This window comes from Eschscholzia californica, unplaced genomic scaffold, assembly GCF_041429995.1.
Source record: "Eschscholzia californica isolate CP2 unplaced genomic scaffold, dmEscCali1.0.p SCAF_4, whole genome shotgun sequence".
Taxonomy (NCBI): Eukaryota; Viridiplantae; Streptophyta; class Magnoliopsida; order Ranunculales; family Papaveraceae; genus Eschscholzia; species Eschscholzia californica.
In genome coordinates this window covers 7,415,768-7,695,868 of record NW_028238461.1, presented here as the reverse complement: position 1 = coordinate 7,695,868, position 280,101 = coordinate 7,415,768, and the positions used below count along the sequence as shown (strand labels likewise).

At 36.9% G+C, this 280,101-nt stretch overlaps 28 protein-coding genes, 7 long non-coding RNA genes, 1 other non-coding gene and 2 pseudogenes across 53 annotated transcripts; 17 read left to right on the top strand and 21 right to left on the bottom strand.

The window, feature by feature from the left end:
* Window positions 1–8,342: 8,342 nt before the first annotated feature.
* Window positions 8,343–12,507, top strand: LOC147542223 (uncharacterized). Of its 2 annotated transcripts, none has more exons than XR_015223761.1 (3): window positions 8,343–8,420; window positions 10,978–11,999; window positions 12,177–12,507. It is a non-coding gene; the product is annotated as an uncharacterized LOC147542223 (long non-coding RNA). The 2 variants fall into 2 exon arrangements; XR_015223760.1 differs by having other exon boundaries at window positions 10,978–12,042.
* On the bottom strand, window positions 8,420–11,835 carry LOC147542224 (G-type lectin S-receptor-like serine/threonine-protein kinase At1g11300). Of its 2 annotated transcripts, none has more exons than XM_086636537.1 (6): window positions 10,393–11,835; window positions 10,046–10,302; window positions 9,764–9,977; window positions 9,416–9,653; window positions 9,156–9,306; window positions 8,420–8,817 (listed from the first exon to the last, which is right to left on the bottom strand). In XM_086636537.1, the coding sequence occupies exons 1-6, from the start codon at window positions 11,717–11,719 to the stop codon at window positions 8,533–8,535; spliced, it is 2,472 nt and encodes an 823-aa protein (XP_086492663.1). In that variant the 5' UTR covers window positions 11,720–11,835; the 3' UTR covers window positions 8,420–8,532. The 2 variants fall into 2 exon arrangements, with proteins under 2 accessions (XP_086492663.1, XP_086492662.1); XM_086636536.1 differs by having other exon boundaries at window positions 10,046–10,308; window positions 10,393–11,815.
* Window positions 12,508–26,121: 13,614 nt separating the features above from the next.
* LOC147542222 (G-type lectin S-receptor-like serine/threonine-protein kinase At1g11300) lies at window positions 26,122–29,859 on the bottom strand. Its single transcript, XM_086672762.1, has 6 exons — window positions 28,237–29,859; window positions 27,863–28,119; window positions 27,569–27,782; window positions 27,221–27,458; window positions 26,968–27,118; window positions 26,122–26,584 (listed from the first exon to the last, which is right to left on the bottom strand). The coding sequence occupies exons 1-6, from the start codon at window positions 29,675–29,677 to the stop codon at window positions 26,300–26,302; spliced, it is 2,586 nt and encodes an 861-aa protein (XP_086528888.1). The 5' UTR covers window positions 29,678–29,859; the 3' UTR covers window positions 26,122–26,299.
* Window positions 29,860–33,129: 3,270 nt separating this feature from the next.
* Window positions 33,130–37,292, top strand: LOC147542220 (uncharacterized). Its single transcript, XR_015239605.1, has 2 exons — window positions 33,130–33,396; window positions 36,014–37,292. It is a non-coding gene; the product is annotated as an uncharacterized LOC147542220 (long non-coding RNA).
* On the bottom strand, window positions 33,396–37,125 carry LOC147542221 (G-type lectin S-receptor-like serine/threonine-protein kinase At1g11330). The gene is made up of 6 exons (XM_086672763.1): window positions 35,426–37,125; window positions 35,079–35,341; window positions 34,785–34,998; window positions 34,437–34,674; window positions 34,183–34,333; window positions 33,396–33,818 (listed from the first exon to the last, which is right to left on the bottom strand). Exons 1-6 carry the CDS (start codon window positions 36,753–36,755, stop codon window positions 33,537–33,539), a joined length of 2,478 nt encoding a protein of 825 aa, XP_086528889.1. The 5' UTR covers window positions 36,756–37,125; the 3' UTR covers window positions 33,396–33,536.
* A 6,264-nt stretch (window positions 37,293–43,556) lies between the features above and the next one.
* Window positions 43,557–44,980, top strand: LOC147542219 (uncharacterized). 3 transcript variants are annotated; one of them, XM_086638053.1, is made up of 3 exons: window positions 43,557–43,779; window positions 43,883–44,457; window positions 44,610–44,980. In XM_086638053.1, the coding sequence occupies exons 2-3, from the start codon at window positions 43,929–43,931 to the stop codon at window positions 44,612–44,614; spliced, it is 534 nt and encodes a 177-aa protein (XP_086494179.1). In that variant the 5' UTR covers window positions 43,557–43,779; window positions 43,883–43,928; the 3' UTR covers window positions 44,615–44,980. The 3 variants fall into 3 exon arrangements, with proteins under 3 accessions (XP_086494179.1, XP_086494177.1, XP_086494178.1); XM_086638052.1 differs by having other exon boundaries at window positions 43,736–43,779; window positions 43,883–44,480; XM_086638051.1 differs by having other exon boundaries at window positions 43,680–44,480.
* A 6,051-nt stretch (window positions 44,981–51,031) lies between these two features.
* On the top strand, window positions 51,032–54,469 carry LOC147542218 (protein PLANT CADMIUM RESISTANCE 4-like). The gene is made up of 5 exons (XM_086634391.1): window positions 51,032–51,641; window positions 51,882–51,945; window positions 52,463–52,627; window positions 53,541–53,606; window positions 53,766–54,469. Exons 1-5 carry the CDS (start codon window positions 51,340–51,342, stop codon window positions 54,009–54,011), a joined length of 843 nt encoding a protein of 280 aa, XP_086490517.1. The 5' UTR covers window positions 51,032–51,339; the 3' UTR covers window positions 54,012–54,469.
* Window positions 54,470–61,276: 6,807 nt separating this feature from the next.
* On the top strand, window positions 61,277–64,192 carry LOC147542217 (cytochrome b6-f complex iron-sulfur subunit 2, chloroplastic-like). Its single transcript, XM_086637635.1, has 5 exons — window positions 61,277–61,543; window positions 61,649–61,890; window positions 62,827–62,944; window positions 63,424–63,606; window positions 63,860–64,192. Exons 1-5 carry the CDS (start codon window positions 61,505–61,507, stop codon window positions 63,959–63,961), a joined length of 684 nt encoding a protein of 227 aa, XP_086493761.1. The 5' UTR covers window positions 61,277–61,504; the 3' UTR covers window positions 63,962–64,192.
* Window positions 64,193–64,983: 791 nt separating this feature from the next.
* LOC147542216 (equilibrative nucleotide transporter 3-like) lies at window positions 64,984–70,011 on the top strand. 2 transcript variants are annotated; one of them, XM_086637633.1, is made up of 10 exons: window positions 64,984–65,029; window positions 66,132–66,180; window positions 66,290–66,394; window positions 66,902–67,057; window positions 67,141–67,284; window positions 67,367–67,472; window positions 68,140–68,315; window positions 68,419–68,579; window positions 69,075–69,333; window positions 69,586–70,011. In XM_086637633.1, the coding sequence occupies exons 2-10, from the start codon at window positions 66,154–66,156 to the stop codon at window positions 69,691–69,693; spliced, it is 1,242 nt and encodes a 413-aa protein (XP_086493759.1). In that variant the 5' UTR covers window positions 64,984–65,029; window positions 66,132–66,153; the 3' UTR covers window positions 69,694–70,011. The 2 variants fall into 2 exon arrangements, with proteins under 2 accessions (XP_086493759.1, XP_086493758.1); XM_086637632.1 differs by lacking the exon at window positions 64,984–65,029 and adding an exon at window positions 65,522–65,857.
* A 520-nt stretch (window positions 70,012–70,531) lies between these two features.
* Window positions 70,532–75,462, bottom strand: LOC147542215 (uncharacterized). 2 transcript variants are annotated; one of them, XM_086637630.1, is made up of 6 exons: window positions 75,014–75,462; window positions 74,333–74,489; window positions 72,304–73,636; window positions 71,948–72,217; window positions 71,302–71,457; window positions 70,532–70,968 (listed from the first exon to the last, which is right to left on the bottom strand). In XM_086637630.1, exons 2-6 carry the CDS (start codon window positions 74,338–74,340, stop codon window positions 70,849–70,851), a joined length of 1,887 nt encoding a protein of 628 aa, XP_086493756.1. In that variant the 5' UTR covers window positions 74,341–74,489; window positions 75,014–75,462; the 3' UTR covers window positions 70,532–70,848. The 2 variants fall into 2 exon arrangements, with proteins under 2 accessions (XP_086493756.1, XP_086493757.1); XM_086637631.1 differs by having other exon boundaries at window positions 75,044–75,345.
* A 677-nt stretch (window positions 75,463–76,139) lies between these two features.
* On the top strand, window positions 76,140–78,985 carry LOC147542214 (eukaryotic peptide chain release factor subunit 1-3 pseudogene; annotated as a pseudogene). Its single transcript, XR_015223991.1, has 3 exons — window positions 76,140–76,419; window positions 76,896–78,383; window positions 78,518–78,985. The product of XR_015223991.1 is annotated as a eukaryotic peptide chain release factor subunit 1-3 pseudogene (transcript).
* Window positions 78,986–79,811: 826 nt separating this feature from the next.
* Window positions 79,812–81,198, top strand: LOC147542213 (chlorophyll a-b binding protein 13, chloroplastic-like). The gene is made up of 3 exons (XM_086637634.1): window positions 79,812–80,296; window positions 80,396–80,557; window positions 80,629–81,198. Exons 1-3 carry the CDS (start codon window positions 80,174–80,176, stop codon window positions 81,136–81,138), a joined length of 795 nt encoding a protein of 264 aa, XP_086493760.1. The 5' UTR covers window positions 79,812–80,173; the 3' UTR covers window positions 81,139–81,198.
* Window positions 81,199–83,435: 2,237 nt separating this feature from the next.
* Window positions 83,436–87,625, bottom strand: LOC147542212 (ankyrin repeat domain-containing protein 2B-like). Of its 2 annotated transcripts, none has more exons than XM_086672759.1 (9): window positions 87,389–87,625; window positions 87,206–87,263; window positions 86,066–86,184; window positions 84,970–85,179; window positions 84,730–84,875; window positions 84,427–84,598; window positions 84,219–84,311; window positions 83,872–84,011; window positions 83,436–83,746 (listed from the first exon to the last, which is right to left on the bottom strand). In XM_086672759.1, exons 2-9 carry the CDS (start codon window positions 87,252–87,254, stop codon window positions 83,647–83,649), a joined length of 1,029 nt encoding a protein of 342 aa, XP_086528885.1. In that variant the 5' UTR covers window positions 87,255–87,263; window positions 87,389–87,625; the 3' UTR covers window positions 83,436–83,646. The 2 variants fall into 2 exon arrangements, with proteins under 2 accessions (XP_086528885.1, XP_086528886.1); XM_086672760.1 differs by having other exon boundaries at window positions 87,419–87,565.
* Window positions 87,626–88,567: 942 nt separating this feature from the next.
* On the top strand, window positions 88,568–92,952 carry LOC147542211 (uncharacterized). The gene is made up of 4 exons (XM_086637509.1): window positions 88,568–88,875; window positions 89,643–89,713; window positions 90,128–90,217; window positions 92,674–92,952. The coding sequence occupies exons 1-4, from the start codon at window positions 88,755–88,757 to the stop codon at window positions 92,695–92,697; spliced, it is 306 nt and encodes a 101-aa protein (XP_086493635.1). The 5' UTR covers window positions 88,568–88,754; the 3' UTR covers window positions 92,698–92,952.
* Window positions 92,953–95,076: 2,124 nt separating this feature from the next.
* Window positions 95,077–98,168, bottom strand: LDL2 (LSD1-like2). The gene is made up of 3 exons (XM_086636177.1): window positions 97,996–98,168; window positions 96,095–97,779; window positions 95,077–95,981 (listed from the first exon to the last, which is right to left on the bottom strand). Exons 2-3 carry the CDS (start codon window positions 97,626–97,628, stop codon window positions 95,272–95,274), a joined length of 2,244 nt encoding a protein of 747 aa, XP_086492303.1. The 5' UTR covers window positions 97,629–97,779; window positions 97,996–98,168; the 3' UTR covers window positions 95,077–95,271.
* A 9,748-nt stretch (window positions 98,169–107,916) lies between these two features.
* LOC147542209 (Late embryogenesis abundant (LEA) protein-like protein) lies at window positions 107,917–109,318 on the top strand. Its single transcript, XM_086635131.1, has 2 exons — window positions 107,917–108,220; window positions 108,316–109,318. The coding sequence occupies exons 1-2, from the start codon at window positions 108,001–108,003 to the stop codon at window positions 109,110–109,112; spliced, it is 1,017 nt and encodes a 338-aa protein (XP_086491257.1). The 5' UTR covers window positions 107,917–108,000; the 3' UTR covers window positions 109,113–109,318.
* Window positions 109,319–111,930: 2,612 nt separating this feature from the next.
* Window positions 111,931–115,689, top strand: LOC147542208 (internal alternative NAD(P)H-ubiquinone oxidoreductase A2, mitochondrial-like). The gene is made up of 8 exons (XM_086636073.1): window positions 111,931–112,908; window positions 113,255–113,468; window positions 113,574–113,734; window positions 113,825–113,890; window positions 113,974–114,137; window positions 114,233–114,347; window positions 114,969–115,148; window positions 115,279–115,689. Exons 1-8 carry the CDS (start codon window positions 112,321–112,323, stop codon window positions 115,432–115,434), a joined length of 1,644 nt encoding a protein of 547 aa, XP_086492199.1. The 5' UTR covers window positions 111,931–112,320; the 3' UTR covers window positions 115,435–115,689.
* A 1,331-nt stretch (window positions 115,690–117,020) lies between these two features.
* Window positions 117,021–123,100, bottom strand: LOC147542207 (secretory carrier-associated membrane protein 3-like). Of its 2 annotated transcripts, XM_086636330.1 has the most exons (12): window positions 122,774–123,100; window positions 121,352–121,468; window positions 121,204–121,266; window positions 121,032–121,065; window positions 120,782–120,904; window positions 120,099–120,161; window positions 119,886–119,979; window positions 119,445–119,490; window positions 118,996–119,063; window positions 118,581–118,629; window positions 117,861–117,926; window positions 117,021–117,452 (listed from the first exon to the last, which is right to left on the bottom strand). In XM_086636330.1, the coding sequence occupies exons 1-12, from the start codon at window positions 122,831–122,833 to the stop codon at window positions 117,366–117,368; spliced, it is 870 nt and encodes a 289-aa protein (XP_086492456.1). In that variant the 5' UTR covers window positions 122,834–123,100; the 3' UTR covers window positions 117,021–117,365. The 2 variants fall into 2 exon arrangements, with proteins under 2 accessions (XP_086492456.1, XP_086492457.1); XM_086636331.1 differs by lacking the exons at window positions 117,021–117,452; window positions 117,861–117,926; window positions 118,581–118,629 and having other exon boundaries at window positions 118,992–119,063; window positions 122,774–123,027.
* Window positions 123,101–124,710: 1,610 nt separating this feature from the next.
* Window positions 124,711–132,804, bottom strand: LOC147542206 (protein STRUBBELIG-RECEPTOR FAMILY 3-like). Of its 6 annotated transcripts, none has more exons than XM_086636327.1 (18): window positions 132,497–132,758; window positions 131,907–132,049; window positions 131,577–131,706; window positions 131,414–131,485; window positions 130,428–130,493; window positions 130,251–130,319; window positions 130,082–130,153; window positions 129,907–129,978; window positions 129,754–129,819; window positions 129,546–129,611; window positions 128,734–129,134; window positions 128,400–128,641; window positions 128,235–128,321; window positions 127,529–127,791; window positions 126,946–127,084; window positions 126,087–126,223; window positions 125,847–126,003; window positions 124,711–125,185 (listed from the first exon to the last, which is right to left on the bottom strand). In XM_086636327.1, exons 2-18 carry the CDS (start codon window positions 131,998–132,000, stop codon window positions 125,096–125,098), a joined length of 2,223 nt encoding a protein of 740 aa, XP_086492453.1. In that variant the 5' UTR covers window positions 132,001–132,049; window positions 132,497–132,758; the 3' UTR covers window positions 124,711–125,095. The 6 variants fall into 6 exon arrangements, 5 of the variants coding, with proteins under 5 accessions (XP_086492453.1, XP_086492454.1, XP_086492451.1 ...); XM_086636328.1 differs by having other exon boundaries at window positions 131,907–132,054; window positions 132,497–132,636; XR_015223683.1 differs by having other exon boundaries at window positions 126,087–126,258; window positions 128,235–128,641.
* A 2,436-nt stretch (window positions 132,805–135,240) lies between these two features.
* On the bottom strand, window positions 135,241–137,267 carry LOC147542205 (uncharacterized). Its single transcript, XM_086636324.1, has 2 exons — window positions 136,664–137,267; window positions 135,241–135,529 (listed from the first exon to the last, which is right to left on the bottom strand). The coding sequence occupies exons 1-2, from the start codon at window positions 137,012–137,014 to the stop codon at window positions 135,371–135,373; spliced, it is 510 nt and encodes a 169-aa protein (XP_086492450.1). The 5' UTR covers window positions 137,015–137,267; the 3' UTR covers window positions 135,241–135,370.
* A 4,743-nt stretch (window positions 137,268–142,010) lies between these two features.
* On the bottom strand, window positions 142,011–145,673 carry LOC147542204 (protein GID8 homolog). Of its 2 annotated transcripts, none has more exons than XM_086634771.1 (7): window positions 145,342–145,673; window positions 145,044–145,203; window positions 144,850–144,956; window positions 144,195–144,326; window positions 143,858–144,014; window positions 143,010–143,159; window positions 142,011–142,394 (listed from the first exon to the last, which is right to left on the bottom strand). In XM_086634771.1, the coding sequence occupies exons 1-6, from the start codon at window positions 145,390–145,392 to the stop codon at window positions 143,038–143,040; spliced, it is 729 nt and encodes a 242-aa protein (XP_086490897.1). In that variant the 5' UTR covers window positions 145,393–145,673; the 3' UTR covers window positions 142,011–142,394; window positions 143,010–143,037. The 2 variants fall into 2 exon arrangements, with proteins under 2 accessions (XP_086490897.1, XP_086490898.1); XM_086634772.1 differs by having other exon boundaries at window positions 144,850–144,953; window positions 145,342–145,625.
* Window positions 145,674–145,688: 15 nt separating this feature from the next.
* TRNAQ-CUG (transfer RNA glutamine (anticodon CUG)) lies at window positions 145,689–145,760 on the top strand. Its single transcript has one exon. It is a non-coding gene; the product is annotated as a tRNA-Gln (tRNA).
* A 1,069-nt stretch (window positions 145,761–146,829) lies between these two features.
* On the bottom strand, window positions 146,830–162,076 carry CLUB (TRAPP II complex TRAPPC10/CLUB). Its single transcript, XM_086634770.1, has 21 exons — window positions 161,662–162,076; window positions 160,603–160,832; window positions 159,468–159,649; window positions 159,050–159,233; window positions 158,633–158,723; window positions 157,389–157,552; window positions 155,748–155,837; window positions 155,461–155,622; window positions 154,956–155,017; window positions 154,700–154,790; window positions 154,065–154,216; window positions 153,697–153,910; window positions 152,614–153,159; window positions 152,304–152,516; window positions 151,105–151,495; window positions 150,914–151,004; window positions 150,728–150,812; window positions 149,623–149,809; window positions 148,089–148,378; window positions 147,747–147,840; window positions 146,830–147,335 (listed from the first exon to the last, which is right to left on the bottom strand). Exons 1-21 carry the CDS (start codon window positions 161,723–161,725, stop codon window positions 147,160–147,162), a joined length of 3,759 nt encoding a protein of 1,252 aa, XP_086490896.1. The 5' UTR covers window positions 161,726–162,076; the 3' UTR covers window positions 146,830–147,159.
* A 1,959-nt stretch (window positions 162,077–164,035) lies between these two features.
* LOC147542201 (uncharacterized) lies at window positions 164,036–166,487 on the top strand. Its single transcript, XR_015223925.1, has 2 exons — window positions 164,036–164,419; window positions 166,328–166,487. It is a non-coding gene; the product is annotated as an uncharacterized LOC147542201 (long non-coding RNA).
* A 5,294-nt stretch (window positions 166,488–171,781) lies between these two features.
* LOC147542200 (NAC domain-containing protein 72-like) lies at window positions 171,782–173,567 on the bottom strand. Its single transcript, XM_086636323.1, has 3 exons — window positions 173,076–173,567; window positions 172,692–172,960; window positions 171,782–172,572 (listed from the first exon to the last, which is right to left on the bottom strand). The coding sequence occupies exons 1-3, from the start codon at window positions 173,254–173,256 to the stop codon at window positions 172,057–172,059; spliced, it is 966 nt and encodes a 321-aa protein (XP_086492449.1). The 5' UTR covers window positions 173,257–173,567; the 3' UTR covers window positions 171,782–172,056.
* A 5,855-nt stretch (window positions 173,568–179,422) lies between these two features.
* Window positions 179,423–181,946, bottom strand: LOC147542199 ((R,S)-reticuline 7-O-methyltransferase-like). Its single transcript, XM_086636322.1, has 2 exons — window positions 180,497–181,946; window positions 179,423–180,088 (listed from the first exon to the last, which is right to left on the bottom strand). Exons 1-2 carry the CDS (start codon window positions 181,283–181,285, stop codon window positions 179,789–179,791), a joined length of 1,089 nt encoding a protein of 362 aa, XP_086492448.1. The 5' UTR covers window positions 181,286–181,946; the 3' UTR covers window positions 179,423–179,788.
* A 4,476-nt stretch (window positions 181,947–186,422) lies between these two features.
* Window positions 186,423–189,895, bottom strand: LOC147542198 ((R,S)-reticuline 7-O-methyltransferase-like). Its single transcript, XM_086636320.1, has 2 exons — window positions 187,531–189,895; window positions 186,423–187,021 (listed from the first exon to the last, which is right to left on the bottom strand). Exons 1-2 carry the CDS (start codon window positions 188,317–188,319, stop codon window positions 186,722–186,724), a joined length of 1,089 nt encoding a protein of 362 aa, XP_086492446.1. The 5' UTR covers window positions 188,320–189,895; the 3' UTR covers window positions 186,423–186,721.
* On the bottom strand, window positions 189,535–192,264 carry LOC147542197 ((R,S)-reticuline 7-O-methyltransferase-like). Its single transcript, XM_086636321.1, has 2 exons — window positions 190,750–192,264; window positions 189,535–189,895 (listed from the first exon to the last, which is right to left on the bottom strand). Exons 1-2 carry the CDS (start codon window positions 191,536–191,538, stop codon window positions 189,599–189,601), a joined length of 1,086 nt encoding a protein of 361 aa, XP_086492447.1. The 5' UTR covers window positions 191,539–192,264; the 3' UTR covers window positions 189,535–189,598.
* A 2,121-nt stretch (window positions 192,265–194,385) lies between these two features.
* Window positions 194,386–195,297, bottom strand: LOC147542196 ((R,S)-reticuline 7-O-methyltransferase pseudogene; annotated as a pseudogene). Its single transcript, XR_015223681.1, has one exon. The product of XR_015223681.1 is annotated as a (R,S)-reticuline 7-O-methyltransferase pseudogene (transcript).
* Window positions 195,298–210,902: 15,605 nt separating this feature from the next.
* LOC147542195 ((R,S)-reticuline 7-O-methyltransferase-like) lies at window positions 210,903–213,510 on the bottom strand. Its single transcript, XM_086636319.1, has 3 exons — window positions 213,450–213,510; window positions 212,177–213,319; window positions 210,903–211,367 (listed from the first exon to the last, which is right to left on the bottom strand). The coding sequence occupies exons 2-3, from the start codon at window positions 212,963–212,965 to the stop codon at window positions 211,071–211,073; spliced, it is 1,086 nt and encodes a 361-aa protein (XP_086492445.1). The 5' UTR covers window positions 212,966–213,319; window positions 213,450–213,510; the 3' UTR covers window positions 210,903–211,070.
* A 3,756-nt stretch (window positions 213,511–217,266) lies between these two features.
* LOC147542194 (NDR1/HIN1-like protein 6) lies at window positions 217,267–218,390 on the top strand. The gene has a single exon (XM_086638431.1). It carries the CDS (start codon window positions 217,351–217,353, stop codon window positions 218,095–218,097), a length of 747 nt encoding a protein of 248 aa, XP_086494557.1. The 5' UTR covers window positions 217,267–217,350; the 3' UTR covers window positions 218,098–218,390.
* Window positions 218,391–229,023: 10,633 nt separating this feature from the next.
* On the top strand, window positions 229,024–234,080 carry LOC147542193 (uncharacterized). Of its 2 annotated transcripts, none has more exons than XM_086635147.1 (9): window positions 229,024–229,375; window positions 230,043–230,210; window positions 230,304–230,399; window positions 230,606–230,732; window positions 230,838–232,551; window positions 232,686–232,851; window positions 233,062–233,226; window positions 233,325–233,477; window positions 233,667–234,080. In XM_086635147.1, exons 2-9 carry the CDS (start codon window positions 230,088–230,090, stop codon window positions 233,874–233,876), a joined length of 2,754 nt encoding a protein of 917 aa, XP_086491273.1. In that variant the 5' UTR covers window positions 229,024–229,375; window positions 230,043–230,087; the 3' UTR covers window positions 233,877–234,080. The 2 variants fall into 2 exon arrangements, with proteins under 2 accessions (XP_086491273.1, XP_086491275.1); XM_086635149.1 differs by having other exon boundaries at window positions 229,127–229,375; window positions 230,031–230,210.
* A 2,257-nt stretch (window positions 234,081–236,337) lies between these two features.
* Window positions 236,338–238,710, top strand: LOC147542192 (polyphenol oxidase, chloroplastic-like). Its single transcript, XM_086637482.1, has 2 exons — window positions 236,338–237,605; window positions 237,850–238,710. Exons 1-2 carry the CDS (start codon window positions 236,361–236,363, stop codon window positions 238,546–238,548), a joined length of 1,944 nt encoding a protein of 647 aa, XP_086493608.1. The 5' UTR covers window positions 236,338–236,360; the 3' UTR covers window positions 238,549–238,710.
* Window positions 238,711–249,935: 11,225 nt separating this feature from the next.
* LOC147542191 (uncharacterized) lies at window positions 249,936–250,508 on the top strand. Its single transcript, XM_086635287.1, has one exon. It carries the CDS (start codon window positions 249,936–249,938, stop codon window positions 250,506–250,508), a length of 573 nt encoding a protein of 190 aa, XP_086491413.1.
* A 10,828-nt stretch (window positions 250,509–261,336) lies between these two features.
* LOC147542190 (uncharacterized) lies at window positions 261,337–262,261 on the bottom strand. The gene is made up of 2 exons (XR_015224234.1): window positions 261,834–262,261; window positions 261,337–261,719 (listed from the first exon to the last, which is right to left on the bottom strand). It is a non-coding gene; the product is annotated as an uncharacterized LOC147542190 (long non-coding RNA).
* A 6,980-nt stretch (window positions 262,262–269,241) lies between these two features.
* LOC147542189 (uncharacterized) lies at window positions 269,242–270,037 on the bottom strand. The gene is made up of 2 exons (XR_015223494.1): window positions 269,643–270,037; window positions 269,242–269,528 (listed from the first exon to the last, which is right to left on the bottom strand). It is a non-coding gene; the product is annotated as an uncharacterized LOC147542189 (long non-coding RNA).
* Window positions 270,038–271,843: 1,806 nt separating this feature from the next.
* On the bottom strand, window positions 271,844–272,601 carry LOC147542188 (uncharacterized). The gene is made up of 2 exons (XR_015223591.1): window positions 272,245–272,601; window positions 271,844–272,130 (listed from the first exon to the last, which is right to left on the bottom strand). It is a non-coding gene; the product is annotated as an uncharacterized LOC147542188 (long non-coding RNA).
* Window positions 272,602–274,443: 1,842 nt separating this feature from the next.
* Window positions 274,444–275,201, bottom strand: LOC147542187 (uncharacterized). The gene is made up of 2 exons (XR_015223503.1): window positions 274,845–275,201; window positions 274,444–274,730 (listed from the first exon to the last, which is right to left on the bottom strand). It is a non-coding gene; the product is annotated as an uncharacterized LOC147542187 (long non-coding RNA).
* Window positions 275,202–280,101: the final 4,900 nt, after the last annotated feature.

Here is a 280,101-nt window from a genome sequence, read left to right as displayed (position 1 = left end):
GGCTTGTGAGTTGTGACAACATTAAAATGTGGTCCGTCCCTGATAGGGATTTCGAGACGAGAAATAATACATCAATTTCTTCTACATTTAGATAACTTATACGCAGGGGCGTGTTTGAGGGGTTGCGGTCACACCGGCCCCCTCAAACTACAACATTTTTTCTTTGTCCGAGGGGCCCCTAAATTGCGAACCAAGTCTAATAGCTAGACAATGTAAAATGATTCAAAAAAAATGTGTAGCTTAGTTGGTAAATAATTTATGAATTAGGCATGAGGTCTCAAGTTCAAAGCTCTCACTTGACTTTCTCTTTTGTTTATTTTCTCTGTTCTTTGTTATCTCGAACTATTAGGAGTAATAAAAATAACTCTTAATAGTAGATAATCACCTAGATTTAGGTTAGTTTTGTTTTGTTCCAATAGATTTAGGTTAGTTTTGTTTTGTTCCAATAAATTTAGGTTAGTTTATGTAGTTAAGGACTAATTCTGAAGTGTAATACTTGTTGTTTCATTCACGGAATAAGTTTATTTCGACGCGTGTGGTTCTTGTTTAAATAAATTTTTTGGAACAAAAATTACACAACTTAGATTCATGTGAGGATAGAAAAACGTTTCTAACTTAGTCCATTTTGATTTTTGCTAAATGTGTTACATTTGAAATAGAAATTTTCGCTTTAATGTTTATCGGAGAAAGGGTCCCCAATTTTTTTTCGCACCGGCCCCCAAATTCTGAGCCACGCCACTGCTTATACGATACTATAATGTGTATAATGTATCATAATTCAAAATTGCTTCACCCAGAATCAAAAGTGTTCTGGCTTCCTAATCGAAGTATGAGACTTAATTACATCTAATTATTCTCACCCTTACTTATATTTTCTTCCTCCTACTGTTGTTTCCACTTTATTTTTTCATTTCATTGATAGAATTATACAATAAAACAAAACTAAACCATCAGTCAAGAAACACAAAAATTGTGTATTGCGATGTGTCATAACTAAATCTGTTGGGCGTCGGAAATAAGTTGTGATATATATATATAAATAGGAAGGAGAAAGGAGTCCACAAATTTGTGGCCCGGTGAAATTTCAGTAAGGGCCGGTAATTATAAGGCCCAAAATGGAGAAGTTAAAGAGAATCAGACCCAATACTAAATAATAATGAGGAAAAAACCCAGTAGGTAAAAAATACAATTTTACCCTCCAAAATGAAATTTTCCGCCCAAATCAGCGTTCTGAACATTTCTGAACAATTCTTGGTTTGCTCTCGACAATTTTGTAAATTTCTGAACAAATCTTAGTTTGTCTCAACAATTTGTAAATTTTTGAACAAATTCGTTTTTGCTTAGACATTGTTTAGCCAAAATATTTCGCATTTTTTTCTTTTGTATTTTACATAGACAAACAAACACAAACATTTTGGCTACAACATTTTTCGATTTGTCTTGTGAAAAAATAAATGGTTTTCGCATTTTCTGTTTTGCTTTCGACATAAATATAAAGACTAAAGCATTTTTTATTTGTCCTTTACAAAAATTAAAATGTTATGCATATTATCCTTTGTATTTAACAAATCCGTTAACGAACAAATAATATTTTGACTAATACATTATATATGTTGTTAAGAACATAATTATATATGACGCCAACATTTTATAATAAGTCGGGACATTATTAAAGATATTGTCAACATTTTATAACAACACAATGATATATGTTGTCAACATATAAGGGTAAAAATGGAATTATGAAAAAAAATATGTTGCCTTGTTAACAACATAATTACATATGTTGTGAACATTTTGAAAAATGTTTAAAAAATGGGTTTTTTTGACATTATTATTTTTGAGTGGGTTTTTTTCTTATTAGGGTCTAGATTTTTGGGTTTTTCACTCATTTTTGTGTTTCAGTAATGATCTATTTTTTCCCTAAACACCCCGCCTATCTAGACAAGTTAAAATGAACAGCCGTACAGTTCTAACTGTAAAGAATGTTTTTCTCTTTGTCTCTTTAAAGCATCATTCTATTATCTTCTCTTCATCGGCTGCCTGGCTCTTCTTCTCCAATGAAACGAAGCCTATTTTCAAGTTTATTTTCACACGCGTATAAATTAGAAAGTTGAATGATTGTGTCCTTCCCTTCACGTAATTGTTTTTTATCTCTCAAATTGTCGCCTCTCATGACTTGAATTTTCTTTTCATGGTTGCTATTGGGGGTAAACTTTTTAGTTGCTCTCAAAATCGAGGTCCAAATTAGGATAACTGATGCACCCGAAAAGGTTGCACACCCAAGCGGAGGTATCAAGTAGTAACCGGTAAAACCGGAGTCGATCCAAGGATAGGTTGGTAGTCCGATTATCGGGAGAGTCTAGCCCACCGGTCTACGAGTCACTCACGAACTTAGACTAAAAAGGAAAGAACAAGACAAAAGTGGGAGGTTTATGATTGAGTAAGTAACAAGAAGAGAATAAAATAAGTAAAACTAAACTAAACAACAAAGTAAATGGGCGAGATAGATTCGAGAGAAGAGTCGGAGGAACAAGAGTCGGGAGACGGTAAGACTCGATTCGGGCAACAAATAAGTGAGAAGGGTGTCGAAGTCCGGGAATTCATAATGATAAACCTACGACTATGTGTAGTCCGATCTCATGTGTCAAAATACAATCGATGTTCGACTCCTAAAGTAGATGTCTCTAAGTACTACGTATATCCGGAGATCATACTTAGTCAAACAAACGTCTAAATCGGTTAATCCCGAGTCATCGAAAGTGTCGTCTAGTCGCCTAACTATGTGAAGTGCATGACAAGACACATGAAATTGTGACTTAGACTACTATCGATATCGAATACCTCGTTTCGTCTATTAACTATGCGAAGTGCTTGACAAGACACATGAAAATACGATCAAAACGATAATCGAATCAAATGAACATCAATTCATAATCAAAACATCAAATCATATTAAACATAATCACAAATTCATCACATTTCATCTCATATAATCGACACACTTGATTTAGCTAACATGGTGAATAAGTAATAAATGAAAAGAAATGATAAGAGAAATCCCCCTTTTTCGATGTGGCTCGAGGCTAGGTTCGTCGAGAAAAATGAGTCTCTAAGTGTAGTCGATCTCCCCGTAGCGATTTTCTGGATTTCCCTTTAAAAATGCAATTTGGGTGTCCCCGAGTAAAATCAGATTTCCCCATAGCACTCATCATCATCTTCTCCATCTCAAGAACATCCACCATTAAAGCTTCATCAAGCTTTCTCTCTCTAGAGATTTTTCACCCAAAATCAAATCAAACTACATGGGAAGCTAGCCAAGATGATGGGGAGTAAAAGCCCTAAGGTTTCCGGCCAAGAAAGTGGCCGGAACACCATGAAAAATCCGGTCAAAGAAGCTTCAAGATCCGACCAAAATCATGGAGTTCCCGGCCAAAATAGCTAATTCGAGCCGCAGCCGCACATCCCATGCAAGGTCCGAGCTGCAGGTCGCGTCTCCCGTGCACAGCATATGCCGTCCCGAGCTGCTCGTGTAGCTACACCCGTGAAACCGAGAAGCTGCTGCTACCCGGACAGTTGTTGTTCCGACCGTGCTGCTGTAGCCTCCCGTGCACGCACCTTGATCCTTGAAGCTCCCGAGCTGTTCATATGCCGGAGCAGCTGCTGTCCCGTGCTGTTGTGGCCTCCCGTGCAGCCCGAGCTGCTGTTCCGGCCAAGCTTTGGCCGGCCTTAGTGCTGGCCGGCCTAAGCTTGGCCGGCCCCCTTCACCTTCTTCTCTCTTGGCCTCTCCTCAAGCTCTCTTTCTAGCTCTTAAGAACACCAAACCCTAGCCTCTTGCCTCTTTCTCTCTCTCTCTCTTACTTGGTATTGTTAGAATAACAAGAAGGAAGAAGATGAATAGTGTATTTGACTCAAACCCTAGACTTAGTCAACCTTGACTTTGACTCAAACTTGAGTCCATTGGGTGCCTCCAAAATCTCTTCCTTCTTTCATCTTCTTTGGGCTTGGGTTTTAGACTTCACTTGGAAATCAAGAGGGTGCCTTCTAGAATTATAACCAAAGGAGGGTGCCTTCATAGAATCCTTGTTTCAAGACCGAACCTCGGCTTCTTTCCTTCACAACTTCTCCGTCTGAACTCCGAATCGACTTCCGTTTTCACCGTCGGACTCTTCATTGACTTAACTTGTTGTTTGACTTCTGATTTTGACCAAAATGACCAAAATACCCCTGGTGCTCTTTTCTTCCCTTTTGCCGCATAAGATGAAAATGTGATAATTCGCTCTCTTTATTCCGAATTACACGCCAAACCCCAAATAAACTACCTAGCAAAACACATAAATAATTAGAAATAAAACTCGAAAAGAACTAACTAATTAAAGTTAAGTGACCTAAATGTGGCATTTTCACGCCACATCAATAACCCATTTTTTTTTACTTTAGCTCCATGCGTAGTTTGCAATGGGCTGCGTTGGGTTGCATTAGGGTTGCGATGAGGTTGCATTGTGGCTGTGGAACATTTTAAGAAATAGTGTAGTTGGAGGCCAAGGTCAAGGCAGCATCACTCGTCTCCATAGTTAGAGCATCTCTAATCCAACACTCAACTTGAAAAACTCAAATTGACTCGTAGGATTACTTAAGCTTTTAACAAAAAAACACTTTCCAATGCAACATTCAACTTGATCCTCAATATTATGTAGCAACAATAAATGTTGAGATACTAAAGGAAACTCAATTGTTCGAGTTTTCTTTTGAGTATCTTAATTGTTGTATCTCAATTGACCCCACATCCTCATTTTATATAGTATTAAAATAAAAAAACAAGAGTAAATCTAAAGTACATGTTGAGTTTTTTTTAGTGTTGCACTGAAAAAAAATTTTAGATTGAGGATCTCAACAGTGTCACATAGGAAAGAGAATCTCAATTTGTACTTGACTCATTGGATTAGTTGAGTTTTCGTTGGGTGTTGCATTGAGATGCCCTTACTTGAAGTGCGACACACTCCGGTACATAGGTGATGCAGGGAGATTTTCAGAAAATCTTATAAAAATCTTAGATCTCATAGTTTCCTATTTTTTTAGTAGAGAATTATTAATTCTAGTAGTTTTATATAGGGTTATTTTCCCAATGGCCCACAACTTTGTGACCAGCTTCCCGCCTGGCACCCTACTTTACAAGAAATACCCATATGGCCCCCTTCCGTTATAACACCGTTACTCTCTCTCTTCCATTTCTTTTCTCTCTCCTCCAGCATGTTTTCTCTCTTTGCCACCTCGTTAAAACCAGCCACATCATCGTCTTCACCGACAGGGTCGCCGCCCGGCCAAATTTCCGGCCGGCGACCTTTAAACTTTTTTTTTTCTCTCTCTGAAAAAAAAAGTTTTTTTTTTTCTTTAAAGTTTGCACTTTGAACTTTCAAAAAGGTTATGTTTTCAATCAAAAGCAAATATCGGGCTCGGGCTTGTACATAACTTAGAAAATTTTTAGGCGATTATTGGTCGAAACGATTATACATCTAAATGACTGACACTGACTTTCACTAATTTATATGATTGATTAAGCATTGTTGATTGACTTCATATGAAATGGCAAAAATATTATATGGGCCATCTATTTTACCATGTTTGTTCGTCTTTGTTTTGTTGTTTTTATTAATAGTTAAATGGCTATTTGTAGCTTATATGCATATTAGATTTGATTCATGCTTATATATTTAAAAGGGCGAAATGTTTTCTTCGTTACCTTACAACCAATCCCATATATAAAAATGGTAAAATAGACAAAAAACACGAAGTATCCTACACAAAAGAAAAACAATAGATTGTCAAATCCGCACCGAACTTGAGAAATATGTGTATAAAAAGAAGAAAAGGATTGAGGAATTCATGAAGGAAGCTTAGAACTCATTTTTATGTAGGAATTTTTGGAGTTTCTCAAAGAATTCTGAAGATCTTATAAGCATTTCAAAGCCACTCTAAATACCCTACCATTAGGGGTGGGAATCGGACGGGTTCGGACGGGCTCGGGCAACTATGAGTCGGGCTCGGGCGGATCGGGCTCGGATAAGCCGAGCCCGCGATAGGGAGTCGGGCGGATCGGGCCGGACATAAATCAAAATACTAGAGCCCGTAGCCCGTCCGAGCCCGGCTGCCCGAGCGGGTTCAACCGGACTCGGGCCGGACGGGCTCGGGTAATTTGACTTAAAAAATATTTAAAAAAATAATTTATTTTATGTAAAAAAAAATAATTAATTAAAATAACACCAATAGTGGATCCTGTATGGCTTTTAGGGTTTGTGTATAACTTTTAGGGTTTTTATATAAAAAAACAAATAATTTGACTTAAGAAATCAATAAACCTAATAGAACACTCAGATTGTAAATAAGCAATAACTGAATAACCAGTAAACCCTTCTTCCAAAATAAACAGTAAACCCTATTCTTCCAATACAAAGATTACCAAACAATCAATAAGTAAATCATATTTTTCCAGATACATCAATAACAAAGATCTACAAAGATATATCAATAACCAAGATAACCAAAGATTCAAAAAATTTGTTACAACATCATCAGATCTATAAAAATCACTACACACCATTTCCAGATCTATAACAACAATACATCACATTTAAATAACAACAAACCTATTCTTCGAGGTACAACATCATCAGATCCATTATAAAACATTAAAAATCAAAAAAAGAAACAAACTAATTACATAATAACTAATTTCTAAGATGACTTTGAAGCTTAAAGAATCCTCCATTTATAACTTAGAAAAATCATATGTAGACTATGGAGAAGGGGAGTACTTGAACATATTAGCTTTAGGATCTACAAGATTTGGTCAAAGTGTTCATGAAGGAGAGAGAGAGGGGCAGAGAAAGAGGCGGAGAGAGAGGGGCAGAGAGAGAGAGGCAGAGAGAAAGAGGGTTAGGGTTCTGTTTAAGAACCTATTTATAGGGTTCAAAGGGTGTTTAGATCCAACGACTGAGGTCTCTCAACCGTGGATCTAAACAATCACGCGGATAGGGTCGTAGGGTAATAGGGTTGCCGGGTTTATTTTTTAATCGGGCTCTTTCTCGGGCTCGGGTAGCGGGCGGACACTATAGGGCGGGTAGCGGACGGGCTTTTCGGGCGGATTTCATCGGGCTCGGGTAACGGACGGGTATAACGGGCCGGGACTCGGATTTGAGGTTATGTCCGAGTCCCGGCCCAATAAGCCCGATTCATCGGGCCGGGTTAGCCCGGATATGTTTGGCTACGGGCAGTGGGCTCTAACGGTCCGGGCCAAACGGGCCGGACCCCGGGGTCTCGGACCGTTTTCCCAGCCCTACCTACCATATCATTGTTTTTTTTGGGTTATTTTCCTAATAGCCCCTAACTTTGTGACCAGCTTCCTGCCTAGCCCTTAACTTTATCGAAAATTCCCAGATGACCCTTTTTTTCAGTTGCCGTTAGAACACCGTTAAAATCAGTCATCTTTTCTCTCTCCTACATCTCATCACCTCTCTCTGCCACCTCATCGTCTTCACTGGTGAAGGTCGATGGCCGGCCAACCTTCAAACATAAAAAAAATCTCTCTCTAAATTTTTTTTCTTTTTTTAAAAAAAAAAATTATAGAGAGAGGAGAGAGAATTTTTTTTATGTTTGAAGGTCGCAGGCCGGAAAATTGGTCGGTCGACGACTTTCGCCGGAGATGAAGATGAGGTGGCAGAGAGAGTTGATGACTGGTTAACGGTTTTCTAACGGTAACTGAAAAAATTGGCCTCTGGAAATTTTTGATAAAGTTAGGGGCTAGGCAGGAAGCTGGTCACAAAGGTAGGGGCTATTAGAGAAATAACCCTTATTTTTTGTTAACTAGAATATCATTGTTGATACTACTTTCTTAATGTTCTACTTTCACATAGAAATTTTTGTTCACATATAAATATCACTTACTTTTTGAGTGTTTTTTAAGCTTTTTATTACCGGGATGTTGTTAACAATTGGTTGTCGAAGTGGTCTAATGTGTTGACATAAACTCCAAAATCCTGGAGGTCTCAAGTTCGATTCTCAGAAGAGGTGGTTTCTCTGGTTTATTAAACTTTGGTTATTAAGGTATAAATAATGTTGTTGGGCTTTAGGTCATAATTTAGTTGGGTTATATGCCCGGTCTTTGTAAGAGTTTGAATTCGACAGTTTCGTGTTTATCACATCTTTGATGTAACAATGCTAATGTAATGACAATCGTAAATCATAGTCAATTTTCCAAAAAAAAAAATTACCGGAATGTTATTTTGTTTTCCTTTTGGTTAGATATTTATTTTTGACTGTATTGTTACTCTTTAGATTTTCTTTTTTTTGGTTATAAGCCTGTTTCATTTGCTCCAACTTCAAAGAAAAAAATTAAAGCAGTCCCATGAGAAGGTTGAACCACTGTAAGTTACTCTCTCCCCAATTCATTTTTTATCTATTACCATCAAAACTCTGCCCATAATTTTCTAGGGTTTAGAAGTAAGAATTCAAAATGAAAACCAGTAGTAGTGTACTTCAACGACCACCAATGCTTGTAACTGTTAGACTATTTGAAGTCGAATCTGGAGAATCCTTTCTTTCGGAAAATGCAGGTTGTTTAGGTTTAGGAAGATTGGTAATTTCACTGGTAAGCATGGAAAGTGTAGTAGCCATAGTTGGTCTATCCTTTGAACATCCTTGAACACATAGTAGCCCCACATTAATGCATCTCAAAATTTCTTGCTCAAAAAGTAGTTGGTCTGAAAGCATCGTTTGATCGATTAGTAACCTAATCTCGTTTTCATTCCACAAATGCCATGCCTGAAACATTACAAAACAAATCTTCTAGTTAACTAGAAATAAAAGTTTGATATCTAACTGAGGGATAGAATTACTATAAACCAACTATAGTCACTCACTCTACCACTCTTTCGCAATGGTTGGACACCCCTTATAAGCTCATGAGATCCTGGGATAGAATATCGGTATAGATGGGCGTTCAGGCCCGCTAGGATGGCCTTAAAGGTCTGTATATGGCCTTTAGGTGCCAAGATATCATAATTGGCCGTTATTGTGCTCAATCAATTCATGATGTATTCCTATTATATTCATGATGTATCGACCAATGTCATATAAAAACAAAAGCTATAGTCACTCACATATCCCAATAGGTTTACCCATAGATCTTCATGGTAGAAGCAACTGTTCCTCCTTCCACTCACAATCTCCAACAATAGTACTCCAAAACTGAAAACATCAGACTTTTCTGAAAATCGCCCTTCTGTGAGATACTCAGGGGGCATATAGCCACTGCATTTAATTGTATAGATAATACAAGAGTGGAGTGATTGAAAGGGTTAGAGAAGAAAAAAACACAAATGAGTATAGTTTTCTTATTACTTTATTAACTTTTACTTACTATGTCCCGACAACCCTTCTGGTCTCGGCTTGCATTTCATTGCCTCCAAATATTCTTGCCATGCCAAAGTCTGATATCTTGGGGTTTAGATCTTCATCCAACAAAATGTTACTCGCCTTAAGGTCTCTGTGGATTACTCTTAACCTCGAATCTCTATGAAGATAAAGAATTCCTCGACTTATTCCCTCGATTATTTGCACTCGCCTTTTCCAATCTAAGAGGGCTCGCTTAGTCGAATCTGATAAATAGAACCAATACAAATCATTAAAACTAATATAGAGCAAGATTGTAGCTTAAGAAACTTTGGACTAAAAATTCGAGAGATTCAAAGTTTAAAAAATATCAAACCAAATAGGAAGGCATCTAAGCTTTTGTTCGGCATGTACTCATAGACCAACATCTTTTCTTCCCCTTCAGCACAGCAGCCCAATAGTCCAACCAAATTCCTATGTTGAAGTTTTGAGATGACTACAACTTCATTCTTGAACTCCTCTGTTCCTTGCGCAGATCCCTTTGAAAGCCTTTTCACAGCTATTTCTTGGCCATCATCCATTAACTTTCCCTAAGAACACCATATAATGTTTATGAAACTCATTTTATATTAGAGGTGCAAGATACAAATAAACTAACCCTATATACTGGACCAAAACCACCTTCCCCAAGCTTATTCAATTCAGAGAAGTTGTTTGTGGCAACGGCTAGCTTCTCGTATTTGAAAACAGTTAGATCTGGATTGTCTTTAATCACCGAATCTGCCATGTCTTTCTTATGTTTCCTTCTTTTATTTTTCCTCCAGCCCCAAAAGAAATATATGCAAATCCCCGCGATAAAGGTAGTTACTAGTACTGTAATTATTATAACTTCCTTCCACCGCTTCTTCTTCACGTCTGCATCTGAATAATGCTAGAGGTGTCAGGAATAATGAATTTGAAGAAGCGACGTAAATAATATTAAGTTGGAAATCATTTCTTACTTACCAAGCTCTGAATAAGCTACACGAAGGAAAAGGTCAGCCCCACCTTCAGAAAACTTTTGTATGTCTATTAAATTTCCGCCGAAAGTTAGACATCCAGCTCTACTATCATATGAAAAAGCTAAGCATGAACAATTCTTTAAACATTCCTGCTCACAACTGCTGGCATCCCTTGGATCTTTCCAATATGAAAAATCAGGTACCTTCATCTGTCCAAGCTTCAGAAATCCGTCTTTCTGATCTTCTCCGTTAGTACTGTTACTTTTAGTGTTATTTCTCTGACACTGCAATTCGCTCCTTCTCACACACCCACCCGACCAATTTCCCTTACTCCAATCATCTTTATACTTGGGTGTAAAACCTCTCAAACAACTACAAACCGGAGAATCATGTGCATTACAGCTTCCAAAAGTACCACACTTACCATAAACATCACACTCACCTTGTAGTTTCGTGGAGAAGCTCACGTGCCATCCTGTGTCTTTGTCATCCCAACGAAGTTCATTTAAATCTCCGGTTGCAGATAGAATATGCATTACAAAGGTGACATGTAAATAATTGTAAGCCATGTATACCGTGTCTTCTGCAGGGTCTCTTGTTATCGAGAAACCATCTCCATTTATTGACTCCATAATAGGAAGCCCAATAAAGATCTTGCTGTTCCATGGACCACTTCGCCAGTGACGTTGAGATCCATTTCGTATGACTATCTGAGGAACGTCTGTAAGCTCGAGTCCTGCTGTGAAGTCCCCATCTGAAGGATCCAATGCACCTTTCCAGGATCTAAGCTCTAATATCTTTCCAGTTTTTCTATTTGAACCCAATTTCATCAATGGAAGAAACGTGTTTGAGGGGTCTTCGAAACTCTGCCATAATATATTTTGTTTATCAGTTTTTTGTCGTAAAACAAGATTCCCCGTGTTCAATAGCTCTGCAATTGAATTATTAACGGGTATATTAGAAATATTTGTAGTCCAAAGAATCATCCCTCTTCCATCCACGACTGCCAGATTTCCATCCTGAGCAATCTTCAGTACTCCAGAAGAATCGTTTACTGGGTTATTTCTGTTGGCAACCCATACCATGGGTATTGATCCTGGGAGCTTGTTATACCATATTCCAATGTAACGGTTAGTGGAATTGAAATCAAAGAAGCCCAGTTTGAATTTTTCGCCGGTGGAAGTTAGAGTTTGCTGGTCACTAATATATGTGGTGATTGTAATGGTGGAGCCATCTTTGGCAGTGCAGGAACTCAACGAAAGGAGTATGATCCACCATGAGGAAAGAAAGATAGGAAGATAATCTCTCACTGTACTATTAATGGTAGCCATATGAAGGCAGAAAGTCAGAAACAATCTCTTGCTTGGTGGAATATAGAGTATGAGGAAAGTCAAGTACTGTAATTACTTATAACATGAAGAGGCACTCAATTTCTGTCCAGGAACCCTTACTCTCGTCACGATGGACCACAAAGTAACTAAAATATATATTGACTTTTATGGGTTGGCTATTAGAAAACTCCCGTTTGAGCTGAAGCATCCGGACTTAATTTTGAGTAGGTCCCACTCGTCGCTAAACTGAGATGAACTATAATCATGTTCCTCGAGTCAGGTACGTCAACGTAGAGCTATCGAGTTATTACAAATGTTTTCAGGTGAGTAAGATATTGAATCTCGAAGAATTTAACTTCATTAAAAGTAGTTAGAGTAATAGTGAGAAACTAAATAATTAGCTATACATCAGAATGTGTTCTTCTTTTTAACTTCTCATTTGATCCGACACTTTCAGGTGGTTTTTGCCTTCACCGGTGAAGGTTTTCGAAATTTTATTCATTTCAAATGGGGCTCATCGACGCAGCTCACAAGAACAGGATTATCTAGGAGTTACCTAGACAATGCAAGATAAAACTACTATTTTCCCAGCATCTGAAGACTGCATGAGTTCCTCGACATTTCCCTTGGGCTAATATTATGAAGTCGAAGTTTTTTCTATTTTCTTTTTTTATTGGCTTTGAATGGTCAAAAACATATATCAATGTTAAAACCAAGTTTCTTCTGGTGCATTCAACATCTATTCTTCTAATTTGGCTATATATATTAGAAAATCTATTCGACTGCAAGTTGGGAGTTTTTTTTTGGTTGAAAGAGTTGGGAGTTGAAGAAGTTTGATTCTTAAAATGCTACTGTATAAGTTGGCAGACGTGGGTAGGTATTGTAGGTGAACAGAGAACTTAGAATTCACTACTAAACTTAATTCTATCCATCCCTCCAATTTTGTCCCTCCCCCAGCCCTCCGCCGATGTGACAACATATCACTTGAGTGTGGAGCAATTGGAGAGAGAATTGTGAGAAAATATACTCGAGTGATATGTTGTCACATTGGCGGAGGGCTGGGAGAGGGCCCAAAATGGAGGAACAAATAGAATTTTTGAAACTTGTATTACCTATCGCAGACCTTTACGTGATTTGTTTCAGGCATGGCAATTGTCTAACCAGGGCCAATCCTGACAATTTTGTGGCCTGAAGGGGATTTCAGGAATGTGACCCTTAAATATTTATGGGGTATATTCTAAATACTTTTTAGCAAAATGTATTATGAGTTTTCTTTTTAAATTATTTCAGAAATTGAAAGAAGGCCCACTCATTGTAGAATCCCTAAACTTTTTATGTTTTTTTTTTTCAACAAACCTCCCTCCTTATCTTTGTCTCTAATTATCTTCTTCGCCACCATCAACGCCATCAAAGACCATCACCGATCAACTGGATATAATGTTTCCCTCCATTTTCTTCATCTCACTCGCTAGTTTTTTTTAGCGAGGAGGTGTGGGTGTGTGTGAGAGAGAGGGGGAGTCAAACAGAAAAGATGGGCAATTAAGAGAGAAGATAGGGAGGAATACAAGCGTGCGAGGGCGATGGTGGTCAGTCGTGGTTCGTGGTGGTAGTGGAAAAGATAAACAACAGAGATAAAAAATAAAGAGATTGACCAGCAAACAAATAATTTTTTGAACTTTCAAGCCTTTAAGATAGGTTGTCCTCTAACCCAATTAAACTATTAAGTCAAATAGCCTTTAATAATTTTTTCGAAAAAAGTAGTTGTGCCCATGACACAGAGTATCTATATTTGTAGCAATAACCTTGTACATTGTCACATTAATTTAATAGTATATAAATCTAAGTTGTTAATCAGATTACATAAGAAAATATTAGGGTTATTTCCCAAATGACCCCCAACTTTGTGACCAGCTTCCTGCCTAGCCCTCTACTTTACCAATAATTCCGATATGACCCTCTTTTTCAGTTATCTTTAACTTTCCGTTACTCTCTCTCTCCTCCATCTCATTTCCTCTCCCTGTCAAGTCACCTATCACGCCACATCATCATCTTCTCCGGCAGGGGTCGCCGGCTGGCGACCTTCAAAATTTTTTTTCTCTCTCTCTAAAAAAATAAATTATTTCCTCTCTCTAAACTCCGGCGAAGGGGGAAACTCTCTTCGCCAGAGTTCTGATCGACCAGACCTTGAAGGTCTAGTCGAAATCAGATCCTAACAGAGATGCGAAACAGACCTTGAGGTTTGTTCTTCGAATCTGGTTTCAGATTCGAAACAGACCTTCAAAGGTCTTTTTCGAATCTGATTTCGACCAGATCTTGAAGGTCTGGTCGATCAGATCTCCGACAAAGGGGGTTTCCCTCTTCACCGGAATTTAGAGAGAGAGGAGGAAGTAAAAAAAAAATAGAGAGAAAAAAAAATTGAAGGTCGTCGGCCGGAAATTGGGTCGGCCGGCGACCGCTGCCGGAGAAGATGGTGATGTGGCGTGATAGGTGACTTGGCAGAGAGAGGAAATGAGATGGAAGAGAGAGAGAGAGAGTAACAGAAAGTTAAAGATAACTGAAAAAGGGGCCATATCGGAATTATTGGTAAAATAGGAGGCTAGGTAGGAAGCTGATCACAAAATTGGGGGTTATTTGAGAAATACCCCAAAATATTATTGTATGTAGTTATATTAGTACTATTTTGAATCTGTTATTTACAATAATATCAATAATGATATGTTAGTAAGGATGATAGTGATAACAATAAATTAAAACAACAACAAAACCATGAATATGTCTCAAACAAATTAAAATAAGAAGCCAGAAAAAGAAACTAATTAACATACTTAAGCATAATATGTATTTTCTTTTTTGAAACAAGCATAATATGTATTAAATATATTTACAATATTTTAGTACATGAGAGTGAAAGGTGAGATTGGAGGGAATAACCGAATAACAAAATACTTTTTATTTTTTGTCAACAGAAAAAACAAAATATTTAAGATGCTGAGAAAGAGTCAGAGAGTAGAGCATAGTATGGGTAGGGGCTAGAGGAGAGAACGAGAGACTAAGAGCAAGTCCAATGGAGAGCTGTCCCAGGGCCCTTAATTCACCTTTTCATTCAAATTGAAGGGCCCGGGCTCAGACCCTCAAAATCAGCTCCAATGGGGAGCGGTCCCGGGCCCTTAAATTTGAAGTTTCTTTAAGTTTTTTTATTCAAGTTTTTTAAATTTAAGTTTTTTTATTCAAGTTTTTTAAGTTTAAGTTTTTTTTGTTTAAGTTTTTTTATTTAAGTTTTTTATGTTTTTAAATTAATGAGTTATTTTATTTATTTTTATTTTATTTTTACAAAAAAAAAAAAAAAAAAAAAAAATAATCCCACCGTTGGGGAGCCCCAACGGTCCCTTGGGGAGCAAAGGGCCGGCCCCTAATAAGGGGCCGCCCCTTATTTGGCTCAGCCCTCCGCCCGGGACTGGCTGGAGTCCAATGTGGAGGATGGGGTGTCCCGGGCCCTTAATTTGAATTAAGGGTCCGGGACTCCTCCCCATTGGATTTGCTCTAAGAGCGGTATAAAATACTTTGTTTTGGGGCCATATATAGTTGAAGTTGGGGGTTCAAACTTGGGTAAATGACAGTTATTGTAGCCTTTTTTCTTTACAAAGTTGGGGGACTGGCCGAAAATGAGAAGAGCACCTCGAGTTAAATTCTTTCTAAATGTGGCCTCCAAGAATCATTACATTTGGATGACATTGATGAAGGAGTTGAAGGAGATGTCCTTCGACCAAGGTGACAATGCGAACAAATTGTCGGATAGGACAATTGATGTGGAAGATCATCAAGTCCGATTGATTTAGGGATCGTAGAGTTGTAGCTAGAGACCAACTACGATCGTCGAATTACGAAGTAATTCGCGGCTAACTTCGATCGGATCCTACAACGGGTTACACATAAGAGTGACAAATTGATCTAGGATATGACTAGTGGGAGTGAGATATAATCATGGGAGTGTCCCATAAACATATCTCATAGGCCTAAAAAGGAATTAGGCAAAGATAGTACAAAAAGGCCAAAAACAGGGTTTTTGGGCCTAGACCGGTTCGGGTACTTCTAGGACTCGGATTGGGCTGAATTTTGAAGGGTTAGTTGCTGATATAATAAACATTATATCTGCCAATTTTCGTGGTGTTTGGACACCTCCTCCTTAGGGAATTGAGAAAATACCAATAGTTGCTATTTTCGACTATTTCCTTAAATCTTATTCTAAAGGGTGTTTTATGAAACCTAAAAGGAGGTGGATTCTTATTAGGGTTCTATATAAACACTCTTAGGGCAGAGAATAAGGTGTGGAATTTCTCTCTAAGCTTTCTTACTCTACCACATCAAGTAGAGAGGAGAAAGTGAGCTAATTCCCATTAACTATCAATCTAGTCAAAGAAGAAGGTGTTCTTCTTTTCCAACCACCATTGGTGTGCTAGCTATACAACAAGGTGGGAGATCAAATTGATTGCTCGTGTCCCAAGTAGAGGAGCTACACTTGAAGCTCTTGGTCTTCTTCAATCAATTCAACTAGTTCGAGGGAAAAGCGATTAAGGTATTCTACTATCTCCATTAGATTAATTACTAGTTTTGCATGTGATCCTGGGAATACTAGTGTAGACATTAGATGTCATATTTCCGCTATAAACACTAGTAGAAGGGTGTAAATCCCTACAGTGGCGTCAGAGCCTCTTGCCATTAACTAGTTTTTGCTAAGAATCGAACTAATTAATATGCTTAATAGTTTGAAAATTGAGTTTATAAAAGTATTTTAAAAGGTGTTTTAAAAGGTAATTTTAACTCATAATTTGATAGGATTCAATAAATTTTCAAATTGAGAATCACATTGATGATTAAAAGTGTTTTAAAAGTCTCAATTTGATTGAATTTCAAACTAATCCATGCTTGATTAAATTGATAGTTATGTTTAAAAAGATTTTAAAACATAAAATTTGATTAATTTTGAATTGGATTCAAAGATTTCTCAAATTGATTTCAAAATTGTTCTTTGAAAAATTTCAAAAACCTAGATTTTGATCCAAAATTGGTTTGATTAAGAGTTGTTTTTAAGTTTTGGAAACTTTTGAAAAACAAAATTTTGGAATTTTAGAAGTGTTCTAAAAAGAGTAGTTTTGACTTTAGGAAGCTCTCAAAACAAATTTGGAAAAATTTAAAAGTTTTCAAAAGTTTTAAATTTTTTTTAGAAGTGTTCTAAGAGGAATTTCAAAAATTTAAGAAAAGTTTTAAAATTGGAAAATAGCAACTTAGAGTTGCATAAGAAAAAATTTTTTTTTTTTTCTTTTTGGAAACTAGGGTTTTGAAAAACCCTAGTGTCCGGCCAGGAAGCTCCTGGATGCGTCCTCTGGACGCGTCCAGAGCAGCTGCTGAGACGCGTCTTGAAGACGCGACCAACAGCTGCGACAGAAGCTTCTGGACGCGTCTTTGAGACGCGTCCAGAGCAGCTACTAAGGACGCGTCTTAAAGACGCGTCTAGTTAGCGTCCAGAGCACTCGACCAGACGCGTCTTGGAGACGCGTCTGGGAGGTTCTGGGTGTCTCGGACTAGTCCGAGACACCTAGTGCTGGTCCGGTCCAGTACCAGACACGTCTAGGACGCGTCTGGTACATAGACTAGCGTCCTGGCCGGGGCCAGGACGAGACCAGGCCTTGATAGGCCTCGGCCAGGACATGCCGGCCCTATGGGCCGTGCTATGTCCGGACCTTGTCCGAGCCTTTTTTGGGCTTGGGCCGGGACTTGTCTAGGACTTGTCCCGGGCTTTTTCGAGGCTTTTCGGATCACGAAAAGGGACCATCATTCGAGTGGGAGTTTTTGCCAAAATTTTTTCCGATTCCAACCAAATAATTCCAAAATCAATCCGGGCCATCCAATAGCCCAAAACGGATTTCTCTTTAAATTGATTTATGAAATCATTAAGAATCGAACCAATATTTTTTCCGAAATTGACCCGGGCTTTCTCGAGCCCAAAACGGAGTTTTTCTTAAAGATGATTTTAGAAATCATAAAAGATAAAACCGGAAAGCACCACTAGTAGAATTCTTCAAATTTAGACTTAAGGTCCGTAATGTGACATGTGATGTCAACAAAAGTATCTCCCAAGATAATCATGCATATATAATTCTTAGCCTTGATATATTATATGATTGCATGTGATGTGAATGCGGGAAACTAGTATGGCCATAGATTTATTTCTTTATTCTTGTTTTAAGCACGGATGGGTGCATGCTTTGTAATTAATTTTAATTTCAAGTTTATACGATCTGCGAATCGTTAGAGTCTTGTAATTAGAGTTTAGGGTCTATGAGTCCATTGAAGAAACTCGAGGATGAAATCCAAAGGCGAGTGGGAGAAATCAATGGAGGTTCAAAGATGGCGATCTAAGACGAACCAAAAGGCGAAACAAGAAGAAAACCAAGGGTGATTAGATCTTCTAGGTTAGGGGCCATACTAGGATCCATGTCTGCTTGATTTACTTTCTCGCGCGCATTTACTTACTTATTTACGCTTTATGTCGTGGATGTTAGTTAGGCTAAATAGTTCACTATAACAAACGCCAGACTAGCGTAAAAGTCCCCAAAAGTAATCTTGAGTAATCGCCTATCCAGATTAAGACACTCGTTGCGCCCTTGTTCGAGGAAGGTGGGTCGGCCTTCGCAGAGTACCTCCTCTACCTTGGGACAATGCGGGTAGGCCTATAGAAGAGGCCTACACGTCTAAATGGTTCTACTCAACGAGATCATCAAGAGAGTCTTGGATACTCGAGGCAAAAGGATAGATTAGTCATTCATTAATGAAATCTATCAACCAAAAGTCATAAGGTATGATCAGTGAAGTAGTTCGCTCACCCGGAACGACGGAGTCAAAGGGTAGGGCCTTCGTCCGCTTTACTTCGAAGAACTGGGGTCTTGGAATCACTTATTCAATCGGGGACGATTTTATATTGAATAATGTGGGAAAACTAATGTTTTTCAAAAACGATAACGAGTTTTAAAACTTTGCCATTTCTTTTATGTAGTTCAAAGATGACAAAAGATATTTTCAACTTCCGCTCACTTCTCGACAAGGAGAAGCTGAATGAGCACAACTTCCTTGACTGGGAAAGGAACCTAGGAATAGTTCTAAGGATGGAAGGAAAGCAACATGTACTAGAAACACCAATTCCTGTATTGGATGATAATTCGACTAAAGAAGAGATAGATGAAGAAAGGAGTGTGCGGAAAAAGGCAGAGCCCGTAACTTGCTTAATGCTAGCAACCATAGAACCGACTCTGCAAGAGCAGTTCATAGACATGGATGCTTACTCCATGATGCGACAACTTCGGGAAATGTTCCAGAAACAGTCGAGATTGGAGAGGTTTGAAACCTCTAAAGCGATTATGGACATGCGCCTTGAAAAGGGAAAACCAGTTGGGCCTCATGTTCGTCAAATGATCAGGCTCATAGGCAAACTGGCTAAACTAGGTTTCCCTTATAGCCAACAGACAGCTACCGACACTATCCTTCACTCCCTCCATAGTGGTTTTAATCAGTTTAAGATGAACTACAACATGAATGGAAGGGATAAAACGTTGGAGGAACTTCATTCTATGCTTCTAACAGCCGAAAAGGACGTCACTATAGTGGAAACTAAGAAGGACGTTCTTATGGTACAAAAGGACAAAGGGTTCAAGAAAGGTGGAAAACAGAAGAAGAAAACCACGTCAAAAGGTAAAAGCAAACGAGTTGCCAAACCTAAAGACAAAGGTCCTCCTCCTGACACCAAATGTTTCTACTGTGATGGCAAGGGCCACTGGAAAAGAAACTGCCCTAAGTTCTTGGAGGACAAAAAGAATGGAACAGTGGCTTCCAATTCAGGTATAAACAGTTAACTTATCAAATACTGAAAATTCCCAAACCTTGGTATATGATACCTAAAATTGCCCTTTCATTGTGAATGTACAGGCGCAGATGGGAACTGAGTATTTGGCTAAGGAAGACAAGATCCAAGAGGGAGCAGAAGCCTCGACTGCTAAGGATGCTGAAAGGGATCGAAGTCTACTTTAGGCACTATTCTAGATTAATCATTTTCTAGTTTTTTAACATCATCTCTGTACTAAGTATTATGGAGAATCAATAAAGAACTTTATTTCTAAATTGAGATGTTAATAAGTGCTAAATTTAACAAACTATACCAAAAGATTCTAAAATTGGTCAAAAACCTATAAGATAGGTTCATCCCAATCGGAAAGGGATGAGGACAACAAGTCCACTATAACCAAAACATGAATCAAACTGACAAGAAAGAAAGCCTTGAGTCAAAAACAGAGATTGATCTTCAAACGTACTTCTAACCTATCCATATTTGGAGTGTCCAAAAGGATTAAGATGAAGAACACGAATCAAACTCTATCCTCCAAAATCCATTTAGTCTAGACATAGCTTCTCACAAAACTACCAAAATTCCGTCTAACAGCTAAGCTTGTAAAAGCATTACAAAACTAGCTAATATCTGACGCAATTTCTTTTAAAAGAAATTTGGGCTTCTTCCACAACCAATCAAGAGAACAAAGTGTTTGTTGCTCATGATAGTATTCTTCTAATAATTAGCACACCTAGTAGTCTGGGAGAAAACACTAATTATTAAAAGAATAAGTGGGAGAAAAGTACAAGTCGATTTAATTCGATCATGAGAAAAATCATGGAGGGTCATGAAGAACAATCATGAAACTTGTACAAGTCGATTAAATTCGACCAAGAGCAACAAACTGCGGCTCCTTGGAAAATGAAAGGTTAAAGATATGATCTTATAAACCCACCGCACAAAAGCGAATGTCATTCGCCGGAGAACTCTCAAAACAAGTGAAAGTGTCTCTAAAGGAACATCTCAAAGTAGTTGAGAAAATTCCAAATTGTTGTTCAAAAGCCCTAAAAGGTCAAATCTCAAAGACACAGAAAATAAAGGTTATTTCTGAAGAGATAAAAGACCTGCGCAGAAACGGAAACTGACTCTAGATTTTGGCTAGAAGCCAAAATCATCGTGGAATCCATATCTCGTCAAGACATGAAGCTTGATAATTTAAGTCAACAAAAGACCTAAATTGGTTTTCCAAAATAGAAAACTGAGAAGGATGGAAACATTCGTGTTTCCCGAAACGAGACAAGAAGAATAAAGATTCTTCCAATCAAGTTATGTCCACAAGCATGCTTCAGAAATCTATCGACGGATTAAAAGCACGCAAGAGTTAGAATCTTCGATTCAAAAGGCAATCAGAGAAATTTGATTCCTGGAGAATGAAGAAAATCTTGAATCACGAGTTTCAAGAAGGTAAGTGGGAGTAAACAAACCTTCCGGGTCCGTATGCAGAGTACATACAAAAGATTGAGTACGACATAAGGTGTTGTATAACAGTAACGAACTGACTCAATAAAGGACCACACACAAAAGGATAAAATGTCATTTTGGGCATCTGAAGATCTATAAGCATAGATCAAAAGGATGATAGGATTAGAGAGACTCAGTACGCTGAGATGCTTGAGATCCGAAACAGAAAATCTAAGACTCGGAAAGTCTAAAAGAATTTCGACCCAAAAACTCATGACAGAGGGCGTTGCAAAACTCGGAGTCTAAAAGACACCGATGAGCTAGCACGCATGAGAGGGACATTTATGTTCGAAAACATAAAGTCAATCATGTTGGACATGATTAGCATTTAAACATCCGAATTCGGATTGGAAAACCGAAACACTACTTAGTACATCCTAGAAGGCTAAAGGATGAAGTAGTACAAAGTTGAACATGTCATCGTAGCAAACTTCCATACATGGAAGGAAAGTAGGCTAAAAGTGTTTTAAGCCGGGAACTGTTGCAAATACTACACAAAGAATTAAAGGCCTTAACTCTAGTAAAGATTACTAGATATTATCAAGGTTGAAGATAGTAATCTTCAAATTAATTGATAATAAGCAAAGTTTAAAACCGACTACCACGGTAGTCAAACTAAACTGTCACCTTAGACATAGTATGAGATTCATACACAGTCTAAGGCATGAGGTATAATTTTAAACCTCGACAAGTAAAACTGAGTGGGTAAAAGGAGTTTTGCGGAAGAGGCTCAGATTTACAACTCTCGTTATCAGAAATAATAAGAATTATTTCACCAGTCGTCTAAACTTGGTTTAGTGTTTAAACGACAGTCCATCGATAATAAAACGTTCCGAATAGGTTTGTCAGATACGTGATCTGATGAATGAAACCCTATTAAGTGAACTTGGAATAATTATTATCAAAATCCCTGGTCCAGATCATTGCATGGACAACAATGACTCACGAAGACTAGCACAGGAGTCGATGGGATAGCGCAGTTTCATGGGCTATATGAATAGTATATTCTATTCGACTACGTGGGTGTGTAAAAGGTTTATACACTGGATAACCCTCAAATGAGAAGTACATCATTCGTGATGAACGTCAATACTTCTAATAAAGACAATTGGAGAGATTCCTCAAAACATGAGTGCTCCACTCATCTTATGTAAGGAATGCCCGACTTTGGTTCCGTTAAACGCCGCGCCGTAAAAGGAGGTTATAAAGACGGATACTGGGAAGGACAGGATAGACATGAAGTTAAGTGGGAGCGCAAGAATGGATTGTGTCACCCTAATCACATTAGGTACAAAGTGTCTCAAGGCCACTTGATGAGTAACAACTGAAAATGCGTGGCCGCGCTCAAACGGATTAAAAGTTAATCGTTTGTCTTTTACAGTTGTACTCGGATATCAAGAAAGTCTGAATGATGTGACGTATCAGATGGGATACTAAATTGACACGGGAATCGAGGCATTGCACTTGTTCTAAGTCCAAGTGGGAGTCTGAAGGAGTTGAAGGAGATGTCCTTCGACCAAGGTGACAATGCGAACAAATTGTCGGATAGGACAATTGATGTGGAAGATCATCAAGTCCGATTGATTTAGGGATCGTAGAGTTGTAGCTAGAGACCAACTACGATCGTCGAATTACGAAGTAATTCGCGGCTAACTTCGATCGGATCCTACAACGGGTTACACATAAGAGTGACAAATTGATCTAGGATATGACTAGTGGGAGTGAGATATAATCATGGGAGTGTCCCATAAACATATCTCATAGGCCTAAAAAGGAATTAGGCAAAGATAGTACAAAAAGGCCAAAAACAGGGTTTTTGGGCCTAGACCGGTTCGGGTACTTCTAGGACTCGGATTGGGCTGAATTTTGGAGGGTTAGTTTCTGATATAATAAAAATTATATCTGCCAATTTTCGTGGTGTTTGGACACCTCCTCCTTAGGGAATTGAGAAAATACCAATAGTTGCTATTTTCGACTATTTCCTTAAATCTTATTCTACAGGGTGTTTTAGGAAACCTAAAAGGAGGTGGATTCTTATTAGGGTTCTATATAAACACTCTTAGGGCAGAGAATAAGGTGTGGAATTTCTCTCTAAGCTTTCTTACTCTACCACATCAAGTAGAGAGGAGAAAGTGAGCTAATTCCCATTAACTATCAATCTAGTCAAAGAAGAAGGTGTTCTTCTTTTCCAACCACCTTTGGTGTGCTAGCTATACAACAAGGTGGGAGATCAAATTGATTGCTCGTATCCCAAGTAGAGGAGCTACACTTGAAGCTCTTGGTCTTCTTCAATCAATTCAACTAGTTCGAGGGAAAAGCGATTAAGGTAATCTACTATCTCCATTAGATTAATTACTAGTTTTGCATGTGATCCTGGAATACTAGTGTAGACATTAGATGTCATATTTCCGCTATAAACACTAGTAGAAGGGTGTAAATCCCTACAATTGATACATCATGATATATAATGTGCAATATATTATGAATTTGGATGATGTCATATTAAGACATCTTGGGCCTTAAGGGGTCTGAAAGTCCATCTATTCCTAGATCCACTTGCTTCTCACCCTTATCTTATGTTGCTCCATATATTTTCTTTTCCCTACTGTTGTTTCCACTTTGTTTTATTTTTCATTTCATTGATAGAATTATACCATAAACAAAACTAAACACAGTGAAGAGAGACGAAAAATTGTGTATTGTGATTGGTCATAAATCTACTAGGGGTCGGAAATAGGTTACGATTATACGGAAAGAGTCCACAAAGTTGTGACTTGGTGAAATTTTAGTAATGCTCTAACTTTTTTTTCCCGAATACCCCGCCTATCTAGAGAACTTAGACAAATTAAAATGGGAAGCTAAACCTTTCTAATTGTAGAGGAACGTTTTCCTCTTTGTCTTTTTAAAGCATCTTTATATTCTCTTCTCTTCATTGGTCGTCTGCCTCTTCTTCTCCAATGAATCGAAGTCTATTTTCAAGTATTTTTCACAGGTGTGTAAATCAGAAAGTTAAATCATTGTGTTCTTCTTTTTCCCTCATTGTGTTGTATCTCTTAAATTGTCGTCTCTCATGCCTCCCATAACCTTCTCTCTAAATGAGAAAACTCGTCTCTCTTATGCATTGAACTTTTTTGTTTATAATGTCTTACGAACTACGAAGAACAGTTGTTTGCCAATATTTCACCCTATTCTATGAATATTAATATTGTGTTCATATTATTTTACATGTGTCCATATCAAGGGCGGAACCAGGAATCAGACCTAGACCTGCCTAGCATAGAAAATATGGACTAGTTCATTAAAACGTTCTAATAATCTTTCAATATTAGCCCTAGAATCTAAGGGTTTAGATTGGATGTAAGCAAGAACATAAAATTACTCGAAAAACAGAAGCATTGGGAGACTCAAACTCTCGACCTCTTACGAGTACATAACCTAGAGAAGACTACAAACCAATTAAGCTATTCAACCCAAGCTGAAAGTTATTAGCATCTGTCTTACATATACTAAAAATCATCCCTGGTTGCTCTTAAAGTTTTAAGCATCTTTCTTTCCCATTCAAAGATCCATCCCTCGCTGCAGCCAGGGATGGTCTCTGCATAGCTCCGCCCTTGTCGATAATGTATTATAATCTTTTTTGTGTTCCTATTGTTGGCTCATAATGGATTATGATTGTCCTATGCGTCATATTGTAGTGATCAAGGTTAAATTCAAAAGGCTATGAACCAGGTTTTGAATTCCACATGCACAAAACATGTGTTTCACTCTTTGGTGATGGAAGAAGAAAATCTGGCTCTTCCCTAGATTTGAGGAAGATTTTCTTCCTATGTGTTATAAAGACTTTGTTGCCGAACACCAATTGCTTGTATTGATCATACTAGGGGTGGGAATGTTGCCCACGAGTCCGAAACCGCCTGTGGGTATTCGAGCCAATGACTGATCAGGGGCACCCGCTATCTGTTGCGAGTAGATCCCGTCTGACTCGATGAAATTTGGTAGGCGGGCGTGAGTTGAAACTCTTGTCCGACCTCCCACCCACACCCGAGTCCGATAGGGCAAGTCTGATGGGTGCCTGTATATATTTGTCCGTTTGTGGCCCATATGGAAGTTTAAAAGAAGAAATTCACTTCAAATCTTCAATAAGACGGAGAGAACGTATGTCGTTAAACGAGAGGTCTCTAAGATCTATCATTAAGACCAAATACAAGCATATATATATACTAGGGTATAGCCCGTGCCCTATGGGCACGGAAATTTCTATATGCATGTTAGGTAGTTTTGGTTTTTTGTGGGTAGTTATAAAAAAATGGGAGAGAACTAAGGAACTTCTGTTTTAGTGGGTTTGAAATTCAATTTTGGTTGTGGAATGTCGTGGTTTTTTGTGGGTAGTTATCGAAAAGGTGGGAGAGAATTAAGGAATTTCTGTTTTAGTGGGTTTGAAATTCAATTTTAGTGGTTAGATTAGAAAATTCTTGATCAATATCGGACGGACGTGAATATCCAAAACATAAATCTACGGTCCACCTCAAAAAACACCATTGTGTTTTATATAATAGATATATATATATATATATATATATATATATATATATATATATATATATATATATATCAATATTTGATCAATATAAAACATAACATTAACAATCTAGTGAAATATGAAAGAAGAAATGAATTGATTCTCTAAACAAACAAATAAAAAAATGATTCAGACTTGTATGCAGAACTATACCCGATACCCGAGCCGTAGGTTGTCTGACAATCCGACTCCTTTAGTGGGTGTGGGCAGGATTTGGGTTTGGGTAGAGGAAAATTAAAAATTACCCGTCTAATCTACGCGACTACCTTAATAGCCAACGAGAAGATCTATCCGATCCGTCCGTGTCCGAAGTGTTTTTACCCGTGGGCGCCCATACCCGACCAATTCCCACCTGTAGATCATACCGTGAACGAATGCTAAAATGCAGTCCGTTTCATTTGCTCCAACTTCAGAGAACCAAATTAAAGCAGTCTCATGAGAATGTTGAACCACTGTAAGTTACTCTCTCCGCAGCTTATTTTTATTTTTATTCTTTTATAATTATTCACATCTTCGAATTAAATTATTACCATCCAATCTCTGCCCATAGTTTTCTAGGGTTTAGAAGTAAGAATTCAAAATGAAAACCCAGTAGCAGTGTACTTCAACGACCACCAATGCTTGTAAGTGTTAGACTATTTGAAGTTGAATCTGGAGAATCCCTTCTTTCAGCAAATGCAGGTTGTTTAGGTTTAGGAAGATTGGTAATTTCACTGGTAAGCATGGAAAGTGTAGTAGCCATAGTTGGTCTATCCTTCGACCATTCTTGAACACATAGTAGCCCCACATGAATGCATCTCATAATTTCTTGCTCAAAAAGTAGTAGGTCTGAAAGCATCGTTTGATCGATTAGTAACCTAATCTTGTTTTCATTCCACAAATGCCATGCCTGAAAAATGAAAAAACAAATTTTCTAGTCAACTAGAAATAAACATTGGATATCTAACAAATGGATAGAATTACTATAAACCAAGTTTAGTTACTCAGGCTACCACCCTTTGATTCAGTTGTTGGACACCCCCACTTAAGCCCATGAAGTTCTAGGGTTGACTCTCGGTCAAACGGTAGGAATAGATAGGCTTTCAGGCCCACTAGGACGGCCTTAAGAGTCTTAATATGGTCTTTAGGGTTCAAGATGTCTTAGTTGGCGGTTATTATGCTCATTCAATTCATGTTGTGTTCCTATTATATTCATGATGATGATGTATCAATGCCATATAAATGTAATTATTCTTGGCGTCTAATTTATAAAAAAAAACTATAGTCACTCACATAGCCCAATAGGTTCACCCATAGATCTTGATGGTAGAAGCAAGCGTTCCTCTTTCCACTCACAATCTCCAACAGTAGTACTCCAAAACTGAAAACGTCGGACTTTTCTGAAAATCGCCCTTCCGTAAGATACTCAGGGGGCATATAGCCACTGCATTTGATTGTGTAGAGAAAGTTGATTGATTGAAAGGTTTAGAGAAGAAAAAAACATAAATGAGTATAGTTTTCTTATTACTCATTAACGTTTACTTACTATGTCCCGACCACTCTTCTGGTCTCTGCTTGCATTTCATTGCCTCCAAATATTCTTGCCATGCCAAAGTCTGATATCTTGGGGTTTAGATCTTCATCCAACAAAATGTTACTTGCCTTAAGGTCTCTGTGGATTACTTTTAACCTTGAATCTCTATGAAGATAAAGAATTCCTCGACTTATTCCCTCGATTATTTGCTCTCGCTTTTTCCAATCTAAGAGGGCTCGCTTAGTCGAATCTGATCAATAGAACCAATATCAATCATTAAACTTAATATAGAATTAGATTGTAGCTTAAGAAATTTTAGGTTAAAAACATGAAGGATCGATATGTTAAAAAATATCAAACCAAATAGGAAGGCATCTAAGCTTTTGTTCGGCATGTACTCATAGACCAACATCTTTTCTTCCCCTTCAGCACAGCAGCCCAATAGTCCAACCAAATTCCTATGTTGAAGTTTTGAGATAACTCCAACTTCATTCTTGAACTCCTCTGTTCCTTGTGCAGATCCCTTTGAAAGCCTTTTCACAGCTATTTCTTGGCCATCATCCACTAACTTTCCCTAAGAACACCATACAATGTCTCATAGCTAGTTTATCGAACTCCTTTCATATTAGAGGTTCAAGATACAAACAAACTTACCTTGTATACTGGACCAAAACCACCTTCCCCAAGCTTATTGAATTCAGAGAAGTTGTTTGTGGCAATGGCTAACTTCTCGTATTTGAAAAGAATTAGATCTGGATTGTCTTTGATCACCGAATTTTCGATGTCTTTCTTATGTTTTCTTCTTTTATTTTTCCTCCACCTCCAAAAGAAATATATGCAAACCCCCGCGATAATGGTAACTACTAGTACTATAATTGTTATAACTTCTTTCGAGCGCTGCTTCTTCACGTCTGCCTCAAATAAGTATTTGTACTAAGTTGTTAATGCTAGAGCCTAGAAGTGTCATGAATTTTGAATTTGAAAAGGAGATGAAAATAATATTAAGTTGGAAGTCATTTCTTACTTACCAAGCTCTGAATAAGCTACACGAAGGAAAAGGTCAGCCCCACCTTCAGACAACTTTTGTATGTCTATTAAATTTCCGCTGAAAGTTAGACATCCAGCTCCACTATCATATGAAAAAGCTAAGCACGAACAATTATTTAAACAATCCTGCTCACAACTGCTGGCATCCCTTGGATATTTACGATATGAAAAATCAGGTACTTTCATCTGTCCAAGCTTCAGAAATCCGTCTTTCTTATCTTCTCCATTAGTATTGTTACTATTAGTGTTATTTCTCTGACACTGCAATTCACTCCTTCTCACACACCCACTCGACCAATTTCCCTTACTCCAATCATCTTTATACTTGGGTGTAAAACCTCTCAAACAACTACAAATCGGAGAATCATGTACGTTACAGCTTCCAAAAGCACCACACTTACCATAAACACGACACTCACCTTGGACTTTTGTGGAGAAGCTCACGTGCCATCCTGTGTCTTTGTCATCCCAACGAATTTCATTTAAATCTCCAGTTGCAGTTAGAATATGCATTACAAAGGTGACATCTAAATAATTGTAAGTCAAGTATACTGTGTCTTCTGCTGGGTCTCTTGTTATCAAGAAACCATCTCCATATATTGAATCCATAATAGGAAGCCCAATAAAGATCCTGCCGTTCCATGGACCACTTCGCCAGTGACGTTGAGATCCATTTCGTATGACTACCTGAGGAACGTCTGTAAGCTCGAGTCCTGCAGTAAAGTACCCATCTGAAGGATCAGATGCACCTTTCCAGGAACTAATCTCTAATATCTTTCCAGTTTTTCTATTTGAACCAATTTTCATCGCTGGCAGAAACGTGTTTGAGGGGTCTTCGAAACTCTGCCATAATATATTTTGCTTATCAGTTTTTTGTCGCAAAACAAGATTCCCTGTATCCAATAGCTCTGCAATTGAATTGTTAACGGGGATATCAGAAATATTTGTAGTCCAGAGAATCGTTCCTCTTCCATCCATGACTGCCAGATTTCCATCCTGAGCAATCCTCAGTACTCCAGAAGAATCATTTACAGGGTTTTTTCTGTTGGCAACCCATACCACGGCTTTTTGTCCTGGGGTTGTCTTATACCATATTCCGAGGTAACGGTTAGTGGAATTGAAATCGAAGAAGCCCAGTATGAAGCTTTCGCCGGTGGAAGTTAGAGTTTGCTGGTCACTAATATATGTGGTGATTGTAATGGTGGAGTCATCTTTAGCAGTGCAGGAACTCATTGAAAAGAGTACGATCCACCATGAAAAAAGAAAGATAGGAAGATAATCTCTCGCTATACTATTAATGGTAGCCATATGAAGGCAGAAAGTCAGAAATGATCTCTTGTTTGATGGAATATAGAGTATGAGGAAAGTCAAGTACTTGTAAGATAAAGAGGCATTCAATTTCTGTCTAGGAACCCTTCTCATCAGTCATCACCATGTACCATAAAACTACTACTTGGCAGTATCTGGAGACTGGAGTTGCTCAACATTTCCATTGTGCTAAGATTATGCAGTCAAAGTTTTTCTATTTCTTTATTGGCTTTCAATGGTCAAAAACATATATTAATATTAAACCAAGTTTAAGAAGTTTTATTCAACAGCTATTATTTTAATTCTGTCATTGTTGGCTTCATATTAAAAAATCGATCTGACAGCAATTTGGGAGTTGAAGAAGTTCGATTCTTAAAATACTACATCTTGGCAGACTTGCGTAAGTACAGAGAACATAGAGTTCACTACTAAACCTGAATAATTGAGATGATCCACATGGTTAACATAGTTGTTGTCAGACCCGGTATGCAGATATGACATAGCTAGATAGCTCCGAGCACTGACAGATTTCCCGTCTTTGGACTGGAAGTATTCCCTTCTAGAGGATAATTCCATGTCTAGGAAGACACGACTCTTTACCGTATGTTGAAGATACGCCGAGATAAGTAACAAGACTCCATATCATAGGCTTGCCTAAAAGGAGCTCGGCATTCCTTACATTATCTCCTTGCCAAACTATGGCTGCTTCGCGGTTGTAGGTAAGGAGCCTCACATACAATGTACAAAGTACACACTCACCGATCCCTGTATCTTTTGAGTGTCCAGAGAAAACCAAACTGTTCTTCACATCAAGGGGATCCCGAGGAAGCACCTCGGGGCCTTAGTTTTGCATGTTGTCGGAGCCCTTCTCATCACAAGCAATAATAGGAGTAGTTTTGTCTTCTCGTCACAAGCATTACTGGGAGGTTTTATGTCTTTTCATCGCATCAGCAATGGTTACCCACGTTCCCATGATGGTCTAGAGAGAGATAGAGACACCCCGGACGACCCCGACTAGCAACACCTTGCTGAAGTCACAGCTACTCAGGCTCGGGTTACACTTACTAAACAGGTCAAAGAATAGGTCATGAAAGATTTAGGTTTTGGTAAAACCATATATCTTCATGTTTATTTATAATAAAAGAGTATCACAATGGATGAAAACAAATAACGTAAACATAGAAACAATCCTAATTCCAGTGTATCTATATCTTGGAAATATATAGATGAGAATATGTCCCACGATTTGTATTTTGGTTAAGAATATTTGATTTGAGTGCCACTTTTACTCTTATTACCCTCTCGCAAATTGAACGGAGGATCAAACCGAAAGTTTAATTTGGGAAATAACTTGATGAGACGTTTCTTTGACACATTCTTCGTTAAGGCAATCATGAAATTGGTTGATGAACAAGCTTTTATTTAGTGTAGATTGGTAGAAATACTAAGGCACCAATAACGAGCAAATATGTCATCATCAAACTGGATTCAGAGGCCATTTTAAGAACATGGGCAAAGCACAACTAATTAGTGCAAACCAATTAGTGCAAACCAATGAGCTTAATCACAACTAATAAGAACATGGGCCATTTTAAGAACATGGCCATTTTAACAACACTAGATTCAAAAGACCTTTGCACTTAATGAGCTTAATCACAACGAATTTAGAGTCCCATGGTAAAAGCACAACTAATTAGTGCAAACCAAGCAAAACACACACGGGGAGGCATTAACTTTGCACTCCAAACGACGATAACAATGACGTCCGACATTATCGGTCGGCAAAAAAAAGACCAAAACTACCTTTTTTTTCGATCCTGCACAATAATGAATTTAGTTGAACACCAAATTAACTCTCGAAACTACCATGTAACTCATTAATCCATCATTATCATATAGTAGTGGACAGAGAAGAATTGTCACGCCCAACTGTTGGAAGCAAGCTCTGCTCATCGCAGTGATCACGAGAGGATCGTTGTGTGGGGTAATTATTCCGAGTAAGTCGTCATCTGTGAAGATAATTTGATGAGTTTTTGCCTCAGGTTTTCTGTATACGAAGGGCGGTCCCCTAGCTTCGTTTGCATATCTGCGGCGAGCGTTTTTGGTATGTCCTCCCAACGTCGGGCTCCACCAATGGTGTTGATGGTTCCTATCGTTTTGGGCTCCGAGTCTTCTTCGGGGTTCGGCTTTGGCAATTGAACCTTATTGCTTTTCACTAGAATTTTCCACCATACTTCTGAAGAAAGCCTCTCGAGTTGGGGGAGACTCTATTTCTTAGGAGTTCGTCTATTGTGAACTTCGGGATATATTGGGAGAGATATCTCTCCTTTCGATTGGCCATCTCACTATTTGAAGGGTTATTTTATTTTTGTACTCTCCTTGGTCCATAGTGAAGATATTGTTTCTGCTGTTTGAAGGGTTATTTTATTTTTGTACTCTCCTTTTTCCATAGCGAAGATATTGTTTCTTTTGTATTGTCCGCCCTTATTTTTTATCTGGAACCTTGGGACATAATTGATCAAATTATGAAAGACTTTTTTATACAAAAAGGTCTCACTAGCATTATTAATTTGAGTTTTCTTGCATATTATACTCATTTTCTTATTAATGGTGGTAAGTAAGATAGGACATAGCTCGTATATTCGATTTCGAAATAAATTATTCATGTGCTTCTTTGAACTTTTCTAAAGCATAACCATGTTACATAATATGTTATCTTCTTTTGATGTAATACCTTCATCAATTTGGCTTCATCAGTCCAATCATACTATGTTACGTAGTGTCACAACGTGATACAGCAAAAATTTTTAATCTTTAACATAATCGGGTCTAAATCCCAATTTAACTATGGCCTAAACCAACTAAATTACGGGCCTAAAGGCCAACTAAACTTCTTTATTTATACATTTAATAACCCAAGTTTAATAAACCATAGATTTCATCTCCGCTCGGAATCGAACTTGGGACTTCCAAGGTTTTGAAGTTTATATCAACAATGATAATCACTTGGGCAACCAAATGTTGACGTACTAAAACTACTACAAGTCCAAACTAAAAGGCGTTAAAGACTTTAAACAAAGTTGAACTAATTTGGATTCGGCCCCCGTTATTCAAGATTCCAATCTAAATCAGAATTTGGACCTTAGAATCTTTCTTTAAACGCCTCCGGTACACCTTTTGTGGTTGTTGCTGCCATTCATCTCTATCAAGTTTTTAGCATGAACCTTAAGAAATGAACTTGGGGGTTTAGTGATCTTATATAAAGCTGCAGTTTGATCGCCGATGACACTTTGTTTTTGTTAAAGGCTTTATGCATTTGATGCGACTGCAACTCTTTCTTTCCGGTGTTCGTATTGCTATATGGAAATCATTCTAATTCCATTTGAATTCTACTTCTTCCGAGAAGCTGGATTTTCAATTTATGAACGATAACTATACTGATGTCTTCTCATTCTGCATAGTGATTCACTGTTTTGTATCACCTCTTTTGGTTGCTCATGGTTTCATCGCGGCTTTGCTCTCGAATTTTCTTTTCATGGTTGCTATTGGGGCCATTTTTTTTAGTTGCTCTCAAAATCGAGGGCCAAATTAGAATTAACCCATTTTTTCTCTTTAGCTCCTTGTGTAGTTTGCAGTGGGTTGAATTGGGGTTGCATTAGGGTTGCGATGAGGTTGCATTGTGGCTGTGGAACATTTTGAGAAATAGTGTAACTAGAGGGCAAACTCATATCCTTTGAACCTTCCTGTTTGGCTCATTTGATCATAAGCCCGTTTCATTAGCTCTTACTTCAGAGGAACAAATTAAAGCAGTCTCATGACAATGTTGAACCTCTGTAAGTTACTGTCTCCGCAATTTATTTATTTTTTATAATTATTCACATCTTCGAATTAAATTATTACCATCCAACTTTGGCCATAGTTTTCTAGGGTTTAGAAGTAAGAATTCAAAATGAAAACCCAGTAGCAGTGTACTTCAACGACCGCCAATGCTTGTAAGTGTTAGACTATTTGAAGTTGAATCTGGAGAATCCCTTCTTTCAGCAAATGCAGGTTGTTTAGGTTTAGGAAGATTGGTAATTTCACTGGTAAGCATGGAAAGTGTAGTAGCCATAGTTGGTCTATCCTTTGAAAATTCTTGAACACATAGTAGCCCCACATTAATGCATCTCAAAATTTCTTGCTCAAAATGTGGTTCTGAAAGCATCGTTTGATCGATTAGTAACCTAATCTTGTTTTCATTCCACAGATGCCATGCCTGAAAAATGACAATAACAATCTTCTAGTTAACTAAATAACTAGAAATAAAAGTTTGATTTCTGACTGAGGGATAGAATTACTATAAACCAACTATAGTCACTCAGTCTACCACTCTTAATCCCAAGAGGTCTTGAGATTGACTCTCGGTCAAACGGTAGGAATAGATGGGCTTTCAGGCCCACTAGGACGGCCTTAAGAGTCTTAATATGGTCTTTAGGGTTCAAGATGTCTTAGTTGGCGGTTATTATGCTCATTCAATTCATGTTGTGTTCCTATTATATTCATGATGATGATGTATCAATGCCATATAAATGTAATTATTCTTGGCGTCTAATTTATAAAAAAAAACTATAGTCACTCACATAGCCCAATAGGTTCACCCATAGATCTTGATGGTAGAAGCAAGCGTTCCTCCTTCCACTCACAATCTCCAACAGTAGTACTCCAAAACTGAAAACGTCGGACTTTTCTGAAAATCGCCCTTCGGTGAGATACTCTGGGGGCATATAGCCACTGCATTTGATTGTGTAGAGAAAGTTGATTGATTGAAAGGTTTAGAGAAGAAAAAAAACATAAATGAGTATAGTTTTCTTATTACTCATTAACGTTTACTTACTATGTCCCGACCACTCTTCTGGTCTCTGCTTGCATTTCATTGCCTCCAAATATTCTTGCCATGCCAAAGTCTGATATCTTGGGGTTTAGATCTTCATCCAACAAAATGTTACTTGCCTTAAGGTCTCTGTGGATTACTTTTAACCTTGAATCTCTATGAAGATAAAGAATTCCTCGACTTATTCCCTCGATTATTTGCTCTCGCTTTTTCCAATCTAAGAGGGCTCGCTTAGTCGAATCTGATCAATAGAACCAATATCAATCATTAAACTTAATATAGAATTAGATTGTAGCTTAAGAAATTTTAGGTTAAAAACATGAAGGATCGATATGTCAAAAAATATCAAACCAAATAGGAAGGCATCTAAGCTTTTGTTCGGCATGTACTCATAGACCAACATCTTTTCTTCCCCTTCAGCACAGCAGCCCAATAGTCCAACCAAATTCCTATGTTGAAGTTTTGAGATAACTCCAACTTCATTCTTGAACTCCTCTGTTCCTTGTGCAGATCCCTTTGAAAGCCTTTTCACAGCTATTTCTAGGCCATCATCCACCAACTTCCCCTAAGAACACCATACAATGTTTCATAGCTTGTTTAACAAACTCATTTTATATTAGAGGTCCAAAATACAAATAAACTTACCTTATATACTGGACCAAAACCACCTTCCCCAAGCTTATCGAATTCAGAGAAGTTGTTTGTGGCAATGGCTAACTTCTCGTATTTGAAAACAATTAGATCTGGATTGTCTTTAATCACCGAATTTTCCATGTCTTTCTTTTGTTTTCTTCTTTTATATTTCGTCCAGCTCCAAAACAAATATATGCAAACCCCCGCGGTAAAGGTAACTACTAGTACTACAATTATTATAACTTTCTTCGAGCGCTTCTTCTTCACGTCTGCATCTGAATAAGCATTTTAATCACAATTTCAGTTGTTAATGCTAGAAGTGTCAGGAATAGTTAAGTTTGAAGTCATTTCTTACTTACCAAGCTCTGTATAAGCTACACGAAGGAAAAGGTCAGCCCCACCTTCAGAAAACTTTTGTATGTCTATTAAATTTCCGCCGAAAGTTAGACATCCAGCTCCACTATCATATGAAAAAGCTAAGCATGTACAGTTCTTTAAACACTCCTGCTCACAACTGCTGGCATCCCTTGGATCATCTTGCCGATATGAAAAATCAGGTACTTTCATCTGTCCAAGCTTCAGAAATCCGTCTTTCTTATCTTCTCCATTAGTAATGTTACTAATAGTGTTATTTCTCTGACACTGCAATTCACTCCTTCTCACACACCCGCCCGACCAATTTCCCTTACTCCAATCATCTTTATACTTGGGTGTAAAACCTCTCAAACAACTACAAATTGGGGATTCAAGTATGTTACAGCTTCCAAAAGTACCACACTTACCATAAACATCACACTCACCTTGTAGTTTCGTGGAGAAACTCACGTACCATCCTGTGTCTATCCCATCCTGACGAAGTTCATATAAAACACCGGTTACAGATAGAACATGCATTACAAAAGTGATATTGAAATAATTGCAAGTCATGTATACTGTGTCTTCTGCAGGATCTCTTGTTATCGAGAAACCATCTCCGTAGATTGAATCCATATCAGCAATCCCAATAAAGACCCTGTTGTTCCATGGACCACTTCGCCAGTGACGTTGAGATCCATTTCGTATGACTACCTGAGGAACGTCTGTAAGCTCGAGTCCTGCAGTAAAATCCCCATCTGAAGGATCAGATACACCTTTCCAGGATCTAAGCTCTAATATCTTTCCAGTTTTTCTATTTGAACCCAGTTTCATCGATGGCAGAAATATACTTGAGGGGTCTTCGAAACTCTGCCATAATATATTTTGTTTATCAGTTTTTTGACGCAAAACAAGATTCCCTGTATTCAATAGCTCTGCATATGAATTGTTAACGGGGATATCAGAAATATTTGTAGTCCAGAGAATCGTTCCTCTTCCATCCATGACTGCCAGATTTCCATCCTGAGCAATCCTCAGTACTCCAGAAGAATCATTTACTGGATTTTTTCTGTTGGCAACCCATACCACGGCTTTTTGTCCTGGGGTTGTCTTATACCATATTCCGATGAAACGGTTAGTGGAATTGAAATCAAAGAAGCCCAGTTGGAATTTTTCGCCGGTGGAAGTTAGAGTTTGCTGGTCACTAATATATGTGGTGATTGTAATGGTGGAGCCATCTTTGGCAGTGCAGGAACTCAACGAAAGGAGTATGATCCACCATGAAAAAAGAAAGATAGGAAGATAATCTCTCACATTACTATTAATGGTAGCCATATGAATGCAGAAAGTCAGAAATAATCTCTTGTTTGGTGGAATATAGAGTATGAGGAAAGTCAACTACTATTACTGATAACATGAAGAGGCGTTCAATTTCTGTCCAGGGACCCTTCCTCTCGTCACCATGTACTCGTAGACTGAGACAGAGAGACTAAAATATGTGTATATTGACTTTTATGGGTTGGCTATTAAAAAACTTCCATTTGAGCTGAAGCATCCTGACTTAGTTTTGTAAGTCCTACTCGTCGCTTAACTGAGATGAATTATAATCGCGTTCCTCGAGTCGGATACATCAACGTAGAGCATGATTGTCTTGGAGTTCTTTTTTTTTTATTCAAAAGAAGGATTGGCTTGGAGTTACCTCAACATTTCCCTTGGGCTAAGATTATGCAGTCAAAGTTTTTCTATTTCTTTCTTTATTGGCCTTGAATGGTCAAAAACATATATTAATGTTAAACCAAGGTTCTGCTGGTGCATTCAGCATCTATCTATTTTCTAATTTGGCTTCACATTAAAAATTATATTTGACAACAAGTTGAGAGTTGAAGAAGTTTGATTCTTAAAATACTATATATCATGGCAGAGTTGGGTAGGTAAACAGAGAACTTAGAATTCACTACCAAACTTGTGTTACTATGGCAGACGTTTTCGTGATTTGTTTCAAGCATGGAAATTTCTCTTGTTCTTTTGTGCTTTCTCTAAGTTTTCCTCTCTAAAAGGGGTAGTGGATAGGGATTTAGAAGGATATTCGTGGACAAAATGTCTCGTAGACATTTTAAGACATTTCGAGACATTTGTCTGTAGACAAAATGTCTTTATAGACATTTCAAGACATTTGATTCATGGACAAAACAATAAGTATTGGGAGCCCGTATTTGGGACTCCCAAATGAACCGTACCACTAGACAAAACCCAATCCTAGAGAGAGAAAGTGGGTTGGGTTTTGTCATTTGATCCACAGGGTAAAACGGTTCATTTGGGAGTCCCATTTGGGAGTCTCCCTAGGTGTACTGATGGACAAAATGTCTTTATGGACATTTCAAGACATTTGGTTTATAGACAAAATGTTTTGGAGACATTTCAACATATTGAATCCATGGACAAAATGTGTAGTAGATATTATTATTACTTATTATTATTATTATTATTATTATTAGTATAATAATAATTATTACTTATATTATTATTATTATTATTATTATTATTATTATCTCATCATGGATGACAATTGGTAGGCATTTATTATTTTAGTATTGTCATTATTGTCTAACCATACAAAATAATATATTTGTACTCATATTTTAAAAATATATTTTTCGACTTTGGTAGCCATCCATAGATATCTGTGAACATTGATGGACAATTGGTAAATATGTATTATTTTGTATAGTATACTAATATATTAATATAATAATATAATAATAATATAATATAGTAATATGATAATAACATCATTATTACTATAATATAATATAATATAATATAATATAATATAATAATATAATAATACAATAATATAGTAACATATAATAAGATAATAATAATATAACATAGTAATATAAAAATAAGATAATATTATAAAATATAATAATAATAATACAATAATATAATAATAATACAATAATATGGTAATATAAGAAAATAATGTAATAATAATAGGATAATAATAACATAATATAGTAATAATATAATATAATAATAATACAATAATATAGTAACATATAATAAGATAATAATAATATAGTATAATAATATAATAATAAGATAATATTATAATAATATAATAATAGTATAATATAGTAATGGCAATAATATCATTATTACTATAATAAAGTATTATAATAATTAATATTTTTATATATTATTTATTATAAATTATTTAATCTAATTTGATAATTATTATTATTTTTATTTTTCTTAATGAAATGTCCACAAGTGTCTTCCATATTTTGAGAGACATTTTCTCTCCAAAAGCTCTCCAAATTTACACTAAAATGTCCTCACATGTCTCCAAAACCAATTTGTCTTGAAATGTCCTTAATTTTGTGTCTCTAACGAATACCACAGACATTTCAGGACATTTGAAATGTCTTAAATAACACGGACAGTTAGAGACATTTTGTGACATTTTAAATGTCTCCCACCAATAACACAGACATTTGGGGACATTTAAAATGTCCCCAACCAATAACACAGACTTTGAGGGACATTGCCATGTCCCTCCAAATCCCCAACCACTACCCCCCCCCCCCCCTAAATCTCCATTAAGTCCTCAAAATTCTAGTCTCCCTTGCTATTTTCTCTTGTGGTGGGAAGAAGATAAAGTGTAGAGACAAAAGCAGGGCAAGTTTTGATCCATCTATTATAATTTCTACTCAAATGACCCTTTTTTCCTTTTCCCTCGTAGTTTAGCTCTTCCTTTCTGCATTTTGACTTATTCTTTCATTAAAGGCCAACGCTTTGGGGAAAGCAAAATAATTTCCGGAGTGTGAAGACTTGGTCAAAAATTGGTCAATTTTGTTTGACAATTTTATTTAGGGGAAAGCAAAATAGCTTCTCCACCTCAGCTCCCTCTCTCCATCTCACTTCTCTTTCTCCACCTCATCTTCTCTCTCCCCAGTCCCCACCACTCTCTCTCTTCTCCGACAGGTCGCCGGCCGGGAAATTTTCCGGCCGGCGACCATTAAAAAAATTTCACTCTCTTTCCCTCCTCTCTCTCTCTAACAAATTTTTTTTTTTTCTTCTCTCTCTTTCTAGAACAAATCTAGAGAGAGAAGATCTGTTGAAGGTCCCGAACAGGACCTTCAACAGATCGGTTGAAGGTCCTTTCGGGACCTTCATCAGATATGTTGAAGGTCCCGAACGGACCTTCAACAGATCCGTTGAAGGTCCTGTTCGGGACCTTCAACCAGATCTGTTGAAGGTCCTGTTCGGGACCTTCAACAGATCTTCTCTCTCTCTAGATTTGTTCTAGAGAGAGAGAAGAAAAAAAAATTTGTTAGAGAGAGAGGGAAAGAGAGTGAAATTTTTTTATTTTTTTTTAATGGTCGCCGGCCGGAATATTTTCCGGCCAGCGACTCTTGTCGGAGAAGAGAGAGAGGTGAGGTGGTGAGAGAGAGGTGAGGTGGAGAGAGAGTGAGGTGAGGTGGAGTGTTTTTTTTTATTTCCCCTTAAAATTTATTTTCCCAGAAAATTTCTAAAATTTTACATATTCCCTTTCAAATTTCACACCCCGAAAACTATTTAGCTTTCCCCAAAGCGCTGGCCTTCATTAAATTTAGCTCTAGCTCCATTGAACTTGACCCAAGTGTGCAAAATTATTTTGCATTAGTTTCCTAACATGCTCATTCTTCTCATTTTCAACTCTAGTCTTCACCAAGTTCATTATCATGCTCATCAGACTCAATAGACCTTCTTAGGTATAAAATGACCAGAATACCTTTGGTGCTCCTTTCTCTCTTCGTATGTCATTTTTGCTCCTAGGCTCTAAAGACTTCTCCTTGGGTTCTTTTAAGCTATATTGACTCTTCTAGAGGTTTTTTAAGTCATTTCCTTGCTTAGTTATATGCTATTTGTATAAAAAGAAAAAACATAACTTGTTTGAAAACTAACTCATCGAAGTTCATTGACCTCAATGTTATATTTTCACGTCACATCACAACCATTAATTTGTTTTTTTGTAGGAACCTTTTTACGATTTGATTGATTGAAGGTGGGAGAAAATGAAGTTGAGAGAGAGATTAAAATGAAGATGAAAACAATGGAAGGAGAAGATGCGAGAAAATGTGATGATGATTCCCGCGCCTAGGAATATCCACAATAGGAGACAGAAAAAATAGTTCTGCCGATCATCTTAGCCTTCTCTTCCATGAGTGGTCTCACGCAAAAAAAAAACAGAGCACCCCTAGTTAAGGCATTATGAAAAACTGGACATTGTAAAGCTTAATTCCCCAAACCATTCTATGGTGGACTATCTTATGGACTACAATAGTACAATGTGTACTGCAATTGTATTTTGGCAAACATATGGATTGTCAGGGCCGGCCCTGAGGGGGAAGCGAGTAAAGCATCGCTTTGGACCCCCAAGGCCAAGGGGCCTCAACAAAAGAATAAGTAGAAAGAAGTAAGGGGCTCCGGTTTTAATTATTTTTGTAAAATATGTGCTAAATGCAACAAGTAGTCTATAGTGGCTCTATTAGTAAAAAAAACATGTCAGAGGATCAAACAACCTAGGTTCGATTCCAAGCATAAGCATTTTTTGTTTCTTAAATTATCTATTTATGGTTATTTCTCAAATAGCCCCTAACTTTATGACCAGCTTTCTGCCTAGCCCTTAACTTTGTCAAATATTCTCATATGACCCCTTTTTTCAATTACCGTCAGCAAACCGTTAACTAGTCATCACCTTCTCTCCTCCATCTTATCATCTCTCTCTGCCACCTCATATTCTCGCCACCTCATCGTCTTCACCGTCGAAGGTCGCCGCCTGAAATTAATTCATCAAGTTGATGATAAAATCCATGGGCGTTCCAGTGGACATTACGCGCTTGTTACGCAACAACCCCTTAGGGAAAGGGCCAAGCAAGGGGGCAACGGGTAGGAGAAATGGAAGTTTAGGCTCTAGAGGGATTTGGTGTTGCTCATATTTTACAAGAGATGCTTACTTATCATTCTTAATTCTTGGGTTCAGAAATTCTTCTATAACTTAAGTGACACAATAAAAGATTTTTCTATTCTTTTATTAACTGATTTATGTATGGGCGAACGACGGGAATTGAACCCGCGCATGGTGGATTCACAATCCACTGCCTTGATCCACTTGGCTACATCCGCCCCTCTATTCCCTCCAAATCCAAAATATGAAAATCCTACCATTCATACTTAGAAATAAAAAAATGGAGTCTTTCTTATCTTTGGCCAATTTTCCGGCCAGCGACCTTCAAATAAAAAATAAATAATTTTTTTTAAAAATTTTCTCTCTCCTTTTTCTCTCTAAAAAATATTAAAAAATTTTCTCTCCTCTCTCTCTCTAAATGCTCCGGTGAAGGGGTTTCCCTTCATCGGAGCTAGCCTGTTCAACGAACAAACCTAGATCTGTTTCTCGAACAGATTGGTCTGTTCGTTGAACAGACCTAGCTCTGGCGTAGGGAAACCCCTTCGCCAGAGCATTTAGAGAGAGAGAAAGGAGAGAAAAATTTAGAGAAAAAAATTATTTGAAGGTCATCAGCCGGCGACCTTCGCCGGCTGAAGACGATGAGGTGGCGAGAATATGAGGCGGCAGAAAGAGATGATGAGATGGAGGAGAGAAGGTGATGACTAGTTAACGGTAATTGAAAAAATGGGCCATATGAGAATATTTGACAAAGTTAGGGGCTAGGCAGGGAGCTGGTCACAAAGTTAGGGCTATTTGAGAAATAACCCTTATTTTTGTTACTTTACTTCTACCACCACAATTGCTAAAGCTCTACAATGTACGTGCACTACTACCACCACGATTACCAATTACCAAACTTCTATAATATACCTCCACTACTACCACCACAATTACTAAACTTCTACCATTGTATTTCCATTACCAATACCATTACTAAACTTCAATACTACAACCGCCATGAAAGTATACTTTTCGTAATTACTTTAGTTCAAATTTCTACCACCGCCACGATTAACAAACATCCACCATTGTACCTCTACTACCACCACCACATTTAATAAACCTCTACCACCGTACATCCACTATTACCACCACCACGACCACCACCATTACAAAGCCTCAACACCACAACCACCACCATTACTAAACCTCTAACACCACAACTACCTTCGAGCCACAACCAACACTATCACCTTATAAGCACTGAAAAAAAGAAGGCTGAAATTTGTTTGGGCATTTTTCTCAAAAACTTATTCTAATATTTTGTTCTATTAAGAAAAAAAGAAACTGAACAAACTATTGACTCGTCGAATTCCGAACTCGCTGAACCAGTTGACCTGTGGATCGACTAAGGACGTACCCCGAACCGATTTCCGAGTAACTCAATCAGATCGTTCGATTCAGACTGCAAGTTATGGACACAAGTTTAATGTTTAAACCTCACATTTGTGCAAGAAAAATGTTGAGAATTCTGATGTACAACTTTTTTCTTATGAAACGCAAGTAGGTCACATTCTTATAACTCGCTTCGAACCTCCGAAATCTCAAGACCGGCCCTATGGATTGTCAGTTCTTTTTATTTTGCAACCAAAACTGAATAAAAGGCCTCTCAACAAAAAAAGAAAACCTGAATCAGAGGCTTTTCCACAGAAATATTTGTTGCCCAAGGAATGTCACATGTTCGGATATGAAATAGAGATGTGGCTTCAACTTTGGTACTACGTTGGTATTAAGATAATTCTACATTGATTGTGGAAGGGGGAAGTTTTTTAATAAATGTGGAAGAAACCTTACCTCCTAAAATAGCTACTGGGATGAGAGAAATCCAAAGAGGAGAAATAGAAACTCAGGCCAAATACCACTGTCAGAGGAAGTGACAGAATAATCTAGTGGCCTTAAACAAATGGGTCTTTCCAGAATTTGCCTATTACTAGTGAAGAGGGCATGGGGCAGCCCAAATAATAATTCCAAATGGGTCCCCATTTGTCTCAACATTTAAATCCAGGTTAATGTGTCCAACAAAACAGATACATGGACCTAAACCTTCCACGTAAGAAAAACAGAATCTCATGTCAATATTAAGCCACGTAACTTTCCACGTCATTGGGAATCAAAATATAATCACTAGTGAATAAACCCTAGGTGATGTTTCAGCCCCTAGTTTGTTACACGTCAGCTGGAGAATGTAGAAGCAGAACAATCCTAGGCCAGGAATTAGAAAGATATTTTTAAAATCCAATTGACCAAAATACCCTCCACAACTTCTTGTATTTTCAAGTACGAAATTCCAGTTAAAACCTTGAAAAGAAAGAAAACCCAAAAAAGCTCGGAGAAGTTGCAGACAAGTTAGAGAGAGAAAGAATTCAAGTGAAGTTAGAGAGAGAGAGAGAGAGAGAGAGAGAGGAAGAGAAGTTAGAGAGAGAGAGAGAGAGGAAGAGAAGTTAGAGAGAGAGAGAGTGAGAGAAGTTAGAGAGAGAGAGGGAGAGAAGTTAGAGAGAGAGAGAGGGAGAGAGAAGATGAAAGAATGTTCGCTATGCGATGGTAGAGCTGAGATATACTGTGAATCAGATGATGCAAGTTTATGTTATGATTGTGATTCAAAAGTTCATTCTGCAAATTTCCTTGTTGCTAAACACACTAGAATTCTTCTTTGTCGTTCATGTCAATCTCAAACTCCTTGGAAAGCTTCAGGATCAAAATTAGGTAAAACAATTTCGATTTGTGAGAAATGTTTTAGTAGATGTAATAGAAAATCAGAGAGAGATGAAGTTGATAAAGATCACCAAGAAGAACCAGAGGATGATCATGATCACGATGATGATGATGATGATGATGATGATGATGATGATGATGATGATGATGATGATGATGATGATGATGATGAAGAAGGTGAAACCGATGATGAATATGATAGTGATGATGAACAAGACAGCGAAAATCAAGTGGTTCCATGGTCAGCTGCTTCTCCACCTTCACCTAGTTCTTCAAGTAGTGAAAGCGGAAGTGTTGCTGAAACAACTTCAAGGCCGATTTTATCTTTGAAACGTATGCGTGATCTCACTTCTCAGGTTTTCATCTACTTTTCTTCTTGATTTTTTTTAATTTAGATTCATCATCAGCTAGATCTACCTTAAATTTCAGTTGTTAATTTTATTTTATTTTTGCCCAATTTGATGATCAGACCGTTTCTATTTCAGGATGATTTCCGTTTTTCCCCTTGTTTGCACTCTCAATCAAACCCTAATCTAACTTCAATGGTAAATCGAATAGCTGATGATGATGATGAAGAAACGACGTCGGGTATCTCCTTCAGGCCATTGAAAGATCGTAAATTAGGTCAAATCGATCCAAAATCATCACCTCATCTACTCTGTTCGCTCAACAAATTGAAGGAAGAAATTTCTTTCCAGTAACAACAGATAGGGATGCATACTTTTTTATCTTTGCAAAACTCAACAAAGATCCCCAAGGTTTTTAGCATGGGATTTTGAGGTGTATTTGAATCAAATAATCAAACTTTGATTATTATAATTAATACCTCTTTAACATCTATTAATTAACTTGTAAATTGATCTTTTCTTGTGTTTCTTCTGTTATTTTCGTTTTCCTTCAATATGTGGAAATGATCATATACTTTAGCAGACTACTGACATGCCAAGAGTTGTTGTGAACTTGTGGCTCTCATTGTCCGTCTCTCCCATGTCTTCTACTATTTTTACTGTCTTTTTCAAAAAGATCAATCTGATCCCCTGGTAAAAAGGAGAAGAAGAAGTGTGCTTGTAAGAATAGTCCCACGTGGAAGAAAGAGTATCTTGTAACTTAGAACATAATGTTCAAGTCTTATTTATTCGTTTTTAATTAGTTTTGAGTCAGATGATCACAAACTTAACATGGTACTAGAGCTGGTCCACGTTACCTGACGAGAAAAAAAAAATAAAACAATATGTATTAGGCTAATGACACTTCACACGTGAAGAGGTATGTGAGAATAGTCTCAGATAGGAAAGGACTATCTAGCAACCAAAACTATAATATCTAGGTCATTTTTACTCATCGTCATTTAATTTTGATTTGAATGGCTACAAACTCAATGCCACTATGCCTTTTATAAAGAATTAGGAATGATGGTTAAAATTCCCACTCAAGCATATGTGTTTTGCCTTTTATCTCAATGACTTAGTTGCTTATTTAGAAAACTAAGGTAATTGTAAGGATCATAATATGTAATGATGTCATATAATCTCAAAATTGTGGTTTGCCTCTCTACATGTATGTGCATGTATACGATATAAATGCATATGCAACGTTTACACTTCATCTTTAGAAATGTGTGTATGACTTCCATTTAACAATAACTCTCATACTTCGAAAGTTAGCTCTAAGTTCAAAAGCTTGGATATAAACATGTCGTTGTTTATAGCTAAACCATTGAGCGAGTGGATGAGATTGAAAAATCGAAAAAAGTTCATTACTTATTTTGTGTATTACTATAGAAAAGAAACAGTTCATATGTGATTGAAGTAGCGGACGCACTTCTTATAACCCTCGCAAGTTACCACACAACGATCCTATGGACGCTTTAAATGGTATTACTTACTATAATTTTAACTAAATTAATCTAAACTACACTCTAGATTTTAGCAACATGTAGTCCAATGCCGAATTTTTTAATGTTATACCACTTGTATCATTCTTCTGCCTTATCTAGTGGAAAGGTAGGACAGATTAGCCCATACCCATACTGTGATGTTTGACATGGAGATATCTTTATTGAAGCAATTCCCAAATTTGACTACAATACATGACATCCGAGCGCCCACCACAATCACATTAATTTAACACTTCAATAGGCCACACACTTTACTTGCTTACTTTGTCTGTTTGGGATAGACGGATTGTGGGGTATTCCACTTTGTTTCTTCTCAACCATATGTTTAGGTGACGGTTTCCTCCTCCCACTTTATTTTAGAATATTTTATGGGAAAATATCAAGAAATGTGTGGTGAGGAATGAGAACCCTCACTGTTATTTAGTAAAGACCCCCCAGTTATTTAGCTATATTAGGGAACCACCCCCAAAACGATTTTGCTTTAGGGGTTACTCCCCATTCTCTATTTTTCCGTCAAAAGTCCGTTATGTTGCAAGCGTGCCAGTCACGTGTGTTTCTTTTGACGATGTTGCCCTTCCCAGCTACCGTTTCAAATATATAGGGTTATTTAGTAAAGACCCCCCAGTTATTTAGCTATATTAGGGAACCACCCCCAAAACGATTATGCTTTAGGGTTTACCCCGTATTCTCTATTTTCCGTCAAAAGCCCGTTATGTTGCAAGCGTGCGAGTCACGTGTGTTTCTTTTGACGATCTTACCCTCCATCCAGATCAACGGTTTCGAGTTTTTTATTATCATTTAAGTCTCCCTCAACTACCCATTTTTGGGTGGAAACGCGGGAAAGGAGAGAGAAGAGTTTCTGAGTCGTCCCAAACGTGGAAATCCTAGCTTTTTTTTCGATTGCAACCATAAATCGAAGGAGATTCAAAGGGGTTTGCAATTATTCAACTCTGATTTCTCCCTCTAATGGCAGAAGGTTCATCTGGAAGTGGGTTGTAAGTATCTAAACCTGAATTTCGTTTTTTGTTTCATTCGATTCCAGATGAACATACTTCACAGATTAGTTACCATGTTGTTAACCCTAATTACTGTGTTCTTATATGAGTTGACATTACAGTTTTTGTTTACCATTTAGGTTTGCACAACTTGAATCCATTAATAGAGGGTTTAAGGATTTTAGTAGTTACTGTTTAGTGCTTTCACTGATTTCAATCCATGTTTTAGAGTATTAGTTGATTCCAAAACTTTTCGAATGCCACCACATATTGCATTTGTACATGCTGAGTACATAAATGGACAATTGAAGGCTTCATGTGCTTTGACCTCACAAATTTGGCAGCTCATTTCCTGTAAAAACATGAATAATATGACATTTAGTGAAGGACCCCCACTGTAAATCAACTATTTAGGGAAGGACCCCCATTATAGTTTTGCTGATGAAGACCAGTAATGGCTTACCTGGTTCGTTTCTTCCCTTTTAACACCTCCTCCCGTTCGTTGTACCACTGTCTTTGATTGATTTGGGGTAAGAAATCGTTTTAAAACACAACCAAAAGATGAGTTTATATAGAAATAAGGATTCATACGACCGTTGGGAAAGAGAGGGGTGGTTTTGGTATATATTTCAAACGGTAGCTGGGAAGGGCAAAATCGTCAAAAGAAACACACGTGACTGGCACGCTTGCAACATAACGGGCTTTTGACGGAAAAATAGAGAATGGGGGGTAACCCCTAAAGCATAATCATTTTGGGGGTGGTTCCCTAATATAGCTAAATAACTGGGGGTCTTTACTAAATAACCCTTTTGTTTTTGTTGAAAGAGAAACCCTCACTGTTGGTTGTTCAAATATGTTATACTCATAGATTTGAATGATAGGTCAACCACGTCTCTTATGTAATATTTAAGGCTTACCCTTCCTTTTTGTTGTTATTTCGTTTTTCTTTAAAGTCAGCTAGTTTCACTTGATTTGATGGGAGTTATTTTTCTGAACTTTTTTTCATCTCCCTTTTACATGTGTTTGTGTATTTTTTGAAAAAAATGGTATTATAAACAATTTTGTGCGAGGAAATAAGCAATTACTCTTGATAAAACGAAAATTATGTTTGAAATGTGGTCGAAAAATTTGGCCAACCGCGATTTTCGCGGAGAAGATGATGAGGAGGAGGAGGCGAGAGATAATGCGGAGGAGAGAAGGGAATTGTTTTTTCTACGAACATTTTTTTCTTCAAAAAAACTGTTTCTTCGAAAAAAATCTCTTTTCTCGAGATAACATTTTTTTTAGAAAACAATTTTATCAACAAACTCTTTTTCTGAAAAACACTTTTTGAAAAGAATGAATTTTGGAAAACAGATTTCTCGAAAAACCAATAGTTCTTCTGTGAAAAAAACGAATTCTGAAAAGAAAAACAAAAAAAAATATTTAGGAAAAAATCGATTGCTAGGGGAAAAATGGTTATGGAAATAACAATTTCTGAAAAAAAGAAAGAAAAAACAATTATTTTGATGAAAAAATATCGGAAAATGATGATCTCAAAGGAAAAAAGTAAGGACTTGAGAAAAAACAATTTCCATCAAAGTTTAAGCAAGTTCATGTTATAATTGTCCTCAAGGAAAACATGCACAATCATTGAATTAGCCGTTACTAATTGTATAGTATTAGATATCGACTGTGGTTGACCTAATTCATTTATTCATTTGGTTAACCATATCCTTTTAGGACCATCAGCCTGCTAGACAACAACAACAACTATTAATCCACCAAAGCAACAGCCGAGTAACAACCGATAAAGCACGTGAATTCCGCCCTTTTTATATTACCCACCCCGACATTATTTTTTGCCAACACCACCATATCTTATCTTCAATCTTTCCCTCACCTACTCCACTAGTAGGTCAACAATACCCATCCTTATCCATAACTTATTAAGGTAGTTCTTGTTGCACATGGTTGTATTCCCTCCATGATTATTTTTTTTATTTTTTTTTTTTGTTGAAGAATTCCCTCCATGATTATGAAAATTGTATGCTCCATATACTACTGTAGCTTTTAGAATCATCCACCAATCAATTTAAGGTGGTTTAGTTGTCAAACCACCTTAAATTGTTGTCATGTTTCAATTTGTTGTCATGGGCATAATTAATCATGTTTAAATTTTTTTTTTTTCAGTAGATTTCTCAAACGGTTCCAAACTCCTCATGTTTCAATTTGTTGTCATGGGCATAATTAATCATCTATCTAGATCTAAGCAGTACCACTCGACCAAGTGAAATATAATTGTGATGGGAGAAAGAGAAAGAACAATGAAAAAGATGAGAGTGGTGCTTGCTATAATCGTGCCAATGAGAATCAGAAAAGGAGTGTTTCACCGCCATAAATAATAGAGAGTTTGGAGTTTGGTATTTGATCTTAAACTCGACCCACTATGTCAAGTTGTCTGTCGAAGACCTTTTAGTGAGCCTTTAATTTTAGCAAGTAAGAAAGAGGAAAAGGAAAAAGAAGAAACGAGTGAGTACTGTAGGAGTAAAGAAAAAAGAAATTTAATTGTTCACTTTGACTAACAAAAGAACGGTGTTGTGGTTGAGAGGCAAATTAGAATGAACTTTTTCTGTAATCTGACTTGAATTCTCAGTTTATCTGAGTCAAATATCAAAATATTTATTTTTGTCTGATTCATGTTGTTTGACTCGTTTAGTTGACTACTTTTGGATCGGTTAATTCAGATTTAGACGAAGTAAATGAGTTAGATTCAAATAATGAGAATAACATAGAGACAAAAACTATTTGAGATAATATTTTGGTAAAAACAACAAATATTTTATAATTATTTAGGTCAAAATATTTACAAAATTAAAACACTTTTTGTGTAATTAATTTTTTTTCTTTTTGAATTTTGACAATATTTCGATAAATCTTGTATATTTGTACAATATTTTTCATTATCTTTCCAATAAGATTCGCTTTCAATATCTTCTTAAAAAAAACAAACCCAGAATAAAACAATAAACGACGTATTTTCTCACACTCGATTTGCAGAATCATAAAAACTCGAATTACAATCTTGCAAGCTTGGTTTTTAAAGTTCAAACTTGAAAATTTCACAGTGGACAAATCCATAAGAAAATCGTCCAAAAACTCGTCTATGAACAAAAATATTAAAGTTTAAACAATGAACAAACAAATCAGGAAAGTCGTCCAAAAATTGTTTAAAATCAGTGAACAAACTAGTCTAAAACCCCATTAACAAACTGTCACGAAACTAGTTCAAAACTCGATTATGAAAATCGTCCATTAACAAATTGTCCATCAACAAATCCATTAAGTATGTATTTCCACTCAAAAGATACATCAAAACTCATACTTTTTTTTTTTTTTTTTTTTTGTTGAGAGATCAAAACTCATACTTTGTAGTTAAAAATCGATTTTCTCTTTGCAACAGATAATTAAATTGTAGATTTTCATCTTATTCTTCGAGCAAACACATGTCTTCGTCTTCTCTTGGCAACAAATAATAACTTTTCTAAACCAAAACATAATCGAATAGAGAGAAATGGAGAACAAGTTCTTCATCTTCTTTTTCGAGTAAACACGTATCTACAGAGAAAGATAGAGGATGAGAGGAAATGACAACCGTAAAATATATGATTATTCTCGAGCTAAATTTACTGGCCATGGGTATTGGAATGAAATGATAAATATAATCTGAAAAATAATTAAAATAATTTTTCAAACATAAATACAATTGAATAAGGATAGGAAAACAAGAAAAACTAGACAAGTTATGGACATGCATCCGATGTGGCTTGCTGTGATTAGTGTTTTTGATGATTCTAATCCACTAAACAACGAATCATGGAAGATAGGATGTATGTCCAGAGTCTGTCTAATTTTTCTTGTTCTCTGTCATCACAGACTTTTTAGTTATTCGAAAAAAATCATTTCACTTTTTACTTATTATTTGTAGTATAAAAATGACAATTTTCTAGTAAGCCAAGACCAAAGTTGACCAGACGGTAAAGGGTGTGTAATAATAGAGGTATTGTTCACCTAAATCTAGAGAAGAGTGATGAAATTAGATATTCCCTTTTCCCACCATAATGACAAAAACCCTAGAAACTGAATAGGAATCCACTTGCGTCAAAAGTTAGATTTGTTTAAACGAATTCAAATGATCAAGCTACTTAAAGAACCTGATTGATGTATAAAATGCTTCAAAGAATTTTTTCTTATTACGGAATGTCTGTTCAGAATTTGGAAGAGTAAGAAGCAAAAGAAAACCTAAAACTTTCATTTTTTGTAGTTTTCTTGTTGTTGGACTTTATGGCAGATTTGGGGAAACAGGAGAAAATTGTTGGTAATGGTGATGGAGAAGAAGAAAGAGGAAAAGGGGAAGAAGAAGAAGAAGAAGATATGTTAATGGAGGGAAGGGTTGTGATGGATTTTGATATGCTTTGTGCAACAGTAGCTTTGCAAACAGAAGGTGGGTATTATTCAAGGGGTGGTAATTGGGGAAAATTAGATGATATTGATGGTGGGGAATTTAGTGGAGGAGTACAGAGGATGTGGGAAGGTGAGGTCTTGGATTGCTTTGAAGATCGTCGAATTGCTCTTGAGACGATCTGGTGAATTTCTGATTTTACTTTCAAGTTTTGTTATTTGAGGAACTTTTTAGATTTCTGAAATTAGGGTTTCTTCTTGGCTTCTTGTGAATACAAGGCGGCATATAGTTTTCTTTTTTTTTTTGTTATAGATTTCTGAAATTAGGGCTTGGATGTGATTTTCCCTTTCTGGGTTAGGCTATATCTTTTCATTTCTTCTTTTGGTAATAATAATTTTAGCTCTGTTTATTTTTGTTTTTGCAGTTGCCCTTGTTATAGATTTGGGAAAAACATGGGAAGAGCTGGATTTGGTCCTTCTTTTGTTCAGGTAAAATTCTGACAAACCCTAAACTTCAAGACATCATTCCAAGCTTGAATTTTTCTGTTGCAATTTTTCTTATTATGTTGGATTCAGGAAGTTTATGATCAACCTCTAAACTCATGCTTATTTAAACAAAAATTAACCCTTTTTAGACTGTTTTACATGTAAATCTCTTCTACAATGTCTTGTTGGTTCTACAATGGAACCATTTCGAATAAATTTGACCTCTGATCGAAATGCTTAGATACTCTTCTTTGTTCTTTAACTTGGGATAGTTTGGTCCATTGGAAATAAATAATGACTTCGATTTTAGGTATAGATTAAGTTCTTTGTTTTAAGAGTTGAATGTACGAATATGGAAGCTTAAATATAAATTAGGGAAGCGTAAATCTAACAATTACTTATGTTGTTCTATGATTGTGTGTACGCGTTGTAGTTATTAGTTAAAACCTTGTGTATATATTTTATATACCTCTACTTGATTCTGAATAATTTTTGTGAGTTTTGGTTTGGTTTTTTGCAGGCAATTGTTTATTTTATTCTTGTAGTCACCACTCTTTCCAACTATATTGCTTTTGCTGTCACGGGGAGGCACCACTTCTTGTATATGGCAGTTGCTTTCACCATTTCGGCAGGAGTATACCTTGGGTGTTTCCGCAGACAAATCAGGAACCAATTTAATATCAGGGTAAAAATATATCAATTCTTTGAGTTAGGATAATGCAAACTTGTTCCCACTTAGGCTCTCCTATTAGCTTATTTAGGTTAATATTTTTGTTATAGCTTTCTCTTTCATTTTTCGACTTCGTCATTTCATAAATATTGACAGTCAATATTTCAGGATGAGAGTAGAGTATTTGTTCTATGGGTTGGTAGAATGGTAGTAAATCTTCGTAGAGGTTATAGCATTAACTTCTCCCTCTGTCTCTGTTCCCTCTCTGTTTGAAATTAATTAAGCATATTAAAAAATATGTTTGTCTTCAACTCTTCATCCACCAACCTTTATTTCATCTTCATTCTTGGTTTTTAGTTCCTTGTCTTGAGGAAAAAAAGGAACCACGGTTTGCTCCCGGAACCTACAAAGTGGGTACCAACTTTGTGATAGAACTTACTTCTCTTCTTCCTATGGAAAAAGAAACCACTTTTTCCGAGGCAAATTTGTATAGGCGTCGCTACTAATTTAGTGACAAAGGTAGGCCTTTTTTTTTTCTCCACAGCCGGGGCTTTGCTAGATCTTGTCCTAGTGGGTCAATACTAAATGCATGTGAACAAAAAGGGTATCACCTCCTTAGAGAAGTCCACTCCACCTTGTTATCTTCCCACGCCAATATCCTTATTGTCAGAAACGTAAACCTTCTGAGTTCTGCCTATTGTGATTCATGGTGTAACCATTAGTGAGAAGCTACTATCTGTCTCTGCTTATTTTCCAATATGCTGTCTCTTATTTGCCTGGACTTAGACCCCTTGCCGCGTTGATTAATACTTTTGTTTCCCGATGCAACTTCCAATCCATGTGATCACTCGTCACATCACATTCGTATGTTTTCCTTCATTTGGTCTTCCAAACTCTTATATAACTAGGCTTGTATTTTAATGTGCAGGGTAGTGATAGTTCGTTGGACGATTGTCTTTCCCACCTAATCTGCCCTTGCTGCACGTTGTGCCAGGTTTGTTTCTTTATGAAATTTTAAAGACTGAAATCCTTATATAAAGTTCTTGACATTAAAATCTCTAAGTGAGTTTTTGCCCACTTCTGCTTCAGACCCAAAATGAAGATGCTATATTTTCTGTTTAAATAACAAATGTTCACTTCTAACTTGGAGCAGGAGTCGAGAACATTAGAGATGAACAATGTTCAAGACGGAATCTGGCGAGGCAGAGGTGACACTCTCTGCATAGGTAGTCATGGGGAAGGAAGCAAAGCATTTGTTGAGCTACAACAACCGTCTCTCATACCGACCAAATCTCCGGATCATTTCAACATGCAAAGAAATTCAAAAGATTCGGATCATTCGTGGGTTGTAGATGTCAACCACCATTCGGAGCCTTTGGTCCGACCAAGCCCATTATAGCCCACGACGCGGGAGTTGGAGTCGGTTTCTTCTTTGCCCATTAGGGGATCATACAGCAAATCATGTATATACTACAATTAATGTATCTGCAATCAGAGGTTACCCCAAGCTAAATACTGAGACCACCAAGAATCTGGAGAGAATGATGAACCTGAAATGGGAAGGTGATTTCCTACAACAATTAACCGATGTTGCCCGACTCAAGGCGCTCGTTCATGGGAGAGAATGAGCCTCTGAAATATAATCTCAAGGTTCATTTTCGATGCAGGGCAGTTTCTTACAAGGTCACAGTGGTACCTTTAGGTTATTCAGATGGACATGAAGTATAATTTGCCATCTCTTGTTGAGTTTATTATTGACAATGAGGTTGTTTGTTTCTTATTGCCCAAAACAATTGGAATATGTAGGATTTCTTCGGATATAAAAATTGAGATCATGTATAAGATGATCTGTTGTCATTAGTAGGTTTAAAGAATTTCTTTACAGCACTTGAGTTTCTGGCCAGACAATTTGCAAAATGGTATACTAAGAAGAGACTACAACTTCAAAAACAAACTTCTTATTCAAAAGCCTAAAAGCTCTTCATCTTCTTAAGTAAAAATCCTTGAATTAGGTGACTCGTTAAAAATCTTTTTATGGGAGAGAGACCTCGCTTTCTTCAGAATAAATATATGAAAGAACTCGCTTTCTTCAGAATAAATATATGAAAGAAAAATAATAGAGAACAAGAAAATCCTGACATACTCTAGACATACATCATATGTGGCTTGCCATGATTCGTGTTTTTTTACTTATATATATATCCTCTAACTCTAGTCAATAAATGATGGAAGTACTGAACACCGATTACTATGTTTCTGATGCAGTTGGTGATCTTGAAGAAAGGTACTGATCGTGGGAGGTTAAAACTCGTAGAATAAGAACCCACATAGTGTGGCGAGAGATAATGGTCGATCTAAGAGGCATGATATTTCCCGAAACCTAAATTTGCATATGAAACTTGACTCAAATAGTGGTAGGGGAAATTTCTGCTTGATTGCCTAGTTTATGACTGTTTCCGTTCGGCTCCATCTTTTTTTGTTATTGTAGTTTAGTCCTCTTTTCTAATGGTCCATTCTACAAATTTCTAAAGCGCATAGTAAGCTCCTAATGCTTTATTAGATCGAGAGGGCAGAGCCGTGTTTGAGGGGGGGCTGACAGGGCATCCGCCCTGGCCCCCACCTCAAATGGGCCCACTTTAAGTTAAATTATGTAATGAATATAAAATATAAAAGAAACCAGTTGACAGATAGGACCAAATCGAGTATGTGGCCCAGCGGTTGTATGCTTAACTTGACTATCACAGGTCGTGGGTTCGACCTTACACGACTGCAAGCTTTTTCTACTTCTTTTTTTAACTATTACAACTCAAGTCTTTTTTGGCTTATAATTTGTTTATCTTTATTTGAAGTTAGAACCATGTAAAATTAACTTTGACTTGACAACATTAGTAATTGTAGTTTTAAGAATCAAACATTAAGGATTCTAGCTATCATACAAGAGGATTTCTTGTAAAATTTGGCCCTGGGCCCTAAAAATCTCGGCCACGGCTCTGCGAGAGGGCGGTCACTTATATCCAAGATATTTATATTTTTTCGCGAAAATACATTTTGTAAACAGGTAGCTAGTTTCATCATTTAACAAACCAAATTTAATGACATTCAAGCTCAAGTTTAGGGTTTATTCAGCTGTACCAATACAAGAAAAGAAAGATCCACAGGCCACAGAGCTAGCAATGCAGTACAACTACTACCTTATGGCTTTCCACAGGAAAGCCTGAGAGTCAAATCGATCTCTTCATGATTAGACGAAGAAGAAGAAGCTTGACCATGAACAACAACATCATCATCATCCTCATCCAGTGTCGTAACTACTGGTGTCTTTGATGAACTAGGGTTTGAGACACTTAAGCCATTGCTGGAAGCAAAAGAAGAGGACTCTCCCTTGCTGCTGTTGCAACTCCTCACAGGAATAATCTTGCCGGCATTATGCAGCACAACATTGTTAATACTTCTTTCTTGATTAACTATCATTGGTTCAATGTCCTATATATATAAGAAAAATCCATCAAAAACCTAAGTTAATTCTTTTTTTCTTTCATGTGCTGATTTAACAATCCTATTGTGCCAGATTTGACAAAACTAACTATTTCACACAATGGAGGCCATAATGGTCAATTGGTCACAAATTGAGGGCCTAAAATGAATTAACCCCATTTTAAAGGGGCATTTTGTGAAAAGGGACTAAAATGAATTAACTTTGACAAATATTTTCAAAAATTTTATTCATCCCTCCATTTGGTCACTCCCTTTAGCCCTCTCTTCAAACTCAAGTGATATGTCATCACATTAGGCAGAGGACTTGAGGAGGGACTAAATGGAAGGATTGAATAATAAATTTTCTCTTAACCAAAATCATAATGTTGATATCTAGTGAAACTTTGATACACAAAATCCCCTATAAAATTAAATACTAAATATGAATGATCTAAGGAAAATCGGGTTATATGCAGAAATCAAATGTTTCCACGAAATTAGGGGCATTATATAGAAGTATAATTTTTTATTGTCTTTTCAGTCCCAAGAACCATATAGAGAGGATCAACAATATTAATGAAGGGAGATAAATCAAAGACAAATATATTTCACTTCCCGTTTGATTTGTATCTCGGTATATATATCGAACCATGATATATAGAGATTAAAGAATTTACCTGGTTCAATGGTTGTGAATAATCAGCAGGATATGTAACTCTACGCGGCACATTAGCTCTCATCTGACAATATCAATACGTAAAAACAATTCATCGTAAAAAAAAATACATAAAAAAAAAAAGTAAAAAGTTTATCTTGAAATAGTAGCATAGGAGTAAATTTTTTTTTTTGAAAAAAGACAATATATTAATCGGGTTGCTAAGTAAGCAACAACAATACCGTAGGAGTATTCGATGTCCCTGTAGGTAAAGAGGTATTGTTCAAGGTGGACTGATATCGTTTCCATGTTTGAAGCTTCTCTTCTATAGCTGAAATCATGAGATTACTATACCAACTCGGAAGCGAAGGAGAAGGTTGAGAAGGTTTTGAAGGTTGAGGATGAGTTCCTAATCCATTATTTCTGTTCATTAAATATGGATGAAACCTTTCATTATTCTTTCTTGTTGATGACGATGATATCGATGATCTAGTTGGCGTTATAGTTGGAGCAACCATTAATGGCATCCCAGTTTGACTTATTTGCTCTTCTTCTTCTTCTTGTGAGGACTCCATTTCAAGGTATAAGGAGAGTAAGAGAACTTGGGTTTTTGGTGGTATTGAGGGTTTGGATTGGTGAAGGAAGTAAGGGTGAAGATGTGTTTATATAAGAATGAAAACATGATTACCATTTAATTCAAAATTTTGTGAAAATGACAGATGGGTTAATTAATTCAATTGATTTATACACATGGAATTTATCATTATGGAATCGATAACCTACTATACAAGCTCTGGCTATTAATTAATTTGATTCTCTCTGTGCATGGAATCTTTGTCGTATTAAGTTTGGAACGGAAAAAACAGTCTATTCATACAACAAATTTATAACGGTCGATTTTTACTCATTATATGACCATAATACTCACAATCAATTTTGAACTTTTACAAAATAAAGTAATTTTTGAAAAATAATCTCTTTTTCGGAAATAAACATTTTTTTGCTATAGGATTGCAATATTCTTCTAAAGATAACTTTATTAGGTTATTTCCCTTTTAGCCCCTCAAGATGAAATCAACTCCCCATTTAATCCCCTGGATTGTCCAAGTCTCTTTTTTGGACCTCGTAAAGCAAGTAATATTTTTGTTAACTTTTCTCCTTTATTTTCCCCCAATTTCTCCCTTTTATCTCCTTTTTTTTTAATCTTCATATACTTTTCTTCTTGGACTTTCAATGGACATCCACAAAATAACACAAGGGATCCGAAGAGAAGAAACCTCCTTCGACACCAGACTCATAGAAAGGATAATATATGGTGAAGAGTCTCTACAAAGCGGATGTAGATCACAATCAAAAGATATTCATCCCTTTGCAAAGTTTTTGCGCAATGGGGACTTCTCTTTCTTTTAAAAAAATGATTTCGGCAGAAGGTCTTTTTCATCAAACCTTTAATTAGATCTCTAATGCAAAATTCAACAAAAAGAAAAAACTTTGTTAAACTAATGTGTTAAGTTTTAATTGAGATTCTCATTCCTACATGACAAAATAACGTTCCTCAAATTAATTTTGTCTCCAATGCAAATTTCTAAAGTTGTTTTTTTGGTTACTTGTGTGGCATGATAAATTTTGTAAAGATATATTTAATTATTTTGAAGATACATGAAAACTTAGTTTCTATTGGTCTAATTTTACAAATGATGAGTTTTGATTGTTCTTTTGAGATATCCCTATTTAACTACCACCACATCATATTAGATATCGCAATTGAATTTTGTATCAGAGTTGGTTTTCAAGAATAAATTCTAAAAATCGTACGTAACACTCGGAGTTTTCAAGGTTAAATATTGTATCGGAGATGCTCTGAAAGAGAGAGAGGCATGTGGGACAACTTTGAGGACTAAATGGTGATTTGGTCATATATGCCCAAAAAACATTTAATAGTCATTGTGTTTGTTTCATATCATAGCTGTTTTCTTTCCAAATATCTAATTTGGCTGATTTTCTGCACTTAGAGCATCTCCAATGGGACACTCAATCTCTAACACTTAGAGTGCCACATAGACTTTTTGGATTTTTTGTTAAAAAATCATCTCCAATGGAACACTTTATTAGACACTCTAATATGAGGTGGACACATTTATTATAGTGTCTAGAGAGAGAAACTCTAAAATGAGAGTGTCTACTTGAGACTCTCTAAGTGTTACTTTTAAATTTCAACCAATAAAAAATCTTGCTTTTCAACTACTTTTTATCTATTGAATTGAAGAAGGTCATGTGTATTAAATAGCTCACTTTAGAGATCTCCATTGGAGACCAACAAAAATTAGAGTGTCTCTATATTGACATTTAGGAAAGAGAATCTCTATTGACCCTTGACAACTAGGACTTTTAGAGTGTTTGTTACAGTGTCCCATTGGAGATGCTCTTATAGGTCAATTGATTAGTATTTAATGATATCATTGTATCAAATTAAAAGAAATTCAAATTAAAACAATTCTAGTTTTGTTCCTAGTTATGAGCCAAATATTGATTAGTAGTATTTTATTTGAAGGGATTTCCTGAAATTAATTGGGTAACTAATGGTGAGTTATTTCATTTTGATTATTTACTTGTTTGGAGTGTCAAAATTAGGTAAAAGTAATTGACCCAAAACAGTGTTTTAATATTGTTGAATATAGGGAGTATTAGACATTGACCCCACTTTAATATTAATATTAGGATTACCTCTCTATTTTTTTTGAAATAGATGATATAGACCCCCATTGAGAGAAATACCGTTAAATTCTCATTAAACTGTGGTTGTGCCAGGGATACGTGTGATTTGTGACGAAAATACCCTCCTTTTAATTCTTCTTTCCTCTTCATATTTCAAAAACTCCTAATCTCTCAAACTTCTTCCCACAAATACATAAATCTATTGTTAAAGGTCTAATAGTTCTCTCTAACTTTCATCAAACCGTAAAAATTATGGAGAAAAATCTGGTAAAAACATAGCACCAAGATAAACTTATATGGCGAATTTTTAATATTCTTGATCTATTGGTACGAACATGGGATTACCTGATGATGATGATGATGATAATGACTTGGAACAAATTGAAAGTTTTTGTCTCTATGCAGTGTCAACAGAGGCTGCGTAAGGTGCCAAGAAACATCATTTGCAACTTTAAGTAAATTATTTGTGACCCTATTGGCTTTGGATCTTTACATAAAGACCATAGGAACTACTGGGAGCTTTGGTTGTGTAGGTGTTGTTTCCTCACTTTATCAAGTTTGTCAATCTCTCTGTTTTACTCTATTAAATAAGAGTCTTACTTTGTATTAGAAATAAGGTAGCTCTTTTCTGACTATTCAGATAGATAAGCTGCTTTGTTTATACCTTTGGATATAACCGAGTTAGACTTGAAAAGATTAAGTTGAGGTGATATTGAATCTCTTTCTTTAAGACATTTTAACTTACCAGTACCAATTGTCGGGTGTATGTCTCCCAGGATTCAAAGACTTTCTATTAGGGTTGTGATGATATTTTATAGTGTTGAAAGCGTTCGAACCTTCAGATGTATTATGAACGTTGACTTGAACTGATTGCTTCGGACTTGATTACTTGTATAACTAGTATACTCTTTATTGTTATGATAGACACTTTTGTTTTTTTGTACTTCAGATTCTAGACACACTAGAATGCACATGTAAATGCAGATTTGTATTACAGACACACTTCAAATGTTTCTTACTTCAAAAGAGAAGAGAAGAAGAAAATGAATGATTAAAACTTCTGAATTCGGTGGATATTTATAGGTATTGAATCGATGGGTTATTTGGTTTGCATCCGGTGGAGCCACCTAGTCAGGAAACCCCAAGTCCTTACAAAATGAGTAGCTCTATTAACCCGTTTACGAGGCTTTCTCATTGTGTTTCATAGTACAGTAAGAAAATTTCATGTTTGTCTCGTCGTAGTGGTAGACACTCCGCGCCCATGCCCTTTATAGTCTTCTAAAAAACTAGGGTGACTGTTTAAAAATAATCTATTTTTTTTCATGTCAAGTACTTTTTTTTTTTTTTTTTTTTGTTGAAGAGAGTGCTCACAGACACCACTAACTACAATTAATATCTAGATTCATAGACATCCTCGAGTTCCATAGTCGCTGCGACCGATGAAGACGTCCCCATTTTGCCAATTTGTCTGCTATCAAATTTAGATTTCTCGACACATAGGTGAATTTAGTACCCTTGAAAGTAGAAATAATCGCTCCAAAATTGACCAAAAGTTTTCCAGTTTGCCAATCGATCGCCTGTCCCTTGTTGTTGAGATGATTAATAAGATTGAGGTTGTCACTTTCGATGTGGATATATTCAATCTTGGCATCAGCTGCCCATTGAATCGCATTCAGCATTGCGCGACCTTCACATTCTTCTGCTGTCTGTCCTCTAGCCATGTCTGCCTTGGCCACTATAAAGTCACCTTTTTCATCATGTAGAATCCACCCTATTCCTGCTGGTTCCGTGCATATTTTGAAAGAGGCATCAACATTGAATTTTCATGTTAAGTACTTGGAGGGGAGGAAAAAAACATTAGAGAAAAAAAATTTGAAGACATCAAAGACAACATAATCTCTTAAATATGTGGTTCCCTTTGTGGCTAAGCCACAGGCCACCAAACACTATCTTATCTCTTCCTCTCTTTAATCTTTTTGATACATAGTATTAAATTACACCCCAGAATTCAAAATCCAACTTCACTTCTCTTTACAAACTTCTCAACAATGGCTACCTCAACTATTTCTCCTGCAACACTTTCTCAGGTAATCTACATATTAGTTTTCCCTAAACCTAACTTCTTGAAACTGGGGTTTTCCTATTATTGCATTTCATACCAACCATTGAAGTTTTGGTTTGAATTTGTTTAGCTCTGCTCTGGGAAGAATGGAATGTTTTCTCCTTCTCAATCACTTATTTTGAAGGCCACAAGAACCCAATTTATGGGAAAAGAGAAAAACATGAAGATAAGTTGTCAAGCTGGCAGCATACCTGCAGACAGGGTACCTGATATGAGTAAGAGAGAACTCATGAATTTGCTACTTTTAGGAGCTATTGCTCTTCCAAGTGCAGGCATGTTGGTTCCTTATGCCACCTTCTTTGCTCCACCTGGGTCAGTTTTTCTTTTTGTCTAGCTTTTATTTGATCTTTATGAATCGATTCCCTTTTTTCTAGTTCTTGTATGATGTAACTGGTAGTTTTGTTTAATTAGTAAATTCAATATCAATTAACTAGGATCTAGCAACCAAGAATATAACGTGTAGGTCCTCTCCACTTATTGCCCATTGGTTTTGAATTGGATGACCACAAACTTAACATGGTATCAGAGATAGGCCTATATGTGATAGGGTTAAAATCCACACGTGCTTCACGTCACCAGAAAAGAAAAAAACACGTGTTAGGCTCATAGAACGCCACATGTGCAGGGATTGTGAGAAATAGTCCCACATAGGAGAAGGGCGATCTAGCAACCAAGAATGTAATGTCTAGGTCCACTCCACTCATTGTGACTTGGTTTTGAGTTGGATGCCCACAAACTTAACATTTATTCATGGTTGTTGTTGACTTGTTGCTTTTATTGTCAAGTGTTGCAAGCTTAAGCTTAAAGTGTTCAAAATGTTTTTCTTTCATATTCGTCGAAATTATAGGGCATTAATGTTGCTAACTATGATGCAAAAGTCCCTACTTAGATACTTTGTTATGGAAGCAACTTGTTTGCTTATCATTTAGGCTATCGTTCCCCGTTTCAGTTTCAGAGTGGGCTGTATACATCCGTATAGCCTTGGTTCTGAAATCTCCAGTCAAGTGAAAAATATACCTCACATAGGGGTGATGTTATACTAGTCAAGATTATAGATTGATGATTGTTGTGAACATGTCGTTAAACATTCGAACTAGTTACTTCATTTGGCTTCGGCTTCTTTAGCTCTTTGTCTCTCTTGGCAACTAGCCGTGTCTAAACGGACCAGGAATTTTTTGTATCTCTTACAAGTTTACTTACCAGTGAATTTTAACTATTTCTCTGCATTGTTTCCTTAATTGCTAACAGGTCAGGAGGTGGTAGTGGCGGTATCATCGCCAAGGATGCCCTGGGTAATGATGTAATTGCAGAGGAATGGCTCAAGAAACATGGCCCTGGTGACAGAACCCTCACCCAAGGACTGAAGGTACTATAAATGGCTGATCTTTTGTAAAGGATGTGTGTTAAGTTTGTGGTCATCCAACTCAAAAACAATTGGCAATGAGTGGAGTATGACCTAAACATTATATTCTTGGTTGCCCCTTCTCCCATGTGCGACTATTCTCACAATCTGCTTAGCCGGTTAACAATAATGGTCGTATTTTCTTTTTTCATACATCTCTAACTCAGCATTAGTCGAGGTGGAAAATTGATGGTGAGTCGAATTTTCCATCCAAAGCCAGAGTGAAACTGATCCCCCCATGGCACCCTTGGAAGTTTTGAGAATTCTTCTAAAGAATTGAGTTTTCTTTAATTGAAGTAAACCAGTGTCGCAGTTTCCGCAAACATGTTAACACTAAAGACCTGTTTAGCCTTCATGATGCTCCATGACTTCGTTCCAATTGTATCAGATACTATGATTCATAATCTATATGTATGCAATCTTGATATGTTCGTCTCTTTCAGGGAGACCCAACCTACCTAGTCGTGGAGAACGATAAAACTCTTGCCACGTACGGTATCAATGCAGTATGTACCCATCTTGGGTGTGTTGTGCCATGGAATGCTAACGAGAAAAAATTCATATGTCCTTGCCATGGATCTCAGTACAATAACCAAGGCCGAGTCGTCAGAGGACCTGCACCTCTGGTAAGGATCTAAATGTTTTTCGTCTTTCAAATTTTCTTTTTAATGAAAATGTGCACCTAGGGTTTGGAGATTGACCGTTCTATCTCCCAGTACCAAAAAGCTTAACCAAGTTGACATTGACCAATTCACTCAACTCTCAGTTGGGCAAAGAGAAGCGTAGCACAAAGCTTCTCAGGAGACCACACATCCTAGTACCGCCCTCTGTGACTCGGTGTTTTTTTAATTGCCGATTGAATTGTTATTTTCTGTGCAGTCCTTGGCATTGGCACATGCGGATATTGATGACGGAAAGGTAGTGTTTATTCCATGGACTGAGACAGATTTCAGAACCGGAGATGCTCCATGGTGGTCTTAAATATTCTATTTTACATACTTGCCGTTTGCATCCATATGTTTACAAAAATTGTATTCGTACTTGAACTAAGTCAATCTTTTGCGTTCAAAGTATATAGCGTATATAGCCTGTATCACTACACTACAGTATTCTAGCTAGTTTGTAAAATTCATGAAGTTTGTAAACTGTGATAACAACTCGATCAGATTGAACTTGGCTAGTTAGTCTCCATCTTCAATTGTTCTGCAAAAACGCGTGCATGCTCCTTGTTTGGTACTAATGGTAGAATTCCAAGTGACTTCTGGTGATTACTTTGGGAATGATTAATACAAACTTTGGCAACAGTTTTACATTAACATCTGGCAACGATTGTTACGAACTTCTAGCAACGGTTTTACATTAACATCTCGAAATGGTTTGGCTGCTCTTTTTCGTGCGCTTGTTCCAGTTCTTCCTTGATGTCATCTCTTGCTGTCTTGGTAAAGCTTTCAAGTTTTCTTTTGGCAACAGTTTCAGATGCACTTATATTTTTGATGAGTAAAATATGATGAAAACCTAAGTAAGTTTTCCTGGATACAGGTATGAGTTGGATCTGATGATTGGTAGTTCTCTGTATTTAGCGTGCGCACAAACACACACACACGAGAGAGAGAAAAGCATTAGAAAACTAATAAAAGAGCCAAGTGTGAAACGATACGTTATGGTCAACTCTTACAAAAATGACCTACTACTTAATTGCAAGTGGAAACTTCGAAAATAAAAAATTGCAAGTGGAAACGTATTAATTCGGCTGTCCTATTTAGTTTCTATAGAGGTGAACTATGCACAAGTTTGCATTGATTTGTGTAGGGATCTTTAAACCTTAAAACCCAAAGTATTAGCATTTTTTTACTAAGACGAATAGGCAATTGGTTTTCAGGCGCAACTTCTTGCATTTTACCAAGATGAACAAGCAATTGATTTTTTCGACGCAAATTCCTTCATTATTGCTATTATTATTGTGATCCTTATAATGGCAAATGTGTTCTCTTTTTTTTCGTTAGAACAACAAATTTGTCTCTGGCCACTGGGTTAGAAACAAACTTTAAGGTCTGTTATATGGGACATTTTTAAAGTTCTTTTATGATTAAAGATCCAAATATTGTGATTATTATGTCGGTTAATGTGTTTATTCAATTCATATTGTTGTTTTAAGGAACAAAATAAATTGACAACTAGATATGTTTCCTTAAGAAGTGCATTTGTGTTTCCTATTTATCCATAATGATTCCGCATCGTTGGGCGTGAGAAAGATAAAAGGAGATAAAACTCTACCTCACCACATGAGAGTATGAGACCCATCAACTTGGAATATTACAAGAAAAAATGGTTTCCCACCTCTATGAGTGAGTTAGTGACAGCCTATAGTTGACCACACTCATTCATTTCCTAAGCCACCATCATTTTTTATATCTTATTAGATTCCCTCAATGTCAAAAAATTCATCAACCTTGTTTTAGTTTATAAAAAAGACATGAAATCATTTTACAAAGATTAACATGGCTTGCTTTTATAAACATGATGAAAGAATTTATCACCAAAGATCGATCTCCGCTCTTGTCAACAGAAAGCAACTCATGAATAATGATACCACCCGACTATGTTTGATAGAGGATATATGAGAAAAGCTTAACAATTTATGTGCTAATGATTCTTTTTGCGAATTCATGTCATTTGATATAAATTTGAGTAATGATGTTGATCTATAACAAATTAAAAAATCATTCAAATAATACAACACATGCTATATATATATATAAGAAATGAATAAGAAGTTATAAATGTCACCCACACCACCATTTCTTGAAGAAAGTTCCACATTCATTCATCTCTTTAGTATAAACCATTTCAAGATTTCTTTCTTTTAATGAATCAAAGGTATTATCTTCTATTCATGATTTCATGGGGTTTCTATTCAATGAACTATGTGTTTGTTGTTTTGCTAATTCAATGGTTTTATGCTATTTTGTTTTCCTTTTCATTTCCCTTTCTTCCTCTGGTTTTTCGAAAGCTTAAGTACAACTCTTTAGTTGATTTCTGTTTTCATTATCCTTCTAGTTAGTACTTGGCATGGGGTTCTATTTGTGCAACGTTCGTATGAGTTTAGAATCTAAAACTACTTTGGTTTGGCTTGATTAATTACTTGAATCAGGAATTGATTAAAGGCCTCATCGATGACAGTTGCTGGTGAAAATGGGAAGGTTTGCTACTTAACTTTTGATTTACTTAAAGAAGATGAGACTGATTTCAGGGTCATGTGATTTGGTGAAAACTAATCTCTATTGTTATTTACTTGTATTCAATGACCAGGGAAAGTATATGGCAATGGTAGTATGTTGGTTTTTAGGAAATGGAGCACTTTTCTCATGGAATAGTATGTTGACTATAGAAGATTACTACGTTTACTTATTTCCGGTACGTATATGTATGCTCTTTCTTTTTGCTGCATTTTTTTGTTCTCCTCTCCCTCGTGGCCAACTCCTGCTCGAGTTCCACACCTCGTCCATTCAGAGCCGTTGGTTCACTAAGGCCGACTTCCACCCATGCTCGACGGATGGGTCTTGTGGTCAAGCTTCCATCTTTATTTGCGCTCTGATAGCCAATCTCTGTCCAGCCCAATGATTCAACAAAACCTTTGCATGCTTCCTATGACCGTAGAAGCATTCTACCTGAGACTGTTGCTTGGCCTGGAGAGTCAGGACGAAGTCTAGAAATCCTAGCTTTTGAAGATTGGTATCTCACTGGTGGCTCGGGCCTCACAGAATAGCTCCTTATTGTCTTATATATTCACCGTTATGAAAAATTGGATTAGCTCAAAAGAGATATATTTGTTCTTATTTGATCAACATTAATCAAATAACGGGAGATATATCACTTTCTTATCTAATTAGTTTACTGTTTCGCGCTTATTTCATCTTGCAGAAGTACCATCCAACCAGGGTTCTTACTCTTGTTTATCAACCATTTGCGTTCGGAACACTAGCAATTCTAGCATATAATGAGGCAAAAGTAAACACAAGAAAACGGAATTTGGTTGGCTATAACCTTTTCTTCATCAGCTCCCTCTTACTAATAGTCGTAAGACTTTTTTTTATCCATTCTCATTCTCTTTAAGTTACTAGCTATGAATTTGTCTTGATTTTCCTTTTGTTTACCTATAGTTGGACTTGGCTACATCAGGGAAAGGAGGAATCGGGTTGTATATCGGTATATGTCTTATAAGTGGGTCTTTTGGAGTTGCAGATGCTAATGTTCAGGGTGGAATGATTGGAGACCTCTCTTTGATGTGCCCCGAATTCATCCAAGTAAAATTTGTCTTAGTGCCCCATTCTTGATGTTCTTATGAATGTCTTGTAGATCGTTAACCCTTGGTCTTGGTCTCTGTAGTCATTCATAGCTGGTTCAGCTGCATCTGGTGCTCTTACATCTGCCTTGAGGTTTATTACAAAAGCAGCATTTGAAAATTCGAAGGATGGTCTTCGAAAGGGAGCTCGTAAGTAAAAATCTATAGTTTTTCAATGATATCGATGTTACACAGAAAATGTTGGTTTTGAATCTTAAGAAAGTCACCGTTCTTTCACATCTTTTGCTTACTCTTGTTGCTAACGATGCTCAACTTGAGAGGTAGCGGGGCGGAACCAGGAATTTCTATAGAGACGGGCTAGTTTATATAAACTACCCTATGGGTGGATTGCCCCGGGGTAATTAGTGTAAATACAGAAACATTTCATCTTAATCAAACCCTCTTAGAGGAACCATTAGTAGATTATATGGGTTACAGCCCTATACCCTAATTTGGGTATGGTATTGTAACGCCCCAAGCTTTAGCAATTATCGATATTGTCCCTGCTTTTGACACCTAGACCCACGCCCGACAAATATGGTGTTTTGTTCTTAGCAAAGGTTTCGTCAGCCCACCTTAAAGTCTTCAACAGTTAGTAAGCTTAAGCATGTACCTATAGCCCAAGTTCCAGACGCTCTCCCAAAACGATGTGGGACTATCAAAGTTTTGATTTAAGGAATGGTAGTTCGTAGCCCTACATTTTCCTGAAACCAACCGGAAGAGACCCATAACCAGTACTATCTCAAATATCATAGTTTTTTGGCATTTCTAAATTCTAGTACTTTCCTTATAGTAACCCTCAAATTTCTTTCGACAGTGATGTTTTTCGGGATTTCCACATTTTTTGAGTTACTATGTGTACTTCTATATGCATATGTATTCCCCAAACTGCCAATTGTTAAGTACTACCGCGCAAAGGCAGCCTCAGAAGGATCAAAAACTGTTTCAGCTGATCTTGCTGCCGGAGGAATACAAGAACAAACAAGCGAAGGAGTACGTGTCTTTCTAGCTCTATCTAATACTAGACTACGATTTTTATTACGGATTTTAAAAATCACAAACTTCTAACTCGCCTGCATTTTTGAACTTCTTGCAGGTTGAAGAAGATCCTAAGCGTATGGATCGCCTAAGCACCAAAGAGCTGTTGTATCAGAACATGGACTATGCAGCAAATATGTTTCTTATATATGTATTAACATTGTCGATTTTCCCTGGGTTCTTATCTGAAGATACTGGATCGCACAGCTTGCGTACATGGTAAGTGATCGTATTCTAAGAAAGTATTTGATCGATGAAGTTTACAAAGTTCACCAACCAAAAACTGCAGATAGTTCAGCATATTCCATTGGGTTTGATATAGTCGAGTGATCTTGGGCCTCTCTCACCCCAATAGCTAGATCAAGAGGCAAGGCTCTTCCTCTACACATAAACTGACAACTTGCCCATCCACAACCACTGTGACATTATCCCAGCGAATACTTCTCTAAATTATGACTTCCCTCCGTCTACTATAATTCATATACGTATGAATAATCAATATAGTTTCTCTGCCAATACATACATATATATCAGGTTTCTACCGCGTACTATGAACGCGGTAGATCCCTTTTGGCTAACGCCTTCATGAGTAGAGACAACCTAAAATATGTGGGCTGACTACTGATCTATAACGGTCGAGCATGTCTCAGTGGTGTGTCTGTATTTGGTCTGCATTTTCATGAATTTCTTATCTACTTAATGGGATTACGTCAGGTACGCGCTTGTTCTGATTGCAATGTACAATGTATGGGATCTGATAGGGAGATATGTTCCAGTCATAGAGGTTTTGAAGTTAAAATCACGAAAAGCTCTTACAATTGCTTCCGTTTCTCGGTTCTTACTAGTTCCAGCTTTCTACTTCACTGCTAAATCTGGAGGCCAAGGCTGGATGATTGTGCTTACTTCATTCTTAGGATTAAGTAATGGTTATCTTACTGTTTGTGTCCTTACTGAAGCACCCAAAGGTTACAAGGTTAGTAGATAAAGTCTATGATTTTGCAATATCTTGAGTGTTTGCTTTTAATCCTTGATTTCAATCGGAAATCTGCCCCCGAAGGTCCGACTCGACCCAAACAAGATTTCATGCTGGTGTTTTGTTCTAGTCTGAGTTGAAGGCTACTATTTTATCCTCGAAGGAGTCAGATGAGAAAGGCGAGTCAAATCAAATATCCGAAAAGAAAGGGGACAAACATTTAATTTAATATTAAATTTGCATTTTTTGCAGGGACCAGAGCAAAATGCATTGGGGAATTTGCTTGTGTTGTTCCTATTTGTAGGTATATTTTCAGGAGTATTACTTGATTGGTTATGGCTCATTGGTAAAGGCTGGTAATACACTAATTGGAGAAGCTTTTAAAAATGTGGTTGAAAAATCAACCAATATAGAACCGGAATGGTTCATGAACTTATACGAAAACAAGAACCAACTTCTAGCGAGAAGCGGAACACAATGTTTTACAAGCTAGCCACTCTATTTGCATACATATATGGTTGTAAAATTTCATAGTTCATGTCTTTGTATAGTGTTGGAAATATTTATATTTGTGTTTGGAAGTGATTCTGTTCACTAGTTTCTTTTTTCTCCTCTTTGGGTTGATCCTCTAATAAAGCTTGTAATGATAGGAGAAATTGGTATTGTTTATTTGTTGAATGTTCTGTGTTTTACATTACCTTAAGTAGTTGGGGATGGGATCGGCTAACAGACCACTATCCTATCTCTACGGCTAGCATCAGTCGACCGTCTTGGATCAACCCCGCATTGGTGGCCTTTCAAACTACATATATACTACTTCAGAGTTCGCTCGACTTTTAAACAACATATATACTAGTCCACTTGGGGGTGACCACTATCCTTGTCGGCGCCTATTCAGACTAAATAGTATACTACTTTATAGTTGACTCGACTTGGGGGTGCCATGGGATCAGCTCGGTTCAACCACAAATCACAATCCCAATGTGATCCACGAATTACTCAGGCGAATACGCCAATCCCAACTACATAAGGTATAAGCATCACATTTTACTTTTTGTTTCCAAATTTTGCTTTGGGATCTGGCCTTGCACACAAACTCATGTTCACCATTTCCCATCCTTTTCTTTTAGGAAGATAAAACATAAATATGAACAATCTCTCATACAACAACTGATCTTAAAAACTTTAGAAGTTCATCTTTATGAATGTAACAGTTCATACTTTTATTCATTTCCTCAGTAGTTTCTTCTTCACTATGTGTTCACGACAAAAAGTCGACGAAAGTAAATGAATAACAAAATTTTAAACTAAATTAAACAAAACAATACAGAAAGCCCACTTAGACGTATCCCACTTCAAAATTGTAATTAGCTTGCTGACTGTGGGAGACCTAAAACACTGTTTTTTCTCGTGGACCACAAAATATATATATATATACCTTTTTGTTGGTTCTCAATTTTGTCTGAAACTGTCAAAATTGTAGGGAAGAACAAAGCTCAGAGATGAGAAGTTCCTTCATGGGGCCATGAGTCCTTCAATTGTGTAGACAAGTGATTCTGCCCAGTCTTTTTTGAATAATAATGTCTGTAGTGTCTTCATTACGTCGTAATCCGGATCAAGCTTTCGCTGCCAACCCTGCATAATATTAAATGTTACAAGCATGTCGTAGAATCTTGAATATAGTAAAAGCAACCATTGGTCAATCCAAAAGCTCAACCGAGTACCATCTAGTTTTATTGATTGGGGAAAGAGGCTATTACAAATTAATAACAGAGTTTCGATATACTTTTTTATTCTTAGTTGGTTATTCCCCACATTCTCCTATATAATTTGATCAATCCTTTCTACACAATTAATCAAGTCTTTTTAGCAGATCACAGGACATTGTCAACCCAGTATCAATAACTAGACACTCTTACACCGGCATGAAGACAAAACAATAAACCATTAGAAGGAGAATGTGATTACCTCAAGGACCAAAGTCGTGACCATCACAGTGCAAACATTGCCATCAATATTCACCCTGTGGCGCCGAACTTGTTCTAGTAAATCATGCATGCAATCAGCAGGATGAACCAAATCACCTTCTGCTGTACCCCAAAAATTGAATGACTTCTCCACCTCCTGATAAAACACCATGATGTAAAAATAATAACCATTAAGAGATAGAGAATGGTTGTGAACTTGTGACTTCTCAAGTCGTTCTTTTCAAGATAGCACTTCAAAAAAAAAAAACTAATAGTGGCGAAAGTTACGTGCCATAAGCTGCTTAGAATATTAAACTGGGTTTAGTAGTGCTATGAGATTTTCTGAAGAACTTCTAACTGCATTTTTTAATAATAAACATCGGAATAAAGTAGCTTGTAAAACCATCCATTTAGTTGTTTCCGAATATTTACTTTGGGAAACAGTTACTTAATAAAACCGCTTCCCATGATTATTATTTTTTAAAAAGGTAGTTCATCGATTAAAGAACTAAAGAAGCAATATAATACTAAGTCTCATCAAGTGACCAAGAGATGAAAAAACAAGTTTTATACCAACAAGAATTATCAAACCCGAGTAGAGTTCACAATTGTAAGTCAAATCACAAAGCTGCAAACAACAATATTACCTCAATGAAGGCCTTCGGATTTGGGCAGCTCTGTTGTTTTGATAACCTCAGGGTGCATTGAGCAGCCGTCCGGCCATCACGAGTTGCTACAGCCTTGAAAAAGTCCAATAAATTTATTCTATCACTCTTAGAAAGCTCAGCCGTCATGCCTACATCAAGGAAAATCACATGAGGCTTGGCCTTAAAAAGCCCTTTACGAGAAGATTTTCCATGAGGTAACCGAACAAGGATATTTCCAGGATGCATGTCGGCATGGATAAAATTGTCCACCTGAAAAAACAATATGTACTTAGAATAATAAAACACAGACACAGTATTCTGATCCACCTATTCTACAGTTCGTATCAAATAATTACCAGGAGCATCTTGAGAAGCGCATGAGTCCCGATGTGAGCAAGGGACCTTTTAATCCTTTCATTTCCGTCATTCTCATCAGCCAAATCAACATAATGTGCAACACTGTCTCCTTTCTCATACGTCTCCACCAGAACAGAAGGATGCACGAGAGGATATAAAGGCTTTGGAAAAGATACATCCTTCCATGATCGAAAATTGTAAATAAAACGGTTCAACTGTGCAGCTTCTCTGGCAAGATCTACTTGGGACATCATGAACACAGCAAATTGCTGCACACTTTCATCAAGTCTCAACCATCGCAACGTGGGTATGTAGTTCGATATCTTTGCAATAAAATTAATAATCACAAAATCTCTTCTAATTGATTCAGCAACGCCAGGATGCCTAACTTTTACAGCAACTACCATCGGCTTGGCCACTTGTCGAGGGTATCGAAATCTCAAAGTAGCTCGATGCACTTGAGCAATACTTCCTGATGCTAAAGGCGCCTCCTCAAAATCTTCAAAAATTTCTAGAAGCTTACGACCAAATGCTTTCTCAATTGTTCGTTTTGTGTAAGCGAAGCTATGAGCTGGTGCATTCGAGTGAAGCTTTGATAGCTCAGTGCATAGGTCTCCAGGAAATAGATCTGGTCTTGTTGCTGCCCATTGTCCCCATTTTATAAATGCTGGACCTGCTTTTTCTAGTGTTAGACGCACAATATGAAGCCATGTTTTCCTAAACTGCTCACCAAAGGAATCCGCAAATGGACTCATTGCTATACTCGGTGAAAACAAAATTGCTATAAAGATAGTCCTTAGAATTAAAATAAATCCCTCTAAGATCGAAAACATAAATGAGCTGAAGTAAAGATGCCCATCTTGTGCATGCATGTACAGAACATTGCTTATCGGATACTGGTCAGCATCCGCCATAGTCCTCCTTGACCATGCTGTTTGTCCAAGAAAGATAGCAAGAAAGCCAGGAGCTAGGATATGCGATCTGGTCAAGGCCAAGCTTACGGCACAAGCAATCCTACTTATTGGTGGCAAAGCTGGCCCATTATATGAACAGATTTGATAAAGCCTTTTCCAAGCAACTTGAGCAGGATTTACGGACTTATTAGTTGCCGAAACAATGAAGTTTTTCGTGCAACTACTGTTTATATTTGCCTTTGTCTTATTGAATATAAATGAAACAGGTCTCTGATTGCTGTACTGGGAGTATAATCTAGACAAAGAGTAAGATGATCCAAAAGTAATAACTGCCCCATGTTTCCTCTTTACTGAGTATTTGTTTTGTTGCTTTAAACATAAATGCCCGAATCTTCTAATACTTCTAACTGCCAAAACCCTGCATTTTTTACGATGGTTTAGGTTCGTTCAAAAGCACTAGATGATAAAAGCTCACAAAATCCTCAAAACTCAAAAGTCTAAAACTGCTCATATTGGGCGTGGTCTTGCAGATGGGAGCAAACAAGATTCTAACTTGAAGATTTTTAATGGCTATTTTCATAGGCCTATCACATGTTGGCATAGCTCTAGTACCATTTTAAGTTGTGGTCATCCTCCAACTAAACGAAATGGCAATGAGTGGATATGACCTTATATTCTTGGTTATGAGAATCCTTTGTCAATGTGGGTCAACCCTCAGAATTAAACTCCACGAACATTAATGGGACACTTAATTTGCATTAAGATGTCTATTGAAATAAAATCAATTAACATATGTTGATAATCAAAATCAACTATATCCTCATCTGATAAATAAAAACAATTCTACAAACAAATTGTTGAATGTGCAACTAGCATGCTTGATAAAAAATTGAAGTCAATGAAGCCTAACTTAATAAGGGATCAAAAGCTAATTCAGATTATGAAACCTACTCTAAACATCACCAAAAACGATATTCAAATTTGTAGATGAAAAGGATTCGAATATGCAATAAGAACTTCTAAGTAGATTGCGTTTTCGTTTGCTAATGAGATAAAACATGAAAACCCTAGAACTTACAAAAATATTAAAATCGAAATTACTAGCTATTGATACCTGAACATGGTGAGAGCTTGGTTTGTGAAAAGCTAAAAAAGGGAGTTTGTTAAGTATCTCTCCAGCTTGCATCTTCTCTCTTCTTTACACCAAACCATCACAGTTCTTCGCCCTTTCCACCACCTTTTTTTTTCATCATCAACCGATGTCGCATGGGCTGGAGAAGAAGAAAAAACTCCTAATGCTTAATTAAATCACGACATAGAAAGTATGAAAAGAGAAGGTTGAGAGAGAGAGAGAGAGAGAGAGAGAGAGAGAGAGAGAAAGAGCTTAGGCTTAACCAAAGTTTGTCCTTGGTTTTAACCACCTATCCATAAATTCATAACCAAACACACCATCGACGAACAAAATAAACAAAAGTAAAAAAACGTACAGAAGTGCATAACCCTAAATTTTCCAAGGCCTATAATACGAAGCAGTTGCAGCTAATGATTTAAATCTGTTTTAAGATTACAAGTTACCTACTTGGAAAGGTATAATTTGATAAACTAGAGAAATTAATTATTCGTATAGTTCATAATCAATGAAAGCCCTAATTTCTAACACTAACACGATCAAATTAAGATATGGATTGACTTCACAATCAGATCAACAGAAAACAATCTAAAGATTTACACTTAAATAACTAGAGCTGAACAGGATAAACAAATCGTTAAACATAAACACGAGAACAAATATTACCTCTTGCGTTTGTTCTTCCTCTTCTCTTACCGTCAAAGAGAAAAGGCGTTAACTGGAAAGAGAGAGAGAGAGAGAGATTGACTTTGTATCGATGAGAATATGAAGATAAATTAGGGTTTTGCCTAGGCTTGGAGAAGAAGAGGAAGAAGAAGCTCTTGCTGGCTAATTAAATCACGACAGAGAAAGTCTCAAAAGAGAAGGTTGAGGGAGGGAGAGAAAGAGAGATCCCTATTTCAGACTTCTGTTTTGTGTCAAAATTAAGAGCAGCGTGGTTTCTTACCTTCCGTTGTCGTAGCTTTGCACAGGCCTTTTCTGCTTCGGCCCTCAATATAACTATTATTAGAGACGGAGTCCAATTTTTGTATTTTTTTTCCGAGAGAGATCGACTACTATCTATGTTATTTACCTTAGTAGTTACAAGGCATTGATACATCAGGAAGATGTGATAAACACGATAACTTTCTAAGTTCAACAATAATGAAAGAGACCTAAAACCCAACAACATGAAAGAAGCCTAAAGTCTGACAAATTTATTACATTATTTACACTTTTAATAACCAAAGTTCATATAAACCATGGATTCCACCCTCTTTGGGAATCGAATCTAGGATCTCCAAGATTTTGGAGTTTATACCAACATTTTCAACCACTTGGGCAAGCAAGTATTGACCAATTTTTGTGTTCCGTGACCGACTTTTGTCCCTGTTTAGTATTTAGGGGTGGAAATCGGGCATGGTCGGGTGACTGTGGGCTTATTTCTTTATTAGGTTGGGTTGGTGGAGCTATCGAATTCGATGTCCATTAAGATTATCGAGCGAACTTAGGCAAAGTTATTTTCAAATTCTAGTGTCCAAAACTCGTCCAAACCTGTCAGACCTTTCGTGTTTATCGGGTATCGGGCGGTCGAATCTCGGGTTTGGACCGGGCAGTTCAAATTGTTATCTTGTCATAACTTTCTTTCAAGACAAATTCAAACCTAATTTGATTGTGGCCAGTCTGAGACCTTAAGCAAGGGTTCGGAATGACTCTCCCGAAAATCAAGGAAATGGCTCAGACGGTGCTAGTCCAAGACCTTTAGGCTGGTCACCGGAACCACCCAGATAGGTCCGAGTCTGAAACCTCCCAGACTGGTCTGAGTCCGAACCATTGCGTTGATTTTGAAGGGGTCGATTTGAATCCTTTATATCCCTGTTGGGGTCAAAGGAGTCAATCTCGTCCCGTGGGTGCTAACAGCAATTCTTTTGGGGGCCTTTAGCCGCTCCTAACCCTAATTTTATCTTTATATTCTCTTGGACACAAAGTCGCTCTTTCGCTTTCTCGCTCTCTCTCTCTCTCTCTCCAGTTAACGCCTTTTCTCTTTAACGGTAAGAGAAGAAGAAGAAGAAGAAGAAGAACGAACGCTAGAGGTAATCTGTGTGCTCGTGTTTAGGTTTAACGATATTTGTTTATCCTGTTCAGCTCTAGTTATTTAAGCGTAAATCTTTAGATTTTTCTGTTGATCTTATTCTGAAGTGAATCCATATCTTAATTTCATCGTTTTAGTGAGAGAAATTAGGGCTTTCATCGATTATAAACTATACAAATAATTAATTTCTTTAGTTTAATAAGTTATATGTTTAGAAGTAGGTAAGCTTGTAATCTTTGAACAGATTGAGTGGTTTTAGTTATGTAAATCATTAGCTGCTGCAATCGTTTGCCTTTGAAATTTAGGGTTTTTATTTTCTATCTTTAATTTGGTTCTTGGGTTGTGTGTTTGGTTATGGATTTGGGTATATGAAAGAAGAAGTTGAGGGAGAATTTTTTCCCCCATGTTTGTAAATACTTGTTCTATAAACTGTTTGTGTTATATCACTGAACATGGGTATTGTGGGTTCGTTGGCAGGTCGTTGATACTGTTTTTTGCTTTGGTTTTACTTGCTTGTCGTGTGTCTTACAATGTCGGACAGTCATGAAACTGATAAGAATATTGAGATATGGAAGATCAAGAAACTTATCAAGGCACTGGAAGCAGCTAGAGGTAATGGTACAAGTATGATTTCTCTTATCATGCCTCCACGTGATCAGGTAGCTAGAGTCACTAAGATGTTGGGTGATGAATTTGGTACTGCTTCAAACATTAAAAGTAGGGTTAACCGTCAATCTGTTTTGGGTGCTATTACTTCTGCTCAGCAGAGGCTGAAGCTCTACAACAAGGTTCCTCCAAATGGTCTAGTTCTGTACACTGGAACAGTTGTGACTGATGATGGGAAGGAAAAGAAGGTCACTATTGACTTTGAACCTTTCAAGCCCATTAATGCATCTTTATATCTCTGTGACAACAAATTCCATATAGAGGCTCTAAACGAACTTCTTGAATCTGATGATAAGTTTGGTTTCATTATCATGGATGGAAACGGTACCCTTTTTGGTACATTAAGTGGCAACACACGTGAAATTCTTCACAAGTTCACTGTTGATCTCCCAAAGAAACACGGACGAGGAGGTCAATCGGCTCTGCGTTTTGCTCGTCTTCGGATGGAGAAACGACACAATTACGTGAGGAAGACAGCTGAGCTGGCAACCCAATTCTACATTAATCCCGCCACTAGCCAGCCTAACGTTTCAGGATTAATCCTTGCTGGGTCTGCTGATTTTAAGACAGAGTTAAGCCAATCTGATATGTTTGATCCCCGTCTTCAGACGAAGGTATTGAATGTTGTGGATGTTTCTTATGGTGGTGAAAATGGTTTTAATCAGGCCATTGAACTGTCAGCAGAGATCCTTGCCAACGTGAAGTTCGTCCAGGAAAAGCGCTTGATTTTAAAGTACTTTGACGAGATTAGTAAGGACACCGGGAAGTATGTTTTTTCGGTGGAAGACACATTGAAGGCATTAGAAATGGGTGCTGTGGAAACACTCATTGTGTGGGAAAATCTGGATGTCAACAGATATGTGCTCAAGAACAGTGTTACAGGTGAGATAATAATTAAGCACCTTAATAAAGATCAAGAGACTGATCAAAGTCACTTTCGTGATTCTGAAACTTCTGCACAGTTGGAGGTTCAGGAGAAAACAACTCTTCTAGATTGGTTCGCAAATGAGTACAAACAGTTTGGTTGTACTCTAGAATTTGTCACCAATAAATCCGGAGAGGGGTCTCAGTTTTGCCGAGGGTTTGGTGGTATTGGGGGAATTCTTCGTTATCAACTCGACATGAGGACCTTCGATGAATTGTCTGATGAAGAAATTTATGAAGATTCTGATTAGCAATCAATCAGCCAAGACTCAATGTCGGTGCAGGAAGAGGGGAAGACTGCACCAGTTACGCAAGTATACCAGCTTGCTGCTGCTCCCCGTATGCTGCCGGACTGTTCCATGAAAGTTAATCAAGGTTTGCTGCTAATTCTACCAAGCTTCATTAATTGGTCCATAATTTGAATCTTACCCATCGACTTTACTTGCTTTCTTGTGTTTCTATCTAACCAGAAATTTCCTATTTTATTGACCTGTTTGAAATCTTATAAGGCGCTGCTCGATACGATGATTTTGCTGGGGATTCTGTCACTGACCAGCAGGGTAAATTTTACTGAAAGACGATCAAAGGTTTCACCAGTGGACAGACGAAGGAGGCCAATCTCTTGGAGTCTAGTTTGTGCCCGAAACATGGGTGTTATTAGGAAGCATGAAAGCATAGGCAATGGTTGGATCAAGAATAGAAGGGAAAACATGGTTTTGGGTATTCTTGTTATGATTTGTGTTTAAACTTAATTTGAAAGAGCTTCACGGCTCTTATAATATGATACCTTTGTTTTAGGCTTAAATTCGTAGGTGTGTGAGTCCATCTTGGACTAAAAACGGTCTTTCGTTTTGTTGAGTCTGAACTTTCTACTGTCATTTAGTTTTGTCCCACAATTGAAACCATCTGACTTGGTATTTGATGTTTGTTCCTTCTTTTGATTGGTGTGATTTATGGTAATACATTTTTTTTTTTTGTTGAAGAACATGAAATCTAGGGAGGTTTGATACCTAAACAGATTTTCATATTTGAAGGATTAAGTCATAAAATGATTATTATTATGCCTTTTATAGAATGTAATCAGCTTTCTAACAACAAAAGAAAAAAGAGATTGTAATCATCTGTACTAATTGTACAAATCAATTTGAAAGTTAATGTTTATCATATAAATCAATTTAGACAACATTTTTAAAGAACAAACACTCCAGCATTCCAATGCTAACACTCAACAAAACCCTAAAATTCTAGGTGTCAGTTGCATTACATTAGAGATGTTCTGAGGCACAGAGGCAGAGTTTCTGTATTTGGTATTACGCGAAGGTAAGAATGTAAAACCTAAAATCTAGCTATCTTTAGATCATAAGAACGCTCTTCTGAACATCTTCTTTGTTATCTTTAGATCATGAGTGAGCTCTTTTAAACTTCCTCTTCTTTGTTCACCTTTTTTTCTTATACAATTTTCCTGTCATCTCTTCTGGTTTCAAGTTTCACCTCTTGTTGGCGGATCGACTTTGCTCTATTACTCGCAACAAAAACATACAAACTATTCATTCTGGTTCTGCAAGAATAAATAAATAATTATCACAGTTTTTTTTTTTTGGACAGAAATTATCACAGTTCTCTTCTGAGGTTGATTTAAAATGTGAATAAAAAGTAGATACTACAGTTTTGAGCTTACATTCATCAGCTATCATCTCAAGTCGTTGTAGTATAGTGGTAAGTATTCCCGCCTGTCACGCGGGTGACCCGGGTTCGATCCCCGGCAGCGGGGCTTTCTTTTTTTAATGTTTTTATTCAATTTGTCAAAAAAAAAATGAAGAAAATCATTGAAGTACCCTACCATTTTACAAATGGAAGCTACTTATTGGGTTTCAAAAATATCATCATCCTAATCTACAAAATTTCCCTAAAAATACACAAAAAGATAACATTAAACTAAGAAAATTGGATTGGTGCCAATTCTCAATCTCATTAACCTTTCTCATTGGTTGAAATAACACCATCAAATCTCCACCACCAAAAATCCACACACACACAAACACAAACACTCTCTCTCTCTTATATGCCACCACAACTCACATGTATATAATTGTGTCAAAAACTCCTCTTTATACATAACTTAACTCATCCTCAATCAAGTTAGAACAAAATTCACAAGAAAAGAGATGGCAGCATCAGCTAGTTCCACTAATGTTCTCAGACCATCTCAATTTTTGGGTCAAATCAGGGTCTCCACTACTAACTCTCTTAGAGATGTTGTTGCTATGGGAACTGGTAAATACACTATGGTAAGGACCTATTACTTGTAATCTAGTTTGGGTTATTTTTCTTTATATTCATCTTTTATTAGTGAACTTTGTTTATCTTTGGGTGTTTTTGTATCGTAGAGCAATGACTTATGGTACGGTCCAGACCGTGTCAAATACTTGGGCCCATTCTCTGCTCAAACTCCCTCATACCTTACTGGAGAATTCCCTGGTGATTACGGATGGGATACTGCCGGATTATCAGCTGATCCAGAAGCCTTTGCTAAGAATAGAGCTCTTGAGGTAAATCGTCTTTATACTTTTTCTTGAACTTCTTCGGCTAGTAGTTGTTAACATTGAGTAACTTTTATTAGGTAATTCACGGTCGATGGGCTATGTTGGGGGCATTTGGATGCATTACTCCTGAAGTTCTAGAGAAATGGGTTAAGGTTGATTTTAAAGAACCAGTTTGGTTCAAAGCTGGATCACAAATTTTCTCAGAAGGTGGTCTGGATTACTTAGGCAACCCAAATTTGGTTCATGCACAAAGCATCTTAGCTGTTTTGGGCTTCCAAGTCTTGTTAATGGGTCTAGTCGAGGGCTTTCGTATTAACGGATTACCGGAAGTCGGCGAAGGTAACAACTTGTACCCAGGTGGTACTTACTTTGATCCGTTGGGTCTTGCCGATGACCCACTAACATTTGCTGAGCTAAAAGTAAAGGAGATCAAGAATGGAAGACTTGCTATGTTTTCAATGTTTGGGTTCTTTGTTCAAGCCATTGTCACTGGAAAGGGTCCACTTGAAAACTTGTTAGATCACCTTGACAATCCTGTTGCTAACAATGCTTGGGTTTATGCAACCAAGTTTGCTCCAGGATCTTAAATTCATTATTTAATCGTTGTGAATTAAAACAAAGTCTCTGTTTGTATTAGAAACAACAAAGTCCTTTTCTGTCTTTACTTTGAATTAGACGGATAATGGTCTTTCGGGTATAACAGAGTTAGACAGAAAAAGTTAAGTTGAGTGAGGTTGGATCTCTTTCCTTAAGACGTTTTACACCACCATAATATTATCAACTGTAGGATGTATATCTCACACGCTTTAACGACTTCCTTTCAAAGTTGTGATGGTATTTCACAGTTCCGAAAGTCTTCGAACCTTCAGATGTACTATGAACGTCTGAAATTTCTTGTCGAGAGTCGAGACGAATCTTCTATGATTCGACATGAGAGCTTCTGTTTGTTTTCTGCCAAGCATTGGTATTGCTTAGAAATTGGATTCCATCTATAATCCATTGATATGCTTGCAACTGTACTTACTTTATCACCATGCCGCTAGCAGAAGCTAAGCGCTTGAAAAGTGACTAAGAAACGTTGTTTGGAAATGACTACTTCTGACTTGACCACTTAGATAACTAGTATGCTCTTTACTTGTAAAGTAGACACTCTTGAATCTTCCTACTTCAGATTATAGGCTTACTAGAATGTAAGTTTGAATTGATACTTATATTCCAGACACACTTGGAATGTTATCTGACTTCAGAAGAGGAGGAAAAAATGAATGAATAATTAAACTTCTGAATTCGATGCGTATCTATAGGTACTAACGTGCAAAGGGCACCACTAAAACTTCATAAGCGTCCTTTCGCCCATGGGCGCGTATCATTCTCTTAGTGACTACCCTAATAATAGTCGAGTAGTTTTAGTATAAAGGTCTTTTTCTTCTTTCAAGTAGATTTGGTACCAAGATAAAGTTCATTACTTTGAGATAACGCTACTTTGTACTACATTTGTACATTGTACCCGATTTCAAACCTCAAGAAATCATTCAATTCAATCAGAACCAGGCGAACCTTAGGCTTGAATTGAAGAGATCAACGAGACGATCCAACATACCAGAGAGCTCCTGATTTCACCGTCTTTTGATCCCTCAAGATAGAAGAAAACGAACCCATCTATGTGAGGGGCTGAAATCGCAGCTCGCAAGGTCAACAGAATTGGACTTTTTGTCGAAACCGTCACTCGTACTTATTTTATGGACACTGGCAATGTTCTTGGGCTTGATCTGTGGAAAGAAACGGAACACAAGTTGTTATTAGATCCCTCGGACACTGGGGTGGTGCCGGCTAAAGAGTCTCCGACTGTCAAGTCAATACGTTTGGATAATGAAGAAGAAAAAAATATATAAAACAGAGACAACGCTATGAATGTATTTAAATGAGAAAATAAGGAATACACCGGAGATTAAGTCAAGTAAGATTGAGTCAAGTCGACTAGTACCGATTGAGTATCAACCGGACAAGTGGTGCAAATGACTTAAATAACAATACATGTTACCTATGTAAAATGACCATGAGGAGAGAAGGTGATACAACAAAATCTATGCTTGCTAACTCTCTGATAGCCAAGAGAGAGAGATAGGATCAACCCATCAAGTGAATGCTTGCCTAACTTTGAGTCGTCAAGAGAGAAACAATAGAATGGTTGCTGATGTTATCTCCAGCTCCAGGTACCAGGTGATGGAAATTCTTGTATTCTCAGTAGTATGATCTCAGGAGACAGAAAGTGATATTGACTGCTCTAGTGATTGCCTGCATTGCTACTGGAGATTAAGTATGGTTGTCTGTTTGACAGAGTGGTTGCTTTATCTTTTGCACGAGAGTGAAGATAAAACTAGATGCTTGCTCGGTACGAGAGAGAGAGAGAGAGAGAGAGAGAGAGAGAGAACAAAAGTAGTCTTATGTTTTTCCTTGGAGAACAGGATGATCTCCTAATCGTTTTATAGTGAGACAATTGGAAGTTTAAACTAGACGTATAAGCAAAATTAAATAACTGACATAAAAGAATATCGATCGAAATGACTTTGTGAGAATAACTTCCTCAATCGAACAGTTCTCCCAAAATCTTGAATTAGTAAAACCACCAGAGTTGCAACTCAACAATGCTGGAGATTTCAAAATCTTCAAAGGATAAAAGCATATGAGGGTGTTAGTCGTCTTTTCTAATTGTCTGAATCTAAATCGTCCTGTCTTAAATAGACGGAAAATCAACCTAAATTGGATATTCATATGAATCAAACAAAAACAAACATTTGGAATCAGACTTTAGTCGGATTTCAGAACTACGGAAGAAAAAAAAACAATCACTGCCTAAATTTGTGCTTAAAAGATAACTTGCTGGATTCGAATTTGCCAAACATGCTTAAACAAATTGATATTACATGAAGGTTTATGCAACTGGGGAACAAACTGACAGAAATCTAGTAGCAAACTAGCAACGGATATAATGGAAGGTAGGCCAAACCATTCAGACCATAAAAACTGTCCCCAACTCCATCAGAAGCCAAACGACGACAATCCTTTCCAACAGTATGAAAGAATAAAGTAATAAATTAAACAAATGCATCCTTCTCAAGTAGCTTCAACACATCCTGCTGATTGTTCAACTTCGCGACATCAATGGGTGTCTTCCCATCCAAATTCTGAAGAGTGCTGCATCACGAAAAAAAACAAGGAAATGAGTTTTTCAACAAATAGTTTCGATTTCTGAGGTGTTTTAAGTTCAAATAAGCAAATGAGTTTTTCAATTCAGTCGCTAAAAGGTCATTGTGGCTTACACGGCAGCACCATTGTCCAAAAGAAGTGCTACACACTCCTTCCTGCCGTAACCAGCGGCATAATGCAGGGCAGTGTTTTTATTCTTATCCAGCGCATCCACTGCTGCTCCAGCCTCAAGGAGGATCTGAGCGCACTTCACCTGTTAAGACACCAAGCAGACTTAAACTCGTATACAAGTATAACCGTAACTATATTTGCTAATAAAAATGAAACAATCAACTCTTAAGTTTTGGCATATGCAAATTCTTTGTATGAGAAAACGTGGATGCCCAAAATATTATAATAAGACCTTACAAATATAATTTATTCGTTATGAACTTCTAATATCGACCAGGGGTCACCATACCTCTCCATATCCACATGCAAAATGTAAAGCAGTTCTTCCCTCTGAATCTTCTTCATCTTTATCTGCCCCAGATGCAAGTGCATTTTTTAACCCCTATTGGAACAGTTTCAAACTTAAGCATGTGGATAGTAATGTGGAAAATGGAAGTGCAGTGAACTATCAATTATCAAATAGAAAAGATAGCAAGTTAGCAACTACTATCACATACCTCAATGTCACCAACACTGGCAGTGTGATGGACAATTGACTCATCCTCATTTACTGCTCCATCTTCTGCATCATCAGCCCCAGAGAGTTCAGTTGAATTGGCAGCTTCTCCTGAAACTCCAAGACCCATAGCCTGCCCTAACTTTTGAAGAACCTCGGGATCATTCCAGTACCTAAAACAGCCATAATAATTACACCAGAATTATGAAAAGTGGAAGGAGGAAAGAGATAACAATACCAAGTCATAATGGAAGTTCATATTTTTTTTCTATTTTAAAGATCAAGTTATTGGATACTGTGTAACCTCATCATTGATGCTGGATCCTTCTCAATTTCATCTAAAATAGGCTTTAAAGATGGGTCGTCCTTGATACGTGCCATACGTTCTTCAAGTTCTTCCTTGCGTAGTGGGTTTGCCAAATTCTCCAACATGCTAGATGTAGACGGGTCCTACAATATTACAATGAACATCCACCTTCATCTATAAAGTTTCTATGAACAGTAGAGAGAGAATGTTGATACACGAAAAAAGTCTGTGAAGTACCTGGATCAAAGCATTGCCAAGGCGCTCAGCCATTGTCATGAATTGAGGGTTTTGCATAACCTGTTGCATGGTAGAGTAATACTGCTGGGCATCAAACTGAGGGAAACCATCTTCACCTGCTCCATGAACAGTTTTCTGAAGCTGCTCAGCCATCTGGTTAAATGAAGGATCCTTCGCTATTTGTTCAGCTAATTCCTTTATGCTTGGATCCTTATTCATCAACCAATACAAACGAATCACATTAAAGCAATGTAAAAGTGAATATTAACAATTATAGAATTAATATATAAGAAGTGCTAAAAGTAAATAAGTGTTGTAAACAATCCCACATCGGTGGTGAGACGAGTATGGTGCTCCTCTTAAGAGGTTAAACACCCTTCCCTAGTGAGGACTTTTAAAACCGTGAGGCCCAGAAGTTCAAAGCGGACAATATTACTCGCAACCCAAAAGGCTGGCGTTTTCTTAGATTCTACTATCTACAAATATAGAAGCAACCTAATGTTACCTAGTACGGAGATCACTCTGGTACTTGTACGAGTACACGAGACGCTACCATGTGAGCATTGAGTAACCTAGGGGTATACCTCTTTGATACACAATTTTAGGGTCCAATACGTTTTGACATACACTTTTTATTACATAATAAGTCAATAACTACTCTTTGTGATGCATATTGAATACTTACGTCCTTTAAGCCATTTTATCTCTATTAAAGTTAAAAATAAAAATCTAGCAGTAACAACTCATTTAGTTTAGCTTATGGACTTCACAAAAAAAAAAATATAGGTTAATTAGGGTAGGAGATTCCAGTACACCAAATTTAGGGTAACGGATCACGAACCCACCCCACAAAGATACGAGGAATCCAATACCCGGAACACAAGGGGGGTAGAGTATGTAGTAACTCTGAAACAACTCAAAATTATAAGCCATGACTAATGGAAAGAGGTAAGAATAGTCAATAAAACGTTTCAAATTTTTAAAGAAATAGAAACTCAAAAAGGAGCATAGGCTACGTGCAAAAATCAGTCAGTAACATAACATCGTCTTACTAATCAAAGATGAAAAATTGTAAGATGTAAAGAAGAGGAAATACACTAAGGAGGCTGGACATTGCAGATAAATCAAAAGGATTGCCAGGAAATCCAACTCCTGGCTCAGCAGATGATGTTCCAGATTTGGAGCTTTTGCTTTCAGCAGAAACTGGTTTGCTCTCTGCGAAACATGAAATGGCCGTAAGAACTACACAGAAATGAATCAATATCTATAGATGTTGAGGCACAAAAAGAAAAGTTACTATAATTTATAAAACTGAGGCTTACGTTCTGATGCAATACACCTATATTTTGCCTCGAGGTGTACGCATAGATGCGCATCTTATGCGCCTTTCTAAACAATGACCAAGAGTCAAGACACACGAGTCTTCATGCGCACACCTAGAGGCCTAGTATAAGTATACTGCATCTAAACTTATGTCTCTCTCTGCGGTGGAGAGGCATACACATCTTTTATGTAGACTGAGAAAGTGACAACTTTTGTTGCCCTTTTAGTGACAATTTGTCTTCTTTACTCTTTCTTTAACTTGTAGATATGGTCAAATGGGTAGAAAGTGACCAACCAGGAGAAACCATTTATATCCTTTAATTTTACTGTTAAAAATTAACCAAATTTAATAAAATACACTATTAACAGAATAAAATTATATTTATTTCGTATAATACTACATTAAAATATATGAAATCGAAGCTACACCTCTTTATTGCCTCATTATGGAAGAAACCCGCGTTCTACTTTTTAGTTTACTTAAACATTGGTCAAAACTAGCATCATTCCAGCTTCTAGATAGAATTACTTGATCATTATTAATGAATATAAAAATGTAAGAAATATAAATACCCATACACAAGAGTAACTAAAAAGTTACAATTTTCCCAGGATCTGTCAAATAGGGGGTGGTTTCTCAATTCACTTGTCCATGAATCTTCAAAAACTACACTCCCTATCTTACTTAGGGCAATTACTCTATTCTGGGTCTCTTTTTTAGTAGTAAGCTGAAATCAAATCACTAACTGATCCCAATACTAAATAACTAGAGTAACTCACTGAGTTCATTATACACCTTGAACAACAATCCCCAAAAGAAACAACTAATTAATCTAAGAGATTTTAAACCCAATAATTATAAATATAATACTAATAAGAAGAAATAAAGTGAAATTGAAGGAAAGTTAATTACCACCACCATCACGGGGAGGTGTCTGCTTATCCTCGGAATTCGACGCCATGATAAACAACTACAAAGAGCAAAAAGATAAGAACTAGATCGAAAACTCAAACAAGATTGAAGAAACACACAACTAAACCCTAATTATTTGAAAGTAGAAACTAGAGGAAGATTATTCGATCCAAAATAATATACCTATGATATAGAAAAGAAGAAAGTGAATACTTTTTCTGTGCAGAGGAGAATCGAATGAAAACCCTAGTTTGAAGATAATTGAGATAAAAAGGAATTCCTCAGCCACAAGATGAATTACACATATATAAGTTTTTTTTTTCTGATCAGCCAGCCAGTCCAAACTCTTTCGATACTTCTAACGAATGGTCATCTCGAGGTACCACGTGGGATGTCGGCCCAAGACCAGCCCGACAACTAGCCCCTTCCGAGAGGCCTACTTAGGGGCGGACAAAAGGCCCCCAAGTCCGGATGGACCGGATCCACCCACAAACCGCCAGAGCCCAATGTGGTCGTGGGCGCCCGGTGCTCGAGACGCACACTACCCGTCCGGACCGTCAAATTTAGTCGGACGGGCACTAACAAAAGCTCTCACTGACGTTTTGCCTGAGTCCGACCGAGAAGCCCGACCGATTGATATTTTCGACTTACTTAGACATTTTAATCATATATATATATATATATATAATTATAATCAATTAATATAGTTAGCATTTAGACTACACATTTACACGTATATGCATCGAAAGATTACGTTTTATTTTATAGAGTTTAGTATCTCTTTCATCTCAAAGATTTTACAATGTGAGAGTATGTTTTTATGGGTTTTGGTTGGGTGAAATCTTATGAGTATCTTTTATGAGCATTCAAGCAAAAAATAAATAAATAAACATTGTGCCCAAGTCCGAACGGTCCGGTACTCGGATTGGCCACAATTTGGGCGAGCACAAAGGGCCAACAGACAACCAGACTTTGTCAAGTGCCCGCCCGATTTGTCCAAATGTCTGTCCGAATCGGAAGAGTAAGTGATCGTGGATTACACGTCTGACCCGTTTCCCACCCATAAACCTACCAGGTCTGATACGGTTAGACTAGAGTGGTGTAAGTAATTTAAAGGTGCGCGTAGAGTTAGGGGTGTCAATGGGGTACATCGATTACTCGAAACTGAACCAGAACTGTTTATGCTGATTCTGGATCTTCATTTTCATGTCTGATAAGAATTTAATATTTGACGGGAATTACCCAACTAAAATCGATAAGATTTCAATGCTAATGGCATAATACCCGACCCAATACTCGATATGGTGGCGGTGGTTGAAATTTGTGGCGGTAAAAATTAAGATTACCCAACAAAGTTCAATCAACTAAATTTTAGAGCTATAAAAATTATATTTCCAAAGTCTATTAATGACTAGGATTTTACCTCCCACAGACTTATTAAGATGTCCCACAAAATCTACCTTTATATTTCACCCTTGGATGCTCCAATTCTCCAAATCAGAAACTGTAATTTTGTCTGTCTAAAACACAGGGATAACCTGCAACAAAAATGGCAGCATGGGTGGCAGCTGCTCGTCAAGCCGCATCTGTAACTCGCCTTTCATCTCAAACCCTAACGTCATCTCAATCCTCTAAGCTTATCCAGCGTCGTGGTCTCGCTGGTGGTGGAGGTAATAACAATCAAATCTCTTTCTCTTCCAAGTTCTCACAATCATGTCATTGTTCAATTTTATGTTTTTTTTCCCTTTCAAATTTAATTTCGATTCTTTCAAATTTAAAACTCATTCAAGCAGAAATCTGAATTGGGGATGCTGTATTGGTTTCAGATTTAGGGTTTTGGGTTGGGGAATAATGTGTAAACATTTACATCTTATTATCTTAATGAAGGAAATAACGAAATTTTGGTTTCATTTGATGCGTTATTTGCCAATTGCGAATAGAAAAGCATGAATGGAGGCTGCCCATGATCTGAAATTCATTAGCGACCTTAATTAGGGTTTTATCTGCATCTATAGTTGTATTTTGTGGGTTCAAAAATGTTCTGACAGATATTTTATAGCAGTATTTTCATTTCCTTGCCCTTCGACTAAATATTGCCATCCTAATAAAGAAATTTGAATCTTCACCAAAGTTTTATTGTGTAATTTCCGAGGTCCCTTCTTAAAATCTGTTTTTAAAAATTAAAAAAAAATAATGAATATTTTATCTTCCCTACCATTTCATTCCTTCACGATACAGCATGGGTCGAACTTTGGATATTTCCCTTTTACTTGTAATTCGTAAAAATTAAATGGGTTTAGGGTTTAGGGTTTAGGGAAACAATAGCTTATATCTTGTTGATCTTATGAGCTTACTGAAAATTAAAATATAAGAATGGGTTTTAGCTTAAATCTTTTTTGGTTGTGAATCATGGACGTGTTAATTTGCTTCTCTGCAGATCATCATGGACCACCGAAGGTGAATTTTTGGCAGGACCCATTGAGCCCATCTAAATGGAAGGAGGAGCATGTAAGTCTCATTTCCAGTTTTAAAGAGGCTAATCGTTTATCCGATACATATAATACCATAAACTTGTTCAACAATCATCCATTTTATTTCAAATGCATGAAATAAGATGGTGTTTTAGAACTTTCATGAGGTTGTGACTTGTGAGTCCTTTGTAGTGAGAGTACCCGATAAAAGAAGAAACTGAACGCGATCTTTTCAGAATGGACATTTAGTTCTCATATCATGTTTTACTGACATGGGATTTGGGAATTCGTAGGATTTTCTTCTTACATGCCAGTAATGCTACTCTCTAGGTCTATCTTTAAATGTTTATAGTTGTAAGATGGGATTCTGTTGTTGGTGTCGTACAACTGGTGGGCGGTTTTAGTGAAGCCCTTATAATTCAGAATTTGACTTATTGTTAATCTATTGCAGTTTGTGATCGTTTCCTTAACTGGATGGGGTGTACTCTTTTATAGTGGCTACAAGTTCTTTACTGGAGGCAAGAAAGAGAAGAAGGAAGAGGTACTTTCTTATACTTTTAAACTACTAGCTGGCAGGGCCGTGCCTGAGATTTTGAGGGCCCAGTGCCAAATTTTGTTTTGGGCCTATTGTATAGTCAATTGTAAAAAAAATGAATTTCGAAAAGCTAAATAAAAAACAAGCGAAAAATAATTTGATATACTATAGATAAGCTAACGGATTAATACTTGATGGATCAAAGAAAAAAAAAAGTAAGAAAACATTAGAAATAAAATTTATGTCACGCCAAAATAAGAGAAAACGAACATACCGACCTAAAATTAAAAGATTTTGTTTTTTTTTTCTTTTTCAAAAACTACATAGGAGTTAATAACTTGAAAGAAAGATGAATCTACCTGTTAAAACTATAAAATTATATAAGTTCTAACCTTTTTACTAGAGAGAATAAATTATAGATTTAGTTTTTTTTTATCAACTCATTATAGAATTAGTTAGAGAAATATCTTGCAACATAAGAAGAGAATAAACAATAGATAGAAAGACACCAAAAAAATGATCAAATATTTATGGAATGTTTAAATTTTGGGAGAGAGAAAATATTGTGATTAGATGATAGAGAAAGGTGTCTATTCAAAAAAAAAAAATAGAGAGAAATCCGATTCAAATAAAATAAGGGCGGTCAAATTGGTAGGGAAATTTGGCCCCACTTGCTAAAGTGAATAGAAGGAAACAATCCTTGTTAGTAAATACAATCAATCGTTTTTTTTAGTTATTTACCAAATGAAAATTGTGGTCCCCGTGTGGTGGGAGGCCCAGTGCGGGCGCCCTGCCCGCACTGCCCACCGCACGGGCCTGCTAGCTGCTTCCTACATGCCATGGGATCTGACTTTACTCATAATCTAACCTCATGATGCATGTGGTTTGGTATTGCTGTGAATGCTGTGAGCCTTTGAGAATTTTCTTTTGGATAGTTAGATTTAAAATAGAGCAGCTGTTAAAACATTCCTTGAATTGCTTAATAGATCTGTGTTGAAATCGCAACCAAAAGCACTTTAATCTTTTCACGGATTAACTTTGAAACGAAAATATGTGAGTTGAAGGTGTCATTTTGATTAATTGATCCATCAATGATCTCTTCATCTTTTTTCGCACAATAAACAAATATATGCTTTAGCATGATCATCACCTATTTGTTTCAGAAATTGTGAATACTGAATATTATAGCTGATTGCAAAATCCCACTCAACTAAGAGCAAGTCCAATTTTAGGAGCCCCTGAATTTTCTGAACTTCAATGTTGGGTTCCCAGCAGGGCTGCCAATCCAAATTTAGATATGTGTGGGATTTTGATTTCAATTTTTAACTATAAATTATTAGTTTCAAATATAAAGTTAAAATTTAATATTATTCTAGAGAGAGAATTTTAAAAAGATAAAAAAAAAAAATTAGAGAAAGAATTAAAAAAAAGGCTTAAAACAATAAAAAAAAAATTAGATTAAATTTTTGTTTTAAAAAATAAATAAAAAGGAAACAAAATTTTAGGGGATCCACCCAATTATGACCGTTCAGGAAACCCCCAACAGTCATAATAGGGACTAGGAGCCCCTCAGCCTGGGCTCCTAGCCCATGGGCTCCCCGGTTGAGGGTTGGGGGCTTGGGGGCTTGGGGCTTCCAGATTTGAATTTCGGAGCCAACCCAGCCACATTGGACTTACTCTAATGGAGTCTTATAACTTCTTCCTATTCAAACTATTTCCTGACGATTGACGTCCTTCTACCTGGTATCCCCAATATATGCAAATATTCAAGTTATCCTTCGATATTGTCTATACATGCAATTAAGGAATGGAATTTCGGTTTCGGTTGAAATTTCGGTAGGCGAAATATATCGAAAATTTATCCCTTCATCACGCATTGTTCAGAGAAAGTAAGTAAATTTCGGTAGACATGGAAATTGAAATATTTCGGTCATTTCAACCGAAGTATTTCGAAATTTAATTCCTCGCATGCAATTGAACCAGTTCTAGTCAACAACCGGTAGAAAAGTGCATCCATATATGGCTAAATTTTGAAACCATGAATATTGAACCATCTTATACCAAATCGTGTGGACTTGAAGCAAAGTTAATTATGCAGTTGCCTCTAGAACACCAAACCATAAATTGACGTACTTTGGGAAAATAATAGTCATAAATGTTTGAAATATACCATTTGGGTCTAGAATGAGTTATTTCTTGTTGTTAATGATGCTACTATATCATATTAATTTCGAATCATACCCCAAACAGATATACTGTTACCATTTGATGCTATTTTCTTCAGCTTTATTTTATAACCAATTGTTTTGAGATTGTCCTTCATGTCTTGAGTTGTAAACTAGTTTTTTTTCGTTTGTTTTCTTTTCTTTTACTGACATGATTTTAGTTGAGGACTTGATTTAATTCCTGAATCCAGCTACTAGGTTGAATTTTGACGTATTGCTTACTTATGGTATCTGCAGAAGCCAGCTGAAACTTCTCACTAAGGAGCAGACGCTTGGTGTCTTGGTCTGCAATTTCTTCGCTCAATAACAAATCAATAAGAGAACTTCACGGTCTCGGGTAGACAGGCTTTTGCTTTCCTTCTCTCTTAGTGTTGCTTAAATAGTCAACTTTTAGCTCCTTGTTTTCTGTGTTTAGACAATCGAAGTTTTGGGGTTATTATGTATACGAATGTCTCTCTTGCTCTTGGAGGGTGTTGATGAGTGATATAGATTATTAAATATGTTGATTGTTGTAAATTAACGAACAGCTTGAGATGGTCGTTTGGGTGGAAGTCTGAGTGCTGAACTGCGTTCCAGCCTTCGTGGTTTACAAGGGGTTTTTGCTGATTGAGTCAAAATAATTTCCAAAACAAGGAAAAAGCATCAAATATTCATAATGATTATCCACTTCAAAACATTTATGAAGACTAAATTACCGATTTTGTGGAACTAATTCGTTAGTTTATTTCTTAAAACTTTGAATGCATATGATATTTTCGTTAAATGTCAGATTTTGGTAAAATTTATATATATTCAAAAAGGACTTTTTGTATTAGCTTTCTAGCAACATCCACTTTTAATACCTTTTCTTAAAACAACTCTGAATAAATAGTCCTTTTTTCGTTTTTCTGTAAACTTGGTTTGCAGGTCTTGCAAACTCCATTTGCAAAATTCAAACTCTGTTTGCAGATCTTGCAAATTCGATTTGAAGAATGCAATCTAGGTTTGCAGAACTTGCAAACTTGATTTTGTAGATGAAACGTGGTTTGCAAAATCAAACAAATTCTGTTTGCAAAACTTCTTCTCTATATTGTTAATTGATTTCTTCGTCGATTTACCTTTCGAATTGATAAAACAATTGAACCAAAATATATTTGAAAATTGGACATACAACAAGCGAAAAATCAAATCCTCAACTTCATCTTTCATATTATTAGGGTTCAACAACTTTGGATCTAGTTTTAGGTTCCTTTCATAGCTCCAGATATGATTTTAGGACTTTGTTTCATAGCTACAGATTTGGTTTTAGGAGATCTTTAGAGATTTCAATTATATCGAAGAAGAATAAAGATCACATACAAAAACAAATGAACGACTTCGAAAAACTCACTTTGACTTCTTGTTGAAGTAGTTGTAGGAAAAGAAGATAAAGAAAGGGTGTTTCGGAAATGAAAAAAAGAAGAAGATAACTTCGTCGTTAATTAGTGATATTATTTGATATGTGAATGATAAATGCATAATAATGCTGACACTCTTAGTGATCTCAAAAGGTAGCTTGCTTTTTTAGTTAGTATTTAAAATTTTTTGTTCAACAAAAAAAAAGTATTTAAAATATTTTGACTCAAATATTCATTTTCTATTTACATATATGTCCGACTATCTATTTACCTCTCTCTACTTCGGTAGATTTTACCTATAACTTGGTTGGAGTATTTTTACCTTCTATCCAGGGATAATATCGTGTCCGCTCTGTTCGACTTTTCATAAGTGTCTACAATTCCTTTTGGATTCCCAGGGACAAATTTTTTTTTTTCTTTTCAGAAATACCCTTGAAGACTAAGAAGAAGAAAAAGGAAGGAAGAAGAAATCAAAAAAATATAACTTTTTTTTTTCGCGTTAAAGGTCTCGCCCATTAGGTCGAACTCAAATGGGCATTTTTTTTTCGCGTTAAAGGTGGAGGGTTGGTTAAGTCAAATTTGACTTAACCATTAGGTCGAACTCAAATGGGCATTGTCTTCTTTTGCTTGCATTGCCTCTAACCAAAGTATGTTATAAAACTGATTGTCTTTACAATGTTGGACATTGTCTATAAAACTCCCCATTTTCTAACTATCACGAGTTACATGGATATCTACTCAGATCATAATTCAACACATTTGTTTCAAACCCAAGTCTCCCAAGTAAGGTGAGGATGTCTATGGTAAAGACAAATAGAACCAAATAGTATATAGAAAAGAAACATAAATCTTAAAGAGAAAAAGAGGAATCTTAAGGTTCAAAGTTGAAAATAACCTATTAGGGTTTAAAGTTGAAAAGAACCAATTAGTGTTCATTGAACAAAACATAAAATAAACAGACTACACTTAAAGACTAAAAAAAATCCTTTAATCTAAAACCCTAAAAAGAAGGTGTTTTTAGTGTGAAATAACAATAAAATCCATGAGAACCAACTTCAATTAGGTAATGACTTTTGGAGTTGAAATACTCATGAAATTCCATGGGGAGTTGCTATCCATGACATAAAAACCAACCAAATTACTTCTCTCACATAGCTAGAGAATGAATGGGTAAATATACACAAGAGTCAAGAACACCTACAAATAAAATGAGTCTTAAACTAGTAAACCTGTTTATATAAAAATTTAGAAAGAGAAAAGGTTATAGTACTAAACCTCCACAAAGTTAAATTTTCCAAGATCAAAGAGATTCATTCACCTTTGTTTACATCACTATTCTACATAAAACAGAGCAAAAGCATCATGAATTCCTTCAATCACATATACAAAATCTCCAAAATTTCATGCTCAAGAAGCATGAACCAACCAAAAAAGTTCTAAGTTTAAGAAGAAAGGAATCCTAGACAGCCTTCGGCTGTCCAAGAATTGCTCGATGTTTGCCACGACCTCGACGAAAACTAGCAATTCTACCAGTTAAAGAGTTACCTAAACTTCCTAACCCATTGTCTCCCACTAGCTTCAAATCAAAATGCTTGTATAAAAATTTCAACTTACTTTCATCATCTTCCCTTATTAGCAGTAATTCACGTGCTTGCTCCCGAGATAATATTGTGTATAGATGGAATGGTAGTTCTTCGGAGTTCTGACAGTAGTTGTCATTAATTTCGAATTTGGACTTTCCAAAAGTAACTCTCATTATACCCATGGATTTGTTCGTTTCTAAAGGATCAAAAATAAATGAGAAATTTCCAACTTCTAAATCAGGCTTCTTGAATAGATCCTTTAGACGTTCATTATATTGTCCGCCGTTTTTCTGAGAGTTCTTTGACGGATCATGTTCCCGAGTTTTTGTTGCCTGCAGGATGTGTGAAGCTTCTCTTAGGCCACTCAAGAAAGCACCATGCATTGTTGCTGGATGCTGTCTATTTGTAGCTTCACCAGCAAAGAAAAGTCGATCTACCACACTTTCTGCAAGAATATCATAATCACTGCCAGACGACCCGACTCTAACATGAGAGTATGAACCATGGCAAAGAGGATCACTACCCCATCTTGTGCATATTGACTGAATGGGGTTAGGCACATCGATGCCCTTCGGGCTAAAAATACCTGTAAAATTAGCCAAACGTTCATACAAAAGACTTTTCAAAGGAAGATGATGGAACTGCACTATATAATGTATATTTGTTCATCGTCACCTGTCATTTAAAGACATGTAGTACCTCTGAGGATGCTTAGAACACGATGAAGCAAAATCGCAGGATCTGTTGATTCAAATTTATAAGCAGCTTCTCCTGCTACTAAACCAATAAGAACGGGTCCTCCAGAAACTGTATGGTAGCTGTAGAATAGAAAGAATTCACCTCGTTGATTTGTATCTCTATTAAGATAGCCGAATGTGTCTTGGTCCTCACCCCAAAAGACGTGAGGGAAAACCATTGCCACTTTATTCAACAAACCAAACCCAAGTCTATCAATAGCATCAAGCTTTCTTTTCGGTAACTCTGGTTCAAACTTAATCGTCCTTTTCTTTAAGGCACCAAGAGGCACCGTACAGAGGACCATATCTGCTCGAAATAATTGATCACCAGAAGCTATCTCAACGCCGTCATCTCCGTATTTAATAGTTTGAACAGTCTTTCCATAATAGATTGGGAGATTTTCACACATAGCCTTGATGAGATTCCAATTTCCCCCAGCAGCGAAACAATGATCCCCACCCATTTCATAAGGATCATCTTGATCCCAATAGGCAAGTGAAAGATTCGAAAGACATCCAGCATTCGCATATTCCAAATTTGCGAGATGCCAATCAAGAAGTTGTCTTTCTTCGGTGGTTTTGATAACAGCATATACTTGTCTTAACTTCTCCAAGGCAGATCCAAGAGAAATATCATTGGCAGAACTACCCATCATCTTTCTCGATTCGGTGGCTTTATCAAGTAACTTATTGAAGATAACTTCTACTTTTGAATCTATTGCCTTATCAATAGGTGCCCCATCTGGCTTATACAAAGGGCATTCATCTCTTACCTTATGAAGCGGAATGGACAGCTGCCTCGATAGAACACCGAGAGGGTTAGCATGAACACCCGTAATAATGCTGCCACCTAAATCAACGGCTGCGAAGTTCCCATTTTGACCCATTTTTTCAGTATAAACCCTCCCACCAGGTCTCGTTCTACCTTCAAGAACAATAACCTTAAAACCAAACGCCAAAAGTTGCCTAGCAGCCGCTAATCCAGCGAGTCCAGCACCAATAACTATCACAGACCCAATATTTGTTTCCGGGATATTCGATGTGATAGAAGGTGAAACCCCAAAGTTAATATACCCATTATACAAAAGAAAATCATAAGCTGAGTTAATCAACTTCCCATACTCATTACTAACAGTTTCTTTGATTTGTCCCTTTGAAAGCCACATCCGAACATTATCCCTCCATTTTGCTAATATATGATTTCTCACAACTATATAATCATTTTGTTCTTTTCCACCCAATTCACTCACAACCTCAGCTTTAATTTCCTCCTCTAACAATTGATCAATAGGGAACCCTAAAGATAAAGCAATCATAGCTTCAGTTTCAGTTTCTTTCTCCATTTCTTTCATCGTTCTATTTCGTTTCTTAGGTGTACTACCTAAATGCTTCTCTATAAGCTCATCCATGTCATTTTCACTATAATTTTTCACTCTTACAGATTTTCTCGAAGATCGCTTCTTAACAGTACCATCACAAACTGGACTATCCATCATATTTCAAAATCTTATACTTCTTAAACTACTAAACTAAAGCAGTTTCCCTTCAACCCTAACTTTTCATGCACATTGAAATTTCAATGAAAGAAGACTATCTTAACATTTTCTCCTCACAATTCAACAATATCATCATCTCTACTAAACCTAACTGTTCCATTTCAAAAACATAAAACGAGATTATGAAAATGACCCATTACAAAAGATATCTAAACATTCAGTTTTTCACTTGTTAGTAATCCAAGAAAACCCTAGATCGTTTAAATTCTCATGGATTAAGTATATATTTTTCCACAAATTTTGTCCAGAAATCCAGATTAAAAATATGTATTTGTATATGGGCAAGTTTGGTCAAAGATGAACGTACCTTACTAAATGGATTCGAAACGCCTAAATTGAAATATGCCCTGATTAACAGTAGTTGTGATTTGCCAAAATTAGGGTTTCATCTACTGACCCGAGAAGAAAAAGGGGATACTGGTTTTCTTGTTCAAGTAAAAAAAAAATAAAGGAAAATGGGATTGGAGGGAATTTGCAGCCGTACTACTTCTCTCCTTTTCAACTTAAATAGGTGGTTCATAAAATTCCACCTCAGTTAGTAAAGTATTAGTTTATTTGATTTAGACCCCCAATTATTTTGTGATCTTTGATTTTGGCCTCCGTTTTCCACAAGTGACCGACCCCCAACTCTTTTGTGATCTTTGATTTTGGCCCCCGTGGAAAGACCTTGTAGAAAAGAACTAGGTTTTCAATTCCATTCTTATTTCCATCTACTTTCTTTCTATTTACATTTCATTTAATCATTAGGTATATCCCGTGTCCTAGGACACAAACAGTTGTATCTATTGAATTTGACAAAAACTTAACTCAGTGCCTTTATAAACGGCTCCATAGTATTGCTCTAGGCGCTATCACCAAACATGTCACCCGACTTTGTATATTTATTATTGTTATATTCTGCATACCATAACTTTTTAGTATTCTATTTATTGTTTATTTTCTCTTGTTTACTTTTTTTCTTAAATTAGTTATTTTATTGAGAGAGAGAAAGAAAGATTTCAATTTTTTTTTAATCATTGCAATTTCTTTTGTTTCCTTTTTTCTTAAATTAGTTACTTTATTTCTAAGAAAGACTAGTTTTATTGAGAGAGAGAGATTTCAATTTCCTTTTTTAACTCTTGCAATATCTTTTGTTTCTTTTTTTCTTAAATTAGGGTATGACCCGTGTCCTAGTGCACAGCTACTATTTTTAAAACGGGTTATTTTAATTCTACGATGGACTATATTTTAATGGTCTATGGAGATAAGGCCCAAAATAAAACCCAAAAAGGAATTAAAGTCCTATCTCCCAAGAAAATGGATTTTAGTCCTTTTGCACTCCGGACACAATTACCCTCATATGTATGAAAATTGTTCCGACCCAATCCCCCTAACAATCTCCGCCAATTTTATATTGAAGTCTGACGACCTCAATTTGTACGACACAAGAAAACGCGTTGTGTATCTCCCAAACTTATTTATTCTAACAACACAACAAAAAATTTTCTTCTCACTTTCTCTCTCTAAAACCCTAAAAACCGACCGACTCTATATCTAGAATGTGTTTTGTTACATACAAAATGCGTTTTGTTATATACGTTTTTTATATAGAAAATGTGTTGTTTATCATACATATGTGAAAATTCATAATCTGTTAATAACTCTGACATTAAAAAAATATCTTAACAGAGGTAGAGAGAAGGGAATACGATGATGAAGAACAAAATGAGCTTTGTTATATACAAAATGTATTTTGTATATATGAAATGAGTTATGTTATATACAAAACGCATTTTGTTATATACGAAATGCGTTTTGTATCATACATATATTAAGATTCGTAATCTGTTAGTAACTATGACATACAAAAATTATTGTTTTAGAGAGAGAAAATAATAGAGGAATTCGGTTAGAAGAGAAGACTGGAGAGAGAAAATCAGAGAAAGAAAAGGAAAGAGAATATTTGAGATTGATTTTCAAAATGAAGGGTTCATCTTATATAGAAGGTTATAAAGGGTATTAAGATAAAATAAAAATCATAGAGATTTTTGTTTTCTATGGAGATGGAAGCACTTGGACTAAATTTCCATTATAATTTTTATTTTGGCTTAAAAACCTATATTAATATTATGGTGGAGTAATTGTGATATTATGTGTAGTTTTTTTGACCATAAACCCAAAAATTATATTTTAAATTTCGGGAAGAACTCCTAGACATTATCCTTTATTAAATTTTTTTTTGTCCTAGTCAACATTTTTCTTCTGTTTTATTATATAGATTTCATATTAATAATTATTTCTTATTTTCCCGTTACATTCCAATTAATAAGTGGTAAGGTTAATCCTATTTTGACCCCCAATTTGTGACTAACTCGCCCTTTTGGCAGTAATAAGTGTCTGACAGTACGTTTTTGTTCCCCGAACTAACAAAATTTTGAATCTCTCCAGAAATTCCCTGAAGGAGAAAAAATGAATTAACAAAAAATTGAAAAAACAAATTAAATCCACCTCATTTTTTCTCTCTTCCTCTCGTCACTTCATCATCTTCTCCGGCGAAAGTCGCCGGCCAACCAATTTTTCTGTTGACTTTCAAAATTAAAATAAATAAAAAATTCTTCTTTCTTCTATCTCTTCTTCATTTTTCCTCCTCTTTTCTCTATTCTCTCTTTTTTTCTCTCGTCAAACCTCTTATGAAGGGGAGCCTTCGTCGTAGATCTGACAAATCAGACTTCGAAGATCTTGAGAACCAGACCTTTGAAGGTCTGCTTCTTTCACCACATTTTGTGAACCAGACCTCCGACGAATGCTCCCACTCGGCGGAGGTTTGAAGAGAGAAGGAAACAGAAGAAAGAAGAGAGAAAGAAGAGGAAGAAGTAAATAGTATTATTTTTAAATTTCAAGGTTGTCGGAACAATTGGTCAGCCGACAACCTTCATCAGAAAAAATGATGAGCTGACGAGAGGGAGAGGTGAAGTGGAAGAGAGGTTATGAAATGGAGGAGAGATAAGGTTAACTTAATTTGTTTTCAAAGTTCTTGAAATTAATTTATTTTTGGCCTAGAGGTATTCGAGCTGAAAGTTTTTTACGCCGGCCTCGGGCATTCCCGGCCAGGTTTCAGGCTTCTAGTTAAAAGTCTCACCCATGCGTGCCTAGGGGGTTTGATCCTTGGTCATCAGTGTGGGAAGCATTACTTATTAGAGCATCTCCAATGCAACACTCAACTTACAAAACTCAATTTCACACATAGGACTACTTGAGTTGTTGACAAAAAACACCCTCCAATGCAACACTCAACTAGAGTCTCAATATGATGTGGCAACAATAAATATTGAGATACTCAAAAGAAAATTCAATTGTTGAGTTTTCTTTTGAGAATCTCAACATTTATTGTTGTATCTCAACTGGTCCACATCAACATTTTATATATTAAAATAAGAACCAAAAGTAAATCTAAAGTAAATGTTGAGTTTTTTTTAGTGTTGCATTGGAGATGAATTTTGAATTGAGAATTTCAATAGTGCAACCTAGGAAAGAGAAACTCAACTCATACTTGACACATTGGATTAATTGAGTTTTTGTTGAGTGTTGCATTGGAGATGCTCTTATACGTGGATCTAGGTCAATTTTATCATTATAATTGGTATCTCAGGCAAAGTATCCAAAGTCCTGCTCGAGCTATAGCCCAAACGGTCGTCACATGGGGCCTCTTTTTGGTTGTTTGGTCGCCTTCTTTGACATAGTGTGCATATTCAAATGCAATTTGAGCAAACGATTGCACATATATTGTAAGTCAATTGCATGTTATAGTGTATTAGTTTGTGATTCTTTAATCTCTTGGAGGAGCAAGACGTCTTTAGGTCATCCACTGAAGTTGAGTATTGTGTTGTGATTTATACCACGACTGAGATAGTCTACTTACGTTGCTTACTTGGAGATATGTGTGTTTTCGTCTTAGAGCCTACTCCTATTTATAGTGACTATCAAAATGATATTCATATTACTTACAAATTACCCTAAACACATTGAGATTGATTGTCATTTAGCTACCATTTCACTCAAGGTACCATCAGTTCTTCTTCTTCTTCTTCTATTCAAAAAACTGTTTGTCAAAGATCCGCTCTTTTCATAACTATCCGTTTCTTATTTTTTCTAAAATTGTTTTATTTGAGTCGTTCGCTTTTTCCAGCAACTGTTTTTACCAAAATCTTATTCTTCCTTTTTCAGAAATTATTTCTAAAATCGTTAAATTTTTTTTTCAATGCCACCTAATTCGAAACAGTTTTATTAGAAACGATTTTTCTTCAGAAACGATTTTCTCCAGAAATCGTTTTTTCAAAACCATTATTTTGTGTCCACCCCCCTTTCGTATAGTGGTAGGACATTCTTCTTAAGCCCATGATGTCTTGGGATCGAGTCTCGGTGGAAGTAGTTATCATCAAAATTTATCTCATATAATTTAGGCACTAAATAAAGTAGTTGTTGTCCAGCTTTAGGCTCTTGGTTGTCGGGCTTTAGGCATATTTCATTATCAGTTTAAGTTAGACGGTTATCAAACATGCGTATGACATCTGAATGATGTATCAATGTCTTGTAACGACTAACGTAGATCGTAGTCGATTTCTCAAAAAAAAACCATTATTTTGTAGAAAAAGAATGCATTTTTAAAACAAATATTTTTTCCGGTTAATTTTAAGTTCGAAATTTGGATTTAATAATAAAAAACCTAAGGGATTTTAAGGGGTAGGGTGGGATTTGCGTTCAATAAAATTTAGGTCTTAGAAATCCTTAAAATTCAAGAGCCTTAGGATTTTTTGGTAATCAAGCAGACCAAAGAATCTTGATTCTTACCAAACTTAATTTTTCCGTAAGAATCTTACCGAAAAATCCTCCATCCAAACACACCATAATTTGAATTTCTATCTATTAAAACTAAAAAAATTGTGTGAGATGTGGTTTCCAAAAGTTGGTTTTCAAAAGTGAACATTGGCGGTTTAGCTGGCATTGGCGGTTTAGCTGGCATTGGCGGTTTAAGACAATTTCCAAGTTTAAGGCAACTTCCAAATTGAACATTGGCGGTTTAATGCCAATTCAAATTGGTTTCAATTTAAGTTTCTAATTTTCCCTATTATGGTCGGTGGATACATGTGTATAAATAGGAGGGGAATTGAGTGCTTGTAAACCACCACAACAACATCAACAACTCTTCTTTAGAGAGCTAGAGAGAGAGAGAGCAAGAGTGAGAGAAATTTTTCATAGTTTTTGAGCGGTGTTAAATTTCTCGGTCGTCGAAGATTTAGTATAGAAGGTTAATTTTCATAGTCGGATCAATTTCTAGGTAGGTTCGATAGCTTCCGCGACTTTTAGTTTTAACAATTGGTATCAGAGCCTTGTTGAGATTGAACGAAGAGAAGATGGGATCGAGAAGTGGTACGGTCAAAGCAGGGAAATATGAGATAGAGAAGTTCAATGGGAAAAACGATTTTTCTTATTGGCGGATGCAGATGAAGAATCTGTTAATCTCGCAGAAATTACACAAGACGTTGACGGGAAAGAAACCAGGAGATATGTCAGATGAGGATTGGGAAGAGTTAGATCTCGAAGCACGGGCTACCATTATGTTGTGTCTTGAGAGGGACGTGGCGTTCCTAGTAGACGAAGAAACAACGGCGGCGGGTGTGTGGTTAAAACTAGAAAGCAGTTTCATGACGAAAACTTTAACGAATCGGGTCTACTTAAAATCCAAATTATTCACATGTAGAATGGAAGAGGGTTCTTCTATTCAGGAATATGTGAATAGGTTTGACAGGATTATCTCAGATTTGAAGGATATTGATGTTAAGGTTGAGGATGAGGACCAAGCCCTCATATTGTTACTTTCATTGCCTAAATCCTATGAGAACTTTGTTCAAACTTTGATGCTTGTTGGTGATAGTCTAAGCATGGAAGAGACGAGAAATTCGCTATTAGCGGATGACCTTCGTAAGGTTGCTACTAGCAGTATGGCGTCGGGTGGAGTAGACAAAGAACAAGCACAAGGGTTGTTTGTAACGAGGGGGAGGAGTAATGAAAGGGGAAAGGGAAAGGGCGGGAAATCTAGATCCAAATCTAGAGGCTCTTTCAAGAAAACGTGCTTTAGTTGTGGTGAGCTTGGCCACTTTAAAGCGGCTTGTCCAAAGAGAAAGTTGAAGCAAAAGAACGAAGGCTACAAGGAGAAACAAGAGATGCAAGAGGCGGGATATGTGTCAGAAGAGGCGGATGAATGTTTCTCGGTGACAGAGGTGTCTGAGAAAATCTTCGATAAGTGGATGCTTGATTCAGGGGCGTCACACCATATGTGCCCAAATAGGGAGTGGTTTACTACCTATAGGAGTATAGATGGTGACACAGGAGCAAAGAGGTATTAGACTACGTACATACCGATGTCTGGGGACCGGCAAAGTTACCTTCCAAGGGTGGTTCCAGGTATTTTGTTACATTCGTTGATGATCATTTGAGATTTGTCTGGCTTTATTTTCTGAAGCATAAGAATGAGGTATTCAACACATTCCTGGTGTGGAAAGCAATGGTTGAGAACAAAACTGGTCGAAAGCTGAAGACGTTAAGGTCGGATAATGGGACCGAGTACACGGATGGGGCATTCAAGGAGTTTTGTAATCAGGAAGGCATTGTGAGGCACTGGACAGTAGTAAACACACCTCAGCAGAATGGAATCGCAGAGAGATTGAACCGTACACTACTTGAGAAGGCTAGATGTATGCGCTCCAATTCGGGATTAGGCGTAGAATGGTGGGCAGAATCTGTTGCTACAACTTGTTATATTGTGAACAGGTCTCCACATTCTTCTTTAGATGGCGGCATACCTTACGAGGTGTGGTCAGGTGAACATGCAGATTACGGGAGACTTAAGGTTTTCGGTTGTACGGCCTATTACCATGTTAAAGGTAACAAACTTGACAATAGAGCAAAGAAGGCAATTTTCTTAGGATATGCTACAGGAGTCAAGGGTTACCGGTTATGGTGTACGGAAGACAAGAAGTTTGTAATCAGCAGAGATGTGGTGTTTGATGAGTCATCTATTGTAGCTATGGCGAAAGCTACGGTGCCTAGTTGTGGTGATGTTGGGTCTACTAAAGCTCAAGTAGTGGAAGTAGAAGCCGAAGACCAACGGGTTTCTAGGAATCATGATCAGGTGGAGCATCAGGATAATACTCAGGATGAGGAAGTTGATGAACCCGATCATGAGGAGGTTCAAGGGGAAGGTACACAAGTTTTACAACCACAACAGCAGGATGTTTCGGTACACACTAGGCCGAAACGGTTATATAAGCCGGTACAGAGGTTAGGGTCAGACAAACCTCTTAGGCATTACGGGCAGGCAAATGTGGTTGAATATGCACTCTCGGTGGAAGACGACGAGCCGGTCACCTTCAAACAAGCTATTACCGCGGAGGAAAGAGAGAGTTGGTTGGTTGCTATGCAAGAAGAGATAAAGTCTCTCCACAAGAACAAGACATGGGAGGTTGTCCCATTGCCCGAAGGTAAGTCTGTTATTGGTTGTAAATGGGTGTACAAGAAGAAAGAGGATTCTTCCGAAATCAAGGGTACAAGGTATAAGGCAAGACTAGTGGCCAAGGGTTATGCACAGAAAGAAGTGGTCGACTACAATGAGATTTTCTCCCCGGTCGTGAAACATACTTCTATTCGGGTGCTATTGAGTATTGTTGCTCACAGTGATCTTGAGCTAGAACAACTCGATGTTAAAACCGCCTTCTTGCACGGTGATTTGGAAGAAGAAATTTATATGGCTCAACCAGAGGGATACAAGGTTGAGGGCAAAGAAAATCAAGTATGTCGTTTGAGGAAATCTCTTTACGGATTGAAACAATCCCCTCGCCAATGGTACAAACGATTTGATTTTTTCATGCTAAAGCATGGTTTTCGCAGAAGTGACTATGATTGTTGTGTATACATCAAGAAGCTTCGCGAAGGTGACTTTATTTATCTCCTTTTGTATGTGGATGACATGCTTATTGCTTCTCGAAGCATAGTGGAGATAAATAAGTTGAAATCTCAACTCAGTCAAGAGTTTGAGATGAAAGACATGGGCGCTGCAAAGAAGATACTGGGAATGGAGATTAAGAGAGAGCGGTCAAGTAAGAAACTGTACTTGAATCAGAAAGGTTACATCGAACGAGTAGTGTCTCGGTTCGGGATGCAGAATGCGAAGGCGGTGTCAACACCTTTGGCACCACACTTCAGGCTCTCGGAAAAACAATCTCCCACTACTACGGTGGAGAAGGATCATATGGATCGTGTACCGTATGCTAGTGCAGTTGGCAGTTTGATGTACGCTATGGTGTGTACTCGTCCGGATATTTCACAAGCGGTCAGTGTGGTTAGTAGGTTTATGGCAAATCCGGGGAAGACACATTGGGAAGCTGTGAAGTGGGTCTTGAGGTACTTGAAGGGTACTATTGATACGGGTTTGTGCTTTGGTGGAGACACATGTCAAGTAAGCGGTTATGTTGACTCGGATTATGCTGGCGATCTAGATAGAAGACGATCTACTACTGGTTATATATTTAGGGTACATGGTGCTCCAGTTAGTTGGCGATCGATGTTACAATCTACAGTTGCGTTATCTACTACGGAGGCCGAGTATATGGCTATGGCCGAGAGTGTGAAGGAAGCATTGTGGTTGTGGGGTCTTCTGGATGATCTAGGGGTTAAGCAGGAGTGCGTAGATGTATGGTGTGATAGTCAAAGTGCGATCCACTTGGCGAAGAATCAGGTTCATCATGCTCGCACTAAGCATATCGATGTCAGGTATCACTTTGTACGAGATGTCATAGAGGAAGGTGATGTTTCTCTCATGAAGGTACACAGAGATGAGAATCCCGCGGACATGTTGACTAAAGTGGTGACATGTAGCAAGTTTCAGCATTGCCTGGAATTGCTACAAATCGGCTCGTGTTAAGTTGCCCGAAAGGGGGTAATGGCGACAAGGTAATCTTTATGTGAAGGGTTGGTAGAACTACGGTAGGCTTGATCCTGTAAAAGGGTACGTAGGCAGCCATGGTCATATGGCGCAGTCGGATGAAGTTACAAGAAGCAGACATATCTTACAAGGAGTATCCTGGTGTTCGTCCAAAATTTGAAGTATATCAAATTGTGTACGAGGTGGAGAATTGTGAGAGGTGGTTTCCAAGAGTTGGGTTCCAAAAGTGAACATTGGCGGTTTAGCTGGCATTGGCGATTTAAGACAATTTCCAAGTTTAAGGCAACTTCCAAATTGAACATTGGCGGTTTAATGCCAATTCAAATTGGTTTCAATTTAAGTTTCTAATTTTCCCTATTATGGTCGGTGGATACATGTGTATAAATAGGAGGGGAATTGAGTGCTTGTAAACCACCACAACAACATCAACAACTCTTCTTTAGAGAGCTAGAGAGAGAGAGCAAGAGTGAGAGAAATTTTTCATAGTTTTTGAGCGGTGTTAAATTTCTCGATCGTCGAAGATTTAGTATAGAAGGTTAATTTTCTATACGGTACCATCTTGGGACGAACTTGCGGGTTGTGTGAGTCTTCTTCATCTATCCTTCAATAAAGATTTCTTGTTCGCCCGATGACGTAGGCTTTAAAGCCGAACCTCGTTAAATTTTGTTCGCATATTTAGATTTTGGTTTAGCTTTACGATTAATCTTCATAGTCGGATCAATTTCTAGGTAGGTTCGATAGCTTCCGCGACTTTTAGTTATAACAAATTGTTTTCACACAAATATCCACATGTTACTATCCAAATAAAGTGGATTTCACTAGTGAAGTTGACTTCTTGATTTATTCAGAGAAATCCTTGGTAAAGAAATGTCATACAAACATCCACTCACTTTCAGTCTCCCAGTACTCATTTTGAGCAACACTTGCACACATAGAGCCATACTCAACTTTCAAGTCTCCTTATTTGGCCATTAATCACCAAACCCTAGCAACAAGTGTTCAAAAACCAAACTCAACTAAACATTATACAATCAATAAGTACTTTAAAACCTAAAATCCTCTCAACTTTTTCATACTTTCATACTAAAATGCCAAATTACCAGTTTTTCAATAGCTACTTTTTCTAAAAGATCTTTTATTAATTGTCATCAACCAAACTGACCCCATCAATATCAAAATATACAAAAAAAAGAAGAAGAAGAGCTTATTCTATTAACAATTAAAATCTATAAATTGAGTTGACAAGATGTTCATTTACATCAATCTGTTTTAAGTTTTATCCTCCAAATTCCATAGGTAGTCTTTTTGAATTCATCACAATTAAAGATAGAAAATATGAAGGTATTATTAGTAATGGTGGCTTTGTTATTTTATGTCTCTGGGGGAGTATTTTCTTATCCTCAACAAAAACTTACATGTACTAATCGATATAGTAGATGTTATCGAAAGAAAATTACTTGTCCAGTGGAATGCCCTAGGGTTAAACCAGCAGATCCTAAAGCTAAAGCTTGCTATCTTGACTGTTCTTGTCCTACTTGTGAAGCTGTTTGCAGAAGTAAGTAATCAAACTGCTACACTTGTTATTTTTTTGATTGGTAAGAACGAAACGAATAATAACATAATGTCAACTACTATACTTGTTATTTGCAGAACGAAAACCAAACTGCGATAGTCCTGGAGCTGCTTGTTTTGATCCTAGGTTCGTCGGTGGGGATAACATTGTCTTTTACTTCCATGGCAAGAGCGACGAGCATTTCAGCTTAGTATCAGATCCCAACCTTCAAATCAATGCTCGGTTCATTGGTCACCGACCCGAAGGAAGAACTCGAGACTATACATGGATTCAAGCTTTAGGAATCATGTTTCGATCTCATACCTTTACTCTTGAAGCCAAGAAACAAGTCCACAAATGGGATAACGAAGTAGAACACCTCGAGTTCACTTATGATGGGAAGAAGTTGGTTATACCAGAAAGTCATCTCTCTGAATGGGTATCCCCACAGAAAGATCTTAAAGTGGAAAGAACATCGAACAAGAACAGCGTTACAGTAACTTTAAGAGAATTCGCTGAAATTTCGGTTAATGTTGTTCCAATTACAAAGGAAGATGACAAGATTCACAACTATAAGTTACCTTCAAATGATTGTTTTGCTCACTTGGAAGTACAATTCAAATTCTTCAATCTTTCCCCTGAAGTTGATGGTGTTCTTGGGAAGACTTATAGGCCTGATTTCGAGAATCCAGCGAAACCTGGTGTGGCAATGGCAGTAGTTGGTGGTGAAGATAAGTATAGGACAAAGTCACTGCTCTCATCTCACTGCAAATCTTGTATATTTGCTCCTACAAGGGTAGTCGATGCGAAAGAGAACTTACTAGTCATGGATTATGGTACACTTGATTGTTCCCACGGAGCCAACGGCGGAAATGGAATAGTTTGCAAGAAATGAGTAACTCACTTATTTTTCCATTTACATATACATATGTATTCTCTTCAAAGATATCCCAAATGGGTAAGAGATTTCTGTTTTGTGTGTGTGTGTGTTTCTTTTGTGTTTCTAAGCATTTTGTCTTAATGATTATATGTAATTTCAAGTTTCTTTCCAAATTATGTAGTTTGATCTAAGAAGTTTCAAGCAATTGTAGTTTTCAAGTTTGAATGTTTTGCAAAGTTTGCACAACTCAAAATATATATTGGGTGATAATAAAGGAAAAAAAGTATTTTATAAGCACCTCCATAATTGCGAAGCCCAGACCGTTGTGGCTTACTTTGGTCACGCAAAATGTTCTTACTTCACCAGAGTTAAAATTTTACTTTCTTTTAAAGCTCATATATTTTGCGTTTAACTTCGAACTGAAGTGACTTGAGTTCAATGGTTACATGAATATTACTTGACCAATTTCTGTTCTTGTCTACTTCCGCTTTACCACAAAAAAACTTTCACCACCACCATCGTCGCACCTCCACCACTACCACCACCTCCGTCACCACCACCATTGTACCTCCGCCACCACCACCATCATCATTTCCAAACCTCCACCACCACTACCACCATCACTACTACGTCTCCAACACCACTGCACCTCCACCACTATACCTCCACGACCACCACCATCATCACCAAGCCTCCACCACCACTGCACCTCCATAACTACATTCCACTACCATTAGATCAAGAACGAAGTTTGCTTCTTCAATTCTTGATATAAAATAGTTGAATTATAGGGTACTTCGGTCGGATACTGTAAAGCAATACCTAACTAATTCACTAGTAGCAGAGATTTTTTAAGTCTTCTGGACAACGAGTAGTATTCGTGCCTTTGTTCCACCATTTTTGTATCTTCATCTATTGCAAGTTCATTATCTCTAGTTGTTGTCTTGCTGGTTCATAACAAAGTCTTAAGAAAGACAAGTTCTTTAGTTTACTCACAGTCCATTGCGCAATTTAATATTACTTTTCATTTTGTTGTTTTTTTATTACTAATTTTTGTACATGGATCAGATTTCATCCTATGTTTCTATCTCTCTCGTATTGCTGGACAAAATCTGGTCGTCTACATCGGATGTCAACTGAATTTCGCCCATATTTTCTGAAAGGATTATCACGAATTACGTGCAGATTCATGATAGGGAAGGTACATGTTAGTGTGTCCTATGTTTTTTGGGACATTCTATCATCATAATAGCCAAGGCACATGTTATTAATGTATATGTGATTTAGAGTTCCATAGATTAATCATCAAGTGAGGAAAGTGATTCATATTAGGGTTATTTCCCTAATGGCCCCCTACTTTGTGACCAGCTTCCCGCCTGGCCCCCTACTTTACAAGAAATACCCATATGGCCCCCTTCCGTTATAACACCGTTACTCTCTCTCTTCACAATCTTTTCTCTCTCCTCCAGCATGTTTTCTCTCTCTGCCACCTCGTTAAAACAAGCCACATCATCGTCTTCACCGACGGGTCGCCGGCCGGCCAAATTCCGGCCGGCGACCTTCAAACTTTTTTTTTTCTCTCCCTTTTTTTAGATTCTCTACTCTTTCTCTCTCTCTAAACTCCGGCGAAGGGGGTTTCCCTTCGCCGGAGTAGGTCGAAATCGACCTTGAACAGAGCTGTTCAAGGTCGAGCAGACCTACTCCGGCGAAGGGAAACCCCCTTCGCCGGAGTTTAGAGAGAGAGAGAGAGTAGAGAATCTAAAAAAAAATTTTTTTTTTTTTTAGAGAGAGAGAGAAGAGAGAAAAAAAAAAGTTTGAAGGTCGCCGGCCGGAATTTGGCCGGCCGGCGACCCGTCGGTGAAGACGATGATGTGGCTTGTTTTAACGAGGTGGCAGAGAGAGAAAACATGCTGGAGGAGAGAGAAAAGATTGTGAAGAGAGAGAGTAACGGTGTTATAACGGAAGGGGACCATATGGGTATTTCTCGTAAAGTATGGGGCCAGGCGGGAAGCTGGTCACAAAGTAAGGGGCCATTAGGGAAATAACCCTTCATATTATCACTTTTATAGAAAACTCCCAAGGGTGTGCAAGACTAGAGGAAATAAATTCCATAAGGAAAAGTGTGAATAAAAAATAAGGAAGTTTTCAAAATTTACTTGGCTTGTACTCCATTCATGTCAGATTGAATTGAGTTATTTTCTTTTGACCTCCTACTTTGTGATCAGTTTCTTTTTTGACCCATATTTTTCATAAATTTAAATTTGACCATTTTTTTTCAAGTAATTGACATAAGTACCCTTCCTCATTTCAAAATAAAATATTAAAAAAAAAAGATATTTCTACCTCGCCTATCTCTCTCTCTCCACCTCACCTCTCTCTTCTACGACGAAGGTTGCGGGCCGAAAATTTTTCTGGCCGACGACCTTCAAACATAAAAAAAAAACACTCTCCTCTCTCTCTCTAAACTCTCCGGCAAAGGGGTTTCCCTTCGTCGGAGGTCTGTTCCGAACAGACCTCCGGTGAAGGAAAATCCTTTCGCTGGAGTATTTAGAGAGAGATAGATGAGAGTTTTTTTTTGTTATGTTTGAATGTCGCCGATCGAAAAAATTTCGACCGGCGACCTTCGTCGGAGAAGAGAGATGTGAGGTGGAAATATCTCCTTTTTAATATTTTATTTTGAAATTAGGAAGGGTAGTTATGGCATTTACTTGAAAATAGGGAGTCACATTTGAATTTATAAAAAATATGGGACCAAGAAGGAAGCTGGGTACAAAGTAGGAGGCCAAAAAGGAAATAACTCTTTAGAATTTTAAGTTTCTTTTTCTTCTCAACCAGTTGAGACCTTATTAGATTCAAATTTAGGGTTTTATATTCTTCTTTTAGTCTCTTATAGAAAGTTTCAAGGCAATTCACATTTCGTGATTGATTTTGCTCTCATAAATATCTATGTAACTGCTTCCCCAATCTCTGGAGAATTAATTAAAAAGGGCGCAAAAGTATCTAGACATGATCTAGATCTATAGGTACTTGTTTAAATAAATAATGTTTGAGGTTTCTTGGTCTCCAAGTCAGATCTGAAAACATTAAAAAAATGAACAGTTGATCTGATTAGTCTATTAGTAGTTGGCTAGTAGTTGCCATATTTGTATTTCCATACAAAAGTTCAAATTTAAGTTTGAATAAAAGCTCGAAGCGAATTTCGCAAATTTCTGTAAGTTTCATAATGGTATGGGCAAGGCTTGCAAGATCTACTAATAGCTTAAAACAATCAAGAAGTAGTGTCATTAACAATTACAGAATTGAGAAAAGTATTAGTCATTTCAGAGGTTCTATACTTGAAAATGCTACTATTACACGTAGTAGTCCGAAAAGTCTACCCGTCACTAACGGGTCGATGTTTCAGATGAATTTTAGGTCGAGAGGAATTCGAATAACCCCACATTATCAATTTCAATCAGCAGAGAGGATTGAAGAAGATTATGAATCAGAGGTTGATCAAGATAATGATACAAAGTTACCTTGTTTGGAAGCAACAAAGTCAGGAGAGAAACCAAGGGTTGTTGTTTTAGGTACTGGATGGGCTAGTTGTAGATTTCTTAAAGGATTAGACACGAATATTTACGATGTTGTTTGTATTTCTCCAAGGAATCATATGGTTTTTACACCATTACTTGCTTCAACTTGTGTTGGTACATTGGAGTTTCGTTCCGTTACTGAACCAGTCACTCGTATACAATCAGCGTTGGCTACTTCTCCTAATTCATATTTTTATCTGGCTAATTGTTTGAAAGTCGATACGGATAATCACCAAGTAAGTATGCTTCTCCATGTGCTTTCTTTCTTGTACATAGGTGGTGTTTGTATTTAACATATTGTCTAAATGTGACTTGTCTGGCCCCTTTGAGGTCTGACTTGTTCAAGGTCTGAATCGTCTTACTCAAATGGAGCCAAAATCAGCCATTCAGACGAGTTAGACATCACGGGCCAGACAAAAACAAACAACCTGAATTCTGACTCGGATCAATTCATTCCTTGAGTCAGATTTCAGATCTGACTTTGATAACAAAATACCAGCCTACTAATGAATATGCCTGTAGTAAAACCAGTTTCTTTGTCTTGCCTAGAAGAGAAATTCTCTCATGTTGTTCTTGTATCAGGTGTATTGTGAGACAGTAAGCAACGGTGGACTACCTCAAGAACCATATAGATTCAAAGTTGCATACGATAAGCTCGTCATTGCTGCAGGGGCAGATGCTTTGACGTTTAATATTAACGGAGTTAAAGAACATGCCTTTTTCCTTCGTGAAGTAAACCATGCTCAAGAAATAAGGAAGAAGCTTCTCCTGAACTTGATGCTAGCTGAAAACCCAGGTTAGCCGTTCTCTTTCGATTCATATTCTATTGTTTTCTGAGATGTGACAATCTTAGTACTGGACTAGTATTTTGATTTTTGAAAAACCGAAAACATGACAATAGGCACATCAATAGAAGAAAAGAAACGACTATTACACTGCGTAGTTATTGGAGGTGGTCCGACTGGCGTGGAGTTTAGTGGTGAATTAAGCGATTTTATCGTTAACGATGTTCACAAACGATATGCTCATATCAAAGACGACATCCATGTCACACTCATAGAGGTGAGTATTTAATTAAGTACCATCTTTTGCTATTAAACAGGATGATACAGAAGCAAATGAGTATTCTTATATATGATTTTCGTACAATAGGCAAATGAGATCTTATCCTCGTTCGATGTGGGGCTAAAGGAATATGCAATCAAGCACTTGACAATGGTAAACCATATTAAGCTTATCTGTGTATGTCATCTTTGTTTCAAAGGTCGTTTAAATGCTATAAAAGTTGAAATTTTTGGCAGTCTGGTGTTCGTCTTCTGCAAGGGATAGTAAAAGAGGTGCACCAAAAGAAGATAGTACTGAACGATGGGACTGAAGTGCCGTATGGGTTACTAGTCTGGTCTACTGGTGTCGGCCCGTCAGAGTTTGTAAAATCTTTAGATGTTCCCAAGTCAGTCGGTGGAAGGTAGTTTCAATTGGCATTATAAATTGAACACATTTCTCGTTCTTATACTCTTGGATATCCCTAATATCAAGTGTGCTCGCAATGACTCTATGCAGGATAGGTATCGATCAGTGGTTGCGTGTCCCTTCTGTCGAAGATGTATTTGCTATTGGTGATTGTGCTGGTTTCCTTGAGGAGACTGGGAAACAAGTTCTTCCAGCTCTAGCTCAGGTCCGATTCCTTAATCCTCTTCTTTCATATTCTAATTGGAGAAGCCAACTCTGTGCCTTGCTACCTTAAAAACTGGTTTAACAAGGGAATTCCGTGGCAGCCCAAATCTGAAGTAAGCAACCCGTGCACCTTTGGTTCACGGGGCATCTCAATGAGGTGCGCACCCACTTCACCAGACAGAACCCAGTCTCCATCCGAAACATCAAACTGTGGAACCTGAATTTCTAAGCCCAAGTCGCTCGGACATGCCTATTATAACCTGATCTGGGGTGCCTGTGATATGCCCTGGACAACAGCCCCAGCCCCCGAGCCTTATCAATTTCTAAATTCCAATATGCACAGAAAATGTGGGATAGTACAATACTCTCCAGTCTCCACAATGCCAGCGCCCAACCATAACTGGGTTAGATATGCATATGCCGAACACTTTGCACTCTATCTGTTGCAACAAGGGTCTGATACCTTGTTAGGATCCATTTTGCTTAGTCTCCTCGAAAACCCATCTTAGGCTTTAGTTTTCTTATGATCCGAGTAACGAAAGTTCCATTTTCATACATCTATCAAGTCATATACTTTTTGTAACCACAAAATTAATTTGAACAATGCACCATTGGAACACAGGTAGCGGAAAGAGAAGGAAAGTTTCTAGTGGAGTTATTCAACAACATAGGAAAGCAGAATGGTGGCAAAGCTTTCTCTGCAAAAGATATTTCACTTGGATATCCTTTTGTGTATAAACATCTTGGAAGCATGGCTTCTGTCGGTGGTTACAAAGCATTAGTCGATCTACGCCAATCTAAGGTAATAAACTACATTCTAATTAGACGAAGTATTTGTTCTGCCAACCTCATATTCATTACCCGGCTAATACAAAAGTAAACATCATTTCGATGAAAAATGAGATCACTGAATGAGTATTTCTCATCAACAGTATGCGAAAGGGGTGTCTCACGCTGGATTTGTGAGCTGGCTGATCTGGCGTTCGGCATATTTGACGCGTGTCCTAAGCTGGAGGAACAGATTCTATGTAGCTGTGAACTGGGCAACCACATTTGTTTTTGGTCGAGATAATTCCCGGATAGGGTAACTAGTATAATGATTGGCATTGCTTGCTCCTAAAATGCCAAGTTTATAGAAATTTCAATACTTTGCTATAAGAAAGACATAAGAGTTTCATCTCACAGGTTGTCCAAATAGAAAACCCAACTACTAAAAGAATTTTTTTCTACTGTTTGTTTTATTTTTGCCGAATGGCGTTATATCAGGAATTTCTCATAGGATAGTTGAATTGTGGTCCTTGGGTGGTACTTCAAGAGAGAAATAAAGTTTGTGATTTTAAGGTTTGTGCGACGAAAAACCAAAGAGGAAGAAAAGGAGAAAGTACTTGGCCCCTTTGAAGTTGGTGTACTCGAGCCGATTTTGAGTCAAACAAAAAAGTAGGAGTGGCTCTTTTGAAAGAAGGAGCTTTTAACATTTTTCTTGAAATTGGATGGAGCTTTTAACCAGGAGGTAGGGGTGGGAATCAGTCCGATCGGGTTACTTGTGCGCCTTAACTTCCCAGGGCGGTCTCGATTGGGAACCAAGATTTTGTCCATTCAATTACTCGGTCCGATCCAGGCAAAATTAGAAATGGACCATTACCCATTTGTCAGCGGATAACTGGAAGAATCTCCTCAATATCGGGCAGGTCGGTTCCGGGCTGACAGCAATAAAAGTTCAATTTTGAAATACTTAAATACCAATGTGATACAAAACCACAAATTGCACAACATCACAAAAGAGTTTCCAAAAAAAAAAAAACATCAGAAAAGCTGCAAAGTCCCATAATTGTACATATTCATCATCACATGGTTCATATGTAACAGAGGAACTCAGCAAGTTGACGATTAAAAGGCGAAAGAAACAACCTTTTTCGGTGACCTTCCTGCTATCATTACCTTCTTATTCGTCTGAATAGAAAATGAAGTTACAATCTTGCAAGTTGAGATTGACACTCATAGTAACTCACAGATAGAATAAACTTCTAGAAGACTAGAGAGATAAATTACAAAGAGGAGAGCAAGAAAGGTTAATACAGAGTAGAATGGCCAGAAAATGAGAGAGAGTAATCAGAGAGCCTTCGTGTTAATGATGTATTTATAGCGCCAGCAACCCTTGGTTGGAATGGTAAGAAGTTTAGTCTTCCACTTTAGAAATCAAGCATTCCTTTCATTTCATTTAAAAAAAAAAGGAAATCAAGCATTCGATGCACGCTGACAATTTAAAAAAATAAATAGTATATGTATGTATATATAGACAGTCAAGAAGCTTGTGGAAGAGGAGTTCAAAACCCCTAAGGTTTTATGATCCAACTATTAGGAGAATATTTTGACATGCCACTTATATAGACAGTTGGATCATTTCCTGAAAGGGCCCCATCTATCGGGTAGCGATATCGGTTAGGCCAATCGGTCAATCCCATTGGGCTTGACCACTCGGGTTAAAACGGGGCGATTACCCAGTCAAAGCCCTCTGACCAGTGACCACTTACCACCCATTAATCACTATGCTTGTGATGGGTATCCGGTTCCCGTGGTCCACCTCAGACTGGGTCAAACCCAATGGGTGCCGGCCAATCACAGCCACAGGTTTAAGAAATCAAATTAAAACTAAAAACAGCATTAACATTAAGGATGACAACAGAAAAAACCAACCTTCGGAAAAAAAACTCAAAATTATGTGTGCATTCACAAAATCATAACTACCTCTTGTCAATATACATATACAAATATATAGACACACACACACACAAAAGACATAAGTATATACACATATATGTATATATATATTTCTCCCAAGAAGACCTAACAGGAACATCTGAACTTATGTCTTATCGAAAGTCTTTTTTTGGTAATATAATTGAGACAACAGCAGCATCTAAGACTAAAAAGTGAATACAATTACCAAACAAGTGTGAAACCAAAGCTTCTGCTGCCTCAACCTATATATTTCTCCATGTCGCCTGTCCAAGTTTAAAAGTCAAAAAGCGGCCCTCATGGCTCCTCTAGCTGCATCCTGCTTCATTTCTGCTGCTTTTCCACTACCTCGGAAATACATGTATACTTGCTGCATGATACAAGTAACAAATCATGTTAGGACAGAACGTTCAGGGTTTGGAAAAGAGCACTATATATCAAAGACCCTCTCCAATCTATGAGGGGTTCTTCATGGTAAACTAAGTCTTTGGTTAGCTAGATAGGTTTTTTTATATTCTATTTGTTGATTAGTTGTTTAGTTGATTTATTAGACTAATTCATTATGTATTATGTAATATTGAATATATAACTTTGCTTTGACCCACTATCCGTCACTAGCAACTTTGAGACCAAGCATTTGGACGCTGGTGGATATATCAGCAATTTGTCACCCTTGGGTTCACATAGAACAGGAGAGACAAACTAGAAAGAAAAAGTACAAATGAGACAGACAAGCACGAATACTTGATCCATAGAAGACAAAGAACGATATATATACCTGAATCACCCACATGCTGAGAAGCGACTCGATGCAGAAGAGCCCAAACCCAATAAAGTAAAAGATCTGAAAGATGAGGATGGTTAATACTATCAAGTAATCAAAACTTGCAAGATATCATAAGACATTTATTTATATGTCTCCTACTAGGCTATTCCTTTAAAATGATTATTTCACGGATCCCTTTCTAGTGATTCAGGTAAATACTATTTTACTCAATTTCCTTCGAAGATATCTTGTATTGGAAAACTATTTCGTTCATGATTCTGCGATTTACAAAATGGTTCAACATAAATCGTACCATTCCTTAAAACAACGAATCATTAAGCGGCTGAAATCAGTTTTTGCAATCCGATTGAACTATTTGAGTAGCAAGTAATACGATTTTAGCAATTACATGAATCGACATACAGGAACTTGGATTTGAACTCGAGACCTTTCTCATAAAGAGGACCACTACAATAGTTAAGCCAATGGTTGGTTTACAGATAGTGGTGTGAATAGGAGGCCCTGGTGGCCCATTAGCCAACCCTAAGGATTTTAATGTAGTTAAATATTTTGTGTTTTATAGTATCATCCTCCCAATGATCTAAACTCATGTTCTCATCCACCCTATTTGACTCAACATCTTCAAATCCACATTATAGTAAGCACAAAAGATAAATCTTAGCATGAAGTGATACTAAACAAGCAAAAAAACATATGAAGCATCCAACTTACCCCAACCAAAACATTATTGCCCACAATATCTATTGCAGCTAGGATACCACTGCAGCATAAAATCAACGAAGCAAGCAGTTAAAATTAGAAGAATTATGCAGTAAAAAGACTAGAGCATATTGTCACTGCTTTACTTGACTAACGGTCTCATTCAATTAAAAAGAATAGTTCTACTTCCAACATTTCCTGCCTATTGTAATTCCTAGCTTACCTCTTCCCAGTTCGACGTTGAAGCATAAAGCCAGAGATAGAAACTTAAAGCAACCTTATATTCGCCTATTCGGTGACAGAGGTGACAAAGCTTGTTCACGTTAAGATTAAAACCTAGTGGTCTATGATTAAACCCCATCACCGTGGACTTATTCTTATAACGACTAGTACGTAACCAAACAAGTCCATATTAGAAGGGACTTACGTCAGAGATTTTCCTTTGAAAATAATGGGAGGAGCTACCGCAGCAAAGATGCAGAAAATTATGTGAAGCTGTTAGGAAACAAAACCAGATAAAAAGAAGTAAAGGATTCAGTTATTCTTGAAGGTAATAAGATTCTCTCTAATATAGATAAACAAAGTATAATTCTGGCGATCTCAAAAAAAAAAGTATAATTCTGGTTGTTGAAGTTATGACTTCATATATAGTTAATGTAAGGCTGTTATAGTCTTTATAAATTTCTATTTATCTAGGATTCTAGGTCTTTTCCTTGTAAGAGTTATGAGAGAAAATAATCAATGAACACTGGCTCAACCAAGTTCAACTTTTCTTCACTAACTTTTCAACTCTAGATCTACAACACTGGCAATCAAACTTAAGTTACTCATATAAGTATTAATAATCATACATCAACAAAAGAAGAAATACTATACCACGTAAATAAGGAAAAACCACCCAAAAGTCAGAGCACTTTCAGTCCTGAAATAATAACATGACATCATCAAGTTCAAAACAAAGAAATTACTTAGGGACTATGTCTAACCATTATACGCTCAAGAAAATATAAACTTAATTCATGGGTCTTTGCATGCATGTGTGTCTGAGTTGGGAGACTGCAGTTCAATAAGTTGCAGAGAAAATAACATACTGGAACAAGTGATCCAAGCGAGAACTTTTTCCCAGGAGGGCTCTATTGACATTTTAATAACATGATGTTATAAGTGCATGATCCCTTATTGTTTGTTAGGTGAGGCCCACCTCCTGGGTGGCTGGCTCTCTTTTTATTCTTTGGCAAAAAATCACTTTTGGCCTGTTTCCTTAAAAAAGGGAGACGTAAAGGAAAATGTTACACTCAGAAAGGTAAAGACAAGTACCTCATGGCACGATAAAGTGGGCGGTACCACAAAAAGTAGCCTCCTGGAACTCCAGCGATAAAGTAGATGACAGCAAGAAACCAAATACGAACACCTATAGTAAGAGATGACCAAGATCAATAGTGAGTATGAGAGCTGCTATCATGATAGAGTCAAGAACTCGACATGAGGGAAGTAAAGTAGTTTCGGGTTAGCATCTGAAGTCTAAAGTACCTTCCCCCTTAATCCAGGCTGTGGTAACCGCGATGATATTCCAAAGAAGACATGCTGCCAATCCTGCACAAAATAATTAAAAAAAAGAATGCTTGTCAATAAAAGCTACTGAACTGAGAAACAGCCTGCAACAAATCCAAGGTCATGACTCCATTATCGTAACGACGAGTGGCTTTTTTTACTAAAAATCGAAGAACCAGATATCTACTCATGCCTCAAGCCTAAACCGAATCTTAAGGTTGCAGGCAGAGGGGATCCTCATCCCATTGAAATGAAAAACAAACTGGAAGTGTGTAGTAGTTTCATGAATAAGGTGGATAACTTTCCTTGATTAGTTTTTCTGCTGGATAAGTTGAGGGCTATAATTATGGTTAATGATGAAGAAATCACTAGGTACCAGGGCTACGTCAAGAATACTGATCCCTTGTAACATAACTAAGGAATTCCATCTTGTCCAAATACTTGAACCCAAGTATCTAAAATGGATACATAATATGATTTAGTCATTAGTCAGTTATCTTGCTAAGAAGTAAATAATTCTTCTTAAAGAATAAAGTATGTGGCAGAGGCACAAAAGTGACAAAACTTGATAATTGGGATAATGTAGCGGCACTTCTGTTTATAGTAGTTAATGGATAATTTCAATAGCAGCACTGATCTATAAATATCACAGGGTAGCATACCTAACATTGTGGCAAATGCAACATATTGCAACCTCTGGAGATGGATTGGTATTTCATTCGCAATATCATGATGAATTATTGGAAAGAATGGTGGCCAGTTTTTCTCCTCTAGAACAATTCCAGCTGCAGAACAAAAGGAAAAATTCTCTACTTTAGACTACAACATAACCTACTTCAGTACTCAGCAGAACAAACGACATAGGAACTAAAAATCTAAAAATAAAGTCCATGCAGAATTAAGGAAAAAAACCTCGTGATGCAGCTTCTTCTCTCCTTCTAACTTCCTGCGTAACATCAAGAACACTGAACAGTCATTACTAGGATTACAACAAAGACAGAATCGTAAATAACCGTGATTATACATGAATCAAGTAGCAAACAATCTGACCAAGCCCATAACATGTGTTATATAGAGGATGTACCTGTTCCCTTTTGTTCAACTCGGCCTCCTTAGCTTGGAGTTCCTTCTCCTTCTTCTTTATATCCTAAAGATGGATCAAATGACCATATAAGGAACTAAATTTTAGCTCACAAAAAAATCCGCCAAAAAGAATTGTTTATATCACCTACTTTTGTGGAACTAAGAGGAATATCTGTTGTTGCACCGCGATCATAGTTAAAATCTACAGGTTCAAAGGGAAGAGGTGAAAGCCTCGAGTTTGTGCCAGCAGGGACACTTCCAGGATTCTGGAAACATGACCAACAAGATAAGTTCAAAAACGCAAAAAATTATGTAATAAATTACCATGTGGATGTATGCTGATGATACAAGACTATATTGAAGTAAATTATATATATTTAGCACAAACAAGTTCAATAGAGATCGATTTAAGTTCGGAGCTAGGAACCACAGGATCAAACACCCAAAAACAGCATAGTAGAGTTGAACAGTACTATTGCATAAGAAACAAGAAAACACAATCATATGAACAAAACAAGATTCACTTTGTTAGTTAAACCTTAAATGTGTCCAGTGACATGCACTAAATACTTTGTGCATGTATTCCACGTATTGTGAGAGAATAGATACCAATTTAAGAAGATACAAAATGAGGGATGGAGATCAGAGACTTGAAACTTGTATGAGATACATTGTTCTTAAAACATTACTTCCTCACTCTCGATTGCAATTACTGGCAGGTTACTAGGCAAATTGTTTCCCAGGATATGACAAGCCTTTGTGTAATTTCATTGAGTAACTAATAAAGATTTCACATTAGGAGCGTAAGAACATATTGATTATGACAAAGAACTCTCCAACTCAACAAACACAAAGATTTTTTCTGGTTTTTCAACATTGTAAAAATAATTTTGTACATCTCCTCTTTATAAAAATGAAAATACGTTTTCAAATTAAAAATCCTTTCACAAAAGATAAGATGCATCTCTTTAAACATGTTATAGGAAAAGATATGATTATTAGAAATAAAATTCGGATATTAAAAAAAATTTAATTTTCAATTTTATAAAACAACTTAACTTGTGCCAAAAACATTTCTACTCATTTGGTTATGCTTCTGATAACCCTTATACATTTCTAGACTTCCAATATCATAAATTCATTTTCAAACTTCAATTAAGTCAAGTTTATCAGTAATTATTTTCCAGATTAATAAAGCTTGACTAACCCCCTTTTACTAGTAATACAAATCGGAAGTACTTATCCAAGACGATAGTAATTAGTCGTCATATGAAATTAACTCAAAAAAAAACCTTCACCAAAGAATTTCTTCTATACCCCAATTGTGTCTAACCAATCCACCGACAAATCAAACAAATAACTTAGATCTCACAATTATTAAAACCAAACAACAAATTTGATTAAGAAATAACTATTGAATCAATCAAGCAACCAACAAACAAGCATATAAACTACTAGCTTAGAAAAACAAAGCTTCTCCAGTTTAATTTATCAAGTTGACCTAATCAAAGCAATAAATCTTCACACAAAAATTGCAGAAGAAACCTAAAGAGTTGAAAGAAAAAACTCACAGAAAAAGGATTAACTTCTTCTTCTTCAGCGAAAGGATTCCTATCAAAACGCCCAGCCATGAGAAGTGTATCGCTAGAAATCAAATTCGATAACAAATTAGAATAGAAAGCTTAATGGAGAGCTAAAATTGGGATACGAGCAATTCAAGAATTAGGGATGTTTGACTCTTAATCGTCTAGACTTTAGAGAGAGAAACTAGAGAGAGAAAGAGAATTTGTTTTGCCGTCAGCGGGTCAAGTCAGGGCTTTGGAATGAAATTTCTTTTTTTATTTTTAAAAAACTGAGGGAAATAATATATACTTAACGCGGGAACAGAATGATCACCCGCGGGTGATCATAAAAAGTTTTTTAGTTTTCTTGATGACCAAGAAACAGAAAATCCTAGCCGTCAGATTGACACTGTCAAAGTGATGTTGGGCGTTTGTTGACTCGTAGGAGGTTATTGACTTAGACGGTTATGTTACGTTTCCCGCGGGTCAACAAAAAGATTGGAAACTTCGATTTAGTGATAACCGTGAGAGGAAGGTGGATTAGGTGGCCATTTTATATCTTGATAGGGAAAGGTGCTTTTGAGGATTAAGGTTTGGTTGGGGATGCCATTTTTTTGGGGGTTGGTTTTGTATCCAGTGGTATTTAAACCGTTTATGCGTGGTTTGAATGACAACCGAATCATACCACGAGCGGGTTAAGTGTGGTTTGAGAAATATACTGACCAAATCACTCTCAATTAAACCGTTTATGCGTGGTTTGAATGACAACCGAATCATACCACGAGCGGGTTAAGTGTGGTTTGAGAAATATACTGACCAAATCACTCTCAATTAATTAGTGGATGACTCGAGACAACTGTATACCGAACCAACAAACATCCATTAGTCTTGATGAAAGTTAGTGTAAATTTTTTGTTAATCATCACGAATAGACCTGTTTGTAGGGAGAGGAACAAATTTGTTCATCTTTTTCACGAAAAGACCAAAACAAGCAGATTCGTGAAGATTGACGAAAAGATATGCTCGTCTTCATTACAAACATAACTCAGTCTTTTTATTTCAAAACTCATATTTTGTGATAAATGTACCCAAAACCCTGCTCGCCCACTATGCCCTTCTAGGGTTATAGTTTCTATGGTAGAACCTGTGCAAGAAAATTTTGATTTCACGGCACGCTAAGCGCCTGAGACAAACACGTCAACACTTGTAATTTACATTTTACCTCAAAATGTTACATTACCACATCCAAACCTACCTTTTACCATCCAAGATTAACAGTTAAATCCTTTCTACAAAAAAAAATACTGACAGTTAAGTCCACACCTGATATTTTGGACCAATTTTAGAAAAATTCTAACGTGAACTTAATTTCCAATTAAGATCGGTTTTGGGATTGTCGGATAATTTTCAGCTATTATAATAGATTGACCAATTTATCCTAATAATAGGAAAAGATAGCTGTGGTAATTATTCACCTTATGTTTATCTAAGTCAAAAACTTTAGGCAACAAAAAAAAGAAAGCAAGAAAAGAACAATATAATGTAAAAGATAAAGACAGTAACAATAACAGTTTAACTTACTGCTATTTTAAAAAAAAAAAAATTCCTTACGGCTAAAAGTAGTTATAAAAGTACAAAACGACCATCTGCGTATGACACCTGCGTGATAAAAAAATATTATACACAACAGATACGATAATTGTTAGAGAACGACAGTAGTGTTGAATATCGCTCTTATCTTTACTACAAACAAATACAATTTTGATTTCACCAAGAAAACAAAGTTGGCAGATTGTTAACTTTTCCTACAAGAAAAATCCCACGTCGGTTACAGCAACAGTGTCAGTCAAACCAGGAATGAACACCCCAATATCGAACAAAAAATATAATGCTGACAGCCCCCATATAGATTTGCTAGTCATCTAAATAAGAGCACAAGAGAAAACTAAAATGAATTGGGAACGCCAATTTATTTTTATTTACTAGGAGAAGAAACACATGAATATCGCACATAAGCGAAATATAAGATCATTATTTTTCGTTCTTAATAAAGACATAAATTGAAGCAACACAACCGACATCTACACAACGAAATAGTAATGCTAACGTATTCAACCGAACATATTATGTTAAATAATAATGTGGGGGAATCAGACCTGAAATATGATATTCATTAGTTTACGTACTTGGGGTATTTTTGAATCCCTCGTTGAAGAATATTTAGGCAAGAATCAGTGAGTCTCTAATTTGAACCCTCTTATTATGATACCAGAATTTGGCAGATCAAATCATTGCTTCGAATATAGGGAGCTTGTATGCGACTTAAATCATTTAGTCACTTGAATTTCTTGGTTCTTTTTGTATCAGTTGTAAGAGTTTCTGAACAATCTCAGACATTGGTGGGCGAAACTCTGGCTCTTGCTGTACAACATAAAGAAAGGGCTTACGTCAAATAATTTAGGACTAGAATGAAACAAAATAAAGTGACCAGACTAGAAGGGAACAAATAATCCGAACACTAGTATGGGTATCAGTACGGAATTTAGTGCGAAGTGTCAGAAACGACAAACTATCCCAAAATGGAGACTTGGCCATACATATAGTCTTGTCGCCTTATTATGTTAGTTATTTTTCATATAGTTTTCTACCTTTTACCAGCGATTGTTGAATCATGCACAAGAGGTAGTAACCGTTTCTATAATGATATTTTTGGACCTAATATGACTCTGTCCATACTAGATGTACATATAAATCTCATTTCATAACCATTGAAGTGAGTATTTGAGTATTCGATAAGAGTATCTAAATCCGTCTCCTCAAAAATATTAGACAGGACTCTCTTGTTATATAGTCAATTAATATTTGAATAAATTATCTTTTAGTTTCTCAGAGAAAAAGGATTACCAACTATACAAGAGGGCCTTTTGGAATTAAAATGGTACAAATAAAATATCTCTCCGCACCTTGATTTACTTTCGCCGCGGACGTGGGAAATAAGGTTCTAATGACCATATAGCAGGCCCTTTCTTATAATAATTCCAAGGTATGAGTGTCTATAATTAAAGAAAAATAAGAAGGTTACCTGAACACAGAGAGAAATAATGTCGGCAAAACGTGATAATGATTTAACAGGATAAGCTCCATTCATAGAAGGGTCAACCATTTTTGATAACGCTTCTATATCATGCAGCTGAGGCATCGCCCATCTAACCAAGAATTGCTCTCCTCTAGGCATTGTCCTATGAATAGTTTTCCAAAGAAAATTAGCCGAAAAAGAAACAGAACGCTGATCGTGTAAAATTGGATAAATTAGGTTTCGTACCTATCATGGGACTTCCTCCCCGTAAGGAGTTCTAGCATCACCACTCCAAAGCTATAAACATCACTTTGATGAGTATAGGTTCCATTTTCAAATTCTGGTGCCCCATATGCATAAGTTGATAGTAACTGTCCTGACAGCTGAAGCAAACACACCAATATAGTAACTCGATTTGCTAAGAAAAATTCATAAAAAAGAAGATTTGTTGAGAAAAGGAAAGCAGATCTAAATCAGCATGTATATCGGACTCTTAAGTCTTAATGATAGATATTTCAATATTCTCCTCTTCTTTAAAGATTCAAATACAAAGTTCACTTTCTAACCGAACAGGTGGTGAAGTATCTTTCGAATCGTGCTGTCCGTTTCATTTCCTTCACAAGATCACTGATAAGGTAAATCACTTTAAGAGGTTCAACGGTGATATGAACTCAATTGAAGAAGTTAAATACGAAGGTTCACATGTAATAGTAGCATTTAGTTTACCAACAAGACTCAAACAAATGTTCACTAAAATATATGTCCTACTGTTATCTTTAAGTTTTCATAAAACTCTACTAAAATTTGACCGCATTCTTAAAACTCTAAAATTTCCACTTTCGAAGATCCTCTACTACCTATTTATAAATGGAGGAACTTTCCCCTTCCAACCAATTTCTAAGTACACTTTTGACTGAGTCTGAATTTAGGGAAATGTAGGAATTAAGACTTATCTAGAAGCAAAAAGAAAAACAATGCATCCATAAAACTAAGCAGTAAACAAAGGACAAAATAAGAAAAGAAATTAACCTTTAAGATAGCAGTCAGTACCCAATACAAGTAGAATAAACAGTAAGCATTGAAGACTCGGAATTTAGAAATTTACCTGGTTTACAGAGCCTGAAGCAACTAAAGAAGCCAACCCACAGTCTGAGACACGTACAGTGAGCTCATCATTCAGAAGAATATTGGCAGACTTGAAATTTCGATGCACAATAGGTGGTCGACAGACCTCATGTAGATACCTTCAAACCAAACCAAGTGTTATGTTAGTTATAGATCTTATAATGCCCATACCCCATCAAGGCGAAAAAACATAGGTAGGAGAAGGAGAAGAAGCTCTCCTACTACCCAACCTGGAGACTCATACTGAAAAGAATAAAAGATGACCAAACTTACTCTATGCCTCTTGGCTTCTTATTTCTTAACAATATATTGCTTCTTAAAAAAAGATTACTAAACCTAGTTGTTACCGGATTACTTACCCATGTTTTCAGTACAATTTCGACTGAAACCCATTTTATCATCACAGAGAAGATAGGTTTCAGCCTCAAACGACTCAAACCTTTAGACAAGGCAAGTAATTAAAATTTGATTAAAACGGATAGTTCAGATTATTGGTAACCTACAAACAAGATAAAGGTAATTAAAAGCCAAACTGAAGAGGCAGGTCAGATGCAGTTACTCACTCTAGAGCTCTTGCTGCTTCTAAGGCCACCTGTATGCGTCTGTTCCATGAAAGCGTCCTACTGAGCTTGTCGTTTGAGTGAAGTGCGTCATGAAGAGTCCCATTATTACAATACTCGTAAATGAGCAGTCTTTGCCCATGCTCCAAACAGTAACCCACAAGCTTGAGAACATTAACATGTTCAAGTCTAGATATACTTGACACTATATCAAGAAACACCTCATCATTCCGCAGAGCACCATCCAGTTTTTTAATTGCCAACATCTAAGAAACACCCAAAAATAAAACAAAATTTCGTCGGAATTCTTTTTAACAATGAAATGTCAAGATATTTCTATTTGGAAAAGAGATAAAAGTATTTTTTTCCCCCAGGTGTTAGTCTCTCTCTAGTGCTGCTTGAGGCTCATCTAAGATTAACTGTTAGAGCTAGACTACCCATAAGAAAGAATTCAAATGAGAGTTGGCATTTAGATACTGAGTGAAGAATAACTTGCGAGCTCTTAAAACCTACTAGCTTGTGAAATTAAGTGGTATTATGTGATAAACAAAAACCAAAGTTGCTCAGAAAAATTGGCATATAACAGAAATGAGAACAGAAAAACTCAAATGAACGAACAAAATAGAGAGAGAGGCACAGTTAACTACAAGATAAAGTAATAGAAGTTAACACCTTCAGGGAAAAAATAGAGTAGTATCTACTATCTAACCTTTCCATCAGGAAGCACTGCACGATAAACAGTGCCCAACATGCCTCCTCCAATAAGATTTTCCTGAGAAAAGCTGTTTGTGTATTGCTGTAGAGATGCAACAGTAAAAGACCTCACAGTAGTTGGGCCTTTTTTATTTTTGAGGGTAGGCCGCCCTGTAGTTACTCCAAGGTGAGGCTTTGGGTTTACAATGACTTCCTCAACAGGGGGAGGGGGTGGTGGAGGTGGAAGTGAGTCAGGTGACATTAAAATCATATCTGGTAAATCAATCTTATTGTCCTTCTTTCGCCGTGAGCTAACTTCCATCTTATTTGATTCTATCTTCTGGAAGTTCCTGGGATCCGCAATTCCAGCCAGTTTTCTACCATCTATACCATCCTTGGGCTCCAAAACTGATTCTCTAGCAACTGTTCAAAGCAAATCTTAGAAAGCATCTTATGGAAAACAAAAGCCAGAAGAATTGTAATGATTATAAATCAAAATAGCAGGAAATATTTACCTGTTTCAATATGATTGTGTGGTTGTTGTCCTAAGAACTCGGTATATCTAGGTTTCCTAGGAGGAACACTTGATGCACCCTTCTCGTGCTCCTTGGTCATTAAATAAGCCCCTTGCCCTTTCTCGCAACATCTTAATATTAAAAGGACACATGCAAATATTATAATAATAATTATTAATACCACTGCAATTGCAATCCCAACGATCCTTTTTGTTGTAAGAGATTTTCCTTTACTTGCAGAACTTGGTGCTTCCTGTGCAGATGGTCCACTTGCTTGTTTTTCAGGTTTTTGTCCAGACGGTGGCGTCCCAGAAAGCGATGGGGTTGGGAGTGGGGATGCAGCTCCTGGTGTGGGTGGAGATGATGAAGCAGAAGTAGTGTTGAATGGGTTTCCATCCTTTCTGCAAAATGATCCACAGTTACCAAAGCCAAAGAAGAAAGTTAACAAAAATCTCGTCAGATACCTCGTATTCAATCCCATTGGACATCCAAAATATAATATAGAATTAAAAAGTACTGTAACTACGTAAACTTAGATGGCAGTGCATGTTGATGTCTCGTTTTTACAGATTCTACTCTGGACAGGAAGGTGTATTCTGGTAACTAAGCCACAATGTCAATTGGAGGTCATGGAATCAAATGGATCCACTAATTCCTCCCTGACGTTTCAGGGGCGGAGCCTGAACCAAATGTCACAAGTTTTTGCTATAGCTGTATTTTTATCCCTTGGCATGCAAAAAAGAAAAGAAAAGCTAAATAAATAGATAGAACTTCTTTTACGATAAGAAAAACAGATCTGAAATGTGGCTCACTTGAAAGTTGGAATTCCGAGTAACTTCTCAGGTATAGGTCCCGAAAACATGTTATTCTCTATATTCCTGTAGACAATGAAAGATGCCTGTCAGAAATAAACAGAACAAATAATTACCTATAATCCATGGACTCAAAAAGATCTGTACATAGTAAACCAAATTGAAGATAAAACCTCAAGTAAATTGGTGAAGTTAGCAAGAAAATTACAGATCTCTTAAGGGAAGATCTTGTAAAACGTCTAGCCCTCCTGATAACTGATTGTTCTGCAAGCGCCTGCAAATCAAGTTTTCCATAACTTATAGGATGGTCACACAAAAGGAAAATTGAAGATATAGCAACGTACGTATGCAAATTCCTCACAATGTGGTTAGTGATGACAAATTTTCCACTGTTGGTGGCAATTGCCCACTTAAGGTGTTAGTAGACAGATCTCTGCAGCAAGACATAAACACTTTATCAACTGCCGAAAACCATGTAACTGAACCAAAAGATGAAAGCGTCTATGAAAGCTGGAAATTAACAGGAAATTTCTTACAAATTTACCAATCCTGTAAGGGTTTGGAAGGCGTCTGGTATTTCTCCAATTAAAAGATTGTCATTTAGCGACCTGAAAGATGTAAAAACAAACAAAATTAGGAACAATAAAGTAAACAAATAAATAAAAATCTGACAAACTACAGTTTGAAATGTATGAGTTTGCTTACATGGCTGATAACTGAGTTAGTGACGATAAATCAGGAATGCTTCCAGAGAACTGGTTTGCTGAAAGAAAACTGTAATGGTCGATGAACATCGTATACTTCATTTAAGCATAAAATTATGCTCACGGAAAACATTAAGACAGTAATGATTAGTAATCATAAGCGAAATATGTATCATACAGGTTCTTCAACGTAAGCGGCAAATTGGATGGAATGCTCCCCCCGATGTGATTATTACTGAAATCGCTGCCTTAAACCAATAGTAAACCACATCAATCAAAGAATCAAAGAACATACCTAAACATAGTTTTTAAAAAATTACGTTTAACAGATTGTTATTATAAACTTTGTGGGCTCCAACTCGAAACCAATAGGTCAAGAATGGAGATGCATTTATAAACTTAGTCATGAGACATATCTTGGTCCATGTGGAACTACTCTCACATGTTCACTCGCCTGGAGACTATGGAGTTAAGCCGACAAGTGTTCTATTATTGGGTGACCTAGAGTACGTATGACCATCTGACCTAGCTCTAATACCACATATCTACAGTTTTATATTGAAGATGAGTTTTTATTATCGTATTCACTGACTCACACTATAAATATCTACCTCCACATAGAGAGGATAATATAGAATGTGAATGGTGAATATTTTTTATGAAAGAACCCAATCTCTTAAATATTAATAAATATGTTAAAATGCAATCTAATAAAAACCTTGTTGAATTCGTTTCTTTTCTTAAAAAATCTATTTCCAACTCATTCACATATTGGTTTGCAAGACAAATCACCAAAAAAAATGCTATGTTGCGTCACCCTATATACTTTCTCAAGAATTATTACGTGTGATGCCCACAGGATCCACATTGTAACTTCAATCTCAAAAGGAATACTACCCAGTACCCACCAAAAGCGGTAAAAATATCTGTCTAAGATCTCAAGATTCCAGATTAGGTCCAGTTCCTATCATTCATGCTTTGACATAAGATACTTCATCATGGTGGACCTCTAAAACTAAGACAATAAGTATGGGATCCAAATGAAAGCAAGCGCAATACCTTCCCAGGTACTCAATACTATGTAAGAGAAGTGACAGAGCCTTAGAAAACAGAAAAAAAAAAAAAAAAAAAAAAAACAAGTATTGTTGTGATAGTAGCACTTACATTGTCGCAATAGAACTAAAGGATCCTAAGTTGTCGCCTAGTTCTCCACCCAAATTTGCGGCATTAATGGTTCTGCAAAACCAATTAACTATTAATGCAATCAAATATAAGGTTCAACATGGAAAATAAATTGCAATAAGTAGATTCAGGAAGATCATCATACACTGAGGTTATGTTTGAATCAGTGCATTGAATTCCTTGCCATGCCTCCAAACACGGGTCTCCTCCATTTGCAACCCATCCTGGAAGGGAAGGGCTGCCTAGAGAAGTATACAAGCTGTTCATTGCAGCAACTGGTACACAAAAACACAATGATTAACGTATACGTTTTTGGTCTTCCATTGCTTAACAACAAAATTTGAACTTAAAGCAAACAATTTCAACGGAAACGAAGTACACCACGAGAATACCGAAACGGAACAATTTTATATCTATAGATAGATCTAAAGCTAAAAAAAATAGATTAGATGAGAATGATGAAATTGCGCATTACCATCTCCGGGATCGGTGAATCCGTGCGAAACTGGGGTTGTTAAAATCACCAGTAAAGCTACAACCACCACCAGCTTACAGATTAAGGAATTCATTGTGGTCTCTTCTTACTTCTTATCCCTCAAATATGTTGTTGAATTCATTCTGTACTAAATATTGTCAAAAAGTTAATCCCAAAAAGGAACACCCCCAATCTGAAGAAACAGAATTGCTAAAAACTAAAGAAAAAGTTAAAGATCTCAGTTACGCTGAAGTAATTTAAAAGCTTACGCAATTTCTAAAACAAACTCACACGCAAAAACAAATCTAAGAATAAATGAAAACTGACATTTTTGAGCTCAAAGAAAATGATGAATAAGCAAAAGTTATAAATCTAAGCAAATCTCAGAACTAAAATTTGAAGCAAAGATTATAATAAATCATTCACCAACTTAAAAAAAAACTTTAGATATCAACCAAAGATTTGTACAAATTCCACTAAGATTCAACTAAAAATAGCATCTAAGATTCCATAAATATGATAATACAGAAATGAAATGGAGACCTCGAGGTTAAAAGAAACAGTGAAGTTGAAGTAATCAAAACCCTAACCTTGGAGACCTGAACATAGTGATGAAGTTTTAGGCAGGATGATGATTCTCTCTCTCTCTCTCTTGTTTCTATTTCTTGTGTTTTTTTTTTTCTGTCCAAATTCAGAGGCTAGATTGTTTATAATTAATAAAACAGTACATATCTTCTCTGTAACTACATAGAGAAGAAGATTAAAGTATTACAAATATAAAACCTTGTTATTTAGTGGCTTAACCAACGTGGACTTGAGTAGTTTCATACTGTACTTGCCGCCAAATTAAGCAATGGAAGACCAATTTTCTCATTTTAATCCTGATTAGTTCCTAATTGGGGATGACTTTTTATTTTTTCTCATTAGTTAAAGGCCCGTCCCTCTAGATGAACTTTTTTTTCTAAGAACTCCAAATTCGTCATGACACCCGAGTCTGTTGGAGACCCAAAACTTGAAGGCGGGTTCAGTCCGACCAACTTGATGAATAAACGGGTTAGGTTCAGGTTTTGAAGTGTTATCCAGCATCTCGCCTGAACCCGACCAATTAGTATTTGCCCGACATAGCTCGCTTAACAATGTCCTCCATTTACTCGATAAACATATGTACATTATGTATATGTGTATATATATAACATATGTTCACTCCATATTAGGTGTGGTGGTGGATGTGATAGTTGTATAGAGGTGGTGACCAAAGTGACAAATATGGTGGTGACTCAGTATAAAGATGTATAAAATAGATTATAAATTCTTAAACATTAAATGTACTTTGATATTAAAATTCGAGATTCGGCCGCTGATACCCGATAAATCCAAAAGGGTTGACAGGCTTAGACGGATTCTGGACACTAAGACTTAAAATAACACGTCTGATTCAGCCCGACAACCCGAACGGACTAGAAGTCTCAAAGCCCGACTGCCCCACTTGGATGAATGATTAAACCCATGGGCTCTTGGCCCGGACCAATTCCCACCCCTACCCGTCCCTCAAATGTCAACAAGAATATAAATGAACAAATTAGAGAAAAAAATGTCCACTACCTTTTAGTGTAGTGGTTAGACATTCACTCTACAACACGGAACCCCAGTTCTGACCTCATGGAAGTAGAAATTCAGGATTTATTGAGGTGAATTATTTAGGACATAAAAGAAATTTTGCAAAGCAGAGAAACATAGTCAATCAAGATTGACTTAAGGGGCATATTTATGTTCACATCACCTTTAGCGGGAACAAGGAACTCCTGCTCATGTTCACATCACCTTTAGCCATAAATTCCGACCACCACGACCACAACGTCCGGCCACCACCACCATTTTTTCTCTCTTTCCTAATCATCGCGACAATCACCAATAATCTCAAGTCAGTACTTATTCCAATACAATTGAATTTTGAATTGAATTTGGTTCGATAACGTTTATTCATTATGACGAAAGTTCTTTCTTTTAATAATTTTAAGTGGTGGGGTAATAGAAGACGCAAAAATTCTATTCATCCCTCATTTGGTCCCTCCTCCAACCCACCGCCTGATGTAGCGACGTCTCACTAGAACATATACTCTCACAGTTCTCTCTCCATTTGTTCCACGCTCAAGTGATGTGTTGCCACATCAGGTAGAGGGTTGGGGGAAGGACGAAATGGAGGGATGAATAGAATTAGTCAAGAAGTTCGAGAATAAACATATCTAGAAGGAGGCGGGGGAAAGGGTTGCGCGACCACATGCAATTGCCAGAGACAGTAATGTTAGCAGCGATGGTGAAAAGGGTAGAAAGAAACGGGGAAAGGGACGTGTTTATTGGGAGGCGGTAAAAGACTATTCGAGTTCGACGGCTTTATGAGGAACCAGAGTGTCCTTACATACAGTCACAGTTACACATGTAAAGAACATGGAAGCTGATATGGAATATCAGCTGTGGCAATGGGAGTCTCACTCTTGCTCTCTTCTTAGGTTGAGTATTTCTTTATCTACCTTCATCCATAGATCATAATAGTAATAGCTCTACCAATTTCTTATTCTTCCCTTCTTGACTTGTTGTTTAAAAAATGAGAGAGGAGACGGAGGATAAAGAAGAGATGGTAATGGTAATGGGGAAATGGAGGAGTTGGTCTTCATCTATGGTGATAATGGTAATGGGGAAGTGGAGGAGTTGGTCTTCATCTAAATCTGATGGTTAATGATAACCGAGTTGAAGGAGGGAGAGAGAATAAAATGGTGGTGGTGACCGGAAATTATAGTGGTGACGGCCGGATTTTGTCTCGTCTATGAATTGTTGGGGCATGTTCATGTCTATTTTGGAACCCGGGTCATCAGGGTTCAACTAGTTGTGATGGTCTCAATTTGGGGTTCTCTCCAATGTCTGGTTCGAGTTTGACATCCTTCCATCACAAGAGAGATTTGAAAGAGAAACATAACCAAATGGAAGATCCTATGATCCCAATCAAGTCAATACATAAATCTATAGATGATATGTATGTTTTTGCTTCTGTTTTCTTTAATCTCTTTGAATATAATAGAGATTATGTTATAAGTATATATTCTAGTTATTAGATTTGGTCATAATCAATCTTAGAAACAAGATTAGGTTATGATTTTGATTAAATTGTAACATATATCACTTTGATAGACAGAAGTACCATATAATTCAACTATAACAATATTATTTGCTTCTCTTGAACCCGGTCATGATTTCTCAATTCTTTTTTACTTTTTCTACATGAGTTTAACGGAAAGCAAACTCAACAAGGTTCGTAAAGGAATTCAAACCTATTTGAGATCGATATTCATACTTTAATATTGATAGACCCCAGAAAAAAATCTCGAGGAGCTGATCACATACTCAAACAAAACCCTATACACACAAAATCTGAGTTCATCTTGTAAATACTTCAATGTTGGATTGAACTATCAAGTGGTGTTTAAGGTGAAACTGGAAGGAGGAATATGATGATTGAGAGGCAACAACAATGATTCAGGAGGGCAAGGTGCAGGAGCTGGATATGCAATGAAGGTCGGAATCTCGTCTCCTGGCATCAATACTGAGACACCTCTCGAGTAGATTAACATCTAGAAATTCATACGCAAACTAATAAGCAATCACAAATATTACAAATTCCTATTTGATGTTAATTCGTAGGCAGTAGTTTACTTAATAAACATAAAACTCTCTTACACTAAAACCTCAGTTTCCAAGTTCTCCTTACCCATGCTCTTGGGTGAAGAATTGCGAGGTTTAGCAGCAAAAAAATCAATTTAAACCAAATGTGAGAATAGTTCCACTGGAAACTTGCTATCCAGTAATGGGTGCAAAGATGACCACAAACTTAACACCATTCCTTATTAGTTCTCCTTACCCATGCTCTCTTACATAGTCTTTCAGAACTTTTAATTTACAGAATATTTTTGTCCTATATCTCTTAAAAATTTTGAGAACTTTGAAGACCCATGACTTTGAAATTCTAGTTAAAAAAGTCTTAACGAAACAACCGCTTTAGTAATAATAATAGGAGTCGAGTGCAAAAGCAATTTTCAATGATCATTCTTAAGATGGAAGTCATCACTCATCACGTGCACTTGCACATGATAATATCACCAAGAAATTTATTGATATAGACTATCCATACAAAATCACAGATCCAAAAAATGGCTCATGATCAAATGGAGTCAGTCTATCAAAGTAATTTTTATGAACCAATGTGGACCGTCCATACCCCACAACTTAAGTTAAGATTGTTTGGTTCGAAAATGTATAAGATTAAGTCCCAAAAGCTGATGTAACCGGCTCCTATTAGTCGGGACGTGCGGAGAGAAGAGCACCCGGACCAATAGAGCCAGGCACTCCAACTTTGGAGAAGTTGTTGACCAAATAGCATTTGTCAGCTACAGAAAATGACACAAGGTAGCGAGCAGAGAGGACACCTGAACTTTAGAATTTATTCTAGTTAAATTTAATGACGACAATGACCCTGTTTTGACTGCAAATTACATGTTACTATTAATGAGATAAAAAATCTGTGGTTAATGACAAATTATTGGTTCTTGTTAAAGTAAATACTGATAAATTAAAGGGTAAAAGAGGTACTAAATGGAGTTTCAGAAATTTCTATACTCATTTGAGAAAAGATGAAGACAAATAAAGAAATTGATCTACATTTTGGAGGAGAATGGAGAAAGAGAGAGAGAGAGAGAGAGAGAGGGTACCTTAGGAGAAGGGTAATCGATCTTTGGATTGAAACCCGCCATGTGAGATTCAAGATCAGGGTGATGATTTTGAGGAGATGAATGAGAAGAAGAAGAAGAAGATCTACTAGGCCAGAGGAGTCTCTCAAAGATAGCCATAATTAAAAACATTGAAATAAGAATAGCAGTAGCAACAAATCCAAAAGAAACAGCATTTACAGAGTTATCAATATGTCTCCAATGTTCTTCTCTCTCAACAAATATAGGTGGTGCCTCTCTCCCTCCTCCTACTCCTACTCCTGATGATGATGATGATGATGATGATGATGGGGCTAAATCCCAATGAGTTTCCCTTTCCATATAAACTTTCATTAAAAAAAGAAGAAGAAGAAGAAGAAAGATACTCTTAATAGCAGATGAATGATAAAGGTAAGAGAAAGACAATCTGTTATTTGTTCATGAGATTTTAGTTGTGGGTAGTTCATTGGGGATGACAGTCATAGCTGCTTGCTTTTGAGAGTGATCAAGAAGAGGCTCTAGAGCTAGTGAGAGAAATAACGAAAGAAAGAATGAGAGGAAAAGAAAGGAGAGAGAGAGAGATGGAGGAGAAGATATGATAGCTTCTTTCAAACGCTTTTTCACGGCATTATCGAGGGAATTAAAAGCAACACCCTTTCTTCACAGGAAAGAGTAGAAATAAGAGAGTGTGCCCTTCAACAAAAAAGAAAAGAAATAAGAGAGTGTGACTGTGTGCGTGAGTGAGGAGAGAGAGAGAGAGGGAGAGCACGTGAGATCTGTTATCTTAGTGGTGGCTAGGGGTGGGAAAAGGATCCGGAAGACTGCTATCCGACCCGTTCGACCGAGATAAAAAGTGTCCATGGACACCCGATGGTCATAACGGTCAGTGTCCGACCGGCCCGAAAGAATTGGCGGACAGTCACGATCAAAATTCTATGTCGAAGGACCGACCGACCAATATAGACCGTCTAAATAACCGACCGGTATGAATGACCGAATAGGTTGACCGACTAAACTGTTCTCATTTTTAGAAGTTGACTATTGAATTTTTATAGACATATGAATATATGATGGTCGTTGGCTATAGTCATATAGTCCTCTGGAAGACCAAACATTAGTACATGGCTTAATTATATCTTGTCAAATGATGATCAACTATGTTTTTTTTTTTTTTTTTATATTTACTTTTGATTTCTTGGTTAAACATCTTCATTTGTAAGTAACTTTGTTTGTGGTAATAAAAATAAAGTTCTGAATTTAAATAAATTTTATTGGAAAGTTCGGACCGAGACCGTCCGGTGTCCGACTGGCCCGGTAAAATAAACGGTCTTGGACGGTCAATGGACAAAGAATTCTTGAGACTGACCGCCCGAGTCCGCCTGAATAAATAGGTGGTCACCAATAGTTTTTGTCCGAGTCGACCGGTTCGATGAAGTTAGAGTCCGGTACCGACCGATCCGGTACCGACCGATCCGGACCGATTCCCACCCCTAGTGGTGGCCAACAGGCGGTGTGAAAACGGACCGACACGACCCGTTCTTGAGAGGTCGGGGATTTCAGAGGTCTTAAACCCATCATCCCCGACTCGTTAGAGCAACTCTAGCCCTAGCCTGGCTGGCCCAAAAAAAAAACACTTTTTCAATTAAAAATATTCAGCTTCAGCTCAGGCTGCTCAGGCTCAAAAATCAGCTTCAACCCCAACTTCTCATGAGGCCTAAATTTGGATGTGGGAAACGAGCATGTAGATTTTTTGTGGGTGCGCGAAAAACGTGTGTGATCTTGTGTATGTGCGAATCACGTGTTTGAATTATTTTCGAAATAATTTTTTTTCTAAGGTTGGGGAATTATTCAAAGACCGGGACGTTGTTAGGATGTATTTTAATTATTAATGTGTGAGTTTTTGTTAGAGTTTAAGAAACAAATTAAAACTTATTAAAGTTTAAAAAAATTAAACTAATTATTTTTTTTTTGAAATATTTGACCATTGGATTTGCTCCAACGGCAGATTTGACTCCCAACTGTCATGTTGGGTCGGCTGAAGGGAAGAGTTGGAGCCCCCTCCGACCCGAATTTGGAGTTGCTGACCCAAGCCCAATTGGACTTGAGTCGCCCATATTGGAATTGCTTTTAGAATCTAGAGAACATCCCCGACGGTCCTTGCACGACACCGATCACTCCACTACCACTACTGTGTCTTATGGTGTGTTTGGAATGCGATCACTACAAAAGGTTGAGATTGTACTTCGTAAACTTATCAAATCTACACAAAAATACTTTCTTATATGCTTTTACGGAATCCCGTCCAAACCCAATCTTATAACTTTTTATTTAATAAAATTGTTCGTGTCAGTCTGGTAGACAGAAACTATATCATCATGTAAATATATGGTTGGACGTGGCAAAAACTTAGTGAATAATACAATTGTGAAATGGGTCATGAGCCATGTTGTAATGTCTGTGAAAGTGGGACTACTAACGTACTTTAAATCAATCAAAAAAAGTGTCCAAAAGTAAACAACATGAAACCATAGGGAACAAGGGGTATGAGCCAGCGGTGTGTTGGTCGAGGGATCAACATTAAGCCCTCCATTTATTGATGCTTTTCTTCCTATTCTCACCTTTTCAATTTGTTTTACCTTTCAATAGGTCACCACCCCAATCTCAATATTCTCAATCCAACGGATCTCATTTGTCTGCAAGTTGATTCCATATTAACCCTTCAACAAATCTACATGACCCACTTCTTTGGACTCCCACTTGAACTGTCTGTGAGAAAAAAAAGGATTTCTCTCTCCACGTGACTGAATATGTGAGAGGAGAGAGAAATCCTTGATCTCTCACATGCGGTTCAAGTGGGAGTCCCATGAGACGTGTTGAGTATATTTTTTTGTTAACCCTTATATTGATGTTAAGTAGTCAAAACAAATCATCCCAAGAGGCCAGGAAATCAGATTGTGTAAGGTAACACGGGAATCTAAGATCAATAAAAGACTGATTGCATAAGGGGTGCGTCTGAAGGCATCCTATTTTCCATCCATCTTTTGACATTCAACGTGAGTTTCAAACTAAACAATTCGAGACCCATAGTTAGAGTCATCCGTAGGCCTCAGACTGAGACCCATAGTTACTGACACTAGTATGTGTTGCTCAAGTCCAACGCAGACTAGACCTAATCCGAGCGTCTTCTGACTGTGTGGGGCCGCAGAAAGTAACTTTTGGGAGCGCCTTGCTTAATTTTAGAGAGAGATGTGTTGGGGTCAATGGGTCGTGAGAGGTTTGGTTGGGTGTGGGGTGTTTGTCCCTAGTGAAGAAGACATTTCGTTGTGCTTAGTTTTCTCTTTTATATCTCTTCTTTTAATGGTTATAAAAGTGATACTTTCGAGGGTCATTGTCCATAGGAAGGGGCATTCCAAACCATCCCAAACTCAGGTGGGATACACCATGTCATAATTTTATGGACCCTCTGTGCCTCAACTTTTTTTTTTTTTGTTGAACTAATGCCTCAACTTTGTTGGTTAATGGTCCTCTCTAAACTCATCTTTGCCTCCGTTGTTTTGGATGTTTTCAACTTTTCTCTTTAATGACCGTTTGTTCGTTTAGTTGGGTAAGAAACATTGATAACCAACTAGAAGACCTCAAATCTCATAAAAAAAACAACTAGAAGACCTCAAAATAACTTGTCCCTATAGCTTACTAAGAGCATCTCCAATGGGACACTCTAATAAACACTCTAAAAATCTAGTTGTCAAGTGTCAAATAAAGATTCTCTTTCCTAGTGTCAATATAGAGACACTCTACATTTGTTTGGTTTCCAATGGAGATCTCTAAAATCTCTTACTTAATACACATGTCCCTCTTCAATTCAATAGATAAAAAGTAGTTGAAAAGCAAAGTTTTCTATTGGTTGAAATAATAAAGTAACACTTAGAGAGTCTCAAGTAGACACTCTCATTTTAGAGTTTCTCTCTCTAGACACTCTATAATAAATGTGTCCAACTCATAATAGAGTGTGTAACAAAGTGTTCCATTGGAGATGATTTTTTAACAAAAACTCCAAAAAATCATATGTGGCACTCTAAGTGTTAGAGATTGAGTGTCCCATTGGAGATGCTCTAAGTTGTCTTATCAATGACCTAGTCACATAGTTCACTTGTACAATTTTTTTTTCTTTTTCTGTTAGGTAGATCATCTACCTCACTTGATGTAAACGTATTTACGACTGGGAATACGACAAAGCTTGAGATCTGATCATACCCACACATCTTTAGAGGCAGTCGTAGGTATCCGCTACCTGAATCAGGTTAATTCTGTTTTCAAACTCAGTTTGTGACAAACTGAACGTTTTGACCTCTACAAGTGTCCAACAGTTTGATTTGCCTCTTAGGATAAAAAGAGAATCTCAATTTCAGATGGTCAAATTGAAATCAATTCTTAAAAAATAATCTGATCACGAACCCTCGTAATCCTTATCTCCTTCTCTAAATCATTTCCATGTAATCCTACACCTACCCACTAAACCCTCTGTCGGAAAGGTAAATCGTAAGTTTTAATTTCACATGAATAAAAACTCTCTCTCTCTCGACAAATTTTTCTTTTTTAAACGGTATGAAATTGATTCAAATGAACAAAGAATGAAAGAGCGGTATGAAATTAATTGAAATAAACAAAGAACGAAAGAGTAACGGTATGAAATTGACTGAAATGAACAAAGAACAAAAGAGGGAAGGAAAAAACCTCGACAAAGAGAACTGCTGTAGCGGTGGTTGAAACTCAAGGTTTTTAACTTTTAAATAGTGATATTATGTCAAGAACGAACCAAAACTCCTTAAAAAATTTGAACTTTGGTTAAAAAGATCAGTCAACTTTTTTAGTCTTTAGCTACTTGAGTGCTTTTAAATTTGCAACGCCTCGGGACAACTTTGCAATGCTTTACTACGACTGTGTAACCCCTTGCAACAGCTTTGCAAGGCGACAACTTTACAATTGCTTTGCAACAACTTTAGTGTGTCTTGCAAGTTGCAACACCTTACAACAGCTTTACAACGCCTTGCAACCCCTTGTGAAAAATATTGAGTTCTTAAAGAAACGAAATACAAATATTCGAGTTTAAAAAAAAAAATATATAACATCTTTTTAACTAAAAAAAAAAAAATTTAAAATTGAGTTTTCAACCCGCTTTTCCTGCTAGTATTACTCTTTCTAATGTTTTATTAAGAGTAATTTTGTCCATACATATTAAAACAAAAGTGAATGAAAATCACAAACCCACCTCCTCTCTGAATTTGCTATTACCTTAGGAAGAGTTCCATTTCTGAGAGAATAGGATTCCCCATCTATTCGACTATTCCTGTGAGCCAAACTATAATCAGGTTTATGATTCATAAGAACCACATTTCATTACATGCCATTCTTGTGCGCCAAACATGGCCTAATAAAATAGGCTAACACTCTACATAATAAAAAAGAATGAGAACACATGGATGGATGACCACCCTTTCTTGTTCTTATGATGATTTTTGCTAAAGAAAACATTTGGTATAAGCCTCTTGAAAAGTAATTAAAAGAACAAGCTTAATTCTTACATAGTCTTTAGCAAAACAGTCAACAATAAGGTCAAGGTTAGACCTAAATAAAGCTGGGCCGATGACATCTGATAGACAGGATTAGGAAACCGAAAGGCATTATTTATAAATGATCCCAAGTACTCTTTTTTGTCGCAATTACCCCAAGTACTCTGCAAGATCCATAGAAAACACACATTTGGTTAGATCGAACGCCCAGTCTCTAAACGTAGGAAAGATACATCGTCAACAAGAAATACAACAGGTTAATAGAAATGTGCTTTGTTCCGCTTCGCTAACGCGCTCGGGTAAGTCTTACACTTCTGTCCTGAGTCCTGACTGTTCGCTTTCTCATTAGCAATAGTGCTTCACTTTGCACCTCAAGTAGGACAAGAGAGACTGTTTCTGCGTCCTCATCTGCCCAGTTTTACTTGACCCAGCAATGGTAATGACTCTACGCCTAAATTTGGTCCATCGTAGTGGACTAAGTCAAAAGAGGTTGTGCTAGGTAAACCTAGGGGAGTATGAGCTCCCTTATAAGTTCCCAAAACTAGATACAGCTTAATGCTAGCTAGCTCAAAGTGCAGGGCTGGCTTGCCCAGGCCCAACCAAGGCTGGCTTGCCCAGGCCCAACCAAGGCTGAGCCAAGCCATCTGACTCGAGTCGCACTCGGCAATGACGTCAACAGCCTAAGCATGGCCTGAAAACCAACTAGATAGGTTTCAAGCAGACATCACACTTCTGTTCAATTTTAGTTGACTTATGTTGTAGTACAATTACAGACTAACCTGGATCACAGGAGAGCTTCTACATCATTTAAATAGCAGGATCGTTGAGCTCAGCAGAGGCCAAGTTGTTGATGCGTGGATAGGCAGCCTTCTCATCCAGCTGGTTCTGCGCCCAAACCAGCATCTTTAACAGGCTTGGTAGCTTCGGATCTGTAACTCAACAACAATAATTCTAGCATAAGAGCACAAAATGGATTCGTAAGTAGGAGAGTTGGGTAACTGGAACTAACTTCAGAATCACGAACACAAATAAACTACTTAATGACCCTTAGAGGTGCATCTTTTTTGGTTGAATATATTTTGCATAATGTGATTCCGAAACCTAAACTGCTTGTATAAAGAACTGTATAACCTGTCCTAGCAGAGGCAACACATCTGTTAGGAACTAAAAAACAATAGAACATTTCATTCTTATCAAATGATTTTTCTATCAAGCATCGGATCAGTGTCTCGTTTTGGACAAGCTTATCAACAGCCAGTTTCAAATGCTAAGTAATGAATTGTAGAAACATTAACCAATATCATTCATTTTAAAAGGAAGAGAAGCAGACGTGACTGCCAAAGTGACGGAAAGCAATCACGTACAGTGTCACCTACACACATGTCTTGTGTGTCTCTTGAGAAGTTAAAAGGATAACAATCTAGTGCAGTCTGAAACCTAAATTTCGAGATCATTGTAGTGGTGAAGATTCAAACTCCCACGGCTTATTTAATTCTAATGAATGAGAACCAGAACCATCAGATGGGGCGTACATGAGAATTCATGAAATGACTTCTAAAACCCTATAAGCTCTTGCAACTGTCGGCATATATTGGAATAGGAAATACTATTTATGGAAACTCCAAACCTTTTTCATGACTTTGGCTTGTAAGAATGGCTGCGTTCACTTCACTCGCTGTTTTCAGGCGTTGAGATATGTCTAGAAGTTCTCCAAGAGGACAATTGGAGACATCTTCAAATGCCAGAAGGGCTACTGTCCTCTCCAGCTCTTCCAAAAAGGTTTCCTGATGGAACACCCAACTTGGTGAAATGAGAAGAAAGGGACATATAAATTGAGTAAGTATCAACAACAGTTGGTATATTTTTCATCTACAAAGACAACTTATCACCATATAGTTTTGTCACTGTACAGAATAAAGAAGTGGAGGAGAAATTCGAAGTAACAAAGTTAGGGCGAGGATTACATTTTCTTCACCCCTAGGTGCAAGCTCTTCCTGAGCAAACTCAAGAGCCTCTTCTACCTTGCCACTGCGGATAAGTTCAATCAACCTTTGTTGTTGAAGATGGAAAAATAGTTGGGGGTTCGTATCTAGTATCTGCATATATAACCATCAAAACAAATGGAGTCACCGACCCAAAACACTGAAACCAAGATAATCACCATTGACACAAAACTAAATGAAAACCCACTTCCTTGATACTATATAGCACAATTTTCAGAATTTTAGTTCAATGTTAACATAGTTGAGCACATAAAAAGGAGAACATTTGTCCCTACTCTCATAGTCCCAGTGAATCACCTTTGATAACTGCGAGAATAGTCGCACATTGGGAATGAGCACTCCAACAACCAAGAATATAAATATATAATGTCTAGGTCCTCTTCACTCATTGCCAATTGGTTTCGAGTGGGATGACCACAAACTTAAATACTTAATAATAACCTCTAAAGACAGTCTCGCTAGTTGCAGCTATAAAACTGTCAATTCCTGGCTTAGCATAGCGTTTACAAGATCATTGATTCATCATAAGCACTAGAAAGATATGATCACGAAAGCAAATACTTATAGTTAACAAAGAAAATCATCATAAAGTAGTGAAGAGATTCAACCATCATACTTCGGGATTCAAATCATTAACTTTTTCAATTGCATCCTCGACATTTCCGCACTGTACAGCATTCCTTACAGCCATTCGATCTGTTATTGTTCCAAGATCTACATCTGCTATTTACCAATAAGAAAAACCTTATAACTAAAATTCATTCCTAATCAAAACAAAATGGGAAGTAAAACCCATTAAAGTAAGGATACGTTCAGTCCCAGACTCGATTCTAAATCTTTCCGCAGCTTCGACATAACCCTCAGTGACAAGAAAATTCATCACCAATTTATTCATATCTTCTTTTCTAATCTTAACATCATTGAGCTTTTTCTCCCAATCCATCCTTGTAATTACTTTCTTTGATGTGGACTGTAAAAATGTTAATTCTTTACTATTAAAAACTTCATTTACAAATTTAGAAGAATACCCATCAAATTTTATTCATTAAGAACTTAACTGAAATAATAATTCATAAAAATGGGAATTAGGGTAAGGATCAAAATTTACCATTCTCTCGATCAATGCACGCTGACGAACTGCAGTCCAAAAGAATGACATTAGAAAACCTTATTCACACCCATCAAAATCTAGTCCAGCCTTGATAAATTTCCACTGGAAAAACAAAGAAAAAAAATTGAATTGGACTAGAGAACATTAAATATATGAAAATTTTAGGGTTTCAACTATATTATGCGATCCATTTGGTTAGAAGAAGTTCTAGGTTTTTAAAATTGAAGAAGAAAAGGGGAATTAGGTTTTCGATTAAAATCATGACAACTAATGGATATTATATGATAAAGTAAACTACATGAACTACTATAAATAGTTAAGAATGTAACATTTAGACAACAAGCGGTCCTATGGTCTAGTGGTCAGGACATTGGACTCTGAATCCAGTAACCCGAGTTCAAGTCTCGGTAGGACCTTTATTTTTTCACCTTTTTTTTTGAAAGTTTTGAGTTTTGTCTTGTGCCTTTAATCACATTTATAACATTTCATTTTGCTTTCCACAGGCTATGTATGTGCTTATTCCATAAGTTCAAGAAAGATTGGATACCAGCCGAGAGGGAGGTGAAGCATTAACCCTTTTTAAGGTCGCTTCCGTTCCTATTTTTCGCTCTTGAACACCCCTCTTATGAGGTCGTGAGATCGAGTTTTGGTAGAAGCAGTTTGTCATCAATATTTATCCCATGTAATTTAGGCTATAAATAATGCAATAATTTGTCGATTTTAGGCCTCTTTGTTGTTGGGTTTTAGGCCTTTTTCTTTCTTGGTTTAAAATAGGCAACTATCGTGCTTATTCCATCTTCATGATGTATCGATGTCTTGTAACGACTAACGTAGATCGTAGTCGAATTCTCAAAAAAAAAAAAAAAAAATTTGTTCAAGAAAGGGTAGTGCACTAAATGTTCCATGGATTCCAATGCTAGTACAAGGTATAGATATATTCACAAAAGTTTAGTGAAAGTGTGCCACCAGCTGTTACGTTCTAGCCTCTTGTGAAAGTGTGCTACTAGCTGTTATGTTCTAGCCTCTTCCTTCAGGATCAGAAGGTTGAGCTTGAGGGAGGGCAATAGAGAATAGATCGACGACCGTGTCAAAAATTTACTAAATTTGCGTAAATTAAATTTTCGAAGTTTATTTGTAGTTGGTTATATTGATAAGTCTAATATGTATAGATAATCTTTTGTAAACCAAGTCAGTTTATATCCAACTGAGTGATTCTAAATATTGCACCTCCATTAGCCAAGGAAGCAAGGAAAAACCTTCACCTTTCACATAAAGCCCCTACCAAGAACAAAAGCTCAGACTTTGTCGAAAAAGTAGAGACAACAGTTGGCTATCCGGTAAAAAAATTGGTGGATAATTGATAGATTAATGGGTCTGTTAGCCCAATGAATTTGGGTGAAGAGAAGATTTTAAAAAACGTAACCGCCATCATGAATTCGACGGGGAGACTCAAGAAAATAAAGCCGAAACAAACAAAAATGTCTCTGGTGCACACATAAAACAATCAAATAACTAACAGTATTTGTTGTACAAGAAACAAAATCTTCAGTTACACATCATCAAAGATTTAAGAGCTAGTGTTCCCAGACTCTGAAATTACAAAATAAGAACTATAAAAATTGAATCGACACACCTCAGACCTGAACTAAAATTCCTCAGAAACAAAATGGGAAAAAGAAACTGATGTTTACAACGCTAAATAAGTGGATATTTGTCAAAGGTAGAAGAATATCCTAACATATCAAATCTGAACTAATATAATCGCCTCAAGTAGAAGAAGAAGAAATGGATACTAGAAAGGATAGACCTCATCAGTTAAGCGGGGATGCAAAATGAGGAGCTGAGAGCTGCGGGCAAGATGCAGACGAGATGGGGGCTAGGAGGATTGCGGGTTACATAAGCATCGTCAAGGTTTGGCAACTTAAGTTGAGGTGGACGAACATAACCAGCTACCAACGGTAAACAGGAAATAGAAAGTATAATCCTTGAACCTGAAATATTCCCAAGATACCAGAAAAATTGATCAGACGACAGACATGTCATTAAGTTGGATTTAGAAAGTCAGTATTACGGCTAGAGTTGTATAGGTTGGTCCACCAATACAGACTTGGATTGGGTTGAAAGAGTTCAGTTACTCATAGCCAGGTAGAGGATTCAGAATAATCGAGTGACTAAATAATTTATTTTGGTTGGGACAAGAACTCCTAATTAAAAGCTGAATTGTTTTAGGGAGGATTTGATGATGATAAACAAGATATTTTGATTGCATCTGACAAAAAGTTCTAACATTTTGAGTTGGGAAATCACAGAACTGAAAATCAATTAAAAAAAAAACATAAGGTAGACTTTGAGCTATCAGATATACTTTTGAAATGAAACCCATAAGCAGTTAATTCACAAACCTTGCTTTGTGGATAGTGAGACGTGTCCTCGCTTTCTCCCAGCTATCATCCAATTCTCAGGATTTGAGTCAACTTCATACAATACTTCATCATGCTGCAGAATAAGTAATCCAAAGTTTTAACAAGATTCAATTTCAAAGCAAATTTGTGTTGACTAACTCCTAATTGGATCCATAAGCTTGCATCCAACTAAACAGTACATTATGAACATTCTTGAAACCCCAAGTGACCTAGATAGTAAAACTATTGTTGACAGGTAACAAAAAACCTTCTTACTATATCTCTAAGAAACTGGTCAGTCAGAAAATACATATAAGAAAGTCAAGTTTCTGAAATACTTACACTGTCACTGGAGTCCTTAAATTCCTTCAGTCTTTCAACTCTCCATCTCATGATAACCAGCTGACCAACTCGAAGGCCATCTGAGGGAAGGGGAAGAAAACCCACTGCCAAGCATGGATCGAGCACAGGTCTTTGTAGAACAAGTGCACTCCTGAACAGGAAATCCTGTTTGTCACTCTCAGATGCAATTGCTTCAACAGCAACAGGGGTATGTGCACCAAAATTTCTGTTACCCAAGATTCCATATCTAATATTCAATATACTGCCTGAACGTGCTGCCTCAGCTTCATCTACAAAAATGAGACATTTAGTAATCAAACCATATAGACTTAGATATGTAAAATTTGATTAGTTTATTTTATCGAAGACTGTATCCAATAGGCAATAGTAACTACTAGGGTATATCCCGTGCCCTAGGGCACGGACACTTGTATCAATCAAATATTACGATATTTATTGTTATATTTTATTGAGAGAGAGAGAGAGAGATTTTTATTAGTTATTATTTTTTGTATTATTTTTTTGTTTCTTTTCTCTTAAATTAATTATTATTTTATTGAGAGAGAGAGAGATTTTAATTTCTTCTTTTAACCCTTGAAATTCTTAAATTAGTTATTTTATTTCTAAGAAGGAAAGGATTATTGTTTTTTAAATAGGTAACTTTATCTCTACGAAGGACTATATTTTAAATTTTAAGGACTTCCAGACAATATACATAATTAAATAAGGATGTTTGTCCCAGTCATCGTTTTCCCTTCTGTTTTATATAATAGATTTTCTTCATGAAAATACAATTATTCAACCATCACTGAAAAGTTAAAATACAAAAAAAAAAAAAAAAATCCTCTCTAATTTGCACCTGTTTAAAAGTAACAAACTGACAGAGCCAAGTACCTTTCCTAAATGATGTTATCTAAGTCAATCAGGGAATTTCAGGGGATTTGACAGAGCCAAGTACCTTTCCTAAATGATGTTATCTAAGTCAATTAGGGAATTTCAGGGGATTTGACAGAGCCAAGTAGAATGCCTGAATTAGTTCAAAATTGTAATGGATATATTGATATAACAAGTTTCTTGTCAGGGGTTCTGGAAAAGAGAAAAGACAAAACAAAGCATCATCATAGTCATACTCTAACACTAAATTCCAGACGCAGATTGCCAATCAAGAGGCCAAAATCTACCCTAAGTGCAGTAAATGCAAAAGATACAAAGCTAGGTAGCTGTTGACTGCAACTGTGAGTAGAAACTTGTTCTCGTTACAGACATGGGGCCAGCATCTTATTGGTAAACCATAAATTGTCATACTAGAAACTTAATATTAAGATTCATAGTCAATTATAGAGAAAAAAAACTTGCAAGGACTTCACACGAGAATTACCCAATATCAAGTTAGGAAAAGTTGAAATATATAGAGATGACACAAATTACAACCCGAGGCATTCTTTATTGTCATTTTACAATTAGTGCATGTTTAGAGGAGCAGTTGGAATCACCTATCCATGTTATGAAAGTTATAACAAGAGATGTGGCTTACCTTCAGTTGCATTCCCTAAGCAGATACCAAACAGGATTCCTGCTCTAGATGATGGGGCAATGACCAGCGGGAAGAAACTTGAAGTTGGTCTCCCATCACCCTTGCCTATATGAGCAAATCCACCTTGAAGATCCAGCCAAGCATCATAGATGGTTAATGTTGCTTTTACTTGTGAGTGTAGTGTGACCTTGAAAAAGGAAAAACATCAGAATTAAAAAGGCTTTAGAATTTAAAACCCATCATACATAGGGCTGAAGTTTGAGTTATGGGGAAAACAAGAAAATGCGCCTAAGAAATTGAACAGTGTGATTAGTCGAGCTGTTATTTTTGAAGCAGCTGCTGGTACTTTTACTACATGCAATTTCAAAGCCAGAATTATGAGGTTACATTTTTGCAAGGACTTCACATAATATTTACATGTTAGGAGGAAGTACAAGAAATCTCTGTTTGATCATCTAGTTTCCACATATTTTTTGCAAGTTGTTCCTTTCTACAGGAAATTTCGATGTACAAGATGATTCAACTATAGTTATCAAAATTCAATTATAGAAACAGAATCATTTCCCATATTTTGACGAATAGCATAGTAGTGTTGCATTTTTGTCTCGAATTGCAACTTCTTATAGACGAAAAAAATTGGTCAACATTTATGCCGGATATAGTTTGCAAATATTTAACAGGAAAGACATGTAACACGTAATAAGTATTTTAAATAAGAGAAAAATAGCCAAAACATCATATGGCAAATTTTCTTTTCTCAAAAAGATCCATCAATTATTTTAGTCTTCGGCTCCCTATGTAAGGTTTGCACAAGTTAGGCACATAGTATGTAGAATATGCACAAGTTTGCACAGTTCGCATAGGGAGCCCAAACCTAAAACATATTGACAGTCTCCTAAACCAAGAGGTCCAAGACCAACAGGAAAAATTGAGTCTTCGACTCAATTTCTTGTTGATGTATATGTCCACCATAGAAGTTGTTGTGGAAACCGAGATCACAAGAAAACAAACTTCAGTATCTTTCACTAATCAGTGTAGAGATGCCCTGTCTTCACTATGTAAGCATAATAGAAAATGAAAATTCTGAATGTCAAATATATAATACCTGCATTAGCAATGTACCATCATTACATTTATCTGCTACACGCGTACTGACATGGAAAGGGTCAGTAAAATGCAGAGCAAGAGTCCTGGGCATGGATAACGGGGTTGTCAGGATAAAGTTTGGAGATATAGTTTTGATGGAATGATAAATGGGTTTTGAAAATGATAAAGGGAATACGAGCTATGCCTTTCAAATGTCTGGTTGTGCGATATTCCGAATTCAAGCTTCAGAGCTATTGTTCTCATTCCATCTACAACACTTTGTTTCTGAGCAGCAACTGTCCATAAGAACAAAGCAGCAAAAGTAGTCAACAATTGAGGTATCCAGAATAGATGCAACGACAATATGCAAATTTCAGAGCATAGAATCTTCCTAACCTGATGATATTCCATCAGCAGAACTACTATCGGTAGCACGTACGGGGAACCATAGAACAGAAGTGGTGTTGCTCGCCCATTCTGGCAACTCTATTTTACCATCTTGGATTGTAAGCTGAGTAAGTTCTTTGCTAACATTATTACCGTTCTTTTTAGAATCATCACACCTATCTGTTTGGTCTGTACTATGTAATACCTCAGAACATTTTTCCATCTCTATAACATGAGAGTCCTCGATCTTCAATCCCGGGCCAGTATCTATATGCAAGGAAGCATCTTTAAGGGAATAGTTAATAGGTTTTACTATTAACCCAATCCATTGAGGTTCGTTCATTAGCAGAGCGGACGATACAGCAGCAGCAATATCAACTAGCGGTCTTGGCTTGAACACCTAAGCAAGACGAAAGCTCATTAGATGCATACAGAGTAGTAAAATGTAATTCGTCAGTCAAAACACTTCGACGAATAATCGATGACACTTGTGTATGAGAAACAGAAATAACTAATGTGGAATCATGGGTAACGATATTCGCATCCAGATGATTTAACAGTGATTATATGATGAAAATCAGCCCATTATAACTTGATTTCATATTTGATAGGATGGGAATTCAAAATCGAAGATCTATAATGATAAATTTGAGGTGAATACGTGATCATTATTATCATTTATCAAGATTGCGCTCGCTAATCTTGAAACAAGTCCTAGTCATGTCTGCTGGTAAGTCAAGCGACCTTGAATGACTAAGACACCCCTCTCACTTCATCATATACAAAACGATGGAAACAAAAAAGTCAGCATTCCTTGAATGACTAAGACACCCCTTGATTGACGAACTGGTAAGTCAAGCGACCTTGTATGACTAAGACACCCCTTGATTGACGAACTGGTAAGCGATCTTGTATGACTAAGACACCCCTCTCACTTCATCATATACAAAACGATGGAAACAAAACAGTCAGCATTCCTAGCTGCGGAATAACCCACAAGGCACAAACTGCAATCTACGTGGCACAATCCCAGTTCGTCAATCAAGAGGTCATCCTTTTAAAATGGACTGTCCAAATGGTAAGTGACACGAACCCAATTTTTGAAGTTTTCCAATTTCTGCAACTTCATAAGCTAGCTTCTTACAATTTCTTCAGTTCTTCACTACAACAAGTTTTAAGTCTAAATTCTCGTGGTTTAGGATTAGCACCTTTAGGATAGGTCTAGCTGGCTTCTCGTAGCTCATAAAATCGTCGCTGTCAGCGGGTCCAGCTTTGGAGAATCCGTGAGATCTAAACCTCAAGTGCCCAATCTGTCCAGTGAGAACTCCCAAAATGTATGAACCTGGCTTTGCTGGGGGTATGTCGAGAGTAATGAAGTTTTTACCAGGCTCCAGTATGGTAGGTTTGGAGCTTTTTATGGGCTGAAAATTCAGAATAAGCAAGTCAGTGTCTGAGAAAAACTGTAACCTTATAGTCCTTTACTATAATGAGATTGAATAACAATGACAGCAAGAATACCTTTGCACCCTCATCGGCATTATATGTAGCCATCAGAGAAAGACTAAGTGAGTCGAGAGATATATCATCGGGAAATCCACTCCATACTGTCACAGATAATGTACCAGGATCTCCGTCACATAACTCAAGTGGCGGACCAGGACTTCCAGAAAATGTTACCAGCGATGACACGTCTAAGGGAACAGGATGTTTCATTTCACTATGAGCAAGTCGAACAACTTCTGCTTGAAATGCTTGGCGTTCCTTAGTCAAGAATAAGCCACTATCAAGTGATAGCAACCTTACACAAGAAGAGAGATAACCAGCCTGATCATTAAGTATTTTCTGACACTCGGCCAAATTGGGAAGAACTTCTGCTAGCAGGTCTTGCCATCCTTCACCCGCATAAAGTGCACAAACCTTCTCATATGACTTTGCAGCGAGATCGTAATTTCCATGTCTGTAGTAGACAGCTGCAATCTCACCATCTAGGACGACACCATGTCTTTTCCACCAAGAATGGTGGTAATTATCAGCAGCACCTTTTGTTAGCTCAAGATACTTTTGCTGTCATAACCAAATTTGAAATCTATAAGATAAGAACTGCAGCTGCGATCCAACCAAAAAAGATAATGCGTTGAACAATGACTGAAATACATTATATACCGCATGTGAGACTTCCCCGTCCTTTGGCAAGTTGCATGATAAAAATTCTTTCGTGAAATAATTGTGTGGAAGTTTTCTGTAAAACCTGTCCTTAAATCTTATTTCCGGGGAGTGAGGAAAAACTAATTACAAATCTCATTTGAATATCTTGTGTAACATATTAGACCAAGCTTAAGATCAAACAAAAGCTAATGTTCTTGAAGGCTTTTGTTTTCGTTCTAAGGCAATCAAAAAGGTAAATCAAAGATATGTGGTAGTTTTTTAACTGAAATTTCCTGTAGGAAGTTCTAATAACAGTTTCTGGAAGTAAGACATGTCTGGATATTGGAATGGGGGATAAAATCTGAGAGATGTCATCGAGTTAACTGGAGAAAGAAATGGTAGAAAGAAGGAAAGTCTGAAGTCTGTATTTGAAAAGCTACAGAGTAAAATCCTTACCTCGAAATCATTTACAGATGACAGAGATCGTCGTAAATCATCATTAGAAATTGTCCGCTGTAGTGCATGCTCAGCGGCAACATGTATTTCTGATATTCGCATAGGCCGGTCAACCAAGCTCTCGAAATTTCCAGGTGACGAGTTGGTTCGCGACATTGAAGTTGCATGAACTTTATTAGATACTGGTGTCCCCATAATTGAATCTATACCTGAACTGTCAATGTATCAATTGTATAAGATCTCATCAAAGAATCTAAAATAAGGACAAAGAAACTAGTTATTCCCAGTAAGATACAAACAATCACGTAGTATTCACAGATACACTATCAGATTCCAGAAAGTTAAAAAGTACAGATATAAGAAAGTACCCTTCATTAAAACCAGGAAGTTCATAGATGTTCCCCACGGAAAGGGAAGCCCTTCGCCTATTAGCCTCCCGCAAGAGAACAGAAGGTTCCAGAGGCAATGGTTTCCTCAGTATGTCGAAGTGCTTGGTTTTGGGGTTTGTTTGAAGAATCGTCTGCAAACAAAAGATAAAATGAATATCAACTGCAAGCAGTAGTCGGATGGTATAACAGAGATGAGAGGATGAAATAAATGATTTCCATAGTATGTTCAATACAAATATGTTTTCTTAGCAAGCATAAAGAGGACTTTCTGGACTATGGTATGTTAAAGTTCCTTTGACGAGAGAAAATAGCAATATAGCCTAGATAATAATTAATTAAGGCTAACATTTCCATTCTGTCCATGGCTCTTTGGTTGAAGGGATGAAAACTAAGTATAATAGACTAATAGTACAGCCTGACAATGTCCTCGTTCCTACTAAATGTTATCAGACTATGACAGCATGAATTTGAGAACTGTGTCCACGAGTCCATGAGATCATCCTTAATCTCTGATTTTCCCTCGACAAAACTCGATGCACATTACATCAGTCAATAACGTGTTTACGTCAGCATATTGTCAATAACTTTAGTGCATATCATATCGTAAGACTTGCCTTTTCTTTCGCAAGCACTTCGGATGAACCATCAGCTGGAAGTGAAGGCCAAACATTTGGCTTGGGCCAAGGTAGCATGCTTAATGCAGCACTGCTCAAAAGAAGGAAGACGCGTTCAGTATTTATCACATAGCAAACAGATAACGTATACCATAAGAGCTGATGGCATATCAAAGCTTTTGGAATTTATTTCTTTCGACCATCTTCTGTAGCATACTACAAAACAACGGCAAACGTAAACCAGGTAATAGTGTACCTGTTAACAGGACTCCTTTCAATTTCTGCTCCGTATCCAATTAAATAAGCTAGCCTCATAAACTGCCACACAAGTACTATTTTCACTAATGGTTATCTTTAACATGAAAAATAAGGAGCAAAAGTTGTATGAAGCTTGAATCTATCAAAGTGGCACTAACTTTTTGATGTTAACTTGAAGGCAAGAACTTCTCGGACATGTTTGAATCTAATGAGCTACTCTTTTGAAATCATGTTCCGGTCACTTATAGTCTTGTCAAATCTTGTTATACCAAACTAAATTGTGTTCTGAGTAACAGATTTTGTTAGAATGAAAAAGTGATTTTAGCTATATTTAACGGTTTGGATTGCAAAAATGATGAGTACCGGGTCCAACTCTCAAGGTTCACGCGGTCCTGATACATGAGCAGAAAAACTTGGAAATAGAAAAGCATGGCAGTGTCTTAGAAAACAAGAAAGTCGGTCATGTTTTTTTATAACTTTTAGTTGAACAAAGAGAAGCATACCTTAATTCTACTTAGAGAATAAAGGTCGCCCTGAAGGCGGCGAAACTCCTTTTCAACTTCAGATGCCACAAGCTCAACCTTATAATGAGAGCTGGTTGCATTAATTAAAGCTAAGCAAGCAGTTATTACCCATACTTCACGCATACAGAAGGGTAAGAGATTCTGCAAGGAATTTGAGGAGAACAGAGTTTAGGAATTGGAAAAAGAAAACTTCTTTTGCACTCATAATCTTCACTTAAATAAGTCATAATAATGAATCTGATATGCAGGGCAAGTTAACCACTTACTTCATGCAATGCTAGTGCCTTTGAGAAGCTAATTATAAATGAATAGCCCCTTGAAGCAACCTCAACAGGACGATTTAACTCGAACAAAAGCTGTAGAGAGCAACAAGTTAGCAACCAATATTCAACACAAATATTCAAATGACAGTGTGGGCAATATTCAACACAAATAGCTAGCAGCAAGGCTAAGACGGATTTCTGGATCCTCGTGCCATTAGCGATAGTGTGGGCAATTTGGAAATTCAGAAATGATCAGATGTTCAAAGATTCAAATGATAACAGTAGCTTGGAAGTGGAAGACATCCTAGCTCTACTTTATCACTGGAGTAGAAATATTATTTGGGCAAAGGACAAGTGTTATTATGATTTTATTTCTAAGTGGGATGTTTTGATGTTATAACATTTTCTACTTCCTCTGTAAATTCTTTTTCTATCAATATCAATTCAAAAAAAAAAACATCAACACAAATATATCATATTAGTAGAGTTGAGGGTTATCTCCTTCAGAAGTTAAACTTCTTTCCAGCGATCCACCATATAGCAGGATATCCATACGAGCTAAGAAACATAATGAAGGCAAATTGAAAAGAAATTTTTTAAATGTGAATGAATTCTATAGAATAAGCTACCCAACGTGGATACTTCTTTTTAATACTTTTGCTGTATCGGATGCTCAGGAACTCATTTCAGGTACTAGGATACTGTAAGTAGAAGGTCTTCTATCTTTAAATATAAAATAGTTGACACATAAGCAAAGATAACGGCCTACTAACGAAGACAGGAAAATACATGTTCCACGGCCTTATACGCGTTTCGAGCGTTTTTCATTTGTTGTATCAGACACCGTGTGGTGGTGTCAGATACTGATAACTCAGACCTGATCCCATGTTACACTTACACATGAACAAAGGTCACAAACAACGATTACGTTCTCAAAATCAATCTCGAAGCATCAAACAACTTATTCAATTTCATTGTATTGATGAAGAATGCGACGCACATAATATGATATATGGATGCACCTACTCGGCCACCCATGTCACGTCATATGGAGAGTCCTAGTTCGGCCTAATTTATATTTTATTTTTTCCTTCTCTCCATCAGGATTCCTTTTGCTACTTTCAGGGAAGAAGCTTCACTTTTTAAATTATGATTTCTATTCTATATGTATTAGAACTTAATTTTCTACTTTGATTAGGATACCTAATAAGTAGAGGGGCGTCTACCTTAAAAAAGGGCTGCTGCCTCACTCAGTTAGACAGTTATTTATGAAGATGATTGGTCAAAGAAACAAAGGAAAGATTGGAGTAATGTTTTTCTAAAGGATAAATACTATAATTTATACAAACATTTGTATGTTCATGACCTAAGTGGGAGTCCAATGATACTAGCACATAAGAATATGCATGTCAAGAAATATGTGAAGAGGTAATTTCCAACGTTGGCACTGGAAATACAAACAAAGAGTAAATGTTATTAAAGAAATACGAGAAATTAAGCTGTTAGCATTAGGCTCTACATGAAATGACCTGTGAATCAAGTAAGGACTAGGGTTTCATAACTGGCCAAAATCATGATCAATTTCAGTTAGAAAATAACCTTCTAGGACAAGATTTACATCAGTCATAATCTTAATTTGCACACCTTAGCTTGACAGGCAAACAGATACTGCCTAAATTCAAATTCTCTAAATGAATCATCTTGCACAATCTGTGATAGTGGTTTAGATTCAGGTTTTAGCAGTGCTGCCTCATCATCACCATGGTCCATTCCTCCAAAATCCCTCTTTCTCATAGCTGAAGGATTAACTGAAATTATTAAGAATAAGTTAACAATTATTGTTATGTAAAATAAGTAACTGAGCAATCATGAATCATGACACTAGCAAGAAATATTTTACACATTCGTAAAAAAGGTAAATATAGAGAATCCGCCCAGCATAAGCTATAGAGACCCTGGTCCAAAAAATTGGCCAGCTTATTTTAAAATCAATGCAGCCAATAAGTACTTCAGCATTTATGTCATATAAATATGGGTGCGACCATTCGTATCCACGCCAGATGCTAACAAATGTGCCACAGTATTCAAGAGTGTTTGTCCAGATACCAAAAGATACGACATTTCTCATTTTTCTTTCTTTTCTTATAACCCGTCAACTAAGTTTGTACAACGTGAGCAGTTCCCACTGGTACAGGATATAAAATATGACTATGTGAGTTCCACTGTTCATGTCACATAAAAAACAAATGCAACAAAGCAAGTGGCCCAAAAAACATAAATAGCCCAGTAAGAGGGGTCCTGGGATTGGGCATGTTATACCATTTAACAGGATTGTAGTACTGAACCTGTACTCCTTTTGGCTTCTACTGAGATGCCCTAGATAATAGTCAAGCTCCATCAATCATGGTCTCAGTAGCTTCTATTTTAGAATAAAATAGAATTCTAGTGTAGGAGGTGATAGCAACATCAGGTATAAAAGGTTCCCGCTTCCCAATACTTGTCACTTGACTAACCTATCTAATCTGCGCGTAGTTGCATAAGTTGCAATCTTGAGCATAGGCTTTGTTCTAGAAGACTGATTTATTCATTGTTTTCCCTTAGCTTTCAACCAAGTACTGGCCATCTAAAGATTCATTTGAGCTATAAATATATGATAATAAGAATGTGTTCACACAGCAGCTTTTAAAGAAGTGCCAAGATACGAAATAATCAAACAGGAAAGCTTGTCAGACTTCAAAAGTTCTGAAAATTCCCAAGTTGATCTGTGGATAACAATGCTCTCTAGTGCATGCAGTGTCGCACTGAGAGGGGAGATACGGAAACATATTAAGAAGTCACAAAGTGATTACATGCATGAAAAAATTGAAGTAGTACATATTATCAAGAACCTGTTTCCAAATAGCAAAGTTCTAGTTCATCATATTCCCGTAAAGAGTCTTCATGCAGATGGGCCATCTCGAACATAAAAGCCAAGCTTTCCTGCAAAAAAATATCATGGAAACTTAGATAGTTTCTAGATGCAAGTGCGGTAATCAAGTCTCTTTGGAGGTGGGGGATAATAACGGAGGTTTAAGCTCCTGAAAGCTGCCCCATCCAATCCATTAAAGCCAAACGTGCTCCTTTGCAAAGGTAGGCACCTCTAGAGCTAAGATGATTGCTAACAATAGGACAAATTAAGTGCAAAAGAGTATTTAGCGGTCTTGCTTTACTTTCTGATCTGCAAGCATGATTTTGGCCAAACACTTCCTAGTTGAAATTTACTTCCCCAATATAAGGGCATTAAAGTGTTAGTTATAGGAGAAAACCTTCAAAATGAAAAAGTTACAAAAGTTCCAAACTGGCATGAATCGTTGTTCACTGAGCTTGCGAAGTTCCTCTTCATAGAACTGAATACGTCTATCCAATGTATTCCTTATGGACTCCATGATCTTCAAATCTAAATCCTCCCAAAAGTTTGGTTCTGGTCCATGTAAATCTAATTTGCAGCACCTGCATACATTTCAAAACAACATCAAGAAGCCCATAAATTATCAATGTAAGATTACAACCTAATGGCGACTTTTAAAGCACAAGAATGCACTTAATGAAGTGAAATAACAAGAAAGCGCGCGCAGACACACACATATAATCTTCAAATTGCTTTAGCAGTAACATTAGTTGCATAAGTACATAAATAACTAGCCAGATAACAGTAAAATCAGAAAGATTAAGTTGCACACACACCGTTCTCTCTTCTTCGAGCTAAAATCGACTTCAAGTTTGGAATATATTTTTTTGGCTAACTTAGTGGCCTGGTCATTGCTAGGATGAGCTTTAGATACAAATACAATAAACCACTCCCTTTCATCATTTTGAACAATTAACTTGAGACGTGGTTTCAGTATGTTCTTGAACTCATCAAAGTCCTGCGGAGACGAAGAGGAAATTCACGTAAATGTATTAGAAGTGGAAGTGTACAAAAAATTAATATATACATATATAAAGCACCTGACGAAAACCATCAATACCCAAATTATCTATTTGACATAACCAGAATGATACAACCCAGATAAAGTCATCGACACTTTCAGCTATGCAAACTCCCAATTCGGTGCCTTCGCCACTCGATGTTACCTAGATTATGGATCGCTCTCATACATGGTAACATACCCATATGAGGTACACTACCATGTGGAAACTATGGGCCTACCTTTTTATACGCTATTTTGGTTGCAAAACAATTAAACAGTAATCCGTCAAGGAGATATTGAGTTGTTAAGATGATAGTACCATTGACACGATTGAAATGTAAGCCTCCATTGCCTTTCAAACAACAAATTCATGCTTTTGACTATTGGATACCAAGTTGGCTTGACTAATTTGATGAATGTGTGTGTGCTTCTAGTCTGAATTTCTTCCACCCTTTTCAAGGCTTCCTAGACTAACTCACGACTAATTTCGATTTGGTATGTCTTCATTATTTCGGCTTTAATAGTTTTAACTAGTTATGCATATTCTTATACTTCCTTGGTCACATCTAACTTTAGTGAAATTAATTCAAGTATTTCTGGATCTTATGGTTCACGTGAATCTATGATAGCGTAACTCGTTTTTCCCTTACAGATGTTATAACGAAGTGGGATAACTCATTAAACAAACAAGTCCTACAATGGATTAGTGATACAGGAAATCAAACTTATACTTTGCAACTGATACTACTGTTGTGGAACTATTTTGGCACAAGATGACCAGATATCCTCTACAAATTCTCAACTCCTGGAACTAGTTTTCAGATATACAACTAGCTATCCTTTGTTGCTTACAAGTTACGCAATCTTATGAAGCCACAGAGGAAATTAATAAAGAGGCTGATACATACCTCACATGTAACAAGAACCACAGTGGCATACGGTTCTCGAAACCAAAATAACGACTGCTCTTGTGGAAAACGGCTACGAAGCCTCGCATCAGTCGTTAATATGAATTCAGCAGGAAGTTTCTCCACATATACAGGATTACGGGCCTTGTTGTTCAAACAAGCTCTTTTGAATGGCAAACGCTCTTCAAATCCATTTTTGACTAGTTGCCACAAATCACTTACATCTTCAACTGTAAAGTAGTTCATTGAAATAATGTGAGAAGGATAAATCTAGCTGATTACGAATGACATCAACCAAACCAAGGAATTAAATTTCGAAATATTTCAGTCGAAATGACTGAAATATTTCCATTTCCATGCCTACCGAAATTTCTATCGAAACTGAAATTTAATCAAGTTTCTCATAACAATGCCTTGTCAAGGCAATAAATTTCGAAATATTTCCATTTCCATGTCTACCAAAATTTCCATCAAAACTGAAATTTCATTCCTTGTACCAAAACAACAAAGAAACATTTATTTGAGGAGAAATTATGTACTAATTATGAGTGAGCATTGGGAAGCTATGTAGTAGTTAGCAACTTAGACGAAACATATTAAGTAAATTCTTCAGTTTATAGGGTCAAAATTTTTAGGTTGTGTTTGATCTACAAAAGTAACAACTACATAAATGATAAACCTAAGTAATCTGAAACCACAATTTATGATAACTAAATGAACTTAAATTTGGTACAATAAGATGGAGAAATGGAAAGCTTTAAACTAAGCTCAATAAAAAATGAAGTGCACAAACAATCAGATTAATCAAAATTGGACATTTTCGCTCAAAGCTTCTTAAATTAAACTCTGGTACCAGACTAGTGATGCAAACAGAAATTAGATTTCATCTTCTAGTATCATCAATCTGATCTACGAACAAGACAAGAGTAACTTATAGGTGAAAGGATAAAAACCTATAAATTTGAGATCCGAATAGTGAATTTGTAATGCTAGTCAATACTCGATATGAATAAAATTGAACAATTTGAAGAAGTAGATAAGAAGAAGTTAAAGAGTTACCTGATATGATCAAGTGATCAGATACACTCTTGATTGACTGAAACTGAGCTAAGAAATTCGCCATGATCGATCTACAAAAAACATGAGAGAGAGAGAAGATCTATGATTTTGAGAACATCAGGACTCTTGCTGGGAACATTGAAATGTCCAGAAGAGACACTGACGCTGGACGGCACGGTCGCACGGAAGAAGCAGCTCTCTGTATCTGAGAGCCGAGAGGAGAGTACAAAAACTTAGAGGGAGAGAGAGAGGGGGAAGGGGAAATTTTTGAGGAAAAACTCTACGGGCGACCGTGGAAATCAATAGTTTTTGTTGAAGCACCACATCATATGCGGCAAATAGTGGTGGCCAACCGCCGGTTTGACAGTCATGTTGTGTTAGACACGCCAGGCACAACTTTAAGTCGTGTCGCGCCGTGCCTAGATCACAAGGTCTGGGCACAGAAACGCCCCATGATTGCTGTGTCATTTTCGTGGCGGTTTCAGTCGTTGCTGTGCCGGATCGTGGCTAATGAGCCAGCTGTTGCTAAATGTAACAAAAGTAAGCACTAAATAATTTTCAAGTCAAACGTTATGATCTTTGTTTAAACTTTAGAACCTATGTTTACTTTATTACTTAATCATTTTATTGATTAATAACTACTTTCAACAAAATAACAATAATATGTTGTAAATTGAGTTTCGTACATGTTAGCGTGGTGTGACGGGTTAAGAACGCCATGGACCGCGGTTGGTCGTGTCTCCGTTCCTGACATGTCGTGGTTGACGGGTCTGGGAGCTTAAAATCCCAGACCCGCTTGACCCGCTACGGGTCGGCACGACACGCGGTGTTTTGTGTCGTGTTGCTTCATAAACGGGTTACACGACTCGTTGACCACCACTAGCGGCAAATAACTTACAAGAAAAGGTAAGACATAAGCTCAACAACATTATCGGCCCTTTCAGTCGGCATTTCTCTAAGGTAGAAAGATCTCTGATAATATCATTGTTGTTCATGAGATAATTCACTCTTTTAAGAAATATCAAGGCAAGAAGAACTTCTTTAAACTCAAACTGGACATGTCTACGGCTTTTGATTGAGTCGTATTGCCCTATCTTATGTTTATTTTTAAGAAGCTCAATTTTTCTCTCTATTGGTGTAATTTAATTGGAACCTATATCCCCCCCCCCCCTTCAAAGTTAATTTTTATCAATGGCAGACCTGGTCTCACTTTCTATCCATCTAGATGGCTCCGTCAGGGAGATTCTTTGTCAATGTTTTTATTTATTTTGGCGATGGGTTCAAAGTTTATTTTTATCAATGGCAGACCTGGTCTCACTTTCTATCCATCTAGATGGCTCCGTCAGGGAGATTCTTTGTCAATGTTTTTATTTATTTTGGCGATGGGAGGTCTAGGTAGGTTCATCTCTTCTGTTAAATCTTTCGGGGCTTTCGCAATCCCTTAATATTCATCAACTTCTATTTGCGGAAGCTTACATCATTTTCGGTAAGAATACTTTGGAGGATAGGCACAATTTAAAAGCCATTCTTAATTAATTATGTTGTTCTTCGGGAAATGATCAATTTCAATAAATTGAATATTGTTTCCTCCAATAATTCCCATGCCAAATTGAAAAGGACGATATCTCGCATACTCAAAGTTAAAACTCAATCTCCAATAGACAAATATTTGGGTGTTCAACTCCACATTCGTAATCATAAAACTTCGTTTCTTTCGCAATTGATTGATTCCATCAAAAACAAACTCTCAGCTTGGCAGAATAAATTATTGTCTGAAGCTAGTCCATCGATTGTCATTTCGACAATTGTAGCGACCATCGATACTAGATGCAATTTACAACCCCAACAACCCCAAAAGGAAGCTGCAAAAGCACCGAGACCACACATCAGACTTTTTGGTGGGAAAATAAAAAATGCATATTAAAAGCTGGAAAGTCACTTGTTCATCGAAATCCAAAGAAATACTCAGATTTCAGGAACTCTTCTACGAAGGCTTACTCATTTTCGATTAGGATAAAGGTGGTTTTCTGGCAGGCTGCTTGGTTTTCCTGCAGACCGTAAGAGAGAAATAAGAGCTTTCACATTTTGTAAATCCCAAAATAAATAGAAACCTTAAGGTCTCTAATGGGAATGTCCTATATGAAAGGGTAAAACGGGTACTTGGAAAATTTTGGTTACCCAGAGACTTTCTTTTATTGCCTTGGGTCAGAATCAGATTTAAGTTTAGGGGTAGATCTTATTTAGGCCCAAAATTTGGACCCAAAATCAAAAATTTCAAAGGGGTGTCCGTCAAACGAGGAGGGCCAAAATAGTGAGATTGTCACATATAGAGGGCGGATCAGGAATCAGTGGGACTACCTACTATTCTTAATTTGTGACCGTTAGATTGCAATATCAAAGCAATGACGAAGAAGAAGGCGGACCGGAAATCATAACATCCACGTGAGGTAACCAGATAAACCAGTTACCTATCTCGGAAAACCAAGATTGGCGATCTGAAAACCCTAGATCGAGATTTACCTGATCTAATTAATGGCGAAATTGGAACCAGTGGAAGATCTAAAGAAAAAGAGGAATCATGGATCGACGACATTCTTCGTATTTATTGATTATCTTTTTCTTCTCATATTTTTCGGATTCCTCGGTTTCTTCATCTTTAAACTGGTGTGGATTTGATTTAAAAACCGAAATTATGAGTGAGAAAGATGAAGATTTTGACTTCCTTTCAATCTTCTCTGGATTTAGTTATGGCGATTAGGTAATGAATGATCTTTCTTCTTCCTCTTTACTTTTTACATATATTAATCATGCTTTATTATAATGTTGAAACTTGGAAATCCAATTGAGGCATAATTATGATTTTTGGTTATTGGGTTTCATTTATTTTTCTTCTTTTTTATGATACTGATTAGATTTAGCCATTTAGGTGTTGGCATAAAATCTCTTAACTATTCACATTTCATTTATGCAATCGTGGTGTTTATTTAAGTGTTGTCATATGAATGGAGTAATTTATTATTAGCTCATGCGATCTCATGCAATAATAGTATTTGATTATAATTCAATTTGTGAGGATCAGAAGTAGAAAGTTCATAGTCTTCAGTAATTGTTTAAGTGTTGTCATATGAAATAATTTTTTCATGAAATTTATGTCGCATTACTAGAAATTGGTATTTATGGTAGCACTTGAATGGCCAAGGCATAGTGGGGATGTAAATATTTGCAAAACTATCGAGTCAAGGACTTCCTATTAGGTGAGAGAGATCTCGAGAAAGAGAAGAGAGAGAGATAGAGAGGTTAATTTCAGGCAAAGGCTTGTTATACAGCAAATGTTGTAATAGTTTTGCAGCTATTTGTCATTTTACATATTGTGCATGTACAAATATGCGTAAGATTATATTTACATAGTCTGAAGGGTGTCTGGTCCCAAGCGGATCCCGTTACGAGAGATCGGGAGATCGGGATCGTGGGCTAGCTGATCCAGTCCGCAACTGCTTAGAGCTAAGATGCCAAGCTTAACCTGACTCCTCAGAAAAATTCCACCTCACGTTGGGAGAGGTGGTGAAGATTTAGAAAGAACAACCAAACATCTTCATTCTTTATATACCACTTCGATTATTATAAGTTGGAATTACAAATGTCATACGCATCTAACCACAAAATAGTTATCACAGAATGAAGTATATCCTTACTTTGGAGATTAATGATATAATGAGAAGGTTTTGTCTAGTTAGGTTTTCATCTTTGTCTGACCTGCATTTAAAGTCAGTACAAAGATGTTCCATAGGCATAAGAATCGTTTACCTATTCTAAGGCTTCTGACCATCTCGCTTCAGTTTAAAAACCTATCGTTTATATTCACGTAACATCTACACTCATAAGGGTGACGGTGTCAGACCCGAGTTTCAAATTCAAAGTTTCGAATATATGTTTTTTTTCGTAGTTAGTAGGCACTTCCATTTTTTCAGTTTGGGTCAGTCATTGTGACGTCACACATTCGTTAACATAGAATGGTATTTGAAACAAGATTATCTGCAATTATGCACACAATAAACATATAAGCTGTCACCTAGTACCCACTAAAGAGACAACAGGTCTCTGACAAGAATACCTTACCTGACTATCCAGCGGACCAGCGCAGTTGTGCAGCAAAATACTGCATATGCACAAGTAGATGATTTATGAATTACCCAATTTTTAGTGGGGTTGAAATTCTCTTTAGAATATAAATCTTGGCGAGAATCATTGACTGAAGGGGCAAAAACAAGTGAACCACTAGTCATTTATTTGTATATATTTGCACAAATTCTTGATTATTACTTGGAGAGTGGAAACTTGGAAGGAGAATGTACTTCATGGTTGATTGTTATGGACCTATGGTTATGGTGGCAAATGGTGTGTTTGTTTTCTTTCATAGTGGTTCTCCGAACTCCCTAAGCCAAATTTTCTTTGTTCGAAAGCTTTCTTTTCCTATGTAAAGTATATGCACGACTTCATACATAGTATGCGAGATTTACCCCAACCTTTAACAAGCTTACATAGGAAGCCCTGCGTTTTCTGTACTCATAACTGTTTGTATCTTTTCCAGTAACTTCTCGTCTGGTTTAGAATTGGAAATTGTTATTAAGGTCTCTTTCACCAGTCAACTGTTCTTTTCTTTTCGCAGGACTTCTATATGGTTGGGAAATCAAATCTATTCTTTTGATTCGTCGATTTGTATTTGTACAATGTAATATTTATTATACTGATTTTGTTGGTAATGACTTATTGCTACTTGGTGGTTTATGGATTTTTTCTTGAAATGAAATTTATATTGATTTGCAAAATTTTGGAAGTCAAAACCGTGTTGGTCATCCAGGGCAGGGGAGTGTTATGACATTAGTGGCTGCCCGTAAATGGTGTATGGGTTCCCATATGAAGGGTGCCTATAGATCTTTTGTAATATTAATTATGTCCAGGGCCTTGAGTACTCTCAATTTAATGATTCTTTCTCCTTTTTGGTTGTTTTTTTTGAGAAATTGACTACGATCTACGTTAGTCGTTACAAGACATTGATACATTGATACGATATGATAAGTACGGTAACTGCCGAAATACTATTGACCTAAAGTCCGACGAATTAAATAGTCTAAAGCTTGACGAAATGAAGCATGGCGTCAGATCTCAGTCATCAGTTAGATGATGACACGAGATTCTTCACATCTCTGGTTTACCATTGGGTGCATTCTGCGTTAGAGGACGAGAAGTGGTATTATATCCGTGCAAAAATAGATTTCTGTGTTACGCCATTTGATGTCTTTTGACACCCTCCATCCTCCTTGTTCTACCCCGTCTAGACAGAACTAATGACCTAAAGTCCGTATAAACTGCTTTATTTATACTCAAATTTAATAATGTTGGGTTTTCACTTCTATGGAGTCTAATATGGAACCTCCACATTGCAGAGTACATGCACTGACGAACTGGGTTGCTAGTTGTTGGCCATCATCGGACTTCTCGATTCCTAGATTCTTTCTCGTCTTTACCTCAGTTCTCTGGCCACCATCGGACTTCTATACCTATATTCTTTCTCGTCTTTACCTCTGTTCTCCGGCCACCATCGGACTTCTGGATCCATGTAGAATTCCATAGAAAAAGAGCCCAAACGCTCAAACAAACACATTCCAAGGCGGTTTGTTTTGAGTGACACGTATACATCAAAGAAAATAACACCAAAAGAAAATGACAACGTAATCTTATTTGTCTTATCCAACAATATTATTCCGCCAGCTAATTATTCTTATGCGTCATTGCTGACGTAGCATGATTCGTCCTATTCACGCCGCAATTATTTAGATCAAGTGATGTATAATATAAAGTTAGTTAAAAAAGTCATATGGGTCATGCTAATCTAAAACTTCCATAATCTGGCAAGAAATAATTGGAAAGCTGGTGAAAAGTAATACTAGAAGAAAATGACATTAAATAAGATTTGGACGTGGCATGATCAAAATAGCTCTGTACTTATCCATTTATCCTTCGAACTTGATAAGGTTACTTATTCCAACCCAATCCTATGTTAAGAACACGATCTTTGAAAAAAAAAATGATCTGAATGACAGTTAATGTATTTCTTTACCAAAAATTTGGTTAAAATAAATTGAATAGATATGATCAAATCCTCAAAAGTAATGCCTAAGAAGAAGAAGAAGAGAAGGATATAATCTTCCAATATGAAATATAATATAAATAGGTAAATAATTATTGGGAGAATTTGACATACACCCCCACTATTATATAAATATTAGGACTACACCCCCACTTTTTCAAAACTTTTGATATACACCCCCACTTGGACGGAAACCGTCAACTCAGAGTTAAGTTGGGTGTGCGAAACACACGCGCCAACCATGACAATTTTACCCTTTTGTAGTTGTTGAAATATTTTGAGCGATTTTGACATACACCCCCACTATTATATGAATATTTGGACTACACCCCCATTTTTTGAAAAGAACAAAATTTTTCAATTTGCCCTCTGTAGACGGTAAAATGTCTACGGGTCGGAAAGTCTGACAGTCAACGGGTCAACGGTCAAAGTCTTGTCGGGTCGGGTCGGATGCTTCGGGGACCGGCTACGTGTCGAAAAGAACCTGCACACAAAAAGAGAGAAGAGATCGTGAAGCCTCTGGGACACCGGGATGGTGCCGGCCTAAGGGGGCTCCGACGGTCAAGTCAGATACTCGATCAAATATAAATAAGAAAGTCAAAGTGGGCAATAGAAGGGTAACCGTCGTCGGAGTGCTTAGGTGTCGCGGCTCGTGAAGTTGTCGGAACAGATCTCCACGGTAGTGATTTACTTACGGTAATTAAGAGGGTGACGGTAATGAAGTATCGTCGTTAACTCGCTGGTCGTAAAGGAGACTTGCAATAAGGTGTTGGTCGTAAAGGGATCCGCAATAGAGTGCTGGTCGTAAGTGGATCGGACGGTGAGGATGATACGCCTAGCGTCTTATCGCTAGATGAATGATGCGATAAGGAGGTGGTGGTATTAGGATGGTGATACCGCCAGCTAGTTACTGCTGGGTGTTACCGTCAGCTCCTTAATGTTGGATGGGAGATACTTCAGACCAGAGGGCTCTTATGCAACACGGTGGTGGTCGTAGGGTGTTGATACGGTTAGCTAGTTGTCGTTTGAATTGTGACTATCAGACCCCTATCTCCCGATTTCTAAGACAATGAGTCAGAGACTTTGAGAGGATTAGAAGATCTTTGAGATGCTTATGAGAGAGCAAGTGAGTAGAGAGAATAGATTAGGTTACTCGAGTACTGTTGTCGAATATTAGATGCCTTGGTCTGGTTGTAGCCTCTTGTATTTATAGTGGTAAAGGAAGGTCGTCTTGATGACGGTCAGCTCGTAACCGATGTAATTATTCTGTGACATTACTCATGGAAGTACGTTAAGAGATAGGGGATCTGACGTATCGACCGTCAGATGAGGATTCGAATCTCTTGGGGGACGGTCAGGAAGTTACCGCGTGTGCGATAAGCTACTGGCCGGTAACGTCCATCTTCAAGTGGAAGATACGGAATATTCGCCATTAATGCGGTTATGGATTGCGCGATAACCTTCTAGCCGTCCGATAGCTTAGTACTTGGAGGTGGTTATCGCACGACACGTGTTAGATATGCTTAGTGTTAAGCGGGTATGGATCTGGTGATCATGCTAGCGTCTTGGGCCGTTACCGGGCCTCCTTATCAAGCCTCACGGATTTTATCCTTACGAAGCGGTTGTTCATAAATTCTGCGGGCACCTCGTGGGACGGATATTTGCCCATACACCCTCCAACGATCATCTTTTACTTTTTGTCTTATAAATTTATTTATCTTAGACAAGCTAAAAGGTCAAAGCGAAAGAACTATTTGAGATATCAAACTATAGAAAAGATGGGAGGAACTATTTGGGATATCAAGCGAAAGAACTTATTTATCTTATATGAGAGGAACTTATTTATCTTATTTGACATATAAGATAAATAAGTTCTTTCGCTTTGATCTTTTAGATTGTCTAAGATAAATAAGTTTATAAGAAAAGAGGTAAAAGATGATCGTTGGAGGGCAAATTGAAAAATTTTGTTTTTTCAAAAAATGGAGGTGTAGTCTAAAAATTCATATAATAGTGGGGGTGTATGTCAAAATCGCTCAAAATATTTCAACAACTACAAAAGGGTAAAATCGTCATGGTTGGCGCGTGTGTTTCACACACACCCAACTTAACTCTGAGTTGACGGTTTCCGTCCAGGTGGGGGTGTATATCAAAAGTTTTCAAAAAGTGGGGGTGTAGTTTTAATATTCATATAATAGTGGGGGTGTATGTCAAATTCATTCACAAATTATTCAAAATTAGTATTTGTTGAGCTACCATTCTACCATTTAGGTGGTTTGGTGGTCTTTTATATTTTCTCCCTCATTGTTGATATAATCTTTGTACCCATTTTATGATTATGATTATATTATTCTATAGTTAGGATGTAAAATACTCTACGTTAAGTCACCCAAGTTTTCTTGTTGTACATATTGGCTTTGAGTAACTTATTATATATCAAGCATGGATGCGTGTGAGGGTGGTGTTAGGGATGTCAATGGGGTGGGTTTGGGACGGGTTACCTCTTTTCCAAGTCCGCCCCGTTAGTAAACGGGTTTTACCGTTCCCGCCCTAATAGTTAATCGGGGTGGGTATTCAATTACCATACCCGCCCCATAAAAATTACTTTACCATTACCGACCCGCCCCGCCTTGTTTAACATAAATTTCATATTTTTTATTTCAAATAAGTTATATTAATAAAAAAATATAGATATTATAAACAAAAATTTATTATAGTTTGGTTTTATTAACTATAAACACTACAACTTATTACATAATATAAAATATAAAATAGTTAAATTGATGATATAAGATAAAAAGTTTTAAAAACTTATTGTATATATAATAAATAACATATTTAACCGGGGCGGGGCGGGTTTTACTACCTAACCCCTAACCCGTCCCGAGCCCAGTAAATGATTTTATCTTTATACCATCACCAACCCATTTAATAAATGGGGCGGTAAAACCCGTTTCATTAGAGACGGGTTCGGGTAAAAACCCACCGATTCAGGCCAAATTACTGCCACCCCTAGGTGGTGTGTGAGGGTCAATGCATCCATATGCTCATCCAAGTACAGAGTTAGTCACTACTGTATAAAGGCTAGAATTTTAAATCTTTTAGTTATAATTATATCCCAATAAGAGTAGCTGATCTATTTGGTGAACTAAAACCTAAACCTTTTAATACTGTATGTTATAGTTTTTCTCAGATATACAAAATGGTAGACATAGATGTCATTATTCACTAAATGGTCCAAATCCAATCTCTGTGTTGTTTTTTCTTGGAAACATCAATCTTTTTTTTTTTTTTTTTGTTAAGGTGGAAACATCAATCATTATTTGCATAAAACTCCTTCAGCGAGAAATCCCAACCCCTATATATGACGTTTAAACATGCCTTTTGCATGCATGCATGTTGGTGTCACACGCTAGTCCAAATTTTTTTTCTTCTCTTCAAAATCATTAGTTATTATAGTAAGAAAAATCAAAGGAAAAAGACTAAGGAACCGACATTTAGGGCGTGAAATTGGCGTGAATCCACATCAAACTGTTGGATTCACGCCACTTTCTCTCTCTTGATGAAAGTGGGATGAATCCAAAACATATTCACAACAGCTTCACGCCAAATTTGTCGGTCTCCCTATCACGGTTGAAAACCAAATATAGGGCGTTAAATACAATTCGAAATTTTTCTTACAATATGTATTCTCCTAACGTGAATCTCACGAGCAAATGTGATTATTTCAATTTAAACAACGTAGATTAATCTTCAACTTTATAATTCCAATATAATTGTTCTTAGTATTATCTATTAAATTTTGTGTTTCGGAATTGGATTCCCCATACAATACCGTGAGAGGAACAATAATTTGAATTACATTCCATCCGTGGAAAAATTGTTATTATACTTGTGCATATATTGTTAAATTTATGCCATCAAATTGTGATAATTTTGCAACAAGAAAAAAATATGGAAATTAAATAACAGAAGTATCCAATGTAAATCACATTTATGCATCTACAAAATTTCTATAGGGTGGATTGACAGTGTAATCAAATTGAACTCTAACATCTAAAGGTCATTATTTATTCGATCTTCTCCTTTTTTTTTTTTTTTCGTCTCATGAAACTAGACTATACAAAAATACCCCCAAAGAGATGAGATATTTACAAGTATACAACACAACTAATCCAATTATTGTCTACTATGTTTTAATCTTCACCTTTCAACATTTTATCTTCACCTCTCAACATTTTTTTAAATCTTTAATGCCTTCCTTGTACCGGATTGGTCAAATTATTGTACCTAATGCCAAATGAGTCACTTCTATATGGCTGCACAAACGAGTTCGAGTTAAAGTAACTCACTGAGTTATCAACTCGTTTTGTTCCAACTCGGCTTTCTACTTCTTGTATGGAAGAACTACCCAACTTCTCAGATGATGAATTGAATGATGGATTAATCATGGGTCGTTGGATTTGATTGAATTCAGGCAAAGAAGTTATTGAAGCTAAACTATTCCAATCAAATTTGATGGAATCCAGACGTTGAAGATTAATCAATTTCTCTTCTTGTAAATTCTTTAGAGAATTCATTCTAGGGAGATTGAATAATTGATGGTTGATCTCTGGAAACGAATCGAGAACATCGTCTAAGTGAGACGAAGACGAAGATGATGATGTCCCATTGTTACTATGTTCATTTGTTGATGAAAAACTTTGATTTTGCTTTTCCGCACTTGAATTTTTCTTGTAAATTCTGCATAAAACCCATTCGTCCAACTGCATAATTCAACCTTATAGTTAGATCATACTTCAAATTTAGACAAAAAATTAAATTTCGAAATATTTCGGTTAAAATGACTGAATAGAAAAATATATAAACAAAGTTAATGACTTACCCTAGAGCTCCCATTTCTTTTTGAATTTTGTAAGAGTCGATATTCATGCATAATCCAATTAGTTTTAGTTCCTTTAGGAGCTTTTCCGATATAAAAAACTAAAGCTTTCTTTATTCCAACTTTTCGACCTTCTGTCATTATCATTTTATCAGTTCCAGTAGCTTTCCAATACCCAGAACCAGCTACTCTATTAGGTCTCGACCCATTAGGGTACTTCCTATCTCTTGGACTAAAGAAATACCATTCTTTCTCACCAAACAAAGCTTTACCTGCAAATTCAATATCCAAACAAATCAATCTCAAATTCAAATTCCAATCCAAATAAAAAATAGTACTAAAATAAATCAAAATTAGGGTTTAAAACAGAGAATTTAGAATACCCACTTGGAAGAATCCAAGGGTCAAACTTGTAAAGATCAATATCTCCAATAATCTGCAAATTGAATTGATAGCCTGCAACTTTCTTGCATAAATATTGAACTAAGAGTTCTTCATCAGTTGGGTAAAATCGAAACCCAGGTGGTAAATTTAACTGGGAAACTGGATTCGGATTTGCAATTCCCATGATTGATTGAGAATAATTAGATTGAACCAAGATGGGAAAATGAAATATTTTTTCTTTTTTCTTTTTTCTTTTTTCTTTTTTGATCTTCACGTCTGAATGGTTATATATAGTAAGGGGAATTCAAGTGATTCAGTGACATCAGAGTACAAATTTGTTAGTAGCCGATTGGTGACTGACACGTGTAGGTTTGAGTTGTTTTTTTCTATCGGTGGCACCGACCTTATCTAGTTCAATAGAGGGTTTTAGTTCATGAACCTAAAAGGTTTAGAAAGAAACGGTGAGTCAGCGAATTTATGACACGTACTGATCATAGTGAAGACGAAATCGCGCGTTGGGGAGGATTTAATGCGCGTTTGGGAGGGTTTATTCAAGCACGTGGTTTAATTGGGTCGGCCATAATGTGATACATTAGCTGATATTTTAACACGTGTAGAGGATGTGAGTTTTTTTTTTTTTTTTTTGATTAAAATCACAATTTCATTTTTTTTTTGAATTTTTGGGTTTCTAGTCCAAAAATCTACCCCTAAACACACATTTAGTCCCCCTTAATATTAATATAAGATTTTAAGCTAAAATAATAATTATAATGGATATTTAGTCCAAATTAGTTAAAGTATGTCTAGACTTCAAAGTTACAATATTTTTATGTTTAAAAATTCTTGTTTTGTTTCATAAATTACCTGTTATTTATTGTTAAAGTTTCATACTTTATTTCATGTTTTCCATACTTTATTTCATTTTTTTTATATGTGTCATACATAACACGTTATTTATCAACAATGTTTCTTCCAAAACGAAAAGGACTAAAAACCTATTTTCTGGGAAGATTGGACCTTAAACTTTTTTTGAACTTTATTTTGGACTTAAAACTCATGGACCCTTTTTTTTTTAATTCACAGTTTCATTCATAAGTGATAACGATCACAAAATTACATGATAGATAATTGTTATTCCTCTGAGAACTATATGAGAGTTACATTAGGGGTGAACATCGGTTGGATAACCGACTTTTTCGGCCAATCCAAAGTCCAAACCGAAAGGTTCGATTTTTTCAAATCTAAATCCGAACCAATCCGTTCATGGTTTGGTTCGGTTACCGATCCGAACTATGCGTGAACGGTTTGGATCGGTTGGATAACCGAACCACCTGTGATATTTTACCATGTATAAAATTTCGCACTTTCGACTTAAAAACGTGGAACTAACTTAACTATTGAATTAAGCTACAACTCTCCACGCCATTTACTTCTGTTACACATGCATTAAGCTACGATATTAACAAACATGGAACTAACTTAACTATTAAATCTCAACCGTTCATCATTCCTATCATTTATATTTATATATATAATATATAAAAAATAACAATAAATGGTTTGGTTCGGTTTGTTCGGTTATCCGTCAATCAAATCCATAAACCGATCCAAACCACTCGGTTTTGCCATTTTAACATCTGAACCAATCCGGAATACTATTGGATCGGTATCCAAACCGTTGAAATCTGTTTGGATACTAAATGAACACCCCTAAGTTACATAAGTAAAGTTCTCAAGTTGTTTTCATTCTCGATCTTAAGGATGACCAGTCGACTTTCATTGTAGTAGTAGATTGGTCATCCTTGATAAACCCGCGAAGTATCTTCTATACTATTAGATTGGTCATCCTTGATAAACCCGCGAAGTATCTTCTATACTATTAGATTGGTCATCCTTGACCAGTATCTTCTATATTAATAAAATCCTTTCATTGTAGTAGTGGATTGAGCATTGTCGACAATATATAATTTTATTATCTACTACAATGAAAGGATCTTTTCATTCTCGTTACTTCGACCCAACACTTCGCGGATTGATCAAAGATGACCATTCGACTTTCATTGTAGTAGTAGATTGGTCATCCTTGATAAACCCGCGAAGTGTTGAAGTAACGAAAGATCGTCAGTAATTGCTCCCTTTGAAGTGGATGGTGATGATTTCTCAAGTTGTTTATCTATGGCATCATTGATCCGTTTACTATCAAGCGAAACAATCTGTGACTTCGATCCAACATCTCCTCCTCAATCTTTATACATATCCTATATCCCTTTTTTTTATCCCTCTGCTTCAGTTTTGAATTTCTTCTTCCCAATATATATAAATGCAACTAATACTAACCCTCATATCTGATAAATTAGGGGAAACTGAAAAGATAATGAATTGCACACGGTGAATGAAAATAGGGATTTGTAGAGATGATGTCAGTGAAAATTAGAATTTCAGAGTGGGGTATGAAATAGTAGATCTAAAAGATAAAACCAAATAAAAAGAGGAAATTCCAGAGGAGGGATCCCTCTTCCAGAATACTACAAAATCTTGATTCTCTCTTCAAGAGAAGAAAACGGTTATCGAGAGAGGAAGAGGGATTTTTTTTTTTTTGAGAAACTGGAATAACTTGAGAGTAGGCGTCAGGGAAGGAATTCTTTTTTGGTGGCCCATGTGAAATTGTCATATGTAAAATTGTTTTTTTTTTTTTCCTTTTCAAAGATATAGAAAGGGTGCTTCTAAAGCCACCAAACCAAATGGCTGTAAGCGGGCGACTCTATAAGCACCGAACCCAACAATTAGTTTCTCTATAAGTACGGAGCCAATCTGTTAGCACCCCAACCAACTCGACTTAACTCTAACACCTCCATCCACTTCTCACTCACCTGATCAAACCGAGATTTTCTCTATCTAAGCTTTGGAAGAACCGAACATCTCTTCACCTCTCACGAATCTCTCTTAAATTTGAAATCTCATCGAGATTGAAATTAACTACTACAACTAACCGAAAATTCATCAAATAATGGAAGATTTTAAATTTAAGTTTCTTCTCTAAATATCATCTCTTTATGATTTCTTTTAACATACTTTCGTTCTTCTATTTACAACCCATTTCGAAAAAAACAAAAATCAAAACCCTTCTAAAAAGTTACAAACTTGAAACTGAAGAAGAGAATTCACCAAAAAAATCAAGAATTCCAGAAGCAGCTAATAATCGTCATGAAAAGCTTCTTGCATATCATCTGGTATAAAAGGAGTTCTACAAAGAGGGCAAGTTTTCTGACCATGATCCATCCAATGATCTAAACAATTTCTATGAAAAATGTGATGACAATTCGTCAATCTTCTAATTTCTCCTTGACTTTCGAATTCATAAAGACAAACTGCACAACAATCTGGGGGTTCTTCATTGCAGAAAACTATATCTTCACATTTTACTACTGGGAGGCTTTGGGGAATAAAGAAAAATCTTCGAGGAATTCTCCGATGAATCCACGTTTCTTTGTAAAATCTCGAGGGCATATTTTTCCATGGAAAATGCAGAAAAAAATTACAGTTTACAAAATTAACTTTAAGTCGCGGGTTTGGGAAATAAAGAAAAATCTCGGGGGAACAAATTCTCTGGAGAATCTATGTTTCTTTGTAAATCTCCAGAGCATATTTTCCTATGGGCAATACTGAAAATTTTTACAATTTACAAAATTAACTTTAAGTAATTTTTTATTTTATTTTAAGTCATTTCCCCCTCTATCTACTTCTCCTCCTCTTTCTTCTTCTCTTGAGAAAACTCATCCATCTCATCTCCTCCATAACTTCTAGCCAAATTTTTTGTTTTTCTTTCTCCATCATTTCTCATATCTTTCCCAAATCTCTAACCCCTACTACATTTACTTCTCTAAAATCAGAAACAAAGTTAGAGAGACAAAGAGGGAAAAACATTCTAAAACTTAGAAGTCATCAAACAAAATCTCTTGAAGCTCTTAATACATCTTCCATGGGACGTCCAAAGCAAGTTTCTTCATCAATTAATCTTCTCCATGAGAGGTAAACCATTCGAAACCCTAGAAATCAGTTAATTTTGAGTCATAATACATATTTTTCATCAATTCTAAACATATTAGGTTTTGTTCTCTGTTTTAGGGTTTAGTGATTAGAAAATAGGAACTTTGGAAAAGAAGATGAAGAAAAGAAGATGAAGAAAAGAAGAAACACTTGGAAAGAGTTTAGGGTTTAGATCTCTAAATTTTTTTTGTTTAAGTTTATAAAAGGTCATTTTAAATTGTTTTATGAGATCTTTTAAAAACTTAATTTTTTCCTCCCAAATTTTAAAGCCCTATAGCAACAAATATAAATACAAAAGGCAATCTCAGTTGACCAATTTTATAGAAATTTTGATTATCCGAAGATTTTTCTTTATTTCCTAAAACCGCAAGCAAAAATTACCATTAAAGTAAACTAATGGTTCTAAATAAGGAGACCAATTTTGAGTTTAAGAAAGAGAAGAAGCAAAAAATAAAAATTAGCCACAGACTAAGAGGTCTAACAAAAAATAACCCAAAATTTATTTACGGTAAAAACATAGGTGCAGGATTACATTCTACAAGATGAAAAGAAAGCCAAATTAATCTCATGAACAAATTATGGTCTTACATACTATATAGGCTTACACAATAGCTCAACTAAGACTTCATACCAGGAACGCTTCGATAATAGATTGAACTGTGGGAAGATGAGTGATTTTGTAGCGAGAAAACCATGCATCTTTCAACAATCTTCCCCATTTGAGTTCGGTTCTTTCTTTCGCACCCGAAGTATGTGCAATCATCACCAAATCAAGTACGACTTGGCTTTCATCAAATAAGTCTTCGCCCTCGGGTTTCAACACACACTCAATGATAATACCTTTTCCATTCTTTGAAATCGTTTTTTTTTGCAATTTTTCAAGATTCTTACACTGTCTTCATCGTTCCAATTGTGTAATATCCACTGTACGTAATAATAACATGATTCTGAGTGGGTGGTGTCTTATTATTTATATTTTCAGCAGTATCGGCCTTGACTTTTGGGGGACCCTAGGCGAATGAATCGACGAGGCCCCTACACTTTAAGTCGAAAAAATATAAAATTTGACATTTTTTTATAAAAATTATAGCTGTTAAAATTATACATGAAACAAATACTACTTAAACACCGCTCTTCTTATATTTTTCGATACAAAATCATTAATCATATTTGTGTAGTCAATATTCTCAGCTAATTCATGTTCAATTGATAACAAATCAAATCCAATTACTCTTTCTTGAGACATGGTAGACCGCAAGTAAGACTTGTTTAACTTCAACTTTGAGAAACTTCTCTCCGCATAAGCCACAGTAACCGGAATGGTCAAAAGAATTTTGTAAGCGAACTTCTTTAAATCAAATAAAAACCAAAAAATGTTTGCATATACTTGAAACTTTTCAAACCTAATTTTAATATATGAAACAAATTGATCAACAATATGGAAAGTAGTTGACTCGAAATGATTCTTTAGACGTAACTGTGTGATAAACCCTTGTAGAAATTCTAGAGAATGAAATAGAAATGTGAGATTGAAGAGAAATTAGAAAAGAGAAAAAACTAAATTATAAAATTATGTATTTAATTTGATTTTTGTTCTTTTATTAAAGTGTATTTTAGGCTTCCATGAGTTGTGAATTAAACTTAAATGTTATGACTTTGTCTTTTGAATTTGTAGAGTTATTTTTAACACTCTAACTTTAATTAGTTTAAGTAGATTTGGGTTAAAAAAAAAGTTATCTAAAAATTAATGTAAGTTGTGCAAGTCGAACCCTTGACTTTAAGTTTAAAAATCAATTACTCTACCAACTCTACTACCCAAACAAACTGTTTACATATGTGCATAAAATAATACATATAATAATATTATTATTATATATATAATGATTTATCTAATGGGGGCCCTCTAAATTTGAGGGCCCTGTCGCCTAGGCCCAGTGCCGACCCTGAATTTCAGTAATTTAGGTTTCCATTTCCAGGCTATAAAATGGCTGGTACCAAAAGTATAAATAACAAATGAAGAGCCTTAGTTTTTAACTTTTGACGACATCAGCTCTTAATTGAATCAAAGTATAAATCATAAGGAAAATAGCAGAGCCACCGAAAATCAAAGCCCATTTCAAGAGAAATCAATATTCAATATCAACATTCTAGATTGAAAGGTTAGTCACTTACATGCCTTTTTTCTTCTCTAGGAAAACCAAAAAATCACGACCATTGGTTTAGATCCTTCTCCCAAATTTACTGTGATTTTTGGAGTAAAAATTACCAAAAATACTACAAATGTACATATTAAAAACACCACATTACAATACAAATGTATTTTTATAGAATACAACATGATTACATTTATTATGTTTTTGATACATCAAATGATGTCAAATGATGGAATATACTCATAACTGTCATTAACTATTAAGATCATACCCCAATAGACATACAAACTACTATATAGCCCATTATTTATATCCTTAGTGACCCAAGTCCTAAAAGTCCTAGATTCCACCTCAACCGTTGGAAATCGAAATTGGGGCTTTCGGGTTTCAGAATAGATGCACTACCAACTGAGCTAGCTGTTTTCGGCTACAATAATATAAGAAATAGATAAAACAAAATATACCAACACATACCATCTACAATTTTTGTAGAGAGCTAAGAAGCTACTCATTCATTTAATTATCAGGATAAGCCTCAATTATTGACGGAATTCCCTTAATAGGAGTGATTTTATAGCGAGAAAAACCTCCAGCTTTCAACAACTTTTTCCATTCCGCTTCAGTCCTTTCTCTCCCACCAGAAGAATGGGCGATCATTAGCAAATCAAATGCAAGTCCAAGACCATCAAATAGGCCTTCCCCATCCGGTTTCAAAACACATTCAATAATAATGAGTTTTCCTTTATTTGAAATTGCTTTATTGCAATTTTTCAAGATCTTCACACAATCTTCATCATTCCAATCATGTAGTACCCACTGCAAGTCACACCATTTCTTATTTTTATCATCTTTAATAGTTTTGGTTGGTTTAAATATAATTCGAGAAATTTTCACTGTTTTGGAACTAAATTAGGTAAAGCAAATTAAAACTAGTAAAAAAAATTATGCTTCCTATGTTATATAAAAAAAATTATGCTTCTTATGTTATATAAATTTTAGGTAAATAGTTTTTCTTTTAACTCTTTTAGCAAATTCCAATACAAAAAGTATTAAATTAAAAAAGAGAAACTAAGTAAAAACCGAAATTTTGAGAAATGACAATCAAAATAGTTGGCTTATGAGGCCAAATTTTTGAGAAATAAAAGTCAGAACAATTGATTCTTTTGCGAAGTTTTGCTTAAAAAAAAGAAAAAGAGATTGTGCTAAAAATAACTAATTTCTAACCTTCAAGATTACTGCATCGGCAGAAGGAATTTCAACAAACATATCACCGCCAACATGTGCTACACCAGGGTTTTCAAGTGCTTCAGCGACCACATGCGGTAGATCAAAATTTGTGCCTCTTATATGCGGGTATTTCTTCACTATCTCATTAATCAACGTCCCGATTGCACCACCAACATCAACTATTGATTCTAAATCACCGAATCCTTCATGATAGTTGTCCAATATAGCATCCACTACGAGGGTAGACGAACACGCCATACCAACGCTAAATAGTTTATTAAATTCCGGATTTTCAGACCCAAATTTCCATATCTCGGACCCGTGGGCCTTGGCAAAAGCAAACCCTCCTTCTTGAACGCATTTCCCTAGATAGTGCCATGGGTCTAGTAGCCATGGATGGTTCTCAGCCAGAACAAGTGGCGCAAGGCTGATCTTGGAATCTTTCAATAGCCATTTTGATGATGGAGTCAATCCGTACAGAGTTTTAGTTTCACTTGAACCATCTTTTGGGTCGGGTTCATAAGCGGAAAATACCCGATTACGAACCAATAACCTCATGATTCGAAACAGATAATTAATGTCAAAAGAGGGAGATAAGTTAGGAATACCATTGATGATTTCAGAAAGAGTGATGGGTTGACCATGAGAGTGTATAATATCTGGTATACCAAGTTCAACTGCACATTTCAAAGCCATGGAATCTATGAAGGCCAACATAAGCTTACATATATCAGCTTGGCCTTGCAATTCCATTTCTTCTCCTACCTCTAATTTTCCCTTCTCCATTTAATGAAATATATTTACTAATACAAAACTTGATCATGTGATGCAAATTATATGAGTTCCAGATGGAATATATAATATTGGGAAGTTTTAAAGGCGCCCTTTATAAGTGATATAAGTGCTCCATTCATTCACAATATTGTATTGGAGAACCACAATTATGGAAAAATGAGATGTACACTCCAACATCACAATCATTGAATTCTCAACAACAAAAAAAAAAAAAAAAAACATCACAATCATTGAAAAAGATAAAAGAAATATAACAATCAGATATGGGGGTGAAACTGAAGACCGCGAAGACCGGTAAAAACTAAAGCAGACCGGACCAAAAAAATTCCGTTCTATAATAGTCTTTTTTTTGTTGAAATGGTCTTTAGGTTCGGTTCAGTCCTTTTTCTGGCAAGGCAGTAGGTCCCGAACTAGACCAATTCAAATGTTATATATTATTCGTGCAATGAATTGTAAAATATTAAGAATAACTAAGTATTATATTTTATAATGGAATTGCTTTTGTTCTCATTATTGTATATATCGATACCGTGAAATTTTTTTTTTTAGCAAAATTAGTATCATTGTTGAATGATATTTATTTGATCCTTTGCGCACGATACTAGCCTCAATATAATCTTTTGACTGTTATTACGTGATTAAATAAAGTTTAGGGAAGTTTTATAGGGCCTCCCTGATTTTGTTAAAAGGCCTCCCCATGAACCATTTCACTTGGTAAATTATCATTGAGGGGGGCCCTTTTAACAAAAATGAGGGGGCCTATAAAATCTTCCTAAAGTTTAAACTAGGTTTAAACCGAAAAATCTGACCGAAAGACTGACTTTAAATAGATGGTATATTTTAATTTAATGTTTGATGTGGCGTTAAAATGCCACATTTGGATCGCTTAACTTTGATGAGTTAGTTCTTTTCGTGTTTTATTTCTAATTATTTATAAGTTTTTCTTGGTAGGTACCTCATTTGGAGTTTGACTCTTAATTCGGAATAAAACGGAGCGTTTGTCACATTTTCATCTCATGTGGGAACCGTAAGGAAATAGCACCAGGGGTATTCTGGCCATTTTCGAATTTTTGGTCAAATTTTTTTACGTATAAAAATCAGACAATTATATTAGTATCCACTCGTTCAAATATGTCAAAAAAAACTATAGGTGCATGACGAAACTCCCTTGTTGTTTCAAACAATTTTTGGCAGCTTGCATGTATATTTCATTGACATTCATGGGTCAATCACTGACTCACTGTTGATGTCATGACGATGACAGGTGCATGGTTGGGCCCACTAGAATGGGACATGCATTTTATCTTATATCCTGACTGGGAGAAAATAACGTTTTTTTTGTTGAAAGAGAAAAAATAATGTTGATAGTTGTCATTTCAAAAAAATAAGAATATATTTGTATGAGCAAAGAAAAATGCACAAAAGAATATCTTACATTTATAAATGGCACCACTCTCGGAGAATATGTATATTCAATATACCATCGTCGTAATGACAGTTGAATTTTTACAGTCAGAGACCAATCAGTTAACAATAGAGAATAGACACCATATGGATCACGTGAGTACATCTGAAAATGCGGCCAAAAGGTGTAAAAATGAGCGACAATGCATGTTCGTCTGCGTGAATGCATAACACATGTGACGCCAGACGATTTGAGCATAGACAATGCGGTGCATGAACACTGTGGCACATACACACCCGACGTATGTAACACAATATTCATTTATAAACTATCAGACATCATACAGAGACGTGCGATTTTTCGCACGTCTCTGTGTGATCCTAAATGGTTTATAAAAGACATTTATAACTGGTTTATAAAGACGTTAGCAAAAAAGAATCTATCGTGTCTTACGGGCGCGATGGACACCTAGTGTATATATAGTTGTAAAGGACTCAAGATGTCTTCATATAGGGTAGTTATAGTATTTATTCAGTTCATGAATCATGATGTACTTTTGTATTATTTATTCATGATATATTCATACCTTGTAATGTCTTTTATTGTCCATGTAGGTTGTACGTTGAGATACGAAGATTCAAGTTCAAATCTCTCCAAAAACACATCTAATTTTGGGTAAAATGTGTTTTTCCATCTTGTGAAGGCTACCATACATTAACACAAATTTTACAGAACGGTTGGACACCCCTCTTAAGCCCTGAGGTCGTGAGATCGATTCTCGGTGGAAGCAGTTTGTCATCAAAATTTATCTTACGTAATTAAGGCTATAAATAATGTAATAATTTGTCGAACTTTAAGCCTCTTTTATTGTTCGTTAATTAGGCGGCTATCGTGCTTATTACATCTTCCTGATGCATCAATGCCTTGTAACGACTAACGTATATTGTAGTCGAATCCTCAAAAAAAAAACACAACTTTACTCGGTTGGATTCTTACATAAATTTAAGTAAAACAACCAACTAAGTCTATGACTTCAAAAAAGTAAAACTAATTACCCAATACTAAAACTTAAAAATACAATTTAAAAATAAATAAAATAAGAAAAAATGAAGAAATTAAATTATTTATGACCAAGGTATCAAATTCCAACTTTGACCAAGGTATCAAATTCCAACTTTTTTTTCTTTTATGTTGAAAAATCAAATTCCAAGTTTTTTTTATTGAACTATCAAATTCCAAGTTTGGTCTCTATTCTTATTTCTTTGCCCACTAAGTAAAGATAACTGCTACAATTTTTAATTTTTTTCATTAAAAACTAGAAACTCTCTCTCTTCCCTCTCTCTCTCTCGAAAGTAACCGTCCAGGAACTTCCTCGCTTTTCCGGCGAAGGGTCCTCCCTTCGCCGGATTCCTCTCTTTTTTTGTATCTAAATAAAGATTATTTGATTCCTCTCGTCCAACTTTGTCAGTGGAATCCCTCTCTAAATAAAGATAATCGCCCACCCACACCAGATGCAGATAAACAAGATCGAGAAAGACAACAACAATAATCCACTCTTCAGGAAATCATCAACATGAAGTTCAGTTGTTGTTTTTGATTATTAGACCCAATTTTTAGACATGGGTATTTCGGTGGTGAAATTTTTTCGAGATCATTACTGTTGGTGGTGGTTTTATCCTTCTTCTTCACCAATATTACTCTTACTCTATTTCTCTTCCTCTTGAGACCTTCATCTATATTTCAAAAACTAGGTTATTGTATATGGTTTCCAGTGAGGGATAGAATTCAGTGAGTAGATTTATACCGGATCTGAAGATTACATATGGATTTGGTGATGATTAATGATTATAGTGGTGGCGGTTTATCGGTGATGACGACGATTTTCCGGCGATGGTTGTCCGACGACAATAGCGGTTTTCCGGCGACTATAACGGTTTCCGGCGACAATGGCGGTTTGCCGGCGACATTGGTGGATTTCCGGCGATAGCGACGGAGATGTAATTAGATTTCTATGTAATATGTACAATAAATGTTATGTTTCTTTGTTGGTCTTTAGGGCATTTTTTTTGTTGGTCTTTAGGGCCTCTTTTGTTGGTCTTTAGGACCTTTTTGTTTTAGTTTTATTCAGGTGTGAGTGCTTTGATCATCGATCACTATTGGGAGTTTCTTCATCAACTTACAACTCTCTCTACCGATGTACCGAATACAGAGGCGCAAACCGGAGATTTGCACGCCGACGGTTGACGGCGAGAAGAGAAGAAGATGAAAGAAGCATCAGTTATTCAACTTCCCTTAGTGGGTTAGCGGTGTCTACCTAAACGTAGCCCACTAGTTAGATCATGCAGCTCTTGAGGCACTCCAAGTGAGCATAACTAGTCTTGTTTGTGCTGTTTTGGTTGTGTCTTTGTTCTTTTAACCTTCATGATGTAATTCTCATTAGTCTTTTGGCCTTTAAATGAAGTTTGATTTCTAGAAAAAAAAAAAACTGCTACAATTTTACACTTGATATAAAATAAGAAAGAAAAGTGAAGAAATTAAACTCTTTATTCCACGATTGCATTTGACTGCCATGGGATCTATATTGTTGGATCCTTCAGATATTCAATTAGAATTTAATTATCTTCTATCGTGATAAGATAGATTATTTGATGTTCAATTGCCCTTTTTATTCCTATTAAGATGGGCCTTTGCTTAATAAAACTAGAAAGTCAGTAATAATTGCATAGCTAGTATATGAACAAAAGGTAAATGAAGAGCATCCATTTCCCTCCAAAAAGATGAGCTCTTGCAATATTATTATTTTTTACATGTTAGAGCATCTCCCATGCAACAAACTTGTGGTATGCGTTTCCTGTCTTGAGGAATGACTTATCATTAGTAAATGGTGAGAAGTTTTCAAAGAAAAACAACTCAGACTTAATAAATCTGTAATTTCCCCATCTTCTTCAACAACAATAAATCTAATTTCTTCCTTAATCACTAATAACAATTCTTGTCGAGAGATAATGGGTGAATTTGAGAACATAATTTTGTGTATGAGAGAAGAGGAAATGGGTCATTCTGAAATGGTTTGGATAATATATACTCTTATACAGAGAGATCTAGAAACAGAAGAAGCTTGAGGTTTTTATCAGTTTGTAGATCTCATTAGTTTGAGGTTTTTATCAGTTTGTTGATGCTTCTGCCATATATACTTTGGAAAGAGAAAAGAAATTTCAGTTCAGATAAACAATTGGAAACGAGAGAGAGAGAGAGAGTATTTTGGAAGAAGGCGGGAAATGAATTTTCTCACCTTTTTTCCCACCATAAATCCAATTTCCCACTCTTTAGGCTCAATCAGAAGGCGGAAAAGTAATTTTCTTACGAAAATCAATTTTCTTACCAACTTTTCCCACGTATCAAACAAACCCTTATAATCAAAATATAAGGTTTAGAATTTCTTTGAAGAATGCTTTTCAATAGAGTGTCTCTAAATGGCTAAGTAGGAAAGAGAGCATTTACATATCCACTTTTCACACTTGACACCTTGAATTCTTAGAGTTTTTCTTAAGTTTTGCATTGGAAATGCGCTTATAAACATCTTGTATTACCGGTTACGCATTTTACAACGCAATAACTATCTTTCCTTATGTAAGAATCAACGGGTAACACACCACTTTTAAATTGACCACTATGCATAAGACTAGAAAATAACAATAAACATACCTAATAAAAACACCTCAATGGAGTAAAAATTGTATATTGTATATTTTAAATAACATGATTACATTCATTGGGTTTTGATAGATCAAATGATGGAATATATCCGTTATTGTCATTAACTATCCTGATCATACTCTTAAAGGCGTACACACTACCACCTCGACGTTTGGAAATCGAATTTGGGGCTTCCAGGGGTTCAGAATAGATGGATTACCAACTGATTGTCGCCTACCATGTAGAACAAATAGACAAAATAAAATATACAAACACAGACCATCTACAATTTTAGTAGAGAGCTCAGAAACTAGCTACTCATTCATTTAAATATCAGGGTAAGCCTCAATTATTGACGGAATTCCTCGAATCGGAGTGATTTTATAGCGAGAAAAACCTCCAGCTTTCAACAACTTCTTCCATTCCGCTTCAGTCCTTTCTCTCCCACCAGAAGAATGGGCGATCATTAGCAAATCAAATGCAACTCCAAGACCATCAAAAAGGCCTTCCCCATCCGGTTTCAAAACACATTCAATAATAATGAGTTTTCCCTGATTTGAAATTGCTTTATAGCAATTTTTCAAGATCTTTACACAATCTTCATCATTCCAATCATGTAGTACCCACTGCAAGTCACACCATTTCTTATTTTTATCATCTTTAATAGTTTTGGTTGGTTTAAGTATAATCCGACTGATTTGCGGGGACTTGAAACTAAATTAGGTAGAGCAAATTCAAATTAGTAAAATAAGATTAAACTTCTTATATTGTATATGTGAGAATAGTCCCACATGGTAGAAGGGGTAACTAGCAACCAAGAATATATTGTATTGGCAATGAGTGGAGGGACCTATACAATATATTCTTGGTTGCAAATTACCCCTTCTACCATGTGGGACTATTCTCACAATATAACTTTTAGGTAAATAGGTTTTTTTCTTTAACTCTTTTGTCGAATTCAGATACAAAATATATTAAGCTAAAAAAAGGACGGAAATTTTGAGATATGATAGTCAAAACAATTAGTTTATGCGACCAAAATTTTGAGAAATAACAGTCAGAACGATTGGTTCTTTCGGGAAGTTTTGCTAAAAAAAGAAAAAAAAGATCGTACTAAAAGTAACTAATTTCAAACCTTCATGATTACTGCATCGGCAGGAGGAATTTCAACAAACATATCTCCGCCAACATGTGCTACACCAGGGTACTCAAGTGCTTCAGCGACCACGTGAGGTAGATCAAAATTTGTGCCTCTTATATGCGGGTATTTCTTCACTATCTCATTAATCAGCATCCCCGTTGCACCACCAACATCAACTATTGATTCTAAACCATTGAATCCTTCGTGATATTTGGCCAATATAGTATCCACTATGATCCTAGATGTACACGCCATACCATCGCTAAATAGTTTACTAAATTCTGGATTTTCAGACCCAAATTTCCATATCTCGGACCCGTGGGCCTTTGCAAAAGCAAACCCTCCTTCTTGAACGCATTTCCCTAGATAGTGCCACGAGTCTAGTAGCCATGGATGGTTCTCAGTCACAACCATCCGCGCCAGGTTGAAATTCGAATCTTTCAATAGCCATTTTGATGATGGAGTCAATCCGTACCGAGTCTTACTTCCACTTGAACCATCTTTTCGGTCGGGTTCATAAGCGGAAAATACCCGATTACGAACCAATAACCTCATGATTCGGAACAGATAATTAATGTCATAAGAGGGAGATAAGTTAGGAATACCATTGATGATTTCAGAAAGAGTGATGGGTTGACCATGAGAGTGTATAATGTCTGGTATACCAAGTTCAACTGCACATTTCAAAGCCATGGAATCTACAAAGGCAAACATATACTTCCATATATCAGCTTGGCCTTGCAATTCCATTTCTTCTCCCATCTGCAATCTTTCCTTCTCCATTTTAATAAAATATATTTACTAATACAAGATTTGGATCATTGGATGCAAATTATATGAGTGGAAGATTAGTATGGTCCACATTTACTTTCAAAAAGATAGATCGAAGTTATCTACTTAAGAGTGTGTCTGATTTTTTTTCAGGTTTAAAATCGACTCTTTACCTAATACAAATTTCCCAAGAAAATTTTTTGTGTTTCATTTTTCACTTGTTACCTAATTCAAATTTCCCGAAGGAAAAAACTTTTTGACGGTAATTAAAATGAAACACAAAAATTTGTTTCTCAGGTGTAATCGAACTGGGGACTATCATCTGATAAAATTATAAACAGAGTGGAAACAGAATTTTGGACTATGATTCCATATGTATATATGTAAAGGAAAACATTAAGGAAATGTCTTTGACAATTACCTAAACCCTCACAAGACTAGACCGCATTTTACCAATTCTATAAGATTAAAAGGATTCAATGTTCCATATAATTTAGGCAATGTAATGTAGTAAATAATATAATAAATTTGTCGGACTTTAGGCCTCTTTCGTTATGGTTTAAATTAGGCGGTTACTGTACTCATCACATCATCATGATGTATCAATGCCTTGTCATAGTTCTGACGAGATTGCGATGTCATTCAAACTAAATGGAAATATTAGATAGTTTCGATGGAACTGGAACTGGAACTGCATATCCGTAGTAAGAAAACTTTTTAATTTTGGTATAAGAAAGTTCAAAATAATAAAATTGCCGAAAACCTCATTTTCGTGTAAACAAAAAACTTCATATAAATTACGTTTGATACGTGTAAAAAGAATTGCTTTAGAAATGATTTGTGTTAGCTTAAATAAGATTTAATACAAAATTTAAGTTTTTAACAAAAAAATTTTTTAACTTGTCTTTTGAACTGAATTTTTTTTTAAATTGGGCCGAATTAATCTAATTTCTAAGAAAAAAATATCTACATATATAAAGCATCCCAAACCAAACGCACCTTTATATTCAATAAAATGCTAGTAAGTTTCAAAAAGGAAGAAAGGTGGGACTTGAACTCATGACCCCTACTAGCAATCCCACGTATTTGACCACTTCAGCCGAAGCAACACAAGAACAAATACAGTCAGTTTTATTACACAATTACACAGTAGTGAATATAATAGGTAGGTAGGTTTTCTTTTAAACGAGTCAATATTATAAAGATAGTGAATGTAATTTGATCATGTGACAACACAAGAACAAATACAGTCAGTTTTATTACACAATTACACAGTAGTTGAACTAAAACTTCATTCGGGGTACGCTTCGATAATAGATTGAATTGTGGGAATATGAGTGATTTTGTAGCGAGGAAACCCTGCATCTTTCAACAATTTTACCCATTCGACTTCTGTCCTTTCTTTCCCACCCGAAGTATGTGCAATCATCACCAAATCAAATACGACCCGGGTTTCATCAAATAAGTCTTTGCCATCCGGTTTCAACACACAATCAATTATAATAACTTTTCCATTGTCTGGAATCGCTTTTTTGCAATTCTTCAAGATTCTTACACTGTCTTCATCATTCCAATCGTGTAGTATCCACTGCATTTAACTCCATTAATAACATGATTAAGAACGATTAATAGTTATTAGCTAGTAGGTTTAATACTGTATGTTTTCTGATTTTGTTTGTTTATTATTTTTATTATCTTAAGCATTAATTTCAATCATTTGGAAAAATATGTACTTCGACTAAATTAGGACATACAATTATAGATTTTGGGGGCAATTCTGATTGGTTGATAAAAAAGATTAAGTAACACTAAAGGTGGTGATGGGTAGGTGCGAGGTCGGATCGACTGTCCTATCAAATATGTTTGGGGCCGCTTGCTTTTGTAAAAATTACTCAACAATTGTTGGTATTGAGATAATGATGGGGAGGTGCGAGGTCGGATCACTCGAATGGTTCCAACAATGGTCCATCTAGTCAAGTGTGTCCCATCTACGGGCGGATCTAAGGTAGGCAGGCGTTTCACCTCATCTTCGACTAAAAAAACGTTGATAGTGTTGTTTAATGAAAAACAAAAACCAACCAATTATTTCAAGGAATTAAGTGTAATGAAAATAACTCATTGTAATTTGGCTCTAGATTTGGGATAGGAAGGTTTAAGTACAACTCTATCCACACACACATCGATTTTTAGGTAAAATATCTTTTCCATCTTGTAGATGCTATTATACGTCATTACGATTTTATTCTGTCGTGGTTGCACATAAAATAAAGTAAAAGAACCAACTAAATCTTAACTCTTGTTGATTTTGTGTCAATATTGTTTAAAATCAAGAGAAAGCCAAAAATCCATTAAAAATTGAAAGATCAATAGCTTTTCTTAATTATAAAACAAGAAGCTTCGGAAAAATTGTTAAATTATTAAAATAAGTAATTGAGTTCTAACCTTCATGATAACTGCATCGGCACGAGGGATTTCATCAAACAAATTACCCTTGACGTGTGATACACCAGGGTACTCAGGTGCTGCGGCCAATACATGTGGAAGATCAAAATTAATTCCTCGTATATGTGGATATTTCTTCACAATTTCACCAATCATCATCCCCGTTCCACCACCAACATCAACTATCGATCCTAACTCATTAAATCCTTCCTCATACTTGACTAGTATCGCATTAACTACAATTTTAGCTGTACATGTCATACCAGTGTGAAACAGTTTATTGAACTCTGGGTTTTCTGAACCAAAGTCCCAGATCTCTGATCCATGGGCCTTGGCAAAAGGCAACCCACCTTCTTGCACACACTTTCCCAGATACTGCCATGGATCCAGGAGCCAGGGATGATTCACAGATAAAACTAATGGCACAAGGCTAAACTCTGAATCTTTCAGTAACCATTTCGACGAGGATGTCAACCCGTAGTGAGACTCTGTCACATCAGTACCGTCTTTCAAGTCGGGTTTATGAACGACAAAGATCCGCTTGCGAACCAGTAGGCTCATGATCCTAGAGAGGTAATTAACGTTATAAGTAGGAGATAGGTTAGGAATGTTGTCTATGATTTCAGAAATCATGATAGGACGGCCATAAGAGTGTATAATGTCTGGTATACCCAGCTCTACTACGCATTTCAAAGCCATGGAATCTACAAAAGCAAACATGTACTTCCATATATCAGCTTGGCCTTGTAACTCAAGCCTATCTTCCTCAACCTTTAGAATTTCTTCCATTTCTTATAAGATACAAAAATGAGAGAAAGATAGGTTTTTTTAATTTCATGGAGTCTGACTGTTACTTTATAAATAAGTAAATACATGTGCATGTGACATACTGCACTTTTATTATGGGTCCCAAAAAAAAAGTTAATATGGGTGCGATCACTAAAATATAGGACCCCAAAGATTTGGCTGACACGATGAGAAACTGTTACCTCTCTTGAATTGCGTCACATTAGATTTTTTGAGGGTTGATTCGATGAGCTCAATATCACACTGTGACGTATGAGCTCAAGCTCGCTCGTGACCATTGGACGGACCTATCGAGATCACGCTATAAATAATTTCAACTAAAAAAAAGTGACCATTGGACCTATCGAGATCACGCTATAAATAATTTCAACTAAAAAAAGTGACCATTAGACCTATCAAGATCACGCTATAAATAATTTCAACTAAAAAAAAGATCACAGGGTAGCACGTTTTTTTTGTTGAAACACACGTTAGTACTTGATTTAAGGGGTAGGTTAAACCAAAAAAAAATTTACCCTTGTACGTATATCTTTTTGGTTACAAGGTAATTGTGTACCCTTCTGTGTTTCTCTCATGGCCACTCTCTGTTTTCTTACTTCTAGTTTTTCTACTCAATGACTGACTGCAATTTGTTCTTGCAGATCTCTCGGGTTGGTCGACCATGAAGTCTGGCCTCCTCAAGGTCCAAGGTTTAAACCAAGGGCGGAGTCAGGGGGAGGCGACTCCTGGCTGCAGTCATTTCTAATCTATCGCTAGCACAAACCGAGTTCGAGTCCCCTCTTTTGCATTTCTGATTTTTAATCGTCATTTGTTAACCTAATTCCGTATTGGCCCTACATTATGTCTATTTTCACTTTTAGTCTCACGTTATGCCCTTACTTCTGGACCTAATCTTTTTTAGCCTCTTTATTTTTGTGCTAAGTCAAGTTTTTCTCCATTTGTTAGGTTCCACCCAAGCTATTAAATATAGAAATAGAGAGTTCTCTTTAAGATAGTAACAATGGAGGCAGAATCCCAAAACCGTGAGATCACTGAGATCTTTTTCAAAATACAGAGGTCTTAGGCAGAGAAGATGAGGAAAATGGGTTGGTGAGATTAGAAATCAACTGGGAGGATTTAGGATTTTGTTGGGTATTTTTGGAACAACAGAAAAAACTTCAGAAGCATATGAAAGAGCCTGGAAGAAACAAAAATTAAAGAAACGAAGCATCAATTCATGTGAGAAGTACAAGAACAACGAGTTTGGGGAATCTGAATTTCTCATAACCCATTCATCTCCATTATTTTTTATGCATCTAATTCAACTTCACTTGTGGAATAGGAAGGAAAATTTATTGGAATTTGGACAATTAATAAATATGTTGTAAATTTATTTTGAATGGATAAAACTTATGTAGGAGTAATAAATTTGTCGGCTTTAGGCCTCTTTCATCTTGTACCTCTTTCATTTCTTGGATTAACTTATGCGGTTACCGTGCTTATCACATCTTCGTCATGTATCAATGCCTTGTCACGACTAACATAGAACGTAGTCGATTTCACAAAAAAAAAAAACTAGTTATTAGTTATGACTTCTCTAAATTTCAAGATCGTGCCTCAGCTTCAATCACCCATATTTACGAATTTCAAGACGTGTAGTGACAACAATCTAAACTCTTTTCATCGGAAGAATAATCGGATCAACTCCACTATGAATTAAAGTGCTTTAAGAGATAGATTTCGAATGTTCTTTTCCGGCTGGAGAACAAGAGAAATTAGAATAAACTCCCTATCTCTTTCTCTCTCTCTCTCTCTCTAACTTCCCCCTTATTTCTCTCTCTCTCTCTAATCTTTGTTTTCAAGTGACTTACTTTGAAACGGTGAAGAGAGACAATGTGGCAATTTTGTAATTAAACTCAAAAAATTGTCCTATAATATATTGTTTTTACCTCCTTTTAAGGAGTACAATTGTGCTATTGACACCATGTTTTATGTTAGAGAATCAACGGACAAGGAGCTCAAGCTCATATTTCTCCACATGAGCTTGAGCTCATTGAATCATGACTCATAAATAAAATACTACTTTCTTAAACCTAATCAAATTCTAATAACAACTTCTAAATAAATAAAATAGTAGAATCTAAAACTTAAAAAGTTTCCTAAAAATATAAAACTGCTAAAAATAAAAATTCTCTACGAAAAAATATTATACTACTAAAATAACTAGATTTTAAGATATCCAAGATACTTGGAATATCTCATGAAAATCTTCCTGCATCACTTTTTTCATTTTTAAATGCACTTTGAAAATGAAAAGTTTTAGAGATAGTCAAAACAAACCAAACAAGAAAAGAACAAAGCAAAAGTATATATCTTCAAAAGCACCACCATACACATGTAAGGAAGTCCTTGCTCGTAGGGTAAATTTCCCTAACTTCCTCCTCTATCAACCAATCAACAAACAAACGTAATAGTGTTGTTTAATGAAAAAAGCACCACCATACACATGTAAGGAAGTCCTTGCTCGTAGGTAGGCCGTAGGCAGGCGTTTCACCTCATCTTCGACTAAAAAAACGTTGATAGTGTTGTTTAATGAAAAACAAAAACCAACCAATTATTTCAAAGAATTACGTGTAATGAAAATAATTCTTGTAATTTGGCTCTAGATTTGGGATAGGAAGGTTTAAGTACAACTCTATCCACACACACATCGATTTTTAGGTAAAATATCTTTTCCATCTTGTAGATGCTATTATACGTCATTACGATTTTATTCTGTCGTGGTTGCACATAAAATAAAGTAAAAGAACCAACTAAATCTTAACTCTTGTTGATTTTGTGTCAATATTGTTTAAAATCAAGAGAAAGCCAAAAATCCATTAAAAATTGAAAGATCAATAGATTTTCTTAATTATAAAACAAGAAGCTTCGGAAAAATTGTTAAATTATTAAAATAAGTAATTGAGTTCTAACCTTCATGATAACTGCATCGGCACGAGGGATTTCATCAAACATATTACCCTTGACGTGTGATACACCAGGGTACTCAGGTGCTGAGGCCAATACATGTGGAAGATCAAAATTAATTCCTCGTATATGTGGATATTTCTTCACAATTTCACCAATCATCATCCCCGTTCCACCCCCAACATGAACGATGGATCCTAAATCATTAAATCCTTCCTCGTACTTGACTAGTATCGCATTAACTACAATTTTAGCTGTACATGTCATACCAGTGTTAAACAGATAACTAAACTCTGGGTTTTCTGAACCAAAGTCCCAGATCTCTGATCCATGGGCCTTGGCAAAAGGCAACCCACCTTCTTGCACACACTTTCCGAGATACTGCCATGGATCCAAGAGCCATGGATGATTCATAGCCAAAACTAATGGCACAAGGCTAAACTCCGAATCTTTCAGTAACCATTTGGACGACGATGTCAACCCGTAATGGGACTCGGTCACATCAGTACCGTCTTTCAGGTCGGGTTTGTGAACGACAAAGATCCGCTTGCGAACCAGTAGGCTCATGATCCTAGAGAGGTAATTAATGTTATAAGTAGGAGATAGGTTAGGAATGTTAGCGACTATTTCAGAAATAGTGATAGGATGGCCATAAGAGTGTATAATATCTGGTATACCAAGCTCCACTATGCATTTCAAAGCCATGGAATCTACAAAAGCAAACATGTACTTCCATATATCAGCTTGGCCTTGTAACTCAAGCCTATCTTCCTCAACCTTTAGAATCTCTTCCATTTCTTATGAGATACAAGAATGAGAGCAAGATAGGTTTTTTTTTTTAATTTTATGGAGTCTGACTGCTACTTTAAATAAGTAAATACATGTGCATGTGACATACTGCACTTTTATTTATTGTAAAAGTGCAGTATGTCACAAAGAGATCACAAAGATTTGGCTGTCATGATGATCTCTTGAATTGCGTCATATTAGATTTTTGAAGGTTGATTCGATGAGCTCAAGATCACACTGTGACGTATGAGCTCAAGCTAGCTCGTGACCGTTCGACCTATCAAGATCACACTATAAACAAATTAGCCGATTGGATCTTACTTGATTTAAGAGGTGCGTTAATCCAACAAAAATAATTTACCCTTACGTATCTTTTCAATTACAAGGTTACTGCTTACCCTTCTGTGTTTCTCTCACGCTCACTCTCTATTTTCTTACTTTTAGTTTTTCTACTCAATGACGGACTGTTTTTTGTGCGTGCAGATCTCTCGGGGTTGGTCGACCATGAAGTCTAGCCTCTTCAAGGTCCAAGGTTTAAAGAAAGAGAGATAGCAACAAAGAAAGAGAGACATTTCGAGCGAGAAAAATCTACAACGAGAGACATAGATGTACAGAGAGAGAGAGAGAGAGAGAGAGAGAGAGAGAGAGAGAGAGAGAGAGAGAGAGAGAGAGAGAGAGAGAGAGAGAGAGAGAGAGAAATGGTATGGGAAACGAGAGAAGGATACTGAGACGGATAAATCTTGATGACAAATTGTTTCCACCGAGACTCAATCCCACGACCTCATGGCCTAAGTATTTTAACTATTATATATTGAAATTATTACCTATAAAATTCAATTCAACTACTCTAAACCCTATACAATTCAACTCATCTACCATAAATCTTATAAACTTCAATTCATCTACCATAAATCCTTACTAACTTCAATTCATCTACCATAAACCCTATAAAATTCAATTTATCTACCTTAAACCCTATAAACTTCAACTCATCTACTATAAATCCCTGCAAACTTCAATCATCTACCATAAATCTTATAAAATTCAATTCATCTACCCTAAACCCTATAAAATTCAATTCTTGAACCCTATAAATTAAATTCAATTCATCTACCCTAAATCTTATAAACTTCAATTCATCTACCATAAACTTCTTTAAACTTTAATTTATCCACCCAACTATCCAACTAAATAACTCGATTCTCTACCTCTATATATATCTCCCGTTTCTTCATCTCAAACCACACCAAAATCACTTCTCATCTACTACTAATTCTTCTTCTTTTTTATCTAATCAAGTATTCAAGCTCAACTAGCAACTATGGAAAGATAGTTTAAAAGAAATCTTTTTTCGGGATCATCAATTTCAACATAAGAAGTTCCAGACTCAACTCCTATGTTATTTTTCATTCCAACACCGGGACTGACTCCAACATCGGAACCGAATCTGACATTGGTAAGTCCCCTCGGGTTTCAATTTATCATCTTTGCCAATTGATCCGGGATTTAGACTACCAATTTCAAGTTATGAATCCCAATATAGACATGAAATTCATAGATACTTGTAGACTGTAAAATGTCTACGGGTCGGAAAGTCTGACAGTCAACGGGTCGACGGTCAAAAGTCCTGTCGGGTCGGATCGGATGCTTCGGGGACCGGCTACGTGTTGAAAAGACCTGCACACAAAAAGAGAGAAGAGATCGTGAAGCCTCTGGGACACCGGGATGGTGCCGGCCTAAGGGGGCTCCGACGGTCAAGTCAGATACTCGATCAAATATAAATAAAGTGAAAGTGGGCGATAGGGAGGTAACCGTCGTTGGAATGCTTAGGTGTCACGGCTCGTGGAGTTGTCGGAACAGATCCCCACGGTAATGATAAACTTACTGTAATTAAGAGAGTGATGGTGATGATATATTGTCGTTAACCTGCTAGTCGTAAGTGAACTTGCGATAAGGTGCTGGTCGTAAATGGATCGGACGGTGAGAATCGTTGGATGGATGATGATGACACGTCTAGCGTCTTATCGCTAGGGGAGTGATGTGGTGAGGAGGTAGCCGTATTAGGATGGTGATACGACCAGCTAGTTACTGCGAAAGGGTATTACGACCAGCTAGTTACTGCTGGATGAGAGAAATATGAGACTTGAGAGCTTTCTTCTGCGATAATGTGGTGGTGGTAATGGTGTCGATACGACTAGCCAATTACTGTTCAATTCGGGACTACCAAGCTCTTATCTCCCAACTTCTAAGACGATGAGTCAGAGACTTTGGAAGAATGGAGAGCTCTTTGAGAGACTTATCGAAGGGAATGGTAGTGAAGATGGATTACTCGAGTATTGCAGTCGAATATTGGATGCCTTTGTCTGAGTTTTGCTTCTCGTATTTATAGTGGTGGAAAGGGATTGCCTTGATGACAACCAGCTAGTAACCGACGTATTTATTCCGTGTCATTACTCCTGAGAGATACGTTAAGGGTCAGAGGATCTGACCGTTAGATGAATATTCGAATTTCTCGAGGGACGGCTAAGATGTTACCGCGTGTGCGGTAAGCTACTGGCCAGTAACACCCGCCTTTAAGTGGCAGATATGGGATATTTACCACTAGTGCGGTTATGGATTGCACAATAATCCTCTGGCCGTAAGATTGCCTAGTACTGGCAGGTGGCTATCGCGTGACACGTGTCAGATACGCTTAGTGCCAAACGGGTATGGATTCGGTGACCCGAATAGCGACTTGGGCCATTACCGGGCCTTCTTATTTAGCCTCGCGGATTTTACCCTTACGAAGCGGTTGTTTCCTTTATTCTACAGGCACCTCGTGGGGTGGATTTTTGCCCATACAATTTGCCCCCCACTCTCTTAGTCTGTATGCAGAGTTAGAGAGTAGTGAGGTATGACCATGTCAGCGGAAGAGTGCGCATCTTGATCATATTTTATCAGCGGGAGTGCCACTTTGCATCGTAGAGTGTTTTGCTCGAATTTATCGAGGCGCCGATAGGTTGTGGAGACGTGGTCAAACAGAGAATCACGGAAGGACAAGCTGGTCGAGAAGAGAATGGTCCCGGAAAAAGATGCGACGGAGCGGCAAGGGGTGGTTCGGGTGTCGCGCGTTGGTCGCCCGGGAAAGACCAGCTTGCTACTGCGCGGGCGCGCCACGTGGCAGAAGTTGGTCGTCCGGAGACGACCAGCGCGCTACTGCGCGGGCGCGCAGTAGCGCGCCACGTGGCAGAAGCTGGTCGTCCGGAGACGACCAGCGCGCTACTGCGCGGGCGCACAGTAGCGCGCCACGTGGCAGAAGCTGGTCGTCCGGGGACGACCAGCGCGCTACTGCGCGGGCGCGCAGTAGCGCGCCACGTGTTGGGCTCTGGTCGTCCGCGGACGACCAGCTCGCTATTGCGCGGACGCGCAGTAGCTCGCCACGTGGCGGGCTCTGGTCGTCCGGGACGACCAGCGCGCTACTGCGCGGGCGCACAGTAGCGCGCCACGTGGCAGAAGCTGGTCGTCCGGGGACGACCAGCGCGCTACTGCGCGGGCGCGCAGTAGCGCGCCACGTGTTGGGCTCTGGTCGTCCGCGGACGACCAGCTCGCTATTGCGCGGACGCGCAGTAGCTCGCCACGTGGCGGGCTCTGGTCGTCCGGGACGACCAGCTCGCTACTGCGCGGGTGCTGGCCGTCCGGGACGACCAGCTCGCTACTGCGCGGGCGCTGGCCGTCCGGGACGACCAGCTCGCTACTGCGCGGGCGCTGGCCGTCCGGGACGACCAGCTCGCTACTGCGCGGACGCTGGTCGTCCGGGAAGACCAGCTCGGGTCCGCGCGGGCGCGCCGACGAGCGCCGGCTCTGGTAGCAAACCCTCTTCCGTCAATCGAGCGCCCCAGAGACACCTAGTTTGTTCTCGCGTTTCGAGGGTCCTTGCCGCGTTTTTGTGTGTCTGCGTGTCCAAACGTATTTGCGTGAAAGATCTCCTTGCGGGAAGGAGGTGGGGGGTACCCCTTGGATTGGACCCTATAAAAAAGGGATGACAGGTCATTGTTTCATTTACCACTTGGAGTTTGGAGAGAGATTTTGGGGATTCTTCACCTTGATAAGGTATTTTTCTCTTTCCTACCTGACTTTGTTGAGTTTTTTGCTTGAAGTTTTTGAGTTCTTCAATTGTTCTTGATTCGTTCTTGAATGTTCATAGCGTTTGATCTTCTAAGTTACTTTCCTTATTTGTTGGCATGTGTCTTTAAGATTGCATACCTTGAGTCAGTTACTGCTAGGATTGATACCTCGAGTAAACTATTGCTAGGATCGATACCTTGAGTGAACTACTGCTAGGATCGATACCTTGAGTGAACTACTGCTAGGACCAATACCTTGAGTGAATTACTGCTAGGATCGATACCTTGAGTGAATTATTGCTAGGATCGATACCTTGAGTGAATTACTAGGCTTATGTCTCGATTAAATGCTCTCCCCAAACCAGTTGTTGGGTTTGAAGCCTTGTCCCTTTGTCCTACAGACTTTTGCCATCCGGGATGAGTCATCGTGGACACGGTAATTCCTCTACGCCGCTTCGCGTGCCAGAACATTCTGAATTCCGGCGACAGAAGGTGCTCGAGCGAGTTGCCTTGAAACGTCTATTGGTAAATCCGGCTTCAACCATTACGGAGGGCGGACTACAGGATATACGATTCATGTTCAATATCCCTGCCTCCATAGAGCTTAGGCTTCCGCAGCCCAACGAACTTGTCGACGAGGACCATGGCGGTTGGACCGCATTCTACATAATTCCCTTCTTGATGGGATTTAGGTTTCCCGTCCCCCGTTTGGTGCATGGGGTTTTGAGTCACTACGAGATAGCTCCTTCACAACTCATGCCTAGCGCGTGGAGACTTCTTTTGTGCTTGGAAGTGTTGGCCTACCTACAGCAGGTAGAGCTTTCAGCTAGCGATGTAGTTCGTTTTTATCACTTGACGAGCCATTCCAGGGATAATGGTCGTTATGGTTTCAAATTGCGGAAGCCTGGTGCTCATTTAATCACTGCAATGCCGGCTACCGACCGAAAGTGGCAAACCGGTTATTTCCTTGCTCGCGGTGACCTTGTATATGGTGACCGAGGGGTAGGACAGATTCCTTCCCATTGGCAAGATGCTCGTAAGTATGTTATTGTTTATCGTGGAATACCTCATGTGTTTACATTGTTGTGGTTTAAGTGTGTATTGTCCCTTTGACAGACTGTTCGTTCAACAATAAGAACGTCGAGCGGCTTGAGAATTGGAAGGAGAGGATCTCCAAGTTGTTTGAGCGTCGTGATCCAGAGAGGAGTTCTGCCTTCCTTCTGAATCACTCCCTTATTTCAGGTACTCCTCTGTGGGACTTTGTTCCTGGTGCGACTCTAACAGATCGCATCTCTGCTCCTGCGACGGCTATAGAGATTCGAAGCGCGCTTCTAGCCTACCAAGAGTCATTTGGTACTCCGGTGCTCTTCCCACCTCCTTCGGCAAGTACAGAGTCATTCGCATCATCGCAAATGGTGGGATCTGGTTATATCCCTGCTCCTTACGCGGACATCCGGAAGGGTGGCCAGAGGAAGAGGTCCAAGGCAGGTACTGGTTCGAGTTCTCTTCCGCATTCTTCTTCGTCTACTCCTGTTACCGAGGAGGCCCCAGCTTCGGAGCCGGTTTATTCGGCGATACCTCTATCTGGGTCTTCCGGTGAGGTTCCCATGTGGAGGCATCATCCTTCTGCTTCTCCCTTTGACGGGTCCACTTTCCTGTCTACTGGAGGGGACCAGCTACTCTCTTCTGAGGATCACCAGAAGTTCCTTGCTTATGGTCCTTGTGGAGGCGCGGATTATGGTGTTTCGCACCATTACCAGGTATTCACCTCTCATTTAAGTTGCAGCTATTCTTTGTTATATTTACGAGCTCATCCTTATTTTTTGGTTTTTGTAGGCTTTCATGGCATCGATTTCCTCTCGTCGTCAGTTGAGCGAGAGTGTGGACCGAGTTGCGGAGTTGACAGGATCATTCTCCCAATTGCAGACTCGCTACGACAGCCAGGTGGTTTCCTTTCAGGAGCAGGGTGACAGGATGCGTGCCCGGGAGAGAGAGTTGGAGGATCTTCGGGGGCGGTACACTGTGCTGGAGCGAGAGGCGGCGTACAACCAACAGCTAGTTGATGAATTTCCCCGTGAGAGGGATCAGATTGCGACTGACGCGGCGTTACGGACTCGTGCAGACTTGTTCGTCGAGTACCGCGAGCATGGGCCCGACAGATGGGATATGGATGATAACATAGAGGCCTGGCGGGTTCGTTACGAGGAGCTTTTGGCGGAGCGACGGGCGGGAGAGATGACGATAGATATGGACGAGGTGATGAGGGGTGATGATGCAACTGGAGGTAGTTCGCCTCATTAGTGCTTTCCTTTACTTGACTTGTTTAGAAATACTATGTGTGTTGATGATTTCTTTTCTATTTGACGAACCATATTTGGTCGTCGTCGTGTGTCGTCAGGCGTTCAGCCCTTTTGTTTGGGCGACACACGTCGGATATATGTTGTTGTTGACGAACTACATGTAGTCGTCATCGTGTGTCGTCAGGCGCTCAGCCCTTTTGTTTGGACGACACGCGTCGGATATATGTTGTTGTTGACTCCTGGTTCAGCTAGACTTCTGGATTTGTATTTTAACGGTTCAAGTGAACCCACTGGATTTCTTTGAGACTCTTCGTTTAAAGATGTATTGCTATGGTTATGTACCTGTTGTTATTCTTCTTAGTTGAGTGGTTGTGATACCAGCTTATGTAGGGAAGACGACTAGCGCCTTATTGCGTTTAGGCGTCGGCCACAACTTACTGTCTCATCATGGATGAATTACTAATCCTAACTTATATAAGTGATACGGCTAGCAGCTTGTTGCCCCAACTTGAATGGATTGTAAATCCTAACTTATATCAGGGATACGGCCAGCACCTTATTGTGTTCCGGTGACGACCAGTAGCTTGTTGTCCCAACTTTGAATGGGTTCCAAGTCCTGACTTATATCAGGGATACGGCCAGCACCTTATTGTGTTCTGGTGACGACCAGCTGCTTGTTGTCCCATCTTGGATGGGTTACCAATCTTCACTTATAAAAGTGATACGACCAATACTTTGTTTTGGGATCGTCTAGCGACCTACTGTTTCTCTCCAGACAAGTAATTAGATGCCCTTGTAGTGAAATGACATCAATATTGATAAAGTTTAAACACAAGTAATTACTGGATAAATACTTGAGATTTTATTTCTTAAATTTTTGTTTACATCGGAAGTGATATCTTAGATTTAAGAACATTACATTGAACTTGAGGAATAAGTGCGGGACTTTGTTCCTTCTAAATTAATTTTGATGAACATTACGTTGAACTTGTTGTTGTCAAATGAAGAAGTGTTCGTCATTCAACTTTAGGTGTCTGGTGATTTGAGTTGCCTGTTGGACAGGTGAGGGTTGCTTAACCCGTATTGTTCTTCAGTTTCTTCATAATTTTCTTATAGTATCCTCATGCCCCCCAGTCGAAGTGCGGAACTCCTCTGGTGGTTTGGACTTCGACTCTGACGTCCAGCCTCTTATTGTTTTTGCTACTTTGTTGTGTCTTGGAGACAGTTCCTGTCATCACACGTAGATAGTGAGGGGTGGTTGTTGGCGTAGCCAACAACCCTCCGACGCCCAAGTCAGTAGGTGATCTTTTGGAAAAAAGGCAAAATAGGAGAAGTTTCAAGGTTAGAAGTAGTACCTTCGTAAGTGAATGGCATTCCAGCTATTGCCTATGTTTAGGCCATCTTTTGATTGAAGTTTGTAAGCTCCTTGTCCCACTACCTTGGTAATGAGGTATGGGCCTTCCCAAGTAGGGGCTAACTTGCCAGCTCCTGTTTCTTTGGTATTTTGAAATACTTTCCTCAGAACCCAGTCGCCAACTTTGAATGTGCGAATCCTGACGTTCTTGTTGTAATGTTTGGCTGCTTTCTGTTGGTATGCGGCATTCCTGATTGCCGCCATGTCCCTTACCTCGTCTACTGTATCCAGGTTATGGTTAAGTAGTTCCCAATTGCTCTCTTCTGTGGTCCACTGGTATCGGGCAGAGGGAACTCCTGTTTCAGCTGGTATTACCGCCTCACAACCGTATGCAAGGGAAAATGGGGTTTCCCCAGTTGGGGTCTTTGAAGTGGTTCTGTATGACCACAACACTCCGGGTAGTTCATCTGCCCATGCCCCTTTAGCTTTCTTCAGTCGTTTTTTCAGTGAGTTCATTATCGTTTTGTTTGATGATTCTGCTTGCCCATTAGATTGAGGGTATCTGGGAGTCGAAAAACTTAGTTTGATTCCCCACTCCTTGCAGAAGTCTTGGAAATCAAAGCTGATAAATTGTGAACCATTGTCCGTGACAATCTCCTTGGGAACTCCAAACCTGCAAATGACATGTTTCCAAACAAAACTTTTTACCTCGCGGTCTCTGATTTGGTGGTAGGCTTCGGCTTCCACCCACTTGGTGAAGTAGTCTGTGACGGCAAGCATGTAAACTCTCTGGCCTGGGGCCGTTGGTAGTTTGCCTACTATATCCATCCCCCATTTCATGAAAGGCCATGGGGATAGAATCGAACTTAGCTTCTCTGGAGGGAGGTGGGAAGTTTGGGCAAACCTCTGGCAGCTGTCGCAACGTTTAGCATAGTCAGTAGAGTCTGCTCTCATAGTCGGCCAGTAGTAACCTGCAGTCAGTGCTCTGTTGGCCAGGCTGCGACCGCCAGAGTGGTTACCGCATTCCCCCTCATGTAATTCCTTGAGGACATACTTGGATTCCTCTTGGGTGATGCATTTCAAGTAAGGCCCAGAGTATGATCTCTTAAGGAGCTGGCCGTCCATGATGCAAAACCTTGCAGCTTTGACTTTGAGCCTTCTAGCTTCATTTCGATCCTGTGGCAACTCATCGTTAGTTAAGTACCTGATTATTGGTGTCATCCAGGTCTCTTCTGCATCTGTAACCGCTACCTCTGAAGGCTTTGTTTTCCATACTGCCGGCCACTGAAGTAGCGTTAGGGGTATTGTCTGTGCATCCTTGGTTGGAATTGATGACCCTAAATTGGCCAAGGCATCAGCGTGCCCATTCTCGAGCCTGGGTACCTGTTCAAAACTAACCTCGGTGAACTGACTTTGTAGTTCTTTTACATGCGACACATAGGCTGCCATCTTCACGTCTTTGGCCTGGTAGGTTCCTTGTAGCTGGTTAACTACGAGTTGGGAGTCTGATTTTATCGCAAGTTTCTGGACTCCCATCTCCTTTGCCAAGTTCATACCTGCGATCAAGGCCTCGTACTCTGTTTCATTGTTGGTGGCTTTGAACCCGCATCTTATTGCTTGTTGGATTAGGTCACCTTCTGGGGAGGTGAGAACAACACCAAGTCCTACTCCATTCATGTTGCTGGAACCATCTACTGATAAGGTCCATTTGAGTTGGCTATGTTCCTGTAGATGGAGCAATTCTCCTTGTGCCTGCACTAAGGTGTTAGGTGTAAAATCAGCAATAAAATCGGCCAGTACCTGAGATTTGATTGCTGTCCTTGGCTGGTAGCTGATGTCATGTTCGCTTAACTCCACTGCCCATTTGGTCAATCTCCCAGACAGCTCTGGTTTGTGAAGAATATTCTTCATTGGGAAAGTTGTAACCACCACAATTGGGTGGCATTGAAAGTAAGGTCTCAGCTTTCTGGCTGCAGTAACAAGGGCAAGGGCTAGCTTCTCTAGTTGGCTGTAACGGGTTTCAGCATCGAGCAATGATTTGCTTGTGTAGTAGACAGGCAGCTGCTTACCGTCTTCCTCACGAACGAGTACTGCACTTACCGCTGTCTCTGAAACAGCAAGGTATATGAACAATTTCTCTCCATCTTTTGGTTTGGAGAGCAAAGGTGGAGAAGTGAGGTATCTCTTCAGCTGTTGTAGAGCTTCTTCACAGGCAGGTGTCCACTCGAAATTTTTCCCCTTTCGTAGAGTGGTGAAGAACAAGTAGCATCTCTCGGAAGACTTAGAAATGAATCGGCTAAGTGCCGCCACTCTACCTGCAAGCTTCTGGACGTCCTTGATGCATTTCGGGGAAGGAATACCCATCACCGAATTGATCTGATCTGGGTTAGCTTCGATCCCCCTTTGAGTCACCATATACCCTAAAAATTTTCCAGAGGACACACCAAAAGAACACTTAGCGGGGTTTAGTTTCATATTATACCTCCTGAGTACCTCAAATGCTTGTTTGAGGTGTTCCAAGTGTTGTTCTGCTACTAATGACTTGACTAACATATCATCGATGTAGACCTCCATAGTGTCGCCTAGCATGTTGGCGAACATTTTGTTTACGAGCCTCTGGTAGGTGGCACCTGCATTTTTCAGTCCAAAAGGCATGACTTTGTAACAGAATATACCTCTTTCCGTGACGAAGGCGGTTTTCTCCTGGTCGTTTGGATGCATAAGGATCTGATTGTAGCCTGAGAATGCATCCATGAAGCTCAAGAGTTCGTGGCCGGCTGTGGCGTCTACTAGCATGTCGATGTGAGGTAGTGGGAAGGAATCCTTAGGGCATGCTTTGTTCAAGTTTGTAAAGTCAATACATACCCGCCACTTACCATTCTTCTTTTTAACGACCACCACATTAGCGAGCCAATCTGGATAGTGCACTTCCCTTACAGATCCGATGTCAAGTAGCTTCTGGATCTCCTCATTGATCACCTTGTTGCGTTCTGGTGCGAATTTCCTTCTTTTCTGTCTGACAGGGGTGTGGGAAGGGTCTACCTGCAATTCATGAACTATTATAGAGGGGTCTATCCCTGTCATATCTGCATGAGACCAAGCAAAACAGTCAGAGTTATCGGTTAGGAATTCAATGAGTTTTTCTCTGAGAGTAGGAGCTAGCTGTGCTCCAATTTGGACTTTGTGCTCTGGGATGTTGGGGTTAATTTGGACTTCGTCTAACTCCTCCATGTTTGGTTGGTTGAGGTTTGAGTTGAGGGGCACTTTGTTCTGTAATTGCTACAAGGGCTTCTTGGGAGCCTTCATTGTGTTCTTGTAGCAGTTCCTGGAAGCTCCTTGGTCTCCTTTGATTTCCCGTACTCCCCAAGGTGTTGGAAACCTCAATACTTGGTGGTATGTTGATGGTACTGCCCTCATCTCATGGATCCAAGGTCTTCCAAGGATCATGTTATAAGCTGATGGGCAGTCCAATACCACAAAGGTGGTGCTAAGGTTAATTCCCCCTGCATATACCGGTAGTACGATTTCTCCCAAGGTATACTTCTGTTCTCCACTAAATCCTATAAGGACAGTAGAACGTCGGCAGATGCTCGATTCTTCTAGTCCCATTCCTAGCAAGGCATGAAGAAACAAGACATTAGTGGAGGATCCGTTATCAATAAGTATACGTTTAACTAACACATTTGCAATAGTGAGAGAGAGGACGAGAGCGTCATGATGAGGGTTGACGAGCCCTGAGACTTCGTTGTCAACGAAGCTGATGGTTTGGTTGGTGAAAGTTAGGGTTGACGCCTCTGTCGAGTGGGCAGTTGGATTTGCTATGATTCGTGCACTTCTTTTGGCTGCTGAGTGGCTTACTCCACTCACTTCTGAGCCACCTGTGATCATGTTGCAAGTTAATGTTGGAATCGGCTCCTCTGGCTCTTTGGGTCGGGCATCTCCTTGGGACATGGTTTTCTTGCCTTTATCTGTCAGTAAGTCGGTGAGGTGACCCCTCTTAAGGAGCTCAGCAACTTCAAGCCTGAGGGCAATGCAATCTGCAGTAGTGTGCCCATGGTCCGAGTGGAATTCACACCACTTGGAAGTATCCCTCTTGTCGCTTGGCGTCTTTGTCTTCCCTGGCCACCTTACCGTGTTACCCATCCCCTTCATTACAGCAATCACCTCACTTGGTTCAATGTTGAGGTTGTATTCTGGAATCTTGGTACGGATGGGTCCTTGCGGTTTCTCGTTTTGACGATTAGGTGGAGGGTTGAATGGCCTCCTGTTCTCCCTTGGAATTGGTCGTCTGGTTGGGTAAGGATCATTGCTTCTGGCTTCTGACCGTCGTTCGTATCTTCTGGAGTGACGGTCTCTTGACCTATCTTCCTGTGAATAGTATCTGTTTCTGTGGGCTTCGTCTTCCTCCCACCTAATTTCAACCCAAGCTCTGGAAAGGACATCCTCCATTGTTGTGCAATTGAACTTGGTGAGTTCTTTGTACAACTCCCCATCCGGCAGTAAACCTTTCCTGAAAGCATCAACTGCTGTCTCCTGGTTGCAGTAAGGAATTGACACCTTCTCCCGATTAAATCTTCCCACATACTCTCTGAGTGGTTCACCTCTTCGTTGTTGGATTCGGTAGAGGTCACCAGAGAGTTTCTCCAGCTTCTTACTGCTTGCAAATTGCTCGACAAAGGTGTCTGTGAGCTGGGCAAATGAAGCGATTGAGTTATGGGGGAGGTTAGTGTACCATTGCAGAGCTGGGCCAATCAGACTAGACCCAAAACTCTTGCACATACACGCTTCCCGCAAGTCCCTTGGAATCGCAGCAGTAAACATCCTCTGTTTGTAAGAGGCTATGTGATCGTCCGGGTCAGAGGTGCCGTCATACATCTTCATGTTGGGAAAAGTGAACTTTCTGGGCATCTCTACCAGAGCAATTGCATCGACGAACGGAGAATCGGCATAGCTTTGAGGAAGACTCTTCTTGAAGGGGGTCGGGACTCCTGGAATTCTAGTGATCAGAGCCTCCATTTCAGCCAGCCTCTTTGCTAAAGCTTGCTCTAAAGGGGTACCTGTATGTGAAAATAATAAGGGATTAGAAGTCATGGTGGGTTGAGTAGGCATAGGGAAGATAGTAGGCATAGCAATAGTAGAAGATGAGTAAAGAGGAGCAGCCATGGTCTGCTGTGGAGTGAGAGGTTGTTGAAAGGTATGCGTTGGAGCTATGAATGGAGCACTTGCGGATCCTGTCCCTACTTGGCTGGTGGTGAAGCCTGCAGTAGTGTTGTGAGGGGGTGTTGGGCGATTCGATGGTCCTCCTACTTCAGAACCGTTGGGAGGTGGTCGATTGTCCCCCAAACTTTGTCTTCTTGGAACCACCAATTCAGTAATTCTTTCTTGCAGTAGCATGTTCTCTGCCCGGACAGTAGAGTTCTCCTCCTCCAAAGCTCTCAATCTTTCGGCATTTTCTTGCATCTGGGCAGTGAGTGCAGCAAGTTGTGATGAGAAATCCACAGAAGCATTGGACATGTCTCCTTCCATGGTACTTGTCTTTTCGGTAGTTAGTGGCTGGCCCCCTCCTTCTAGCGCCAAATTGTAGACTGTAAAATGTCTACGGGTCGGAAAGTCTGACAGTCAACGGGTCGACGGTCAAAAGTCCTGTCGGGTCGGATCGGATGCTTCGGGGACCGGCTACGTGTTGAAAAGACCTGCACACAAAAAGAGAGAAGAGATCGTGAAGCCTCTGGGACACCGGGATGGTGCCGGCCTAAGGGGGCTCCGACGGTCAAGTCAGATACTCGATCAAATATAAATAAAGTGAAAGTGGGCGATAGGGAGGTAACCGTCGTTGGAATGCTTAGGTGTCACGGCTCGTGGAGTTGTCGGAACAGATCCCCACGGTAATGATAAACTTACTGTAATTAAGAGAGTGATGGTGATGATATATTGTCGTTAACCTGCTAGTCGTAAGTGAACTTGCGATAAGGTGCTGGTCGTAAATGGATCGGACGGTGAGAATCGTTGGATGGATGATGATGACACGTCTAGCGTCTTATCGCTAGGGGAGTGATGTGGTGAGGAGGTAGCCGTATTAGGATGGTGATACGACCAGCTAGTTACTGCGAAAGGGTATTACGACCAGCTAGTTACTGCTGGATGAGAGAAATATGAGACTTGAGAGCTTTCTTCTGCGATAATGTGGTGGTGGTAATGGTGTCGATACGACTAGCCAATTACTGTTCAATTCGGGACTACCAAGCTCTTATCTCCCAACTTCTAAGACGATGAGTCAGAGACTTTGGAAGAATGGAGAGCTCTTTGAGAGACTTATCGAAGGGAATGGTAGTGAAGATGGATTACTCGAGTATTGCAGTCGAATATTGGATGCCTTTGTCTGAGTTTTGCTTCTCGTATTTATAGTGGTGGAAAGGGATTGCCTTGATGACAACCAGCTAGTAACCGACGTATTTATTCCGTGTCATTACTCCTGAGAGATACGTTAAGGGTCAGAGGATCTGACCGTTAGATGAATATTCGAATTTCTCGAGGGACGGCTAAGATGTTACCGCGTGTGCGGTAAGCTACTGGCCAGTAACACCCGCCTTTAAGTGGCAGATATGGGATATTTACCACTAGTGCGGTTATGGATTGCACAATAATCCTCTGGCCGTAAGATTGCCTAGTACTGGCAGGTGGCTATCGCGTGACACGTGTCAGATACGCTTAGTGCCAAACGGGTATGGATTCGGTGACCCGAATAGCGACTTGGGCCATTACCGGGCCTTCTTATTTAGCCTCGCGGATTTTACCCTTACGAAGCGGTTGTTTCCTTTATTCTACAGGCACCTCGTGGGGTGGATTTTTGCCCATACAATACTATTTACAGAGTGGTCCTTTCAACCAAAGTAGTCTTTATTGAAAAAGAAGTTTTTAGTGAAAATGACAATGAGTCAATTATGCGAACATTTGAACAAATACACTCCCGTAGAGGTCAATTACTTTGTAATAGTTGGTGTATTAACATAATTAATGAATATAAATATTTTTGTTAATGCGAACAACCCTTGGTTGGAGTGGTAAGAGGTATAATCTTCCAACTAGAGGTCAAGGGTTCGAGGCACACGCTGAACAATTCAAAAAAATAAAAAAATATATTGTTAATTACTGTGTTTCCAAAAAAAATTTATTCAAGTATATAAAATCCGCACCCCCAAGTGAAAATCCTGGATCCGTCGGGATTGTGATAGTTCCACGTCTCTAACGAGAGTGTCTAGTGAACGCTCAATCTTAGTAAGGGTGAAGGTCTTTTGAGTGGATTCGTGGAGCCTTCACCAAGAACAAAATTTCGTGGGCTTGGGCCTAAGGTGTCTAAAGCGAGGACAATATCGATAACTACTAAGGCTTTGGGCGCCACATAAACACCATTCGGGTGGAATCGCTAGCAGCCACACAGCCTACGAAATAACCGTCTAAGATTTTGTTTCGGTTTATTTATCATATATAGGATTGTAAAATGAAACACAAAAACTTGTTTCTCATTCGTAATCGAATTGCAGACTATCATCTGATAACACATATAAACAGAATCGAGACAGATTTTTGGACTATGATTCCAAAGGAAAAATTAAGGAAATATCTTTGACAATTACCTAAACCCTCACTAGTCTAGACCGTGTTTTACCAATTCTATAAGATTAAATTAGGATTCAATGTCCATATAATAAGTAAAAATAAATATAAGTACTGCAACAGGTAACGGTTTTTTATAGTATATATATACTAACATTGTCACATTAAAATCCTCGTTTTGTCTCTGCTAATAATATTTGAAGAAGCTTTCTTTTTTCTTTTGAATTGTCAGCGTGTCTCGATACAGCCAGTTTTATTTATCTAAAAAATTAGATGAGGCAAAATTATAAAGATAGTCAATGCAATCTTTTTTTTGTTGAGAATAGTCAATGCAATTTGATCATGTGACAAACAAAAACAAATACAGCCAGTTTTATTAGAGAATTATACAGCAGTTGAACTAAAACTTCATTCAGGGTACGCTTCGATAATAGATTGAATTGTGGGAATATGAGTGATTTTGTAGCGAGGAAACCCTGCATCTTTCAACAATTTTTCCCATTCGACTTCTGTCCTTTCTCTCCCACCCGAAGTATGTGCAATCATCACCAAATCAAGTACGACCCGGGTTTCATCAAATAAGTCTTTGCCGTCCGGTTTCAACACACAATCAATGATAATAACTTTTCCATTCTTTGGAATCGCTTTCTTGCAATTTTGCAAGATTCGTACACTGTCTTCATCATTCCAATCGTGTAGTATCCACTGCATTTAACTCCATTAATAACATGATTAAGAACGATTAATAGTCATTAGCTAGTAGGTTTAATACTATATGTCTTCTGATTTTGTTTGTCTATTATTTTTATCATCTTACGTGTTAATTTCAGCCATTTGGAATAGTAAGTACTTTGACTAAATTAGAGTGACTTGAGACAATTATAGATTTTGAGAAGCAATTCCGATTGGTCGATAAAAAAGATTAAGTAACACTGTCCTATCAAATGAGTAGGTGCGAGGTCAGATCCAGTGTCCTATCGAATTGGTCGATAAAAAAGATTTTCAGCCGCTTGCTTTTGTAAAAATTTGTTCGTATCGAGATGATGATGGGTATGTGCGAGGTCATCGGATCCACTGGAATGGTTCCAACAATGGTCCATCTAGTCAAGTGTGTTCAGTCCTTCGGGCAGATGTTTTACCTCCTCTTCGACTGAAAAAACATTGATAGTGTTGTTTAAAGAAAAACAAAAAAACCAACCAATTATTTCAAAGAATTACGTGTAATGAAAATAAGTCATTGTAATTTGGCTCTAGATTTGGGATAGGAAGGTTTAATTAAGTTCAACTCTATCCAAACACACATCTATTTTTGGGTAAAATATCTTTTCCATCTTGTAGATACTATTATACCTCGCTACAATTTTATTCAGTCGTGCTCGCTACAATTTTGTGTCAATATTGTTTAACATCAAGACAAAGCCAAAAATTCATTAAAAGTGAAAGATCAAAAGATTTTCTTAATTATAAAACACCGATAATTGTTAAATTATTAAAATAAGTAATTGAGGTCTAACCTTCATGATTACTGCATCGGCACGAGGGATTTCATCGAACATATTTCCCTGGACGTGTGATACACCAGGGTACTCAGGTGCTGCGGCCACTACGTGTGGAAGATCAAAACTAATTCCTCGTATATGTGGATATTTCTTCACTATTTCACCAATCATCATCCCCGTTCCACCACCAACATCAACGATGGATCTTAAATCATTAAATCCTTCCTCATACTTGACCAGTATAGCATTAACTACAATTTTAGCTGTACATGTCATGCCAGTGTTAAATAATTTATTGAACTCTGGATTTTCTGACCCGAATTCCCAGATCTCCGATCCATGAGCCTTGGCGAAAGGCAACCCACCTTCTTGCACACATTTTCCGAGATACTGCCATGGATCCAGGAGCCATGGATGATTCTGAGCTAAAACTAATGGCACAAGGCTAAACTCTGAATCTTTTAGTAACCATTTCGAGGATGATGTCAACCCGTAGGGGGACTCGGTCACATCAGTACCGTTTTTCAAGTCGGGTTTATGAACGACAAAGATCCGCTTGCGAACCAGTAGGCTCATGATCCGAGAGAGGTAATTAACGTTATAAGTAGGAGATAGGTTAGGAATGTTGTCGATGATTTCAGAAATCGTGATAGGACGGCCATAAGAGTGTATAATATCTGGTATACCAAGCTCTACTATGCATTTCAAAGCCATGGAATCTACAAAAGCAAACATGTACTTCCATATATCAGCTTGGCCTTGTAACTCAAGCCTATCTTCCTCAACCTTTAGAATCTCTTCCATTTCTTATGAGATACAAAAATGAGAGCAAGATAGGTTTTTTTAATGTCATGGAGTCTGATTGCTACTTTATAAATAAGTAAATACATGTGCATGTGACATACTGCACTTTTATTATGGGTCCCCAAAAAAAAAGTTAATATGGGTGAGATCAATAAAATATAGGAACCCAAAGATTTGGCTGACACGATGAGAAACTGTTACCTCTCTTGAATTGCGTCATATTAGATTTTTGAGGGTTGATTTGATGAGCTCAATATCACACTCTGACGTATGAGCTCAAGCTCGCTCGTGACCATGGGACCTATCAAGATCACGCTGTAAATAATTTCAACTAAAAAAAAGTGACCATTGGACCTATCAAGATCACGCTATAAATAATTTCAACTAAAAAAAAGTGACCATTGGACCTACCAAGATCACGCTATAAAGAATTTCAACTAAAAAAAAGATCACACGTTAGCACGTTTTTTTTGTTGAAACACACGTTAGCACTTGATTTAAGGGGTAGGTTAAACCAAAAAAAAAATTACCCTTGTACGTATATCTTTTTGGTTACAAGGTAATTGTGTACCCTTGTGTGTTTCTCTCATGCCCACTCTCTGTTTTCTTACTTTTAGTTTTTCTACTCAATGACTGACTGCATTTTGTGCTTGCAGATCTCTCGGGGTTGGTCGACCATGAAGTCTGGCCTCCTCAAGGTCCAAGGTTTAAACCAAGGGCGGAGCCAGGGGGAGGCGACCCCTGGCTGCAGTCATTTCTAATCTATCGGCAGCACAAACCGAGTTCGAGTCCCCTCTGTTAGAATAATATATGTAATAGTTAGGGGTTGTTTGGTAATTTGTCCTTTAAGGACCTTTTAGTCTTTTATCATTAGTATATATTTGTTAAGTTGTAACCATAGTTTAATAATGAATGAGATTCATAGCCTCCACAATGTTTCTCCTCTTCCTTCTTCTCTATGATTATTGTTATTGATTTTCACATGGTATCAGAGCATGGTTCTTGAAGTTTTTATATGATTTGAGAAAGGGAGAAGATAAAGGTGGTTTTAGGTTTTTGTTTTGATATTGGGGATTTTATTAGTAGGATAGGTAGTTTAGCAAAAGATTCAGATGGTTTATTAGATATGGGTGGTTTATTGGATTTGAGTGGTTTGTGTATTGTAAAAGAAGGTGGTAGAAAAGGGTGGTTTTAGGAAACGGGTTTTGGAAGATGGGTTTTAGTTGTTGATTTGATGGGTGGATTGGTAGATTGGATTTGAAAAAAAAAAAAAAATTTTGGTTAGGTTGTTTTTGTTGGGTGTTTTTTCTGTTGGGTGGTTTTGTTGGATTAAAGGAAGATGCGGTTTTGTTGGATTAAGGGGTGGTTTTGCGGGTTGAAGGTGGTTTCTAGAAAAATCAGCAGGAGAGAGGTTGTGATAGCTAGGGTGCGTTTGGTTTTGGTAGTTTTGAAGGTGGTTTGAGCGGTTTTGGCTGGAATGTGTTTGGCTGTTTTGTGGAGGTGTTTTTTGGTGGATTGAAAAGGTGGTTTTGTTGTTTGATGGGTAGTTTTGGTGAAAATGAAGAGGCAGTATTTGAAACAGTGATTGAACAAGGGTGGTATTTGAACAAGGGCTTGTTTGGTTGGAGTGTTAGTTGGAAAATAATTTTTCTTCAATGGACCGTTTGGTTTCCGCAGAAAAGTTATTTTCTCGTTACAGATCTGGTATTGTTACTTCGCACTTCTTCTTATTTCTTTAGCTATAGTTTCTTTGTGGTGTTGTTTTGATCTTTGGGGGTAAAAAAAAGTGCTTTAATATGGTAATTAGTTTGGAATGGTATTGAATGACAATTTTGATTTGATTGGTAGTTTTGAATGACATTGATGGTATTGAATGGTAGTTTTGGTTGGGATTTGATTTGAGTGGTTTTTCGATAAGGTGGTTATGGAATTTGGAGGAGGTGGTGGTCTTGAAATATTTGAAAGTGGTTTTGATTTGAATTTGAATTGTTGGCAGTATTGCATTTGGATTCTGGGTAGTAGGGCATTTGAATTTTGAGCAGTACTGCATTTGAATGTTGGCAGTATTGCATTTGGATTGTGGGCAGTATTGCATTTGAATGTTGGCAATATTGCATTTGCATTTTCTTCCTCCTCATTTGGGCAATATTGCATTTGCATCTTCTTCCTCCTCTTTTGGGCAATATTGCTTTTGCATCTTCTTCCTCCTCCTTTGGGCAATATTGCTTTTGCATCTTCTTCCTCCTCTTTGGGCAATATTGCATTTGAATATTCTTCCTCCTCGTTTGAGCAATATTGCATTTGCATCTTCTTCTCCTCTTTGAGAAATATTGCATTTGGATCTTCTTCCTCCTCTTTTGGGCAATATTGCATTTGCATCTTCTTCCTCCTCTTCTCCTTTTGCAGTTTAGCAGTATTGGATTTTGGTTTGCAGTATTGGATATTGGATTTTGGTTGGCAACATCGGATTTTGGATTTTGGTTGGCAGTATCGGATATTGGATTTTGGTGGGCAATATTGGATTTTCGATTTTGGTTGCGAGTATTGGATTTTCGTTTAGCGGTTTTGTAGTAATTTGCAGTATTCGGTTTAGCAGTGACTTGTTCACCAAGTCACACTCGGTTCCACGCTTTCGTTGCTTAGTTAGCAAACTCTCGATACTTTTCAAAATCGCATCGTGAGTTTGAGGGAGGGTGTTAGAATAATATATGTAATAGTTAGGGGTTGTTTGGTAATTTGCCCTTTAAGGACCTTTTAGTCTTTTATCATTAGTATATATTTGTTAAGTTGTAACCCTAGTTTAATAATGAATGAGATTCATAGCCTCCACAATGTTTCTCCTCTTCCTTCTTCTCTATGATTATTGTTATTGATTTTCACACCCTCTTCTGCATTTCTGATTTTTAATCGTCATTTGTTAACCTAATTCCGTATTGGCCTTACATTACGTCTATTTTCACTTTTAGTCTCACGTTATGCCCCCTACTTCTGGACCTAATTTTTTTTACCCTCTTTATTTTTGTGCTAAGTCAAGTTTTTCTCCATTTGTTAGGTTCCACCCAAGCTATTAAATATAGAAATAGAGAGTTCTCTTTAAGATAGTAACAATGGAGGCAGAATCCCAAAACCGTGAGATCACTGAGATCTTTTTCAAAATACAGAGGTCTTAGGCAGAGAAGATGAGGAAAATGGGTTGGTGAGATTAGAAATCAACTCGGAGGAATTAGGATTTTGTTGGGTATTTTTGGAACAACAGAAAAAACTTCAGAAGCATATGAAAGAGCCTGGAAGAACCAAGAATTAAAGAAACGAAGCATCAATTCTAGTGAGAAGTACAAGAACAACGAGTTTGGGAATCTGAATTTCTCATAACCCATTCATCTCCATTATTTTTTATGCATCTAATTCAACTTCACTTGTGGAATAGCAAGGAAAATTTATTGGAATTTGGACAATTAATAAATATGTTGTAAATTTAATTTGAATGGATAGAACTTATGTAATAAATTTGTCGGACTTTAGGCCTCTTTCATCTTGTACCTCTTTCATTTCTTGGTTTAACTTATTCGGTTATCGTGCTTATCACATCTTCGTGATATATCAATGCCTTGTAACGACTAACATAGAACGTAGTCGATTTCACACACAAAAAAAACTAATTATTAGTTATGACTTCTCTAATTTTAAATTTTGTCTCTGCGAGTTCTTTAAAATCATAACGTCTCTACAAAGCAAATGGACTAGAACTCTAGGGTTTTAGTAGATTCCCGACCAAACCTTATGATTTCAGTTGAGAGGCGAGAAAGAGATTCGAGAGTGAGAACGAGAGATCAGAGAGAAAGTTTCGAGAGAAAGAGTAATCCAAGAGACAAAGAGATATTCTAAGAGAGACAGAGAGAAACAAATACATACAGACAGAAGAGAAAGCAAGGGATGAAGATGAGAAGTGATATAGGTCGCCGGTCGGCGACCCTTTGTCGACAACACGATAAGACCGATATACTTCAAAGAAATTTTTAGTTTTCTCACCTTATGAAACGTTTACCCCTAAAACTTTTCTACTTTCCCAAAATTTTGACTTTTTCATTTTTAAATGCACTTTGAAAAAGAAAAGTTTGAGAGATAGTCAAAACAAACCAAACAAGAAAAGAACAAAGCAAAAGTATATATCTTCAAAAGCACCACCGTACACATGTAAGGAAGTCCTTGCTCGTAGGGTAAATTTCCCTAACTTCCTCCTCTATCAACCAATCAACAAACAAACCAACTGTTTCAACAAAAAAACAGACAGAACAACTCATCCTCTTTTTCTTCTCTCTCTCTTCCTTCTCTTACCCTCTCCCCTTTAATTGTCATGCTTGATAGAAAATCATCAGTAGGCATCCATGCACCCCATGGATGCCCAAACAAGTTCCGGTGGCGGTGAGCCTCCATATGCACCCAAATATGCAATCTTATCGGAAAATGGTGGAGCTCCGAATTCCGTCCGGCCACATCCCCATCGTCGAAATATCCCCCGATATCATTCGACTCCTCAGCCTAACAAAAAAGTAAATTGTTGCTTAAAATGCATTTGTTGTTTTTATTGTTGTTCCTTCTTCTTAGTCTTTGCTATTTCGGCCATGTCCTTTTATCTTTACGCTCTTTACGAACCGAAAGTACCAACTTATAAAATAGATCACATCGACGTTCGAGCTTTCGATGTTCAAGTTGATTTCAATCTTTACGCCGAGATTTATGTCACAGTCATAGCTGAAAATCCAAATGAAAGAATAAGTATTTTTTATGGGGCCGACAGCGAATTTGTCGTCCTGTATTTGAATTCGGTTCTTTGTTCTGGTTCTATGCCTTCATTCTATCAAGGACATAAAAATGCAACAACATTAAAAGTTGCTTTAAAAGGAAAGAGTGAATTTGGATCAGATCTTCAAACTTCTCTTACTCGAAACCAAAAAGCAGGGAAAATTCCATTAACAATTAGAATTAGACTTCCTACTATTGTGGAACTTGGGGATATTCCATTAAGGCAATTTACAGCTTTTGTTAATTGTTCTATGATTATTGATAGCTTGACACCCAAGAAGAAAGTATCCATTCTTTCTACTAAATATAGTGCTGGAGCTGAACTTTAATGGTTTCTTATGTTTCTGAATTGGGTTTGGATTTGAATTTCAATTTGTGGATGAAGATGAAAGAGATGGTGTCGAATCATTTCGGGGTTTATCAAGAAAGTTTTCATTCATTCAAAATTCCATGCTTGTTTAACCCATTATGTATATACATTTGTGTTTTTTTCATTGATGTGTACATTTTCTTTTCTTTCTTTTCCATTAGTTCGTTAAAAAAAAAGACATACCAATTAGAGGTTCACTTGATATTTTATTGTCGTCTCATTATTTAATTGAATATTTCTTTCTCTTTCAAATGTTTATGTCCGCTAGAAACTCATTATTGGTTCATTAATGGCTACGAGCTCCATGATTAAGTAATGTGACGACTGACGAGATAGAGATGGTTGTGATGGTTCTCTCACTGTGAAAGAGAATCAACAAAGCCTTTCAAAATAGTTTCTCCAGACAATGTAGAATAGTGAGACCGTAATAAGGTGCAGGAATGGATACACATAGCAGCCTTAGCAGCGTGGGTGAGGGGTGCAACCAGTGCCATTCCGCGTTTTCGCCCGTCGCTTTCCACCCTGGCCTCCTTTTGGTAATATTGCTTTGGAGTTTATGTAAGAAAGGTTCCAATTCAAGAACAAATTTTAAGAGCATCTCTTATGCAAAACTAAGAAAAGTCTCCATTGGTCCTATTGTCAATATCCAATAGAGATTCTCATTCTTTTTTTTTGTTGAGAATAGAGATTCTCGTTCTTAGGTGACAAAAATACAGATATTCAATTTTTGTAAGTCTCCAATGCAAAACTCTAAACTTGTTTTCTTATTTATGTGGCATTGTTATTTTTGTAAAGAAATAATTATTTATTTCAAAAATATATGAAGACTTGATTTCTATTGGTCAAATTATATTGATGAGTTAGACAATTAGGGATATCTTTATGACTCTATTTCACCCTCGACACGTCATTTTTGAGATCTTAGTTGAAATCTATATTGAAGAAATTTTTTTAAACAAAGAATTCCAAAAAATCTTACATTCACCGAAAGATTGAATTTTGCATTGGAGATGCTATAGAAACTTAAGTTAGACCTGACTGGTTGTCATTCGTCAAAGATATCACCTCACGCGAAAGGATCTTGGGTGTTTTTTTGTTAAAAGGTCAAAGGATCTTGGGTTTGAATCTCCTAAACAACATCTTTTTGGTATTCATTTACGTAGACACACTCTAGGATAGTAGGAGTCAAGGGTGCTCATGATAATCACTCTTTCCAATCTTTCTCTTCCTTCCTCTATTTATTTGTGACTTTTCATCACTTTCTCTCTTGGTACTAGAATTAATGTACCTCCACTATACTTCCACAGTATCATTGTATCTCCACCACCACCAGTGCACCCCCACCATCACCACACCTCAACCACTTCCACCACAATTCAACCACCACCTTCGTACATCCGCTACCTTCGGACATCCACCACCACTATACCTCCATCATTACTGCCACCACCATACACTTCCACCACCACCACACACTTCCACCACCACCACACATCAACTACTATCACCACTGTATCTGCACCGTCACAGTGTTTCCACCACCACCACCACCACCATCCACATACTTTATCCACAACCACCACTGCCGATGTCAAAAAATGACCTTCCGTTATATCCACCTGAAAAAGGAACTTGATGCAGGACAACCTTCGTTATGATAGAATATTTTGTTGGTGGAGTGATGATTCCTTCGTCTGCTCCTGATTCCAACTCTGGTCCTCTGCTTTTGACTCCTGCTCCTTGCTCCAGTTCCTCGCTCCAGCTCCAGTTTCTGTTCTCCTAGCTCCTGTTCGTCGATTCCCAAAGGGAAAAAACCTGCAAAGGGTTCGAAAACCGCTCCGACGCTCATGACAGTCAGGGTGCTCTTTGCAGTAAAAGAATGAATATTGATCGATCCTTTTGGGGGCGAGTTATGTGAACTCTGAGTTAATGGTGATCTTCTAGGTTCCGAGATTGTCCTCCCTGGAAGACGACGTGGGGGACCTTTTATAGGCTTCAGAGGCGGCGATGATTGCCGTTGAGGGAAGTTTTTCCTTTGTATTTATCTTGTATCCAGGATAAGTGAAAGTTCTTAAGTTCAAGGATCTTTCGGAGATATCCTGCCGAGGTGATAGATCTTCTGGGAGAATTTTCCTCCCTTTAGACTCGTGGAGTCCAAACTTGCTTAAATACTCCGAGATCCTTAACCGACTAAGATCTTTGAAGATATTCAGGATTAAGTCGGTAGATTGCTAGTGCGCTTCTGCCTCCCAAGTTCCGGTCGTAATGCATCGGCCGAACCTACGTAGACCCCCCCTCATTTCTTTAGAGACCTTAAGGTTGATCTGTTCATGTCGAGGATGTTACAGGACTGGTTTCTTCTAACCGACCTCCCAGTTAGGGGAGTGTATTGTGGATCGTCAATGATTCAACTGTCCTGCTACCTTAAGCAGGGTTGACCTGTTGGACTTCAGGTCTGATCTTGACTCTTCAGGCGTTAGTCAACATCTAAGCATTTTATGCATCATTAACCAACACTACCACCACAACCACCACCGACGTGTCTTAACCACCACCACCAAACTGTATCTCAACCACCACCACCATACATCCACCACCATACCTCCTTCACTACCCACCCAAATACCTTATCCACCACAATTCTAGAACCACCACCATACCTCCAACCACCACCACCACCACCACCTTACCTCTACTACCACCACCACTATTACTGTCGTACTTCCACCACCACTATTGTCGCTGTACTTCCACCACCACTATTACCGCCGTACTTCCACCACTACCATCCCTCCATCACCACCGTCATACCACCACCATCATCATACCTGTACCACCACTATCCCATACCTTCAACACGACCATCCCATACCTCCCACCACCACCACCACCACCACCACCACCACCACCACCATCCCCTACCTCACACCACCACCACTGCCACCATTATACCTTCACTGCCACCGCCACCACACCGGCATACGTCCACCACGGCCACCATCATACTTTATTATTTATAGGTAATATTTTCGCCAAATATAATTTTGATAATATTTTTACTTTTCTAAAGTAAAAATACTTCTACTACAAGCAAACATACTTAGGCCTCATTTGGGAAAGCTTAAATTTTTCACAGCTGTTTTTATATGAGCGCTTTATTTGAAGCGCTTAAAAAAATTAATTTTGGTTGTTTGGTAATATATGCGGAAAGTGTTTTTTCATACGAAAAACTAGTAAATACGTTTGGTAACAATAAGCTGAATGCAGTTTTATCCAACCAATGGTATATTGAACTAAATAAATAATGAAAATACATATTATCAAAAAAATAAAAATAATGATCACAGGTGTGAGATACCTTTATTCTTAGATTAATTTTCTAGTTTCTAATTTTTTTATTATGTTATGCTACATTAACATATCCAACAATAAAAAAAAGTGAATCTTTGTTTTGGAGTTACAGTCACGGATTATCGCAACGAACCCCATAGAGCTGGCATTTGTCTTTTTGTAAAAAAAAATCAAATCTTTTTAAATCTCCAGCTCTTGAAAATTAGATCAAATTTTAAATTTAAATATTATAATTCGAACAAATAATTTATAGTTAGAAAAATATAGATGCACTATTCAGTTTGTTCTAAAAACATCACTATTGAATTTACCTCATTCGTCTTTGTATATGGTAGAAGGACCCTATATAGAATACTATTTAAAAAATAGTGTACATAATTAAAAGAATTAGAAAAGGACAAATACTGTTGTATACTATGAAATTTAACCTACATGTATAAAGGAAAAATAATGATTAGACTTTGAGTAATGATGGAAAGAATAATGACTCATTAAAAGTTTTCAGTCTTCTAGACAATGAAAATAGAGAGTTTTAATGAGAGAAAAGAAGTCTAGAGAGATGTAGAGAAAGAGGGTAGGAAGTGACATTTTGCATTTTGAACCTAAGCAGAGAAAATGTGAAGGGACCTTTTCAAACAAATTAGAGGGAAAATAGGTTCGAACACAGGACGTGTGTGTCCAAACCTTAACCCCGGGAATGCTTCCGGAAAAAGCTAAATGCAAAAGCCACAAATTGTGGCTTCTGCTTTTTGGCTAATAAAGTGCTTTTAGAGCTTTTAAAAAGTTGAAAATTATTTTGCCAAACATGACAAAATGTAAAAGCACTTAAAAATAAGTGAAAAGCGGTTTTTCCACAGCTTTTAAGCTAAACCAAACGCGCCTTATACTTTTGGTTGCCAAACGACACCTAAGTATGAATATTTTTTTCTTTGCAAAAAACAAAAACAATATTGAGTTATTTCTTTTTTGGCACCTACTTTGTGACCAACTTTCTTTTTGGCCCCCTGTTTTTTGTAAATTCAAATTTAGCTTCCTGTTTTTCATAAATTCAAATTTGGCCTCATGTTTTTCATAAATTCAAATTTGATGTCCTTTTGTAAACACCGTCAGTTAACTTTTATGGTTAATTTTTTTTTGTTTTCATATTCGCCCTTCTTATAAAAATGATTTTGTAAATTCAAAATCGACCCCTTTTCAAGTTGGGTTAGTTCCTAAAATTCTAATTATTTTAGAACAAGCTAGGGGGTCAAAATGGAATTCACTTAAAAAATAGAAAAACCTCATCTCTTCCTCTATATCTCCTCCCATCTCATCGCCTCTCTCCTCCACATCATCTCTCTCCACCTCATCATCTTCTCCGGCGAAAGTCGTCGGGCAACTAAATTTTCTGACGACCTTAAACTTAATTTTTTTTTCAAATCTCCTCCTCTTCTCCTTCTTCTTTTTTCTTCACATCTCTCTCTAAACTCTCTGTCTTTCTATTCTCACTCTATCTCTAATCTCTCTATAGCTCCGACGAAGGGGATCATCCCCTTCGCCGGAGAAATCAGACTGAGATCTGGCTTCAACAATCCGATCTCGGTCTGGTTTGAAATCGCCCGACGACCTTCGCCAGAGAAGATGATGAGGAAAAAAGAAGAAGAAAAAAGAAGAAGGAGAAGAGGAAGATATTTGAAAAATAAATAAATTAAAATTGCCGGAAAATTTAGTCGTCCGACGACCTCTGTTGGAGAAGATAATGAAGTGGCGGGAAATGATGTGGAGGAGAGAGGCGATGAGATGGAGGAGAAAGAGGGGAGAGATGAGGCGTTTCTAAATTTTTTTTAAGTGAATTTCATTTTGGTCCCCTAGTTTGTTCAGAACCCTACAACTATATGTATTTACAAAATCATTTTGTGGAAACAAAAAAATTAACCATAAAAATTAACTGACGATGTTAACAAAAAAAGACCAAATTTGAATTTACGAAAATCAGGAAACCAAAAAAAAAGTTGGTCACAAAATAGGGGGCGAAAAGAAAATAACTCAACAATATTTTGTTTATTTAGCTTTTCTTTTCATTTGGACCTACAATGTTTTTTTTTTTATATATTTGACGACTCTTTCAGTCTCATACTTATTTTATTTTTTTTTTATTGAAAGGGTAGAATATATTAACTAACACAAAAGAGTCTTATTACAATACAGTTTAGAAATCATAAAAGGTACATTATTCCAAGATTGGTTCCTGTTCCTGTTCCTCGCCCACTTCGCCAACTTGTCTGCAACTTGATTGAACTTCCTGTTTGTGTAGGAGAATTTAACTTTATCCAGCCGTCGCTTGATGTCCTGAATTTTCTTTATATGAATTTTGGATTGCCATTGAATTTCATTACTTTGATTCTTTAAATGTTGTATGATATTTTTATTATCACTTTCAATGATAATATTTTTATATTTGTGGGATTCAGCCCAAATCATGCCATTTAAAATTGCAATAGCTTCGCTCTCTTCTGCGTTTCTGCTTCTAGAGGTTGTAGCACTAGCTTCAATAAATTTGGATTCATTGTTATGAACAACCAGGCTCGTTCCTATAACATTATGAATGTCTAGGAAGGAAGCATCTACGTTGATTTTTAACGAGGAACTGTCTGGGGGGTTCCATTTTCCTGTTTCTATTTTGGTATTTGTCGGAGTAACTTCTGTGTATTTAGGGAAAGTGGAAATCATGTTGATAATTTTATCCAGGTTGTTTATCTCATGTTGAAAGCAATGGTCGCACCGAATTTTCCAGATTATCCATAATATAATGGCAAAGTGGATGTTATCAGTCGTGGTACTAATTTGAGATTCCTATTCCCAAGTAAAAATCCAATCTGCTACTGATGGTATTTGTATTGACTGAATATTGAAGTAAAACCAGATATTTCTGGCTAAGGGACAATGAAGAAGTGCGTGTTCGATAGTTTCAGTTTCTGTACAATTAGGACAAGACAGATTATTGTCAATGTATTTACCTATTCTTGCCCTCACCGGGAGGGCTTTAGTGCAAATCTTTCACATGAAAAGTTTAATTCTGGGGATGACCGGAATAGTTCATATGAAGTTCCAGTTTGGAGAGATGGGTAAAGGAGAGTTTATACTAGTACAAAGATTATGATATAAAGATTTAACCGAAAATTTACCTGATTTTGTTAGGGTCCATTTTCTTTGGTCTTCTTCGTTATCTGCTAGGGGAATAGAAAGAATTAAGTTATAAGTTAGTAGTATTACTATCAAAAGTACTATTCAGTAGAGCTTCATTCCACTTGGATTCCTCTATCAGCTGCGAAACTTTAGATAGATGGGAGTTAGTACTATTAGTAATAGGATGGTGCAATGATGGAATCCAATTATCATTCCAAATATCAATCTTGTTACCATTGTGGACTTCCCAAGCGGTGTATTTTTCGATGTTATCAGTTGTTTGCTGATATTTTTCCAATGCCACGAATGATGAGGTTTAGCTGGCAAGGGGTTTTCTGTGTGGCTAAAGTATTTGGCTTTAAGGAATTGCACCCATATAGCGTTTGGTTCAGATTTGATCCTCCAAGCAAGCTTACTTAACATGGCTTGGTTATCGAGTTCAGGGGGATGGATTCCAAGCCCCCCTAATTTTTTTGGTCGACAAATCGAGGACCAACTTTTCGTGCAAATACCTTTAGACTTACCCCACCAGAAAGACTTTTGCAAAGTCGAAATGCTCTTGCATATACCCTTCGGAAGGGTAAAACATTGCATCTGGTATCGGGGTACGGCCGCCGCTATTGTCGAAACGACAATAGTACGCCCAGCTTGATAAAGGAAATTGTGATTCCATTTCTCTAATTTATTTTTAATTTTAAGAAGAATGTCATTGAAGACCTTCTTCTTATGCGCCCCAATAAATAACTGGGCGCCAAGGTATTTTTCCGAAGCCGAGGCATATTTAACTTTAAGCGTTTTCATGATAAGACACTTAAATTTCGGATGGGAGTTCTTGGAATAGAAAATATTGGATTTGCTATAATTGATCATTTGGCCTGAAGCATCACAAAAAGTTTTGAGAATATGCTTGAGAGTATGTATGTTATCTATAGAATTCCGACAAAAAATAATACAGTCATCTGCAAACAGAAGATGTGAAATTACCAGGTTTGGGTTGTTAGTAGGGAACCCTTGGAACTTATTACCCTCGTGTTCAGCATTAATCAGCCGGCTGAGACCTTCTATGGCAATGGTGAAGAGAAAAGGAGAGAGAGGGTCACCTTGCCTAATACTCCTCGTGGGGAAAAAGGTGGTACCCGGCCGGCCATTAATGAGAACCGCCATCGAGGAAGTAGAAATACATTGAGTAATCATCTTAATCCAATGATCCGAGTAACCTAATTTAGTCATAATGTTGGTCAGAAAGTTCCACTCAATTCCGTCGAACGCTTTGGACATGTCTAATTTCAGTCCAAAGTAGCCCGTAGAACCTTAGTTTTATGTTTTGTAGGTCATATCTTGCAACCAAAAAAAATGTTTTGTAGGCCATATAATTGCATCATTCAAAATACTTAATTAAATTGTATTGGCTTACTAACCACAAATATATCTTCAACAAAAAAAAAAAAAAAAAAAAAAAACCACAAATATATATATCAAACCATCTTTTTGAAGTGGTGAATTTTTACTAATACTACATTAAAATTAAAGTTTTCCTGAGTTTCCTATTTCCTTCTATTAATCATTTTCTTGTGGTTTTTACATTATCACATATAGCTGAAGGGTTCCTTACCGAAAAAAACATATAGCTGTAGGGTTCTGGAGAAAGTATAGTTCGGGACCCTAAAACATCAACCACTCCGATGGTTAGGCGTTAGGCGCGTAAAGGTATCTAAAATATACTTTTTTTTTTTTTTTTGAAGATCTAAAATATACCTGTTATCAGACATCATTAACATGCCAAGCAATATTATTGACTTCTTCATTCTTTATTTTTTTGTTGAAAGACTTCTTCATTCATATTTGGATATCAATTTTGTACATCCAAGTTCAACAAAAAAAAAAAAAAATTTGTACATCCACATAACACCGACATATGGAAAAACCCCACAATGAAGAAAAGAAAAGTCAATACACGGCCGGGCAAGTAATCCACATTTTATTTTAGGCTTATTCCCATTGAGATCTCACGATTAGGGATGTCAATGGGGCGGGTTTGGGACGGGTTACCTCTTTCCCAAGTCCGCCCCGTTAGTAAACGGGTTTTACCATTCCCGTCCCAATAGTTAATCGGGGCGGGTATTTAATTACCATACCCGTTCCGATTAGAAATTACTTAACCATTACCGACCCGCCCCGCTCGTTTAACATGAAACGGTGCGGGGCGGGTCGGATTTAAACATAAATTTCATATTTTTATTTCAAATAAGTTAGATTAATCAAAATAATATAAATATTATAAACAAAATTTTATAACATTTTGTTTTATCAACTATAAACACTACAACTTATTACATAATATAAAATATAAAATAGTTAAATTGATGATATAAGATAAAAAGTTTTAGAAACCTATTGTATATATAATAATACATAACATATATAATCGGGGCGGGGCGGGTTTTACTACCTAATCCCAAACCCGCCCCGAACCCGGTAAATGGTTTTATCTTCATACCATTACCGTCCCATTTAATAAACGGGGCGGTAAAACCCGTTCCATTAGGGGCGGATTCGGGAAAAAACCCACCGGTTCGGACTAAATTGCCACCCCTACTCACGATGCAACCTAGTCGTTTGGTTAACCTTCATGTTTGCCCCTTTTTTAACAGAATATCAGAATAAGTGTTCACATAAGATTTTACTTTTAAAGCTTTCCATTTCTGCTTGTTTCTTTAATTAATTTTTTGTCCATTAATTTTCCCCCCCCACTTTACAAGCACCTGTATCGGTCGAGAATGGGGTAAACTGACGCCGCCAACTATTCTAATATGTAAACTCAGACATGAAAATTCCAGATCCCTTTCTTCCTCCCTATAAAGAGAAAAAGGGAGGATTTATTTCTCTATTCATCTTTCTCACTTTCTTTTTCCTCTATTTCCTTCTCATTCCATTCTTCTTATTTCATCTCGTTCTTCCTTTCGAACAGTAAACTTTAAGAAAAGAGAAATGTATTGATTTGTATTGATTTCCTAGCTATTACATAAGTTCTTTATAAAGAGTTACACAAGAGAGAAGTTTTATCAATTTTACAATGTAGGACTAACTATTCTAACATAAACATAGCCCATAAGGTTCCAGTGGCAGAAACCAAAACTCTTTGGTACATCTCTCAAGGAAATGAATTTGGCTTTGGGATGTTCATTACAATAAAATATCTGGTTTTGTGGTGAAACCGCACCACCAAGAAACTAGTTGAATTATACTAAAATCATGGAGGTTTCATTAGAATAGAGGTCAGAGGAGAGGGAATAAAAAAAAGGTTGTAACTATAGGGCATCCAAAAGTCTTCGGGAATCAAGACTTAGTAGATCAAAAGTTTAGTCCCTGAATCTTCATCTTCACCTCACCACCACCACCACAACTTCAGACCAGTACCGCCATTTCTGACCACCACAACTTCAGACCAGTACCACCATTTCTGATCACCGACCACCACTCACCAATATATATTTTTTTTCTTTCTTTTTCTCTAAAAAACCTAGTAGGTCTGAGATCTTCTGGGATGATGAAGGTGGAGGGGGTTCCCCTTTGTCTTCATCATTGTAGTAGGATTTCGTGTTCGAACCTCGATCAAGGGTTTCTTGGCCGACCAGCCACAAAAATCTTGTGGTCCGTCGAACACGAAACCCTTGTTCCAGGGGTATAGAACTCTCGATCGAGAGCCTGAAACGTTCAATGATGAAAGTTTCGTTGAAAATCCTCTTCGAGCTCAGACGACGAAGGGGATACCAGCGAAGGAAACTCTTCTCTTCGTCGGAACAGTGAGAGAGAGTGAGAAAAAGCAAGAAAGAGAAAGCAAGCGAGAAGAAAAAAGAAGAAAGATAAAAGAAGAGCGGGAAAGAGAGAAAAAAGTGTGAAAGTGAGATAAAGAGAGAGAGAGAGAAAAAAATGATGGTGGTGGTCGGAGATGGTGGTGACCGCAGTTGGTGAATGGTGGTCGGATGTGGGACATGAGGATTAGCAGGTAAAAAGACAAACATGACAATTTTTTGACTGAAAACAATGATTCCTATAGGTCAAAATCTTTTTTTTTGTTGAAACCTATAGGTCAAAATCTAATAGATCCAAATCTTTATCCCTTTAAGACTTTTTGGATGCCCTAAAGGCGCCATAAAAAAAAGGAAAAGAAATGAGCTAGGGTGACAAAGGGAAAAAAATGAAAAGTTGTCTACTCATGTGTCCGTAAAGAAAGGAAAGTAGAGGGAGAGGAAATTTTATGTTGAAAGGAAAGACAAATGACAAGAGAACAAGAAAATAAACTAGTGGAAAATGAAATTTCAAGGTTAATAGTTTTGTTAACTTTCAGTTTGAAAATAGACCAAAACAGAAGCCGGTCAAATATAAGGGGCCAACCCTTTGATTTTGTCACACCTTAGGGGCTAAACACTAAATCAACTTTACTTTATATTTTCTTATTAATATAAACAGCTGCTTCTCATTAATATATATAAGCTACTTATAGAAGAATTCTCTGTCTCTATATCTCTCTCAACACTTTAATCTCTTTCAACATAAATCAGCAAAACTTGGGTATCTCTGCAACAATTTTGATTCTATCTAAAACAGATTTAATTTCTTCAATTTCCTTATACAAAGTAAGAACAGAGGAGTCAACAACGACAATATTTAGAGTCAACTGCAAGGCTCCCTCTTGGAGCCATAAGTTAGGTCAATTCCAAGTATGTACAAACACTTCTTTGTCTTCTTCTAATTCTTCTTCCTGCTTATGAAATGAAACATGTCTTTTGCAGTTTGATTTTTCCATAAATATGCATATATTGAGTTGATCACCTACCAAAATTAAACTTTTGAATTTTATTATCTTTTTGATGCCATATAATATATGTACTTACAAGTATATTATTGTAGAAGAAGAAATTCTTTACATCCAAATATTTTTTTTTTGTAATATGGACTCTAAGTCATTACATTCAGTATGATATGGATACATCGTGAATAAATAATTAAATTGAATAAGTCCAGTAACTACCATCATGAAAGACATCTTGGGTCCTTTGGGCTTACAGAAAACCCTTAAGGCCATCCCAAGCGCCTGAAAACCTATTCCTACCTTCACTTTGTTTATACCCTTTAATATAAGTCAATAAATTATGAATTCCACATCCACCTTGAATCAAACCTTTGACCTACGGATTTTCAGAGTAGATGCACAACCAACTGGCCTAACATTTGTATGCAAAATCTTCTTGACTTGCAGTTACTTTTCCATTACTTACTAGATAGACAACTTTGATTTGGTATTTAGTGACTCTAATTTTGCAGTTACTTTTCCTTTACTTGTTGTAAGAATGATAAAGAACTAATACAATTCAGGCAAATAATAAGTTTGAACATGTACCCGAGGACGGAAAGGAGGTGCACTGGTTCACTATGGACAAATCATGTGGATGGGCAGGCAACTTCTTGTCAATGGCTGATCTACGGAAGAAGATCCTGCGCTTCAGAGATATTATCGACCTTCCTCTTTGCGATGCAAATGCTGAAAACAAAGAGGTATTCTACTTAATTTGAAGCTCACAATGAGCGTTATCACGCATAAATTTTCATTTTTCATTATTGAAATCCTTATCACATATCTACCTGCAGTTGTTGATGGGAACTGTCGAAGATCTTCATACGGTCTACCCCAAAATTGTAACTTCCATTCACATATCGCAAATCGATGAAACATCTGTATACGAGGTACCTCAACTTTCTCTTTAAAAGGGGTGGAAGTGTGGAACTGCTTGGGCTAGTTTAATAGTGGTTTTCTATAAGTATGATTTTTTTTCGGGGTTCTAATATTAACCCACGCCTATCTAGTCCATTAGAATAGCCTATACAAGAAATGCTTTGAACTTATTTATGCAACCATACAAGTTCATAACTTGATAACATTGCTTGTTTAGGTGTTTTCTCTGTTCTACAATGCTTTAAAAGCTATTGGAAATTCATGGGCAGAGAGTCATAAATGGTTAAGCAAATTTAGAAATGAGAAGGACGAGAACATTGAGGACTTGAGTTTGGAGCAATTTGGTAAGTGTGTTTCCTCTTATGAAGATAATCTTTAGAGATTTTGGGTTTAAGAGAGATTTTTTTACAAAAGTTATTTACATCGATACCTTTTCTTCTTTCTTGTAGTTGAAAGAGTTGTGGCGGAGATTGATTACATGATTCGGGTAGCAAAAGAATTATTTGATGTCATGGACGAGGATGGTCATGAGAACAAGGGGATCCCAGAATCGTCCATGTCTGACGAGATTTTGTGTAAATCCGACTCAAACAAAGGAACTTCATCCTCTCCATTTATGGTTACCCCAACTTCAGTCCTTTCGAATATGATTAAGGACTCTCAGAAAAATGAAAGGTCTTTAGAATGTTCTTACTCCCCACCTCGTCTCTCGCCTCTCAGGCTTAAGGCTGTCGGGAAGTTGATGCCTATTAATATTAAGCATCTTTCAATCCAAATTGGTTCTACTTTATCACCCCTAAGTTCCACGATTGACAAGAATACGGTCAAGGTTGCACCTGACGTGAAACCACAGACTACAGTAATTAAGAAGTCTGAAGGCTTTGTAGTGAAAGCATTAGCAGCAAGTCGAACACCAACCGTGTTAGGAATGAATGTATCTGCAGCACGTGCTCCAGCGCCATCAGTGTTGCTGCGAAACTCTTTTGGACAACCACCATATATGTTGCTGGCACATGATTCTCCATCATATCCACTGCCAATATTGGCCCCAAATGCTTTTGAACAAGCTCCACCACCACCACCGTCGCTGATGTTGGCGCCTAATGAGTATGCCCCATCTCCACTACCACCCTGTATGGTGGAGCCAAATGCTTCTACACCATCTCCATTACAGATGCCGCAGATGTTGGCACCAAATGCTTCTGAAACATCTACATCGCCATCCCCTATGTTGGTGTCACATGCTTTTGCACCACATCCACAACCTACTTTGTTGATGCCAGATGCTTCTGCACCATTTCCATCACCACTGCCTATATTGATTCCAAAGGCTTCTGCACCATCTCCATCATCAGCAATTTTGGTTGTGCCAGATGCTTCTGCACCAATTCCATTACCAACGTCTTTGTTGGTGCTGGATGATTCCACACTATCTCCATCACCGATGTCTCTATTGGCGCCAAATGCTTCTAGACCATCTCCATCACCACCAGCTTTCTTGGAGCCAGATGATACTATACCATCTTCATCACCACCGCCTTTATTGGAACCAAATGCTTCTGTACCATCTCCATCGCCACCGGCTTTCTCGGCACCAGATGTTTCTGCACCATCTCTACCATCGTCGGTGATGCCAGATGCTTTTGCGTCATTTCCGTCACTGCCTGCTTTGTTGGCGATAGATGCTTCTGCACCATCTCCATCACCACCACCTACGTTGGTGCCAAATGCTTCTGTATCAGCACCGGTGCCATCTGTAGTCCACGCGGTAAAGTCTACCCCGCTAAAAACACCACTACTTGTGGCAGGGGCCAAAGGAGTTGGTCCACCTCCACTTGTGTCAGGGGCTAAAGGAGTTGGTCAACCGCCACCTGTGCCAGGGGCCAAAGGAGTTGGTCCACCACCACCACTTATGCCAGGAGCCAGAGGAGTTGGTCCACCACCACCCCCTTTTTTAGGTGGCCCAAACTCCCTTCGCCCCAAGAAACCAAACACTAAACTGAAGAGGTCACCAAACATGGCTAACCTCAACCGGGCTCTCAAGAGCTTGGTAGAGGGAACTAGTTTAGAGAGTAAACCATCTAATCGTGGCGGAAATCGTATTGGTGCCTCTGGAGGCAGCAAACAGAGCATGGCTGATGCACTAGAAGAGATGAAGAGAGGGTAATCATACTATGAACACTTCAAATATAATAAGAAACTTCATAGATTTGAAGTAAACATCTATATATCTTAGTTTCTTTTTTCTCATTAAGTTTCATATTCTCATCTGCAACTATTATCTCTTGGCCTGGCAGATCATCCCATTACAAGCAAATACAAGAAGATGTTCTAAAGCATTCTAAATCAATCAACGAAATGAAAACTGCAATCAGTTCATTCCAGACAAAAGACATGACTGAAATGCTTAAATTTCATGAATATGTAGAGCTACACCTTCGATCCCTCACAGATGAAAGTCAGGTAATTTGCGTAAACGAGTCCATTTTGAATCCATATCTTTTATTATATTCAAACCTACTTTTTCAAAATATTACAACCTAGTGTAATTTTCGGAAGATGGATCAAATCGACCCAAGGATCACAACGCTTATATTGTGGGGTCTATTATCAAATGATTGAGCAACTGGGATCCAGTTACTTACGATACTTAGTTGACATTTTGACGAATAGGTTTTAGCAAGGTTTGATGATTTTCCGACAAAGAAGCTGGAAACATTAAGGACAGCAACATCACATTACTTAAAGTTGAATGCAGTAGTTAAAGAGCTCAAGAACTGGTTGATAGAGGCTCCTCTAGACAAGTCACTTGCGAAAATCGAATCCTATTTCAACAAGGTAAGTGATTATATTTTTATATCTATATGAAACATCATATAAAATATTGGTTTATACTATAGTTTTCGCATCAACCTAATAAAAATAAATTCATACAGATAAAGAAAGAAATTGAGGCACTAGAAAGAACAAAGGATGAGGAAGCTAAGAGATTTCAGAGTCACAAAATTGAATTTGACTTCGATATACTAATAAGAATCAAGGAAGCAATGGTGGATGTTTCTTCTGATTGTATAGAACTGGCACTTAAGGTATCAAAATAGCACCTTAGCTTTTATGTCTTTTACATACAAAATCTAACATTATACCCACTGAGCTAACAGTCATTATACAACATTGCAACAACTATTTGTGTATCGATACGAATATCAGATTGGGTGACAATACTAGTATCGACTATCCATTCTTCGACATATTGTTTATTTTGTGTATTTTTTCAGGAAGCAAAAAAAGTGAAGGAAGAGGAGAGTGGGAAGGTTGGACCTAAAGCTGAAGCTCGATTCGAGGAATGTAAGAAGATGATGCTTTGGACGGTTTTTAAGTTTGCTGTCCGGGTGTATACTTTTGCAGGTGGACAAGATGATCGCGCGGAGAGGTTGACCGAAGAACTGGGTCGAGAAATAAAGAATAATTTCAGCACCACTAGATAAGCTTCATTTATTTTACCCATCAGTATACGAGGTAATGGATACGTAGGGAAAGAAAATTCCAAAAATATAAAAACAGAGTCGTCAATATTTAAAATGTAAATAGACAAACTTAAATTATCTTTTACGTATGTTGTTTGTATAGACTTCAATATCGAATTATTGGAGTTTCATATGAGAGGTTAAATTAGAAGCTACTAAATTCAATTGGTCCATCACCTTAGGTGAATCCATCTTCATTTCTAGCATTTTCCTTCTAATTGTATGTTGTACCACTATAATACCTAAAAAGCATGCTACCTAACTATAATATGCCTATGTAGTACGGCCATTTTATTTTGACTCGCTTCGGGCCACCAAAAACTCAAGGACCGCCCTACTCCATGAACTCAACACAACAAGGTAAAACCGTAAGAGAGTGGATAGACACTCCCTGTCTTCCGGCTTAAGAGTTTGGCACGTTGAACTCGCTTGAACATGGCCAGTTTGGGACTTTCTGGCTCCCCCCTACACCTTGATTACTGCTCTCACGTTTTCACTAGCATCTAGGGTTTAGATATGAAAAGATTATAGAAATCAAAATAATTTTTCTAAAGAACAGCTATTATGGTTCCGAATCGTAAATGTCCGTAGGACGACCAAAACTTATATAATGATTAACATGGATCATATGGTAGTATTTATATATATCATGTTGCATATAATATTTAGGTTTGATAGTGGTGATAGATATTGTTTTATATTGAATATAACGATTTCAACTTAATCCAATTAAGATGAATGAGGTTTTGGGTGACAAAAACCAAACTTTTTCTTGTATATTTATTTATGAAAATTTTAGAAGAGTATAGATATAAGAAATACAAATTATGAGTTGGAGGTCCAAATAATGGATGCTAAATGAGAGCCTAGTCCGGGGAAGTGAAAAATTCGTTTCAGGTCCAAATGTCAAAGCAAGGACAACTTTTTCTGATTTTTGCTTTTTTTCTTTCCCTCTTGCCCTTGGACGGGTCATTCTCACGTTTTCTGAGATGCTGTCAGTGAGACGGCAAGGGATCATTAAATTTCCTGTCCAATCCATGGACGTCCATCAGACCATAAACCCTAAAAAAGATCGAGAAATCTCTCTCTTTTCGTTCTCTCTCTCTCTAATACCTTCACAAAACAACTTCTTCCTCTCTATCCCTCTCAAATTTTTCCCTGTCGCGTTTTCTTTTTCCGAATTTTTGGCCGATTTTTTTTTATCCCGCCCATAAATTGGTTTTAATTCCTTCTTACTTCTCATTTATACATCAGAAGGTCTTAAATTTATATATTAAGTTCTTATTTTCTTCCTTAGAAACAATTGATCATGGTTTACTTCTTCGTACTTTAATATTTTATCAATGATAGTATTACATCTCCTAAGGACTGGATCTTACCTGGAAAGACACATATGATGTTTAATGTACTATAATATTCACTTCTCCACCATGGCACCATTCTATGGTTTATATGGAGAGCTAGATGGGGTAGGTGCTTTCAACTTAGGATATCACTTCCATCTCAATTTATTAATCAAATTCTTACTTTTACAAGTTACTCCAACTCACCCTTATGTTAAAATTGACATTGATGCTTTATGGCTCGGGCTGTGCATTCGGCCACCCTTTGGCCTGAGTGCTTGGCCCGCCTCCCACGGTGTACTGTAAATACAGTGACTATTGGAGAGAGAAGATGAAGATTATGGTTCAATTAATGTTTGATCAAGTCAAGTTTTAGACTAAAATAAAATGTGCCCCTGAACCAATGTTTATTGAGTAACTTTATTCCTCGAAAATTATTCTTTATTCCCCAAAGCCGCGACCTTTAAAAAATATAAAGGAGCCTTCTACGATAAAGAAGTTGCTGTGATTTTGTTAATACGTTTTTCTCCCACGTTTTCTCGACTATCTCTATCTTTTTTTTTTCAGGGGTATCTCATCTCATAAATGAATTGTACTAAGTATAGTATTTCTTAAGGATACCAAGGTAACTTGTTTTTTATTTCTTGTGCGAAATTAAAAAATTTATTTGCAATCATCGATATTTGTGTTTCAAAGTCTTACATTATTTTTTGTTTGCAGGAAATTGCAGTATCAAATTATAAAAGGTTAGTCAATATACAGATCTGTAATGGCGCATGTGATGAACAAGGTACCATCATTAAGACATTACCATATAATCAACCGCAATATATTATATTTAAGATGATATTTGAAAATTTTGAGTGAATTTAATTAATCAATTATCAAATAGGAACGTGGATTTGGCAATCTTGATATCCCTACTTTTAAGGAACGTCGTGAGTTAATTTATCAGTTTCCATGATCCCATCGAAGAAGTCAATGGATTAGCTAGCTAGGAAGAAGAAGAAGAAGAAGAAGAAGAAGAAGTAGAAAGATTATAAAAAGCGTAGTTGTTCGAGAGTTTCTTCCCCACTACCAATACACCAAACTTCATACAAACATGTCTTACAGTTCTCTCTTAGCAGCCAACAGCACTTCCATCCCCTCTTCAGCCACCACCACCACCTCATTTGGCAAAAAAAAGTCACCTAGCTTCCTCCACAACCAGCCACTAGTTTATGTTGGCAAGAGAGTAGAAAAATACATATCTTGCCAACAAAAAGAAAGCAGATCAAATGGTAGCATTGACAGGAGAAATATGCTTCTTGGGATGGGAGGTATTTACGGTGCAACATCGGCAACTACCGGTACTGACCAAGGTATGTCTGCCATGGGTGCTCCATTTACACCACCAGACTTAACAAAGTGTAAGGATGCAGTCGATGCATTTACTTCTGAGCCGCTCAAGTGTTGTCCTCCGGATGAATTCCTTAGTGCTGAAAAGGTCGATTTCAAGCTCCCCTCTAGTGACGAGCCATTACGAGTGAGAAAACCAGCTCACAAATTCACACCATATGAGGTCTCAAGGTTCGAAGCGGCTATTAAAGCTATGAAAGATCTTCCCGAAAATGACCCATGGAACTTCTATCAACAAGCTTTAATTCACTGCACTTATTGTAGTTATGCTTATTTTCAGGCGGGAACTGAAATAAACTTGACAGTTCATGGGAGTTGGTTTTTCCTTCCATGGCACCGAATGTATCTCTATTTCTGGGAGAGAATCCTTGGGAAACTCATCGATGAACCAACTTTCACTATTCCTTACTGGAACTGGGATACTCCTCAAGGCATGAAAATGCCTGAGATGTATATAAAAAATGAAGCATCCCCTCTCTACAATGGTTTACGAAATGTTTCTCATTACGACAAGGTGTGGGATTTCGCTTACTCCGCGGAAGCCCCAAAAGACCGACCTCTCGACGAGACCCATGATGTTATAATGAACAATATGCGTAACATTAACAGCGCGTTCAAGGAAACGAAAGGTGCAAGTCATCTTTTCATGGGGACACCACTCAGAGCTGGTCAAGCTGCGGGGGACTATTACGAAAGTTCTGGAAGTTGTGAGAGATTGCATGACGTAATGCACGGATGGGTAGGAACAACTACAAAACCCTTCCACGATATGGGTAACTTTGCAACTGCCGCAAAGGACACATTGTTCTGGGCTCACCATGGCAATATCGATCGCCTGTGGGACATTTATAACAAGTGTCGTGGTGGTAAACCTGATTTCATAGATACTGACTGGCTTGATTCTAGCTTCCTCTTCTACGATGAGAACAGAAAACTTGTCAAGATTAAGGTATGTACATGTATTCTTTTGTCCTAATTTTGTTTTTTTTTTTTAATTCACTAACCTTCCATTGTTGACTAAACGTTGGTTGTAACGTTTTCTTTTCTAGCTAGTAACTTTAGGCTAGTCATGTCTGACTTGAAATCCCCGTTGCGCCCCTGATAAGAATCGTTGATTTTGTTTAGGTCTAAGCTAGACTTTGAGTTTTAGCCAATTCTATCATTTTTGTTAATTTAATATGACATATGTGCAGGTAAGTGATGTTTTAACACCTGAAAAACTCCGTTATGCATACCAACCAGAGGAGCTCCCATGGAGAAACATCGATATCTCTGATACGGACAAAGCTAACGCAACAAATGTTGAGAAAGAGAAGGAAAAGAAGAAGGAGAAGGAGAAGAAGAAGACCTTTGGCAGCATGTTTGGAGGTTTGGTGGATGATATGGGGGATACAGCAAGTAATGTGAAGAACGCGGTGCAAGATGGGGCGATGAATATGATGGAAGATGCTCTTGAACTTGTCGAAATTTTACCGTTCCCATTATTGCCCCAACTAATCGCTGCCATCATGCGAGCACTCGTAAAGAGGCCAAAGGTATCGCGAAAGCATAGTGATAAGAAAAAGGAAACAGAGGTCCTCATCATCAAGGGCCTTCAATGGAAGGATGGGAACCCTGGTCGACTTGACGTTTATCTCACCAAGGCCGAAAATGGAAAAGCAACCAATGGCCATGGACAGTTAGCTGGTAGTTTTCTCAACATTCCTCATGGAGGTGTTAGCTCTTCCCATGATCATCATGAACGTAAATCTAACTTGCAACTTGGTATTACTTCATTGCTTGAAGAAATGGACATTGAAGGATCAAATAATGTGGCTGTCACTTTGGTACCTCGTGGTGGAGAGGTTACAGTTGACGGGATTGAGATCCAACTTGTCGAGAATAACCAATAATGAAAGCTTCTTCTCTCGTTAATGGATTACATTTCTTTGAAAATCAATCAAGAACCAAAAATCGAATCCATATCTAATATATATATGTATCTTGTTAGGACTTTGCTTGTCTATGTACCCACATGATAAAGCAGTTGTTGCTTCTTCATCAAATCTCTTCTTGATTTCCTTCTGTAATTTGTGATTGTGCCCCTAGTGACTTAGAATTTGGTACTAAGAGGATGACATATTTCCTCATTTGGAAACAAAAACGGTCCCCACCGTAGTCAAACTTTGAAAAAATCATGTCTTTTAGTGAATTCCACGTCATTATGTCATCCTCTAAGTCATCCTCTAAGTCACTCTAGCATCTCCCTTATTGTATCTGATAACCAAACAATGGTCATCAGTCAATAAGTCAAGCAAAGACCTAAAATCTAACGGGTCCACTCTTGTCAAGTTACCGGGGAGGTGAACCTGAAAGAGCTCTGCCACTCAATCCAAGAATTGGCGGGTCAGTATGATTGTTCTAGGCGTATAAGCCCCGCTCCAGCTCTAGATACAATCGGGTTTGCGCTGGATTTTGGTAAAGAGAAAGGAGGTATGCGTAAGTGGGCTGGTATCTTGATCCTAAAATATGGGAGGTGAACCTGAAAGAGCTCTGCCACTCAATCCAAGAATTGGCGGGTCCCTATGATTGTTCTAGGTGTATAAGCCCCACTCCAGCTCTAGATACAATCAGGTATGCGCAGGATTTTGGTAAAGAAAAAGGAGGTATGCGTAAGTGGGGCTGGTATCTTGATCCTAAATATGGGGGATAGAAGCCTGTCTAATACTTTTCCGACTTATGCCCGAATCTGATCCAAGTCTTAGGCAGCGAAGGTTTTAAGAGTTTATATAACATCAAATACAAGAGTCCCACCGGAAGGAAACTTTCCACATCATATATACAAGGTCGCCAACATGATCTACCCGAAATACATAATCTTCTTGAATAAGGGACTTATGTCAATCAAATATACGGGATAAACTCGAAATAGAAATCTCATTATCTTACGACTACGAAATAGTAGTTTTACTTCAACATGTTGGATTCTCACCGCCTCATCACGGTCGACTAAACAAGCCTATATAAAGCAAGAGAATCACCTTAAACTAAGCACGACTGCAACACATAAGAATCTTAAGTCAATACAATCAATCGAAGGTCCGATTCCTAAATTCAGAACTTCATGCTCAATTAATTTAACCACAAGAACACCTTATTGACTTGATCTTCAGAGAAGTTCCCAAATTTTATACAAGTTTCACCCCTCCAGTTAGTGAGGAGCAGTTCGAGACTGGAAGCATCAGTCTTTTTATACTGAATAATTCCTAAGAGCCCAAATTTAGACATCATCAGATTGGCGAAGCACCATACATGAACCGGTATATGCATAAGAAGAAGCACCATACATGAAATTAGAAACTATTGCTTCCCATAAGATGACGGGGTTAATAAGAGTAAAAGTGGTACTCAAGGCAAGTATTCCTACCCAAGATATAAATAAGGGGAATATTCTCATATATATCACCAAGATATGAATACACTAAAATTGAGATCATTTCTATGTTTACGTTATTTATTTCCAACAATTGTAATTCTCTTCTATTATAAATAAACATGGGGTATATGGTTTTCAAAAACCCAAAACCTAAATCTTTCATGGTATCTGAGCCTAAGAAACTCAAACGAGTATAGTTTCGATCATATTTTGCTTCCGCTTAACCGGCGGCGCTAGCCGTTTCAATGACTATCGTCCGCCGGAATCATTAACTTTTTTTTTCTTTTTCTTTATCAGTTTCAAATAAATTAGGTCAATATCCTAATTTTTTTTTTTTTTTTTTTTTAGTATTCTCATTATATTTGATTCAACAAATCGTAGTTTGGATGATAATTATATGGGAGTAGTTGCTAGTAAATAGATCATAATCAATCTAAGGAAAGATATTCAAGATGATCTTCATAGTGTTACTCAATTTATGTTAATGGTTTATTATTCAAGTTTGTTATGTGTTGGTGGAAAATCGGTATCATAAAAGAATCGTAAAAAGGGACAGTTTTGACAGGAGCAGCTATTTTGTTTCTTCCCAGTTGAGAAATTTTCTCGGTCGTCGATTATTACCTCAGTTTTGACGCTGATTACTTTTTGCCATGAACCTCTGAATCCGTTGTGATTATGTTCACTAAGTGCAATCTTGTTGCCATGGGCCTCTGAACCTAGAGAGGTTATGCTCACTAAGTGCAATCTTTTTATTAAATGACCTCTAAATCCGTTGTGATTATTGTTGTTTTCGGTGTACCGATTCAACGAGTTGACTCAGCGAGTCTATAACCGAATCACTGGTGAAACTGGTTACTACTTTGATTTTATTTGTAAATGAATCAAAAACACTTTCTTTCCAAATTAATGGAGAAAAACTAAGGAATAAAACAACTCAATATCTTTCGTATTTCTAACCGATAATGTCTGTTATCCAGAACAGATGATTCGTAGTCGAATCTCACTATCGATTTAAGATCGGAAAGAGGAATTGTATCCTTCTGTGTTTACTGATTTATTACTTAAAAAAATCAACACACTTCTGATTTGGAAAATCAGAATGTCTTTGATTAAGAAATCAGATAGACTAAAAAGAAAAAGAAAAATCGGAGGATAAGAAGAAGAATAATTTTTTTTTTTTAATCGAGGCGAGGTATTCCTCTTTCCTTAAGACAATTGACGCCCTGTATAGTACCAAACAGTTACCGGCGTTTGTCTCCCAGGATACAACGATTAACCTTTCGATTCAATGGTACTTCGAATCAGAAAGCAGTCGAACTTGAAAGTATACTAACCTCTGACTTAATGCAAATGGACCAAACTTCTTGCTTATGAAACTCCTTGAAAACTCTGCTAAATATTTCTCTCAGACACTCTAATATGATCTTCTAACAATGCTTGACACTCTGGAAAAAACGGATTGAAATTTGGAGTTGATTTGGGTCCTATAAATAGGTTTCGAATAGATGCATTCATAAGGGACACTTCTGTTGGGTTTTAGGGACGCATCTGTTGGAAAGTAAAGTGACGGGTCACTTCTTTAGCAACAGATGTGTCGGCTGGGATTTGGGCCGTCTGATCTGGACGTGTCCTCTTTGCGTAAATAGCCCCCAAACCAACTTTTCCTTATTGCGATTTAGTCCCTAAATCAACCGAAAATCGATCAAACTTTAAACTTGAATATCTCATTCATCCGGAATCGGATTTGAGTGATTCTTGAGTCTAAACTTAAGAGCTCGACGAGACGAACGCAATGGTGTGCTTAGTTTCTGAGTTTGATGACTTGAACCAATCCAAAATTGGCTCCGATTCCAACAATCCCCCACATGAATGAATATTCGAGATTTCCTATCATGCAGACTTACTAGACTGACACATTGACACTGATAGAGGTTAGAGGCAGAATTTCGCTGCATCGGGATAGATAGCTTGCGGCTTTGAATCTTCCGTAGTGAGTAGCCATCGGGTTTACAAAGACCTTAGTGAACTATGTCTTGAACTGGGTCCCGTGAGTTGTAAACCAACGAGTAACTATCACACAGCTAGTTCCTTACTTTCAAAGTTCTCGGTTGTGTTCATTTCGGCCCTGAACAACCTGGTTTTCATGTGTGCTCTAGAGAAGTCGGCCATTACGACCTTCTCATAGAACCGGCATCAGTTCGCACACATATAGGTTATCCGTAATAAGGTATTCTGCTATACCTCACGTTAGACTCAAGTTCTAAGTTTTCGGATTCATTAAAAGCTTAATGCTTAACCTCTCATTGCAGACAACACTGATGTCATCCTACGAATGGGTAAGAGATAAATCTCTTTCAGTGTTCCGTTCGAGTCAGTATATAACTTCAGTTTTCCCGTTGAACCTACATCTTGGGATCTCCAGTCACATAGGTTGGGTTTCCGTTATGACTTTACTCATTTACTTTAGGCAAAAGTCCCATTCCCCTTGATGAAGCAATTACTAACTCTCTAGGTAACCCTTTTGTAAATGGATCCGCTAGGTTATCCTTAGATTTGACATAATCTACTGTTATGACTCCTTCTGAGAGTAATTGCTTTACGGTGTTATGTCGTCGACGAATATGTCGTGACTTACCGTTATACATTTTACTATGTGCTCTTGCAATAGCTGCCTGATTATCGCAATGTATTTTTATTGCAGGCACCGGCTTAGTCCATATAGGAATGTCCTCCAGGAAGTGTCGCAGCCACTCTGCCTCTTCTCCTGCTTTATCCAGAGCAATGAATTCGGAATCCATTGTCGATCGAGCTATGCATGTTTGCTTTGAGGATTTCCATGATATGGCCGCCCCACCCAGTGTGAATATGTATCCACTAGTTGACTTGGTATCATCAGTATCTGAGATCCAGTTGGCATCCGCATATCCCTCTAATACTTCTGGATATTTGGTATATAATAGCCCATACTCTTTAGTCTGTCTCAAATACCTGAGTACCCTTACTATCGCCGTCCAATGTTCTTTACTTGGATTGCTAGTAAACCTACTCAATTTGCTAACAGAATAGGCTATGTCTGGACGTGTACAATTCATCAAGTACATTAGACTTCCAATAATCTGTGAGTACATTAACTGGTTTACTCCTTGACCACGATTTTTCATCAAATGCACGGTCGGATCTATCGGCGTCCGAGCTAAACTCATATCATTCTTGCTGAATTTTCCTAGAATTTTCTCAACGTAGTGAGTCTGAGATAATTTTATCCCAGAAGAGCTTCTAGATATTTTTATTCCGAGAATGACTTCAGCCCTACCTAAGTCTTTCATGTCGAAATTCTTCGACAACATTTGCTTAGTTGTTTTTATGACATCTATATTATCTCCCATAATAAGCATGTCATCTACGTACAAACATAGGATTACACATCCTTTAGCAGTGACTTTAGTGTAGACGCACTTGTAACATTCATTTATTTTGAACCCATTTGATAACATTGCTTGATCAAATTTCAAGTGCCACTGCTTAGGAGCCTGCTTTAAACCATAAAGCGACTACTAACTTACACACTTTCTTCTCTTGGCGGGTACCACAAACCCTTCGGGTTGAGTCATATAGATCTCTTCTTCCAGTTGTCCATTTAAGAAAGCTGTCTTTACATCCATCTGATGTATTTCTAGATTGTGGATAGATGCTATCGCAATTAGCAATCTTATTGATGTGATTCGAGTAACAGGAGAGTAAGTGTCGAAATAATCTAGACCTTCTCTCTGTCTGAATCCTTGAGCCACAAGTCTGGCTTTATACTTGTCGATTGATCCATCCGTCTTCAATTTCCTTTTGAAGATCCATTTGCAACCTAAAGGTTTGCAACCTATCGGGAGATCTACTAACTCCCATGTATGGTTATTCATAATGGACTCAATCTCACTGTTCACTGCCTCTTTCCAAAAAGGAGCTTCTGGAGTTGACATAGCTTCTTTATATGTTAGAGGCTCACTTTCTAACATGTAGGTTAGAAAATCAGGACCAAAGGTTTTTTCTACCCTTGCCCTTTTACTCTTACGAGGCTCTTCCGACTTGTCCTCTACTAGATTTTTATCTCTTTCAGAGATTTCTGTATTTTCTTCGTTTCTAACTCTTTTCAGAGATTTTTTCTCTGATATAGATTTACATGGAAATATATTTTCAAAGAATTCGGCGTCCCGTGATTCTAAGATTGTATTCACATGTATATCTTCTATATCAGACTTGTGAACCAAGAATCTGTATGCACTACTGTTTTCTGCATATCCAACGAAAATACAGTCTATTGTCCTTGGTCCTATTTTGACCCGTTTAGGTAAAGGCACCAGGACTTTGGCTAGACACCCCCACACTTTAATGAATTTAAAGGATGGTTTTCTGCCGTTCCACAACTCATAAGGTATCTTACCTGTTTTCTTGTGAGGTAACTTATTTAATAAGTAGTTGGCCGACAATATTGCCTCCCCCCACAAGTTCTGAGGTAATCCAGAACTGAGTAATAATGCATTCATCATCTCCTTCAGAGTTCGATTCTTTCGCTCTGCTACACCATTTTGTTGAGGTGTATAAGGAGCAGTAGTCTGATGAATGATGCCGCTTTCGGCACAAATTTCAGCGAAAGGGGATTCATACTCTCCGCCTCTATCGCTTCTCAAAATCTTAATTTTTCGATTAAGTTGATTTTCAACTTCATTCTTATAGATTTTGAATTTCTCTACTGCTTCATATTTACTTCTTAGCAAGTAAACGTGACAGTATCTTGTACTATCGTCTATGAAGGTGATAATATACTTTTTACCTCCTCTAGTCTGAACCATTTTTAAATCACATATGTCACTATGGATTAACTCTAATGGTTCTGTATTTCTTTCCACAGAATGAAAAGGAGTCTTTGTCAATTTAGACTCTACACACGTTTGACATTTTTCCGAAGAATTAATATCAAACTTCGGTATTAAGTCCATGTGCATTAACTTTCTCAAAGAGTTATAATGAACATGACCTAGTCTCTCATGCCAAATATTACAAGAATCAACAACATAAGCTAATGTTTTTTCTTTATTAATAATATTTGGAGTTACAGTTGCAACATTCAATTTAAAGAGCCCCCCACATAAGTACCCTTTTCCCACATGCATTCCGTTTTTATATAAAACAAAATTATCGGAAACAAATAGAAGTTTGAATCCGTTCTTGCTAAGGAGCGATCCAGACACAAGATTCTTTCGAAAGTCTGGTGCATGCAGGACGTCATTTAGGGTTACTTCTTTTCCTGAAGTGAACTTCAGGATTACTTTCCCTTTACCCTGAACTTGACTTGTTGCGGCGTTTCCCATAAACAGTGTCTCGCCTTCTTCAAGTTTGGTATAAGTGGAGAACATGGCTCTATCTGCACAAACGTGCCTCGTGGCTCCAGTGTCGATCCACCATTCTTTCGGATTTCCAACTAGGTTAACTTCAGAAATAACCGCACAGAGGTTCATATTCTGAAACTTTTCAGCCACATCTTCGATTCCAGTAACCATTGCACACAGGTTCTGGACATCTTCATCTTCAACAAGAGAAGCCTGATGCTTAGCTTTCTTTCTGTCATTTTTAGAACGACAATCTTTGGTAAGATGCCCCTTCTTGCCACAGTTGAAGCAGTTGCCGTCGAAACTCTTCTTCGTCGGCTTTCCTGAGCCCACTTCACGGCCCGAGCGTTTCCGCTTTAGTTTTGGTCCCCCTTCGATGACGTTTACTTTTGGAGTATTTGAAGACTTCTCTGTCTTCTTCTCTGCAGTACGACTATCCTCTTCTATTCGAAGTTTGAGGATAAGTTCTTCAAGGCTCATATCTTTATTTTTATGACGAAGGTAATTCTTGAAGTCTTTCCAACCCGGAGGCGATTTTTCAATCATTGCTCGGACTTGAAAGGCTTCATTTGTTACCAATGATTCGGCCTTTAATTCCTGAAGAATTATTTGGAATTCTTGAACTTGGGTTATGACTGGTTTAGAGTCAACCATTTTAAAGTCCAGAACCTTCCAACGATAAATTTCTTCACTCCTGCAGTTTCGGCTTTATATTTATTATGTAGTGTGTTCCACAATTCTTTTGCACTATCAATAACACAATACACATTATAAAGCCCATCATCCAACGAATTCAGAATGTAATTCTTACATAAAAAATTACTATGCTTCCAGGCCTCTACGGCCGAAGTATGTTGGATATCTCCGTCTTCTCGAAGGACTGGTTGGTCTTCAGTCAGATATTTTACTAACCCTAAAGTGGTTAGATAAAACATCATCTTCGGTGCCCATCGCTTAAAATCGGTGCCCTTAAACTTCTCCGGTTTTTCGGCATGGACATGACCAACACTTTTCGTTATGGCTTCACCAGTTGTTGCCATCTCTATTTCTGTCGGACACAGAAAATTAGTTCAGTATACCGAAGTAATTGAATTGTCTTAAGATTGTTGTTTTCGGTGTACCGATTCAACGAGTTGACTCAGCGAGTCTATAACCGAATCACTGGTGAAACTGGTTACTACTTTGATTTTATTTGTAAATTAATCAAAAACACTTTCTTTCCAAATTAATGGAGAAAAACTAAGGAATAAAACAACTCAATATCTTTCGTATTTCTAACCGATAATGTCTGTTATCCAGAACAGATGATTCGTAGTCGAATCTCACTATCGATTTAAGATCGGAAAGAGGAATTGTATCCTTCTGTGTTTACTGATTTATTACTTAAAAAAATCAACACACTTCTGATTTGGAAAATCAGAATGTCTTTGATTAAGAAATCAGATAGACTAAAAAGAAAAAGAAAAATCGGAGGATAAGAAGAAGAATAATTTTTTTTTTTAATCGAGGCGAGGTATTCCTCTTTCCTTAAGACAATTGACGCCCTGTATAGTACCAAACAGTTACCGGCGTTTGTCTCCCAGGATACAACGATTAACCTTTCGATTCAATGGTACTTCGAATCAGAAAGCAGTCGAACTTGAAAGTATACTAACCTCTGACTTAATGCAAATGGACCAACCTTCTTGCTTATGAAACTCCTTGAAAACTCTGCTAAATATTTCTCTCAGACACTCTAATATGATCTTCTAACAATGCTTGACACTCTGGAAAAAACGGATTGAAATTTGGAGTTGATTTGGGTCCTATAAATAGGTTTCGAATAGATGCATTCATAAGGGACACTTCTGTTGGGTTTTAGGGACGCATCTGTTGGAAAGTAAAGTGACGGGTCACTTCTTTAGCAACAGACGTGTCGGCTGGGATTTGGGCCGTCTGATCTGGACGTGTCCTCTTTGCGTAAATAGCCCCCAAACCAACTTTTTCTTATTGCGATTTAGTCCCTAAATCAACCGAAAATCGATCAAACTTTAAACTTGAATATCTCATTCATCCGGAATCGGATTTGAGTGATTCTTGAGTCTAAACTTAAGAGCTCGACGAGACGAACGAAATGGTGTGCTTCGTTTCTGAGTTTGATGACTTGAACCGATCCAAAATCGGCTCCGATTCCAACAATTATGTCATGTTTGCTCGTTACCACTGTCCTAAATTACTTGGTTATTTGTGTTATCTTGGTGATATATATGAGAATATTCCCCTTATTTATATATTGGGTAGAAATACTTGCCTTGAGTACCACTTTTACCCTTATTAGGGGTGAGATCAACTACTCGTTCCCTTTTCTGGCCGAATTCAGCTTCATCGTCATCGATATTTCCTTCACCCCTGATTCCTGAACAACCATACAAAAACCAAGTAAAAAACCAATGTCAATATATGCTACACATATTTCCTTTTCTGGCCGAATTCATGCTCATCATCATCATCCACATATTTCCTTCGCACCTGCACACACATAAAAAGAAGAGATATTTAGTGTTAGGATCAAAGAAAAGTACCGACATTATCATTTGAGTCAAGAGTTTCGCCGACTATCACCTCTAAGTAGGAGTAAGTTTTCTTTTCTTTTATTTTGAATCTTATATAATTGTGTTATGAGTCCTGGTTACTATTTTCCTTATGGACAAATCGTGTTAAGGGATCACCTCACTTTCGTCCTTTTAGTAGTGGATTGTTTCATTATGGTATTTACAATACATTCCTTTTCTTTCCTAATTTGACATTGATACAAACAAAGGGAAAACTTTGTGCTCAGGTTTTCTCCCGCATGCTATAAATTCTCAAAGGAAAACAAGAAGTTTTCTTATCCCTTATCCCTCATTGATAGACAAAAAAAATTGTTGCATAATAGAAGAGATTATCTTTGAAGGTATTTTATAATAGATCTGTCTTTGTAAAAAGGAAACAGAACAATATTCATACAGATTTGTCCTTATAATAGATTGTTAAGTAATTTGTGTCGAAAACCTTCACATTTTTTTCACTGGTTGTACCACTAAACTCGAGTATTTTCAGTGGGGAAGTATTTTCAGTGGAGTATTTTTAGTGTCGAAAACCTTCTTCTTCTTCAACACGGCACAGCTTTGAAGTGGGGAGTATTTTCAGTGGAGGCCTCAATTTATAAATCAAAAGAGATTAGAGGGACTACTTCTAAAACTTCTTCTTCTTCTTCTTCTTTGAATGAAGAACAATGAAACCTTAGGTTGGAATTTCGAACAACAAAGAATTGTCGAGAAGGGAAGAAGAACACGGCACAGCTTTGAAGTGGGGAGTATTTTCAGTGGAGGCCTCAATTTATAATCAAAAGAGATTAGAGGGACTACTTCTAAAATCCCGGCAAAAAGTCTCTCTAATGTCTTTCCACGTTAGAGCATCTCTATTGGGACACTCAATCTCTAACACTTAGAGTGCCACATATGACTTTTTATAGTTTTTGTTAAAAAACCATCTCCAATGGGACATTTTGTTAGACACTCTATTATGAGGTGAACACATTTATTATAGAGTGTGTAGAGAGAGAAATTCTAAAACTAGAGTGTCTCTTTGAGACTCTCTAAGTGTCACTTTAAAATTTAAACCAATAGAAACTTTTTATTTTCAACTACTTTTTCCATATTCAATTTAAGAGTGACATGTGTATTAAGTACAAAGATTTTAGAGATCTCCATTGAAAACCAAAATAATTTAGAACGTCTCTTTATTGACACTTAGTAAAGAGAATCTTTATTTGACACCTGACCACTAGACTTTTAGAGTGTTTATTAAAGTGTCCCATTGGAGATGCTCTTAGATGCTATGCCCGGCTGGCGCGCCGGGTTTCAGCCAGGATTGGGAGCGGGAGTAGCATCATTAAGGGAGAGTTATTAGTGTTAAGGTATATCACCGGGCCATAGCCCGACCAACCAACGCATGCAAAGCATGCAAGCCCGACCGACTCAAGCAAGCCCAACCGAGTCAAGCAAGAGCCAAAACGGCTAGGGTTTAATACATAGGAAGTTGTTATTTTATGTAATACCATTGTATACGGAAGTTTTCCAATTTGCTAGATTACTGCTATATGTAACTTACATGTAAACCTATAAATACCCATGTAAACATATGAATAAAACACACAGAGAATTCTTTCTCCCATCTCTCTTTCTCTCTCCCACACAATTTCTCTCCCTCTCTCTCTGTTCAGTTAATTATAATCTTCTATTATCAAGAGGTGATTTACCTCTTGACATGGTATAAGAGCCAATTCAATTTTTTTTTAATATCACTTTATTTCATCATGACTACTGATATCGATTATGGAGATTATACTCCTCATTCTCCACCTAATCCGGTGTTTGATGTTCATCACTCTGATTCACCAACTACTATTCTTATCACTCCATTATTAACCGGAGATAACTATGCCTCCTGGTCAAGAGCTATGAAGATGGCTCTTCGAGCAAAAGATAAGTTCGGGTTTGTTGACAGTTCTATTCCCAAACCCACTTCTCCATCTCAATTACATTCATGGGGAAGGTGTAATGATCTTGTTAGTAGTTGGATCATCAATTCTATTACTCTGGATATCCGGTCTTCCGTTCTATACGGTGATAATGCCGCCGATATTTGGCGTAATCTATATGATAGGTTTTTTCAAATCAATGCTCCGAAAATTTATCAATTCAAACGGACAATTACTTCCTTCAAACAAGAAGGACATGATGTTTCTTCATATTTCACTCAACTTAAATCTCTCCAAGATGAGTTACAATCTCTTTTAGTTGTTGATCCATGTATTTGTGACCAAGGGAAATCATTACTTGATCGTTCTAATCAAGAACGTGCCATGGAATTTCTTCAAGGACTTCATGACCGATTTTCGGCAATTCGAAGTCAAGTTCTATTAATGGATCATTTTCCTTCAATTTTGAAGATTCACTCACTTGTTAAGCAAGAGGAAATCCAACAAAATATCATGGCCGCTACTTCTAATCCACCGGACCACTGTTGCCACTTCTAATGATCAACGTCCATTTCGTATGGAGAAATCGAATGGTCAACGTCTGAAACGACCGCGTCCTTTTTGTGATTATTGCCAACAACATGGTCACGTTAGGGCCACATGCTTCCAACTTCACGGTTACCCGAATCGGCAAGGTCCACTGGGCCATCCCGGACCGAACCGACGACCGGGTCCACTCGCGGCCAACGTTTCCACTACCACCGAAACTAAAAACAACATGGAGGTGCCTCTAGCAACAAGCTTATCTAATGAGCAATACCGTGGGCTGATGTCCCTTCTTGACCAAGAACGAAATTCTGTAGGCACCCTCCACACCGCGCCTAGTCAAACCGACCCGGGCGTTAATCTCACAGGTTCGGTTAATAATCTCTCGGGTATTTCTTTTCAATCCCCTCTTTGGGTTATCGATTCCGGCGTCGCCAAACACATTTGTTGTCACTTATCTCACTTCTCCTATTATACTAATGGCCCATCTAATTATTTTGTCAGTCTTCCGGATGGTTCTCGCATTAAAGTTAGTCATATTGGAACGATTGTTTTCAATAAACAATTTTTACTTCATAATGTTTTAAACATTCCAGAATTTAAAATCAATTTAATTTCTGTTTCTCAAATCACTAATTATCTTCGATGTCTAGTAACATTCGATGTGATCCCCAGATAATCAATTATGAGTGGGATCCCCACATAAGAAGTAATTCCATGTGGGATTCTCCTTTTGTGGCGGCCGGTCTGGAAACTTATTCCCAAAGGAAATGCTTTGGACGACCATGTCCTTAGAGCCTGGCCCATGCGGCCGACATTGTATATGGCTCGGGTTGTGGATTCGGCCACCCTTTAGCATGAGTGCTTGGCCCGCCTCCCACGGTGTACTGCAAATACATTGACTAACGGAGAGAGAAGATGAAGATTATGATTCAATTAATGTTTGAGAATCGAATTGTGCCGAAAACCTTCACATTTGTTTCACTAGTGGTACCACTAAACTCGAGGATACTAATAAATTTATTAATTTTGTGATCACATGGAGTGAACTCATTCACCAACTTCTCCTTAATGTTGTCATTTCCGATAATTTTCGTCCCGTTTAGAGAAAGAGTCCCATCGCACTCATAAAATTTCCCTAGATATAAAGGACTACTATCAAATGCAAAGTAATACTCCACATAATTATTTTTGTCTCCCATCTCTTCCTTTTCTATGTTATCCTATGAACTCTCCTTTCGGCTCTAGAAGACAACCTATCTTAGAAGGTGATATGAAACGTCTATTTATAGACATAAAATTATGGAGGTTTTAGTTCACATGTTTGCGAATGAATTAAATTAAGGAGAAAATGATGATATCCAATTAGTTAATTTACAAATAAATATCAACACACTTTAGTTTTGAAATCAAATATGACTCACTACTTGAGAAGATACAGATGATGTCTCGAATACATGGTGTTTTATGTTTCAACCAAATAATAATGATAAAAAAATAATTTCCAATACGAAAGGGAGACTTATTAGTTTAATGAAAGTCATAAAAATTGAGATAGGGAACCACAACATAAATTTGTAAGAATTACGATGGAACAAAAAAAACTTGAGGCTCCAAAATTGTCTACTAAATGCAAGTATTCACTTATTTCTATATATATTAAAATTATAACATTAAAATGGAAGACTCGTCTTATTTAAAATTAAGGCTTCTTAGCACATATATAAAATATATAACTACTTTCTTAATGGACCCCTATTTTATGACCAGCTTCTTGCCTAGCACCCTTCTTTAGCAAAATATTTAGATGACAAACTTTTTCACTTTTCTGTCCATTGACTGTTAAAGTTTTTGACTTTCTAAAAGCACCTTCCCTTTATTTCTCTCACATCGCGAACCATTTTTTTCTTTTTAAGTTCTCTTTCTCTCCCTCCCTTTCTCCGGTTATAGATCTATCTTTACACAAAATAGATCAACCCTCATTTTTTCTTTAAAAACTCTCTCTCTTTCTGTCTCTCTTTCTCGCTCTGTAGATATCTATCTCGATGTCTATATTTTTTGCTCTTCTAGAAACCCCTTGACCTCGGGAAGGGTTTCAAAACCCACCTCTAAGGTTTCAGATTTTTTGATCAACCGGCCACAAAATATTTTTTAGCCACCCAACCACGAAACATCCATGGTTAGTAAGCCAGGAAACATTTTGTTGCCGACGAACCATAAAACCTTCGAGCATGATTTCTTTATAAACTCTCCTCGATGTCAGGTTCCATCAAACTTAACACTTCACCGCACATGAACTACGTGTGTGTGAGTGAGAGAGAGGGAGATGAAGATTGCCAGGAAAATAAGAGAGCAACTTAGATAAGAGAGAGATATCTAGAGAGATTGTAAGGGAGATATTAAGAGATCGTGAAATAGGGGAGCTAGAGAGGGGATAAAGAGGGGAGAGAGACCGAAAGAGGGAGATCAAGGGATGGGGAAAGATATAGAGCCGCCACTGAGACTACAATTGAGAGTCATAGATAGCAACAAGAGAAAGCAACAAGAGAGAGCAGCAAGAGAAAGAGGAAAAAAAAAAAGAGAAGGAAATAGAAAGATCGACATTAGGAGACAAAGATTAAGGGGTGAATTTCGATCAAGTAAACTTTAGGGCTAAAAGTAAAGAATCCCCCAAAGTCAATGTTGATTGACTAAGTTCTTTATGCCCCAAGATCTTTTTTTACCCCAAACCCGCGATCTTCCGGAAAAGCTCCGAGGTAAAAAAGCAAAACGAGGATCACTACCATGTGAAAAAAATTCTTCATAATCATTTAAAGCTCTAAAATAACGCTTATAGTGCGTCGGAATTTAAACAATCAAGAATTCTTTAAGTTGATTAATTATAAACTCCATTTCCATTAAAAAAAAGTAATTTTTATTGGCTTGTAATTAATTTTTTTATCATGTGGAAACGTGCACCCTGAAAGTTGTTGTTTCAGTACGCTTATGGAAAGACTAAGCATATGTTAAAAATAAACTGAATGAACATTTATCCTAGTCAAAAACTTGCATTGGTCAAACACACGCAATGATTGGTTTTCATAACACAACAGTTAAAAGATAAATACAGTAAAACAAAAATTATTAAATATAACACACCGAAACCCAAATTATATAGATGCACAACAATTCAAATACATAAGTATTCCAAAAGATTATTTATTTATCACCATTATTTTGACATATATGTCAAATTTATTTTTGGGAACACAACAGGTCTTATACTTAACAATACGTTTTAGGTAACCAAGCATCCATTCACCATGTATGTCATGTAGAGAAGCTTCGTCAAGCTTTTTCTTCTTGATCTTTGGTATCGAGTATGTCATGCATAGCGCGAAACTTTTCCTCCTCCTCATATCGCTTCAGATGGAAGTGCGGCAAAATATACCACAAATCAGAAAAGTTAAATATTTAAATAAATCAATAATCTTTCAAACTAAATATATAATGCAATAAGAATTCTACAACAACACCACTAGTTACAAAAACCTGCTCGAAACTTTTGTCTTTAGCATTTGAGAATTGAATTGTGCCGAAAACCTTTACATTTGTTTCACTGGTGGTACCACGAAACTCGAGGGTACTAATAACTTTATTAATTTTGTGGCCGCATGGAGTGAACTCATTTACCAACTTTTCCTTAATGTTGTCATTTCCGATAATTTTCGTCCCGTTTAAAGAAAGAGTCGCGTCGCACTCATAAAATTTCCATAGATCAAAAGGAGTATTATCAAATGCAAAATAATACTCCTCCACAAACTTATTTTTGTCTCCCATCTCTTCCTTTTCGTATGTTATCCTACGAACTCTTTTTTCTTCTCTCGAAGACAACCTATCTTAGAAGGTGATATGAAACATCTATTTATAGACATAAAACTATGGAGGTTTTAGTTCACATGTTTGCGAATGAATTAAATTAAGAATTTTTGGGTTTATAGCCCAAAAAACGGGCCCTAATAAGACATTTAGTCCTCTCTAATCCTATAAAGGGTTTCAAAACCAAAAAAACAATATAAATGGATATCTAGTCCATTTGGTGTCATCTAGAGAAAAAAACACAAATCCCTATAATACCAAATAAATCATAATTCCTAATCTAACCTTCCTCATATATTATAACTGATTTATCTTCAAAATCCATAAAGATCTTCTTCCATTTTTATCTCCCACATTCTCTCTCCAATCACGTTTTTAAACAAAGAAATATATATTATAACTGATTTATCTTCAAAATTCATAAAGATCTTCTTCCGTTTTTATCTCCCACATTCCCTCTCCAATCACGTTTCTAAACAAAGAAACGTGATTCATTATTTTCAGTAACTGAAACCTCTTTATTCTCTCTCTCTCTCTAAATCCGATTCACATAACAAAACCTACATTAAACTCAGAAATCTTGTTTCATCTTCATTAGATTGCTTTTCAAACATTCGTCTTCTAATCCAATACACAAGCTCAGAACTCCATTTCTATTTATGTCACTTCATATCAAGTTAATCAGGTAAAACATAAATCAATTTATAAGTTTTTGTGATTCTATTTCAGTTTATAGTAGTTGATTCTCTCTTTCTACATCTTAATCTACTGAAAATCTTCCATTAAAACAAAGAAATTGTTTCATATTCATTAGAGTTTTTCAAAATCAGTTTCTTAATTGTTAATCAGGTAAACAAAATTCTTCTTTAATGATTCTGTTTCAAATCGAGTATGTTATTATTGTATTTCTCTCTCTAAAAGTTTCTTTAATGATTTCGATATTGATGAGATAATCCTTCATTACTAATTCCTATAAATCGAGTATACTTATTGTTGCAATCAATCATCATATCAGATATCTTTAGATATGTAGTTTAAACCTAATGATATTCGTACTTTTTCTTCAGATCTGGTTTTCAATCCGTACGGATTTATGAAACGTGGTTTTTTCGTACGGTTCCTCATAACAGAATTAACAATACATGTACTTTATCATAAATTACCATAATTTATAGTAAATCATGCAAACATCTCCCGTACGATGTTTTTCAAAATGAGAACATGATATATGTATTTTCTGACAAATTATATATACTTTATCACGAATATCATGAATATTATATGGAACATTAATTATGCTTTAATCTCAAAAACAGTACTCGTTTCATTATTAGAACAACTTCGCTTATATATGTAAATCCCGTGTACTTTGAAATAAATTACATATAATTTACGTAAATGTTCATGTAATTTATTGTAAATAATATACTTTTTTATATAATTTATATGTATTAATCTCTCTCCATTTGTTATCACAGATGGAGTTCCAGGCAGAATCATCAAATCAAAATAAGCAAATCAAACTTGAAATACGCTTGTTCTTGTTACTTAACTTTTTGATTGGCTCCTCGAAATATTTCATAAGAAATGCACACTTGAATGGATCTTGATCATGAATCCTTGGAAAAGCCTCATATTCGGCCCCACCATTAGCATTCCAAGCAATAGGGCAACATGGATGGGCACCATTATTGAACCAGAGAAGATTTTGTACGTTTTTTTTGTAACAGAATGTAAACGATGTGTTATGTAAAAGAAATTATGTGTAATGTAAAAGAAATTATGTGTAATTTACTGAACAAGACCCAAATACATTTGTTAAATTACGTTGTATACCAAATGATGGTTTATTCGTCATAAATAATACATAATTTACGTATTTATTTCATAATTTGTATTCGATGAGTATTTATGTATGAGTAAAAACGAAAACAAATGCTGCTTTAATGTTCCTAGAAAAATATACTATTTCCAAAACTAAAAGTTAAGTGAGAGAAAGTGACATACTATATGTTTTGTATATTAACTCCCAAATCACGCTAAATTGATCCTAGATTATATACTATTTCCAAATCTGAAAGTTAAGTGAGAGAAAATTGTTTTGAATCGAAAAAAAATTTGCATAGTAAGGTAAAGAAAATTGATTTGGTTTCCAAATCTGTAAAGAAGAGAGAGAAAATTGATTTGGAAATATCCGTGGTGGTGACGTTTTGGTTTTGGTTAGGATTTTGGTTTCTGATTGATTCGGATAATAGGAAAGAGAAAATTTGATTTCCAAATCTGTTTAGAGGAGAGAGAAATTATGATTTGTTTCTATCCATTTGTTTATAATAAATCTCCATATTTTTGGCTAATAAATCTCCATATTAAATCTGTAAAGAAGAGAGAGAAAATTCATTTGCAAAAGTTTGGATTTTGTTTCTAAACAGATTATAGAAGAGAGAGAAAATTTCGTGAGAATCTATCCGTTTTTTCCTAAATTTATCCTAAAATTAAGGTACATTAAACCGTTTGAAATTTTTGTCCGGCCCCACATATTAAAATCCCGCGACAAATGACTGGGACATGAAAGGAATTATGTAATATATATTAAGGGTTTTTAGTCCCAAGAGCAAAAGGACTAAAAATCCATTTTTTGGGAAGATTGGACCCTAAATCCTTTTTGAACATTATTTTGGGCTATACACCCACGGACCCTTAAATTAAAGGGAAAATGTGTATATCCAATTAGTTAATTTCCTAATAAATATCAACAAACTGTATGTTTTGAAATCAAATATGACTCACTACTTGAGAAGATACAGATGATGTCTCGAATACATGGAGTTTTATGTTTCAACCAAATAATAATGATAAAAAAATAATTTACAATAAAAAAGGGAGACTTATTAGTTTAATGGAAGTCATAAAAATTGGGATAAGGACCCACAACATAAATTTCTAAGAATTAAGATGGAAAAAAAAAACCCGAGGCTCTATAATAGTCTACTAAATGCAAGTATTTAAATATACTTGTAGTTGTTTATAAATATATTAAAATTAAAACATTTAAAATGGAAGGCTCGTCTTATTTAAAATGAAGACTTCTTAGCATATATATAAAATATATGACTACTTTCTTAATGGACCCCTATTTTATGACCAGCTTCTTGCCTAGCTCCTTTCTTTAACAAATTATTTAGATGACAAACTTTTCACTTTTCTGTCCATTGACTGTTAAAGTTTTTGACTTTCTAAAAATACCCTCCTTTTATTTCTCTCACATCGCGAACCATTTTTTTCTCTTTAAGTTCTCTCTCTCTCCCTCCCTTTCTCCGGTTATAGATCTATCTTTACACAAAATAGATCAACTCTCTCTCTTTTTGTCTCTCTTTCTCGCTCTGTAGATATCTATCTCGATGCCTATATTTCTAGCTCTTCTAGGAACCCCTTGACCTCGGGAAGAGTTTAAAAACCCATCTCTAGGGTTTCAGATTTTTTGATCAACCGGCCACAAAATATTTTTTAGCCACCCAACCACGAAACATCCATGGTTAGTAAGCCATGAAACATTTTGTTGCCGACGAACCATAAAACCTTCGAGCATGATTTCTTTATAAACTCTCCTCGACGTCAGGTTCCGGCGAACTTAACACTTCACCGCACATGAACTATGTGTGTGTGAGTGAGAGAGAGGGAGATTAAGATTTCCAGGAAAATAAGAGAGCAACTTAGATAAGAGAGAAATATCTAGAGAGATTGTAAGGGAGATCTTAAGAGATCGTGAGATAGGGGAGCTAGAGAGGGGACAAAGGCGGGAGAGAGACCGGAAGAGGGAGATCAAAGGATGGGGGAAAGATACAGAGCCGCCACTGAGACTACAATTGAGAGTCATAGACAGCAACAGGAGAAAGCAACAAGAGAGAGCTGCAAGAGAGAGAGGAAAAAAAAAGAAGGAAATAGAAAGATCGACATTAGGAACAAAGATTAAGGGGTGAATTTCGATCAAGTAAACTTTAGGGCAAAAAGTAAAGAATCCCCCAAAGTCAATGTTGATTGACTAAGTTTTTATGGCTCAAGATCTTATTTTACCCCAAACCCGCGATCTTCCGGAAAAGCTCCGAGGTAAAAAGCAAAACGAGGATCACTACCATGTGAAAAAAATTCTTCATAATCATTTAAAGCTCTAAAATAACGCTTATAGTGCGTCGGAATTTAAACAATCAAGAATTCTTTAAGTTGATTAATTTTAAACTCCATTTCCATTTAAAAAATAATTTTTATTGGCTTCTAATTAATTTTTTTATCATGTGAAAGCGTGCACCCTGAATAATTGTTGTTTCAGTATGCTTGTGGGAAGACTAAGCATATGTTAAAAATAAACTGAATGAACATTTATCCTAGTCAAAAACTTGCATTGGTCAAACACACGAAATTATTGATTTTCATAACACAACAGTTAAAAGATAAATACAGGAAAATAAAAATTAATAAATATAACACACCGAAACCCAAATTATATAGATGCACAACAATTCAAATACATAAGTATTCCAAAAGATTATTTATTTATCACCATTATTTTGACATATATGTCAAATTTATTTTTGGGAACACAACAGGTCTTATACTTAACAATACGTTTTAGGTAACCAAGCATCCATTCACTATGTATGTCATGTGGAGAAGCTTCGTCAAGCTTTTTCTTCTTGATCTTTGGTATCGAGTATGTCATGCATAGCGTGAAACTTTTCCTCATCCTCATATCGCTTTAGATGGAAGTGCTGCAAAATATACCACAAATCAGAAAAGTTAAATATTTAAAGAAATCAATAATCTTTCGAACTAAATATATAATGCAATAAGAATTCTACAACAACACCACTAGTTACAAAAACCTGTTCGAAACTTTTGTCTTTAGCATTTGAGAATTGAATTGTGCCGAAAACCTTTATATTTGTTTCACTGGTAGTACCGCGAAACTCGAGGGTACTAATAACTTTATTAATTTTGTGGCCGCATGGAGTGAACTCATTTACCAACTTTTCCTTAATGTTGTTATTTCCGATAATTTTTGTCCCGTTTAAAGAAAGAGTCGCATCGCACTCATAAAATTTCCATAGATCAAAAGGAGTATTATCAAATGCAAAATAATACTCCTCCACAAACTTATTTTTGTCTCCCATCTCTTCCTTTTCGTATGTTATCCTATGAACTCTATTTTCTACTCTCGAAGACAACCTATCTTAGAAGGTGATATGAAACATCTATATATAGACATAAAACTATGGAGGTTTTAGTTCACATGTTTGCGAATGAATTAAATTAAAGGGAAAATGTGGATATCCAATTAGTTAATTTACTAATAAATATCAACAAACTGTATGTTTTGAAATCAAATATGACTCACTACTTGAGAAGATACAGATGATGTCTCGAATACATGGAGTTTTATGTTTCAACCAAATAATAATGATAAAAAAATAATTTACAATAAAAAAGGGAGACTTATTAGTTTAATGGAAGTCATAAAAATTGGGATAAGGACCCACAACATAAATTTCTAAGAATTAAGATGGAACAAAAAAAACCTGAGGCTCTATAATAGTCTACTAAATGCAAGTATTTAAATATACTTGTAGTTGTTTATAAGTATATTAAAATTAAAACATTTAAAATGAAAGACTCGTCTTATTTAAAATGAAGACTTCTTAGCATATATATAAAATATATGACCACTTTCTTAATGGACCCCTATTTTATGACCAGCTTCTTGCCTAGCACCCTTCTTTAGCAAAATATTTAGATGACAAACGTTTTACTTTTCTGTCCATTGACTGTTAAAGTTTTTGACTTTCTAAAAATACCCTCCTTTTATTTCTCTCACATCGCGAACCATTTTTTTCTCTTTAAGTTCTCTCTCTCTCCCTCCCTTTCTCCGGTTATAGATCTATCTTTACACAAAATAGATCAACTCTCTCTCTTTTTGTCTCTCTTTCTCGCTCTGTAGATATCTATCTCGATGCCTATATTTCTAGCTCTTCTAGGAACCCCTTGACCTCGGGAAGAGTTTAAAAACCCATCTCTAGGGTTTCAGATTTTTTGATCAACCGGCCACAAAATATTTTTTAGCCACCCAGCCACGAAACATCCATGGTTAGTAAGCCATGAAACATTTTGTTGCCGACGAACCATAAAACCTTCGAGCATGATTTCTTTATAAACTCTCCTCGACGTCAGGTTCCGGCGAACTTAACACTTCACCGCACATGAACTACGTGTGTGTGAGTGAGAGAGAGGGAGATTAAGATTTCCAGGAAAATAAGAGAGCAACTTAGATAAGAGAGAAATATCTAGAGAGATTGTAAGGGAGATCTTAAGAGATCGTGAGATAGGGGAGCTAGAGAGGGGACAAAGGCGGGAGAGAGACCGGAAGAGGGAGATCAAAGGATGGGGAAAGATACAGAGCCGCCACTGAGACTACAATTGAGAGTCATAGACAGCAACAATAGAAAGCAACAAGAGAGAGCAGCAAGAGAGAGAGGAAAAAAAAAAAGGAAATAGAAAGATCGACATTAGGAACAAAGATTAAGGGGTGAATTTCGATCAAGTAAACTTTAGGGCAAAAAGTAAAGAATCCCCCAAAGTCAATGTTGATTGACTAAGTTTTTATGGCCCAAGATCTTTTTTTACCCCAAACCCGCGATCTTCCGGAAAAGCTCCGAGGTAAAAAGCAAAACGAGGATCACTACCATGTGAAAAAAATTCTTCATAATCATTTAAAGCTCTAAAATAACGCTTATAGTGCGTCGGAATTTGAACAATCAAGAATTCATTAAGTTGATTAATTTTAAACTCCATTTCCATTTAAAAAAATAATTTTTATTGGCTTCTAATTAATTTTTTTATCATGTGAAAGCGTGCACCCTGAATAATTGTTGTTTCAGTATGCTTGTGGGAAGACTAAGCATATGTTAAAAATAAACTGAATGAACATTTATCCTAGTCAAAAACTTGCATTGGTCAAACACACGAAATTATTGATTTTCATAACACAACAGTTAAAAGATAAATACAGGAAAATAAAAATTAATAAATATAACACACCGAAACCCAAATTATATAGATGCACAACAATTCAAATACATAAGTATTCCAAAAGATTATTTATTTATCACCATTATTTTGACATATATGTCAAATTTATTTTTGGGAACACAACAGGTCTTATACTTAACAATACGTTTTAGGTAACCAAGCATCCATTCACTATGTATGTCATGTGGAGAAGCTTCGTCAAGCTTTTTCTTCTTGATCTTTGGTATCAAGTATGTCATGCATAGCGCGAAACTTTTCCTCATCCTCATATCGCTTTAGATGGAAGTGCTGCAAAATATACCACAAGTCAGAAAAGTTAAATATTTAAAAAAATCAATAATCTTTCGAACTAAATACATAATGCAATAAGAATTCTACAACAACACCACTAGTTACAAAAACCTGTTCGAAACTTTTGTCTTTAGCATTTGAGAATTGAATTGTGCCGAAAACCTTTATATTTGTTTCACTGGTGGTACCGCGAAACTCGTGGGTACTAATAACTTTATTAATTTTGTGGCCGCATGGAGTGAACTCATTTACCAACTTTTCCTTAATGTTGTTATTTCCGATAATTTTCGTCCCGTTTAAAGAAAGAGTCGCATCGCACTCATAAAATTTCCATAGATCAAAAGGAGTATTATCAAATGCAAAATAATACTCCTCCACAAACTTATTTTTGTCTCCCATCTCTTCCTTTTCGTATGTTATCCTATGAACTCTATTTTCTACTCTCGAAGACAACCTATCTTAGAAGGTGATATGAAACATCTATATATAGACATAAAACTATGGAGGTTTTAGTTCACATGTTTGCGAATGAATTAAATTAAAGGGAAAATGTGGATATCCAATTAGTTAATTTACTAATAAATATCAACAAACTGTATGTTTTGAAATCAAATACGACTCACTACTTGAGAAGATACAGATGATGTCTCGAATACATGGAGTTTTATGTTTCAACCAAATAATAATGATAAAAAAATAATTTACAATAAAAAAGGGAGACTTATTAGTTTAATGGAAGTCATAAAAATTGGGATAAGGACCCACAACATAAATTTCTAAGAATTAAGATGGAACAAAAAAACCTGAGGCTCTATAATAGTCTACTAAATGCAAGTATTTAAATATACTTGTAGTTGTTTATAAGTATATTAAAATTAAAACATTTAAAATGAAAGACTCGTCTTATTTAAAATGAAGACTTCTTAGCATATATATAAAATATATGACCACTTTCTTAATGGACCCCTATTTTATGACCAGCTTCTTGCCTAGCACCCTTCTTTAGCAAAATTTTTAGATGACAAACGTTTCACTTTTCTGTCCATTGACTGTTAAAGTTTTTGACTTTCTAAAAATACCCTCCTTTTATTTCTCTCACATCGCGAACCATTTTTTTCTCTTTAAGTTCTCTCTCTCTCCCTCCCTTTCTCCGGTTATAGATCTATCTTTACACAAAATAGATCAACTCTCTCTCTTTTGGTTTCTCTTTCTCGCTCTGTAGATATCTATCTCGATGCCTATATTTCTAGCTCTTCTAGGAACCCCTTGACCTCGGGAAGAGTTTAAAAACCTATCTCTAGGGTTTCAGATTTTTTGATCAACCAGCCACAAAATATTTTTTAGCCACCCAGCCACGAAACATCCATGGTTAGTAAGCCATGAAACATTTTGTTGCCGACGAACCATAAAACCTTCGAGCATGATTTCTTTATAAACTCTCCTCGACGTCAGGTTCCGGCGAACTTAACACTTCACCGCACATGAACTACGTGTGTGTGAGTGAGAGAGAGGGAGATTAAGATTTCCAGGAAAATAAGAGAGCAACTTAGATAAGAGAGAAATATCTAGAGAGATTGTAAGGGAGATCTTAAGAGATCGTGAGATAGGGGAGCTAGAGAGGGGACAAAGGCGGGAGAGAGATCGGAAGAGGGAGATCAAAGGATGGGGAAAGATACAGAGCCGCCACTGAGACTACAATTGAGAGTCATAGACAGCAACAAGAGAAAGCAACAAGAGAGAGCAGCAAGAGAGAAAGGAAAAAAAAAGAAGGAAATAGAAAGATCGACATTAGGAACAAAGATTAAGGGGTGAATTTCGATCAAGTAAACTTTAGGGCAAAAAGTAAAGAATCCCCCAAAGTCAATGTTGATTGACTAAGTTTTTATGGCCCAAGATCTTTTTTTACCCCAAACCCGCGATCTTCCGGAAAAGCTCCGAGGTAAAAAGCAAAACGAGGATCACTACCATGTGAAAAAAATTCTTCATAATCATTTAAAGCTCTAAAATAACGCTTATAGTGCGTCGGAATTTAAACAATCAAGAATTCTTTAAGTTGATTAATTTTAAACTCCATTTCCATTTAAAAAAATAATTTTTATTGGCTTCTAATTAATTTTTTTTATCATGTGAAAGCGTGCACCCTGAATAATTGTTGTTTCAGTATGCTTGTGGGAAGACTAAGCATATGTTAAAAATAAACTGAATGAACATTTATCCTAGTCAAAAATTGCATTGGTCAAACACACGAAATTATTGATTTTCATAACACAACAGTTAAAAGATAAATACAGGAAAATAAAAATTAATAAATATAACACACCGAAACCCAAATTATATAGATGCACAACAATTCAAATACATAAGTATTCCAAAAGATTATTTATTTATCACCATTATTTTGACATATATGTCAAATTTATTTTTGGGAACACAACATGTCTTATACTTAACAATACGTTTTAGGTAACCAAGCATCCCTTCACTATGTATGTCATGTGGAGAAGCTTCGTCAAGCTTTTTCTTCTTGATCTTTGGTATCAAGTATGTCATGCATAGCGCGAAACTTTTCCTCATCCTCATATCGCTTTAGATGGAAGTGCTGCAAAATATACCACAAGTCAGAAAAGTTAAATATTTAAAGAAATCAATAATCTTTCGAACTAAATACATAATGCAATAAGAATTCTACAACAACACCACTAGTTACAAAAACCTGTTCGAAACTTTTGTCTTTAGCATTTGAGAATTGAATTGTGCCGAAAACCTTTATATTTGTTTCACTGGTGGTACCGCGAAACTCGTGGGTACTAATAACTTTATTAATTTTGTGGCCGCATGGAGTGAACTCATTTACCAACTTTTCCTTAATGTTGTTATTTCCGATAATTTTCGTCCCGTTTAAAGAAAGAGTCGCATCGCACTCATAAAATTTCCATAGATCAAAAGGAGTATTATCAAATGCAAAATAATACTCCTCCACAAACTTATTTTTGTCTCCCATCTCTTCCTTTTCGTATGTTATCCTATGAACTCTATTTTCTACTCTCGAAGACAACCTATCTTAGAAGGTGATATGAAACATCTATATATAGACATAAAACTATGGAGGTTCTAGTTCACATGTTTGCGAATGAATTAAATTAAAGGGAAAATGTGGATATCCAATTAGTTAATTTACTAATAAATATCAACAAACTGTATGTTTTGAAATCAAATACGACTCACTACTTGAGAAGATACAGATGATGTCTCGAATACATGGAGTTTTATGTTTCAACCAAATAATAATGATAAAAAAATAATTTACAATAAAAAAGGGAGACTTATTAGTTTAATGGAAGTCATAAAAATTGGGATAAGGACCCACAACATAAATTTCTAAGAATTAAGATGGAACAAAAAAACCTGAGGCTCTATAATAGTCTACTAAATGCAAGTATTTAAATATACTTGTAGTTGTTTATAAGTATATTAAAATTAAAACATTTAAAATGAAAGACTCGTCTTATTTAAAATGAAGACTTCTTAGCATATATATAAAATATATGACCACTTTCTTAATGGACCCCTATTTTATGACCAGCTTCTTGCCTAGCACCCTTCTTTAGCAAAATTTTTAGATGACAAACGTTTCACTTTTCTGTCCATTGACTGTTAAAGTTTTTGACTTTCTAAAAATACCCTCCTTTTATTTCTCTCACATCGCGAACCATTTTTTTCTCTTTAAGTTCTCTCTCTCTCCCTCCCTTTCTCCGGTTATAGATCTATCTTTACACAAAATAGATCAACTCTCTCTCTCTTTTGGTCTCTCTTTCTCGCTCTGTAGATATCTATCTCGATGCCTATATTTCTAGCTCTTCTAGGAACCCCTTGACCTCGGGAAGAGTTTAAAAACCCATCTCTAGGGTTTCAGATTTTTTGATCAACCGGCCACAAAATATTTTTTAGCCACCCAGCCACGAAACATCCATGGTTAGTAAGCCATGAAACATTTTGTTGCCGACGAACCATAAAACCTTCGAGCATGATTTCTTTATAAACTCTCCTCGACGTCAGGTTCCGGCGAACTTAACACTTCACCGCACATGAACTACGTGTGTGTGAGTGAGAGAGAGGGAGATTAAGATTTCCAGGAAAATAAAAGAGCAACTTAGATAAGAGAGAAATATCTAGAGAGATTGTAAGGGAGATCTTAAGAGATCGTGAGATAGGGGAGCTAGAGAGGGGACAAAGGCGGGAGAGAGATCGGAAGAGGGAGATCAAAGGATGGGGAAAGATACAGAGCCGCCACTGAGACTACAATTGAGAGTCATAGACAGCAACAAGAGAAAGCAACAAGGGAGAGCAGCAAGAGAGAAAGGAAAAAAAAAAGAAGGAAATAGAAAGATCGACATTAGGAACAAAGATTAAGGGGTGAATTTCGATCAAGTAAACTTTAGGGCAAAAAGTAAAGAATCCCCCAAAGTCAATGTTGATTGACTAAGTTTTTATGGCCCAAGATCTTTTTTTACCCCAAACCCGCGATCTTCCGGAAAAGCTCCGAGGTAAAAAGCAAAACGAGGATCACTACCATGTGAAAAAAATTCTTCATAATTATTTAAAGCTCTAAAATAACGCTTATAGTGCGTCGGAATTTAAACAATCAAGAATTCTTTAAGTTGATTAATTTTAAACTCCATTTCCATTTAAAAAAATAATTTTTATTGGCTTCTAATTAATTTTTTTATCATGTGAAAGCGTGCACCCTGAATAATTGTTGTTTCAGTATGCTTGTGGGAAGACTAAGCATATGTTAAAAATAAACTGAATGAACATTTATCCTAGTCAAAAACTTGCATTGGTCAAACACACGAAATTATTGATTTTCATAACACAACAGTTAAAAGATAAATACAGGAAAATAAAAATTAATAAATATAACACACCGAAACCCAAATTATATAGATGCACAACAATTCAAATACATAAGTATTCCAAAAGATTATTTATTTATCACCATTATTTTGACATATATGTCAAATTTATTTTTGGGAACACAACAGGTCTTATACTTAACAATACGTTTTAGGTAACCAAGCATCCATTCACTATGTATGTCATGTGGAGAAGCTTCGTCAAGCTTTTTCTTCTTGATCTTTGGTATCAAGTATGTCATGCATAGCGCGAAACTTTTCCTCATCCTCATATCGCTTTAGATGGAAGTGCTGCAAAATATACCACAAGTCAGAAAAGTTAAATATTTAAAGAAATCAATAATCTTTCGAACTAAATACATAATGCAATAAGAATTCTACAACAACACCACTAGTTACAAAAACCTGTTCGAAACTTTTGTCTTTAGCATTTGAGAAATGAATTGTGCCGAAAACCTTTATATTTGTTTCACTGGTGGTACCGCGAAACTCGTGGGTACAAATAACTTTATTAATTTTGTGGCCGCAAGGAGTGAACTCATTTACCAACTTTTCCTTAATGTTGTTATTTCCGATAATTTTCGTCCCGTTTAAAGAAAGAGTCGCATCGCACTCATAAAATTTCCATAGATCAAAAGGAGTATTATCAAATGCAAAATAATACTCCTCCACAAACTTATTTTTGTCTCCCATCTCTTCCTTTTCGTATGTTATCCTATGAACTCTATTTTCTACTCTCGAAGACAACCTATCTTAGAAGGTGATATGAAACATCTATATATAGACATAAAACTATGGAGGTTTTAGTTCACATGTTTGCGAATGAATTAAATTAAAGGGAAAATGTGGATATCCAATTAGTTAATTTACTAATAAATATCAACAAACTGTATGTTTTGAAATCAAATACGACTCACTACTTGAGAAGATACAGATGATGTCTCGAATACATGGAGTTTTATGTTTCAACCAAATAATAATGATAAAAAAATAATTTACAATAAAAAAGGGAGACTTATTAGTTTAATGGAAGTCATAAAAATTGGGATAAGGACCCACAACATAAATTTCTAAGAATTAAGATGGAACAAAAAAACCTGAGGCTCTATAATAGTCTACTAAATGCAAGTATTTAAATATACTTGTAGTTGTTTATAAGTATATTAAAATTAAAACATTTAAAATGAAAGACTCGTCTTATTTAAAATGAAGACTTCTTAGCATATATATAAAATATATGACCACTTTCTTAATGGACCCCTATTTTATGACCAGCTTCTTGCCTAGCACCCTTCTTTAGCAAAATTTTTAGATGACAAACGTTTCACTTTTCTGTCCATTGACTGTTAAAGTTTTTGACTTTCTAAAAATACCCTCCTTTTATTTCTCTCACATCGCGAACCATTTTTTTCTCTTTAAGTTCTCTCTCTCTCCCTCCCTTTCTCCGGTTATAGATCTATCTTTACACAAAATAGATCAACTCTCTCTCTTTTGGTCTCTCTTTCTCGCTCTGTAGATATCTATCTCGATGCCTATATTTCTAGCTCTTCTAGGAACCCCTTGACCTCGGGAAGAGTTTAAAAACCCATCTCTAGGGTTTCAGATTTTTTGATCAACCGGCCACAAAATATTTTTTAGCCACCCAGCCACGAAACATCCATGGTTAGTAAGCCATGAAACATTTTGTTGCCGACGAACCATAAAACCTTCGAGCATGATTTCTTTATAAACTCTCCTCGACGTCAGGTTCCGGCGAACTTAACACTTCACCGCACATGAACTACGTGTGTGTGAGTGAGAGAGAGGGAGATTAAGATTTCCAGGAAAATAAGAGAGCAACTTAGATAAGAGAGAAATATCTAGAGAGATTGTAAGGGAGATCTTAAGAGATCGTGAGATAGGGGAGCTAGAGAGGGGACAAAGGCGGGAGAGAGATCGGAAGAGGGAGATCAAAGGATGGGGAAAGATACAGAGCCGCCACTGAGACTACAATTGAGAGTCATAGACAGCAACAAGAGAAAGCAACAAGAGAGAGCAGCAAGAGAGAAAGGAAAAAAAAAGAAGGAAATTGAAAGATCGACATTAGGAACAAAGATTAAGGGGTGAATTTCGATCACGTAAACTTTAGGGCAAAAAGTAAAGAATCCCCCAAAGTCAATGTTGATTGACTAAGTTTTTATGGCCCAAGATCTTTTTTTACCCCAAACCCGCGATCTTCCGGAAAAGCTCCGAGGTAAAAAGCGAAACGAGGATCACTACCATGTGAAAAAAATTCTTCATAATCATTTAAAGCTCTAAAATAACGCTTATAGTGCGTCGGAATTTAAACAATCAAGAATTCTTTAAGTTGATTAATTTTAAACTCCATTTCCATTTAAAAAAATAATTTTTATTGGCTTCTAATTAATTTTTTTATCATGTGAAAGCGTGCACCCTGAATAATTGTTGTTTCAGTATGCTTGTGGGAAGACTAAGCATATGTTAAAAATAAACTGAATGAACATTTATCCTAGTCAAAAACTTGCATTGGTCAAACACACGAAATTATTGATTTTCATAACACAACAGTTAAAAGATAAATACAGGAAAATAAAAATTAATAAATATAACACACCGAAACCCAAATTATATAGATGCACAACAATTCAAATACATAAGTATTCCAAAAGATTATTTATTTATCACCATTATTTTGACATATATGTCAAATTTATTTTTGGGAACACAACAGGTCTTATACTTAACAATACGTTTTAGGTAACCAAGCATCCATTCACTATGTATGTCATGTGGAGAAGCTTCGTCAAGCTTTTTCTTCTTGATCTTTGGTATCGAGTATGTCATGCATAGCGCGAAACTTTTCCTCATCCTCATATCGCTTTAGATGGAAGTGCTGCAAAATATACCACAAGTCAGAAAAGTTAAATATTTAAAGAAATCAATAATCTTTCGAACTAAATACATAATGCAATAAGAATTCTACAACAACACCACTAGTTACAAAAACCTGTTCGAAACTTTTGTCTTTAGCATTTGAGAATTGAATTGTGCCGAAAACCTTTATATTTGTTTCACTGGTGGTACCGCGAAACTCGTGGGTACTAATAACTTTATTAATTTTGTGGCCGCATGGAGTGAACTCATTTACCAACTTTTCCTTAATGTTGTTATTTCCGATAATTTTCGTCCCGTTTAAAGAAAGAGTCGCATCGCACTCATAAAATTTCCATAGATCAAAAGGAGTATTATCAAATGCAAAATAATACTCCTCCACAAACTTATTTTTGTCTCCCATCTCTTCCTTTTCGTATGTTATCCTATGAACTCTATTTTCTACTCTCGAAGACAACCTATCTTAGAAGGTGATATGAAACATCTATATATAGACATAAAACTATGGAGGTTTTAGTTCACATGTTTGCGAATGAATTAAATTAAAGGGAAAATGTGGATATCCAATTAGTTAATTTACTAATAAATATCAACAAACTGTATGTTTTGAAATCAAATACGACTCACTACTTGAGAAGATACAGATGATGTCTCGAATACATGGAGTTTTATGTTTCAACCAAATAATAATGATAAAAAAATAATTTACAATAAAAAAGGGAGACTTATTAGTTTAATGGAAGTCATAAAAATTGGGATAAGGACCCACAACATAAATTTCTAAGAATTAAGATGGAACAAAAAAACCTGAGGCTCTATAATAGTCTACTAAATGCAAGTATTTAAATATACTTGTAGTTGTTTATAAGTATATTAAAATTAAAACATTTAAAATGAAAGACTCGTCTTATTTAAAATGAAGACTTCTTATCATATATATAAAATATATGACCACTTTCTTAATGGACCCCTATTTTATGACCAGCTTCTTGCCTAGCACCCTTCTTTAGCAAAATTTTTAGATGACAAACGTTTCACTTTTCTGTCCATTGACTGTTAAAGTTTTTGACTTTCTAAAAATACCCTCCTTATATTTCTCTCACATCGCGAACCATTTTTTTCTCTTTAAGTTCTCTCTCTCTCCCTCCCTTTCTCCGGTTATAGATCTATCTTTACACAAAATAGATCAACTCTCTCTCTTTTGGTCTCTCTTTCTCGCTCTGTAGATATCTATCTCGATGCCTATATTTCTAGCTCTTCTAGGAACCCCTTGACCTCGGGAAGAGTTTAAAAACCCATCTCTAGGGTTTCAGATTTTTTGATCAACCGGCCACAAAATATTTTTTAGCCACCCAGCCACGAAACATCCATGGTTAGTAAGCCATGAAACATTTTGTTGCCGACGAACCATAAAACCTTCGAGCATGATTTCTTTATAAACTCTCCTCGACGTCAGGTTCCGGCGAACTTAACACTTCACCGCACATGAACTACGTGTGTGTGAGTGAGAGAGAGGGAGATTAAGATTTCCAGGAAAATAAGAGAGCAACTTAGATAAGAGAGAAATATCTAGAGAGATTGTAAGGGAGATCTTAAGAGATCGTGAGATAGGGGAGCTAGAGAGGGGACAAAGGCGGGAGAGAGATCGGAAGAGGGAGATCAAAGGATGGGGAAAGATACAGAGCCGCCACTGAGACTACAATTGAGAGTCATAGACAGCAACAAGAGAAAGCAACAAGAGAGAGCAGCAAGAGAGAAAGGAAAAAAAAAGAAGGAAATTGAAAGATCGACATTAGGAACAAAGATTAAGGGGTGAATTTCGATCACGTAAACTTTAGGGCAAAAAGTAAAGAATCCCCCAAAGTCAATGTTGATTGACTAAGTTTTTATGGCCCAAGATCTTTTTTTACCCCAAACCCGCGATCTTCCGGAAAAGCTCCGAGGTAAAAAGCGAAACGAGGATCACTACCATGTGAAAAAAATTCTTCATAATCATTTAAAGCTCTAAAATAACGCTTATAGTGCGTCGGAATTTAAACAATCAAGAATTCTTTAAGTTGATTAATTTTAAACTCCATTTCCATTTAAAAAAATAATTTTTATTGGCTTCTAATTAATTTTTTTATCATGTGAAAGCGTGCACCCTGAATAATTGTTGTTTCAGTATGCTTGTGGGAAGACTAAGCATATGTTAAAAATAAACTGAATGAACATTTATCCTAGTCAAAAACTTGCATTGGTCAAACACACGAAATTATTGATTTTCTTAACACAACAGTTAAAAGATAAATACAGGAAAATAAAAATTAATAAATATAACACACCGAAACCCAAATTATATAGATGCACAACAATTCAAATACATAAGTATTCCAAAAGATTATTTATTTATCACCATTATTTTGACATATATGTCAAATTTATTTTTGGGAACACAACAGGTCTTATACTTAACAATACGTTTTAGGTAACCAAGCATCCATTCACTATGTATGTCATGTGGAGAAGCTTCGTCAAGCTTTTTCTTCTTGATCTTTGGTATCGAGTATGTCATGCATAGCGCGAAACTTTTCCTCATCCTCATATCGCTTTAGATGGAAGTGCTGCAAAATATACCACAAGTCAGAAAAGTTAAATATTTAAAGAAATCAATAATCTTTCGAACTAAATACATAATGCAATAAGAATTCTACAACAACACCACTAGTTACAAAAACCTGTTCGAAACTTTTGTCTTTAGCATTTGAGAATTGAATTGTGCCGAAAACCTTTATATTTGTTTCACTGGTGGTACCGCGAAACTCGTGGGTACTAATAACTTTATTAATTTTGTGGCCGCATGGAGTGAACTCATTTACCAACTTTTCCTTAATGTTGTTATTTCCGATAATTTTCGTCCCGTTTAAAGAAAGAGTCGCATCGCACTCATAAAATTTCCATAGATCAAAAGGAGTATTATCAAATGCAAAATAATACTCCTCCACAAACTTATTTTTGTCTCCCATCTCTTCCTTTTCGTATGTTATCCTATGAACTCTATTTTCTACTCTCGAAGACAACCTATCTTAGAAGGTGATATGAAACATCTATATATAGACATAAAACTATGGAGGTTTTAGTTCACATGTTTGCGAATGAATTAAATTAAAGGGAAAATGTGGATATCCAATTAGTTAATTTACTAATAAATATCAACAAACTGTATGTTTTGAAATCAAATACGACTCACTACTTGAGAAGATACAGATGATGTCTCGAATACATGGAGTTTTATGTTTCAACCAAATAATAATGATAAAAAAATAATTTACAATAAAAAAGGGAGACTTATTAGTTTAATGGAAGTCATAAAAATTGGGATAAGGACCCACAACATAAATTTCTAAGAATTAAGATGGAACAAAAAAACCTGAGGCTCTATAATAGTCTACTAAATGCAAGTATTTAAATATACTTGTAGTTGTTTATAAGTATATTAAAATTAAAACATTTAAAATGAAAGACTCGTCTTATTTAAAATGAAGACTTCTTAGCATATATATAAAATATATGACCACTTTCTTAATGGACCCCTATTTTATGACCAGCTTCTTGCCTAGCACCCTTCTTTAGCAAAATTTTTAGATGACAAACGTTTCACTTTTCTGTCCATTGACTGTTAAAGTTTTTGACTTTCTAAAAATACCCTCCTTTTATTTCTCTCACATCGCGAACCATTTTTTTCTCTTTAAGTTCTCTCTCTCCCTCCCTTTCTCCGGTTATAGATCTATCTTTACACAAAATAGATCAACTCTCTCTCTTTTGGTCTCTCTTTCTCGCTCTGTAGATATCTATCTCGATGCCTATATTTCTAGCTCTTCTAGGAACCCCTTGACCTCGGGAAGAGTTTAAAAACCCATCTCTAGGGTTTCAGATTTTTTGATCAACCGGCCACAAAATATTTTTTAGCCACCCAGCCACGAAACATCCATGGTTAGTAAGCCATGAAACATTTTGTTGCCGACGAACCATAAAACCTTCGAGCATGATTTCTTTATAAACTCTCCTCGACGTCAGGTTCCGGCGAACTTAACACTTCACCGCACATGAACTACGTGTGTGTGAGTGAGAGAGAGGGAGATTAAGATTTCCAGGAAAATAAGAGAGCAACTTAGATAAGAGAGAAATATCTAGAGAGATTGTAAGGGAGATCTTAAGAGATCGTGAGATAGGGGAGCTAGAGAGGGGACAAAGGCGGGAGAGAGATCGGAAGAGGGAGATCAAAGGATGGGGAAAGATACAGAGCCGCCACTGAGACTACAATTGAGAGTCATAGACAGCAACAAGAGAAAGCAACAAGAGAGAGCAGCAAGAGAGAAAGGAAAAAAAAAGAAGGAAATTGAAAGATCGACATTAGGAACAAAGATTAAGGGGTGAATTTCGATCACGTAAACTTTAGGGCAAAAAGTAAAGAATCCCCCAAAGTCAATGTTGATTGACTAAGTTTTTATGGCCCAAGATCTTTTTTTACCCCAAACCCGCGATCTTCCGGAAAAGCTCCGAGGTAAAAAGCGAAACGAGGATCACTACCATGTGAAAAAAATTCTTCATAATCATTTAAAGCTCTAAAATAACGCTTATAGTGCGTCGGAATTTAAACAATCAAGAATTCTTTAAGTTGATTAATTTTAAACTCCATTTCCATTTAAAAAAATAATTTTTATTGGCTTCTAATTAATTTTTTTATCATGTGAAAGCGTGCACCCTGAATAATTGTTGTTTCAGTATGCTTGTGGGAAGACTAAGCATATGTTAAAAATAAACTGAATGAACATTTATCCTAGTCAAAAACTTGCATTGGTCAAACACACGAAATTATTGATTTTCATAACACAACAGTTAAAAGATAAATACAGGAAAATAAAAATTAATAAATATAACACACCGAAACCCAAATTATATAGATGCACAACAATTCAAATACATAAGTATTCCAAAAGATTATTTATTTATCACCATTATTTTGACATATATGTCAAATTTATTTTTGGGAACACAACAGGTCTTATACTTAACAATACGTTTTAGGTAACCAAGCATCCATTCACTATGTATGTCATGTGGAGAAGCTTCGTCAAGCTTTTTCTTCTTGATCTTTGGTATCGAGTATGTCATGCATAGCGCGAAACTTTTCCTCATCCTCATATCGCTTTAGATGGAAGTGCTGCAAAATATACCACAAGTCAGAAAAGTTAAATATTTAAAGAAATCAATAATCTTTCGAACTAAATACATAATGCAATAAGAATTCTACAACAACACCACTAGTTACAAAAACCTGTTCGAAACTTTTGTCTTTAGCATTTGAGAATTGAATTGTGCCGAAAACCTTTATATTTGTTTCACTGGTGGTACCGCGAAACTCGTGGGTACTAATAACTTTATTAATTTTGTGGCCGCATGGAGTGAACTCATTTACCAACTTTTCCTTAATGTTGTTATTTCCGATAATTTTCGTCCCGTTTAAAGAAAGAGTCGCATCGCACTCATAAAATTTCCATAGATCAAAAGGAGTATTATCAAATGCAAAATAATACTCCTCCACAAACTTATTTTTGTCTCCCATCTCTTCCTTTTCGTATGTTATCCTATGAACTCTATTTTCTACTCTCGAAGACAACCTATCTTAGAAGGTGATATGAAACATCTATATATAGACATAAAACTATGGAGGTTTTAGTTCACATGTTTGCGAATGAATTAAATTAAAGGGAAAATGTGGATATCCAATTAGTTAATTTACTAATAAATATCAACAAACTGTATGTTTTGAAATCAAATATGACTCACTACTTGAGAAGATACAGATGAAGTCTCGAATACATGGAGTTTTAAGTTTCAACCAAATAATGATGATAAAAAAATAATTTACAATAAAAAAGGGAGACTTATTAGTTTAATGGAAGTCATAAAAATTGGGATAAGGACCCACAACATAAATTTCTAAGAATTAAGATGGAACAAAAAAACCTGAGGCTCTATAATAGTCTACTAAATGCAAGTATTTAAATATACTTGTAGTTGTTTATAAGTATATTAAAATTAAAACATTTAAAATGAAAGACTCGTCTTATTTAAAATGAAGACTTCTTAGCATATATATAAAATATATGACCACTTTCTTAATGGACCCCTATTTTATGACCAGCTTCTTGCCTAGCACCCTTCTTTAGCAAAATATTTAGATGAAAAATTTTTTACTTTTCTGTCCATTGACAGTTAGAGTTTTTGACTTTCTAAAAGTACCTTCCTTTTATTTCTCTCACATCGCGAACCATTTTTTTTCTCTTTAAGTTCTCTCTCTCTCGCTCCCTTTCTCCGGTTATAGATCGATCTTTATACAAAATAGATCAACCCTCTTTTTTTCTTTAAAAAGTCTCTCTCTTTCTGTCTCTCTTTCTCGCTCTGTAGATATCTATCTCGATGCCTATATTTCTAGCTCTTCTAGGAAGCCCTTGACCTCGGGAAGGGTTTCAAAACCAACCTCTAGGGTTTCAGATTTTTTTATCAACCGGCCACAAAATGTTTTTTAGCCACCCAACCACGACACATCCATGGTTAGTAAGCCATGAAACGTTGTTGCCGACGAACCATAAAACCTTCGAGCATGATTTCTTTATAAACTCTCCTCGACGTCAGGTTCCGGCGAACTTAACACTTCACCGCACATGAACTACGTGTGTGTGAGTGAGAGAGAGGGAGATTAAGATTCCCAGGAAAATAAGAGAGCAACTTAGATAAGAGAGAAATATCTAGAGAGATTGTAAGGGAGATCTTAAGAGATCGTGACATAGGGGAGCTTGAGAGGGGACAAAGGCGGGAGAGAGACCGGAAGAGGGAGATCAAAGGATGGGGAAAGATACAGAGCCGCCACTAAGACTACAATTGAGAGTCATAGACAGCAACAAGAGAAAGCAACAAGATAGAGAGAGAAAAAAAAGAAGAGAGAAAGAAATAGAAAGATCGACATTTGGAGACAAATATTAAGGGGTGAATTTCGATCAAGAAAACTTTAGGGCTAAAAGTAAAGAATCCCCCAATGTCAATGTTGATTGACTAAGTTTTTATGCCCCAAGATCTTTTTTTACCCCAAACCCGCGATCTTCCGGAAAAGCTCCGAGGTAAAAAAGCAAAACGAGGATCACTACCATGTGAAAAAAATTCTTCATAATCATTTAAAGCTCTAAAATAACGCTTAAAGTGCGTCGGAATTTAAACAATCAAGAATTCTTTAAGTTGATTAATTATAAACTCCATTTCCATTAAAAAAAAAGTAATTTTTACGAGTCCATGGGTGTATAGTCCAAAATAATGTTCAAAAAGGGTTTAGGATCCAATCTTCTCAAAAAATGGATTTTTAGTCCTTTTACCATTTAGACATAAAAACCCTCACTTTCTAAAACATAGTCCCGTCAATGTCCCACCTTCATATTTCACGGGTTTTTAGTTTGGGGGCAGAAAGAATCTGGAAAAGCAAGATTTGGACGTGATTTGGGTGTTTTTATTGGAAGTAACGGATAGGATATTTTCCAAAACAGATTTTCCAAAACAGATTTGGAAAATGGATATTTTCCAAAACAGATTTTCTCTCTCATCCTTTCAGATTTGGAAACCAAATCTATATATCACTTTCTCTCACTTAACTTTCATATTTGGAAAGAGTATATTTTCTGAGATCAATTTGCGTGATTTGTGGGTTAATATTCAAAACATATATATCAACTTTCTCTCACTTAACTTTCATTTTTACTTATACATAAATACACATCGAATACAAATTATGAAACAAGTTCGTAAATTATGTGTTATTTATGACGAGGAAACCATCGTTTGTCATGTATACAACGTAATTTATCATATGTATGTGTGGCATGTCCATTATGTACTATTGAATACTCAGATTATTTTCTAACATAAATTACTTGTTTTTTACGCGTACATGTCCATTATGTACCATAAATTATGGTAACATGTTAGGAAATGTAAATCTGAAATCATGTTATTTGTAATAAAGTATGTGATTTATCATAAATTATGTATACTGTATAGTAAATAACACAACCTTTGTACAACTGAAATGAAATTTTATTGAACAATAATCTGTGTTTTATTGTAAATGAAAATAACATAGTAGACTAGGTAACTTAAAAACAAACTCCGTTGGAATGTTGCCCGATCTCTCAATCCTTACTGTCTTTGGTCTTCCAGGTCTACGGCGAATCAAACATGGTAGTGTATTTGACTCTTCATTAAATGTACGTGGTTCATCAAAGTTAGGGGCGGGACTTATATGTTCCTTGTAAGTCTTCACATAAGACTCCGTTATCCAAACAGGATCATAGAAACAATCTTCTTCATCGTAATTTATACTTCTATAGTTTATATGATGATTCTGTAGGAAATTCCATCAATGCTGGTTTACTACAATAAAAAAAAAATATGTACATTAGTTAAAAAAACTTATAATTTATCATAAACGACATTAAACAATGAATAAATTATCCATAATGTTTGATAAACTTCAACATGTGTTGGAGATAAATAGTATTTTAGTTTGAATCACATTGACACTGTAATATAACACAAATATGTGTAATTTGCTATAAATTACATGTATTATTTCAGATATTACTCAATTATACGTACTTTATGAATAATTAAACATTCTTTTTAAATAAGGCTGCTAAAGTATGTATAGCTGTTAACAGATTACATATATTTTACATTCTGTTATACAATTGCAATACGGCCGAAATTGGCGTAATGTACTTTAAAGTATGAAAAATTTAATACGAATTACTTATAATGTACATTATGTTAGGAGAAACCGTACGGAATAATATTTTGATAGAAAATTGTACGGATGCAAAGTTCTGATGTGAAGAAATGTCAGAAAATAAAAAACCTAATATCAGAAAATCAAGTCTGTATGAAAAAGAGAATGAAAGATGTTTCGGTTTTAGAAAGAGATTAAAATCTGGTTTGTAAACAAAATAATTAAAACGATTTATTATTAATAGGAAAACTAAATCTAATGAAATATGACATGATGATTCAATGATAAAGTGATTACAACCATTTATAAACAAAATCATATAAATGTTAGAAGATGTTAAGCGAAAATATAAATTTGAAAGATGGTTCCTTACCATATAATAAGATGAAACTGTAGATCTTGAAAATAAACTTGATATGAAGAGATATAAATGGAAATGGAGTTCTGAGCTTGTGTATTGGATTAGAAGACGAATGTTTAAAAAACAATCTAATGAAGATGAAACAAGATTTCTGAGTTTAACGGAGGTTTTGTTATGTGAAATCGGATTTAGAAAGAGAGAATAAAGAAGTTTCGGTTACTGAAAATAATGAATCACGTTTCTTTGTTTAGAAACGTGATTGGAGAGGGAGTGTGGGAGATAAAAATGGAAGAAGATCTTTATGGATTTTGAAGATAAATCAGTTATAGTATATATTTTTTTTGTTTAGAAACGTGATTAGAGAGAGAATGTGGGAGATAAAAATGGAAGAAGATCTTTATGGATTTTGAAGATAAATCAGTTATAATATTTTTTTTTTTTTTTGTTTAGAAACGTGATTGGAGAGAGAATGTGGGAGATAAAAATGGAAAAAGATCTTTATGGATTTTGAAGATAAATCAGTTATAATATATGAGTAAGGTTAGATTAGGAATTATGATTTATTTGGTATTCTAGGGATTTGTGTTTTCTCTCTAGATGAGACCAAATGGACTAGATATCCATTTATATTATTATTTTGGTTTTGAAACCCTTTATAGGATTATAGAGGACTATATCTCCTATTAGGACCCGTTTTTTGGACTATAAACTCAAAAATTAAATTTTTATTGGCTTGTAATTAATTTTTTTATCATGTGGAAGCGTGCACCCTGAAAGTTTTTATCTTTCAGTACGCTTGTAGAAAGACTAAGCATATGTTAAAAATAAACTGAATGAACATTTATCCTAGTCAAAAACTTGCATTAGTCAAACACACGCAATGATTGGTTTTCATAACACAATAGTTAAAAGATAAATACAGGAAAACAAAAATTAATAAATATAACACACCGAAACCCAAGTTATATAGATGCACAACAATTCAAATACATAAGTATTCCAAAAGATTATTTATTTATCACCATTATTTTGACATATATGTCAAATTTATTTTTGGAAACACAACAGCTCTTATACTTAACAATACGTTTTAGGTAACCAAGCATCCATTCACCAAGTATGTCATGTGGAGAAGTTTCGTCAAGCTTTTTCTTCTTGATCTTTGGTATCGAGTATGTCATGCATAGCGCGAAACTTTTCCTCATCCTCATATCGCTTCAGATGGAAGTGCTGCAAAATATACCACAAATCAGAAAAGTTAAATATCTAAAGAAATCAATAATCTTTCGAACTAAATATATAATGTAATAAGAATTCTACGACACCACCACTAGTTACAAAAACCTGTTCGAAACTTTTGTCTTTAGCATTTGAGAATTGAATTGTGCCGAAAACCTT

Coding starts and splice junctions, on each gene's coding strand:
- LOC147542209 (XM_086635131.1), top strand. CDS start 108,001: ATGAAGGTATTATTAGTAATGGTGGCTTTGTTATTTTATGTCTCTGGG. Junction 108,221..108,315: donor TTGTGAAGCTGTTTGCAGAA/GTAAGTAATCAA, acceptor TGTTATTTGCAG/AACGAAAACCAAACTGCGAT.
- LOC147542198 (XM_086636320.1), bottom strand. CDS start 188,319: ATGGAGAAGGAAAGATTGCAGATGGGAGAAGAAATGGAATTGCAAGGC. Junction 187,022..187,530: donor CCGATGCAGTAATCATGAAG/GTTTGAAATTAG, acceptor TGTGACTTGCAG/TGGGTACTACATGATTGGAA.
- LOC147542213 (XM_086637634.1), top strand. CDS start 80,174: ATGGCAGCATCAGCTAGTTCCACTAATGTTCTCAGACCATCTCAATTT. Junction 80,297..80,395: donor GAACTGGTAAATACACTATG/GTAAGGACCTAT, acceptor TTTGTATCGTAG/AGCAATGACTTATGGTACGG. Junction 80,558..80,628: donor CTAAGAATAGAGCTCTTGAG/GTAAATCGTCTT, acceptor AACTTTTATTAG/GTAATTCACGGTCGATGGGC.
- LOC147542216 (XM_086637633.1), top strand. CDS start 66,154: ATGACAGTTGCTGGTGAAAATGGGAAG. Junction 66,395..66,901: donor ACTACGTTTACTTATTTCCG/GTACGTATATGT, acceptor TTCATCTTGCAG/AAGTACCATCCAACCAGGGT. Junction 69,334..69,585: donor AAGCACCCAAAGGTTACAAG/GTTAGTAGATAA, acceptor CATTTTTTGCAG/GGACCAGAGCAAAATGCATT.
- LDL2 (XM_086636177.1), bottom strand. CDS start 97,628: ATGATGGATAGTCCAGTTTGTGATGGTACTGTTAAGAAGCGATCTTCG. Junction 95,982..96,094: donor TGTTCTAAGCATCCTCAGAG/GTACTACATGTC, acceptor CTAATTTTACAG/GTATTTTTAGCCCGAAGGGC.
- LOC147542207 (XM_086636330.1), bottom strand. CDS start 122,833: ATGGCTGGGCGTTTTGATAGGAATCCTTTCGCTGAAGAAGAAGAAGTT. Junction 120,905..121,031: donor AGAAGAAGCTGCATCACGAG/GTTTTTTTCCTT, acceptor TTTGTTCTGCAG/CTGGAATTGTTCTAGAGGAG. Junction 119,064..119,444: donor GGTTTTTCCTTATTTACGTG/GTATAGTATTTC, acceptor GTTTCCTAACAG/CTTCACATAATTTTCTGCAT.
- LOC147542208 (XM_086636073.1), top strand. CDS start 112,321: ATGGTATGGGCAAGGCTTGCAAGATCTACTAATAGCTTAAAACAATCA. Junction 114,138..114,232: donor CCCAAGTCAGTCGGTGGAAG/GTAGTTTCAATT, acceptor GACTCTATGCAG/GATAGGTATCGATCAGTGGT. Junction 115,149..115,278: donor TCGATCTACGCCAATCTAAG/GTAATAAACTAC, acceptor TCTCATCAACAG/TATGCGAAAGGGGTGTCTCA.
- LOC147542193 (XM_086635147.1), top strand. CDS start 230,088: ATGGACAAATCATGTGGATGGGCAGGCAACTTCTTGTCAATGGCTGAT. Junction 230,211..230,303: donor CAAATGCTGAAAACAAAGAG/GTATTCTACTTA, acceptor ATCTACCTGCAG/TTGTTGATGGGAACTGTCGA. Junction 230,733..230,837: donor CTTGAGTTTGGAGCAATTTG/GTAAGTGTGTTT, acceptor TCTTTCTTGTAG/TTGAAAGAGTTGTGGCGGAG.
- LOC147542200 (XM_086636323.1), bottom strand. CDS start 173,256: ATGGGAATTGCAAATCCGAATCCAGTTTCCCAGTTAAATTTACCACCT. Junction 172,961..173,075: donor TGACCCTTGGATTCTTCCAA/GTGGGTATTCTA, acceptor TTGAATTTGCAG/GTAAAGCTTTGTTTGGTGAG. Junction 172,573..172,691: donor AAAGAAATGGGAGCTCTAGG/GTAAGTCATTAA, acceptor TGAATTATGCAG/TTGGACGAATGGGTTTTATG.
- LOC147542224 (XM_086636536.1), bottom strand. CDS start 11,719: ATGGCTACCATTAATAGTACAGTGAGAGATTATCTTCCTATCTTTCTT. Junction 10,309..10,392: donor TGTAGCTTATTCAGAGCTTG/GTAAGTAAGAAA, acceptor AGCATTATTCAG/ATGCAGACGTGAAGAAGAAG. Junction 8,818..9,155: donor GGGTAAACCTATTGGGATAT/GTGAGTGACTAT, acceptor GTAATGTTTCAG/GCATGGCATTTGTGGAATGA.
- LOC147542199 (XM_086636322.1), bottom strand. CDS start 181,285: ATGGAGAAGGGAAAATTAGAGGTAGGAGAAGAAATGGAATTGCAAGGC. Junction 180,089..180,496: donor CCGATGCAGTAATCTTGAAG/GTTAGAAATTAG, acceptor TGTGACTTGCAG/TGGGTACTACATGATTGGAA.
- LOC147542221 (XM_086672763.1), bottom strand. CDS start 36,755: ATGGCTACCATTAATAGTAATGTGAGAGATTATCTTCCTATCTTTCTT. Junction 35,342..35,425: donor TGTAGCTTATACAGAGCTTG/GTAAGTAAGAAA, acceptor ATGCTTATTCAG/ATGCAGACGTGAAGAAGAAG. Junction 34,334..34,436: donor AGAAGAGTGGTCGGGACATA/GTAAGTAAACGT, acceptor AATCAAATGCAG/TGGCTATATGCCCCCAGAGT.
- LOC147542211 (XM_086637509.1), top strand. CDS start 88,755: ATGGCAGCATGGGTGGCAGCTGCTCGTCAAGCCGCATCTGTAACTCGC. Junction 88,876..89,642: donor TGGTCTCGCTGGTGGTGGAG/GTAATAACAATC, acceptor GCTTCTCTGCAG/ATCATCATGGACCACCGAAG. Junction 90,218..92,673: donor AGAAAGAGAAGAAGGAAGAG/GTACTTTCTTAT, acceptor TGGTATCTGCAG/AAGCCAGCTGAAACTTCTCA.
- LOC147542192 (XM_086637482.1), top strand. CDS start 236,361: ATGTCTTACAGTTCTCTCTTAGCAGCCAACAGCACTTCCATCCCCTCT. Junction 237,606..237,849: donor GAAAACTTGTCAAGATTAAG/GTATGTACATGT, acceptor ACATATGTGCAG/GTAAGTGATGTTTTAACACC.
- LOC147542197 (XM_086636321.1), bottom strand. CDS start 191,538: ATGGAAGAAATTCTAAAGGTTGAGGAAGATAGGCTTGAGTTACAAGGC. Junction 189,896..190,749: donor CCGATGCAGTTATCATGAAG/GTTAGAACTCAA, acceptor AGTTAAATGCAG/TGGATACTACACGATTGGAA.
- CLUB (XM_086634770.1), bottom strand. CDS start 161,725: ATGGCGAATTTCTTAGCTCAGTTTCAGTCAATCAAGAGTGTATCTGAT. Junction 153,160..153,696: donor CATCTGTAAATGATTTCGAG/GTAAGGATTTTA, acceptor TGGTTATGACAG/CAAAAGTATCTTGAGCTAAC. Junction 152,517..152,613: donor ATGCCGATGAGGGTGCAAAG/GTATTCTTGCTG, acceptor CTGAATTTTCAG/CCCATAAAAAGCTCCAAACC.
- LOC147542212 (XM_086672759.1), bottom strand. CDS start 87,254: ATGGCGTCGAATTCCGAGGATAAGCAGACACCTCCCCGTGATGGTGGT. Junction 86,185..87,205: donor ACCTCCCCGTGATGGTGGTG/GTAATTAACTTT, acceptor CATGTTTCGCAG/AGAGCAAACCAGTTTCTGCT. Junction 84,599..84,729: donor GATCCAGCATCAATGATGAG/GTTACACAGTAT, acceptor TGGCTGTTTTAG/GTACTGGAATGATCCCGAGG.
- LOC147542205 (XM_086636324.1), bottom strand. CDS start 137,014: ATGAAAGTTTATATGGAAAGGGAAACTCATTGGGATTTAGCCCCATCA. Junction 135,530..136,663: donor TCGATTACCCTTCTCCTAAG/GTACCCTCTCTC, acceptor ATGAATTTCTAG/ATGTTAATCTACTCGAGAGG.
- LOC147542204 (XM_086634771.1), bottom strand. CDS start 145,392: ATGTCATTCTTTTGGACTGCAGTTCGTCAGCGTGCATTGATCGAGAGA. Junction 145,204..145,341: donor GTGCATTGATCGAGAGAATG/GTAAATTTTGAT, acceptor ACATTTTTACAG/TCCACATCAAAGAAAGTAAT. Junction 143,160..143,857: donor AAGCCAAAGTCATGAAAAAG/GTTTGGAGTTTC, acceptor GTTGAGTTACAG/ATCCGAAGCTACCAAGCCTG.
- LOC147542217 (XM_086637635.1), top strand. CDS start 61,505: ATGGCTACCTCAACTATTTCTCCTGCAACACTTTCTCAG. Junction 61,891..62,826: donor ACCTTCTTTGCTCCACCTGG/GTCAGTTTTTCT, acceptor AATTGCTAACAG/GTCAGGAGGTGGTAGTGGCG. Junction 63,607..63,859: donor TCAGAGGACCTGCACCTCTG/GTAAGGATCTAA, acceptor TTTTCTGTGCAG/TCCTTGGCATTGGCACATGC.
- LOC147542191 (XM_086635287.1), top strand. CDS start 249,936: ATGGCTCTTCGAGCAAAAGATAAGTTCGGGTTTGTTGACAGTTCTATT.
- LOC147542219 (XM_086638051.1), top strand. CDS start 43,929: ATGAAAGAATGTTCGCTATGCGATGGTAGAGCTGAGATATACTGTGAA. Junction 44,481..44,609: donor TGCGTGATCTCACTTCTCAG/GTTTTCATCTAC, acceptor TTTCTATTTCAG/GATGATTTCCGTTTTTCCCC.
- LOC147542195 (XM_086636319.1), bottom strand. CDS start 212,965: ATGGAAGAGATTCTAAAGGTTGAGGAAGATAGGCTTGAGTTACAAGGC. Junction 211,368..212,176: donor CCGATGCAGTAATCATGAAG/GTTAGACCTCAA, acceptor AGTTAAATGCAG/TGGATACTACACGATTGGAA.
- LOC147542218 (XM_086634391.1), top strand. CDS start 51,340: ATGGCAGATTTGGGGAAACAGGAGAAAATTGTTGGTAATGGTGATGGA. Junction 51,642..51,881: donor ATTGCTCTTGAGACGATCTG/GTGAATTTCTGA, acceptor TTGTTTTTGCAG/TTGCCCTTGTTATAGATTTG. Junction 52,628..53,540: donor GGAACCAATTTAATATCAGG/GTAAAAATATAT, acceptor TTTAATGTGCAG/GGTAGTGATAGTTCGTTGGA.
- LOC147542206 (XM_086636325.1), bottom strand. CDS start 132,000: ATGAATTCCTTAATCTGTAAGCTGGTGGTGGTTGTAGCTTTACTGGTG. Junction 130,154..130,250: donor CTAACTCAGTTATCAGCCAT/GTAAGCAAACTC, acceptor TACATCTTTCAG/GTCGCTAAATGACAATCTTT. Junction 129,979..130,081: donor CTTACAGGATTGGTAAATTT/GTAAGAAATTTC, acceptor GTCTTGCTGCAG/AGATCTGTCTACTAACACCT.
- LOC147542215 (XM_086637630.1), bottom strand. Junction 72,218..72,303: donor CGCTTCTCAAGATGCTCCTG/GTAATTATTTGA, acceptor TTGTTTTTTCAG/GTGGACAATTTTATCCATGC. Junction 70,969..71,301: donor TCACGACTTTGGTCCTTGAG/GTAATCACATTC, acceptor AATATTATGCAG/GGTTGGCAGCGAAAGCTTGA.
- LOC147542194 (XM_086638431.1), top strand. CDS start 217,351: ATGCACCCCATGGATGCCCAAACAAGTTCCGGTGGCGGTGAGCCTCCA.
- LOC147542222 (XM_086672762.1), bottom strand. CDS start 29,677: ATGAGAAGGGTTCCTAGACAGAAATTGAATGCCTCTTTATCTTACAAG. Junction 27,783..27,862: donor GTTTTGGTCCAGTATACAAG/GTAAGTTTGTTT, acceptor TGGTGTTCTTAG/GGAAAGTTAGTGGATGATGG. Junction 26,585..26,967: donor GGGTGAACCTATTGGGCTAT/GTGAGTGACTAT, acceptor TTCATTTTTCAG/GCATGGCATTTGTGGAATGA.